The sequence below is a fragment of the Sebastes umbrosus genome, chromosome 24 (assembly GCF_015220745.1).
Source record: "Sebastes umbrosus isolate fSebUmb1 chromosome 24, fSebUmb1.pri, whole genome shotgun sequence".
NCBI classification, from domain to species: Eukaryota; Metazoa; Chordata; class Actinopteri; order Perciformes; family Sebastidae; genus Sebastes; species Sebastes umbrosus.
The window spans coordinates 7,472,892-7,714,922 of NC_051292.1; the positions used below are offsets into that span (position 1 = coordinate 7,472,892).

At 41.4% G+C, this 242,031-nt stretch overlaps 5 protein-coding genes and 1 long non-coding RNA gene across 17 annotated transcripts; 4 read left to right on the plus strand and 2 right to left on the minus strand.

Moving 5' to 3' along the window:
* Positions 1 to 4,497: 4,497 nt before the first annotated feature.
* On the minus strand, positions 4,498 to 67,721 carry xirp2a (xin actin binding repeat containing 2a). 2 transcript variants are annotated; one of them, XM_037761885.1, is made up of 12 exons: positions 67,573 to 67,721; positions 62,244 to 62,279; positions 57,832 to 58,234; positions 36,784 to 36,937; positions 24,418 to 24,566; positions 19,476 to 19,613; positions 17,348 to 17,434; positions 16,090 to 16,159; positions 15,633 to 15,736; positions 5,919 to 15,000; positions 4,729 to 4,862; positions 4,498 to 4,640 (listed from the first exon to the last, which is right to left on the minus strand). In XM_037761885.1, the coding sequence occupies exons 3-11, from the start codon at positions 58,042 to 58,044 to the stop codon at positions 4,768 to 4,770; spliced, it is 10,092 nt and encodes a 3,363-aa protein (XP_037617813.1). In that variant the 5' UTR covers positions 58,045 to 58,234; positions 62,244 to 62,279; positions 67,573 to 67,721; the 3' UTR covers positions 4,498 to 4,640; positions 4,729 to 4,767. The 2 variants fall into 2 exon arrangements, with proteins under 2 accessions (XP_037617813.1, XP_037617814.1); XM_037761886.1 differs by lacking the exons at positions 36,784 to 36,937; positions 57,832 to 58,234; positions 62,244 to 62,279; positions 67,573 to 67,721 and adding an exon at positions 29,829 to 30,030.
* Positions 50,028 to 71,770, plus strand: LOC119483630. The gene is made up of 3 exons (XR_005205760.1): positions 50,028 to 50,125; positions 61,196 to 61,204; positions 71,760 to 71,770. It is a non-coding gene; the product is annotated as an uncharacterized LOC119483630 (long non-coding RNA).
* Positions 71,771 to 76,021: 4,251 nt separating this feature from the next.
* On the plus strand, positions 76,022 to 83,895 carry LOC119483629 (cysteine/serine-rich nuclear protein 3-like). Its single transcript, XM_037761897.1, is given in 6 exon segments — positions 76,022 to 76,465; positions 79,831 to 80,001; positions 80,372 to 80,628; positions 81,141 to 81,326; positions 81,328 to 81,453; positions 82,348 to 83,895. Coding segments are annotated over 5 exon segments (1,755 nt in total). The 5' UTR covers positions 76,022 to 76,465; positions 79,831 to 79,853; the 3' UTR covers positions 83,386 to 83,895.
* A 5,785-nt stretch (positions 83,896 to 89,680) lies between these two features.
* On the minus strand, positions 89,681 to 130,131 carry scn1lab (sodium channel, voltage-gated, type I like, alpha b). 9 transcript variants are annotated; one of them, XM_037761888.1, is made up of 28 exons: positions 129,622 to 130,131; positions 122,665 to 122,984; positions 121,004 to 121,122; positions 120,653 to 120,742; positions 120,238 to 120,366; positions 118,383 to 118,474; positions 116,022 to 116,318; positions 115,149 to 115,212; positions 113,685 to 113,826; positions 112,594 to 112,800; positions 110,311 to 110,589; positions 109,610 to 109,951; positions 109,261 to 109,393; positions 108,304 to 108,542; positions 107,883 to 108,056; positions 106,738 to 107,094; positions 105,999 to 106,544; positions 101,511 to 101,667; positions 100,341 to 100,495; positions 99,974 to 100,147; positions 98,721 to 98,843; positions 98,385 to 98,423; positions 97,806 to 98,081; positions 96,776 to 96,829; positions 96,542 to 96,679; positions 94,463 to 94,567; positions 93,789 to 94,059; positions 89,681 to 93,709 (listed from the first exon to the last, which is right to left on the minus strand). In XM_037761888.1, exons 2-28 carry the CDS (start codon positions 122,929 to 122,931, stop codon positions 92,526 to 92,528), a joined length of 6,153 nt encoding a protein of 2,050 aa, XP_037617816.1. In that variant the 5' UTR covers positions 122,932 to 122,984; positions 129,622 to 130,131; the 3' UTR covers positions 89,681 to 92,525. The 9 variants fall into 9 exon arrangements, with proteins under 9 accessions (XP_037617816.1, XP_037617815.1, XP_037617817.1 ...); XM_037761887.1 differs by lacking the exon at positions 129,622 to 130,131 and adding an exon at positions 127,464 to 127,959; XM_037761889.1 differs by lacking the exons at positions 118,383 to 118,474; positions 129,622 to 130,131 and adding exons at positions 118,707 to 118,798; positions 127,464 to 127,959.
* Positions 130,132 to 134,512: 4,381 nt separating this feature from the next.
* Positions 134,513 to 146,961, plus strand: cobll1a (cordon-bleu WH2 repeat protein-like 1a). Of its 3 annotated transcripts, none has more exons than XM_037762551.1 (10): positions 134,513 to 134,636; positions 137,392 to 137,553; positions 138,333 to 138,537; positions 138,624 to 138,897; positions 139,050 to 139,094; positions 139,180 to 139,262; positions 139,351 to 139,527; positions 139,781 to 139,880; positions 143,320 to 144,591; positions 146,229 to 146,961. In XM_037762551.1, the coding sequence occupies exons 2-10, from the start codon at positions 137,462 to 137,464 to the stop codon at positions 146,234 to 146,236; spliced, it is 2,256 nt and encodes a 751-aa protein (XP_037618479.1). In that variant the 5' UTR covers positions 134,513 to 134,636; positions 137,392 to 137,461; the 3' UTR covers positions 146,237 to 146,961. The 3 variants fall into 3 exon arrangements, with proteins under 3 accessions (XP_037618479.1, XP_037618481.1, XP_037618482.1); XM_037762553.1 differs by lacking the exon at positions 134,513 to 134,636 and adding an exon at positions 135,546 to 136,171 and having other exon boundaries at positions 137,393 to 137,553; XM_037762554.1 differs by lacking the exon at positions 134,513 to 134,636 and adding an exon at positions 135,549 to 136,170 and having other exon boundaries at positions 139,053 to 139,094.
* A 51,015-nt stretch (positions 146,962 to 197,976) lies between these two features.
* Positions 197,977 to 240,238, plus strand: LOC119483968 (fidgetin-like). Its single transcript, XM_037762503.1, has 3 exons — positions 197,977 to 198,763; positions 199,501 to 199,531; positions 233,480 to 240,238. Exons 2-3 carry the CDS (start codon positions 199,507 to 199,509, stop codon positions 235,732 to 235,734), a joined length of 2,280 nt encoding a protein of 759 aa, XP_037618431.1. The 5' UTR covers positions 197,977 to 198,763; positions 199,501 to 199,506; the 3' UTR covers positions 235,735 to 240,238.
* The last annotated feature ends 1,793 nt before the right edge of the window (positions 240,239 to 242,031 follow it).

A 242,031-nucleotide genomic window follows, 5' to 3' on the forward strand; every position in this document is an offset into this window, starting at 1 on the left:
CAATTAAAGGAGAGGTCCACATTTTTTTGTGACGTGTTTTTAATGACGTTTTTGACGTGTTTTTTAGAGATGTTTTTGACGTGTTTTTTAGTTACGTTTTTGATGTGTTTTTTACAGAATTTTTTGACGTGTTTAATTAGTCGATAAATTGATTAGTTGTTTATTTGATCGAACGCAATTAAAGGAGAGGTCCACATTTTTTTGTGACGTGTTTTTAATGACGTTTTTGAGGTGTTTTTTAGTGACGTTTTTGGCGTGTTTTTTAGAGATGTTTTTGACTTGTTTAATTAGTCAATAAATTGATTAGTTGCTTATTTGATTGAACGCAATTAAAGGAGAGGTCAAATTTTTTTTCAAATCCATCTTAATTTAATACTCACATGCCAGTATGTGTGTTGGAAGGGTTTTCGGCCGTTTTAATCACTCTACAGCGGAAATAATTAGTCGATAAATTGAGTAGTTGCTTATTTGATTGAATGCAATTAAAGGAAAGGTCCACATTGTGACTTTTGTGATGTTTTTTAGTGACGAGTTCAGTGACGTTTGTGAGGTGTTTTTAGTGACGTTTTTGATGTGTATTTTGTTTTTTTGTGACGTGTTTTTCAATGACGTTTGTGACGGTTTTAGTGACGTTTTTGATGTGTATTTTTTTTTTGTGACGTTTGTGAGGTGTTTTTTAGTGTTGTTTTTTATGTGTTTTTTGTTTTTTAGTGACGTTTTTGACGTGTTTTTTAGAGATGTTTTTGACTTGTTTAATTAGTCAATAAATTGATTAGTTGCTTATTTGATTGAACGCAATTAAAGGAGAGGTCAAATTTTTTTCCAAGTCCATCTTAATCTAATATTCACATGCCCATATGTGTGTTTGAAGAGTTATTGGTCGTTGCAATCACTCCACAATTAGTCGATAAATTGATTAGTTGCTTCTAGGGCTGACCCAAATGCTTCGAAGCTTCGACCATTGCCGTGGTAATTGACTTCTAAATCAGTATTTGAATGCTTTATTTTTGTTTTTTTATATATAAGTATGTAATAATAATGTATAAATCCCAGTTTTAATTTGCTTCTTTATTTATCTTTGTATTAATTCCCTTATTTATTTACTCTTCTGTTTACTTTTCCCTTTTATTTATTTATGTATTTCTTTTTATTATTATTTTGTATCTATTCATTTATTTTGGATTTATTTATTTTATTTATATATTTATTTTTGCATTTATTTTTTATTTATTTTTAAATGCGTGTATTTATTTATTTATTTATGAGAGGGCTGTCACTCAACATGTGTCATGAGATCAGAGTACAAAGATGGAATAAATAAAAGGGAAAATTAAACAGAAGAGTAAATAAATAAGGGCATTAATACAAAGTTAAATAAATATAGAGGCAAATTAAAACAGATACATCATTTTATGTCACATTTTATCAATTAATTAATGGCTACATGTATTTGTAATATAGTTTTTGCTACTTTTAATGACATTTATTTATTTATCGGGTCATTTATTTATTCATTGATTTATTTTTGATTTTGGCATGTTCTGTCCTCCCTACATTTAGTCTTTTACAGCAGTAAACTAAATATATTTGTGTGTTGTACCAAATCAATCACTCTGAGGTCACCTTTGTCTTTAGGAAATTCAGGGGAATTTTTCACAATTTATGACTCTTAATAACGAATTAACAATTAATGAGAAATAAATGGCAGATTGATTGATAATGAAAGTAGTCTTGTCTTGCAGCCCTAAATCACTCCTTCTCCCCTCCTGTATACAGCATGTCTGAGTTGGAAAAATCAAGTGGTTTTCTGTCTGCTCAGTACAAAATTCCCTCCCGTTACCCCGAACAATGTTTCCTTTATTAGAGAGTTGACAGGAAATGAGGGGTAAGCAAGATGGGGCATGGCATGCAACAAAGGTCGCTGGTCAGATTCCACCGAGGAACAATGCTGTTCATTTGGAATTAGCCCAAAATATCATGGTAAACTATATTTACAATATTGCATCAAACTTTCCTGAAATGCTACTATTTGACATAGTCGACCTCTGCTGGCTATTAGTAAGAATGCAAGTTTAAGGCACTTCAGCATTGGCTTCACTTTTCAGAACCGGAGGTTGCCATCTGTTTAAGACAGACTTGAGAACATGTGAATGTGCCCTTTAAGTTTGCTGACGTATCAGGCTACAGGCCATATCTGTCCCCAGAACACCCTGGTTGGCTCCATGGATAAATCTGCATTTTCATTACAAATTGAACACCATTTTGAGCATCTCCGACAGCTGTACATAGGCAGTTTTATTATTATTGCCTCTCCTATCTGATTGGGTGAGCAGTCGTCTGGGTTTATAATTGTTCGGCAGAAGGATAAAACAATTAAAATGTACAAAACTGCATCAATGAAAACGTTACAGGGGGAAAATAGCCCAATTAAAAAGATGCCAAACAGCATTTTGGGAGAGGATGCTGAATTATTGAACCAGCAACGGTGCTTCCCCAACTTAAAGGAGCTGTCAGCACAATGTTGCCGCACTAAATTCCTAAAGCCATCACTTTTTCTGACACTAAAGTAGGTTTTTTTTGCTGGTGTAATTAACATTGCAGTATGTTCTTGTCCAAGCTGTAACTGAGGAAGGGGAAACAAATCTGTCAGAGGTGACAAAAGCCACCTAATGGAAAAATCTGTAACTCCTACAAGAGGCCTGCTCTATCAGTGGAAATCAATACGCCTTTCGCCAAAGAGATCTCAGCCAGACTGTGTTATCTAGGTAGGCCATATATCAAACTAGCCGGCCGCACAAAGGCGATACAGAGAAGCACCATTACTGTCTGTGCGATCACTGATTAAAAACTCGTATATATCGTCGTATTCATGAAGCTTTATTTCAACCAGAAGACATGAAAATGGAAATACCTCTTTATTCAAAGCATTCATTCAAAGATGCACTTATTTTGAAAATATAGCCTTGTTTAGATCAGCAAAAAATATAGATATACAAGAAGAAACTCTTTGCACACCAGGTGCATTCAATCAAACGAAGCTAGATACTGAATAAAAGAGCAGAATTTTAAAATCTCAGTACAAAAAAAATTCAAATCAGAGCAGTTCATCTCTCCATGGACATAGAAGTGCCTGATTATTAGCTGAATGGGGCTGAAAAGTTCAAGGGTTGTCGCTGTCATCGTCGTCGTCGTCGTAGTATCTATTCCTCTTGATCTGCTCCTCCACTGTCAGGGCGCCGTCGCCGTCTGCCCACGAAGAAGCGCCATCAATGCCGTAGTTTGTGGCCGAGCTGTCATCCTCCCCCCTCGCATCTCCCGTTTTATCCGCGCTCCCCCTCGCCTCCGTCCCGAAATCCAAAAGGTCATCCAGCGCCGACGCCCGGGGCGATTGACTGAAGATGTCGAGATCAGATAGCAGGCCGGAGCCGCTGGCGCTCAGGCCGGCGAAGATGTCCTCGAGGAAGCTCGACGCTGCCGCGCTAATCTTTGGCTCGGCGGCCTCGTTTTTGAAAGTGAACGCTCCCCCGGCTGTGTCTGTGAAGAAATTTGTGTCTGAATAGCAGTCTGTGGCTTCGGTACATTTGGCACCCGCTGGCACGAAAGCATCATCCCTCTGTGCCAGTTGCAGCACGTCGCTTGGCATCCATTTGGATTCTTCGCAGAGGGGGAAAAACGTCTTCTCCTCGTCCTCGCTCGGCTCTTGAAACAGGATGTCGTTATATAGCGGCGTCTGGTCGTAATTATTGTTATTGTTGGAGTTTGCATTCAGGGTCTGTCCTGCCGTCGCCGCCTCGTCTATTAAGGTGACCTTTACCGCCTCCCCATTGTTCATCCCATCATTATTCCCTTTATCCATCACCTCCTGGCTTCCCTTATCAACCGCCGCACTTTCTGTCTGCCCGTCGTGTCCATTTACTTCCTCGCTTTCCTCTCCATCTTTCTTTTTGCTTTCCACAGCTCCACCACCTGCGTTGTTTTCCTTCTCTTCCACTCCAGGGTGTACTTCAGAGTCCATTTCAAGACGTGCCACCGCCTCAGAGCCACTGTTTGACTCTTTAGTTTCTCGAGTGTGAGTAACTCTCGCTGGTTCCTCTGCGACTTCTACGAGGGAGGCCGGAGACTGCGCCTCGAGCTTCCTCACATTCTCTTGCACCTTGTCATTTTCCTGGGGTCCGTTTTGTACTTTCGCCGGGGGGATATCCGTCTCCTTTAATGAAGGCTTCATCGGCTGATTGAGGTGTTCATTTTCCTGAGCTGAGCCCTCCTTCGGGGGCCACGATGGCTTAACCAACTTCAACTCCTCCTCTATAGCGAAGGATTTCTTCGGAGAATCCGGTTGAGGAGGCCACACGACGGAGATCTTAGTCGTGAGCTTTTTGCTTTCATCCTCCGGCTTCTTCGCGTCGTCATCCGGAGCGACTAATGTGCTCGGAGGGGCGGAATATCTGGAATCCATGACTTTCCTTTCGGGTGACGGCGATTTGACTTTTTCGGGTGAATTCTCCTGGTTCTTGTTATTCCAGAGTTCTTTGTGTGGTTTCTGTCCAAATCCCTCGTCGTAATTCCCTTTGGATTTGAACAGTTGCGTGTAGTGTGGCTTGCAGTACATTCGTCCATGGAGAGAGGCGTAGTTACCAAGACTGTTAAAAGAAAAAGGAAGAGAACAAATGGTTAAAATAGTGCAAAGATAAAAGCAGAAGAAAAGCTTTTCGCTCTGTGAAGCTTCACCTTAGTTTGCCGCTGCAGTGTTCACAGCGAAAGCAGCTTTTATGGAAGTTTAGTTTGTCGGCGATCAGCGACTCCATCGGGTAAACCCTCTTCCGACATACCCGACACAGTTCGGACTCTGGAACTCGAGTTTTCTGCAAAGAAATGAGGGAACAGCTTTAATTTATAGGGTCGTCATTTCCCTTTTAATTTCCTAGGAAATGTCCTGGAAAGAGCCGTGTAATTTGGTACAAATCATAGAGATGTTCAGTCGGTACATTTCTAATTAATGAATTCCAATTAATTGCTAGAGAAGTGTTACCCCGATCTTATTGGCTTGTGACCCCTCTGATTCATCTCGGGACCACTTGGTGGTTCATGACCTGCAGGTTGGGAACCACTGAGCAAGAGAGTCTGAAGTAATATTTACTGGGGTTTTAATAGAGGGTTTCATATTTTATAAAGAATTACTATCAAATTACAGAGCTCTTTCCAGGAAAGTGTGAATATTATTAGGCGAATACCAAAAAGTGTTACCAAAAAGGACAAAACAAACTTACTGTAACCAGGTTATAAGGGTTGTCAGCTAACAAAATAAAACTGTAAATGTCTTCCAGGTGTTAGAAAAAGCCTCAGAATTGCAATTCATTCCCTAAAAATAGTTTTTCTTTGAAGGACTGTGAGAGTGATTTTCATAATTACTGCAAAAGCTTTGAAAACATAATTAATTCAATGTTTTTCAAAAGTTACTTTGTTTTGAAATTCACAAAAAAAGGGTGAATCTTCACCTGAAGAATAAGAATAAATTAAACCGGATTGTTTTTTCTTTCTTTGCTGGAGACATTTCAAGCACTTCTCTGCATCACACACAGGAAAAAATATTAGTCCAATATGTTTGCCAGCTTCACGCATCACAAGCGTGAATAAAGAGGACAAAGTGTAACCTGTGAATATTAAAATCTGTGAAGCTGACAGCACCTTAAAAATGCGAGGAGGCTCCGAGCTTTGGTGTGAACGTTTCAAATAAAAGCAAAAAAAAACACACATCAAAGGAAATCACGGCGTGTAAGATAAGAGTGTCAAACCGATGTTAATGCTTCTTTTCTTTTCCACACAATGCAATTGATGCCTTAAACTTCTCACACACAAAGCATGTTAAACACACCGTCACGCCTGTTTAGTATCCCTCATGCTGCACAGCGAGGTTTTACCCGTCACGACGGTCTGCTGCTGGTGCGTCACGAACTGCGAACTCCTCTGCTCGGTGACACTGAAACCCAGGTTCTGGAAAACCCCCTGGCTCTCGGCCCACGACTGCTGGAAGTTTCTCAGCAGTTCCTCGGTGGTGGAGGCCTCGGGGGGCACGTCGACCGTCGGAACTGCGCCTCGCACCACGTCGGCGTAGGATGGAGGGTTACCGCGGGTCAGGGAGCTCCCAGAGTGCATCTCACTCACCGTCCCAGTTGTCATGTTCCCGAAGTCATCAATGCTGCAGAATTGCTCAGTGACCGCTGTCGTTTCAGAGTGACCCACCGGCTCCGAATGAGCTGATTCGGGTTCTCTTCTTTCTATTTGCTCTCGGAGATCTCGGGCCGCCTGGGAGCTGTGCTCTCCCGTCTCGAATACATTCTTTATTGCTTTAACGTTGAACACGGGGATGTCGTCGCTTTTCGGCGGGTCGGCCTCCGCGTCCTCCGTATCGCTCCCCAGCCTCTCCGTGATCACAATAGGATCTTTTCTGGCGTACACCTTCGGTTGCGGGGATTCAAATCGGTTCACCAGCTTAGACATATCAACTCTCGGGAGGTCGTCTTTCATGATGTCTATAATCACGGCCTCGCCGCCTTCCTCGGCGTCAGGTCCCAAGCGTTCAGGGATGTCGATGGGATCCTTCCGCGAGTACATCCTGCTCACCTCCAACTTCTGCGCGTCCTCGAAGAAAGACTTTTTATCCCTCACCGTCATCATGGAGTCCACCATTTCCGCGACGTCCGTCAACCCTTCCTCGTCTTTCTCCGTCGGAGTGTCGCAAAAAGGGGACGATCGCTCTCTTTCAGCTGCGAAACTTTCTGGGAGCGGCACAGGAGGCGGAGGGGTCAGGCCGCGGGAAAGCTTGGACGTGGTTTCCCTCAGTTTCATCAGTTTCTCCGAGCGGCTCAGCGTGGGGGACGGCGTGGCCCTGCTGAAGGTGGGCGTGTGCGACTTGCGAGGAGGAGGCGGAGGAGTCCCGATTGCTTTGTAGGGCGGAGGAGACGGGGTCACCCTGAGCGGCGAGTCGATCCTCCTGGACTCGATGCTTATAAAAGTGGGCGACGGCGTGCGGATGCTCGCCAACGGGGAGGACACTCTCTGATCAGCCGCCTCCTCGCTCAGCTCCTGCTGCACTTTCCTCTCCTGAAGTGACTTTTTCTCCTCCACCACCACCACCTTCTTTTCACTCCTGCTCGAGCCGATACTGATCTTCGATATCTTTGTGCTGAAAACATTCTTGTCTGGTTTCGGAGGCGCTGGCGGCGCTTCTTTCTCCCGCTTTTCCACGGCGTTTGACGCGTCCTCCTCCGAGAAAGTGAACTTTGCTTGGAAATTATTTCTCATATACGTCATCATCTCTTTCAGCTTCTTCTTACTTTGCTGTTTAGCAATTTCGCTTAAATTCCTTCTCTCATCCGCGCCCATGGCCCAGTCAGGGAGTTCGCTTATAATCATCCTGACAGCGTTGGAGTCTATTCTGCTCGGTGTGCCCTCCAGCTCTTTCATTTGAGCGAGCAGCTTCTGCATTACATTACACTTCTCCGAATGTGTGATTTCTACCGAACGGGCCTCGTCTTTTTGGGTCGTCTTGCCCGTCCCTTGCACGTCCTTAAGCTCACCTTTTGGCTTTACTACCTTCATCTGCGTTTTATTCGTTTCTGCTGATTGCACCTTTATTTGCTTTTGCATGTGAACGGCCTCTTGCCTCTGCTGCTGCACCACACTCTCAGTCACAACCACCTCCTCGTGTCGATGAACGTGCTCTGCCTTCATGCTCTGCTGGCTGTGGGAGACAGAAACATGGCCTTGTCCTTGATGAGTCGCTGCAGATGTTATCTTAGCCACCTTGGGCATTAAAACAGTAACTGATGGTGACAGCTTTACTTCCGTCTCATTCTTTTGCACCTGTTTTCCCTTTTTCACGTGAACCTCCAGCTCAGCTTCCTTTTTCGGCGGGGTCACATTCATCTCTTTTACTTTCACTTCTGTTTTCATCTGGCTGCTTTTCTGAATCACTTTCGTTTCGCTTTTCTGCGACACATCGCTTTTCTCTTGCGTCTCACATTTCTCCTCTTTCTTCTCCGTCGGCATCTTGAACGTTTTCACCTTGAAACTCGGAGTCACCTTTGGGATTTTCGTGGGCAGAGAGGGACTCATCTTCCCCTCCTGTGTCAGAGGCGCATCGCTATTCTTTACGTCCTCGGCTTTCAATGTGACCGCAGCCTGGCTTTGGAGATTTACATTTTCCTGGACGGCGCTCTGCGTCGTAGACCTGACGCTGGATTTCTTAATAAACTGCTGCTGCTCCGTGACCGAAGAAGTGACCACGCTCGAGCGTGACTGGACTTCGATATTTGAGGCCTGAGAAACAGAAACAGCCAGATTCCTGGGTGCGGTTTGACTCTTTTTATCAGTCGAGGCGAGGATTTTTTCTGAGGAGTGCTCGCTGGCAACATGCTTTTTATCTGAAGATCCTGCTGCTGATTTCTTATTTACCACCGAGATCAAGGGCTTGCTCGAAGGGATCTGGGAGGGGGTTTTCTTGGCGGGTGACGTTGCTTCTTTGGAAACGATCTTAGCTTCTTCGCTCTTTGTTTTTGTCGTTTCCGTGGCCACAACCGTCTCTATGCTCTGTGCTGCAGAAAGCTCAGGACTGGCAGCACAGGAGCGTATATTCATTGGCGGAGGAGAAGTGGGAGTTGTGGCAGCGCTCCTCATTGTTTCTTCTTGTTGTTGGCGGTACCGTTCCTCCGCCAGCATGAGAGGGGTTTTAAATTTGCGAGCGTAGGGCTTAGGCTTTGAGGCCGGAGCGGGCTCGGGGGTCGGAGGCAGTTTAAGAGGAGGGACAAAGCGTTTTTTAGGTGGCTGTGGGCTCTCTTTTTGTTTCACAGCTGGGATGCTTGGTATTCTCGTTGTTGACACTGTTGTTAATTCAGACTGCTTGCTTGTTTCAATCCGTTGGGTAGTTTCCTTTCTCACTTCCTCAACTTGAGCTCTTTCTTTTTGCTCTGTTGCTTCTTGATCAAGAGGGAGCTGAGGTGGAGGTGGAGGTGGAGTTGGAGGAGGAGGAGGAGGAGGAGGAGTTGGCTGCTTTTTCTGCCATTTAGGTTTAACTTGCACGGGCTGCTTCTGTGTTTCTGGCTGCTTGGGCATTTTGAATAAAGGCTTGCCGATGGGTTTGCCCAGCTTTGCAGCGGGACGCTGAGGCATCGCATTAAGCTCTAGCTGTGAGGGAGGCGGAGGGAGAAAATCTTGTCCGGCCACAGAGGGAGGAGGAGGAGGAGGGGGCGGTGGAGGAGGGAAAAACTCAGAGTCCGACTTGCATTCCACGGGAGGCGGAGGTGGCGGAGGTGGGAGGTCACTGTCCTGCCTCATGATAGAAGGGGGGGACGCAGGGCTCTCCAGCATCGGCGGCGGCGGCGGAGGGAGGGAGAGCTCCGACTCCGAGGGCGGAGGCGGTGAAGAGGGAGGAGGGGGGAAGTGAATCTCTGGCTTTGCCTTTTTGATCACACTTTTCCCTCTCATGTCAAGGTTACGGAAATTCATATTCTTCATGTTGTGCTTCTGCGTGAGAGCCTTATTCTCCGTCTGCTCGGACACGTTCTGCTTATGCACGACCGTTTTCTCCGTCACCGTAGTCTGCACCTGTTTGATTGTCTTCGTCTCGCACGTTTGCTTGCTCGAAACGCTCGAAACGCTGGTCTGTGATGTGTTTTGTACCTCTTTCATCACATTGACGTCGGCCGCTTTCGTCTCCGTTTGATCATTATTACTCATTTGTTTAGTCTTTATCATAATAGGCTTAGGAGCTTGTATTTTCTGCGGGGGCAGCGCTTTCTGTTTCGTCTCTTTCATGCTTTTCTGTTGAGAGGCCTCGGCGGTGTTGTCTGTTTTGGCTACGGTAACGGAGCGGGCCTCTTGGGTTATTACCTGCGTTTTCGCCGATTTGCTTTCGTCGTGCCTCTGTGTGTGCTTCGGTGACTCACTGCTCTGAGAGAGCTTTTTCACAGCGGGGGCCGCATCGACTGCCACACTCTCACTCTTGGCTTCGTGTAAGCATTCATGCTCCGCTTGCTTTACAGTTAATGGATTTTTCACGGGCGCTTTCGCTTTCTTCGGGGGATGCATGCGTCTCGGATTTGAATATTGTTTTCTTTGCATGAGATTCTTTATAGCCCCTTGAACATCGCCTTTTACTACCTCCTCTTTTTCCACCTGTGTCGTCTCCTGCCCTTCATAAAGACATTTTATAGACGTCCTCACATCTCCTTCGGTGCTCCCCCTGCGCTGCATTCTGGGTGAAGTGTTTGGGTCTAGCAGGAGCTGGATGGTGCCTTTAACGTCCCCTTGTTCGCTCACTTGATGCTGGTAAATCTTTTTCTCGCTCGTCGCCTCGTGCAAACTTATCATGGCGGTGTGGATGTCCCCTTTGAGTATCTCCTCTTTTTCCACCTCTTTCACTGCTTGCTTGGCCTCCTCCAGGGACTTAAGGGTCCCTTTGATATCGCCCGGCACCAGATCTTCAACCGTCGCTTCCGTATTGGTGGTTGCGGATTTCTCCAGGGACTCGAGAGCACCTCTGATGTCTCCCCTGATGATTTCAGGCTTTTCCATTTCTTTGGCTTGACGCTGGGCCTCCTCCAGAGACCTCAAAGTAGTAGGTAAGTCTCCCTTCACCACCTCCTCTTTTTCTATTAGCACTTTCTGATTGATGGCTTGGGTAAGTGAATCCAGCGCTGCGCTAAGGTCACCTTTAACAATATCCTTTTTCTCCAGGTTTCTGTAGTTAACAGCAGGCTCAGTCATAAAGACTTTAACACTGCTGTGAACGTCGCCAGGAACTATATCATCCTTCGCCACCGTGCGACCAATCTGCTGGTGATTCTTCCGCAGCAAGATTTTGGTCTCATGGACGTCGCCGCCTATGATATTCTCCTTTTCCACCATTTCCTGGGCCTCACCGGGTTCGTACTGAAGCTGCTTCAGGTAATCCAAGGCTCCGGACTCGATGCAAGTGGAGTAAAAGCTGACGTTGCCTCTCTCCGAGTCTCCGATCCTTATCCTTTTAGAGTCCTCGCCTCCCGAGTTGGAGAGCAGACGATGCAGGGTTTTGCTCACGTTTCCGTGGATGATGTCCTCCTTCTCCGTGCTGGAGCTCTCCCCTTTATTCAAGAGGGAGTAGATAGTCATCCTCACGTCTCCTTTCTCGTCCTCTTGAATCAAAATGCCGCGCTTGGCGGAGCCCTCGTCCTTGAGCAGATTGTTTACGGCCTCTCGAATGTCACCGCGGATAATTTCCTCCTTCTCCACGTTGACTCCCCTTTCCTGGTTCAACAGCTGCTTCACCGTGGTGTTGATGTTGCCCCGCTCCTCGCTGTCGATAGTTATCCCCCGTTCGGTGATCTCGCTGCGGTTCAGGAGGTTCATCATGATGTTGCTCAGATCCCCTCTGATGATCTCCTCTCTCTGGATTTGCGGAGCCTCCTGGTTCTGGAGTTTGAACTTCGCCATGCGGACGTCGCCGATCTCATCCGCCTCGATGAGAACGCCTTGCGATCCCACCATTTTCCGGCAGTAAAGCTCCTCGAGTGTCTCTTTGATGCTTTTACCCATTATTTCCGTCTTCTCCGCGCTGCTCTCGTTAAACTCGTGGAACGGAGTGGATTCGAATAGCCACGTTGTCGACTTCACATCGGCCTGTGGGATTTCCTCCTTTGTGACAACGAGCTCCGTCTCGTCAGTCTCTTTGATGCTGTCGAGGGGCTGCTTCTCAAAGAGCCACACAGACTGTTTGACATCCCCTTTCATCACTTCCTCTTTTGTCACTCTCTCCATGCCATCGTACTCCACGCCTTCGCCCCGGATCTCATCAATCGTGCGCGTCTCAAACATCCACGTGGCGGATCTGACATCGCCTTTTTGGATTTCGCTCACGCTAACGGTTCTGATGTACCTCTGAGACATCTCATCAGTCTCAAATCGCTGCTTGTTTGTCTTCACGTCGCCGCCTTGGATGTCTGCGACTGTTTTCGACGTGACTTTTATTTCCTCTGTGATTTCATCCAGGGGTTGCGTTTCAAACCTCCACCTCGCGGAGCTCACGTCTCCTTTGTTGACGCCTTCCTCAGTTACAGCTTTAATAACGTAGACCTCCTCCGAATCTCTAATTGAATCCAGAGGCTTTGTCTCGAACTGCCATCGAGCCCCCACCACGTCTCCTCTAATGATTTCTTCCTTGGTAACTGTAGTTACTTCATGATAATGGCCCTCTTTGTCACGGATGGCGTACAGCGGCTGAGTTTCAAACATCATGGTGTAATTTTTCACATCCCCCCTCTCTACTTCATCTCTAAAGATGCTAGTGAGTTTAGAAATATCAGTCTCGGTGGACTCCTCTTTGATTTCATCCAGAGAGTAAGTCTCAAAAATGAAGCGGCCTTTGTCAACGTCGCCCCCCTGAACATCAATCACAGTGCGACTTTCCCGCACCTCTGCGGTTTCGTCGCGGATGGCGTCGATCGGCTGATGCTCAAACTTCCACGTGCAGTTGACCACGTTTCCCTTCTGTATATCCTCGGCCTGCTGCGTCTTTAACTTCTGCATTGTTTCTGTGGAGGTGGAACTCATAATGTCAGAGGAGCGATTCTCAAAGATGTACTTCATCCTGGAAACGTCGCCCGACAGGATGTCGATTTCTGTGACCCTCCTGAAAGAACCGCCGTCCTCGCCTGTGAGGTTTTCCAGGTTCTCAGTTTCAAAAAGGAAGCGGGCAAGTCGCACGTCTTTTCCTTGGACGTCGTCTTGCTTCATGGTGCACGTTTTCAGAATGGTCTCAGACTCTGTGTGATCGCGTATGTTGTCGAGTGTCTGGGTCTCGAAGAGCCAAGTGCACGTTTTGACATCACCTTTTTGAACTTCCTCAACGTCAACCTCGCTCTTTTCCGACTTTTCATACAGAGCGTCCATCGGTTGAGTCTCAAATAGCCACCTGCAGGTCTTAACATCCCCTTTCTCGATTTCTTCCTTAGTTGTATGTTCTTCGCCTTCAACATTACATTTAATGGCATCAAGCGCTTGAGTTTCAAACAACCACTTGGCAGTTTTGACATCCCCTGACTCAACCTCCTGCTTGGATATACCTTTTATGATCTGGAACTTATTGATGCTTTCATCAAACTCATCAATGGGACGTGTTTCGAACATCCACCTGCAGCTGCGCACGTCTCCCTTCACGATCTCCTCGCGCCTCACGGTCTTCACCTCGTGGTAATGGCCAGAGCTGTCTTGCATGGCGTACATGGGGGTAGATTCAAAGAGAACTCTGTTGGATCTGACGGATCCACTTGTGACGCCTTCCACTTGGATTCTCTGTGTTCCTTCACACTTACTTAAATCCATAGTTTCAAACCTTTCCTTGTAGTTCGTCACATCTCCTTTGTCGAGAGTCTCGACGTTCACCGTTCTTGTGATCTCCTTCTTCTCCTCCCTTATATTCTCCAGCGGCTGGCTCTCAAAGACCCACTTTTGGTGCCTCACGTCACCCTTTTCTTCTTCGGAAGCGACCATTTTCTGGAGTTTCCCCACTTCGAGGAGATCTTTAAGATTTTCCATGGGTTCTGTTTCAAACAGATGTTTGGCGGATCTAACATCTCCTCCTAAGATCTCCTCTGAAGGTAAAGGTCTCGCATTGGCGTTGTCTTTCAGAGTACCCATATCCTGAGTCTCAAAAACCAGACAGTGCCTCCTCACATCAGCGCCAATTATGTCTTCCTTTAGCTTCCTGGAACTCTCCCACTCCTCATCCTTGATGGTGTCGAGGGTCTTGGTCTCAAAAAGCCACCTACCTTTGTTCACGCCGCCTTGAATGTTGTCCTCCATGGATATGCCACATATCAGTTTCACCATCGCAGGGTCTTTGTTGATAATGTCCAGAGGCTGGGTTTCAAACATCCAGCGCGACGTCTTGACGTCTCCTTTCTCGGTCTCCTCCCGGCGGATGGTGGTGATCTCCAGCATCTCTCCCGAATCGCCCCTGATGACGCACATGGGCTGGGTCTCGAACATGCGAGTGGTTGTCGTCACGTCCCCCTTGATCTCCTCCAGCTCGGACTTCAGGTTCAGGAAGTGGCTCTCCTCGATGGTTTCCGTTTTGCCCAGGGAGTCCAGATGCTGGGTCTCAAAGAGATATCTGGCTGTTTTCACATCTCCGCCGGTGATGCTTTGGGTGACGACAGCATCAATCTCCTGCTCGTCTTCTTGGTAGATCTTATTCAGATAATCGAGCGGTTGCGTTTCAAAAAGCCACGTGGCGGTGCGGACGTCCCCTCTCGCGAGATCACTCGATTTTTGTGACTGCTCAGTCGAATTAGCATCTTCTCCCAGAGCGTCCATGGGCCGAGTCTCAAACATCCAAGCGGTCTGTCTGACATCTTTGCCAGCGATGATTTCCTGTTGGACGATATACCCCACCTCGTCCTCATCTGGGGTGTCGTCTTTGATCGTATCTAGTGGCTTGTTTTCGAACATCCAGCGCATGGACTGCACTTCGCCTTTGAGGATCTCGTCCCATTCCAGGGACTCTCTGTCGGGGCTCGAACACTCACTCGAGCCGTTGCCGTCATTTTCAAACATGTAGCACGCCTGCTGGACGTCTCCCACAATTTCCTCGCTTTCCATGTCCTTCTTTTCGGCTTCGGTGATATCAATCAAGAAGTCCTCTTCCAGGTTCTTGCGGACTTCTGGGTTAATGTGCTTGTAGAGGCGCTTTAGTTCGGCCGCAGTCTTGTTTTTAAAGTACTGCTCTTTAGTAACAGTTTGCTTTTGTTGGGCAGCCTGCTCTTGATGCTGGGAAGAGACGGCGGTTTCCTGTAACAGGTGCGAAGGCGGGGGAGGGAAATGATCCATCATCTCATAGGCCGCTGACGAGGCCGACGCGACTGATGAGGCGGCGGCGGTCTTTACGGTGGAGGAGCTTGTCATGGTTGAAGTTTTGGAGGACTGACTTACTGGTGCCCATTGAAACTGGTTGAAATCCACATCAACCTATGGTTCGTAAGTGTTTTTTGGTTAAGGAGAGAGGGATTGTGTTGAAGTTAGGAAATTGAAATAGATTTTTTTTATGTCATGAAAAGCACAGAAAAGGACAGCTTTGAAATACAGAGTCATTTAGGAAAGGAAGTGTAAACGTTCAACCTAAAATGAGTATTAGGGATGCTATTGGAGTCAGTATCGGCCTGATATCTGATCCGGTATCAGCGCATCCCTAAAAAATGATCATTATAATAAATGTTATTTCTTTGATTTGTGCAAACTTCATTTCCAAATCTAATAACAAACGTTATCTGGATGTAAATGAACAAATACAGAGTCACGTCTCCAGTCTGTCAAACCCTGACATTTCCTGTTCCTATTGAAATATTCATTGAAGATCACTTTAACTGCAGACAGTAATGTGAGATCCTGTTTTTAGTCTGGAAAGGAAAAGTTTCAGACGTTGGCTGTGTAATGACATGAGGTCTTTTTATCCAATCCAATTTATTCTCCATCAACTCACACTGTAGCACGGGCAATTTTCTCTTTGATTATTCCATGATGTGGCCTCATCTTTCCTACCGATATCGCGTGTAAAAAAAGTCAAACTATCATCTATTTAGATAAACAGACGGCATCATTACCTTAATTTCCTTGGCTGGTGCGGCTCCCTCAATCGTTTTCTCATACTGCTGCTTCAAAGATTGAGTGGAAACCTTCGGTAGGTCCTCTCCTCCGACGAGCATAACTGAATTAGACACAAGAAGAAGGCTGCCTCATTAAGTCATTCGCAGTGAGGGAGCTCAGGGGGATTGGAAAGAGAAATAAATCATTTCATTAAAAACCTGAGTAGTTTTCATTTTCTGAAACCATGCAGCGGTGATTGCCCAATTTCCACTTTCCAATATTTTACCTTCCTGACTTTGCCCTGATTAGATTTGCTGCTCTGCACTGAATAGAAAATCATCTGCACTCCAACTCATTTTCACAGCTCATCCCTTATTCAGCTGTAGCGGGAGCAACCATTAATATACAGGACACAAGCAGCGCTGTGATAAAAAACGTGCACATTACAATATAAAATGAAATGAGCGGAATCACCTGTTTCATTGAAATGGTTCCCGTAACTGGCGGCCATGTTGTTCTGGTGGACTCTTTGATCATGGATCACCTGTGAAGAGATAAATCATTAGTAAACTGGCAACTGCACCGCAGCCGCCGACTGTTTTCAATCAGAGAGGAGTTAAAGGCTTAGCGTGAGGCTAATTTTCTATATAGGGCACATAAAGTTCAGAAATAACCGAAGTGCTGGGTTTATTAGCAGCCTGTCAGTGGTTAGATGCTACCACATTACAGCTGATGAGTGGAACAGCTTCTTGAATCCTGCTTTTTATTCTTTCATTAAAGGTGCAGTGTGCAGGATTTGGCAGCATCTAGCGGTGAGCAGCGGCGCAGATATGAGTTTTTTGGATGACGTAGGCTAACACAGTATTTCCCACAGGATTTTGAGAGACTGTGGTGGGTGGACCTCGGAAGATTTTGAACATATTAAAGTTAAATGCCTCAATCTGGTGCACTTTGAGAGCAAAATTACGAGTCTGGCTCTGTGAAGAACTTGGTGCTCCAGTAAACAATTTAATCATGAAGGTTGTATGGTCATGAATGCTGATGGCATAAGCTTGGTAAACTAGACATCGCAGCAGACGACTCGCACTGAGGACAGTCCGCCGCAGGTGCTGTAAAGTTCACGGTTGGGCCTTTCCAAGCAGACTTCGGTTGCGACGCACCGGACGCGGCGTCCGGCAAGGGCCAGCCCACCAGTTGAGAAGTGTAAAAATATTTTTGGTTCATTATAAAACTATAGCTGGCTAGATGTCAGATCACTTTGATTGAGTTGTTGCAAAATGTGGATAAATATACTGAATTATTCCATGCTTTTTATTGGGCACCAACCTCGCATTTACGCACTTATTATCGAAAAAAAAAATAGACTTGAAGCATAAATAACACTTCAGTTCACCCATGGCGCTGAGGTTGCATATTTCAAACAACTGAATCTTCTACCACATGCCAGGCGTGTAGGATAACTAAGGTGGCTGATGTGAAAAGGCGAATGTCCCTATCTGGAGCCAGTGTTTGGTTTGTCCGTTCTGGGCTACTGTAGAAACACAGCGACCGGCTCCATGAAGAGGACTCCGTTGTTCCGTTCGCTCCATATGTAGATATTAACGGCCCTACATGCTAGACACTGTTCCTTTAAGCCCTTCTTGATAACTTGGAGGTTCTAAGTATGACCCTCTTAGCAGTGCTAATGGCGACTTTTAGCCATCTTTGACATCTTTTGTAAAGTTAGAGGTACCTCTTGTTGATTGTGAAAGACGGTGGTGGTGGGGACGACCTCTCTGGCGCTGCTCCTCACAGTCACCTCCGAGGAGCTGGACGTCTCCTGTCAAACACAGAGAAATGAGAATGTGGAACTCACAATGACAATACACACCACACCACGGTTTTATCACCTCATGACTGTAAGAAACAGCGGGAGAGTCAGTAATCTTTATATCGCCAAAAAAACTTAATAATCCCCTCTGTGGCCGGGCAACAAATGTTTTCCCATTACAGAGCTGCTTCCTGGGGAACCACTAAAGTTTAAAGAGGATTTCAGGGCTGGAGAGGGGAAAGCAATAGATGACAAAAACTGTACAAAACTACATTTTCCTCCTGTAAGGTTCATGCAATTTCAATGAGATGAAAGGGAAATATAATATTAGAGCTTGTATCATGAAAGATACATAAAGGGTGAGGTTGCTCTGTACTTCTGGAACCACTTATGTCAGGATAATAACATCTTTTCTCGATGTACGAACGGTTTTAAAACCAGAGCTCGGATATTACACCTGTGAGGGGAAACTCGAGCGGAAAGCGGTTTGCTGTTGCAGAGCAATAACTCGATCAAACAGACACTTCCCTCTCACCAACCCCTCTGTAAAATTTAACATTCAGCAAGGCCCTCACGCGCTCGATGAATCCACTCTGCTTCCCGCCTGAATGAGCAGATGGGGAGAACGCACGGAGGGACGGAATTGACCTGACTTCGCCGAGATCCGCCCAACCCCTCCGTCGCAGGCTGCTAACGCGTTCTGGCATTTCCCTCACGCACTCCATGACAGCGCCACATATTCGAGCAAAGTTCAAGGTGCCCTCTTTGATTTGACCCGCAAGAAGAAACGCCTCGGCCAAGTTTTTCCAATAAAGAGCTACAGTAGAATGTAAATCACTCGCTGGCGTTTATATGATTCTCACTTTATGCAGAGCTGGCGAACAGAAAAGGACAGCAGCACTTCCAAGTTGTGTTGACTTTAAAGGGGACATATCATGCTCATTTTCAGGTGCATACATTGCATTATGGGTTTCTACTAGAACATGTTTACATGCTTTAATGTTCAAAAAAACGCTTTATTTTTCTCATACCGGCTGTGCTGCAGCACCTCTATTCACCCTCTGTCTGAAAAGCTCTGTTTAAGCTCCGCCCCCCCCCCCTTCCTGAAAAGCCCAGTCTGCTCTGTTGGTCAGCTGGCCCACTCTGTTGTGATTGGTCAACCAAACCAAACTTTTTGGACTCTGTTCCAGCTCCACTCTAACTTGATTTGTTTGAGGGTTTGCCAAACTAGCCTCTAGTGTGTTACTTGGTGACATCATCACGTTACAGAAGAAAAGGCGGGACTTCAAGCAAGGCTTTTCAGGCAGTTCAAGAGCCGTGTTTCTGCTTTCTGGACTTTGGGCTTTGTAACTTTGCAGACCTTTTACATGCACAAAAAAAACTATAGAACACACTAAAAGGAAAGGGGAAAAGTACAAAAGTATAATAGGTCCCCTTTAAAATAAGTATGTTTGTTACGTAAACTTTCTACGGTTGTTCGTAACTTTACTATTCTTACGTAACTTCTATACTGAACGTCAAATAAGTCATTGTTGACGTTTCACATAGGACACGAGTTAAACCTAAAAAACTAAGTAAACCTATGTTGGAAGTTTATTTTGAAAAGACACTGAATGCTTGTAATGAGTGGAAACTGTACGTTTCCTGTGAACACAGAAGTTTATTTTGAAAAGACATATGCATGTAACTATGGAGGACAGAACCAAAATCAAAATCAAAAATGCTCTAATGCTTTAACTAGCTTTGTTTGAGGGCGTGCCAAACTAGCCGCTCCAGGCAAAGTGTGTTACGTGGTGACATCACCACGTTATGGGAGAAAAGGCGGGACTTCAAGCGAGGCGTTTCAGGCAGTTCAGGACCAGTGTTTCTGTGGGGGAGAGTAACTCCCTTTGGCTTAGACTTTGTGACTTTGCAGACCTTTTACATGCACAAAACCCCAGGTTGGACACCACTGATATAGAGGCATCAGTATTAGGCCACATTGAGATTGTTTCACAAAAGTTCCTCATAGTATCTTTAAGAAGCTGTTCAGCGGCGATTCCATTCTCACCTGGACGGATCTCTGCTCGTAATGAAACTGGGCGACGCTGGACTGAGAGGATGAAGAGGCGAACTCCTGGCTCTCAAACTGCTTCTTCACGCTGGCGAGGCCGCCGGGCAGCGAACAGGCCTCCGACTCATCCATCACCTATCAGCAGAAAAAACAGATAAGCTGAACACCTGGACGTCCATCTGTACGCGTGTTATGGATTAAACACACTGTACATCACGTGAGATTTACGAGATTGGATCTGACCCCGGCGTGAACCGTTCTCTGCTCTCATTGATTGTGCATATGTTATACATGCACTTATGCTAATGTAAAAGTGAATGCAAAGGCATTATGCTAATGCTTTTTAAAAGTGTTTGTGTTCTTTTATACGTGCCATGAATGCTGTAATTGTGAAACATTAACAGTGGAGTGAGGTGGTTCCTTTGTGATGGTGTAAAAGAGCAGAAGATAATTAAGAGAGAGAGAAAAGATAGCAGTCAAATGCAAACATCTTTGTGATACAACGAGATGAAAAGAAATACAATAAATTAACTTTTTTTTGTGTGTATCTCTGGCAGAAATTTCAGAAATAGCAAAAGATGGCAGGCGCCCAATTTTAATGGATTTATTTTCCCCGTATCTATCCGGCAACAGAGAGCGAAACATCAATAGAAAACTCAGTCTTTCAGATTAGTCAGTTTAATGGAACAAAAAGGCCTTTCAATACTTTTTATTGAGCCGCAGAAGGAATTATTCCTTAAAACTGGAGAGTACAAAAGCCTGGTTTCTTTAGAGAGAGAGGAGACTTTCTAAACCTCATCAGTATGGAGGATGCAGCCCTCACACTATGAGATCTGGGCACCAATACACACAGACTATTTGATACAATAATCTCCTTTCGGAATTGTCAATTACTTTCTTAATAAAACATTTATATGTAGGCTTCTGCATATATATATATATATATATATATATATATATAGCTTCTGGGAAACTGCAAAATGCGAAGCCCGCAAAAGAAAGTGTGTGTGTTGGCGTTGAACACACACACTTTCCTTTTTAATGCAAATGCGGGCTACAATGCAATTTGCAAGTTATTGCGGAGGAGTTCGGGTCAGCGACATTTTATGGAATGTTATCAATATTTTACTACTTCTGGGTACAATAGCTGCAGTGATGTGACAGGAAATCCACATCTGAGCTTGCATTCAGACAGGTTCAAACAGCGGGGAATCGAACCAGTATTTACTGTTGCAGATTAGTTATATATGTACAACTATAGATATATGTAGGAGACCAACACGTTCTCGCTTCCAACTCGTCAAATGCCGATGCTTGGTCAGTGGCCCTACACTTCAAACTGTGACGCTCTAGGTTCCCCTCTTGCGTCAGTTTTGTGTCAGGGACAGCGTATCACTTTCTGCTCGTTACATATGGAGGATGGAACCTGCCAAATGAAAAAATAAATGAATAAATAAATAAATGACTCAATAAATAAATAAATAAATATGTCATTAAATGTAGAAAAAAATATATTAAAAATAAATGTAGCCATAATTTCATTGATAAAATGTGACATAAATGGATATTTCTGATTTAATTTGCTTCTTTATTTTTTTATCTTTGTATTAATTCCTTTATTTATTTACTCTTCTGTTTAATTTACCTTTTTTATAAATGTTTTAATTTAATTATTATTTATTTATTTATGCATTTATTTACTTATTCATTTCTGCACGACTTTCCGAGTCATTTATTTATTTATTTTTTATTATGGCTTCTGTCCTCCATAGTTACATGCACAGTGTCTTTTCAAAATAAACTTTCGTGCTCACAGGAAATATATAGTTTACACTCATTACACGCATACAGTGTCTTTTCAAAATAAACTTACAATGTAGGTTTACTTCGAAATGTCAACGATGACTTTACTTTTGTTACATAACTTCTGTACTTAGCTAACCCCAGTTATGTAACAAGCTACTAAGTCCTTTTGGTGCTTAAACCTAATCTCTATAACCAGATATCTGCATATGAATGCAGAATATGTTGGCAACAAGACAAGAATTTGGTATCGGAAGCGTTGTGGTGTCCGTTTTGTACTCCGAGTAGTGTCGGCCAATCACGTTTAAGCAGACTTTGGTTGAATGCAGGTAAACAGTCCGTGTGGAGAGCCCTCCAGAAGGTGGCACCCTATAGGCAACCGCCTATATGGGCTATGCCTTAAGCCGGCCCTGCCCAAGATTGGCCTAAACCTAACCAAGTAGTTTTGTTGTGTAGGTGTATTTACGGAACAAACTACTTGGTATCAGTCTGGTATCAGACAGACACCGCGGGGCACTGACCAAACGTCGGTATTTGACGGAGTGGGAGAATGAAAACGTGTTGAGGAGACGGGGCTGCTGGATGACAGACTGGACAGACTGAATGGTGTCCATCAAGCGTCCTGCTATCTTTAAACACCTTGTCACTTTGTGTGTGGACATGCAGACAACAGCTGAAAAGGTATAAAGGAAAAACAAGACCCCCCCCCACTGTTCAGCTGTCGGCAGACACCGCATGAGGCCGGGGCGACTGCCACACAAACAATGTGTAATATGCTTATCTATCAGTACTAATAAACTATCAATAAAATATTTATTGAATTTGTCAGATAGTTGTTAAAAGCAACAAGCCACTCGAGGCGGTGCTTTACGGTGATGTTGAAAAAGCACTCTGTGTTATGTTAACAACGCCTCTCATCTGCTCTGAAACGGCTGTAAAGCTCGGCCCCGAGTGGCTTGTTACTATGCAGACCTGTGACCAGCTGACAGTTAATGCACTCACTGAAAATCACCACTCATAAAATCAAGTTACGCTGCAGAGCAGAGGACAACTTTCATTTATTATTACTCTTAATTCGTTTTTTTAAAGCCTTTATCTTAAGATTTTAATTTGTTTTTTATCACCGCTTCTTTTATAATTACTGTAAAACTGTTCTGTGTCATCGTGTACAAAGACCCCAGCATGCATTTTAAGCACACCAAACCTCTGTGTGTTTTTGTAGTAAATAAGGAACAAGCGGTTATGTACTGCACGAGAGAGAGAACATTCTCCGGTAGGTATATAAGGCTTTTGTTTTAGATACTGAGCTGACTTACTGCAGTGGCCTTGGCTGACTAACTGCTCACACAGTTGAATTATTGGGTTCATAAAGTGCACGCTGGCTCTTCAAAGCCGCCGAGGTTTTTTTTTTGTTCTTGGTAATGACTAATGACTCAGGGATATTCAGACATATTTTCGTGTTTAATTAAAGTGTGAAGGCCTGCTGATGTGCTGGCTGTGTGAGTTCGTCCGAATTTGCTGATTTTTCTCTCTCTGCAGATGCAGTTAAAACCACTCTGACGTGGTGATTGATGCTTCTTTTAATAAGATGTGTGAGTGTGGATAATCCCCGCCTGTATATAGCCACTGCATATATATATACACCTGTTAGGCCTGAGCAATGCAACAGTTTCCCTTTATGACACAAATAATCAGTATGAACGATATAATTAACTCTGTAAATAGTAGATCATATATCACGTTTCACATTTAAAAGGAACGTATGTAAGTTTTTACACGTATAAAGGTGTTTCTGCAACTACGGGCATTTCTTAAGTCCCAGCAATGACATTTTGGATTTATGTTAATATTTGCAATGAAATGCTTCATAAATCAGTGTTATTACCCATCTTCCATTACCCCCGCTCACTGCTTGATCCCTACTGAAGTAGGGCCAAAGGTTTTGCCCTTTTGGAACTAATGGAACGAGTTGTCCTCCAGAAACGAAATTGAAGTCGAAAACAAATAATTTTTTTTGGCCAAAATGTCAATTTTTGACATCCTGGACTTCTAATCAAATTTGAAGTTCCTAAGTTAAATAGTTTCCGAGTTGTACTCCGGGAACGAAAGTGTGACACGCGAACGGACCGACAGACGGACAGACGGACGGACGGACAGACGTAAGGACGGATGGACGGATGGACGGAAGGACAGACTGAAGGAGGGACAGATGGAAGGACGGACGGATGGATGACGGACGGACGGAAAGACGGACGAAAGGACGGACTGAAGGATCGACGGAGGACAGACTGAAGGACAGACGGAAGGACGGTCATGCGGTGCGCTATATACCCCCGACTACGTTGTCGTGGGGGTATAATTACTTATTATAGATATGGAATATGATATGGAAACGCCTTTGCCGAATAAATACCGACGTAGCGAACATTTAACTCACATTCAGGTTTCCGGTTCGCAACCTCTACTTCTTCTTCTACTCTGTTTACTGGAGGATTACAGCCATGCGTCGCCTATAGCGCCAAGTTCCGATCAAACTACGCTGTAGCCAATTTATCTGCTCCAAACCAGTTGGAGACACGGCTATAGACATCTGAAACATGACAAGAAGTGTTTATGGAAGAGGTCCAGTAATACAGATCATCGGTTACGCCGTTATAAGCAATTCTACTTTCAAATAACGTATTTATTTGTAGAAATTGGCCTTAATGTCTAAATGTATGTTGAGAAATGGATGATATCTCCTGCTGAAACAACAGCCCTGTATGAAATGACTGTTCCATGATTCCCCCCCCGGCTCCCATTCACACTCCAGAGGTTTGGTTCTCCCATCCAGTGGTGAGCTTTATGACACTTTGACAAATAATGCTACCATCCCACCAGAGCCCTGTGGCACCAACCCCTCCTAACACCCCCCCACCTTTTCCTGTTCAACACGGTAGCCTACAGGCAGGACAGCGTTCAGAGACAGCAGATTTATACTCTGGGAGAGAATTAAATGTTCATAAACATCAGCGATGCCACATTGCCAATTCAATAATTGAATCCAAAGCTATCTGTGACTGTCTGCCGTCTCCCCGGCTGCCTGCACATCCTCCCTGCCGTCTCCCGTTACTCCCACGTGGAAGTATCGTCTTACCGCGGCAGAGCTGGTTTCCTTCTTGGACACGGCAGCCTGATACATCGCCAGCCGCTCTTTCACCGACACCGGCTCACCCTCCTGGTCCTCGGCGTCCGGGGCCCTGTCCTCTGGACGTCCTGGCGTGGATCTACCGGCGCCGGCTGCAGCTACACAAACACAAAGACATGACGCTCATCTTAGTAAAATGTTACATAATCACGCTGAAGTTGAAAGGAAATATAATGAAATATGACAGCCGGCTCTCATAGAAGGCAGCTGGACAGCGGACCTCAGATCCGCTCTTACTGCTTGTTTTCCTTCGGTCTGTGAAATCTTACAGATGCCGTTAGGGAGCACCGGAGGACACATGATTGTTTTCAGGTTACCTGTTTCATGTACTACTGTCACGTTATAGCGACCGTTTTATAAAAATAACTTTTTTGTCCAACAACACGTGACACACGTCAATTTCGGCTCCAGTCTTTTCAAAATAAAACTACTTAGTTAGGCTTGGGCAACAAAAATACTTAGAAAATACCAGGTATAAACAGAATGTGGCCTGCTAAGTAGCAAAAATATATATTTATATATTTAAATACTTTTATATACAGACTTTTCTATAAATTATCCAGTAAGCATGCTATTACGATTTTAGTTATACATGTGCTAATCTAATTTTGTCAGCCTCATGGCAGACAAATCCTGGCACCCCCCCTGTGATCTTTGGCGACCCCAAGGTTGGGAACCATTGGTATAGAGAACTCTTTGAACCAATGGCACAAAGAGACAAAAGTCCAGTGGGTGTTTGATTCCTTCTTTCAGATGATTTGGCTACCAGGAGAGCGCTATATCAAGCCAGTGTAGTCATAGACATACTATATGTGGACTAAGAGAGGCGTTAGGACAGCATGAACGGTATGTCCTATACCGCTAAGCGCTGAATCTGTTACTAATCTCTACTCTACCGCAGCAGCGAGGCATCCACATGCATTTAACAAGACTTTTCAATCAGTTTTTGAAGTACAACTCGTACTGAACCTCTACTGTATACTAGTATGCATACGTGTGGATGAGAAAATATGTAATAACCTAGTGGGAAAACACAACAAGGAGGAGGATTTTCAAAATGTCAAAAGGTTCCAGCGTGAACACATAATGAGAGGGAATCATTTCTATTTAGGGTCTTCCATCATCCCACGGTGTTGCCGCCCGGAGAGAGAGAACATGCCAAGAGCTAAAAGGTCCAGTGTGGGTGTATGCTGAGCCTTAATGGAGCCTTCTCTGTTGCTAATGATGCTTTGTAGCACAGAAAAAGTCAAATGTAAAATCAGTGGTCCTCTCTAATTGGCTATCCATGGGGATGTGCTGAGCAATTCGGAGTATCACACACTCGCGCTTTGTGATTGATGAGCGTTCGGCTTCGGTTTGGTGTCGACGTTCGTTACGGATTGTTTGCCTCTGGCCACTTCTTGGTGGAAACATCTCCGTCATCTACAACTATGCAGACATATTTATTAAACTGAAAGTGAATTTAAGCAGTTGTGATCAGAAAAAAAAGTAAAGTTTTAATATTTTAGACACCACCTACATTTAGTATATATGTATATTCAGCCCAGTCGCACAGCGGTTTGTGAAATAGTCACGAAATGTAATGTATTGATTTGTGTACATAGATACGAATTTCAGCGGCGCTGCTGAGCAGCGTCACAAATTTTCTCATTTTACAACTAAACCGTGCACTACGAGATGATTCTGAAAACATCTGAGATGAGAAATAGGCATTAACGTAACAGAATATTGATTCATATTTGATCAGCGCTGCCTAGTTTGACCATTCAGCTCTTAGTGCTTGTTTTCCTTCGGTCTGTGAAATCTTGCAACTGCCGTGAGGAGCACCGGAGGACACAGAGGCACATGATTTTTTTCCCAGGTTACCTGTTTCATGAACTACTGTCACGATATAGTGACCGTTTTATAAAAATAACTTTTTTTTAATCATATTTGCTCCAATCTCGCCTACTTCAGCTTTAAGCATTAACAGTGTTACAAATATCTGGTACAAACATCTCTGTAATGTTATAGATGTTTTACATCTAAACAATTTCTTATAGGTTTACAAATAATATCTTTATTATTAACAAATATATATATAGAGTATATAAATGTTATAATGTGTGTCACAATAAATTGTTTAAGTACATAAATTATAGCATTACTAATAAATAGTCAACTTTAACAATTATAACTTCATTGTTAACTGTAAAAATTTATTTATTTTTTTTATTAATTGAGTATAATTAACTGTCTATTTACCATTTAATAATGACGGCGTCAAATTACCTCAATGTATTCAATTTACATGCAGAACAGGTTTTACTATATGTATTATTTTAATTAAATAAAGGCAAATATACTTAACGTTGCCTTTTGATTGATGGTTTGCCATTTACGATGTGTGACAACTACTTCTCTGTGAAGTCGGGTTAGATGGATTGGAACTCCAATTTTGGAATGGCGTTCAATTTTACGTTTCCAAATTGTCTTGAACACAGCATAAGTCACCGAGCTTCTATATGCACATATTTTGTAACAAAGCACGGATGAATTTCCGTTGTGCCGCTTACTGGTGTGACCTTAATACAGACAAGACTGACAAGAGCATGCTCTCCTCATCCCACCAATTTTAGCTTTCTGCCACGTCCGGCATGTCGGTGGTAACCAATAACCCGCCAGAAAATAGGCAGCTCGAGACGGCAGCGTCTAAGAATAAACAGGGGCAACATGTTATAAATATGGGTCAGAAATCCTACACCTGAGGCTGACGTGTAACCTCATACCGGCTCGATGACAGAAACACAAGCATAATGCCCTCATTTATCACCAGAGACAAACGTAACACGTCACGGTCTGGAGCTGTCAGAGAGGCTTTTTGATGCCCGTGACAACAGCGCCGTGGATATCTCTGGCTTCCTGGAAGGGAATGCCGTATGCAAAGCTGCCATAGCATGGAGGTGAGGTAACCACGGCTCCGAGGGGACGGGAGGGGGGGCTGACTGGAAGAAAAAAAAATAGACCTTGTCTTTTTATAACCGTCTGCAGCGTCATGTTCCCCTGTGACGGGCAGATTTATGGAGTGGAAGCGTGTGTGCGAGAGCGAAATAAAAGGAAGAAAACAAAAAAAAATGAAGAACTTCTAATGAGATATTTTCGAAGATCTGAAAGTCACCATCTCTGTATGCTGCCACTAATTAGTACTGGCACCAACGGATGTTTAATTAGCATTAATAATAGCTTTTCTCATTGCTTAAAATGCCCCGATATAATGAAGGCCAAGTCTCTGCTTACAGTGTGGTTATTGATATCAGAATTACTTTTTCACCGGCTAATAGGCTTTTCACACAGAACGCGGTAAAGTACGGTAGGGTTATGGTTTGGAGTTATATGATGGAACTATTTCTTGGTAAACAGCGGCCGGGACTTCCGGTGTTGATCGCCAAGAAATAGCAACGTAACTTCCTGTGAAACCAAATTGTTCTGTTGGTGTACTGAACAAATTACTGTTTTCTTTTGTGAGCTTTAGAGTTGCTATTAGATCTGTGTTTTAAATTTGGACAAAGCCAGCAAAATAATGAATTAGTATCCGAAAATAATGATTAAGTATCTCAAAATAATGACTTAATATCTCAAAATAATGACTTTGCATCACAAAATAATGACTTAGTATCTGAAAATAATGGTTTAGCATCGCAAAATAATGACGTACCATTGCAAAATAATGACTTAGTATCTGAAAATAATGATTAAGTATCTCAAAATAATGGTTTAGCATTGCAAAATAATGACGTAGTATCACAAAATAATGACTTAGTATCTGAAAATAATGATTAAGTATCTCAAATTAATGGTTTAGCATCGCAAAATAATGACGTAGTATCACAAAATAATGACTTAGTATCTGAAAATAATGATTAAGTATCTCAAATTAATGGTTCAGCATCGCAAAATAATGACGTATCATTGCAAAATAATGACTTAGCAATCCAAAATAATGACACATCATCGCAAAATAATGACTTAGTATCTCAAGATACTGACTTACTATCTCAAAATAAGGACTTAGTATCTCAAAAGAATTACTTATTATCACAAAATAATGAGAAACTTTCTCAAAATAATGACTAACTTATCTCGTAATACAGACAAGACTGACAAGAGCACGCTCCTCCAGAGCACAGGGCTCGTGGTGTGCGCAGCTGCACTGTCATGTGTGCTGAACCCAGCGGCGTGCGCATAAACATATAATCATTTGTGCTTTTTCATAGAGATCATATTGAACTGCTTAGAGGCACATTTACCTCACTCACTATGATTTATTAGCTTCTTATTTCTTCAATGCCACACGGGCTTGGGGGGGTAATGAAAGTGAGAGAAAGGCCGTGGAAAGTCAATGTGCGGAGCCACGCTGCCGCCGCCGCCGCCACGCGTGGCTATATTGAGCCGAGCCGGGGGCTAATGACCTCCCTGTCGCCGCCTCCTCCTCGCCGGCTGCTGCACGAGGTGAGGTGCTGCCACCGCCGGCAAGAAGTGAGGAGGGTGAAGGGCGGAATTGGGATGCGAGTTCGAGAGACAATGAAGAGAAAACGTGCCCAGGAAAGAGAGAGAAAGAACAAGAGAGTAATTTCAGAGAGCAAGAGACGGCAGCATGGCTCCGCGAGCTCAAAGCTAAATCAAGGCCCATAGATCTGTGTCAAGCAGAGGCCATCCCCTAATCACAGAGGTGTCACCCCTTTCTCTGCCCTCTCCGAACAACCCAAGCCTTAAGCAACCCAATTTTCTGTTCAGTGCTTACCGGCCAAAGCTTTTGGCTGGCGCGGTTTGACAGGAGAGCCAAATTGAGCTCCACTAATTGAAATGTCAGCCGCGGAGGGCGATTTCTTCCTCACCGGGCGAAAAGCAAAACAGGCACAATAATTGAGCTGTCAAATCTATCAAAATAACTTCTTTACATGGAGGCCCGGATTGCCCCTCGGGCGCTTCTTCATGCTGGGCTAAGCACTTTGTCTCCTGATTTGCTCTGCTTTCAGAATATTCCAGATCAGATTGCTGCCGGTTACGTACGGGGTGGAAAAGGAAACAGGAAGGAGGCCCCATGCATGTTTTATGACCAATCCTAGTGGAATCCTGGAAACATAACTGCAAATATCACGGCTCGTTCTTTATAGAGCTCCGGCACCTGATGTTCCCCCTCTCCTCCGCTTCATTATATTTCACCGTTTTTTTACACTGCCACATCAAACCGATTCATTATCAGCTGAAATGTCTCTTCTACCGTTTCCAATCTGTCTCCTTCCACTTGAAAATTCCTTTTTAAAGAGCCGCGCTGACAAGTGTGTTGATACAAGAATCAGGCCTTGAAATACATAACTTACCTTCTTTAACTGTGTAGGTTGCTCTGTACGTCAAACAACTATAGAATCCAACACGATAGAAAAAGGACCTCCAGGAAAAGAGAGGGTCTTAGTCGCCCAGCTTTAACCCCAACGCGGTGAGCAGATCCTGGGCAGAGACGGACAGTGAGGCTTGGAGACCAGCTCCAGCAGTGCGCTCTACAGCTCAATGAGGCCCAGGCGTCCAGTGACAGCTGGTTTTATTTTAGAAGTCCCCTTCGTAAAAAAAAAAATAGGAGTGACTTGTGGGGGGGGGGGATGAGGGTTGGCTTTTTATAGCGTCGACTATCGAGGTACCCAACATGCCCTTAACCTTATGTCACGGTAGTCTTATGGACACAGACGTCCCCACACTGAGAGCTGGGGGAAAAAACAGACACCGATGGGTACATCCTTCATTCACGCGGCGGAGAGCAGGGAGACTTTTGGCATTTGGAATCACTGCTTGTTAGCATTGTAAATATCATGGCATTTCATGATTCAGCACACACAGCAGAGATGAGTTTCACACGCAGTGCTTCATAGGAAACATACACAGCTACAGACAGACACGGGGAGAGTGAGAGGGCTTCTACTTAAACTATGACATGTTGACAAAAAACAAAACAAAAGATATGATATGAAGCTCAGATTGTCTTTAAGGAATAGTTCGACATTTTAGGAAACGTGCTTATTTGTTTTCATTGATCCTGTAAGTCATCATGAAAAACTGTCTCAAAAAAATGACTTAGTATCTCAAAATAATGACTTAGTATCTGAAAATAATGACTTAGTATCTGAAAATAATGACTTAGTATCTGAAAATAATGACTTAGTATCTGAAAATAATGACTTAGTATCTCAAAAGAATGACTTAGTATCTGAAAATAATGACTTAGTATCTCAAAATAATGACTTAGTATCTGAAAATAATGACTTAGTATCTCATAATAATGACTTAGTATCACAAAACAATGACTTAGTATCTCAAAACAATGACTTAGTATGTCATAATAATGACTTAGTATCTCAAAACAATGACTTAGTATCTCAAAATAATGACTTAGTATCTGAAAATAATGACTTAGTATCTCATAATAATGACTTAGTATCTCAAAACAATGACTTAGTATCTCAAAATAATGACTTAGTATCTGAAAATAATGACTTAGTATCTCAAAATAATGACTTAGTATCTGAAAATAATGACTTAGTATCTCATAATAATGACTTAGTATCACAAAACAATGACTTAGTATCTCAAAACAATGACTTAGTATGTCATCATAATGACTTAGTATCTCAAAACAATGACTTAGTATCTCAAAATAATGACTTAGTATCTGACAATAATGACTTAGTATCTGAAAATAATGACTTAGTATCTCAAAATAATGACTTAGTATCTGAAAATAATGACTTAGTATCTCATAATAATGACTTAGTATCACAAAACAATGACTTAGTATCTCAAAACAATGACTTAGTATGTCATAATAATGACTTAGTATCTCAAAACAATGACTTAGTATCTCAAAATAATGACTTAGTATCTCAAAATAATGACTTAGTATCACAAAACAATGACTTAGTTTGTCAAAATAATGACTTAGTATCTCATAATAATGACTTAGTATCACAAAACAATGACTTAGTATCTCAAAATAATGACTTAGTATCTCATAATAATGACTTAGTATCACAAAACAATGACTTAGTTTGTCAAAATAATGACTTAGTATCACAAAACAATGACTTAGTATCTCAAAATAATGACTTAGTATCTCATAATAATGACTTAGTATCTCAAAACAATGACTTCGTATCTCAAAACAATGACTTAGTTTGTCAAAACAATGACTTAGTATCTCAAAATAATGAGCTTCCATAGCTCCTAAACTGATTTCAATATGTTAAAAACCTGCTGCTGTATAGGTCGGAGATACATGCTCACGATGTCCCTCTCGAGTTAAAAATATTGCCAGTAAAAGCTGCTCAACTTTCTTTTTTTTTCAACGTAGTGAATGATTTAAAACATTCTGCCAGGAGGAGTTGAGTGTACCTTTCTAGGTGCAACCTTTGCTCCCCTCTAAAAACCCATCTTGTACTCTGTATGCTTTCCATCAAGATGTCTTTGAACCCTTTTCAAAGACACCGCTCCTGCAGACGGCCGGTAAGGGACCTCAGCCAATGCAAAGTGAGGCAATTCAGTGCAGTGCCTGTTGTGCAGAGGCTCGGGAGAATAGAGCGAGAAGCCTTTAACGGTTAAGACGCAGGTAACCAGTGTGAAGACAAGTGGAAGTATTGTCTTTCTTTTATTCCTGTTTCCTTCTTACTTGAACATATGTTGCCCTAAAGCGACGGCAAAGGTCCGCTTTTTAAACCGGCGACCTTACTTGCACTCTCTTCCAACCTACATGCTTCTACAATACGACGGAGAATCATGGTTTATATAACCCCGCGGGAAGCATTTATGTCTGTTCTCTCCACATTATTTGCTGTGATCATGACTGTTTACCGACCTCATATATGAAACACAGGGTGTTCTCCTGGAGCCCGCCCCGGCACATTGACTAGAGTAAAGCTTGGTTTATCAGGCTTGTGGAGAAGCTGCACACTGCTGATAATCCCGCTGAAATTGCACATGGATTTCCTGTTCCTAACGTGGAAAATAAACATACTCCGGTAGAATACCTAATGAAGGGGCCTGAGAATATCCCAAGAACTGAAGTCCAGAGTCCACATCCATGTGAGTTTCAAACTGAAATAACTTTCAGAAAAAGTGCGATTAGTGCCTTTAATTCGTTGCCAATAAAGAGATTTACCGTTCCATATTATATAACAATGAGACTATTACACTGTATCTGGGTTGGATAGGGATGTGCTAAGCAATAATAATGAGTCAAAGGGTTTTTCACCTGGTGTTTCTGTCTGTGAGAACACAATGTGAAGACGTTCCCAATCCCTAACAATTTAGGTTATAGGTTATAAGATATTTCATTCTCAGGCTAGGAAAGAAACACGTGACAAAGTAGTGTCGTGACGTTATTGTGAATAATGATAAATCACCTCTTTAGATGTTTTTCTTTGCTCTTTTGATCGAGCAAACAAGCTTAATTTTCACTCGTTTAAAAGTGAAACGTGATTACTAGGCCTGTCAAAATCGTTAACGCAAATTCATTTTAACGCCAGTAATTTCTTTAACGCATTAACGCAACTTGCAAATTTCTAGGTTGTAGCTGGCTCAGTTTTCAAGCTAGAGTGAAGATACTGGTATCATATAAAACTAGGAAACCTAAAGAATCCATTGGTACCAACCATGTCATAATAGCTTGTCGTGAAGGAGGTTAAATAACACTCCAAACTTACGCTAAATTTTGGCAAGGAAAAACTGACATGGCCATTTTCAAAGTCATATTCAAAGGTAACACTGACATGCTATCCTCTGATGGACAGGTGGGTCTATTACATGCTTTGGCATGATACTGGGTTGTTCTGTCAGTTACAGGCCTCTGTGGACCGTGGGAGACATGTCAAATAAAGTTAATTTGTTTGACCTTGTATGGCTACAGTCATGAAATTATTCACACAGGCTAAACAATAATGAAATGATATTTAATCTTTAAAGGAGACAGAAGGGGACCTCCCCTGAGATGGTTGGGTGAGCAATCAATGTGTTACTTATTGAGCTTTAGAGGTGCTGGTAGATGGATTTTTATAACTTTGGACAGAGCCATGGTAGCAATTTCCCCCTACTTCCAGATATGAGAGTGGTATCAATCTTCTCATCTAACTCTCAGCAAGGAAACCAATTAGTGTATTTCCCAAGTGTCTGGCAATGACTTGTTGTGAAGTAAATGCAACGGAATGGGGGAGGGAAAATGCAACATCTAGTGGCTGAATGTTATCGATAGCACCTTTAAGGTGAAACCAAAGGTATTGATAGTGTAATCATGCTAAAACACACTCACATTATAAGAATATACCATGCATACTAAACCTCCACAGTGTATCGACGTTGTATTGGTTCACCCGGAGGAACCATACACCCGCCTCGCATCAATACACGATACAATCAAACCTCAATTTTCAATTTCCAAACATCAATCACGTCTCAAGGGCTAATTTGTGTCCCGTAATAGCGTCTAAGGGGATAAACCTGAGACTGACAGGAGGAAAATCTTTGTTTTTCCCAAGGATAATATTATAAAGACATCATCATTTGGCAGGGTAATCTGGGAGGAGATTAATTAAAAACAAGAAACGTTTTTTGGCAAATCCAGCTCCAATTGGCAGCATTTGCACACTGTGAAAAATTCTCCTGGGCCAAGTGTGTCTGACAAGTTTAATAAGCCACAGACTAATATAAATATATATACACACACATTTATAATAATATAATAAAAAAAGCATTCCTGTTTATGTGAGCGACAAAGCCAGCCACATTGATGGTGGGGATTCTGGTGTAACTCGAGAGGAAACAAGTAAACAAGGATGCCTGTTTGGAAAGCGCATGGAGATTTAGAGGTGAGCTTTGCATCTGTTTAAAGCGCAGTTATTTAAATGTTGTGGCTTTGTGGGGAACAGCTCCCGTTAACCCCCCCCAGCCCTCTTCGTTTGACCCGGCAGATTGAGCGCCGTCGCCGCTGACAACTTGTCAGCAAAGACAAAAGCCGTCACTCAGTCAGGACAACAGGATTGTCAAGAAGCTCCAATTTTAGACACGGCGCGGAGATTTAGAGACTTGCAGGGCGACGAGAAAGCCCGACTGATCTCAGGTAGAGATGGAGAGGCTCTCACTCTGCGTTTGTGAATATATTGAGTGTGAGCATGCATGGTTGAGTTTATGAGTGTGTGTGTGTGTGTGTGTGTGTGTGTGTGTTTGTGTGTGTGTGTGTGTGTGTGTGTGTGTGTGTGTTTAACACCTCGAATACCACTTTGAAGCCTGTCAACAATTCCGTCACTTCAGATTCTTGCTATGTACAATCACCATCTCTCTGTTTTCCATTTGCATTGCCGTGACATGTAAAGACATTGTGTTGCCAAAGCATAGAGAAGAAAATGAAGGACAAAGAAAAAGACAACAACGGGTTATGTAAGAAAATAATTATCAACAGCGAACGTTAAAGGAGACCTATTATGATTTTGTGCTTTTTTCCTTTTCCTTTAGTGTGTTATATAGTTTTTGTGCATGTAAAAGGTTTGCACAGTTACAAAGCCCAAAGTCCACGCCAAAGGGAGAAACACTGCTCCTGAGCTGTCTGAAACGCCTTGCTTGAAGTCCTACCTTTTTCTTCCGTAACGTGGTGATGTCACCAAGTAACACATTTGCATAACGGCTAGTTTGGCACGCCCTCAAACATAAGCTAGTTTGGTTGACCAATCGCAACAGAGAGGGCCTAACAATGACTTATTTGGCCTTACTTTTGTTACGTAACTTCCGTATTTAACTAAAGTAACAAGCGTAGTTATTTTACATAACAAAAATACTTATTTTAAAGAAGACCTATTTTGTTTTTTGTGCTTTTTCTCTTTCCTTTAGTGTGTTATATAATATTTTGTATGTAACAGTTCTGCAAAGTTACAAAGCCCAAAGTCCATGCCAAAGGGAGTTACTCTCCCCCACAGAAACACTGCTCCTGAACTGCCTGAAATGCCTTGATTAAAGTCCTGCCTTTTCTTCCGTAACGTGGTGATGTCACCAAGCAACACATCCGCATAACAGCTAGTTTGGCACGCTCTCAAACAAAGCTAGTTAGAGCGGAGCTGGAGCAGAGTCCAAAGAGTTTGGTTTGGTTGACCAATCACAACAGAGTGGGCCAGCTGACCAATCAGAGTAGACTTTTCAGGAGGGGGAGGGGGCGGAGCTCAAACAGAGCGTTTCAGACAGAGGGTGAAAAAAGGTGCTGCAGCACAGCCGATAAGAAAACAATAAAGCATTTTTTGAGCATAAAAGCATGTAAACATGTTCTAGTAGAAACCTTAAATACAAGTATGCCCCTGAAAATAAGCATAATAGGTCCTCTTTAAAGCTGTTCTCTGTTATTAACAAACCCAAGAGAATTATCACCCAATAGTAGTTCCACTCAGCTCTACAGAGCTTTTTTTTTGGTATTGTTAAAGCTCATTGTTTTGGTTTTTACAGCACACAACTTGGCAATATACGTTATCTTTAGTACCACTGTGCTTAAGTACAGCCCAACATCTTCTCAATGTTTGTTTTTTAGGGTTAGCTGTACAATATTAGTATTTACTTGTGTTCATAAAAGAACACAGAAAGACCATGAAAGAAAACGTGTATATGTATCTTTCAAAATCCTTCTTTTTACCTACAATTTGCCTAAATACTACATCATACTATTTAGAGTATTTTGACAAACTTTTAATAGTTCTAATTCAAGTTGAATTTTTTTTTTCTGAGGGTGTTTTATCCCAATTTTTGATGAATCCACAAAAGTAACACTGACTCAATGATCGCTGTTATACCTGAGAGGCCAGTGCAGTTAAAACTTGCTCCCTTTAGTTAGTTTGTGATTCTCACAGAGTAAAAAAAAAAAAAAAAAGGACTGTACCTTGCACTGTAAGCTCCATCTGTGTGCACACCGCTATCAGAGTAAAACAAACTGGAGGTAGCCACCACTGCGTCGCTATCACAGTAATGGAAGCTCAGTATCTAGCGAGGCCCCCAGCTTCCCATTAAAAAGCTGCCAGGGAGGCGGCCTTATCTGGCAATGAGCAATCTAGTTTTCAAAAGCTGCTTTCTGCCAAATGTTTATCTCGTAGGACAAATGCGACACCACGTTTGCATTAACCATGCGGCAGCCTCGGTTTGTTTGCTTTGACAGACTGGTGCAACCGTGATGCAATCGGAGGGGGCCTCCTGTCATATGTTATCTGAAGTTGCATCAAAAGCTTTCTGAAACTTCTTAAAACTCCCAAAAGAAAAAAAAGTACTTACAAAGAGTGGTGTCCTTGGGTAAGGCCGCGCAAGGAGCGGTGTCCTTGGGCAAGGCCATGGTGTGATCTGTTGAAGGGTCAGTCCGAGTGAGACTACCAGACGTCGCTCTCTTTTTGGACGAGGAGGAGGAGGAGGTGTGGACGGTTGTCACTTCCTGGTTGAGAGAAAGAGAGAGAGAGCTATCAGAGAAAAAACACCTGTGCTTTCTCGACGGGGAGAGATGGAGAGGTGACGCCGTGGGTCACCGGAACCAGCTGGGTTGTACTCGAATTGCCCGCAAACACCTCGACACAGACACACACACCTTCACCACACATACCTCAAAAAATGATACAGTCAAGCATGTAAGCTCTGGATTCCAGTGAAAACTTTTGTTGACTGAGCTGCACACACACACACACACACTCACATATCTGCGAGTGTAAAGAGAGACGACCTTGAAACGCAATGTGCACAGTAGGCGCTGACTGGAAACTTAGTGTAAACAGCGCTTGGTTGAATTTTAATAGAGCCACTCTAGCAGTAACTAAAGGCTTCTATTGATAAAAAGGTACAACATTGGTAAACGGCGTGTCCTTGGTGCATACAGGCTTGTTGTTCCCCTGGAAGCATTTTGTCAGCCGGTGCAACACGCCTATTCAGTTGCAAATCATCCCCCGCGGGGAGCAAACACACCTGTGTCTATGCGTGTGTGAGTGTGTGTGTGTGTGTGTGTGTGTGTGTGTGTGTGTGCAAACCTTTTTCATTTGCAAATCAAATGTATTCCCAGTAGCGTTTTTTTTTTCCGACAGCGCCTTGCTGCGGAGTGACAACAAACACGCTGCACACGGCATAACCACGTGGCGCGCACACACACACACACACACTAACGTGTATCTGTCTAGTTCTCTCTGAGGAAGGTGTCAACTATAATTTCAGAAATGCACCAAAGGACAAAACATTGTCCTCGAAAATCCCATTTAGCAAATCCCTGAAAGACACGCATGGCAATTTGCATACTTTCTTACAGTATTGCACACACACACACACACACACTATGGTAAAACAGGGATGTAAGCATCCCTTTCTGTCACTGTCATTCTCTCTCTCTCGCCGAAGTAGCACTCACATTGAATGAAGCTCAAATCAGTGAGCTGCGAGGAGCAAAAAAGCACAAACCGGCTGCTAACCGCAGCTCCCCAGCGCTCTGCTGATATTAAACAGAGTATTTTGTCTACAACCGGGTGTTACTTTTGCTCGGGGGATGATTAAGTGCGCGAGGATGTTTTACAGACCAGCGTGTGAAAAGTGTGCGTGGCTTGAGTTCATTACAGCTGGTTACAGAAGTGAATGTCACTGAACGAAAGCCATTAAAGGGATTGAAACATTTATCTCTCTTTGGTTGTCTGATGGGCTTGTTTACACTTCACTTAAAGCCAATGTCGGTAGTAAATTATGCATCGGGTACACGTGGTGGTGTGGGTGGGGGAACACATCCTGAATGATTTTCTCGGTACATTAATAGACGTTTTTTTTTTTCAGTTGCATCGCAGCAGATGGAAGAAGGTTGAAATCTTGCTGAGGAATTGGCAGCGTGCACATACAGTAGAGACTGGGAGTACTGTATATCACAACCAGGCCAGAAAATAGGAGATACAGTATCTGAGCCTATAGGTCTCTAAATCTCTGCCCTGTCTGAAATTGGTTAGGTTTAGGCGACAAAACTACTTGATTAGGTTTAGGAAAAAAACATCATAAAATGTTTGTTACAGATTTGCAGATGATGTGGTTCTGTTGGTTTCATCAGACCGTGACCTTCAGCGCGCACTGGGGCGGTTTGCAGCCAAGTGGGAAGAGGTCGGGACGAGAGTCAGCACCCCCAAGTTCGTTGACGTTTGTTACATTATTAAGCAACGAATGTAAATTAAAATAAGTGAACGTTGGCTTTTAGTTGTACACGGAACACGAACAGTGGTCTCCTGGGTGAAAGTCCTGTGTTTCGACCTCCTCCCTACATGGACTTCCGTGGACTATCATTACAAACTAGGAGGGTCAAAGCCAACGCGGTAACGCGTTAATGCAAATTTGTTTTAACGCCCCCAATTTCTTTAACGCAACTTGCGATTTTGAGGTTGTAGCGGGCTCAGTTTTAAAGCTAGAGTGGAGATACTGGTATCATATGGAACTAGAAAACTGGTACCAACCATGTCATAGTAGCGTGTTTGGAAGGAGGCTAAATAACGCTTCATACTTATGCAAAATTTTGGTTAGGAAAAACTGGCATGGCCTTTTGACAATACCAACGAGTCACGTGACTTAAGACTGACGTGACAAAATAAATCCACCATCCCTTCCGCCCGCCCTGAATGGACTCTTGTGCTATTATTACTACATCACTTGCTCCGATCGTTGAATAACGCCACGGGTGGGTATACATTGGAGTTCGTTGAAAGCCTGGTTCGTGACATACTGTTACCAAACAGCGGTATTTGATGAGTTGGGAGTGAGAACAGGTCGCAAAAATATTTACTCTTGATGACAAGAACTCCCCAAGTAGTCTCAACCCATTCTATATGTCAAAAAGTGTGCTATAGGGCCCCACAAGAGATTATCACATCTCAATATATACTGTATAATTAAATGCAGAGCTCAAAAGATGCCAAAATGGATATTTTCGAGCATCCATCTACCATCTAAGTGCTGCACTTGGCACTGAAGTCAGACTGAAATTAAAATTGAAGCCAGTCAAATTTGAGAGTAAACAAGTCAAAAATATAGTTGATATTATTCCAAAGCTGTTCGTGTTACTGGCATAAAGAATGTGAATTTTTTTTTTTTTTCAGAAGAGGACATACAAAGGCACTTTTCAAAAGCTAAATCAAAACAGCCAGTCTACCAGGAGCGATTGATAATATGCAGTAATTCTGCTGACGAAAACCAATGAACCACTTTACAAAGCTGGTCAAGGGCACAGAGAGTGCTTTCATAGAACACCGTCCTTATTTCAAGAAAACAGCATCAGCTGTAGTGCATTAAAACAAGGATAGTGTATTAATTTTCAGATGAGTATTATAGACCCTTTTTGTGTTGATGTCACAGTGTTAGCTGGAACTCTAGCAGTGGGCTAAAATTACACATCTGAAATGTCATCTTGCTGTGTTGTTGAGTGCCAAATCCAGATATATCATACATTTGAGATGACAAACTGTGATTCGAGGCTCTAGCGAGCTACAATATCTGCAAAACGTTTCAGAGATGGAGAGTAATTGTTGCTTATATATAGCCTTCTGCTTACTGCAGCCAATGGCCGAAGGCTTAACTATTAGCAACCCTTTCTCTCCATCTCTGAAACGCTTCGCAGATATTGTTCGACTCTCTTTTTGACTGACTTTATTGGAGGATAGATTGGGAATATCAACATTTTCCTCAGACCTATTATAAAATTACGAAGAAAAACAATATACGACTAAAATTACGATAAAATTAACTCATTATGCAACGAAATATGAACTTCCAAGGCCTCCGCCATTTCTGCCATTTCGTTCATATGGACTCTTCTCGTGAACACGGTAAACACAACCCCATTTGTAGGCACCATAACTAACGTTAGCCAGCCGTTTACTCCTACCGAAGTAGTCTAGCGGCGTAGGGGTCGGCTAATCTGGTACCCCTGGTTAACTTTAGTGACTATACATTGAGAGAAACTAGTATTTTCTTCCGCCATTATTAAAAAAACAAGCCAATAATACTTGCTAGTTAGCGTTAATCAACGTGTTCAGAGAATTTTTCTGCCTCCACTTAATGCTCCGCCCCCAAATTACGTTATTATGTTTACTAAGAGAAAAGGGGTCTACAGAGAAATACGCATTAATTGCAGGGAGTAGCAAGGATTGGCTTTTCAGGAATTAATCCGTGGTCCCATCACTTGATTCCAAAGACATCACATTGCTGATTGGTAGTGTCTCTAAAAGGTTAACGGGTATTTTCTGACGACTCCACCAATCAGAAGTGTCCTCACTTCCTGCAGTTATCCATTTTATTAAATACAATAACCGGATGAACAGCAGCAGTGTCACAGCCACAATGTCTCATGCAACCGTCAATGTGCTATCAGGCTTCGAATCCATGCCATATGTTCTCTTTGGTGCAAGCTGCCACAGAGGAAGGAGGAAGAGGGAGGTGGTGGTGGGGAGGGTTGTCGCTGCGGATCTCCTACAGACTGACAGAGTTAATAAGGGACAGTGCACGGTGAAATGTGTCTAAACGTTGCCGGCCTGTCGCCAGAGATAATCCCCGTGAATACAAAAATCTCTGGATCCTCGTAAAAGAAGCTCAGCTAATGAAAATCAATGCCGGCCATCTGGGACCATTTCACGCGTGACGGACGACTACAAAGAGGCCAGTCGGACCTGGGATGGTGAAACCATGGTAACGGGAAACACTACTACTAGGCTATAGGAGGTGACACCCTCCGACCTCGCATTGGTGCCTATTAGCGGACACCGATCTGGGAAAACTGCGAGCTCGCCATCACACATGCGGGGATTTCACAATTCTACGCTGATTGTCTTATGTCAGCTGTTGACATTTCCGTCCTCTAACAAGCTGTGCAGCTTCTCGTAGTGCTTTAATGACATGCCATGGAGCATGGAGGGTCTCTGAGGAGAGCTGTCCGCCTCGCTCTACTCAAATGTTCCCCGATCTGTCCTCCCCCTCTTTTCCCCTTCCTGTGTCATCCCTCTGTTTAATAAAATGTCAGTCCTAATAAGTCAATTAGTCAGGAAGTGAGTCCAGAGGTTTTTATTTTCGCCCAACCCAAGTGAGATGTGAGGATGTAATGGTACATTGAGGGATGTTATCTTAACCTGAATCATGTGGGTTTAACTCAGACTATTGCAAGACTTTTTCACAAAAGGGAAAGAAAATATGAGTCAATCCTGGACTTGACTCCTGAATCACGAAGGATCGGATCGGCGAGGGATCATCTGGCATTCGGTGAACCAGAGATTGAACTAAAGGCCTCAGTATGCAGTCCACGGCGAGCTCACGCAGCGACTGGCCAGGTGAGTAGAGGTGAGAAAGTAGACAGGATTTGAACCGTTCTTAAGCACTCTTTCATACCATATGAGAGTGCTATCACTCTTCTCATTTAACTCAAGGCTATAGCCGTGACACGTAGATTGAAAATGGATTATAATCATTAAATGTATGATATGGTGAAATGAATGTGGTTTTGAATATAAGTTATGACTTTGCCAAAACTAAGAGCTACTCTCCATCTCTCCTGCTCCCGACTACTCTGGACTCAAATAGCTCAGAAAATGGCTCCGAGTGCTTTTTTGAAGGAGTTGGTGAAGCTACAGTAGCGAATCAATAAGGTCCACTGGTTCGATATCAGGTGTGACATTTTGGAGGAGAGAGGGCACCTGCTTCACCTTGAACATTTTTAAGATCTTATTTTTGGATTGCTCTCTGTTCTTTTTCACCTCGGTGTCTTTTCTTCATTTTTCCTACCATGTTTTTCCCTATCCTAAATCTTTCTACCTTCTCTTTTCTTTCTGTGGTGAGACAGCTCCCTGGCTTTGCTTGAGTGCGTCTTCAGCATGCTTGTTATCCTGATTGTCTTACAGGGGAATGGTGGGCTTCTTTGCTCCTCTGTTTTTGACCCTCCTCACACCAAAATCCATTCAGAGGCTTCACTGATTAGCCAGCCCAGTCACACAGCAGTCTGTGAAATAGTCACGACATTTAAAGTAGTAGTTTAAAGTATTTAAAGTAAAGTAAAGTATTTAACCAAAACCACAATCTTTTCCTGAAGTTAACTAAGTAGTTTGTTGTCTAAACCTAACCAAGTCGATCTTTTCCTAAACCTAACTAAATAGTTTGTTGTAGAAGCCTAACCAAGTCGATCTATTCTTAAGCCTAAGTAGTTTGTTTCCTAAACCTAACCAAGTCAATCCATTCCAAAGCCTAACTAAGTAGTTTTGTTGCCTAAACCTAACCAAGTCGATCTTTTCCTAAGCCTAACTGTGTAGTTTGTTGTCTAAACCTAACCAAGTCAATCTTTTCCTAAACCTTACTAAGTAGTTTGTTGTAGAAGCCTAACCAAGTCGATCCATTCCTAAGCCTAAGTAGTTTGTTTCCTAAAACGAACCAAGTCGATCTTTTCCTAAACCTAACTAAATAGTTTGTTGTAGAAGCCTAACCAAGTCGATCTATTCTTAAGCCTAAGTAGTTTGTTTCCTAAACCTAACCAAGTCAATCCATTCCAAAGCCTAACTAAGTAGTTTGTTGCCTAAGCCTAACCAAGACGATCTTTTCCTAAATCTAACTAAGTAGTTTTGTTGCCTAAGCCTAACTAGGTCAATATTTTCCTAAACCTAACTAAGTAGTGTTATTTTGAAAAGACTGGAGCGGAAATTGACACATGCGTCATGTGTTGCTGGACATTCGTAGAAAAACATGCAAAAAACATGTTGTTGAAAATCGTGCTGAGCATCACGAAAAAAAAGGGCAATTTGTGTCTATGTACACAAATCAAATAGATTCAATTTCATCACTATTTCACAAACTGCTGTGAGACTGTTGGATTAGCACACCCCATGTCCTCGGTCAATTTAATGACCATGTCAGTGTCTCTGGAGTAGCACTGTAGCTCTAACTGGTGCATGGCGAGCGACTGAAGGGGCCTGTCAAGAAAAGAAGTCACACATGACTCACTGTTTGGGTACTTCCTTTCAAATCAAAGGATCCTTTGTTGGCAAATGGTGCGTACACGAGTGAATCCGAGCATGTGGCCACAGACACTGTATTTACATACAGTTCAGCCACATGCACACTCCCTCTGTCAGCTCTTGGACTGAGTGCTTCTGGCTGTGAAAGCTGCCGTATGGGCTTGCTGGCAAAACATGCAAGTGGCTGCTCTCAATCATGACTCACGAGACTCTACAACAGCAAACAAATCACTGGGCTGATCGAGGCCACCAGTTGCTTTGGATTTGTTTCTCTAAACACGCCTGACCTTCTTCAACAATTCAGAGCAGTGAGCCAAAGGTCTCAGCAGTCATTTCAAAACTCTCGCAGTGCTATGCAGGACGAGCAGCACAAAATGTGTTGTTTGTTGCTGCACTGTGTCGCAAAGCAAGTCCAATTCGATCTGGCTGTCTTTAGTCCCTTTCACACATGCAGTCTATATCTGAAATTATCAGGAACATTTCCTGTGTGTGTGAATGGGAGCAGGGATCCATGTCGGATAAATGTTTTTTTTTTTGCGGTCCAATTGGACATTTTTCGGACTATTGGTGTTTCGGAATAATGGGCCGTTCCCTTTTCAACTCCCAATAATGTACGTTTTTTCTTAATTATTTTAATTTTCTTTTACCGTATTTGTTCCTGTGGCATATTTATATACATAAATTGTATTGTTGCTTACTTGCTGCATACTTGTTATATCTGTTTCAATAATGTTCATTGAAAAAAATCATAGCCTGCATGGATCCAATGCAATCAAAAAAAGGTTTTCGCAGCTTCATGTTTTGCAGCTGGCTGTAGACGCTGCAATGCCTCAGTCTCTGGGGCTAAATCATTCAGGCTGCGAGAATAAATAGATGAGTGAATGAACGAATGAGTGGCCTTGTTAATTATGCAAGGTAATTGTCACCTTGAAAGAGACAGCTATTGTGAGAAAAGAGATTAATATGCGCAAAAAGATCTAATAGGTTTCGTCTACAGTGCGGCCCGTTTACTTTCATTTAAATGTGCAGATTCACCCACATCATTTTGATATGTTTGCCAGTGTAATGAGTTTTTAATCATTTACTCACAATGATGTTTCAATATGAATGCCGTGTGAAGCCAAGGTTAAAATCAGCTCTTACAGTAGATCCAGCCACAAAAGACGGATATAAAAATCAATTCTTGAAGGCAACGGAATAGCAGGTGAGACATTAAATGTGAGCATAATGAAATAATAATTTAATTTAAAAGTGTCTCATTAAGCTGCATGTTTATTGTGATGGATTACCTCTCATTGTGGATGTTGCTTTATGTGTTGTGCAGCAGTGAGCGGCAGCAAATGAAAATGAAACCAAGCGTTGTGCCTTCAACTATACGGTGCAGACAAACCAGGAGTGACATAAACTTCGGAGGGGGGAAAAGGACGGGAGCAGGAACAGGCTAAATGTTAATGTCAGCATGCTAACATGCTCACAATGCAGCACAAAAAAGGCGTGTGAATGACACAATAATGCGCAAGGTAAAAGCGTGAAATAAGAACGCCATTCTTGCTTTTGGCGTGTCATTTGTACGTCATGTAGTCTGCACTGACTGCTATGTAAATGCATGCGTGTAAATATGCTACGGTCAGAGTTAGTGATGTAGAATAAAAAGGGGGAAAGATTGCTTACGGTGAGTGGGAGGGGAGGTGGGTTGGTCCAACAAACACAGGACTTTCAACCACGAGACCACTGTTTGTGATGCGTTTTTTATTGCCATTTATGACGTGTTTTTTAGTGACATTCGTGGCGTTTTTTTTAGTGACGTTTGTGACATGTTTTTTGATGACGTTTATGACGCTTCTAGTGACATTTGTGACGTGTTTTTAGTTTTTTATTGACATTTGTGACGTGTTTTTTAGTGATGTTTGTGCGTGTTTTTTTGTGACATTTGTGACGTGTTTTTTAGTGACATTTAAGACGTGATTTCGTAGTTCTTTAGTGACATTTGAGACGGGTTTCTTAGTGACATTCATGACGTATTTTTGTAGGACAACCAGGAAATTAGCATCGCACGGGCTCCCTCGACAAAAAGCCGATGGGATTGTTCCATTGGGTTTTGGATTATTGAGGACATAGTTTCCTCTATTAAAGGATGCAAATCAGTTGGCGTGCTCCAGTCCTTTTTTTTTTTAAGTTTGCTGCCCTTGATCTGAAGCACCTGAACTAGCTGCACATTGTTGGAAGACGTCTTCATAAGGAATAATGTGTAGAGGATAAGCTGCCTGAAATTCCAATCCTTTTTTCACTGCTATGCTATGTGTCGTCTGGGGTAAAAACATGATCAAAAAGCAGCACAGAACCATACAGCAAGTAAACACCAATAAAACACAGACAAGTCTTATAACGCCGGAATTTGGATCTCAAGGCTAATCGGCTGCCTTCTTCTATCACCTCCTCCTTGTTGGCGTTATGCAACTGTGTGCATTGTTTATTTGAAGGTCATCCCGGCTTTCATGCCATCCTCCCTTTCACTCCCTCCCTCTTTCTCTCTCTCTCTCTGTCTGTCGACTGTTTGGCAGCCGCTTTCTTTTTCGCCAGTGTTGTTGTTTGCGCCGGGTGCCATAAGCGTTCCCTTTTGCAATCCAGCCGAAGTATGAAAACATTTTTTTTTTTGTATTTCAATCCTCTATCGACTGTCCTCATTATGACTAAACAGAGGCACATCAATATTTCAAGCACTCATGGGCAAACATGGGCGCAAAAGAGACACGGTCCAGAAACAAGAGAGGGAGAAGAGAGAGAGACGAGCCACCGGCCAAAGAAAGAAGTGAAGGATACGGATTAGAGTGTAAAAGTACATGGACGGACATGGGGCATATAATAGGGCATGAAAAAGTCAGACAGGAAAAGCAAACAACAGAAAGAGAGAGTGGGAGGGGGAGTCTGGTTTGTAATAGTGATTTGAGATTGTCTACCTGTGCCAGCTGGGACAGAGTGGATTATCTAAAGGCCAAACAACCAGACAGAGTCGCGGTGAAAAACTAGGAGGCGGACAGCATAGAAAAGAGACAGGCGGAGGAAACAAAAAAAGAAGGAAAGACGTAGAGCGAGTCAGAACAAAGCCCACGGGGATATATGATTTACATTTATGGTTACAAACAGTGCTGCAACAGATGGGTTATTCTCACGCTGAAGCTCTCCAGTGCATCAACCCGTCTTGATATATGAGCAAAGGGCACATATATTTCTGGTCTTTTTGAAACATAAAAACTCGGGGCGATGAGTTTGCATCCCCAGCCGTGTTGGTGTGTTGGGTACATGATGCAACATTTAGTCAGTTTTCCCGCCGCTGTTTTTGTGATTCTGTCCTGTCAAAAGCCCTCCTCCCCAGTGTCTACTTGACGAACGGCGCAGTGGTTTTCTCCTCTTTATTTTTCATTCTTTTAAACCGTTGCTTAGAGTTAGTGCAAGTACGAGAGGTCCTTGAGCATACAACCACAAATGAGCACACAAAATATTATGCAGTTTGGTGCAGCAGTATGCAAGATTAGCCGTGGACAGACACACACGCACTCACTCACGCATATGATCTCATTATCTCCTGGCGGCGATAATAAAAGTGCATGGTGCAACAATATAGTACGATTTTGATATCTCCGGCTCTATGCTGATGACTTACGATTGATCAACGGTGCAAATTTGTGGCGTCAAAGTTCACCAGAGTTGAACTTGATGCGAAAAAATCTAGCAAAAATTGGAATAAACTGAAATTGCGGTGAAATTTCAACATTTGCTGGTGTGACCAGGCCTTTAGTCACAGAAATTTGACATTCAAATTTCCCAGAACTGGCATTAAAAACCTCACAGAGTCAAACTTATATATATACTTAGATGTATATCTAGAACAAACTTCCCAAACGGCTTCATCCCCACACATTTAAACCTAGAATCTGCCCAAAAACAACCACAGCTGTCTACTGCCGGCCTCTGAGCAGCATCACCGGACCAGTTGGAGGTTATGACTAAACCTGCTGCTATTTTTAGCGTTACTAGCACTCCTCATGGGGCTGCTTTGCTACAGGAAAGCCAGGGGGGGGTTGTCTGGTGTAGAGGCAACATGAATATTTATTTCCAATATTCAATGAAGAGGATTTCAGTCAGAGAGAAGCTTACAGTATACAGAGGAGTTGACCATTTATAGCGAATGGTTACACAGTTACATTCGGCAGGAAGGGATCTGCTTGTTTGGGGAGCTCTAAAAGTATCTGGGCAGCAACAAAGATGCCACTGGGAGAACTTATCCTTCCTCAATAAACACATACATGAACATTAAGTATTGGTAAAATCAATAATACCAAAAACATAGCTCATAAAGAGGAGGTTATGGTAGCCCTGCGAGCAATCAGAACCAAATATTTCACAAAGATGTGCAACTCTCTGGTGTGAAAAGGCCTTAACCGCGAAAAGAGAATATCCATCCTACTCATTCACCAGTTTTCAGCCAGGGTTTGAGTGCTTCACACCTTTCTAAAGGGTTAAGTGTCCAGCTCAGCGACACTCTGGGGTGGAAGCTGTTAAAGAAGAGGAGAGTCATTTAGCTTGCCCAACTGGGCCCATTTGCGAATGACAAATTTGACCCAGATCTAGTGAGCAGCAGATAAATTAGAGCTTGACAGACGTCCAACGATTTGGAGTTTCAAAGCTTGGCCGCGGAAACTCCCTGTGTGCATTGAGTGCTGGAAATTAACAGGGACATTAGCAGGCCATTAATGCCGGCTGGAGGTGTGTGCTCTGCCCCTTACGGAGGGAGATAGATATATGTAGATTTATGGGTTAACACTTTATAATAACCACCATTTATTAATATTAAATTGATAGTTAATTAACCTAATAGTTATTTTAATATTAAACAAATAAATTAATTATGTTTACAATTTATTAGTAGTGCTATAATTTATATTATTTTAACAGTTTATTGTTGCGCACATTATAACATTTTATATACCATCAATATCAGCTTAAGTATACATTATATTTAGAATATTTTCACCGCTTTAACTCGCCATCAGACAGCCTTTTCTAACCGGGAACTGAAGCCTCTGAAAGACGAGACTAAGGAGTTGTAAGGACTATTGTATGTATGCGGCGTCATCTCACAGACATTTGTGAAATGACCATGACCTCTTGACAGTGAATTACTGGAGACTAAAGACAGAGAGAGGGGAAGAGAAGGCGGACTATTGCACGCAATGTTTCTGTAAGTTATTAATAACTTACACGGAACGTTGCTTTGCATCACTTATACATCACACTCATGCATCACTAATATATATTGTACATGTAGCAGCGTCTTTAAGCAGAAACATACGTCAGGTCAAGTGGGAAAAAGTTGTTAGTACGGCTTGGAAAAGTATCATTTTGTCGCTAAAACATACGAAGCTACAGAATGATATAAAAACCTATAAAAAATAATAATAATAATATCGGACCCGGCCAAATGTGGTCATATATTTAAGTGTCTGTGGCAGGGCTCCTCATTCTGTATTCTGGGCCTCTCTCCCTGATTATCAGTGCTCTTAACTGGGGATGAAATCTGACAGACGTGTGCTCGTCTCCAGGGATAGAAAGTTGTGGGAAAAGAGCAAATTGAGAAAAAAACCTGTCAGTGTCGGAGACTGTGCGGCCGTGAAGTGGGGCCTGATGAAGCTTATCATTATTGAAACATGAATATAATTTGTTAATCAGACGCTGACCTGCTTTACCTGCTAAAATATGAACCCGCTTTCGCTCTCTTAACCGCCCCGGCTGATTCACTCAGAATCCCTATCCATCTTCATCTTCCTTGCTCTCTGCCTTCCCTTCCCATCCGGTCCTCTCTTTCACAATATGGCCCTGTGCTCGCTGAATGTAAATCACATTTCAGTCTCTTTCATCAGGCTCCGTACTCTCTTAATGTTCAGTGAGCGATGCCAACATCACCCGGCACCACTATTTATACACGACGACTCTAAAGTGGCCTGGGATCCGGCTCTGTTTTCAGCCTCTCCAAATATACCCTGAACCACGGAACTGACATCGGCTGACATACTGCATGCCTCGTTTATATTCTGGGGATTTAAGGCTATAATTGTTCAAATGCGTAATACGAGCATGTGGACGAACTTCACGTCACCTGAAATGTTTCAACAGCTACTGGATGGATGGACATGTTGTGCACTCACGTTCCTTGAGGATGCATCCTAGTGACTTTCATAAACCCTTCACTTTTCTTCTAGTGCTATCACAAGGTTGAGGTTTGTGGTTTCAACTGAAATGTCTCTACAACTGTTGGATGGATTGGCATGAAATTTGGGCTTTAGTTTACAGGTCTGTAATTTACTTATAATTCCCAGGGAGTTTTCTCTTTGTAATTTGGTACTAATTATAGGGAAAGTGGAGACGGTGTACTACAATTAATCAATTCCAATTATTTGCTATGATAACATGTCGTTCAGGCTATTAAATAGGCGTTATCAGTCACTATAAGCCCCATAGATGTGGGTCAGTAGGGCCCTACTACACCCACTGGTCGGTTTTATCATCTATTCACATGGTTGATCCGTGGAAGAAGGTATGAAAGAAGATGACAGCGACCTGTAGTGACCGTAGTAATTATGACAGGAGCAGAAGCTGAAGTGAGGCAACACACAGGGTGGGCAGGATGGATCAAAGAATCACAGGACTTTCACCCAGGAGACTGGGTTTCACATCTCATGTGGAACCAACAATGTTATTTTAAGCCAGAACATGATGTTTCCCCCTAAACTTAACCAAGGGTTTTTGTTGCCTAAGCCTAAAGAAGTTGCAGTTTTGTTGCCAAAGCCTACAGAAGTTGTAGTTTTATTGCATAAACCTAAATTAGTTGTAGTTTTGTTGCCTAAACCTAAAGAAGTTGTAGTTTTGTTGCCTAAACCTAAAGAAGCTGTAGTTTTGTTGCCTAAGCCTAAAGAAGTTGTAGTTGTATTGCCTTAACCTAAAAAAGTTGTAGTTTTGTTGCCTAAACCTAAAGAAGTTGCAGTTATGTTGCCTTAGTCTAAACATAAAGTTGTTGTAGTTTTGTTGCCTAAACCTAAAAAAGTTGTAGTTTCGTTGCCAAAGCCTAAACTTAAAGAAGTTGTAGTTTTGTTGCCTAATCCTAAATAAGTTGTAGTTTTATTGCCTAAGCCTAAAGTAGTTGTAGTTTTGTTGCCTAAACCTAAAAGAGTTGTAGTTTTATTGCCTAAGCCTAAAGTAGTTGCTGTTTTGTTGCCTAAACCTAAAGAAGTTGTAGTTTTATTGCCTAAACCTAAATAAGTTGTAGTTTTGTTGCTTAAACCTAAAGAAGTTGTAGTTTTGTTGCCTAAACCTAAAGATTATGGCCATATTGCCCAGCCCTATTGGCAACACAGCCGATACATTATTCATGATATTACATGCATTAAAAAAACAAAAAAAACAACGCAAGGAAATTGGAGCGAACCCGACCTTCCATCTGTTAATGCTAACATGGCGCCATTATGTGGTGTCCTGACTTTGCCCCCAGTATTTCCAGCACCTGTAACAGTTAAAGAGATAACTGGGGCTAATTTCTAACAACAGCAGCCAAAATGTTACTATTTAATGTGCTAAATTATTAGATGAAGGTCAACAAAGGTTCTTCGTGACTTTCTATAATATTTGCAAAGAGAAAAGGGCTAAACATTGGGAACTTAAAAGTACTTACAGAATGTAGATGTGGCTGCTATGACTCTTAGCCTAGTTAAACTGTAACATCATTGTTCTTTGTTTTGCTCTGCTGCTGTCATATGGTTTAATGATTGAGCCAAAAACGATTTGCATTGGAAACCTTTTTTCTGAACAGCGCTTCCTCTTTTTCACCATGGCAACGATGAATGGCAGAGATGGCGTGGCGCTGCCTTCACGTTGACATAGTGCCATAATAAATGCAAAGCCTGGAGTTCTTTGGCTAATTGTTGAACACATATGCTCTTGTGGGGCTGTGGGTGTCAAACCACGTTAGAGAAAAGACAATCTGAGTCACACAACGAGCTGTATGGAGATAAAGGCCCGCAGATATGCATTCATTACGCAGCTATGGGAATGGATTATCATACGTGGGAGTGAATAAGCACACCACAATACATGGTTGTCTTTTAACAGGTATTGACAGCAATAAAGAGTTTTACGTTTTTATTTGTGAAATCCAAAGCAAGGCCTGGTAGGTGGAGTCAAATGGAGCATCAGAGCTGTGTTTGGCACACCACGCAACAGCGCAACTATTCTCAGAGCCAAGGCAGCGAGCAACAAGTCATCATCACACAACAGACTAGCAATGCGTCACCCACGCGGCTCCGCTGCTGCCAGCTCCATTAAAAGATTTGAATCTGTGAAAGTGAGACGAAAGAGATGCCTGGTAAAAGTTAATGGAATTTTTACGAGCTCAATGGACTCGATGAGGGACGCCGGTGTCCTCATCAAGTCCGGATCAATTTCTTGCAGACACATTGTGGCTTTTAGTTTATTTAACGTTTAATGAAGTGCGTTTAGGAACGGTGGTGAATATTGATTGATTTTTTTTTCTTTTTAGGGAAATGGCTCACGATTAGCCGTCCCATTCTCATTTTTCAACATGTCGTTTGACACTTTAAAGTGAGATTTTTTTCAACATGGCAGAGTGACAAGATCCTCACTCTTTGCTTAAAAGCTGGAGAAAGGTGACTTAAATAAGCAATAAAAAGGAAGAACATGAAAAGCCTAATGCATTGCTCCATTTGGTGTCTTTTTAAATTGAATACTGCCATTTGAAGTGCGATGGCAACCAAAACAGGCCATTTGTTGAGAGCATAAAAGCTCTTTAGAGAAAATATGGTTCCAGGAAAAGTGTCTTTTCAGTCCATAGACTGATATAAATTAATATATATATAAAGATGGACACCATGACAGCTCCCCAAAAGTGAAGCCAAAACATCTCAATTGCCCCCTGGTGGCTGGCTGCAGTATAGGTCGATGTTAGCGGATGGGCCAAATTAAAAAGTCAAAGTACACGTCAAATAAATGTTTCGCAAAGATAGTTTCTGTCATTTTAGGCAGTTCTTATCACACTGATGTAGTTTAAAGTGTTTAGATAAGTTTGGTTTTAATTAGTTATTTGATTAACAAATTTGGAAATTTTATTAAAAAAACTCGATATTTCGGAGGTTATAGCGGGCTCAGTTTTAAAGCTAGAGGGAAGATACTGGCATCATATGAAACTGCAAAATCTAAAGAATATATTGGTATCAACCATGTCACACTAGCTTGTCATGAAGGAGGCTCAATAACGCTCCAAACCTACGCAAAATTTTGTGAGGAAAAACTGTCATGGCCATTTTTAAAGGGGTCCCTTGACCTCTGACCTCCAGATATGTGAATGAAAATGGTTTCTCTCGGTACCCACGAGTCTCCCCTTTACAGACATGCCTACTTTATGATAATCACAAAGTTTTGGGCAAGTCAAAAGTCAAGTCAGCACACTGACACACTGACAGCTGTTGTTGCCTGTTGGGCTGCAGTTTGCCATGTTATGATTTTAGCATATTTTTTATGCTAAATGCAGTACCTGTGAGGGTTTCTGGACAGTATCTGTCATCGTTTTGTGTTGTTTATTGATTTCCAATAATAAATATATACATACATTTGCATAGAGCAGCATATTTATCCACTCCCATGTTGATAAGAGTATGAAATATTTGACAAATCTCCCTTTAAATTACATTTTGAAGACATAAAAAATGTGCAATTAATTTGTCAAAATCTCAAGACGGCAGCTTCCTTATCCGTGATATATTGGCATAATTTTTGTACAGTGGGAGGAAGTGTAGACACGTCCATCTATATTTACAGTCTATGAGCCAGACACATAAAAAAAGAGGGAGTTAGTGACAGTGACGATGCAAGCTATGAAAATAAACCGAGGCAGCATTCCAGACCTCTGGTGCCACTCTCTGAATTTATGTTGACACCTCATTCAGAACGCATGAGTGCTCCACCTAAAAAAAGTTCCATGTTATCCTGTTAGCCAGGTGTGACTGGCTTTATCCCATAGTATGAAATCCCCTTAAATTCCTTTATGTTGCGTTATATTTACCAAACACGTCAGAATTAGATGCTCTGCCCAATTGTGCAAATCCTGATAATCTGCCTCAGACACGAGAGAAAAGACAGTTTTGAGACACCTTCGGGCACTAAAAATGAACTCCAATTAACACCAGGTGATTAGTGATTGTCTCGCTGCGATGAGCTCCTGATTAAGAGCCCAACATTGATCCTCCTTCACATAGGACTTTGCTGTATACTCTCAATCTCACAGAGGCTACACTGCCACCCTCTGGCCAACGGCGGCGAACACAACATGAATGAATGCCAAGTCAGGTCATCCATCCATCCATCCATTATCTGTAATCGCTTATCCTATTCAGGGTCCCGGCGGGGGGGGGGGCTGGAGCCGATCCCAGGTGACGAAGGCGGAATACATCGTGCACAGGACGCCAGACTATCACAGGGCTGACACATAGACAGACAACCATTCACACTTGCAATTTAGATTCAACAATTAACCTGCATGTCTTTGGACTGTGGGGGAAACCTGAGCACACGGAGTAAACCCACACTAACACTGGGAGAACATGCAAGCTGGGTTTGAACCTGCGACCCTCTTGCTGTGAAGCGGCAGTGCTATTGTGACTATTAGAAACATTTAATATCTAATAATTTGGACATTTTCATGACCTTGTACAGAATAATAGAAAGCTTTCTTCTTGATGAGTGGCCTCTTTTTCTGTGTGCTTCTGGGTATTCTTGCATGATAGGATACGACACCGTAGCGCCGCGTCACCTCATCTGTCTCATGCATGTGCATCAGTATGTGTGCATTCTTTCCCCCCGTGTGCACAGTCATGACCAGAAGGTCAGACAGATGTTGTAAACACGAGCCGGCGTCCCTCGAGGATCGGCCCACTCTTTGCACTCAAGATAAACCGTTGCATCACGACACATCTGCGCCCGTTGGAGACGCCGACTCCCAACTCCCCCCCCCCCTTCCCCGCTGAGGATTTTGGGCCACAGCTGAGCGGCCACCTGGGAATCCATCAGTCATTGTTACTGCCGGCCGTCCAATGACATCGCAACATTTAAATAAATGCAATGGGGCACAGAAAGAAAAATACAGGGCATCATCAAATATTAAGCCCAAGCCTTACAGATGACTCGGAGACAAGGTCGTGTTTTATAACCAGCCGGCTGCTGAGCTCTAGTCATCTCTTCTATCCGGGAATCTGGGAACGCTGCCCATACGCTCCATTAACACTGACTCTTTCTTTTTTTTTTTTTTCAAGAAAAGATAGGAACAGACTATAAGCACTGATGATACAATGCCAAGATGCAGCATGTGTTCCAGTGCCAGCATGTGACATGCAGACATTCGGACCAGCTGTACAGCTTGTTGTTTAAAAAAAGAATATGAATTAATGATCCTCTTCTCTCCCCTGGGTAAAGAAGAGACGAGTCGAGCTGGAAGTCGAAGAAAATGAATGCAAGGATCTGATGGAAATGGCTGTGAAATCGATTAGCTGTTATATGTCAACAGGAAAACGTCAAAGTGAATTATTCCACTGTATATCAGTTTGGCTACAGACAACTGTGACTAATACGTAGCTCTACTTGTCTGTGTGTTTTTAGCTTTATATTATATTTTTTGCTGATTGTTTATGTAAGTTTGAAAATATATATGTATTATTGGTGTTATTATTTTGCCCATACTGTGATCTATGTGATAATTCTGCTACTTGTTTTACTTCTTATTTATTATTTATAAATTATATAATAATTATAAAAAAATATATCAATAAAAATGGATGAAATGCACACTTCCCTGAATGGATTGCAAAGTTATGTTGTTGATGAAAAACGAAAAATAAAACTTAAAAAAGTCGGTTTCAGTTCAGTTTCCCAAAAGGTTAATATTAATAGAATTCATGCCATTATCACACCAAGCGCAGATTTTCGTCTGAAAAATTAGCACGGAAATTATTAAAACCTAATTTTGTGGGTTCTTATAAATACTTTCGTGTAGGGGAAAAAATATCTGGACGAACCTCAATTTCGACACATTTCAAAAATAATGTTTAACCGATGAAATCCGTTCCGAGAGGTTGTATCTTGGCACAATGGCCGTAACGGACTGTCGGGAAGACAGGCTTTTTTCCGTCCAATGGGACATTTTTTAGACTATTTGTGCTTTGGAATAACAATGGGCCGTCCCCTTCTCAAGGCCCAAAAATGTACGACAAACACCGCAATAGAGAGGCGAAGTCCCGTTCCTTCCAGAGCCTGGTTCTACCGATTAATGGGGAGTTTTTTCTTGCCACTGTCGCACAAGAATGCATGCCCTTGGGGGATCTCTTGCTGGGTCTCTAGATTATAGAGTACAGTCTAGACCTGCTCTATATGAAAAGCGTCTTGAGATAACTTCTGTTATGATTTGACGCTATATAAAAATTAACCGAATTACACAGTCATTTGATCCATCCAAGTATTTACTATAGCAGCTTTAATGAGTCAAACACTTCAAACAAAGAGCGACTGATAACAGTGAAGCCCACAAAGTGGCTCAGTGACACTTTGTCAAAAAGCTGAGAAAATTCTACTAATGGTGAGTCAAAGATAGGAGAGTTTTACACACACCTATTGCCAACAGCCATAATAAAACCAAAGTGGAGCTCTTATCTCTTGAGACTGTTATGGCTCATACCACAGCAGCCCAAACACACATCTGCTGACAAAAATAAGGATATATTAGCCTTCACAGCTGGACTGAAAAGCAAAAGAAAGCCTCAAAGGATGCTATCTTTGTCTGGCTTTAGTGATGTGGATCATTAACCGCCGTAATCTGTGAAATGTTGCTCGGGAGCCAGATGTGGTTTGATTCTAACAGATTTCTCTCTCGCTCCGTTTCTGGCCTGACCAGCAGCAGCCGACGTACCAATTACAGGGTTATTTTTAAAGTCCTGCTTAACCATAAAGCCCCCTGAAATAGCTCTTAAATAACAGGGTGTCCAATATCAGCAACCCAGTGGCACTGCACAGATGCAGCCGGTGTGCCACCAGTCGGCGCTGGCGCACGCTGAGAACCACATTTCCCATAATGCGTTGTTGATTTCGTTTTAAGACTTTTGATACTATGAAGGGAGAGGTTTCCATTGAGCTCATTGTCCTTGGAACTTAACCAAGTAGTTTTGTTGGCTAAACTTAACCAAGTAGTTTTGTTGCTTAAAACTTACCCAAGTAGTTTTGTTGGCTAAACTTACCCAAGTAGTTTTGTTGCCTAAACCTAACCAAGAAGTTTTGTTGACTAAACTTACCCAAGTAGTTTTGTTGCCTAAACCTAACCAAGAAGTTTTGTTGACTAAACTTAACCAAGTAGTTTTGTTGCCTAAATATAACTAAGTAGTTTTTCTTGCCTAAACATAACTAAAGTAGTTTTGTTGCCTAAACTTAACCAAGTAGTTTTGTTGCCTAAATTTAACCACGTAGCTTTGTTTTCTAAACCTATCCAAGTAGTTTTGTAGCCTAAACTTAACCAAGTAGTTTTGTTGCCTAAACTTAACCAAGTAGTTTTGTTGCCTAAAGTTAACCAAGTAGTTTTGCAGATTTTGTTTTAAGACTTTGGATACTATGAAGAAAGAGGTTTTCCAATGAGCTCATTGTCCTTGGAACATTTCGAGGGGTTAGATTTGATGTCACAACCACGTTCGGAGCAAAAAGTAGGTCATGTTTACCAGATTGGTAAAATTTCTCATAATGACCCGCTTCACTTCCAACAGACTTAGATTTTCCTCTCGGAGAAGCCAGATGAGATGGAAAAACAAAGCGGGAGAGAGAAGGCCACCCTCCTCTCTGGCAAAGAGACGTGTGCTGTAAGCGTTTTTCAACCAACGAAATGACGGAAAAACCCCAAACTGCCAGCGAGTGAAACAAACGGAGAGATAAGCAACATCCTGTTTTGCCTTTCCAATTATATCCAAAAATAAGTCAACAGTAGTCCTCAACAGTCATTACATAAAGAAGAAATCTACATAGTGTACAGTTTCACCACTCAGAAACCAGATCTGTTTTGCCTTAAGCATGACCTCAAAGTCATGGCACCACTACTGACTTTTCATTTTCAAGTTTCTTTGAAGGTTTGAAAGCTTTTCTATTTGTTGCACTCAGACACGGCTCAATTTACCTGGAAAAGTGGAATTTCATTGCACAAAAATGCACACAAAAAAATGGAAAAAATGCAGTGGTAGTAACTTACTTTGTCTGCCACAGCAGGCTTCTCAAACATCCTCTTCAGGTTATCGAGTGGGATGTCAAACCTCTCAATCCTCTTAGCCGCCTGCAGGTCCTCTCGGAGCACCGGATCGTCTGCCGTCTCTACCTGCGGCCCAGAGGGACTACGGGAAACGAAGCCCGAGGTCGCCGACACCGCGCTCGCCACCTCCTCTCCATTTCCTGATTGAATTTCCATTGTTGCGTAGAAACCGTATCTCCCCCCCCCCCTCCCTTCCTTTCCCTGCAGGCTGGTGCTCGGAGAGGAAGTCTATTGTGTGAGGTGAACCAGGAGGGGTGAGGAAGTGAGGGAGAGATGGAGATGCAGGAGTTGCCGAGGTTCCTCTCAGTCTGGGAGGCTCGCCGGGTTGTGCAGGCACTCCGAGTATCTGGTGGGAAGAGGAGGAGAAAAGAAAAAAGTTCACAGGGGAAAGTTTTTTGCTTTCTTCCCTGCCCTGTAATTACACACACACACACACACACAGAAGCTTATGTAAACTCACATGTGGGCTCGGAAAAGCAAATTGAGATATGAGTTGTAAGAGCAGGCCAAAGGAGTGACGGCAAAGGATCCAAAACAATGCTAAAACACTTTGTAGAGCTGCAGCCTGGTCTCCTCAAAAATTAAGTTCCCAAACAACGAAACAGTCAATTACGTTTCAAGGGGAAATGTATTTTCTCCTGGATTACGTTTTTTTTTTTGACGTAACACAAATACGTTTCAAATCAAAGTATGCGGAAGTCCGCGTAGGGAGGAGGTCGGGCTTTCTGTGTGAAACCAAAAGTCAATGTTGACTTATTTATAATTGCGCTAAACATTTAACGTTATATACATAACTTCAGTTACGTAAAAAACATAGTTATTTTAAGCCAAACCATGATGTTTTGCTAAACTTATCCAATTAGTTTTGTTGCCTAAACTTAAACCTATCGAAGTAGTTCTGTTGCCTAAACCTTAACATAGTCAAGTAGGATGCCCACTGGTAATATGCAATGAGTCAAAGATAACAGTGTTAAAGTTCCTTGTCCAACACTGCATATAAATAATGAAATATTTATTATTTGGTGTAATAAAAGACAGAGCTTTATGGTAATTTCTGTATTTTTTCCAACTTCATTGAATGTATAAACCCAGTTTATGGGAGGATTACCACTTCAAGTCTTTTCCTCTTTTTAATAAGGTCAGAAGAGAAGAAGAATATCCAAAGGAAAATAAATGGTTGATTATTTAAATTATTATTTTTTATATATTAGGCATTCAGGATTTTGGGACCCCGAAAACTGACGAAGCAAAGCCAGCATCAACAAAACACGAGGATTAAAAAATGGCAATAACAAAATCTGCTTTACCTTTTCACCAACTGGACATAAGTGAACATCTGCAGGCTTTCAGGAAACAGATTAACAGCTTTTCGCCTCACCCATCCTCCCTTTAACACCAGCTCTGGGGTGGGTCGGAAAGCTCATTATTCCTGAACAAATCAAGGAAGGCCCATAACAACCCCGCTGGCCTGGCCTGCGTCCATGATGGTGGATATATTGTTAATTTTTCACTAACCACACCAATGCCTCCGAGGGAGCGTTTTCCTGCACTCTGTCCTGGCAAGAGCAGGGAAATTAACACGTAAAGTTGGCTTCCTCTGTGACTCACATTTCAGCTCTTCTCATCTTGTCGTGTGTATGGAGGACTGAAACTGACAAAAACCCCAAAATGAATAAATAAATGACTCGATGAATAAATACATATGCCATTACATTACAAAAATAATATTTAAATAAATATAGGCATTAATTAATTGATGAAATGTGACATAAATTTATATTTCTGTTTTCTTTTATGTTTTCTTCTTTATATATTTACCTTTATATTAATTTCCCTATGTATCTACTCTTCTATTTAATTTCCCCATTAATTAATTAATTAATTTTTAATTAATTAATTAATTAATGGAATGGAGTTAATACAAAGGTAAATAAATAAAGAAGCAAACTAAAACAAATATTTAATTTCATTCCATTCCAAAAATAAATAAATAAATTCAAAAGTTAATATGAATAAATGAATGAATGAATGAATAAATAAATAAATAAATAATCAAATCAGAAAATCAATTTAAGTTATATTTTTTATTAATTAATGCCTACATTTATTTCTAATATTATTTTCTAATATTATTTTCTAAGGGGTCCCTTGACCTCTGACCTCAAGATATGTGAGGAAGTGGGGCTTTGTTAGCTGCAGTCAAAAATATTCCCCCTGTTATATTTGCTTGAGCTGAGAAAGAGAAGCAGGGGTCAAATGATGGACAGGGGAGAGTATAGAGGGGCTGACAGGGGGAGCCAAAAGAGATTGACAGCTTAGTTGCAGGATCGGGTAGAAACAAAGACAGCAGAGCCTGAAACAGTCCGTCAGAACCACAATAGAAACATCAATACAGAGGGAGAGAAAGGAGTTGAGAGGCAATCCAGATAATCCAATCTTAATGAATGAACGGTCATGATATATGCATCTGATAGTACTTTGGAGGACACAGTATCACTCCAATTATACCAGTGGCAGATACATTATTCAAAGAGGACCAAAGGTATGTGTGTCACTTTCAGCTGGATCCTGTGTCCACTGAGGCCGCTCAGTTTACAGCAGTTACTCAGCAGCCCTGTTGCACAGATACATAGACAGAAAATCAATTTGTATAGAGAGCAGCAAACGCCTCGTAGGGAGGAGGTTGGGGTCAAAAAACACAGGACTTGCGCCCAGGAGAATGTTATTTTAACCTAAACCACAATCTTTTCCTAACCTAACTAACTAGTTTTTTGTCATGAAACTTCTCTACTTAGGTTACGCCACTTCCGGAGATATTGTAACCCAAACCATGATCTTTTCCTAAAGCTGACTAAGTAGTTTTGTCACGTAACATTCGTACTTAAGTTACGCCACTACTGGAGTTATTTAAACCCAAACCAGGATCTTTTCCTTAAGCTAACTAAGTAGTTTTGTCACATAACTTCTGTATTTAAGTTAAGCCACTTTCAGAGTTATTGTAACCAAAACCGCAATCTTTTTCTCAAGCTAACTAAGTCGTTTTTGACACCTATCTTTCGTACTTAAATTACGCCAGTTCCGAAGTCATTTTAACCTACACCGCAATCTTTTCCTAAAGTTAAGTAGTTTTTGCCACGTAACTTTTGTAGTTAAGTTACACCACTTCCGGTGTTATTTAAACCCAAACCGCAATCTTTTCCTAAACCTAACTAAGTAGTTTTTGTCACATAACTTCCGTACTTAAGTTACACCACTTCCGGTGTTATTTTTTTAAACCAAACCACAATCTTTACCTAAAGCTAACTAGGTAGTTTTTGTCACGTAACTTCCGTACTTAAATTCCGCCACTTCCGGTGTTATTTTAACCTAATCCGCGATATTTTCCTAAATCTAACTAAGTAGTTTTTGTCAAGTAACTTTCGCACTTTTATGCCACTTCCGGAGTTATTTTAACCAGAACTGCAATCTTTTCCTAAACTTAATTAAGTAATTTGTTGCCTAAGCCTAACCAAGTCAATCTATTCCACAACCTAACTAAATAGTTTTACTTTGAAAAGACTGGAGCGGAAATTGACACGTGTGTCACGTGTTGCTGGACATTCGTAGGAAAACACACGAAAAATACGTTGTTGAAAGTTGTGCTGAGCGTCACGTGTCTATGTACGCGAATCAAATAGATTACATTTCGTGACTACTTCACAAACTGCTGTGAGACGGTGTTGCACTCACATAAGGAAGAAAAAAATACAAATGCAATTTTATGTCTTCTATTTTGAATTTCTATTAACTTTTTTTTCCAGTGTTATTTCATTTCAGCAACAGAAAAAGTCAATTTTGAGAGAAACGGAACGCTAAGGACACTTTCTGGACTAATGGAGTAATGGGGATTTTCCGTGATATGCATCCTGATTTGTTGCATAGTGAAACTAGACACACACACATATACTGCTTTAAGTGCCGGGGCTGAGTGGAATTCAGTGTGAGAACAAACATAATGCCCCTTGACACAAAGCTCCTCTTCTTTAATACAACAAGACAATATTTCAGCCCTAGTGGGGCTTCTGAAAGACTATCTGGTGAAGATTCACCAGGGTAAAAACACTGTCTGCTTCTATTAAATAAAATATGCTGCAGGTTCTGTGTTTCTCTCCCATGTTGGATTCCCTGGCCAAGGACTCCAGACGACTTTATTTAGAGGACAGACTGAAATATGATCCCTCGGATAAGATAAGAAGACGGAAGTAACTATTCTCATTTTGTTTTGTCTACGCTGTCAGAAAGAAGTACGTGCAGATGTCAAATGTTGCAGTGAACCGTTAAAAGATGCTGTCACTGAAAACATGGTATCTACTCACGGAGCCAAAAGGTCCTCCTGGTTCCCAAGAAAAAGTCTGGAAATACAGAAAACACATATCAACATCTCGGCTACAAAAATTCATGACTGCCTGCCAGGAAAATCTGTCACAGCTCACTGCACATTATTCATTCTTGTTGGTTTGTTGATATTAAAGGGAATGCCGTACAATCTGATTCCAACGCTGCTTTTCAGCCAAAGACAACATTTAGGCCCTTTGGAAGCCTCGTTCTTCTAAATACATGATTTTACTCTTGAATAAGTTGACTATTTTGAGCTATAAAACTACATTAAAACTACACTCATCAAAGAACGTATATTGCTAAGAAGTCAATTGTTGGTTCCACTGCAACATCAGCGCCCAGCGGCAAAGCTTTATTTAACATAAAATAAATTCAGAAAGTGACAGCACCTTTATCTATATTGCAAATGTTGTTGAAATTCTATACTCCGTTCAAATCGCCACCGATTACTGTTTACCGTGATGACGCTGCCACCTTGTGGTTTCCGGCGCGCCCTCGCAATGTGCGCAAGTTGCAGTATTTTTTTCCATCATGTTTTATAGCCTCCAGAATAATATCAATGTTTTAAAAAATGGCCCCTTTAGTTGTGGTCCCATTCCATTTAGTGCGTCACAGCCATTCCAGCGAGCCAGCGGGCATGAAGAGTATAGAAGCAAAGAGACGAAACTGCCGCCATTTTGGACTGAAAATGCTGCAGTAGTCGCTTTCAGTGCAAAATGGCGGAAGTGGCACTGATGTTGCAATGGAACGAACAATTGACTTTCACTTCTTGGCAATATACGTTCTTTGGCATGCGCAATACCGGGGCCCTGGCCCACCTAAACGGCCATGATTAATGTTATTAATTGCACCTGTTTTTACCCCACAAACACATGCCATTGCATGTTGCTGCCACTGTTCAGCAAACCCCTCACATAGTCCCACTTTAACTGAATGGATGACATCATCATCTGCCAGGCCTCTAGAGCTAAAAGTCCATTCAAAATATATTTTTAATTTTTAAAAATGCATGTACAGTATGCCAATAAAGTTCTTCAATTATCACGTATCACTGTTACAGTGTATCCCATATTTTTATAATGGTTCCACCACAGCCTGTAATTGATAAAAACACAGCTTAACAGCATCCAGTAATTGTTAACAAGAATTTTATCGTCTCGTTGTTCAGTATTTTAATGGTTAATGATTTTCTTTGTTGTTGTTTTTAGATGACTCTATTTGTCTTGTCTTTACCCAGTTAGGTGCTCTAATTTTTCAGCGGCCGGGGATCAATAAAGCTTTATGTTATTATCTCATCTTAAATTAAACATCTCCCAGCAGACACTCTTACAATGTTTATTATGAGGAGCTGCAATTTGCTTTTTTTGGCGTAGCTAATCATTTATCCTCAGCCCACCTCCTTTACTTCAACTACACACTTCATTTACCAGAATGCCTTTCTCAGCTCTCAGAGCAGTGTGTAGATGGTTGAGTTGATATCTCTACCCTCCCTGTATGATTATTATGGTATTATTGATATAATAGATAGACCAACTGGAGCAAAAAGTTTACAGTTACACAATGGTGTCATTGATCTTTGAACTCTGACCCCAGTTATCCAGAGGAATGAGGAAAAAGTGATCACCAATATCACAAAATGGGCCCAGAAAAGCAAAATATATCACCAAGAGCTGTTTTCAAGCAGCTTAGTATTGATTTTCAAGAGGACCCTGGTGCATATCTGATGTTTTGGCACGGAGGCAGTAAGAAAGCTTGGTAGCTGACCTCTGACCTCAGGCAACAACAGCTGTCAGTGTGCTGACTTGACTATGACCTGCCTCAAACTGTGATTATCATAAAGTGGGCGTGTCTGTAAAGAGGAGATTCATGGGTACCCATAGAACCCATTTTCATTCACAAATCTTGAGGTCAGAGGTCAAGGGACCACTTTGAAAATGGCCACGACAGTTTTTTCTCGCCAAAATTTAGCGCAAGTTTTTAGCGTTATTTAGCAACAAGTTAGTATGACTCTAGCTTTCAGACTGAGCCCGCTACAACCTCTGAAAGATCGATATCACAAGTTGCGTTAATGCGTTAAAGAAATCAGTGGCATTGAAACGACTTTGCATTAACGCGTATGTTTAGCGTGCAATATGAACGCTTTTCTTGATTTCCGCGTGTCTTTTGTACGCCGTGTATCCTGTACTGACTGCAACGTAACACATCCACGTATAAATGCTACGGTAAGAGTTAGTGACGTGGTATAAAAAGCGAGAAAGATCACTTACGGTGGGTGGGTGGATGGGTCCAACAAACATAGGACTTACCAGGAGACCTGTGTATTTTTTCGTAAGTTACTTTAGTGACGTTTGTGACGTGTTTTCCGTAGTTGTGTTACGTCTGGATTCTACTTAGTTTACGTACTTATTTTAAGCCCAACCATGTTTTTTCTTAACCTAACTAAGTGGTTTTCTTGCCATAACCTAAGTTAGTGGTTTTGTTGCCTGAACCGACTTTACCGTAGTTAAGTTGCTTGGCGTACAAATGATACGTGAAAACAGCGTACAAATTACGCAAAAAGGCTAAATTGCGTACTCACGGAATGTCCGTGTAATGTCTTATTATATTGCAAGCCTTATTGCCACAAGTAATGGCGTGATAAGCTAATAAACTGATTAATTAGGCCATAGCTGAAAATGTATCTTCATATCAGATATCACAATATGCGGATTAATCTTTTACAACTACAAAATAATGCCGACATACTCCGTAATCATTTTGTGTACACTTCTAGACAGAATTTGTTGACTCTCCACTGGAGTTTACTATAGTGTACTTCCCACTATACACACTATGATACTTCCTGCTCTCTTTCTAGGCACACTGGTGGACACTGCAGTCAGGAAGCATCAGATGACAGCAACACTGCTCCGATTACTGAGGTTTTACTTCCTACCTCGCCTTCGATACAACACAACAAGTCACCTGATAGGGCCGGAGGATAGTGATGCGAGGTAGTAACGGTTCGGGTAGTGAAAACAGAACGTCAGGTGTCTTTTAAGGTGAAGCCGTGGTAAATGCATGGAAATCAAATGTTAATCCCGTGTTAATAGCCGGAGGTAATCCCCTAATTTTGGATGTAGGAGTGCATCTTATACTAAGTAACAACCACTTTATGCTCAATTTTATGGGGCTTCTCTCTACCGTGAGAAAGATCAAAAATAACAAATCAGTTAATACCAGGAAAAGCCTTTCGAGTCTGCGCCGTGCACCGATTCGGAGCTCAGAGAAGGATTAAATCTTGATGTCTCCACGATGGAAAAGCAAGAGTGGAAGCTCTGAGATCATCCCGGGCCGTGTAGTTGGCTTGTTTGACTTGGGGCTTCGCCTGCGGTGTTCTTTAAACAGAGCAGACAGACGGGGATGCCATCTGCTCCCCTGACCGGTTTTCAGCCACCTCCTCCTCTTCTGAGTAGGAAAAAATGACTCTCTCGACTTTTTCACATTCATCACAGCTGGCTGCGGCATTATACCCCCGCTTTAAAGGGAGCAATAAAACATAGTAAAAAATGGAAGTGCCGTGTGTTGGAAAGTTAGATCCTCTGTTGAGAAATCGCAGGGTTGCGTAGGTCTTTGAACGGGCCGCGAGGTTGACACGCTTGAAAAATCTCATTTACTGTGTGTATAGAGAGAATAACCCATTCAATCTAACAAGAAAGCACACATACATAGGCTTTTATGGGGTTTCCAGAGCAAGGTTTGGGCACCTTTAGAGGTCTCTCTATGGGAACCTGTTGTTCTCTAGCAAACAGAAAAGAAATAGAAGTAAATTCTGCTGTTATAGGTTCTACATATAGAACTTTTTTTTTCTACATATATTGTGGACAGTAAAATTTATAATTTGATAAAATCTAAAATGTTTGGGGATTAATATTGAAATTACAGTCACACAGCAATTTGAAGGGCCCTCGGGCATGGATGGATTACTTAAAGGGCCTACTGGGCACAGGCCCAGGAGCCCAAAGTGTCAGGGACCTCCATGACCTTCACCTACAAAATGTCTCCCAAAGGGACACGTACCAACCAGGAAGAAACTCAAAATGACCACAATGAAAATGACTACAAAGAGACATAAAATAACTACAAAGAGACACAAAATGACCACAAAGAGACACAAAATGACCACAAAGAGAAACAAAACATATACAAAGAGACAAAAAACAGCTACAAAGAGACACAAAATGACCACAAAGAGAAACAAAACAACTACAAAGAGACACAAAACGGCTACAGAGAGACACAAAATGACCACAAAGAGAAACAAAACAACTACAAAGAGACACAAAATGACCACAAAGAGAAACAAAACAACTACAAAGAGACACAAAACGGCTACAGAGAGACACAAAATGACCACAAAGAGAAACAAAACAACTACAAAGAGACACAAAACGGCTACAGAGAGACACAAAATGACCACAGAGAGAAACAAAACAACTACAAAGAGACACAAAATGACCACAAAGGGAAACAAAACAACTACAAAGAGACACAAAACGGCTACAGAGAGACACAAAATGACCACAAAGAGAAACAAAACAACTACAAAGACACACAAAATGACCACAAAGAGAAACAAAACGGCTACAGAGACACAAAATGACCACAAAGAGAAACAAAACAACTACAAAGAGACACAAAATGACCACAAAGAGACACAAAACAACTTCAAAGAGACACAAATGACCACTAAGAGAAACAAAACGACTACAATGTGACGCAAAATGACCACAAAGAGACTCAAAATGACCACTAAGAGAAACAATACAACTAAAAAGATACGAAATGACCACAAATAGTCTCAAAATGACCATTAAGAGAAACATAATAACAACAAAGAGACACAAATGACCACAAAGAGAAACAATACAACTAAAAAGATGCGAAATAACCACCAATTGACTCAAAATGACCATTAAGAGAAACAAAACAACTACAAAGAGACACAAAATGACCACTAAGAGAAACAAAACAACTATAAAGAGACACAAAGTGACTGCAACGAGACACAAAACAACAACAAAAAGAGGCTAAACAGCTATAAAGTCTGTGTGTCTTGCTCCACTGTGATGGGCCTTTTGCATGTCTGTGCCCAGGGAGCCACTGTTTTATAATCCACACATGCCCTCCTGTTCCTCTGCTTTTATTCCACCATCAAATGCCTGTAATCTGTTGTCAATGCAAGTCTGCCATCTAGTGTTCACTTCCTGGAAACACAGGATTATGAAAATAAAAGGTGATGTCATGCTTTCAGAAAAAAAAACTTACCATCAGTTTTTGTTGAAGGTATATAAGGTGGAAATGTCTGCTTGACGCCATCTACAGCAGGTTTCTGTGCATTGCAGGGAAATATTTGTCACTTATAATGACATTTCTGACTGACTGAATTAAAAAGGAGCTAGGAGGCTTTGGTGTCGGCCTTCTGTTCCTTTTAGTCATTTAAGGAGGATCTGATTGACACCTGCAACACCAGCTGAATGCAGTTGCTGTAACTGAGTAGCTGCTGTGACAGAAAAGAAGCACTTTGGATCTGGGGAGTTTTAAAGGGCCATACACACACTTTCCCCTACTGATGATTATTATTATTAAACCCCTTTTTAATACTGTATGGGCGTCTCTCTCACTCTCCTATAGGCCTTTTTCATAGCAGACATTTTGACTTGTCATAGCAGGAGAAGCATAAGGGTTATTAGTACCAGTAAGGCTCTGTTCCATTCAAATGTCCCAGTAAGCCATGACGGTGTGACAGTGAGACAGAATGTACAATACAGGACCCTGCAACTTTGCTTTTCTACTGCGACATGTCAAAATAAGTCTTAAAGGTACAGTGTGCAGCATCTAGTAGTGTGGTTGCAGATTGCAACCGACAGTCGAGTGCAAAACCATGGTAACGCCATTCTCCTCACTCAGAGGCCATCCTTACCATAATAACACTACTTTAGGAGCAACGGAAGTCAGACGGCGGCTGGCGGTATCACAGTTTTGCACTCTGCGGCTCACGTTACCGCAGTTTCACAAGCGTGTTGGAGAACTACGGTGGCCTTCAGGTAACGTAAAAACGTGAAAGGTTCTCTCTAGACAACCCGTTCTCACTCCCAACTTTGTCAAACACTGCCGATTGGGCAGCAGCCCTCGGCATCGGAAACTAACGCACCAACCAACCAACCACGTTTTGGTGACAGTTTCAACTAACTCCAATGTAAACCCACCAACGGCGTTATTCGACTGCCGGAGCAAGTGACGTAGTATTAATAGTGTGAAAGTCCGCAAAGGGCAGGCAGGAGAGGTGATGGATGGATAATACAAACACAAGACTTTCCACCAGGAGACTGGTGTTCCAGTCCCGTGTGAAACTAAAAGTAGCGTTGACTTATTTTGTCACGTACGTCGTTAGTCACGTGACTCGTTATCGTCAATACATGTAGTCACGTGAGTCGCTAGTTACGTGAGTCGTTAATCATGTGACCGTGAGTCCCGTAAGTCGCTAGTCAGTGAAGTTAACGACAACCACGACAGTTTCCTAACCCTACCTAAGTGGTTGTGTTGCCTAAACCTAACTTCCTGTGAAAATGGAAGTTTATTTTGAAAGGACACTATATGCATGTAACGAGCCTATCTTGACACGCCGTCCCTGGTCCGTCCAAAAATAACGCAAGAGGGGAACCCCGTGCGTTGGTCTCCGATGCCGATGGGGCACTGACCAAGCGGTGGTATTTGACGAGTTGGGCTCGTTATAAGCTAACGGAAACACAATGGTTCTTAGTTTCACAGTTTCATACACTAAAAAAACAGTTTCTGCTACATAACATTTCTGCTAATAGTTCCCCAAAATACTACACACTGTTCCTTTAAAACTTCAAAATAAACACCAAAAACACAGAGCTAATAAATGTTACATTTAATCCCACAAACATCTATTTGTGCAGCTTTCTTTGGTTTTTACATCCACTTTTTGAGTCAAAATGTTCCCCGAGTGATGCCAACAGGAGGACAATGAATCCTTCATGTGTTAATTGCAGCAGAATGCAATAACACGAGTGGAAATATGCATGGCACAAAGTCCCAGCGAGGGATACAGGTGGGAAAAGAAACTTGCCAAGTGAGTAATCTGCTTTATGTACTTGGAAGAGTAAATGGATTTTTACAGATCTTCATTTCAAATGAAGTGACATTTACGACTCCCGAGAAGAAAAGAGTTGGCAGCTATTTGCATCTCTCCCTGCCATCATTCTTGTGAGGACTGAATTGCATGTTAGGCATCACAGAAACCTCTATTTTTATGTTAACTACTACAAGTCCCGTATTTATAATCTGAAGAATGTTATGCCAGCTGTAAACAAAATGGTAAAAATGGAAATACAGCAGATAGATTATATAGAAATGATGTAATTCAGATCATGTATTTGTTCCCCTGAGGTAAAAGAAACTCCCTCAACCCATCCTTTTCTCTCTCTATAAACACACACACACCCCACACACACACACACACACACACATGTCTGTGGGTCACGGAGCAGCTAGACAGCTGAGCCATTTATCTGGGTCCCTGGGGAAACAATTACACCCCACCAGGCAGCAGAACTGGACAGCGGCTGGGAATTAATGACGGGCGTATGACTCAAGCTGAAGCAAAAACTTACAGTGGAAGGATGGTGTCACTGTCCAAGACTCCCGCTGGCTGTTGACACCATGGTAAATTACATTAATTGCTCCCAGAATCACTTAATTTCAGCAAAATAATAAGCATCCCAGTAGTAGTAAATCCATCCATCCATTTGCTGTAACCGCTTATCCTATAGCGGTCTTTGGACTGTGGGAGGAAACCTGAGCACCCGGAGCAAACCCACGCTAACACGGAGAGAACCTGCAAACACCACAGCAAAATTGTATATTATGATGATGTTAAAAAATAGACCTATTAAATTAAAGAACACATTTGGGCTACAAAATAAAGTGCTTCAACGTACACATCACCCCACAGAGCCCTCATGTCCAAACCAACGATATGTTCATTTTCATAGACGGCACTTTACAGCATGTGTGAACTGATTAGCAATTATACAACCGCTCTCCCCAGTAGGCTATAGCCTCACTAGAATTAACCAAAAGAGAGGACAAAACTAGTCACAAAAATGACCAACAATAAATAAAATGAGCAATGAGCTAGGGCTGGAAGATATGGCCAAAATCTTCTATCACAGTATAGATCATTTCATATCACTATATTGCATGTTTTCTGGTAATTCAATAAATAAATAGTCTATATGAAAAAAAATCTGATTTTTGTGTGTGAATTAAATACTGGACAAAACGACTTGAAGTACTGATTTTTTTTTCTAATTTTAAGAACTGAAGTGCAACATGAACATAACAGTTATGAGTGAAATTGTAGAGAAAAAATAAATAAATATAGGCCTAGCCTATATTGCCATATAAACGATATAGAAAATATATATACGATAGACATTTTTATATTGTTTTGATGATGTACTGTACATCGGCATATTGCCCAGCCCTACTATGAACACTGCGGCGGTTGCAACAAGCAATATTAGGCTAAATCATTTAAATAACTTGCCACTTCCTTTAGAATTAACAGCAGAATAAAACATCACCAAATCCGACACGACTCGTCCGCCTTTACCACTTTGCCAAATGCCATTATCTTACTGAGCAAAACGTGTAAGTATCATAAACATTTAGTTGCCACAAAGCTTATTTTCTGCCATAATCCAATGGAAAAATCCCATTGGGTTTTTTGTCGAGGGAACCAGAGCGATGCGGACTACCTGGTCACTTGCTCACCGGGTGGTGCATTAACCATTTTTTTTATGTTTTGTTGCATAAGAATACATCTACACTACATTTTAGACATACATATCTCTATGTTTTACACTATTACATTTATTTAACAGCTATAGTTACTAGTTACTTTGCAGATTTAAAGCCGTTTCTCACCAGTGCGTTTCGAAAGTGCAGTACGGTAATGTTATGCACATTACATTTGTTCTGATAATGCCTAAATGACGTCACGACAAACTCACCAGCGTTGTAATATTGTTATAGGTCATGCAGCAGATGTCAGTCGGGTCACTATAATCTCATTAAGTAGCTACAAATGACACACTGCAGGTCCCTTTAAGGGAGTAGATAATTGCAGTGATTTCTTTGTCTGGTACTATTTAGGTCTTTTATCCTGCAGCGGGCAACAATAGTATGTATTGTTCATATTATTTATTACAGGATACTGTGTGTGGAGTCTTAATAGCCCTCCACAGTCACATGTACAGATGGTTGCAGTGTCCTCTAGTGACTTTAACAGCACACACTTTGACAGGATGTATATAGGAGCCATTAGGTTGTTATTTATATGTTTTCCATCTCATAATAATGAAGACATTGGATGTATCCTATAATAAATGTAACGGCAAAACATAATCCCGTGCCGGATGGAGAGTTATTTTAATGTTTAATTTTTCGTATCCATTGTTCAGATTTCCAACACACCGTGTTCTTTCACTCGCTGTGAAAAAGCAGACCTCTTCCAGCTTTCCCCCTCATGCTTCAGCGTTAGGAGCTGCCACATCCCAGCCCCCACCTCCCCACAACCCCTCTAGCTGCCTCCTCCTCTTCCTCCTTTTCCTCCTCACTCATCCCCCCAACCCACCCTCCCTCCCTCTCGTGGCCGGTTGCCATGGAAGCTGATTGGAAGGATCACTCCGTCTCTCCAGCACATTGCCACTCCATCCTTGCCAGGAGAAAACGAGGCGATTCAGAGCACAGCACAGAACCAAAAAAAAGCCCTTCTCGAACAGCGAGTGAAGGTCAGGTATTAGTTATTGACAATAACAATAATAAACTACATATAAAAAAGTATCCAGTTTTCATCAGTGATTTTTGATTGTTTTTTTTAGGGCTGTCGATCGATTCAAATATTTAATCGCAATTAATTCCATGATTGTCTATAGTTAATTATGATTAATCGGAAATTAATCGCACATTTTTAACCGGTTCAAAATGTACCTTAAAGGGAGATTTGTCTAGTATTTAATACTCTTATCAACATGGGAGTGGGCAAATATGCTGCTTTATGCAAATGTATGTATATATTTACAGGTACTGTATTTAGCATAAATAATATGCTCAAATGCCCATTTTCCCTCAAATTTAGCGTAAGTTCGGAGTGTTATTTAGCCTCCTTCGCAACAAGCTAGTATGACATGGTTGGTACCAATGGTAGGTTTTCTAGTTTCATATGATACCAGTATGCGCCCGCTACAACCTAAAAATCGCAAGTTGCGTTAATGCGATATAACCGCGTTAACTTTGACAACACAAGTTATTTTGTTATTATACAATTTTGATCTAAACTACATCTTCTTAAGGTTTAGGCAACAAAACTACAACTTCTTTGGGTTTAGGCAACAAAAACAGTTAGGTTTACGCAATAAAACGACAACTTCTTAAGGTTTAGGCACAAAACTAAAACTTCTTTAGGTTTAGGCAATAAAACTACAAATTCTTTAGATTTAGGCAACAAAACTACGACTTCCTTGGGTTTAGGCAACAACAGAACTCTGGGAGTGGGCAAATATGCTCGCTTTATGCAAATGTATGTATATATTTACAGGTACTGCATTTAGCATAAAAAACATATGCTCACATGCCCATTTTCACTAAAATTTAGTATAAGAAATTAGTGGCGTTATAAAATTTTGATCTAGTTTTTGCTCGTGTTATTGTTTCTCTCTGCAATGGACAGTTTTATTAGACACAATTTTATTGGTACCAATGGATTCTTTAAGTTTTCTAGTTTCACATGATACCAGTATCTTCACTCTGGCTTTAAAACTGAGACTGGTACAGCTTCCGAAAGATCGATTGCATTAATGCGTTAAGGAAATTAGTGGCGTTAAAACACATTTTTAATCGTTTCCTTTCAATCCTTAATTTTTAAATTGTCAACCGTAAAACACCTAAATCACATATTTATTCATACCTATAACACTTGATTTATGTTGTGTGTTCTGCCCTTATGGTCAAGGACATTTTACTCCACGCTCTGGTAGTTTCATCCAACGGCAAACATCACTCAGACAGCTTCAGTACTTTTTAATTACCCTTTCAGCTAATAAATGCAGAGAGAGGAGAATAATCAGCTGTTGCAGACCTTAACGCACTGCAAATAATGTTCCACCTGACAGATATGTTTCAAACAATCATATTTTGGACTCTTCTATATTATCATAACAACTAGGATTATTATGAATATTTCCTTAAGTGGTATCTCCCATGAATGCACCAATTAAAAGTACTATTTAATTTTAGTAGGTCACAAAGCTGTAAAACTAATTGAAGATGCTTCTTGCGAGTCCCTATTATTTTTTCCCCCACTTCGTCTGTGCTGCGATCGAAAAAGAAAATGTCTTCGTGAAAGATGAATCATTTTAACACACTCTCTCTCTCTGTGTGTGTGTACAGTACATACAAACTCAAGGCTAAGGCTCTTGGTAGCTTTATTTCTGATATTTTTCAGCCGAGCACGACTATAATGGGAAGGCAGAACATCCAGGGTCTGGTATTGCTATAGCAACAATGTTTATGGGCTCTTGGGTGGGGGTTGGGTGGTTTTTCTGAATGAAATATATTCATAGTAATGTTCCGTAGCACTATATATATATAAAATAGCAAGTGTTGCCATTTGTAGTGACTGATTTAGATTAGACAGACAGTTTTTTTCTAGACTAATGCTGTGTCTCAGGTCGGATATTTCCATTAGTACACTCCCATGTACACTATGTAGGCTACTTACTTGCGTAGTGCATGAATTTAGACAGAGTAGTGTTGTTTTAAATCGAAATGACGATCGGAACATTTGACCGAAGTGAAGCCAATGTTGAAGTGCCTTAAACTTGCATTCTTTACTTATTTCAATATTTTGACTTAGTATTTTGACTTAGTATCTTAATATTTTGACTTAGTATTTTGACTTAGTATCTTAGTATTTTGACTTAGTTTCTAAATATTTTGACTTAGTATCTCATTATTTGACTTATTATCTAATTATTTTGACTTATTATCTCATTATAATGACTTAGTATCTCATTATTTTGACTTATTATCTCATTATAATGACTTAGTATCTCATTATTTTGACTTATTATCTCATTATAATGACTTAGTATCTCATTATTTTGACTTAGTATCTCATTATAATGACTTAGTATCTCAATATTTTGACTTAGTATCTCATTATTTTGACTTCCTATCTCATTATTTTGACATAGTATCTCAATATTTTGACTTAGTATCTCATTATTTTGACTAAGTAACTCAATATTTTGACTTAGTATCTCATTATTTTGACTAAGTATCTCAATATTTTGACTTAGTAACTCAATATTTTGACTTAGTATCTCATAATTTTGACTTCCTATCTCATTATTTTGACATAGTATCTCATTATTTTGACTTAGTATCTCAATATTTTGACTTAGTATCTCAATATTTTGACTTAGTAACTCAATATTTTGACTTAGTATCTCAATATTTTGACTAAGTATCTCATTATTTTGACTTAGTACCTCAATATTTTGACTTAGTTTCTAAATATTTTGACTTAGTATCTCATTATTTTGACTTAGTATCTAAATATTTTGACTTAGTTTCTAAATATTTTGACTTAGTATCTCATTAATTTTGACTTAGTATCTAAATATTTTGACTTAGTTTCTAAATATTTTGACTTAGTATCTCATTATAATTGACTTAGGTATCTCAATTATTTTGACTTAGTGTCTCATTATTTTGACTTAGTATCTCATTATTTTGACTTAGTATCTCATTATTTTGACTTAGTATCTCATTATAATGACTTAGTATCTCATTATAATGACTTAGTATCTCATTATAATGACTTAGTATCTCATTATTTTGACTTAGTACCTCAATATTTTGACTTAGTTTCTAAATATTTTGACTTAGTATCTCATTATTTTGACTTAGTATCTAAATATTTTGACTTAGTTTCTAAATATTTTGACTTAGTATCTCATTAATTTTGACTTAGTATCTAAATATTTTGACTTAGTTTCTAAATATTTTGACTTAGTATCTCATTATAATGACTTGGTATCTCATTATTTTGACTTAGTGTCTCATTATTTTGACTTAGTATCTCATTATTTTGACTTAGTATCTCATTATTTTGACTTAGTATCTCATTATAATGACTTAGTATCTCATTATAATGACTTGGTATCTCATTATTTTGACTTAGTATCTCATTATAATGACTTAGTATCTCATTATAATGACTTAGTATCTCATTATAATGACTTAGTATCTCATTATTTTGACGTAGTATCTCATTATAATGACTTACAAGATCATTCTTTTTTATCACAGCGGTGGAAATGGGCTTCTATAGAAAAGAACATAACAAAGCAAAAAAGTGTTACATTTGCATCATAAATACCCCGCAAAGTAATAAAGTGGAGTGGGAAAAAACTACATCCCCTGTGACGTCAGGCGGAGAAATTTCCACTTATTTGTTCTAATTTTAGGAAGTATTTCTTATACATTTCAGTCAATAATTCTCCTAAAGACTGTGGAAAAGAGGTACTTCACATCGCAGAATCTACACTTTTCCACCCCCACCCCATCGCATCCACCACCACATCCACTACCCCCCCTCCCACCTCCCCTTCCTCTCTGTGATCTCGAAGGGCTTGCTTCACCTCAGTCAAGCTCCAGCGCTCCAGCCGGCAGCAGCATCGAGCTAACAAGTCTTTGTGAGGAGAGAGAGAGAGAGAGAGAGAGGGAGAAAGAGGAAGAGGGGGTGCAGAGCAGGAGAGAATCAGACAGTGCGAGCATAGGATGAGGGTGCAGAGGGAGAACGCATAAGATAGTGACAGAGGCAGAGATGTTCAGTGTTGCACAATAGTGCCAGAGGCTGCTGGAAAAAGAGAGAAAGAGAGAGAGAGAGAGAGAAGGAGAGAGAGAGAGAGAGAGAGAGAGAGAGAGAAAGCAGGCATCATGGCAGCGCTCACTGCATCATCACGACACATGGGGATGTTTGGCTGCTGCTGGTGAGCACTGTGTGATGCAGAGGAGAGAGTCGAGGACTTCCTGGAAACCAAAGGCGAGCCGAGGAAAACAGGTCAGTGGCGGTCAAAGAGACTCACAGGAAGCACATACTGAGAGGTTTCATCACGTCACAGGGTGATGCTGATTTACATTTGTCAATAAGAATTCCCCTGTTAGGTGTTTGGGGATGTGGACATGCATGGGGAGTACGCATGCAGACACGTGAGCAGGCTTGTACATGTGTGTGTGTGTAGTAGTGTGTGTGTGTGTGTGTGTGCAGGTTCGGTGCTCTAAATGGCACCGGTTAACCAGGGACTTTTAGGTTAAAGAGGCACAGGAAACTCTCCTGGAGCCAAGAAAAACTGCAACACCTTCTGTGTGACATCAAATACATAGAGAGATTCTACATAGTGTCTCTTCTACTACACACCTTTCTGGTTTTACAGTTTTTTCCTGAAAAGCAGTGAGCTGCATTATAGGACTGAATACCAAGGAGGCTGCAGTTAAAGATAACTAGGAGAAATAGTAAAAAAAGAAGGGAAGAATTTAAAAAAAAATTAGGTATGGAAATGAAGATAAGGCGGTAAAGGACATGGCCCAGAGTATTGCAGTATAAGAGGAAGGAGACAAAGCCCAGAGAGGAAAAGCTTGGCCCAGCATTCGCCTCTGCTGCATATGATGTAATCCTCTACCAGTCCAAGCAGTCGCCTCAACAGTTTTTACAAATTTGAAATTTAAGTATTGACAAAGTGCTAGCCGATTAGCCTGTTATCAGGCTATTAGATTAGCATTATCAGTCGCTGTAAGCCCCATAGATGTGGGTTAGTAGGGGCCTACTACACCCACTAGTAGGTTTTATCATCTATTCACATGGCAGATCACTGAAAGAAGGTATAAAAGAACACGACAGCGACCGTAGTAATTATGACAGGAACAGAAGCGGAAGTCAGGCGCTGTAGTATAGACAGCATGAACTCCATATGGGTTGGAAGTCGGGGGCAATGGATGGGTGTTTTTCCCTAAACGTAACTGGGTTTTTTTTTGCCTAAATCTAAAGAAGTTGTAGTTTTATTGCCTGAACCTAAAGAAGTTGTAGTTTTTTTGCGTAAACCTAAAGAAGTTGTAGTTGTGTTGCCTACACCTAAAGAAGTTGTAGTTTTGTTGCCTACACCTAAAGAAGTTGTAGTTTTTTTTGCCTACACCTAAAGAAGTTGTAGTTTTATTGCCTGAACCTAAAGAAGTTGTAGTTTTTTTGCCTACACCTAAAGAAGTTGTAGTTTTGTTGCCTACACCTAAAGAAGTTGTAGTTTTTTTTGCCTAAACCTAAAGAAGTTGTAGTTTTGTTGCCTACACCTAAAGAAGTTATAGTTTTGTTGCCTACACCTAAAGAAGTTGTAGTTTTTTTTGCCTAAACCTAAAGAAGTTGTAGTTTTGTTACCTAAACCTAAAGAAGTTGTAGTTTTTTTGCCTACACCTAAAGAAGTTGTAGTTTTGCTGCCTACACCTAAAGAAGTTGTAGGTTTTTTTGCCTACACCTAAAGAAGTTGTAGTTTTTCTTTGCCTAAACCTAAAGAAGTTGTAGTTTTTGTGCCTAAACCTAAATAAGTTGTATTTTTATTGCCTAGACCTGAAAAATCCCTTTGTTTGTGTTCGATGTGTTGCTTTTAAGTTTCAGTTTCACTTTTACAACGTAGTAGGCCTTATATATATATATATGGTGCTTATAGTGACTGATAACGGCTATTTAATGGCCTGATAATAGTCGAATCAGGTGCCTAAAGTCACACTTCCCATTATCAGCAGTGCTTCTGAAGCGTGGGAGAACTTAACATGTATGCAAATCCTCTCTTATCAGAAGTGTAACCGTACTTTCAATTTTCCACAAAAGCAACCAAAACAAAATATCAGTTAATCAAAATCTTAATGAGTGCAACACTTCATTTGACATGAGTCATTCTCTACTTTTGAAGCATCACAACGTTTGGCAAGGTCACCTAACAGCACCTAACAGCACATAATGTTGCCAAGTTTTGCAGAAAGCATCGTAAATTTACCCAGATTTCCAACAAATTACATGTGTTTGAGCTCAATTTAGCAGTAGTTTTTAAAAATGTGTTATGTTTTACATTTCGTACATAACAGCACAATATAAAATCAGATACTTCACTAGTAATTTCACCTCCTGTCAGCCGCTTTGCAAGTTCAATGCAAAGGTTTGTATATAGATGAAATGGGCTTAGAACAAAAGAGTACTTCGGAACATTGTAAAAACCACAATGCAACCTGATTGCATTGATTTAATTTCTAAGTAATATTTTTGGGAAATCCTTTTTGTCACCACATCAAGGTTTTTCTTTCTAAATTAGGCACATTAAGTTCACTTTTGTGGCTAAACAGTTTATAATATATGAGCACTTCAGAAGGCACTTCTCTTAAATTTTTTTTTACCTACTTATTCAGTAAGACATTGGCTGGGTGATTCGATGGTGGATTCTCCTGATTAAAAAGGCAGAGGACAGAATAAATAAGATGTTTAGGTGGAGTAAATTCCACAGTTTTCCATGTGCTAGAGAGTTTTTTCTACAGGAATAAGTTTTGTTGTAATGTACTATAATGTAATTAAAGGGTTAAACATAATGATTTGTTAAAGGACCATACCAGGTCTTTTGCATGTTTTATTTAGCCCTTTTACTATAAATCACATATACTTTACTGCCAAACATTTTCTTAAACATACCATAGTTTTTTTTTTGATTTTCAAAATATATTTTCAAAAACAAAATTAAACCTGCGATAACTCTGTTTTTTGTCCCCTTTGGCGCAAGAAGCAATTTGTGAATGCAACACTGACATGCTTTTTATGCTTTACATGGCAAATAGTTTCCCATTTACACATCCAGCAGTAACAGAGCAACATTATCATTTATTTGGAGTCGTGTTTCTGTACACCTGATGAATATAAGTTCAATATTCACACTCTTTTACCTCTGTTTTGTTCTCCACCAACATCTATTATTACTAGAAATTTGATGACTTTAGACCCGATTTGAAAAAATCTAAAAAGATTTGCAACTCGACTTGGTCTTTATAAAGTGTGCCACGAATCAATTAATTTCCCCTTCATTTCCTAAATTAACTAACGTTAACGCTAGTTCAGTCGCACTTGTTTTAACAAACTTGTTTTAAACAAATAAATCCAAATTTGACAAAGCATTCATGATTTTTGTAAATTGAATATATTATTACTCGGCTGTTAAAATGGCATTACATTTGGTGAAGAACGCATTATGAGTTGTTTAGGACTCAGAACTCAAAGTTTAGGACTTGACTCGGGACTTGTCAGTCTTGACTTGGGACTTGTGTGCAAAGACTTGAGACTTAATTGTGACTTGCAAAATAATGACTCACCCATGATCTTTACCCTTGTCCTTTGCGCAGGTGCGACCAGTGGGAGGAGCAACATGATGAGTGGGATCCTGAAGAGGAAGCTTGAGGAGGGCCCGTCCCCTTATCTGTCACTGCAGGGGTCTGATGATGAGGTCTCCTGCAGCGACAGCGGCAACAGCAGTGATAGTCTCAACCATCCCGTCCCGTCTGGGCTGTTGGACAGTAAGATCACATTACTAAACTGCTAAAGATAGTATGTTTTGGTACAATGGGAAGCTATCTCAATTCTAGCACCCAACAACACAGCAAGATGATGTGTAACTTTAGCACACTGCTAGTGTTCGCCTCCAGTCTTTCCTTGTCCAGCTAACACCGTGATGTAATCATGACGTCAACACAAAAAGGGTCTATATACAATATACTGTATGTTGCCACTGAGTCACATATTACGTAGATTTCACATTAAATTCTACGCTGATGACACACAGCTGTATAACACCAAGAGAGCCAGTGACACCGTTAATATAACCAAATTCTTGTCATGGCTGTCAGAAATTAAGAGCTGACTTAGTTTCTTTTTTTCTAATCTCAGCCACTCTCCAGCAGCAGTCAAAGCGACTGCGGGGCCGCAATGTGCACTTTGAGAGCGTGACGGTCTACTACTTCAACCGTCGGCAGGGCTTCACCAGCGTGCCCACGCAGGGTGGCAGCACGTTGGGGATGTCACCGCGTCACAGCGGGGTGAAGCGCTTCACCCTCAGGGAGTTTGCCATGGAGCAGAAACGGAGCCACCGGGTCATGCTTAGGGATCATCTCAAAGAGGAGAAACTCAATGCCATCAAACTCAAAGTCAGTGGGACGACTCAATAAAGCCACATTTACATGAAGTGTAGTGGAATTTTTAGATCTTCCGCCACAGCTTTATCCATAGGCTGTAGGTCCTTAAAGGATTGTTTTTTGTTCAAATATTAAAATTACTAGCCGTTACTAACATGTATTAAAGTAAGTGAGGACATTAATAATGTAAACAGCACTTTAACTAGGACTTTGAGATGGAGAAACTGTTCAAAATTGGGCAGAATCAACTATACAGAGAAGGTGCAACCTTTGTGTCTCAGATAAAGAAAACATGGTTACTGTAGGGATCATTTGGAGATTTTTATGTATGCCTAGTGGTGGGAATGGTCGTTATTCACATGTTTTAAAGTAAGTGAGGGCATTAATAATATACATTCTGCATATTATGTAGCCAATCTTCAGCTGAAAGTGTTTCTCCTATATAATTATCCTGAGGGTCTAAATGTATGTGTAGGCGAACATTTATGTGAATCTTAATTGAACTTACTTTTCCTGTCCTCCAGCTGACTAAGAATGGCACCGTGTCATCCGTGGAGGCGGACACCCTCACGCTGGATGACATCTCTGAAGATGACCTGGATGTGGACAACACAGAGGTGGACGATTACTTCTTCCTCCAGCCGCTGACTACCCGGAGGCGCCGGACCCTTCTCCGAGCCTCGGGGGTCCGACGCATCGACGTGGAGGAGAAAGCACGATCTGCGTTCCCTGCGCATGTCCCGAGAGGAGTGTGGGTGCCGCTGCCGGGGGATATGCGACCCGGAGACCTGTGCTTGCAGCCTGGCCGGCATTAAGTGCCAGGTAAATGGAACTGTGGTGAGGCCCATCTATAATACTAAAGTGTTGATGTCTGTCTTTGCAGTAGAACTTATTTAAAGTTAATCGTTTTTGCTAAGAAATCAGTATATATTGGCCTATCCTTGGAGGGTTTTAAAATGTATGTTCTTCTTTGGTCAATATTGTAATTAACGAAAGTACGAAGATTAGGTTTTACTTATTCTTCCGCAGTGACAGGTTCCCTATATTAGTGTTCTCCAGGGAGCGTGAACTTTTGGTTATGATAATTTGATCGGTAAATTATCTGGGGGGCATGACGCCAACGCCAAGGGTTATGGCGCCAACGCCAAGGGGCGGTATGTGACAAGTTGGGATGAGAACATATTGAAATAACATGAACTAAAAGTAATGTCTAACTTTAGCAAGCTAGATCTTAATGGAAGCTTGTTAGCCTAGCATGATAGCTTACACTTTTTGAGTGGAAAGCAAACTTGGCAGCACTACTGGGTCCTGCAGGGATGAGGTATTTTTGTAGCCCAACCAGGAAGTAAGCATTGCTGGTTCCCTCGAGAAAAAGCCATATAAATAAATAAATAAACCATTAAATGTACCAAAATAATATGAAATTAATAAAATGGCGGCATTAATTAATACTTAAAATGTGACATAAAAGTATATTTCTGTTGTAAATTTTTTTTCATCTATGTACCTTTGTATTAATTCCTATCTATCTGCTAATTTTCCCTTAATCCATGGAAATCAATGGAATTTGAGTTAAGATTTTCAGGGTATTTTGTACATGAAGTTCTCCTGCAATAAGGTGTGTAATTATATACATATAACACCCACAGTGGATTCTGCAGTGTCTCCTCGAGCATGACCAGCTCTGATTCACCACTGTTCCATTCATTTTTTTTTTTTTTTTGTCCTCAGGTGGACCGAATGTCCTTCCCTTGCGGCTGCACCAAAGACGGCTGCAGCAACAACACGGGACGCCTGGAGTTCAACCCGGTCCGGGTGCGCACCCACTTCCTGCACACCATCATGAAGCTGGAGCTGGAGAAGAGCCGCGAGCAGCAGCAGCAGCAGCAACAGCAGCAGCCGGAGCAGCAGCTTGTAACCAATGGCAACGGTTACCATGGCGACTCCTCCTTGGTCCAGCAGCAGCAGCAGCAGCCGAACCTGCAGTTCCCATTGATGAGTGGTGCGCCGCCGCACATTCCCATCATGCACCTCCAGAACACAGGCGATTCACGTCTAGATGAAGAGGAGGAAGAGGAGGAAGAAGAGGAGGAGGACGATGATGAGGAGGATGATGAAGCGTATGAGGAAGATGAGGATGGCAGCAGTGTTTGCAGCGGGCTGTCGGACTGCAGCACACACAGCTTGGACACAATGGACCCCGAGGAGCAGGAAGAAGATGAAGAGGACGAGGAGGATGAAGAGGATGATGATGGGGAGGAAGATGATGAAGAGGAGGAAGATTGGGATTGCTCGTTGCACGGAACGGGTCCGCCGCCCTACTCGGTTCCACTTCCCTCTGTGCTGAGTTACTCTAACAACACTCTCATGAGCCTCAGTAACCCGTTCCACAACAATCCCCCCATGCAGCACTATCAACCAGACGCCGTCGCCCCCACGCTCCCCACAGTAGAGACCGCATTAGAGTCGGAAATAAACCCCAAACTCCACCGCCAAACAGAGCAGCAGAGCCGCTTCCCCGGCCCCACACAGTCCCTGACGCTCCAAACTCGCTCACATGTGGTCACCCGTGAGAGCGACGCTGCCCCCGCCGGTGCAGCCGACGAACAGCCGCTCACGACAGACCTCCAGAACAATCCAGACCACCATGACTCACAGACTGAGGCTTCAGAGGAGAAAATAATGGAGCCGATAAAAGAGCAACCAGGACTGCAAAAGCAGGCAGACGCCGGTCAAATCACAAACACGTCACGCTCAGAGATGCTTTAGAGAGGAGATCATTTGGAAAATCTTTATTCAAGAATTGTGCCCTTCAACCATCAGTTTGATTTATTCTTGATAAGTGCACTTCCAAAGAGTGTATGAATGCAGATTTTGACACTCAGAGAGCTGATTTTAACTCAATTTGTCTCTAAACCTTTCTAAGATTGTAGGTTTAGACTGTTAAATAAAATATAAAATGGTCATTTCCAAGCTCAATATAACTAGGGATGCACCGAACCGACTTTTTCAGTCCCGATAGCGATCACCTGGGCTTTCGGTATTGGTTGATACCGAGTGCCAATCCAATACCAGTGTTTAATTAATAAGCCGTATGCTTCACTTTGTGGAAGTGACTGGGATCACTCTTCTATGTGTAAGGCCTGACTTAAAAATCGCTTTCCTAACTTCCATACATCAATCCATTATCTGTAACCGCTTATCCTATTCAGGGTCGCAGGGGAGCTGGAGCCGATCCTAGCTGACATTGAGCGAAGGCGGGGTACACCCTGGATGGGTCGCCAGACTATCACAGGGCTGACACAAAGAGACAGACAACCATTAACGCTCACATTCACACCTACGGGACATTTAGAGTCAACAATTAACCTAACCTGCATGTCTTTGGACTGTGGGCGGCAACAGGAGCACCCGGAGTAAACCCACGCCAACATGGGGAGAACATGCAAACTCCACACACAGGGCCCCAAGCCGTGTCAAAACTTAAACAGGAAGTGAAATTCCAGTATATACAGTATACTGTATAGTATATATACATAGAAATGAATAAAATAGATCAGCCCCATTGTCACGATATTCAATCCAGGTATTTGAGTCAGTATCGGCCCGATAGCCGATCCGTTATCGGTATCGATGCATCCCTAAATAAAACAGTGTTTCTGTATGTTACTTGTAACTATATGGTGTATAATTTATGCCCTTATAAAGTCTTTGACAGCATGTTTCCTGGTTGTGATCGGCATCTATGACGAATCCAGATTTTGAGGTGCTCGTATTGTTTCACTATTCTCCATCGTGCTGGTGTCTCATCGTTGCTGCTAGTCGTTCTTAAATGCCTGTCTGTAAAGCATGTGATCAGTTTACCTACGATGTTTCAAGGCTTAACACAAACTGTAAAATGATAAACGATGTCACTGGCAAAACACTGGCATTTATATGAATTACTTCCGATGCATAAAACTGTTTTAATTCATGCTTAAGGTCTTTTTTTGTTTCTTTTTGTGCTCACATTTTAGCCTCGCTGGTGGTCTTTAGTCCATTTTGTATATTATATATAAATATTTTCATATTAATAATGGAACATATGACTAATTGTATTTGAAAGGAGTCACTAGTAGTGATGTACTAGTGAGTGCAGGCCTTTACTAAGGCCATGCCCTATCTCGCAATGTTAACGAAAGGGAAATATAATTAGCGTATCAGCCCACGTGATTTGGATCCGCTACAAAATGTAATGGGTTCTTCCTTGGCCTATGCTTCATCCTTCCACCAAGTTTCATAAAAATCGGGGTAGTAGTTTTTCCGCAATCATGCTGACAAACAGACAAATGGAGCGTTTTAGCATCTTTTAGCTAATTGTTTTGGTTTTACGTCCTGCAACTCAAATGTTTTGGTTCACTCACAGAGCTCTCATAGAGCTTTTTGGTGAAAAAGTTCTGAATAACCTACTGTACACTACCGGTCCGTCACCAAACGACAGACTAGCAAGCAACTAGTTGGTGAACATAGCGGAGCATTTAGCGGCTAAAGAGCCAGCTATTTTTCTCAGGAGTTAAAACGGAGCTAAATGGAGACTGAATATTGGACTTACATACATCAAGTGGACAGAGACATGTCTCTAACGGAATGCTAATGTTGCTCCGTGTCTGCTGGATGTGTAAAAAGGCCATGTTTGCTACTGTGTTAGCCGCGTCTACTTAAACTGTGATTCTAGGTCAGTATTGTGGTTGAGTAAGTTATAATGTACAGCGAGCCGGTCATTGTTGTGAAATAAACCCCGACAATGACTGGCTAGCTGTACATTATCCCGCTTATTACACAGCTACTTACTTAATAAATCAATAATTTGACACAAAAACGGTCCGCCAGAGTCCGACATCAGAACAGCGCACATAGCAACGGTCTGTTAAACATAGCAACGGTCTCCTATTGCGAAATAACAGACGAGTATTCAACAAAGCCATGTAATAAATATAGTGAATATTAATATCAGCATGTTAGCATTGCCATTGTGTGCATTTTAACATGCTGACATTAGCATTTAGCTAGGGCCGCCAGTATGGTGGATTCTTAATGTTGTTTAATCGTACAGAAGAAAAGCAATCTTCTCACAGTTAACATGTAAACTATGCTTTAATGTGAACGTGTCAAAACGCTGCCAACGAAGTATCATGAATTAAAGAACATAACGACGAATCATGACCTTATAATAAAATTCTGTTTCATATATTCTGCCTAAAACACACCATTTTGTCTGTGCGTGTTATTTATCATTTTACAGTAATGTGAACAATGTGATAAAACTGCACTTTTTTCAGTTTTCAGATCAGTTAAAGGGGACCTATTATGCTTTTTCCCTGTTCCCGAACTGCCTGAAACACCTTGCTTCAAGTCCAACCTTTTCATTTGTGACGTGGTGATGTCACCAAGTAACACATTTGCATAATACCTGCCTAGTGGTAGTAGTGAGAAAAATAAAGTGTTTTTTGAACATTATAGCAGTAAACATATTCTAGTAGTAACCTAAAATACAAATATGAACCTGAAATTAAGCATAATAGGTCCTCTTTAAGGCTTGTGTCAGCAATTGACTTTGTCTCTCAATAACTGCCAAAACTGGGGGCCAATTATAATTCATGTTCTTTTAAAAGCAACTGTACAATTCCATGAGTGTGTGTGAATAAAAACTTTAAACATCCATCTCAGTTTAAAGGTGGTTAATTAATTGTGTTGGTGGTTGGTTTTTACTCTTGTTAAAAAAAAAAAGATAAGATAAAATACGACAAGACAAGACAAGATAAGATAAATAAAATAAGATTAAAAAAAAAAGATAAAACAAAATGAGATAAGAAAAGATAAAACTAAATCAAATAAAATGAGATAAGATAAGATCAAATAAAATTAAAATAAGAAGATAAAATAAATTAAAATAAGATGAGAAAAATAAAATAAGATAAAAATAAAACAAAATAAAAATAATATAAGTTAAAACAAAATAAGATAAAAATAAGGTAAGATCAAATATAATGAATAAGATAAGATAAAATAAAATAAGATAAGATAAGATAAAATAAAATAAGATAAGATGAGATAAAATAATATAAAATAAGAAAAAATAAAATAAAATAAAAATATGATAAGATCATATGAAATAAGATGAGATAAGATAAGATAAAATAAAATAAGATAAAATAAAATAAAATAAGATAAGGTAAGATAAGATAAAATAAGATAAGGTAAGATAAGATTAAATAAACCAAGACAAGATAAGATGAGATAAGATGCTGATAAATAAAACACTAATTTCTTGATCAGGATAGACTAAATCCACTCACACTGTGAACGTCTTAGAGTAATCTATTTTCCTACTATTCTAGTTTTCTACCAGCAGATGGCGTCTGTTGCTTAACAACTGACTCCATCCTGCTGGCCAGTGACATCCTCTCCAACATGAAGGGGTTAAACCATTGTTTCTGACGTCAGTAAATCTGTTGATTACATGTTTCCTGCCTCAGGACAGTCTGTGACATCGGAACATCTGTCCTGTGTCGGCAAACAAGCATCATTTCAATCAGTATTTTCCTCTGTGCATACAAGAGGACATTTAGACGTCACACCTGTGGCTTTCAAGTTATCTGCTGTGTCACCTTGCTGTCTTAAGGTGTGCGTCCACTGTGTTGGGGGGGTTGGAACGCCCTGCTTGCTTTTAGCCAGCAAGGTATTGTGGGTAAGCAAAGCTCAGAGACGCTGCTGATCAATCACAGTAAGGGGAGCTGTAATGTGCTCCCAGTTTGAATTAGTTGCGCCCTTACAGCCTCTAGAGAGCGCTGCTGAGCTGACAGCGCTGTGTTTTGGGTGAGGCTGAGATCAGACAAGGGCAGGAGGAGGAAGCCCCGTGTTCTCACCTCATTGGCCAGCCTATTCATGTATAGAAATATTCTCATGGCTCGTTGCATAACCACACAACTGCAGCAGGTGCTGGGCACAATAGTGATCCTCCAGCAACCGACATGCACACTGGATTTCATTAGGAACCCAAGGTCATCACTTGACCGCCCCCTTTTCCTTATGTAATCAAACCGGTAAGGTGTGCGTCCACTGTGTTGGGGGGGTTGGAACGCCCTGCTTGCTTTTAGCCAGCAAGGTATTGTGGGTAAGCAAAGCTCAGAGACGCTGCTGATCAATCACAGTAAGGGGAGCTGTAATGTTAGGTTGCTAGGCAACAGGATGGGAGAAGCAAAAAAAGCGTTTGTAGGGGTGGATGCTGCTGGGTGGGCGGGTGGTGGTAGTCTCAGCTTTTCACCTCAGTCTCCCTCCAGTCTATCCCAACACCTCCTTCTCCTTCAACTACAGTCTTATTGTTGATTCTAAACACTAAGTGACGTGTGACTGTGTTGTCTTGAACACTAAATATGTTTAATATTAAATATATTGTTAAAAATGCACCAACAGCAACAGGGTCAGAGATTCAAAGTCCGGCTTACGGCCCTTCTGTGTGGAGTTTGCATGTTCTCCTGGTGTTCGCGTGGGTTTACTCCGGGTGCTCCGGTTTCCCCCCACAGTCCAAAGACATGCAGTTTAATTGTGGACTCTAAATTGCATGACAGGATAAGTGGCAACAGATAATGGATGGATGGATGTATTTGAGCTTGAAGGTTTATTGTTCGACAAAAAAAAAAAAATTCTAACTCAAGGTCCACTTACTATTTTTCTTCTCGGCCTTTCAGTTGCAAATTGTGGCATCCATCAGCGAACGAAGGTCAGTCGCTCAGTTGTCAGGATCAGCTTGTAGCTCTAGTCATGTGATGATAGATGGTCATATGGGATGATGAAGGACAGGAGATGTGGCTGAAAGCTCCACCATGTCCTCTGAAAGAAATCTAGAAAGTAAAGCTTGAGTTAAAGGAACAGTGTGTAACATAGCAGAAATGGAATATAATATTCATAACTATGTTTTCATTAGCGTATAATCACCTGAAACTAAGAATCGTTGTGTTTTCGTTAGGTTAGCATGAGCCCTTCATATCTACATAGGGAGCGGGTCCTCTTCACGGAGTCCGCCATGTTTCTACAGTAGCCCAGAACGACAAACCAAACATTAGAGAGAACTTTTCACGTTTTTATGTTACCTGAAGGCCACCGTAGTTCTCGGACAGGCTTGTGAAACTGCGGTAACGTGAGCCGCAGAGTGTAAAACCGCGGCACTGCCAGCCGCCGTCTGACTTCCGTTGCTCCTAAAGTAGTGTTATAATGGTAAGGATGGCCTCTGAGCGAGGGGTTTCGAACTTTGCGTCTCACTTTACCAGTCTTGGAAAGGGAGGCGTGAGCGGAGGGGTACTCGGTTGGTTGCACTCTGCAACCACATCACTACACACCGCAAAATCCTACACACTGCACCTTTAATATATTTTTTTTTGCCAGCCTACAGTACAATTTCACGATCAAGCTCAATTTGTGTTTATGAGTTTTAATCCCATCTGTGGATGATTAGCATGTGTTTAAACGTTAATAAAAGTTTTATATTAGATATTATTAGATGTGTTAATAAACACTTAAAGGTGCAGTGTGTAGGATTTGGCGGCATCTAGCGGTGTGGTTGCAGATTGCAACCAACTGAAACTTGAAAATGGCCGACTCTAGAGCCAGTGTTTGGTTTGTGCGTCCTGGGCTACTGTAGAAACATGGCGGCCGGCTCCATGAAGAGGACCCGCTCCCTATGTAGATATAACTCATACCATCTTGAATAGCCTCCCCTCCTTCCATCACGTCTCCAGCAACATGACCGCCCAATGAATTCATCCTGCATGCAAAATATGCTTCCCAAAATACGTTTTATTTTGGAAATCTAGATTTCGTGTTTCGTTGCCACATCTTTGGTTATAACAAAAAAAAAAAAAAATGTCACTTGTCACATTTTTGCAAATCGATACATAGTTAAAGTGTTAACATGTACTTGAACCACATGAATGAATCCTGTCCAACCAGGTCCAGATCACAGAGTGGACACAAGAGAAACCTTTTGAACCATCGAAACAACGGAAAAGGAAATGGAGAGAAAAAAGCATTTACAAAAAATATGTCCTTTATTCTTTTGGCTTTGAAATTATATTACCATATGAGCGGACAGTAGTCACTTCTTGCATGCAGTTCACTAAAACACTACAAGCGCAATGAGAGATGGCTACTGATTGCTTCATGGTGTCTATCTACAGATATGGGGGGACCGTCGTGTGTTACAGTGCAGAAAAGAAAAAGTTCTAGAAAAAAATCTGGAAAAAAATGCACTCATATCTACAGTAAAAATGTTATTTATAATCGGAACGAAAGCAACCCGCAGACCCACACTCGCTCACGTAAAGAGATTACATTCTCCCGTTCTTACAAACACACACACACACTTATATGAGTGACCGCCACACGTGGAATTACATAGCAGTGGGGATAAAAAGTGCTCTTACATCAAAATGTAAGTGTGATGCATACTGTGGGCCCAGATAGCTATATTATTTACAAACCAAAACCACTACATTAAAACCACTCGCTTCTCAATTTAAACAACATACAAACATTTGTGATATTGTAACGGGATATATTGATCTAGAGCAGTTAGAAAGATTCTCCTTTTTAAGTATATGTTTTTTCTTTACAAGAGCTCCGGGAGGAGAAAAGGGGGGGAAACAAATGTGTTGGGAGGAGACACTGCAATACGACAGCGGAGGAACGAGGAGATGCGAGTGTCACCTTAAAGGAATAGTTGTGACGTTTGCGGGAATTCCTTTGCTTTTTTTGCCAAGAGGTAGACGAGAAGATTGATACCATTCTCGTGTCTGTCCATTAGTTAACTGTGGAGCTACAGCCGGGATTAGCTGGTTTTAGCATGTGGTATCAGGGGGGAAACAGCTAGCCTGGTTCACTCCAACTAGAGTTAAAAATACTACTGAAAGAGCTACATTTTGTGAGAAGAAGAAGAATGCAACATACCTTTTTCACAGCAGACATGTTGACTTGTCATGACATTTCGTGGCTCAGTACCAGGACCATGGAACTAGCTCACCTGAATGCAATGCAGTCGTTAGCTTCCTTCCTGTAATGACATGCCAAAATGTCTGCTGTGAAAAAAAGGAAGCCTTTAATCACAGCAGCTCATCTCTGTATCCGTACACAGCGTCAGTAATCCTACGGCACAACCTGTGTGTGTTTTACATGTTTAAGAATCCCGGTAACACGGCAACTTGTCGCTTTTGTACATTTCAGTTTATTTAAATGCGGAACATTCAAATTTTGGTCTGTATGTTTTAGCGTCAAAATGGTCATTTCCCAAGCCCTTCTAAAAACTTCTTTCCCACGTGACCTGACCTGATATACATGTATGGGATAATGTACAGCGAGTTGGTCATTGTTGTGAAAGAAACCTCGACAGGGCGATGCCGCACCGTGGATCCCGACGGAGGAGTTTCTTTCACAACGACCCACTAGCTGTACATTATCCTTACATACAGAATACTTACTTAAGAAATCAACTATTTGACAGAAAAACGATAAATATAGATATATCCATTGGGTGTGTATTACCTGCAGTAACTTGGCCGTTCTTTCAGTTAAGCAATGTACTGCCGTGGACGCTCTGAAAGTCACACAATAACACAAACAAACTAACCGATCGATGCAGCGGTAGACCAGCAACTTTAGAATTTGAAAGGACAGATATGAGCATGGTATCGATCTTCTCATCTTAAGGTCTTTACACACCTTTTTTTTTTTTTTTTGGTCCAATTAATTTGCACTTCAATATATTTTTTCGAACTGTTGTTTTAGTCATGAGTACTTTGACACAGAACAATTTCGGAACGAGATCGATTTTCTGAGCTTTCGCACCGCGAATAAAGGCATCAACCAATCACATTGTGCGGAACACGGAAAACAAGATCACAGAGGCTCCGTAGTCTGCACCAAGACGGCAAACTTTCAACCTTGATGGACCAGATCCACTCCTTCCGTTCTCACCTTTCACAATAAATGCCCATGACGTATAATATTCACGGGCGAGTATTTTGCATTTTCGTGTTTATCCATCACGCCCCCGGTGTGTAAAGGCCTTAACTCGTTGGATAATAGCAACTTTCCCAAAACGTCAAACAATTTCTTGAAACGTGTCCACTCCTTGCATACATTCAGCTTCTCTGTACTCAGAGACTTGTGTGTTTTCTATTGAGACAGGGGGAGATGGCAGCCCAGATAGGAGCACAATACAGATTTCAACAGTCACTGATGGCACATCAGTGAACACAATGTGTTTGTCCATTGCATTTCAGCGGTGCGCTTTTTGTTTCAGCTTCGTATATACTGTGTGAACCGAGAGCTTCGGATGCTTGTCGTGTAGTTTTCCAGCATTGACTTTGTCTGCCCTTGGTGATTTTTACAACAGTGAAAGCAGTGGACACATTCTCACAATAATAATAATAAAACCAAAAAAGTAGAAAACATTCCTTCTCATAAAAAAAAAGAGCAAAAAGAAAAAAATGCAGAGTATTTTTTTAAGTGATACAGCGATCGTTAAATTCAAGACACTGGATTTATAGTAGTAGCAGCAGCACTAGCTACAGACAACTTAACGGTACACTCAAGTGTGTCAGATAGTAACAACAACCAATAGGAAAATCACAAGCGTTTTGCAGAGAGGCTTTCCCGTGTTCCGGTCGATCTCTGGCAGTGTCTGCTGGATCATTTGTTTCCACCTCTGAGAAGACTCCACGTATTCACATATGACAGAACCACACTCCCGTTTCAGGCCTACCTGGTGTAGCGTTCCTCAACTCTTAACACACAAGCGTACATCTATCTACCCCCATTAGAAGCTGTAAACAAATTTCCCTCATGTCTCTGATGCATTTTGTTCCTATTTAAAAAGTCTATTTCTTTCTGTCTTTCCCTTTGTTTTCCTTTTCCCTATTTTCTTTCTCGTATTTGTCCTTGTCCGATTTCGTCACGCTGTTGTAGGACGGCGGGGAGGCCGTGGAGGGCGTCATGTCCGTTTTGTCCGACGTGGACTTCTCGTTGAACTTGCTGATGACCATGACGTCCTTGTCGGGGTCGCGGATGCCCTCCTTCAGCTTCTCCTTGTAGAGCGCTGAGGCCTTCTTCATCGCCAGGCGGATCAGGTAGCGCCGGAAGGCCCTCTGGATGATCACCGCCGCCATGTCCTCCTGTTTGCGGCGGAGCGTGGTGGTGATGGGCTCGTAAGACACCTTGGACGGGTTGGACGCCATGAAGCGCTCCTCCATCTGCCCGCGCAACACGTCCATCTCGCCGCTCTCGCCCAGCACCCGCTTGGTGAAGGCGAACAGGATGTCGAGGCAGTGGATGCGCTCGCCGCTCACCATCGGCAGGTCCATGGAGATGAGCTGGAGCATGTTGGGCTTGGGAATGCGCAGCGGCGGATCTAGAGCGTCCGCGAAGTCCGAGAGCTTGCTGTACACCATGAACTGCGTGGCGTCGGGGTCGAAGCGCTCCCACACTTCGTAGAACATCTCGAAGTCGTCCTCGCTCAGCGGCTCGGCGCTCTCCTCCGTGGCCACGCTGAAGTTCTCCAGGATGACGGCGATGTACATGTTGACCACGATGAGGAAGCAGATGATGATGTAGCTGACGAAGAAGAAGATGCCCACCGACGGGTTGCCGCAGTTGCCTTTGTAGTTGTTGCCCGGGTGCTCCAACTTGCTGTCGCAGTCGGGCTCGCGCTTGTTGAGTATTGGCGCGAGCAGACCGTCCCAACCGCCCGACGTGGTGATCTGGAACAAACAGATCATGCTGTTCCCGAACGTCTCGAAGTTGAACATGTCGTCGATCCCCGCTTCCCGCTTGACGTAGGCAAAGTTGGACATGCCGAAGATGGCGTAGATGAACATGACCAAGAAGAGAAGGAGTCCGATGTTGAACAAAGCGGGGAGCGACATCATCAAGGCAAAGAGGAGCGTCCGGATGCCTTTGGCACCTTTGATAAGGCGGAGGATGCGTCCTATCCTGGCAAGGCGGATCACTCGGAACAGCGTCGGGGACACAAAGTACTTCTCGATAACTTCCGATAAAAACATCCCTGCAAAAGCAAAAAGAACATTCAGAACACAAGTTTACTCACAACCCAGCGGAAAGCTGCGACCTCAACACCTCCTTACCTACGATGGACAGGATCACCACCACAAAGTCAAATATATTCCAACCGATGGTGAAGTAATAGTGACGCAGAGAGATCATCTTGAGCATGCACTCCCCGGTGAAGAGCACGATGAAGACCAGGTTGATCCGGTAGAGGATTTTGTCCATGTCCTCCGTCTGGTCGTCCGTCTCCACCATCATGGTCACCATGTTAAGGCAGATGAGGATCATGATCACGATGTCGAAGGCTTGCTTCGTGATGCAGTCGAACACGCAGCCTTGAAATGCATTCTGGGGGGTAGAGGAGGACAAGGGGTCATTTTTACGCCTCTAATTAGTAGTCTGTTAGTAAGAACTAACAGTCAGCAGAGGTGCCCAAAATGTTCCCTTGTATTGTGTTGTTAAGATGCAAATTGGTACTAGGATCCCAAATTCCCCTAATTGAATATTATTTTAGCATTAACATACCCACCTGCTGAATACAATTGGGTTAATTTCCAGTCATACCCAATTTATGGATTCCTAAGACTGTTTGGTTACCCCAGTATGCAGAAATATTACCAATGGATTCCTTAAGTTTTGTAGTTTCAACTCTAAAACCGAGCCTGATACAGCCTTTGAAAGACAGTAAAATTAGAATCCCGCGGGCCTTTTAATTCGAACTACTTTGTGCAGCCCCGAGTTAGAGTCTTACTGCTGGCCGAGGTATAGGTTTCTGTGGTTTCTTGGAGCCCAGCTTCTTCATGGCGTTGTAGTATTTCTTCTGCTCTTCCGTCATGAAGATGTCCTGACCTCCAAAGTAAAGGGAGCACAAAACACAACTTGGTTATTACCACATAGAAGAATATCTTTCTTATACATTTTTAGAGAGCAATGTGAACAACAGAGCAACCATATGTCCTACAAATATCTTCACAGATGATATAAAAGTATTGTCAGAGGAAGCAGGAAGTGCTAGGTTCTGTGATAAAAAAAGGAGATTGTGTTCTTTAGATGGACAGAAAATTAATGTGCAATATGTTTGATGATGTCATTCTTAAAAATTCACTGGTTGTGTATGAATAACACCAGCATCATGACGAATAAACGACACGAAAATGCGAAATACTTGTGAAACTGAAGGAGTGGATGTGGTCTGTGCTGCCTTTGTCGAGGTTGAAAGGAGTAATAAAGTTTGCCGTCCTGGTTCAGACTACGGAGCAACCGTGTTGTTGTTGTTTCATAAATATAGACGCAACTCAATTTAGGAGAAAGAAACAAGATGATATTTTGGCTAGACTAGATTGACTGAAATGTTCAATATAATCTGATGACTAAAACAGTTTTCACTGACTAAAACTTTATTAAAATAGTTAGGGTTTTCTTAGACTAAGGTAACACAAAAATGCCCTTTTAGTCAACTAAAACTTGAATAAAAAAACGAGATGAGGACAACATTTGACCCAGGACAAAGACTTAAGGCCTTTACAATCTGGGGGCTTTTTTTTGTGCAATTACTTCGCACGTCAATTTATTTTTTCAAACTGTTGTATTGATCACGAATATATCACTTATGGCAAAAAAAAAACAGTTTTGTGACCTTGAACCACCAAAATCGTTGTAACAAATTTGAAGAAATTCCCTACAGGCGTTCCTGAGATATTCACGAGAATGGGACAGACGGACGGACATCCCGTCCCATAATCCTCTGGCCACGGCTGTCGCCGAGGCTATAAAAATGTCCAAACTTCAGCCAGCGCACTCAGCGTGCTCTCATTAATCAAAGCAATGAACCCCCCTTCATGATATGATACATGAGGCACACATCACACTCTCAGTGCTGCTCACTGAGTGTATGATGCGTGTCTGGAGGGAGGACTGGTGTCAACACTGAGCAAACCATCTGTGTGACGCGCTGGCCGTCGGGCTGCTGAAACCACACCGACTGATACAGTGTCTCAGTCAGTCAGTCAAGCCAGACCTGCCAGCACGCAGCAAACACAGTGCGACCCCTCTCCCCTGCCTCGCTTGGGCGTTGCCTACTTGTTAGTGCTCGGTTAGACGGAGGGCACATTTCCAGACTACATTCCCTGTGACACTGCATGTGTATATATATATATATATATATATACACATATGTGTGTGTGTGTGTAGGCTGGGTGTTTCTCAGTGACTCATGCATCCTGAGTAATCCTTGGCAGCGGCAGGTCCTCGCAGATAATCATTATTCTGTAGCTTTAACGCAGCTGTGGGTCTGCTTTGGCTAAATCTGGGCTGCTTCGTATGCGTGTAGTTGGCACAGTGTGGCACAAGACTGGTACCTGGTGTTTCGACGCCAACGCGGTGCAGAACTAAAGCTGAGAGTGTCAACATTAATAACAGCGAGCAGGATGGATAACCTGGGGTTGCCTTGGATTTCAGCGTTACTTTTAATTATTATTACATCACCTTAAAGCCCACCAAAAATGTGTGGAGTTTGCATGTTCTCCCCGTGTTAGCGTGGGTTTGCTCCGGGTGCTCAGGTTTCCCCCCACAGTCCAAAAACATGCCGGTTAGGTTAATTGTTGACTCTAAATTGTCCATAGGTGTGAATGTGTCTGTCTCTATGTGTCTATGTGTCCAGGGTGTACCCTTCCTTTGCCCAATGTCAGCTGGGATCGACTCCAGCCCCCCCGCGACTCTGAATGGGATAAGCGGTTACAGATAATGGATGTGGTTCCCATTCCTACCGAAAAGTCTATAGAACATGTTGGTAGTTTAAATCATCTGATTACTGTTACTAATTGCAACTTATCTTCTTCTTCTGCTGGTTGAAGTTGTCGATGATGACGCCGATGAACAGGTTGAGGGTGAAGAAGGAGCCGAAGATGATGAAGATGACAAAGTAGAGGTACATGTACAAGTTCACTTCGTATTCAGGCTGGTCCTCCAACTGGATTAAAGTGAGATAGAACGAATTCAAAATGTTACTGGTATGTGTCAGCCACAACGATTTATAAATCCTTCTGTCGAGCACCAAGGGACTTACATTTCGAGAGTCCACGGCTGCGTACATGATGTCCATCCAACCCTTAAATGTTGCCTGAGAGCAGATGAGAGAAGAGCCAGTGTGTCAGTCTGGATAGTGGGAGACCATCTAAACAATTTCATATTTCATATATTTTCATATTGTTTCAAAGTATGCATGGGGGACATTACACGCGTGATTTCCCTCACTTGTATAGAGCTCATAAGACAACAGTGAAAAGGGGTTTAAACAGTGGAAGAAAAGATTCCATATTGTCCACGGAGAGGTGCGCCGCAGCCCACAGAGGGTTTGCAACATCATCGCTGTGTGCATGGGCGGATTATGAGACAATGTGGGCACAGACATGCAAATGGCCCCATCATCTCTCCTACATAGGGGCGAGACACACAAACTTTAGTGTTGTTTAGCTTCTCTGTGTAGTCATTTTGCATCTCTGTGTTCATTTTGTCTTTTTGTGGTCATTTTGGGTCTATGTAGTCATTCATTGTCTCTTTGTAGACGTTTCGCATCTTTGTAGTTTTTTTATTTCTGTTTATTGTTGTTTTGTGTCTCTTTGTGTCCATTTTTTATCTCTTTGTAGTTGTTTTGTGTCTGTTTGTTGTTGTTTTTAGTGTCTTTGTGGTCTTTTTGTGTCTCTTTGTAGTTGTTTTGTGTCTCTTTGTAGTCTTTTTGTGTCTCTTTGTAGTTGTTTTGTCTCTCTTTGTGGTAATTTTGTGTCTCTTTGTAATTGTTTTGTGTCTCTTTGTAGTTGTTGTGTCTGTTTGTTGTTGTTTTGTGTGTCTTTGTGGTCATTTTGTGTCTCTTTGTTGTTGTTTTGTGTTTCTTTGTGGTAATTTTTATGTCTCTTTGTGTCCGTTTTTGCATCTCTTTGTAGTTGTTGTTTGTCTCTTTGTGGTCATTTTGAGTCTCTTTGTAGTTGTTTTGTTTCTGTGAGCTGACTTGTATAATTGTACGCAGGATGAGTAAGTATCTACTATTTTAATTTCTATATATACATTTTGTCTTCTTGTGTCACCGGGACTAAACTCACCACTTGCAACAGAGCCAGATAGCCAGCCCCGACGTTGTCGAAGTTGATTTTGACGTTCTTCCAGCGGGCGCTGTCGTTGACCAGGTTCAGGCAGTCGGACTTGTTGTTGACGACGTCGATGGGGAAGACCTCGTCGTTGGTGGTGTTGACGCAGTAATAGTACTTCCCCGCGAACAGGTTGACGCCCATGATGCTGAAGATAAGCCAGAAGATGAGACAGACCAACAGCACGTTCATGATGGAAGGGATGGCCCCCAGCAGCGCGTTCACCACGACCTGGAAGCACACAGACAGACGGTCAAACGGACGTCACTGCTCGCCAAAACGGAGAGGCTGTTTGATTTGAGTGGCCATTACAATCATCTAATCACTTAACTGGTTGATTGAGCTGAATGCTACGGTTTTCAGAACAAAAGATTTAAAAATAGTATTCCTATATTATTCAAAGCTGTATTTAATATTACTGCACACAAAAAGCTCTTAACAAAGAATCTAACAACATGACAGTTGGAAAGAAGAAGGTGGACAGGTGAAAAAGTTAACATTTGATAAAGGTAAAAAAGCAAAACAGAAAAAAACCTTAGAGAGGCGGGATGAAGTCACAACATTTTGTTTTGACTGTAAATGAAAAAAAGACACACAACAAAGAAAAAAATTACAGGTCAAAGGCACCACACGAGCAGAGAACAATGCCTGAGAACAGCAATATACAGTAATCCATTGACACAATGTGAAGAAAGTCATGCAGATAGAAGAAATACAGTGTTGAACTGCAAGGAAAAGATAACTTTACAGGAATAAGCATGCAGTCGTAACATTTTTCCTTCAGCACTCCTGAGCAGAGAACAAGCAGATAGCTCTACAGACACGTTTACGATATAAAAGTGTTCCGCTGTTATTCCACGACGTCCTTACCCTCATGCCCTCAAACCGAGACAGGGCCCTCAGGGGCCGCAGGGCTCGCAGCGTCCTCAGAGACTTGATGGCGGTGAGCTCAGAGTAGCCCAAAGCGTTGGCCACGAGGCTGACCAGGGACACCTGAGAGACGGTAATGACGGAGACGAGCGGGGGTGAAAGGGGAGACATGAAAGAGGTCCCTCTGCGCACTGCCAGTGTTTGAACAGGATGGTTGATTAGGCATTAATGATTGGTCTGCACACCATTAAAGACATATAAAGTCTTTAAAAATGAATAAATGATAAAGAGAGGTGAAAGAGATGACTTAGCAGACTCAATGGTATTTACATCTGTCTGTTAATAGGAATAGTGACATTTTGGGATATACCCTTATTTGCTTTCTTTCCACGAGTTAGATGAGAGGATAGATACCACTCTCATGTCTGTACCAGCCAGGAGGCTGTTAGCTTAGCTTAGCATAAAGACTAGAAACATGCTAGACTGGTCCTTTCCAGAGCTGGAACCGTGTTCTGCGACGTAAAATTACTGTTTTTGTGATTGGAGTCTGGTGGCTTTGTAGACAGCGATATAATGGATTCAGTTCCCCGTCAGGAAAGGCTGTCTGACGGCGGGAAAAAGCAGTGAAAATATTCAAAATATAGCGTACAATGAAACTGATATTGATTTTTCTCAGGTGGCTAAAATAAATTTTTCTGCTGCCCCCATCCACAGCAGCTTTACCTCGCCGTCAGACAGCCCTTTCCGACGGGAAACTGAAGCCGTTATATCGTTCTTTTCTTTAATTTCCAAATTTTGAGTGGCTGAGTGGGCGTTTCCTTTTGAAAAAAACAAAACAGAACGCAGATGGACCCGCCCTTTAATTTATAGACATATTAAAGCTAAGCTAATCGCATCATGGCTTTATATCCATATCCCAAAATGTCAAACTGTCTAAATAATCTTTGATTTAAAGGAATACGTCACCCACAAAATAACCATTTGTATATCAATCACTCATCTCGGGTTAACTTGAATTCTTGCATGGACGAGTAGCGCACCTGCACAAGCATGAGGCTGTTTACGCGGAAGTGTTTAAATAGTAAGGTTTTAGCGACTTCACTGTGGAGACATGAGAGAAAAACAAAGTTTTCTTCAAGAATTCAAGGTAACACGGGGTGGGTAACTGATATACAAATTATCATTTTGGGAGTGAAGTATTCCTTTAATGCCAGATTGGAAGCTGTATTTTTATATAGACTGGATATACATACGTCTACAATGAGGAAGTCCAGCCAGCACCAGGCGTTGGTGAAATACTTGACAAAGCCGTATGCCACCCACTTCAACAGCATCTCCAGGATGAAGATGTAAGTGAAGATCTTGTCTGCGTACTCCAGCACGGTTTTGATGGTCTTCCGCTGCTCGATGTAAATGTCCTCAAACGCCTGTACAGAACGGAACAAAAACAGTAAAACCTGCTGGTGGAAACAACGAGGTGTGACCAGGGCTGAGGCTCAAACCCAGCTGCGATGTGTCAGTGCTAACCACTTACCGACTTATGCAAGTTTATCAAAAAAACATCAAAAATCGTTATTGATTTTGGCTCACAACGGGAGGTAAAAAAAACCACCCACTTACCAGTGCTCCACTGCTGAGCAGGATCATGAATATGATGAAGGATTCAAACCAGTTGTGCTCCACTATGATGAAGCAGGTTTTCCTGAGGTTCCACCAGGTCTTAAAATGCTCTTCGTCCTCGTTGATCTGGCAGCACTGGAACCTGCTCACACAGCCTGGAAATGTGGGGAGAATGAATATGTTGACTTAAGGTGATTGCATGATTAAACCAAAACAATCTTCACTCAGTCTGTTTTCATTACTTCCAGTGCAAAATCTAGTGCAAAAGTAATGCAAATAAATTCCCATTTGGGTGCCATTAAACCATTGCAGAAGAATCATCATATTTTATTTCTGTATTCCACACTCATGAAACACTGAAGAGGTACTTGCAGCCTCAGAAACACGCTGGAGGTGTGTCAGACTAAATGTCAGGTTTCATTACAAACCAAGACAATCCCACAGACTACTTTTTCTTTCTGTCCTGCTGAGCATTTACATTCACTGTCACTCAGCGGTGAGTTTTAACACACCAGTGCTATGCACATGTGATTTACTCTGCGTCTGGAAGTGTGCTGTGGAAGCATTTCAACTCCCACATTTCTGTCCCACTTTCCCCATTACCCATCATCCTCGGCAACAGAGGTCCAGCGGTTTTAGGAGCCAACCTTCTGAGCTGGTTATCATTGTGTCTCCATTCACATGTACTCCAGTGCCATCACATGCAGCATTGATCAAATGTGCTTTTTATTTTTTTTTTAATCAAATCAACTTTCATTAATGGCTAAACGCCAACAAATATGGCTTGAATCAGAATATTTTATGAGATAAAAACGTGGTGAATTTTGGAAATCTATCTTTTTTTCAATAAAATTTTGACTTTACAATGCTCTGAAGTTATTGGAAATATTTGGATCAGGTATAAACCTTTTAAATGTTTCAGCCCAATATCCGATCCGGTATCGGTGCATCCCTAAGATATAACGGGTTTAAACATAATGAAAAAACATGCAGAAAAACAGCAGCATTCGAATGTTGATTTCAAATTTGAACGTCAACGTTATGAATGACACTTCAAATTATTTGTACAGCCCTACGGCTGATTCACAATAATTGTGTATATGCACCATCTCATCATACTTTCCTGCTACCCATCATCCTCCCTGCCTGTCACCCTCACATCCCTCTCACCCTCTGTGAAGCAGGCCTCTGGTTCCATGGACTCCTCCGGCTCCATCTCCACTGAATCCACCCCGTCTCCTGGGGGGCGCATATCGACTGTGCTCCCCTCTGATGAGCTCAGACGCTGGGGCTCTACATCGATCTTCTGCATGGATGAGGAAGAAGACTACAAAGTTACAATGCAGTGCCATCAAGGTTCAGCGGTTATAGGAGCCAACCTTCTGAGCTGGTTATCATTGTGATTCTCCATTCACATGTACTCCAGTGCCACAACTATATACACCTTAGTGTGGAGACTAGGCACTGTAATAGCTCACAGAGTTGGGCTCTTTAAAGTCATTGTATTATCATCATCACATGCAGCATCGATCAAATGTACCTACAGGCTTTGATATTAGTATTATCTGATGGCTTAAATCAGATTATGTGGCAACACATGGCACTGGGGAGGTTGGCATTACGGAAATGCTCTGTGGGTACGTTTGATGTGACCTCAGTTCGAGGAAGAGTGCATGCAGTATTCCAGTGCATATCAATCCAAGCCTGAAATAGTACCAAGCAGAACGTGTGCTGAAGTATTTTCATGTCCACTGAAAAATGACCCCAAATCAGTTTGTCTTATAATTTATCCCATTTCCAAAATTGCCTCTATGTATAATAATAATAATAATTCCCCCACCCTCAAAGCTAGAATCCACCCACAGAGGGACTGTTGTACATTTTCCTGAGTGACATGAAAACACGTTATTTCCATTCCTTGAAAGCAGTGTACAAGCTTCTTCTGTTTGTGTTGAAGTAGACGGATAACCACATTAGCTTACCAGCAAAAACCAGTACTGTGCACTGTTTATAAGACAGCATGTGGTCGGGCGCTTTTTTTGTTGTTGTTCCCATTTATAAAACATGTTGAATTAGCACCCATGCATACCCAGAAAACATACAGGACTAAATGTGGTAGTCAACGATATTCATCCTTCTTCTCAACAATATGCAACACATGTAAGGACAAGTGTTGCTGCTGTTGTCAAGTTCATTTTACTCCTTGCTAACTCTGGATTTTGAACCCTGGCAACGCTCCTCAGAAACCCTAAAATGCAGTGATCTTTGTTTTTTGCGTTAATGTACATTACAACATCATCTGCATATAGTGAGACTTTTGGTGTTGTGAGGCTTCCTGTCTGTTTTTCTTTGGGCAAACATGGTGTTACGTGGCCTCATGTCTAATCTGTCTGGCGTGTGGAGTACAGGAACATGTCATCCTAGACAGTGCAGCAGCTCTGATTGCCGTGGAACCCAGCTAATACGGCATGGGAATGATGGAAGCATGCTGCTCACAAGTGCATCGTTTTCTGGAGGGGTGTGTCCCTCCGGTTTCTCTTTCTCTCCTTCAGCAAGAGACCCATTTTAGCTCTTCTGGGCGTGGATTATATGAGGCATTTACTCATAACCTAACATGCTTTTATTTGGCAGATTTTGTTGGCAAGTTTTACTATATTTGTACAAGTTTGGTGACGAGATAGTTGCAGTGGAACAAAAGTGGATAACACAGGCGTAGAAGCACGTAGAACAAGACCGACTAATTAGGGCTGTACCAAATGTAATTTTTTTACATTCGAAGCTTCTATTAAGATTTTCGAATGAAGCTTCGAATGTCTGTTGTCATATTTTATGACGTCATCATCCTCAAAAAACATCCTCTAACAAAGTGATTCATCTGATTAAATGATTTAGTTTTTTTTTTTTATTAAATGAACTTTCTTTAATGACTATAACTCATAAGCGAGTGCCTCGCTTTGTGTGCGGCAAGCGGGAGAGCAAACAGTTTTTTGACCGTAGTGAAAATGTTGTTTTTGAAAGGCTAAACGCCAACAAATAGGGATTGAAGCAGAATATTTAATTAGATAAAAACATGTTGTGACATTTGGAAATCATCACATCTATCTTTTTTCAATACATTTTGACTTTTGGACTTAACAACGCTCTCGAGTTGTTGGAAATGTTTGGATCACAAGAGTCCGAAATCTACGCAGCTACCACTGCAATCTAATTCTACAAATAATATAATATTAAAAATATAAGTGTAGCCTAATCTTTATCTGCAACTGTGCAGAAATACCAGGTTTAAACAGAATGAATAGACATGCAAAATAAAAGAAGCTGCACTGCATTCGAATGTTGATTTAGAATTTGAATTTCAACATTATAAATTAAGCTTTAAGCTATTGGGTACAGGCCTACAACTAATAATTGTGTACATGTACCATCTCTGGTAGGATTCAATGTAATTTGGGTTGGAGTTTCCTCAATTTTATATTGTTTATACAGTTTTTCAATATAAACTGCCATGTGTTATCGGTTTTGCCACCCTGCAAAAATCAGCGTTGATTCATTTGTGTTTCAAAATGATCTCCTAGGAAAGAATTCGGTAAAGAATCTTTCATCATTCCACTATTATTTGAGTATCACAGAAAACAAGTACGTACGAGTATTTCATGTGTGTATGCATGTGCTATGAACCAGACAAATGAATTTTGTCAAACTACAGCAAAATTCATTCCATCTCTCTTCCCCCCCCCTCATTCTCGTCCTCCTCTCTTCCTTCATTCTCAAGCTCGGAGTGTTGGATGCCAATCAAGTCCCAAAACCAAGTCAAAACCAAGCAATGAAGTCAAAAGCAAAGATCATGTTAGATGAGTTTGTCTATCGATGGAAAAGAAGGTGGTGTTGCTCATTCCTAATGGTTTGTAACTGCAATACAGCCTGATGCTTGGGAGGTAAATTATGAAAGGGGGTAGAAGGGTGGGTAAAGAAAAATATTACAGCATTGAGTGTGCTGCTGTATGGGGGGGGGGAGGGTTTAAAGCAAAGAGGGTGGGGTAGGGGGGGGACGGAGGGCAGACCAGGCAAAGAACGAAAATGGGCAATCCATTGAAGGTATGAGAAAAATATGTTGTTTGTCTGTAAATGGCATAGGCAGTCCTCATGGTTTGTGCTATGGTACAATAAAGTGGTCTTACAATTCTCCTCTCACTGAAAACCTTGAGAGCGTCTGTGACACAGCTGCAATAACAAACGGGGGGTTAAACAAAGTAAGTCAAACACACCAAAAGCCAGCATACAACCTCAAGTCTGCTCTCACTGGTCAGCCACAAGGCACAGTGGGAGAACATGTTAGCCACACAGAACAATAGTTTCCCTAATAGATGCAAAGCAAAAGGGTGGCACGCTGGTTTAATACTCACAAAGACGCGCCAAATATTCATTGTGTAACTCAAAATGCATACATTAATATCTCTGATTTTATCAAACATAGTAGGTAAGAAATAACTTTTAACTGGTGCTTTATTATCACAAATCAGCAACCCCTGGCCACAGGTTGTTAGTATCAGCAGTGACTAGTGGGAACGCTGCCTCGTACATATAAGGAACATGTGGTGCCGTGGCTAGAAATAGTCTCCTGGGCTGTTTTGAATCACAGGGAATTGGCACCACACCCAAAGTGGCAGGTTGACATCACCGGGGGAGCGCAGTCCCAATGCTCTGTCAGCCTGGCAACGCTTGACAGCAAACCTGACATTTGCTCTGTTAGAATAGGCAATGGTAAAAGGAGGTAAAAGGAAGTTATTAGGAAGTTAACCCGCTTTTATTTTTTGTTGTTGACGTCATATCCGTTCCGTATCCGTCAACCAAAACAAACCGCAGCGAGCCGAAACGAGAAAGTACAAAACGGCGGAGGGTCCGCGTGGATACGACCTGCACCCTCCCATTTTAAATCCAAAGTGGTAAACACTACACATACAGTAAAGTATGAAAACACTTTGGGTTTCACACATTGCATCATTACATCACAGCTAAAGCTGCATGCTAACTCTGTCATAGACAGGAAACGTTATCGTATTGCGGTAACGTGCGGTCAAGCCAGCGTCACTCTCATCTCCGTGTTCAAATCGGCCCGACGCTACAACTGTAGAGCACCCATATACTGACATTTATTTTTAAATGCATTCAAACGGCCTAAAAAAGGAAACAAAAATCACAATAAATGGTTCTACCGAATCGCAATACTTAAAAAAAGCAATACATATCGAATCGGTACCCCAGTATCGTGATAGTATCGAATTAGGTTATCGTCCCAAAAAAGAAGTCTGTGCAAGTTATTACTTCCAATCTGCATTTGCTGTCAAGTCAACCACGTAAAACTGTGGTACATGGCTCTTTTTTCTGCTGCAAAGGGCTTCAGAACTGAGTGAAAGCTCTTGAGTCCCTCAGTAGCACAGCATGAATCATGCATGTACAAATGAGTCAGCAGGTATGTTATTTTCAAACCGCTTGACTGTTGGAAAATGTCTCTGAAAAGGCCATCTCTATGCAAATCTTGACATTTATACATCGTCTGGTTTGCGCGGGGAGTTAACTATTACACATATAAAAAAAAGGAGCTAATCAAATACGAAAGCTGTGTGACTTTTCCTACAAACTGACAATCTTTGGTCTTACCTCTTTGCTGCCCTCCACGTCCGACGAGTCGCTGCTGAAATCTTCTGTGTTTAGGTTCTCGAAGTCCGACTCGCCCACGGCGATGGGCACCGTGACTGTCAGGGTGGGGTTATGAATGAATGACATGTAGTCGCATTCCTCCATCGGGTACTTCTCTGTAGTGTCCCCACCAACCACAACACCAACACCAACCCCGACCCCGACCACCAGCCCTCCTCCTGGCCGTCCGTTGCCCTCGGTCATGTACACCACAGTGGGGTCTTTGGTGATCTCCACCGACGTGTGGTTGGAGATGCAGTTGCCCTTGCCGTTGCTGTGCAGTTCATCCAGGGGTTTGCTCTCCTCGGCCAGGCCGGAGCCCTTACCGCCCCCGCCGAAGCAGATGCTCCGGAGGAACTGCCGCAAGGTGGACTTGATGAACGCGAAGCCCCGCTGGATCCGGCCCACGGCGATCTGCAGGTTGTTCATCTCGCTGTCTTCGTCGGTTGCTGCCAGGTTGTCGGCGCTGAAGGAGCTCAGGAGGAGAGCCAGGAACAGGTTTAAAACCTGGGAAGAAGTGGACATTAGGCAGGGGACAGTGAATTCCACTTGACCTCATTACTTGTAAAAGCTGTTTCACACCAAGCACGAATTTTTGGAAATTTATAAAAACTGATTTTTAGGGTTCTTTTAAATGCTAGCGGAAATATATGTTTGACCAATGGAATCTTTTGTTTGTAAAGCAGGAAAAAACCCATACCACCAGGTTTCCAATGACCATGACCATCATGAAGACTATCAGGCACATGGACTGTCCAGCCACCTCCATGCAGTCCCACATGGTCTCGATCCACTCGCCGCACAGCACCCGGAACACGATGAGGAAGGAGTGGAAGAAATCGTGCATGTGCCAGCGGGGCAGCTGACAGTCATCGGAAATCTTGCACACGCACTCCTTGTAGCTCTTGCCGAACAGCTGCATGCCCACCACGGCGAAGATGAAGACGATGATGGCCAGCACCAGGGTCAAGTTGCCCAGAGCCCCCACGGAGTTCCCGATGATCTTGATCAGCATGTTCAAAGTGGGCCATGACTTGGCCAGTTTGAAGACCCTCAGCTGTTTTAAAAGAAAATGAAAAGGACTGTGTGATTTTTCTGGATGTGATTAAAGGGTGTTCCGTTTTTTCAAATGGGCCAAGTTTGGAAAGGGTTAGTTCAGATCTTTTGAATTGGGGTTGTATGTATAATCCCGTGTTCTGCGAGGTAAAATTACTTTTTTGTGAATGGAGTCTGGTGGCTTTGAAGAGAGCTATATAACGGCTTCAGTTTTTCAGTTATTTTGAATATTTTTACGGCTTTATCCCGCCGCCAGACAGCCCTTACCTGACGGAGAACTGAAGCCATTATATCGCTGTCTACAAAGCCACCAGACTCCATTCACAAAAACAGTAATTTTACCCCGCAGAACACATGAATTGCTGGTCTACCACTGCATCGATCGGTTAGTTTGTTCGTGTATATGTAAAGAGTGTTGTCAATCTTATCTAACAATGAAGAAAAACTATTGTTTTAAAAGCAGAACAAAATCAGCTTTTCAAATACTAGTCTATTTGAGTAGATCACTAACTGTGTCCTCAAAGAGTCTGGCAGCACAGCAACAGTCCTAGAACGCTAATCAGGTGAACAGAAAAAAACACACTGAGCCCCAAAGGCCACGACAACTCTCAGTGGGACCTTTCATGTGCTGCACAAAAGCTCTCATTACATCATTAGCTCATTAATAGCATAAGTGTTATTGAGAGAGGCATCGTGTCCTGACCCTAGAAGTACAGGTGCATCTTAACTTTTCTCATCTAAGGAGCAGATAAATCGTGTAACGAGATATCACTCCACCAGTGCACTTGCCAATCTGAAGGACCTGAGCACAGACAGGCCTTCTACGTTGGCTAAACCGAGCTCCATCAGACTCAGGCTGACGATGATGCCATCGAAGATGTTCCAGCCCTCCTGGAAGTAGTAGTAGGGATCCAGGGCGATGATCTTGAAGCACATCTCTGCGGTGAAGATGCCTGTGAACACCTAATAACAAAGAGGACACATTTTACATCATGAGAGATATTTTACATTTATGTTTTTCTGGTTTTTCCACTAAAGAGCTTGTTTTTGAAAGGCTAAACGCCAACAATCTAATCGAATACTACAAATAGTATAATACAAAAAATATTAGCGTAGTCTAATCTTTATCTGCAAGAAATACCAGGTTTAAACAGAATTAATAGACATTCAAGACACTCAAGACTTTCTAAGCATATCACACAATACTTGCCAGGTTTCCAACTGAGAGTACGTTATCGAATTCTTTAGTCATGGGGTAATGCTCCATGGCCATGAAGAGGGTGTTGAGGACGATGCAAATGGTGATGGCCAGATCCACGAATGGGTCCATGACCACCTGCAAGACGATGTCCTTGATTTTCAGCCACTGGGGGCAACAGTCCCAGATCAGAGCGTTGTTGGCGAATCTGTACCAGCAGGGGGGGCATTTCTGTCTCGACTCTTCAAGCTCTGGAAAAGGAGAAATGAATAAATGTATTAATTAATAGCATATTAAATAGGCTAATATTGTGTGACCTATATGTTGCCAAGACAACTTAAATATAAACTTATATTATAGGCTACAAAATTTTAAATGTCTAATCCATTACACTTTTTGTCAAATTCAGAAAATATCTCCTCACGGTCTACCAGCTGTCCATTCTGTAGTTTCTGAAAGGCTAAACGCCAACAAATAAGGATTGAAGCAAAATATGTCGTTAGATAAAAACATTTTGAGAATTTTGGAGATGATTATCATCATCTATCTTTTTTCTCTCAATACATTTTGACCTTTTGACTTCGGACTGCTGGCTGTCCGTTCTATGTGTGCGCGTTGAAAGAAAAAGCCAGTGTTCGTACACAGCCCTGGTTCTGTAAATGGGAAACAAACAACGTGGCTTGGACCAAACCACTAGGTTTAGATTTTTTTATTTTATAATCAAATCTTCTATTGAGGTTTAAAGAATAAAGCTTTGAATGTCTGTCGTCATATTTTGACTGTTTTTGAAAGGCTAAACGCCAACAAATATGATGGAAGCACAATATTTTGTTAGATAAAAACATGTTGAGACTTTTGGAAATGATTACTTCTATCTTTTTGCTCTCAATAAATAAGACCATGAGGTCAGGGCAGGAAATTCAAGACAGGAAGGAAATAAGACAATAAAGACTAAGGCCCCATCCTGACCTTCCATGGTGTTGGTGAGGATACTGGCCACACTCATGGCTCTCTGCCTGGCCACTGGTTCATCTAAATAATCCATGGATGGCTGGTGAAAACCTGACCGCCGTCTCTTGAGCTCAGTATCTGTAGTTGTCCCCTGGAAAAAAAAATGCATCAAAAACACATTAATTCGGGCAATATTTAGCAGAAGGGGAGATCAAACAGGTTATCGGTGTTGAGCTTGATTGAACACACAAGTATGTGCTCATATATCATTCATTTATCAACAACATGAGAACAAACGGATGGGAATAAAAGGTGGCATAAACTTAAAGCAGGTCAACGGGAAAATAAAGCATGAAACAAACGTCACCTCAGGCAGCAGGAGACCTACAGGGGAGGTTGTTACAGAAGTTCCACCGACCAGAGACACCACGCCGTTGCAGTCCACGGCGCAGTGCATCTTGCCGTTGGCGGGCAGCATGACCCGCGGCGCCCCGAGGCTGGTCTGGCTGACGGCGCTGCAGCGGCGCTCGAGGCGGCGCGGCAGGAACAGGGAGCCCCGGCGGCTGTCGCTCTCCTCGAAGGTGCTGTGCTCGTCGTCGGCGAAGTCGTTCTCGGAGCCCATGTCGCGCGCTCGGCCGCGAAAGCTGAACAAGCTGGCGCGGCTGTTCCTCCGAGGTGAGAAGAGGGATCCGCGGATACTGAGGAGGGACTGAGAGAGAGAGAGAGAGTAAACGAGAAAATGGAGTTAGAGGGTGCAGAGCCCTGGCATACTTAGAGGAGAGACACCACAATGACACATTTGGTGCTGGTTGGTCCTGTGAAATGTAGTCAGGGCAGGAAGGTGTGAGACAGAAACAGGAAAATAATGACGAATAGTCCACAAATGTAATGGTGAATGTAGCTTGATTTTTATTTGAATCGTTGCTTTTTTAAAAGGGAATAGTTTCACATTTTGAAAAATGATGGACCCGCCCTTTAAGTGTAACCCTGGCATGAAGTGACATGTGTGAAACGTTATTCATCAGGAAACACTCACTGACCAACCTGATTTGTCAGGGAAGTATTTACCTGGTTGGGTGAGGAGCATCTCTTCTCATAAGAGAGCCTGTTGGCGTCTATGGAGAAGCGGAAGCTCGTCCTCTTGATGCTGTCCTCCGACTCCGACTTGTGGAACTTATCGCGGCCCCCCCTCCCCTCCTCCTCCTCCCTCTGCTTCCTCTTCTTCCGCCTGTTGCGTCGCTCCTTGGCGCTCTTCGAGCTGAGCTTAGACGTCCCCGAGGACGACTCGGAGGTGGGGCCCCCTCTCCCGCTGTACTCCCCGCTCTCCGTGGCTGCTGCCGCGGCAACCTGCCAGCCAATGGGAGCACAAGCACAGTTGTCATGGCGACCCGGTGCCTGTCTCAGAGGCTCTCGCGGAGGAGAGAGAGAGAGAGAGAGCCTGGCAGCTGAGAGCAGCAGCACAGAGAGCCAAATAAGCCTCAGACACCTTTCTAAAAATGGACGCCTGGATGTTTTTAACGCAAACCAAAACATTTCTGAATTCCTGCATTTATAATACTCATTGAGTAAGAGAATTGTGTGGATGCTGGGTTAGATAACAGCCTTTGTGTTTTATAAACAAGGAGGAAATTCCACTCTTAGAAGCCAAATCACTGCAACACCAGAGGAAACAGAATTTCTTGCATCTTTCCTTAAGAAATATGATTTACTACCACGTGCATGAACAGACACACTGGTTCATATTAGGCTAAAAATACCAGACACACATCAAATAATTAAGCAATCAAAAAAGACAGTATGTAACTCAATTTAGATTTCTATACTTCCTCTTTTTCCATCTTTAATCTTTGTCCTAAATAAGAGAAATTCCTCCTTTTGCACGATGATTTAAGAGTCAGTCGTGGCGACCAACATCAACAATGTGAACGTGCACAATCCTGATAAGAAGGAAGAAGCCTGGCAGAATAGCCTTTGAAGGGTCGAGCAGAGGTGGGGAAGGATCTCTGAGAGGAAACATAAAGCGAGACGATGTGTCTGACCTTCCGCTAACGAGGATGAGCTGGAAAGGATGTCGTACGACATGAAACGCAGAGTAATGGGGGAAATATAGCGTTTGAATGATCTTACACTATTATACACACACATTGTAGATCACTAGTTCCCGACCTTGGCAGAAGCTGCAACTCAGTTTTAAAGCCAGAGTGGAGCTTGTTGCGAAGGAGGTTAAATAACGCTCCAAACGTGCGCTAAATTTTGATGAGGAAAAAATGTCGTGTCAAAAAGGTCCCTTGACCTCTGACCTCAAGATTTGTGAATGAAAATGGGTTCTATGGGTACCCACGAGTCTCCCCTTTACAGACATGCCCACTTTATGATAATCACATGTAGTTTGGGGCAAATCATAGTCAAGTCAGCACACTGACTCACTGACAGCTGTTGTTGCCTGTAAAAAATAAATAAATAAACTAATTAAAAAATAAATGCCAAAATAAATAACAAATACAAATAAATGCAACATAAAAAATAAAAGCAAAAATAAATAAATAGGTAAAAAATAAATATAAATATAAATAAATAGATACAAAATAAATTCAAAAATAAATGAATACATTTCAAAATTAATAAAACTAATGAATAATTAAAAGGGAAAATTAAACAGAAGAGTTAATAAATAAGGGAATTAATACAAAGATAAATAAAAAAAGAAGCAAATTAAAACAGAAATATCAATTTATGTCACATTTTATCAATTAATTAATGGCTATATTTATTTTTAATATTATTGTTGCTACATTTAATGACGTATTTATTTATTTACTGAGTCATTTATTTATTTATTTTTGATATTGGCCGGCTCTGTCTTTCACAGTTACACATGTATCAGGACAGAAATAGACTGTTTGGCTTTGTCGTCACAAGCCTCTAAAATAACTGCTTATTTCCATTCCCATTATCCAGCGTTTCACTTGCACTCAATGTCCAGCTGCTAATTGTTCTTTCTGTAGGTCGACCAAGGACTCCTGACCCCTGAGGGAGCAGCAGAGGACTGTCAGTCATCCAGGACAGTGCATCCCTTGGTCGCCGGGGGCAACGCTGCTTTTGGCAGCTGGCACAAGACTTAAAGCCCGAGAATCAACAGAGCTCCCCAGTTAGATACAAAGAGATTTTCCCAGCCACTTGTCTATATATACATTCGGACTATTTTACATTTTAAGTTCCTAAAATGTCCTCGTTGCTTTAGCAGTTTAAAACATCATTTTTGTTAATGGACTTGTCAATGGAAATCAACTGAAATGATTGAGATAATCACTCTAATGCTCAATTTTGAAGAGAAAGAAAGAAATGTCCTACCTGTGCCTCCTCCTGCTGCCTCTTCAGCTGCTCCAGCATGGCCTGGAACTCCTCCTCCTTCTGCTGGGCCTCCTCGATGGTCGCCTGGTTCTGCTCGTCGTACGCCATGGCCACCACGGCCAGGATCAGGTTGACCAGGTAGAAGGAGCCCAGGAAGATCACCAGCACGAAGAAGATCATGTAGGGTTTCCCCGCCGCGCGCAAAGTCTGACGGACCCAAGACAGACAGAACTTAATAAAAAATGTGGTATCTCTTTAAAATGACAAGCATTTATGATTGGAAAATTTAATTTTGTTCAAAATGCCCTGTCCCGATGTATTTTATTTATTTATTTATTTATCTATTTTTTGTTGTTGTTTTTTACCATTTATAAATGATGGTTATTATAAAGTGTTTTCTCTCGTTATGAGAGGAAAAGAAGGATGCCATAAATGGATTTTTTGTCGTTTTCCTTTGAAGTAACACAATGTACTGTGTATAGTGTTTGGCTGTGGTCACGACACTGTTTGTTTGGTGACTTTGCAAATGTGAAGTTGCTGCATTGTGCTGCAGCAGTACAAAACAATACACTAAATAGCCTTACATAACAGGCCTAGTCAATAATTGCAGAATGACACACCATTTTGAAAAAACTCATCTGGGTTTGTTTGTTCAGATATTTACTGATTGTCTTATGAAATTATGACAAAAGCTATTTTGATTCATCATCATTTTTCATGCAAAAATGACAGAAAATGCTGTTTTCATCCACTAAAATTATGGAGATTTCCTGTTTTATATTATATTAAAGGAGCAGTGTGTAACATTTGGGGAGATCTATTAGTAGAAATGGAATATAATATTAATAATATAATATTAACAGTAGTCCATAAACCATAGACTGTATATACATAAGAAGGGGATGTAATCACCGTGACGTCACCCATTGGTTTGTGGACTACAGTTTTGAAGCCTCGAGTTCGGCATTTGGTATTTGCTAGATTATTCGCTAATGAAAATAATCATTAGTTGCAGCCCTAATTACAGTACATATAACCAAGGGACAAGCAAATGCTGTACTCCATAATGATCAGAGATGAGTTGCACCGACCTGCTGGTAGAGGTTTTCCCAATAGTCCTGGGTCATTAATCGGAACAGGGAGAGGAACGCCCAGCTGAAGGAGTCGAAGCTGGTGTAGTCGTAGTCCGGGTTACGACCGGCTTTGATGCATGTGAAGCCCTCCGGACAGAGCCTGTCAACACAGACAGGGGTTATGAGCAACACTCTGCATTAGAGGTGCCATGCAACATGCGATAGAGCGTTCTGAGGTTTCACAATATCATTTAGAAGTTTGAATTTGTTGTTAAATGTTTATATACAGAGCCGGATGCACAGGCTCATTTGCATAAAGGACTGTTCCCGCCTTGTCATATTGAAAGAGCAACGGCAAATGAGGAAACTCCAACACTCGTGTTACTTCATCACATAGTCACTCAGTGACCGATTTTTGCATTTGTAGGGCTGGCCGTTTGCGGTTCAGGCAAAAATCAATACAGTGTTTTTGAGAATCAGTACAGTATCACGTAACATTATATCAAGATACTTGATATTTTGGATATTTTCTTACAACCCTAAAGGCATCAGCAGCCTTTAACATCAAAAGACCCATTTTAGGCAAAACAAAAAGTCTGGAGCCGCAAAACATTTGAGCATTGTGATGATGGTAACAGAGAAAAAAGTCATAATATTACTGGAATAAAGTCATAACTTTACGAGAAAAAACGTTCTAATATTACGAGAATAAAGTCATAACTTAACCAGAAAAACGTCGTAATATTTTGAGAATAAACTCATAACTATGAGAAAAAAATAAAGTAAAACGTAAAATTACCACTTTATAATATTACGACTTTATTCTCATAATATTCCGACTTTCTTTTATCGTAAACCTATGACTTTATTGTTGTAATATTATGACTTTACTCTGGAAATCTCAGATTTTTTTTTTCCCTCAATGTGGTCCTAATACTCCGTCGTACCGTCGCACCATAGACCTACAACAATGATAAATGAAAATGAAAATGAAAATGTAAACAAAAAAACAGTTATCCATTTCCATTTTTATAAATCCACAGGGAGCCACTGGAGAGGGGCTAAAGAGCCGCATGTGGCTCCGGAGCCGCAGGTTGCAGACCCCTGCTCTAGATGCTTGCAGATGTTTTGCCTCTCATCCAATAGGCTTCTATAGGCCAAAAAGTCTTCAAGAGTCTAAGGCAAGTCTTTGCTCTGACCAGGACTGTACACTGTGTATATTATATGTGCTATCTTCTGCACATTTAGGTAAGAAATCTGCAACAATTCCTGTGTTCCTTTTTGGAGTACTTTGATAAATGGCTTAAATATGAACTTAAACCAATAAGCTTCCTTTAGCAACAACACTTTAAATGAAATGCACCTAGTTAACCAGCAGTTTAGATTCCCGTAATGCCTCGGCGCGATGTCGACACTAATTGCGTGTGCTCGGCTTCGTGGTGCGTCTAATTGGCTATATAAATAAAACATGTCAAGCCTTACCCGGCGCCGCTGCCGTTCCCACAGAGCAGAGCATCCCTACGGCCAGGGAGGAAATAGTAGTTTCCTAGAGGAGGGGGGGAGAGAGAGAGAGAGACGGACGGGTCAGTCAGAGCCACATCACAGGATGTTTCAGAAACGGAAGAGATCGATGTGGGAACAGAAAGCACCCTGTGGGGTTCTCTACACTTTGATTGTGGGGTTTAATATTGTACATTGACTGGGAGACAGGGAGGTGTCTGTTTTAACACCCCACCATATTAGTCATCCTTTTGTTGTGTTTTTTGCGTGCGTGTATAAGCAGCCGCGTCCACTCTGTCGTCATCTAACTGACGCAAAAGAAATCCCATTTTTAGGGGCATTGATGCAATAAAGATGCCAGACTTTATAACGTCTATGCCATTTTTAATCAGCTCTGTCTTCTCTTGCTCTTGGCAGCAGCTTGTCGTGTAGCTGGTGCACGTCTCCTCGATATCCTGCTGGCGGTCAGTGACTCACCCTCCTCTAGCACTTTCATGCCACACAGATGGGCTATGGGAGAATGATGAAGGGTAGTGAGGGAGGGGGGGGGAGTAGAGGGTTATATTGTTGTGGCGATTATCCGCCACATTTGCTGCGTTCTCCCACCGGCACTTGTTAGAAAGCCCCCCTGCTCCCAGCCATCGCTGTCACTCCTTATCACGGCAGCAGGCCAACACAAGCCGCCGTCGCCACCACCCTGATCTCTACATATGGAGTAGCCAGACTCGGGAAGTCTGGGGTGGAATAGCCAGTATCTGACCCGAGCCCTCTGGGGCAGTCAGGGTGTGGAAACTAACTTGACCCCGGTTGACCCCGCCTGGCGGACATGCAACAGCACTTTCACGCCGGCCTTACTATCGTCGTTGATGTATTCCGTCCAGTTGAATGAGCTCTCCGTGTCGTTCTGCGTGAGGTTCAGTTCCAGCAGGGTGTTGTTGAAGAACATGGCGTTGTCGTCGGCGTATGCGGTGATGTTGCTGCTGTTGGTGGCGTTGTTGCCGATTGGCGTGCGCACGCACTTCTGCCTCAGGTTGCCCATGAAGAGCTGCAGGCCGATGAGGGCGAAGACGCTGAGGCAGAACACGGTGAGGATCATGACGTCCGACAGCTTTTTCACCGACTGGATCAGTGCGCCCACGATGGTCTTCAGGCCTAAACGGGAGAGAGGGCAAAATGGGGGCGGGAGGGTCGGGTCGGGACATCGCGGGATGATTACTGACTGCTAATTACAGCCACAAGCTTGTATAGAGAAGAAGCTGCTAATAAGAGCTCACAGTAGCAAGCAGCCAGGGGGATCTGCAGTGGAGGTTCCTGTATGAACTGTCATACAGGAACCAGGCTGACATGGATCACTGCTAATCATGGATAAACCACGAGATAAAGTTAGCTTTCTCATGCCCATTACAGTGCTATGGTATCGGGCTCTGGGAAAATGATCATTAATAAATAATGTGTTAGAATGCCACTGAAACAGTTAAATTGAGTTCTTTAGTGCCGTCGCAAAGACCAGCGCACGGTGCTAAGTAATGTGCACAAGGTCGATGAGGACGTGTCCACACCCACATGTTGTTTTTATCCATATAGACACAGCGCCATGCACAAGAGGGTTGAGTGAAGTGGTAAATATATTGGAGGGTGATTGTGGTGATGAATCGTTATCCTCTCAGCCAGTCCCATTACTGGTCTCCAGTGCACAACACCTCTTGAAACCACAACTTTTAATACATTTATGTTGTGGTTTTTTACAGTGTGATAATTAGTGAGTTTTTTTTTTTTTACTTTGGACAGGGCCAGGCTAGCTGTTTCCATCTGCTTCCTGTCTCTATGCTAAGCTAAGCTAATCACCTGCTGGCTCTGGCTTCATATTTAGCGTGCAGACTGGGCTGTTCTCATACACAGTTCGTAGCTATACCTGCGAAAAGAACGCATCCGGTGTCATTTGAACCCAAACCCCATCTTTTCCTAAACCTAACTGAGTAGTTTTGTTGCCTAAACTGAACCAAGTTGATCTTTTCCGAGACCTAACTGAGTTGTTTGTGTCACGTAACTTCCATACTTTAGTTACGCCACTTCTGGAGTCATTTTAACCCAAACCACGATCTTTTCCTAAACCTAACTACGTACTTTTTGTCACGTAACTTCCGTAGTTAAGTTACGCCACTTCCGGAGTCAGTTTAACCCAAACCACGATCTTTTCCTAAACCTAACTATGCCATTTTTGTCACGTAACTTCTGTACTTAAGTTACAACACTTCCAAAGTTATTTTAACCCAACCCACGATCTTTTCCGAGACCTAACTAAGTAGTTTTTGTCACATAACTTCCATTCAACAATAAAGCAAGTTGGCCTATTTCCCCAAACCAGCCCTGGTCTTTGGATGTCTATTCTCAACATAAAAGACCCTTTTTAATTTTGTTTTTACCAAAACACCACTCTCAATCATGTTGCACCTCTTCTCCCACCTTTGCGCCATGTGAACTGTGCACTGCGTGTAAATATCGAAAAAGCAAAATGCATTTAAAGGTGAGGAAAAATACCAACATGTGCTAGCACCGCTTGTACCAGGCTTTGCACTGCCACATAAGTAGAGCCCAACATGTTTAAAGTGGGTCCAAATTTAGTCGTGACACAGCTAGAATATGTGACGTGTGTTGTCGAATTGGATGATCTCCTTTAGTTCTCCTGATTGGTTTACCTTTTTGTTAGTTTGTGATGTGAATAGTGTTAGTGTTTAGAATGCCATTACCCAACCACCACTTACCATATCACAATTTCTCCAAAAAACACACAACATTGAACAAGACATGCACAGGAAAACAAGGTAAGGAGGAACCCTACACACACAAGTGCTTGCCACCAGAAAATCGGCTTTTGCAATGTCTCATGCAAAAAGGAAAAAAAAACAAAAACAAATAGTGCACAAAATCTACTTAGAAGTCTCCCAAGGCAAGAATAGATTTCAACCAAAAAGAATTCTGCCTTAAAGGATGTATCTAAAAGCTCAGAATCGTGTCAATCTGCGCAGATTGGAGCCAGATTCCAGCTTTTACTGGCCTTGGGACGAAGGCAGCATGAGGGACGGCGACGGGCGTCATCAGGCTTAGCTACAGTGAGATGAGCTGAAAGGGGGGGTGGCGGGGGTGCTTGGATGTTAGCGAAACGCCAGTTAGCCGTTAGCATTTCATTAACCCTATGGGCCTTGATGGCTCTCTCACCTGGGATGACTGATATAGTTTTCAAGGCTCGCAGAACCCTGAAGGTTCGCAGTGCTGAGACATTGCCCAGGTCCACAAACTCTGTGACATATCTGTAAGGGAAGGAGGGGGAGGAGGGGGAGGAGGAAGGGGAGTAGGGCATTTCGGGGAAAGGTGTGGGACACACGCACATATATCCACGCGCACACAAATCAGGCACACATGGCGTGACAAGACAAAAGGAGGGTCGTGGGATAGGGAAGGGGGGAAGAGGAGGGAACGGCAAACGGTCACGCACAGAGGACAAATGGCAGGAGTGCTGGAGGCAGGCGCGGGCGGCCTTACCTGGTATTACTGAGATAGTTTTCAAAGCTCGCAAAACTCTGAACGTGCGCAGAGCTGAAACATTGCCTAGGTGTACAAACTCTGTTACATACCTGCAGGATCAAATGCACAGTTACCACACAGCAAATACACAGGCAGAAATCCATCACACGTGCACATCGGAAAATACATCTCTCATAGCAGCTTTATGAATTACAGGAATCTCTTACTGTATTATGCGACCAGTGAGTAACATATAGGGGTGTAACGGTGATACACTGTTAGTAGCGATACCTACGAAAAGTAATGCACTTATTCGTGTATATGCCACGAAATCAATTTATATGCAATCCACGAAATTGTGAACCATGAAGTAAAAAAGAGCAATAAACGCAGCGTAGGGAGGAGGTCGAAAAGCACAGAACGTTCGCCCAGGAGAACGGTGTTTGTACCCCGTGATGTAAATTTTGATTTATTTGTCACGTAATTTCCGTACTTAAGTTATGCTACTTCCGGTTTTATTTCAATCCTAATCACAATCTTTATTTCTTAAACCTAACTACGTAGTTTTGTTGCCTAAACCTAACCAAGTTGATCTTTTCCTAAACCTAACTAAGTAGTTTTGTTGCCTAAACCTAACTAAGTCGGTCTCTTCCTAAACCTAACTAAGTAGTTTTAATGTCTAAACCTAACCAAGTTCATCTTTTCCTCAACCTAACTAAGTAGTTTTGTTGCCTAAACCTAACTAAGTCGGTCTCTTCCTAAACCTAACTAAGTAGTTTTAATGTCTAAACCTAACCAAGTTCATCTTTTCCTAAACCTAACTAAGTAGTTTTGTTGCCTAAACCTAACCAAGTTGTTTCCTGTGAAGACGGAAGTATATCTTGAAAAGACTGTATGCATGTAACAGGCGGAAATTGACACGTGTTGCTGGACATTTGTAGGAAAACTCACAAAAAAGGAGGAATAACTTTTTCGTAAGATATCATACGACCCGTTGTATGAGAATATGTTGAATGGTACGTGTATTTGTATTGAATCATTCGGTTAGGACAGTTGGTTCGATATGTAACATCCTTTAGGTACGTCCTGTTAATGTTTATAATTTTCAAAATAAATGAAAAAAAAAAAAATATTTTTCACATTTTGTTTGTTTTTTTCTTTTGCACCGAAAATGTAGCGAACTGCGACCCCCAAAACGGAGGTACAAACTGAACCGTGAAGTTTGCGTACCGTTACACCCCTAGTAACAAATACTATAAGCACAAAGAATCATTCACAATGTGACCTAATGCTAAAGGCTTTATTTCGTAGTAGCTGAAGTCACTGAGGCATGGGACAAATATGGGCCAAGATGCTCCATGCTATTATAACAGAATAGAGGTGAGATTTCTGGCCATGATTTCAAAGCTGCAGATTATCATTCATACTCTCTGTTCTCCTTCTCACATTCAGTGGGCTGCTGTGCTGATTAGCACTAAAGGCATTTGGCCTCTTAATATACGCCAGATCATGTTACGCTGATCCTAACTAGGCTTGTCAGAGTACTTACGCCATGAGGATAACACTGAAATCCAGCCAGTTCCACGGGTCCCGCAGGAAAGTGAACTTCCCCACGCAGAAGCCCCTGGCCAGGATCTTTATAAGGGACTCGAAGGTGTAAATCCCTGTGAATGTGTACCTGGTAAACAAGAGAGGAAGCGTGGGGAGAGGGTGACAGAGTTACTGTATGCAGGGCAGTACTGGATTACATGTATCACTGTCAAACAGCTTTTAAAATGCTTGTTTTCTGAATGGAGTTTGGATTGCATCGACTTTGCATGTAATCGTTTGCTTTGCTCTTGGTGTGCCAACGCGCCATAAGAAGAAGAGGTGTGCTTTTTGTCTCAAAGGGTAAATGAATGTATATTTCAATGTAAAAACCACAACATGTCTTGTTGGACAGAGCGAAATAAGAGAAAACTTACTCTACATTCTTGGCCCATTCCGGCGGATTACTGAGGGTCATGAAAGCACAGTTGGTCAGGATGGTGAACATGATCAACATGCTGAACATCGTAGAGACAAAGTCAAGGAACACAATGGAGCATCAATCCCTGTACTCGTGCATGCTATGTAACATGATACACTTACAGTCAACATCTCCCCGTCCATAACTGCTACAGTAACAATAAAAAACGTTCGTCCGTGATCTAAAATGTCTTCTGCTACTCAGCAGCAGTAAAGACTCGTCGTCCTCATCATTTAAATCCCTCTTTTGTCTGATAAACCTTTTAATCCAAATCAAGCTGTGTCCGTAGCAAACTGTGAAAGGATATGAGTGTACTAAAACTCTAATAGCTACCCTCCTTAGAGGGTTGAAGGGGCTTAAGATGTACAAGGCAGGAGTGGCGTTGAAACGGAAGATTGCCTTCCCGCGATTCAATACTATGAAGGTCTGGAAGAGAGACAGAAGAAAAATTAGTTAAAAATGTTTTGCAGCACCCATGGGAGACATAAAACTATGAATTACATTTCATAAAGCTGCATACAGTGTAGTGTGTGTTCATCCATGCCATGTGTGATTAGTCATAGCAGCAGAGAGGACTAAGCTGGCTGTTTATTCTAATGGAGCTGGATGAGTCCACCTCAGGCAGGACATGTTGGCACTGCAGCTCAGATTAGCATTTAGCACCTCTGTTGGCCCTGTGCTCTAAAGGCTCTGAGCTTGGCTGAGCACATTACTGCTGAATGAGGGTTTGTTTTGCATCTCGACTGCAAAATGATAATGAATTAATGGAGGGAAAACTAGCAATTTCACTAGAAAGTTGTTGCCAAAAATACTTTTAGTTCATCAAAAGTAGCAACACCACAATGTAAAAACACTACCATCCAAGTTCTTCATTCAAAATTCTACTTAAAGGTCCCATATTGTGCTCATTTTCAGGTTCATACTTGCATTTTGTGTTTCTATTAGAGCATGTTTACATGCTGTAATGTTCAAGAAACACTTTATTTTCCTCATACTGTCTGCCTCAATATACCTGTATTTACCCTCTGGGTGAAACGCTCCGTTTTAGTGCTTTTCAACGGGATTGCAACGGAATTGCGTTGCTAGGCAATAGTTTGGATCCATGTTTACTTCCTGTCAGCTGATGTCATTCACATACACTGCAACAGGAAATAAACTGGGACACATTTAGAATGTTTACGTTTAAAAACGCGTAATGGTCTAAATATTGTATATTTGTGACATCACAAATGAACAGAAATCCTAACGGCTTGTTTCAAACGCACAATTTCTGGCTCAGACTCTCTTAAGGTGGGCTGTTAAGGTGGACCAGCTGTTCACCTTTAAGTGACAAGCCGCTCCTCTGAGTTTTGCTCTTTAATAATTATTTTAACCCTTTAACCGCAAGCATTAAACGGTAAAAATTCTTAATGTCGGTTAACGGTTAATTATTAACATCCCTACTTTGAGCACAAAAAATTTAGTTATTTGTCAAAAAAAATTGGGCAAACAGTGTGTTTAATCAACTTAGTCAGAAAATTACTCAAATATGAAATATCATAGAAAAGCCAAAATACACTGGAGGGGGGCTTTAAGTACAGTACTAAAGTAGTTAAGTATATGACACATGTGAATGCGAAAGACTTATTTGTTTTTCAAAGACCGGCACTACACCCTTTTGTAATAAAAACCCATCTGAAGTCAATGTATTCACCTGTTGTTTGTCTTACGTGGGAGGAAATTTCTACATCTGCATGTGTTTCCTTAAAGTAGTTCGTTGAGAGCATCAGGCAATTAACTTAAAGCTTTTAGGGGCTTGGACTAGACCACGTATCAAAATGCACTGCCTGAGTCAGACCATAATTGAAAACTAAATCAGTCCACATAATGATGGTTCACAGCACAGTCATGAACAAGCCTTACAGGGATCCATTCACATGAATATTTTTTCCTTTCAGCAGATGAAATGATTATAAGTTTGACACAGACCTTCTGATTGCTGTAGAAGGTGTCCAAGTCCTCCAGAGGGGTGGACACCAGGCGGGGAGGAGTGTCCCCATAGATGAAGGGGAGGGATTTCCCCGCCTCCAGGTCGCTGTTGGGCTTGGGCCCGTTTTCATCGTCGCTGTCGACGCGGCGCTCCGCCCGCGGTTTCCGGGCCTCCTCGTCGGCGATGCGCCTCTCGATGGCGGCCAGCGACTCTGGGACGAAGGGGTGGAAGCTGTCAGGTCCGGGCGGTACAAGCAGCTGTGCCATCTTGTCATCCTGCTCCTTCAGAGGGCAGCGAGGGGCTCAGCTGGGGCGGGGAGCTGCAAAGAGGAGGGAACGAAAGGGAGACGGGTCAGGATTCCGATTGGATTAGTTAAAAGGCGGGCCTTCTGTGGTGGTGACGACAACAAGTGGTTTGTGTTAAGCTAACGTTAGCTCACTTTCATCATCGCCCGAGGCAAGCTGCAAGTCATACCTAGATACCAATGTTCCTTTCCGCCATTAACCTGGTCTACTACAGCGGTATGAACCAAAAATAAACATATTTTGCTGCGATTTAACGGCAATAAACGGATCAAAAAGATGCCGAAATAACAACATCATGATGCAGATTTGTAAAAAGTCTGGATTCATGCTTTGTCAGGTCTTTCCGCAAGACGTCAAGCAAACAACTTTTAAAATACTTGTTTTCTGAATGGAGTTTGGATCAGTCAGGGCTAGGCTTTGCTTACATTGTAGCTACTCGATTAACGCTCAACGCGACGTCATCTAGGCACAAATACAGTTGATACACATACATGTATATATATAAATATATTTCTTCCGGTGTCGTAGAGCTCCGTTTGAAATGTTCCTTATTTTTATAATGAAAGTAGTTTACCAAAGTTGGACCAGGATTGGCTTCCAAACTATTTGTGATGTCACAAATCATGCTTGCAGGCCCCGCCCCTGAAAGATGGCATTTTTCAATGAGCACATAGAAACTTCCCACTTTCAGCAGATGAATGTGAAAACATCCTTCAAGTGTCATATTCTACACATACATTATTCCGTACAGCGAAGCTCAAACATTCGACTGTCGGAACAACAAGAAGAATATATGTTTGAGTTGAGGGGCACTTTAACTATCTAACCTTCCTATAGGTGACTCATGACTCATGTATATCTACATTAAGGAGCTAATAATACTGAAATGCATTTGAGAGGCTGGAGGAGAAAAAAAAAATAATAACAGAGCACATTTCACATGCAAATGGGTCTGAGTGACGACTACCAATTTGAGTGAATAACACAAAAGGCGTTTTATAACCGCTGACGACAAGAAGAATCATCATGCGGACAAATGTGCTAAAAGGCACATTAATGTTTCTATTTTTTGAAGCAGCATAAAAATTGTGCCGTGTGTCACGCTGACCTCTGGGTAGAAATCGAAGCAGTTAGAGGTCACAGGTGAGGTGGAGGCTTTAGAGAGGAAGTATATAGGGGGTCTGACATTGGTGAAACGCCTACTTGGACACAGAAATAGCCCGAATTGGACAGCATGAGGAAAGGCCAAGCAAAAAGGACTCTCAAGGGAACATACATCTTGCCACTTTGCCCCATTTATGTTGTTAAATCAACTTATTGCTGCATTTGGCTTCATGGAGAAAGTGGTTTCTGGGGGAATAAGACGCAGTACTGTCCTTTTATCGCATAATTAATTGATGGATGGCCTCAAATTTGTAAAAACAAAAAGATAAATGTAGTTGACAGTAGATATTGATTCCCCCTGTAAACCATCTACCACCCTCCACACCCAGAAGCCCGTCATGGTCCCACGGGAAATAGTGGCACACAAACAAGATCTTCCCAAAACCCCTAGTGAGCCATTATCAGTCTCAAAGGTGGGTCTTTGTTCCTCGCGGGACGCCGTACTGGCCCAGAAAACAGGAGGCTGCCCCCTGGCATAATCTCAAAAGTGACGTCTCCCTCGAGTCGTCAGCTTTTTCTTCCCTTTTCCGAATGGAAATGGAGGAGCGGCAACCTATTTCTGTTTCCATTTTAAAAAAGCAGAGCGAGAGACAATTTTAAGCTATTTTGACATTCAGCTCGCGCCTGGGTAGCGAGCAACTCAAGGTGAAATCTGGAACACTGTTTTTATCCCAGAAGCATAGTGATGCTTCGCCATGGTCCAAATGGGAGTTTTGCCAGACTTTATCACATCTAACAATGTCTACGTTTACATGCACTCTAATATTCCATCCATTATCTGTAACCGCTTAACCTATTCAAGGTCACAGGGGGAATGGGGGGGAGTCGATCCCAGCTGACATTGGGCGAAGGTGGGGTAAACCCTGGACAGGTCGCCTGACACAGAGACAGACAACCATTCACACCTACGGGCAATTTAGAGTCAACAATTAACCTAACCTGCATGTTTTTGGACTGTGGGAGGAAACCGGAGCACCCGGAGAAAACCTGCATGTCTTTGGACTGCGGGAGGAAACCGGAGCACCTGGCGAAAACCTGCATGTCTTTGGACTGCGGGAGGAAACCGGAGCACCCGGAGAAAACCTGCATGTCTTTGGACTGCGGGAGGAAACCGGAGCACCCGGAGAAAACCTGCATGTCTTTGGACTGCGGGAGGAAACCAGAGCACCCGGAGCAAACCTGCATGTCTTTGGAGTGTTTGAGGAAACCGGAGCACCTGGAGCAAACCCGCGCTAACACGGGGAGAACATGCAAACTCCACACAGAAGGGCCGGGTTTGAACCTGCCTTCCTCTTGCCGCTAACCATTGCACCACCGTGCCGCCCTCAACTGTACTCACCACTGGAAAATGCTTTCTGTCCTAAAAACATGCATTTTTATGCCGTAACACACATGATAAAACACTTAATTTGAACCATTGATGAGAGACAAATATGGGAAAAAAATAAATTTGTGACATGGCTCATAAACAGCCAATCATAGCATCCATTATTACTGGAGTGGAGGCTCGTTAAAAAGCCGCAGTAGCCGCGCAAATGTTGTGTTCCTAAGAATCCATCAGGCATAAACTGTGAATTAATTGTAGCTTCTCCCATAGGGCCGTCTCATGAAACACATCTGCTAGTGTCCCAAAGACTGCCCCGGGACCCAGTGTTATATGATGTGTGGCCTGACAGCTTGTCTAGCATGAGCTGCTGGGTGGTTGTGTTGTGGTGGTGAAAGGGGGAGGGGGGGGGTGTGAGTCCTGATGGAGCCTGTAGGCCCAACATACATCCACACCCACACCTCTGAGCTCAGCCATCAGCGGGGTCATCCCTGCAGTCAAATATAGCATCACAGACTGAAAACGTGTAGGGACAGCCGACATTTCTGCACATTGAATCACAGTATCTATGATATCAGAAGCAAACTGGTTCACATATAGACGGCCTTCAGTGTTCCACTTGGTTGCTGTGATAGTAGTCGCCATGATGAGATCACTTCCTGATGAAAGTCAAATGTCCACAGTTCTCATTGTGTACAATAAAATAAGCCACCCTGAGGCTGCAGCCACCCAATTCAACTGTTATCAGGCCATTAAATGTGCATTATCGGTTGATATAAGCACCATAGATGTGGGTCAATGTGGGGCCTACTGCGCCTACTACGTTGTAAAAGTGAAAAAAGCAACACGTTAAACTGAATGAAAACATCATGTTCTGAACACAAACAAAAAGGCTTTTATAGGTTTAGGCAACAAAACCACAACTTCTTGAGGTTTAGGCAACAAAACTAAAATGCCTTTATGTTTAGGCAACAAAACCACTTCTTAAGGTTTAGGCAACAAAAACTACAACTCCTTTAGGTTTAGGCAACAAAAACAGATATGTTTAGGCAACAAAACTACAACTTCTTTAGGTTTAGGCAACAAAACGGCAACTTCTTTAGGTTTGGCAACAACAACACTTGGGTTTAGGCAACAAAACTACAACTGCTTTAGGTTTAGGCAACAAAACGGCAACTTCTTTAGGTTTGGCAACAACAACACTTAGGTTTAGGCAACAAAAACAGATATGTTTAGGCAACAAAACTACAACTTCTTTAGGTTTAGGCAACAAAACGGCAACTTCTTTAGGTTTGGCAACAACGACACTTAGGTTTAGGCAACAAAACTACAACTGCTTTAGGTTTAGGCAACAAAACGGCAACTTCTTTAGGTTTGGCAACAACAACACTTAGGTTTAGGCAACAAAACTACAACTCCTTTAGGTTTAGGACTACTAGATTTCTGGTACCGTGACATCCCTACAACCAAATGCTGTTATAATGTACATGTGGGCATGTGGAAATGGTGTCCTTTAAGGTACCTATCACAACATGTCCACAGCAGTAATGCCTCCTTTAAGTGTGCAGCAAATCACTAGCTCTCTTTCCACCCCCACCAACAGACAGAATATGTCTCTCTGTCCATGGTACTGAAAAAGGGAGAGCAGGGAACACACAGAGTACAGTATGAGAGACAACAACACATATCTCCAGACTAGAGTGCTCCAGACATGTTGCTCTGTGTGCTCTCTACATCTACCTGAGTGACTACACAACTGCAGCTTACATGGAGTCAAAAGGGCGTTTTATAGAAGAAGGAAAAACAATCAACACTCAAATGGAAACCTACCTGATACCTTTACACATTGTTATCACTATCTTGTGCTCCCTGTAGTAGGTAGCAAACACCTGTATGCTTGTCTATGTTGTTGTATTGATTTTTCTCAACAGGTTACACATAGAGGCCAGCATGAAAGTCTGTAGCTTATAATGCTGATTAGAAATAAGAAAGACTAGTGTCAGACCTTAATTGTGTCAGAGAGAGCTCCAGCAGCTGCCGCCATGTTGATGATTATGTCTCCTCGTTATCTCCCGAAAATACACACTTTTTCTGTATTTGCTACAAACAAAAAGCCAGCCGAATTATCCATCATGTCTTCCTCCTCCTCCTCTTCCTCCAGATACAACACCACCACCAGCAGCACGACGACACCAGGAGCGATACAATATAACAAGGAAAAGGACGCAGACAACCGGTGAGAGAGAGACCGAGGTTGAGGCGGCTTGTTCAGTCGCTCGAGCAGCAGCAGCAGCAGCAGCAGCCTCCTATCAACGACCCCTGGAAACAAGCGGTGCTCAACCTGAGGTCCGGGGGCAACATGGGGGTCGTTGAAGTGCACAGCTTTACTACTTTACAACTAATTTCCTATTATATTATTGTACTTCTTGTTTTTCTCCTCACTTCCATATATTTTACACAATTAAATACTGGATAAGCAGTATGCATCATTGGGCAACAAATTCACAATAGCTTTTCAGCATTTTTTAATTCAAGTGTTATGAGAGAAAACTTCTGCACCTTTTATTTTAATTTAATTTAATTTATTTTATAATTATTAAATTAAATTGTATTTAATTGTATTTATTTAAATTCATTTCATTTTATTTTATTTAATCATTATTTTATTTTACTTTATTTGATCTGATTTTTTTCCCCCCATTTGAAAAGATGTTGACCCTATTATCCGGGCACTTAACCTTGCAGTAGGCAGAATATTTTTTGCATCATTGGGCAAAAATTCCATAATAACCTTTCAGCATATTTTAATTCAAGTGTTCTGAGAGATACTTCTGCATCTCCTTATGGCTCTGTTTTCAGGCTTTAAAAAATCTAACCCATGACGGGACACTTTGACCAATTACAGGTCATTTCAGAGAGAGAGAGCGTTCCTATTGGCTGTTCATTCAACAGAGACAGCTGTCAATCACTCGCAAACTCCAATGAAATGGTCAAACTAGGCAGCGCTGATCAAATATTAATCAATATTCTGTTACTGTAATGCCTATTTCTGTCGTGAAATGTTCTCAGAAACATCTTGTAGTGTACTGTTTAGCTGTAAAATGAGAAAGTTTGTGACCCGGCAGCCATGTTGAGGAAATACCAAGCACCGCCCACCACAGCCACAGCCAATAGGAACACTTTTTTGAGGAACACTCAAAATATTCTGCCTACTGCAAGGGTCAAAATCTTTTCAAATGGGGGAAAAAGATAAAATAAAGTAAAATAAAATAAAGTAAAATAATAATAACATTAAATTAAATTTTAAAAAGTTAATTAAATGAACATAACATAATTATAAAATAAATGAAAATAAAATATTTATAAAATAAATTAAAATAATAATAAAATAAAATAAATTAAAATTTAAGTAAATTAAAATAAATTTAATTAAATTTAAAAAAGTAAATTAAATTAAAATTAAAAAATGATACAATAAATTAAAATAAAATAAAACAAAATAATAATAAAATAAATGAAAATAAAACGAAAATTGAAGTAAATACAAATAAAATAATAAATTAAATGTAATTTAATTTAATTTAATTTAAAAAAAAATGAAATAAAATGAAATAAAGCCTAAGTGTAGGCTATTTGGGCTCACAGACGTAGGTTTGCAAGAAGTCCCACCATGAACCACTGAATGGGTCTGAATGGGTCTGGGCGTGTCCTTGCCAGATGTGTTGCTTGTAATCAATCCCCTTCACAGAGAGCCAAAAATAGAAATGTGTTTTTTTTCTGCCACCTTGCTAATAAAACCTGCCTAAATGTAAATGCCCCAATTGTTGCTTCACGTTATGAAAAGGACTCATTTTCACACCAAAATGGGGCCTGTTATTTACTATTATTCCCTCCCTGCACGTCGGAGAGAGGTTGCTTATATATATTATATATTTAATGGTTATTTCTGTTCGTTTGGAAGATAAATTAGTGGTCAGACAGTAAATAACTGGGCTTTAATAATAAGATAATTAACCACCAGTGGAATATAACCTCTGTGAAGTGAAGACTAAATGTCTGCGTGGTTATAATGACAATAAATAATAAAATATCTGCTAGTTTACATCGTGTATATATCAAAAGATAAATGTAAATCAGATGTGTTGAAAGATGTGTCTACTCACCACCATCACGGTGCCCAGCAGGTGAGGACCCTGAAGGTAGATCCCATATCCGAAAATAAACAGAATGTTATCCCTTATTGTAGCGGATAGACCGTCAATTCCAGAATGGAACGTCTCTTTTTGTGTTAGAATCCCGTTGGAAGGTTTGTTTGACGGATTGTATCATTTAATAATAAACGCTCCTTTGATTCTTTTTGCTCGCTGTGGAGAAATCAATGCGCGCTTCCGGTTGGTTGGTTGAGGCGTCAGGCTGGAGGAGTGATGATGTCCTTATAGCTGCGACTGGCACAAGATGGCCTGGATGTACACTTGTAGAGCAACCTGTTGTTAGATGTTATAAAACTACTATACTTTATTATTTTTTGAAACAGACTGGATTAATTAATAATTTTTATTGAATTAGTTTTATTTTGGTAGCTGCTTGTCCTATAATTACCACTTCCTTTATGTTATCATCCTATTTATTTACCATAAAATCACTGTTTTTATCCAGTTTAATTTAAAAGTTTTTTGTTACAGAGAATAGGCCTACTTTTCTCAAGATAATTGATTAAAATATTTAATTATTTTTTTTATACTTAATTTTTTTCTGGATTGTTTTCATATATGTAATTTACAGTTCATACTTACAAAAGTATATAAACACACTTTGAAGTAGTGAGTTTCGAAACAAACAAAGAGACAAAACAAGATGTACACAAAAGAAAACATCAGCGTATTATAAATTATTAAAAAAAATTCTCGCAAAAAACTTGCAAACTAATTGCACATTTTTATCTGTTCAAAATGTACCTTAAAGGGAGATTTATCAAGTATTTAATACTCTTATCAGCATGGGAGTGGGCAAATATGCTGCTTTATGCAAATGTATGAATATATTTATTATTGGAAATCAATTAACAACACAAAACAATGACAAATATTGTCATTATTATCATAAAGTGGGCATGTCTGTAAAGGGGAGACTCGTGGGTACCCATAGAACCCATTTTCATTCACATATCTTCAGGTCAGAGGTCAAGGGACCCCTTTGAAAATGTCCGTGACAGTTTTTCGATTGTTATTTAACCTCTATCTTCACTCTTTTAAAAGTGCTTTAAAGCCGAAAGATCGATTGCGTTATAGAAATGATGGAAACAAAATTTAAGATTATCATTATTTCAGTTCTATATGTTGTTGTACTGGCAGCACAAAAAAACTTTATTTACTACTACTGATAGCAGTCAGGTGTCAGGAAACTGCATGTGCGCACTCACATGGAGACCACTTTGGTGTACCTAGACATCAGCACTCCACCTGCTTCTCCTTGTAAACTAATGCCATCTGCTGGATATTTGGTGAAATTACACCCAAACATAAATACATAATGCTTATAGAGTGGAATAAAGTTAGTTCTCTTCTGAAGTTGGGAGTAAATTGGAGATCTTGTGAAACTACAGTAGTTACAGCCACCAATATAAACAAGCTACTTTATGTAAATTCATAGATGTGTGATTCATGTAGGCGGTTAACTCCATTTGGGAAGTGAAAACGAGGGTAAACTGCATCCCTCAGCAGAGGTTGACACACCCGTAAGCTCGATGTAGCGTGTCACTCTCACATGGTTGCACCGCAGTTTCACTTCACCATGTGAACATAACTGACAACTCTTTTTTACAAGCACGCCTTAATGGGATTTTCATGTATTGTTTTACTGCTGCAGCATTTACCCAATCATTGTTTTGCTCATGCACAGTGTATTTCTAACTTCTTACTACAGCCAAGGTGTGTCATTCCACAAGAAATGGGAGGACATGTCCCCCTCAATTTTCAAATTCCAATTTTTGTTGTCCCCGAATTTTTACAGTTTCAGGTTGATTTCCTCATTAAAATCTCTCTAAACAGTTTTCTGGCTGTCAGAGCTGCACAAATCCAGACTACGGATGGACAGAGTTTTAACGGTACAGTCGCAAATGAAGCCTTCAAACACTGTGGTTTGATGGTCAGTGTACTTGCAATCATTTATTCAACCCAAATCATTTACATTTGACTGCACATGTACACAACACTATAACAATTCTGAGATTTGTTTGTTTATTTATTTTTTATGTTTGTTTGTTTGATTGATTGATTATTTGTTTGTTTGATTGATTGTTTATTTATTTTTTTGTTACTTTGTTTGATTGATTGATTGATTGATTGATTGATTGATCGATTGATCGATTGATCGATTGATTGATTGTTTATTTATTTACCTGGAATCCCTATTAGTTACTGCCACGGTAGATTCTACTTTTCCTGGGGTCCGTACGTGTAATTAAAATCCAATACAAAAAAAAGGGAACAAAAGAAAACAAGCTTCAACCAAAACAAAGCAAAACAATAAATCAACAACAAATAAAACAAGTCAAAAATGTGACAAAAAACAAAACAAAGAACAATCAACAACAATTAATCTACTAATGACAATGACAACAATTAGCCACACCTTAAAAACATTCGATTACAGCTCAAAAACAACAGAAGCCCCAATAAAAAAAACAGCATATACAATTGCAGAAATATAAAAGCGTAAAGAAATATGTACAAATATGTGCATCAAATACATACAATATATAACCACAGTGTAAATAAATAAATAAAATGCTGAGTAGTGGGCTCTATTAAAGGGACAGTGTGTTGGTTTTGGCAGCATCTAGTGGTGTGGTTGCAAATTGCAACCAGCTGAATACCGCTGATATGAAGGACTCATTCTAAGCAAACGAAAACACAACGATTCTTAGTTTCAGGTGAGTATACACTAAAGAAAACATAGTTATGAATATTATATTCCATTTCTGCTAATAGATTTCCTGAAATGTTACACACTGGCCCTTTAAGTGTGTTAAATATAAATGCAAGGATAGTATAAATAAGAATTAAATAAGAATATTTCTTGAAATGTACAGTATAAGTGACAGAGTATTGCACAGTTGAATTATTGTACAATTTAATCAGTGTTGTACATAATAATAATAAGGAATTATGAGGTAGCTACTGACGGGTGAAATAATAACACATGGATAGCTGCCATATACAGTATACAGTGTTTCCCTGGTTATATTCCACCAGTGTGAACGGTGTTTCCAAAGCAGCTTCTTGGCAGCTCTCTGTGACTTTACTGCGTATTTCATTAGAGGCAAAGTGATGAATTTGGAAGCCTTGTTCAAACAGAAGGATGTGGCACGTCAAAGGAAGGCTGTTAGACGCCTCTGTTACAGTAAAGTTTGGCTAAAAACAGAAATAAATGGCGTGATACACATTCTTTACACTGCTGGGGAAAAAACTTCCTGAGTTTACACGAATCTATCCAAGAATAGGTCTGGAGTCTACACATGACTGTTAACATTGAATGTTGAGCAGAGGATAACACGGAGGAAGTGAAATCATAATGTTGCCATTTTGATTTCCTTAGACAGGAAAAAATAAAGCTTGCCGGTGTCACGCCATCACACAAAGCTGCTGGTCCAGGGTGGAGAGACCGTGGTGGGTGTATTTCACAACACGCTGAGTGCTGACACACAGCGACAGACTGGACGGTGTGACTAACTAACAGCCTCTCTGCTCATCCGTTAGTCATCAGAAGGAGTTCATCAACCTCGACTGTCACACGGCGATCTGTTTACTGCCAGCCGGCCACGGTACAATCCCACTGAGTCTCCTTCACAATGAGATTACAAGATTACAGTAGGTGTGAACATGTGTTCACTGTGTGCTTAATTTCATTAAAACTCCCACTTAGCTGCTTGCTACTGCTCACTACTGTATGCAGATGAATCAAGATACTACTACAGGCTGCCCTGCGGCTAACATTTTTAATTTTTTCCAGTTTAATCTCTTCTTATTAACAGCCCAATCTTCTATTTTAATTTATTTAATCATTCAAATGTTCAAACGAACAATGTGCAGCATTAGCTTAGAATGAGCTGTATATATTTACACAAAGCCGGCAGTCATGTTTCTACAGTAACCCAGTATGGACAAACAAAACACTGGCTCTAGATAGCCACTGTAGCGCTTCTACACGCTTAGCACATGGGAGAAGTTTCAGTTGGTTGCAATCTGCAACCACACCTCTTGATGCCTCCAAATCCTTCACACTGCGCCTTTAAATATGATAATTTAAGTAAAAAGTGCAAAGTGGGCGACTTAAGTATTTTTACATCTTTCCTTTGAATGACAACATTTTGGTAGCAGCTCTGTGAGGCTATGAATGCTAATGTTAGCATACTTGGTTGCAATCTGCAACCGCACCGCTAGATGCCGACAAATCCTACACACTGCACCTTTAACGCAACAGTTCCCAGCGCTTATGACCCCCTAAAAAAAAAAAGAAGCAAAGATTAGAGTCAAATTTTCTATATAATCACCTTGCGACCCATTAAATTTATATCGTGAGCACTTGTGGGGGTCCCAACCCCCATGTTGGGAACCACTGGTTTAATGCACTCCAGGAGCTATTTTTGGTCCCAACCCATCCCACGACGTGAATCAACTACTTTTACTCAATTAGTGATTTACTACGTTTCCCAGAAGGCCTTAACAGCCGAGAGGACATGAACATTCAACTGAGTCTGCCTGCTACAGTATACAGGATGATGGACTACAGTGTAGCTGATCAGCAGTGATTCAGCCAGATACTATAGATAGGATCAGTAGCTAATGTGGACTAGAGGCCTTTGTATAAATTGAGTGGTATACTCTTTAAACATTGATGTGGTTAGAGAGAGCTTTCAGATGGAGGACTGGTTCACCAGGTTACCTGATGCAGATACCCCCACCCCCCTCTCTTACCACCACCATCACCACCACCACCTCCCACAAAGCCTTCAGTACACAAACACAGACAAAGTGATGTCATATGACATGGGCAGGGCCGTCTGCTAAACAGGGATTACAGAGGAAAGAACCTCTCTGTTCCTCAACCTCCCTCCTCCTGACACTTCATAACACAGAAGAGAGAGCTGAGAGAGAATGGGAACAATCTGTGGACACAGGTGAGTGTAAAAGGCTGTGGATGCATTTATATAATATGAATATTAAGTGTTTGTGAATGTGGGAGCATGGAGAGACGCAGCCTTTTAAAAGCACTAATCCCTCTTACTGGAGAAACAGTGTAAGCTTATTTGGAACTCAGCATTACTGCTTGAACAACATGGCTGAAGGCAGACTGCATGGATCTCGTCCTGTCTGTGGATAAAGTTGACTTTTTACCGTGTGATTGTAGTATTAATCTAATAGATGTTAAATATACAGCAGGCTTTCAACCACTGAACCAATGATCCAAATGCTAATATACTGCTCTTTTGGAAGAAATGATTTATTTAGGGTATTATTTAGTACATTTTAAAATGCATTCATTATTTTCTTTACATTTATTTTTTATTTATTTTTAAATGTATTTATTTATGCATTTCAACACTTATTTATTTCCCCAAACTTATTTATTTTATTCTTTTTTATACAATTCTTTTTTAACGTAATGCTAATGTACAGCTCTTTTGGAAGAAATTATATATTTAGCTTATTATTTAGCAAATTGTAAAATGTATTTATTTTTAAAAAATTTTATTTATTCAATCCGGATGTTTGCATGTTCTCTCCGTGTTAGCGTGGGTTTACTCCGGGTACTCCTGTTTCTCCCCACAGTCCAAAGACATGCAGGTTAGGTTAAATGTTGACTCTAAATTGCCCGTAGGTGTGAATGTGAGTGTGAATGGTGGTTACAGATAATGAATGAATGAATGAATGAAGAACAAACGTAGGACGATAAGTGGTTACGTCTCCAGTCTGATCTCGAACGCACAGCTAATAGGTACCCTATGTGGTTTGTTTACATGACGTAACAGAAGTGCATATAACGGATTCAATGTAGGAAGGTGATTTTTATAACAAACAGTCCAAAATGGCGGCAGCGGCTGTTGTCAAAATAACACTAGAGTTTCATCTCTTTGCCTTTATACTTTTGATGTCACCACAGACTGCATTCACAATACTGCAAATATTTAAATATTGCAGTACTTTCATCAGTGGACCATAAGCTCAATCACTATTGTGTTACCTCCTTCAGCGATAGATAGTGACTAAACAGACATTTATTTATATGAAAATAGTCGCTTTAAGTTTTGTTGTGTTGTCCTCAGTGACCTCCTCACGTGAGCGCGCGGATCAGTGGCACGCGCGTGTTGAGGGACAGATACACACAGCTGTTTTGCTGGCACGCTCCGGTGAGCTGCGACAGGAGGGCGTCGGCTTTAATCACACTGCGTAAAGAGCTCCTGTAGTGATAGAGAACTACAGGGGGTCAAAGGTGAACACACAGAGAGAGAGAGAGAGAGAGAGAGAGAGAGGAGGTTAAATTCCTGGAGGGAGTCATCGAGGAGTCGGACAGTCGGTGGAAGTCGTTCCAGAATTTTCGGTGGAACTCAGCAAAGTTGCAAACGTTCCATTTGAGGTTCTAATTCAGCTTTTTGCGACACTTTGGTTACTTTTTTCGTGAGGAAATAGTTCCTTGAGGAAGAGGCTTTTCAGGTAAACGATGACATTTGAATGCATCAGATAGCTTACAATGTTAAAGATAGATTTAAGGCTTTATTTGGGCCAATAATAATACTAGTTTTACTATTATAGCTGTGATTATATGGCCAAAATCAAAAAATAAGTGACTAGATATATAAATAAATGTCATTAAATGTGACATAAATTGTTATTTCTGTTTATTTTGCTTCTTTATTTATTCATCTTTGTATGAATTTTGCATGTATTTTTATTTATTCATTTATTTTTATAATTATTTTTAAATGTATGTATGTATGTATTTATTTATCTATCTTTGTACTAATTCCCTTATTTATTTACTCTTCTGTTAAATGTTCTATTTATTTTTCTATTTATATTTTTGTTTTGCATTTATTTATTTATCCATTTATTTCTGCACGATTTTCCCTTATTTTTCCCCCCAAACTTATTTATTTCTGTATTCTTTTCTCTATACATTTCTTTACACAGTTCTTTATGCATTTCTGTCCTATTATGCAAATGAGTAATATTAAAAGTAATTTGTAATGCAAAGAAACAGTGAATTCTCAATAATGTGAGTATTTGCTGGTTTTCTTCCTCTTCTATGATGGTAACTGAATATATTTGTTTTTTTTTGGTTGGACAAAAGAAGCATAATATGCCAACTTGGTCTTCTATTTTCTGATATTTCATAGACCAAATGATTAATCGAGAAAACTAAGAAGATTGTTAGATAATGAGAAGTAATCAATAGTTGCAGTCGTACTCTGTAAGGGTGTAACCGTACATAATATTCACGGTTCGTTGTACCTCGGTTTTGGGGTCACGGTTCGGTCGCTACAATAGGGAAAACAAAGCAAATGCAGAAAATAACTTTTTTTAACAGTTGCTTATAGGCTATAATTCTTACTTTAACAGCTAAGGCACTCAAATACTGGCATATTGTCAGTAAAAAAACAAATAATTAACAAAAATAAAACAGAAATGTAACCGTGAATAATATATTTTTAGGTTTATAATGGGAGTTAGAGTCAGGCCTTCAAATCTCATTCTTGAAATGTTTTAGAGCAGCTGTGAGACATTTCACACCGGCACCAACAGTCATGTATGGACTGTATGGTGTTCCTGCTACGATGGCGTGAACAGCCTCAACACTCTGAGACATCGTTTGGGTGTGTGAGGTCATGTGATGTATGTTTTTCCACTTTCACTAATAACTGAAACATCTTTCAGGCGGCTTACCTGACGTTGGGAACAATATCAGATCTGGAGAGGATTTTGAGTTCCGTTGAGCTCCATTGAGATGGATGAGCAGGTGAATCCACTGGAGAGAGACCACTCTCTGTCTGTGGTTCTGCCAGGGGGGCTGGAGAAGAACGCCACGGTGCATGGAAGGTAGGCCATATTACAAGATTTTTTCTTTTTATGTACAGCTCTTGTACAATTTTCATAGATACATTTACATGACCATAGGCAGTATGGCCTCTTAAAGGAAGGGTCCCATTGACTGTATATAAGAAGTGGACGTAGTCACCGTGATGTCACCCATTGGTTTGTGGACTGCCGTTTTGAAGCCTTGAATTCAGCATTTTGGCCGTCGCCATCTTGGTTTTTTGCAACCAGAATTAAAATGAGAGAGTGGAGCTAAGTAGACCTGCCCTTTAATTCTTACATTGGATGTTAATGCCACATTTTTGATGCCCTGGACCTGTCTTGACCCCATGATAGTTTAGAGGGCATTATGGGAAATGTAGTGTTCTTGGAGCTTGACTCATACTAGGGGCTAAAATCAGGACATTTCGGCCTCATCTGCATCAATTTCTTTTTTCATTTGATAGGGCCATTCACATTTTCGCGTTGGCCTCTGTAGTTCTACATCAACAGTAGGAGTTTAAGTTGGTTGCAATTTGCAACCACACCGCTAGCTGTCGCCAGATCCTTCACACTACACCTTTAAAGAAAGTCCCACATCTTTATTTGTATATATTTAGAGATACATATTTAAATTGTTTTGCTGCCAATGTTTGGTCTCTTCCCTCTTTGCAAAGTTCTAGTTTTGTGATAAATGTGCATTGGCGTACTATAATTTGAGAATTGTGAATTTCATAACAATGCAAGATCATAAGATGTAGTTTATTCATGGTGATTTTCTTTGAATTTCCTCATCTTAATAGCAAACCAGTGATGGATTTACTGGTGACTCTTTGTGCAAGTTACCATCTGAATCCGTCCGACTACACCGTCGAGGTTCTGTCTCCCAACAAGAACAACATCAGCTTCAAACCCAACTCTCTTATCGGCTCACTGGAAGCGGACACGATTGTGCTGAAGCCCAAAGGGACGGAGGAAATAAAGATCAGGAGGCCGTACATGCCCGAGGTAAAAAAAACTAATGGGAAATGAATATTTATCTTTGTGTATTTTACTTTCATTCTATAGTTGTATAAGAAAATGTGTCTTTGCAGGCATCTGTGCGTCTGTTGATCAACTACAATAAGTCCCATAAGACCGTGGTGCGGGTGAATCCCAGAGTGCCCCTTGAGATGCTGCTGCCGGTGGTGTGTGACAAGTGTGAGTTTCAAGTAGAGACAACCGTCCTACTGAGAGACTCTCAGTCCACAGAGCCGCTGGACCTGACCAAGACCTTGAATGAACACGGCCTGAGGGAAGTGTTCGCCAATGACAGCGCTGCTAAAGAGCCCACTGACCACCACCACCGAGCCAAGACACCTGAAGCAGGTATGTTAGTGGTTCAAAACCTTTTCTCTCATTGAGTAAACTGACGACTCTTGACTAGAGCTCTTAGAAAGGTGCCGAATAACGGTACAATATAACGGCTCTATATCTGTTCATACTGTACAATCTGAGCTGATGGTGTTTTCTGTCTGAAGCAGCTGTCACGCCAACACAGGTCATCACACCACCTCCACTACAAGGTAACACATTCATGCACAGTCTCCGTATTATCCAGCCTCTCTGCTACATACTAATCAAGATATTGTTATTATTGTTATTCTATAGAGCTGCCAAAGATGGACAAGAAACAGAAGGACAACGCGGGATTCCTCAGCTTGTTCAGGAGAAGGAAGAAAACAGCTGGAATGGTACAGTGTGTTGTCCGCCTGCAGGAGCTGATATGTGGATCTATATTCTCTAATAATAATAATAATAATGATAATTTGCTCTTCGTAGGACGGAGCAGGGAGCGCGCCAGCTTCTCTGGGTCTCAGAGTGAATGCCCCGGTAGTCTCCTCCTCTAACACTCTGCCAGCAGAAACGCCCAAGAAGAGACGAGCCCCTCAGCCACCCATGGGTGCCTCAACGAGCCTCCCCAACAACCTCAGCAGCTGTCATGCAGGAGGCTCACAGGTGGGCTGGTGGTGGGGAGGGAAGGCTTCTTCTTCTTCTTCCTCTTCCTCCTCCTCCTTCTTCTTCTCTTCCTCTTCCTCCCCCCCCTTCTTCTTCTTCTTCTTCTTCCTTTTTACGACTTCCATCAATCACATTTCAGTAAACTCTGGTGGAACATTAGAGCAGGGTCCCTCTCAATGTCTCTCAAACAATGAGGAAACACTGAAGTCAACGGGATGTCATTGAATGTCATTGTCTGTGTGTCTGTGTGTAGATATCTGCAGAATCCACCTTAAGGAGAACCAAGAGGAGGGCCCCACCTCCTCCCTGTGCTAACAACCACCTGGAGCTGCAGGCAGACACACAGCTTAAAGGTAACACCTTCATTTATGACATATGACCTTTGACCTTTAATGACTGAGATCTAAAAAAAGGGCTACCAGATCCTGTGCTGGACCCATTTGAATTCTAATGATTAAGATCTCAGCCTGTCAACTCAATTAAATGGGTGATGATTGTGGCTATTTAAAGGTATAGATACGGAAGCCCTGAGAGGCCAGTGAGAAAAAAAAAAAACTGGTGATCTCTTTATAAGTGTGATCTAAATCGTTTTCACTCCTGTGTTTATGACTTAAGAACAGGTGAAAAAAAAGATTTTGCCAGGATAATCTTTCTAAGTTTCTTAAAAACAATATCTCTAAACAAAGTGGGAAAAAGTTTTGCAAGGTGAAAAAAAAAAATTTCGCCAGTATCATATATTTCTAAGTTTGTTTTTTTTTATCTGTGAAAATATGTAAAAAAAAAAAAAGTTTTTGCAGGTCAATTACTTTTTTTGCCTGGATCATTTTTCTATTTATTTATTTTTTATCTGTGAAAATATGTAAAAAAAAAAAAAAATTGCCAGGTGAAAAACAATTTGTTGTTGTAATACTCATTTTTGCCACAAGAGGCTTAAGTGCACCACTACCCCATGTTATAAATAGGCCTAAAAGCATTCATGTTTTCTTCCAGATGAGTTTTAATTTACATAATTTGCTAACACGCAATATATATATACCTTGAGTTTAGAGTGGAACTTAAAAAAATTATCCTGGATTTTCACTTGTTCTTAAATCATAAACACAGGAGAGAAAACAATTTACATCAGATCACCTGAATTTTTTTTTCTAACTTGCCTCTCAGGGCTTCCATATATAAAATACGGTATATAAATATAAATTAGGATCAGGACCATTATATAATAGTCAATGCTAGCTTTCTGTTTATTTTTCCACGCAGTGGTGATTGTGGAGGCAGCATCATTGAAATGGCAGCAGATATGAAATATGCTGGTCGAATAATCCCAATTGACCTTTTACAGTATTTCAGTGGAAATCAAATGGGTTTAGAGTGGGGTGAATTCTTGTATCTGCCAAATCCTCACGGCTTCAGCCAGCGCCACACGAGGTCAAGTTAAATCAAGATTAAAATGTCAAAGCGAATACCATCAAATGGGAAGATTTAGCAGTTAAATCCAGCGCTGCTTGTTTATCAGTCAGAACAATTAACCCTGTTCAGGGCAATTAAAGTGACCCGGAGAGCCTTGTTCATAGAACATAACTGGCTTCAGTCTGTTCCGAGATAAATCCCTCTATTGTCCAAGCTTTCATTCCCTTGTATTAGTCTGCCTGATATGCTTTCCCCACCTGGGTTCAGCTTCTCTCCTTTCTACTGATCTGACCTCACCGACTTGAATGGACAATGACCATTCTGTTATTAGACGTAGGTTATTAGGGATCTGTAATTATGTGAGAAACACTCCCATTGTGCACTCTGGTTTAGAAAAAATCAAAGGCAAAGTGAAAGAAAAGAAAAACTTTTCGTGTTCTAATTATCTGACTAAATTGCCCTCAGCAGTTTCAGTGTCTTGGTTCACTCCCTTGTTTGCTTTTGGCCGTGATAGTGCAACACACTGCTGAGTTGGTATCAATCCTAGGCTGGAAAAATAACTCCCAGCCAAGAGTTGATGAACACATTCTTGATCCTGTCCTCCTACACTTACATAATCATGGACTGTGAGAGTTCAAAATAGCATTTTCACGTTTCACGGAGTTTCATACTAACCAAACTGCAGGCTCGTGTCTAGAAGGTAACCCACAAATTGGGAAACTCTCGCAAGATGGTTGAGGTTAGGCATTGACCTCCAATGGTTGAGGTTAGGCATTGACCTCCAATGGTTAAGCTTAGGTATTGACCTCCAATGGTTAAGGTTAGGCATTGACCTTGAATGGTTGAGGTTAGGCATTGACCTCCAATGGTTGAGGTTGGGCATTGACCTCCATTGGTTCAGGTTAGGCATTGATCTTGAATGGTTAAGGTTAGGCATTGACCTTGAATGGTTGAGGTTAGGCATTGACCTCCAATGGTCAAGCTTAGGTATTGATCTCCGAAGGTTAAGGTTAGGCATTGACCTCCAATGGTTGAGGCTAGGCATTGACCTTGAATGGTTGAGGTTAGACATTGACCTTGGATGGTTGAGGTTAGGCATTGACCTCCAATGGTTAAGGTTAGACATTGACCTCCAATGGTTGAGGTTAGGCGTTGACCTCCAATAGTTGAGGTTAGACATTGACCCCCAATGGTTGAGGTTATGATAGGTCATTGGGGCAGCGAGTTTCGCAAGAGTTTTTTGCAATTTGCGGGTTACCTCCTCGAAACGACCAAACTCTTTTTTTTTCAGTATGGGACTTAACTGTAAACATTTTGGAGTTGTTTGTAGGAAAGCTTTTAGACTGAAGATTGCTGCCCTAAAGCTGAGCTTTTTCTCCTCCCTGCTTCCAGACTCTGTGTTACCTGAAGGGGGTGATTGAGGGCTGCTGCTGTCTCCTTTTCCTCTCCTCCTTCCACCGTCCCTCTTCCTCCTCTCCGTCCTCCTCCTGCATTGGCCTCTTCTTCCTCCTTCCCGTCTTAGTGGCTTTTATGGATGTCTGTCACTGTTGCCTGCTGCACTTAAATGCTATTTATTTGTCCTGTTTTTTTGTTTTTTTTGTCTGCTTATGTCATTTTTTTGTTGAAATTCTGTAACTTTCTTGTTTTGTCTTAAGTTTTTTGTGTTTTCCTTTCAATAGATTACATTTTGTAAACAAATTGCCGTGCCTTTACTTACAAAACAGAAGCCAGATACATTAGTATTTGTAGATCTATAAGCAAATATAATTTTTCATCACCCCTTTGTGAAATGATACATTTTTCTTTTTTTCCCAAATCATGTTTTTAATGTTACATGCTCATTTCTTTCTCTACTATATCGTTCTTCTTATTGTATTTTCATGTTTGTAATATATTTATGTTTCATTACAATTCTTTGATCTTGGTTCTTCTGATGATTCATTTACAGATTTTTTAGAAAAACGTAACATTTATACAATTTTTATATGCAGAGTTGATTCATTAATATTTAGTACTTCTCTTATAACAATAAATTGGAACAATTGTTTTAAACTTTAATACTTGATTTTATTTTTAAAAATGTGTTTAGGTTTCTGAAGTTTGAATGAAATTAAGTTTAAAAAAAAAGGAATTTGCACCGAGCACGTATGCCACTCAAAAATGTGATTTGTTCGAGAATTGAGTCACTGGTTCTTTAGAGCCCAGTATTCCCTGTGTTTCTTATGTGTTTGGGATACTTAAATGATAAATATTGTTGTTAAATGAGCTGAACTTCCATTGGAAATATAGCAATTTCTTTAAAGGGACATTTTTTAAAGTTTACTCTGTGGTATCAAAGTTTTAAGACCCTTAATTTGAATAATTCAGCCTTTCCTCTTTCTCCAGGGACTGTAGACTCCCTGATCACTGTGGAGGAAAGCGACGAGTCAGACTCTGTATACCTATCACTACCCTCATCTTCATCAACACGTCCATCCACATCCTCCTTACGTCGATTTGCTCATCTCCATGAAGTGGCTGAACCATATCTGCCCTCGTTTCGAGGGAAAGACATATCCGACGCCCGCTGTGCTCTTGCTAAAGTCCTGACGTCCTCTATTTCCAAAGGAACTCTGGTTAAGCGTTTGCGGAACTCTGCCACCTTCCCAAAATTATACAACGGCTCCTTCACTATGCCGACGACTCCGAGGTGTTCAAATAACGGGCCTTTCTGTGCAAAACCTGAATCCTTTCGAACATCCAACCTCGTCACTGAGCATGAGTGGGAGGATCCCATACAGAGGAAGGGGATGACCACGTTTAAAGTGGTTCCCTCGAAGACACAGAAGTCCCACGATCCCGAACTCACCCTGGACCAGATAGCAGTACATGATAACCCTGTGAGCGAAGCTTCTCCTGAGCTCGGGAGAAAGACCGAGGAGGATCCGTGTTCTCTTGACAGATCAGAGACAGAAACACCTTTGCAGAGTCCAGAACCCTCTTCTCAGGAGATTCAGACTTCTCCGCCACCGGTGCTTGATTTAGACAACCAGGGTAGTCTAGGCTCACCTCTTTCTGAGGTCGGGGACATCGCTGAAAAGCAGAAGGAAGAGGATGAACCTGAACCTGAAGTCCCATCTGAGGTGACAGTGCCGTCAGATTGCAGTGATGGAGAACCTACCATTGATGGTCAGATCAACTCAGAGGAGTGTCAAAGCCCCACTGGACAGTCCGAAAGTACAGATGTGGACCATTGTGGTTCATTAACTGATGAGGAGGAAGTGGTACCAGAAGAGGAAGAAGAGGACAACTATTTCCCTCCCCCTCCTCCACCTGTCTTCTTTAATGAAAACATAGAGGTCATGGAGGAGAAAAGAGAAGACTCTACAACTTCCTCTCCGCCTTCGTCTCAGCCACCAAGTTCCACCTCCAATGGGCAAACTAATGCATTCAGCGAGGACCATCAACATGAGCCCACCTCAGCCATGCATGATCAGCCTGCAGCTGCACCAAGACCTCCGGTCAAGATGAGTGCCGCCCCATCCAGATTTGCACAGGCGGTGGCGATGGCTGTGCAGAGGTCCCGTCTCCATATTGGTGGGAAAGGTTTAGGCCCTCAGGCCCCCAGCGGTCCACACAGTGCACTTCCCTCACCACCCCGGTCCACATACCAATACGGTGAGTACCACTGAGCACTTATTTTTAATCATATAGCCCTAGAGTAGGGCTGCACGATTTATTTTTCATTTTCATTCATTTATTTATTTGATAGGGACAGAGCATTTTAATGAACATCAGTATGAAATACAAGATGTGAACATGCTGGAGTTAGCAAAAATACTAATTTACACCTGTAGCCCCTAGGCAGAGAACTACCTTTGCAAATGTGCACCATATTTTTCCCGCAAGCCAATCAGAGCAGACTCCTTTTTCAGGAGGAGTTCTAAAAGAGACAGGCGCTAAAACGGAGCGTTTCAGACAGAGGGTGAATACAGGTATATTCAGACACACAGTATGAGAAGAATAATGTGTTTTTTGAACATTAAAGCATGTAAACATGTTCTAGTAAAAAAACCAAAATACAAGTAGGAACCTAAAAATGACAATGATAAGTCCCCTTTAAAATGTACAAAAAACAAAAACAGGTACTTTATTGTCATCTGGTGAAAAAAAAAGTTTTTTCCAATATGATGCAGCCCTACTCTAGATTTTAGTGCTGTAGCTTTGATTGTGATACAAACACACAGTAGTCCACTAACACTGAAACAAAGCCTCCCAAGAGAATGAGATCATCTGAAAAAAAAGTTGTTTATGGAGAGAGTGTAAAAGCCCTGAAAACCTATAAGTGATAGGTCCTACATGAACTGCCAAAGTTAGAACAGTGTTGGTTATGACAATGACCATACCGCCCAGGAATAACTTTTAGTTGCATGTTTTCCATTCTTAGTGAAACTTCACAGTACACACAACATTATTGAATGTTACTCAGAATGGTAAAAGAGGGAATAGACATGTATATTTTAGGCTTTTTATTGACATGGAAACAAACTGACATGGAGACACTGAATGCATCATGACAGGTATATTTCTGGACATTTTGATGTCTGACTGTCCATGACTGTGTGTCTCGGGGCCCTTTTCCATTCCTGCCTATAGAGGAAAGATATGATGTAAATAAGGGCTGTCAAAGTTAGCGCTATAATAATTAACGCAAATTTGTTTTAACGCCACAACGCATTAAACGCAACTTGTGATTTTTAGGTTGTAGTGGGCTCAGTTTTGAAGCTAGAGTGAAGATAGTGGTATCTTATAAAACTAAAAAACCTAAGGAATCCATTGGTCATATCAGCTTGTTGTGAAAAGAATAAATAACGCTCCAAACTTACACATACATTTTTCAAAGCGGTCCATTGACCACTGACCTCAAGATATGTGGATGATAATCACATGCAGTTTTGGGTGAAGTTATAGTTAAGTCAGCACACTGACACACTGACAGCTGTTGTTGCCTGTTGGCCTTGAGTTTGCATTGTAATGACTTGAGCATATTTTTTTTATGCTAAATGCAGTACCTGTGAGGGTTTCTGGACAATATTTGTCATTGTTTTGTGTTGTTAATTGATTTCCAATAATAAATATATACATACATTTGCATAAAGCAGCATATTTGCCCACTACATGTTAATAAGAGTATTAAATACTTGACAAATCTCCTTTTTAAGGTACATTTTGAACGGATAAAAAATGTGCGATTAATAGTGATTAAATATTTAATCGATTGACAGCCCTAATGTAAATATGTCTCTGTTTTGCAGGTGCCTGACTGGCTTCCTTGTCCTTGTTTAGGAATCCGAGCGAGGACACCAGACCTCCATTAACTTAAACAAAATGTCAGCGGAATAATTTCCAGTTGACGATCTATGATTTCTTTTTTTATCTCTTTTCTGCCCTTGTCTCATTTTAAGTTGGACTTTATGTTCACAGGTTGAACATTTTCTGTTTTTTTCTTCACTTCCTTTTTGAAATTTCATTGAAGATGTGCCAAGGCGGACACGAGGCTGACGCGAGAGCTTTTTGTTTGTGTAAAACAAAGAAAATTATATATAATAGGATGAGTTTTCTCCCTCAGGGTGTACATTTTTATGCTGTATAACATGAAGAATGCAGTAAAACATTAACTCTGTTGCAGTTTGCTTTTTATCCACCAGGTGGCAGAAGAGTATTGTTTCTAAAAAACAAATTGGATCCATTTGTGAGGTCTTTTTCATCATTTTTTTCTTCTGGTTGATGCATCATAAGTGACACATTTGTATCATTTACAAAGAAATATTGTTTTCAAGAGCATGGATTAAATTATATAAAACAATATTTATTTAACCTGTATCCATTCAAGGATTTTCCCAGAATAAAAATATTTAATGGGAACATGAGAATTTCCTGTATTCCAAGCATAAAAAAAAAAAAAGCGATCCTTGTTGGAAGCATCAGTTTCATGCCAAGCATCTCAACACCTTCCTGAATAAACTCAGTCCACTTTGCTCACATGCACACACTGTTATGTCTTTAACGGACCCATACCTCAGGGCAACACTGCACCGCTATACTTGGGTGCCAAAAGAATCCGCACTACTATACGTATTGATCCAGCCCTGGCCTTGGAGGGAACAGCAAGGAGCTGTGCGAGGTAGAGACCTAGCCAGAACCGCCCGTGGCTAAAGCTCCACGTTTGCCAGGCCTGGACTGAGTGGGCTTGCTTCAAGACTTTTCTTTCTCTCTCTAACATTCCACCTGAGGAGAGAGAGAGGAGGACGGGTTGCTGGTGGATGATGGGAGGTGACCGTTGACCCTGTCGTGTTTCCGCGGCGCTCCCCCCAGAGGGGGCGCCCGGCCCTCAAGGGCACAGCCGTGTCACACTGCCGTTGTCATGGAGAAATGCCATTACCGCCCCTAAGGGAGAGAGCCATGTCTAACGTTTTTTTTTTTAAAGTGTGGAAAAAGAAACACATGCTGGAGTGGAGCTCTTTTCTGCCAATAGCAATGATATCCAATGTAAGTGACAACTCTGGCATTATCCTTCTTTAGCAGTGAAAGGTTGAATTTCAACCCGAGCCGCAGCGTTCATGATTATGCAGACAAAAGAGAGCCGGGTTTCTAATGCGGTGTAACATGAAATGCTACTCTTGTCATGTACATTTATATCCAGCGCCTGACATATAAGATGCTATCAGAACAAAACAGACGACTACACAAAGAGGTTTTGGTTATTGTCTCGGGAGAGACGCGAACAAACAGGGTATTCAAAATCCTGGAGGACAACTTCAGTCCCATGAGCTCAAACTAACTGATGAGGAGGCCGTGGTGTGAATGTGAGATCACTCAGTGGATGTTAAAAACACCTGAACAAACAGGAATTGTTTGCCATATTTTTTTACTTTTGAGTGGAGATGTTAGAAGATATAATACAGTCACGTTATGATCATATTCATTCATTCATTCATTCATTCATTATCTGTAACCGCTTATCCTATTCAGGGTCACGGGGGGGGGGCTAGAGCTGATCCCAGCTGACATTGGGCGACTCTAACAGGGCTGACAACATAGAGACAGACCACCATTCACGCTCACATTCACACCTACGGGCAATTTAGAGCCAACAATTAACCTAACCTGCATGTATTTGGACTTTTGGGGGAAACCGGAGCACCCGGAGTAAACCCACGCTAACACGGGAGAACATGCAAACTCCACACAGAAGGGCCCCAATTTTTATACGGCGTCAAATCATAACAGAAGTTATCTCAAGACACTTTTCATATAGAGCAGGTCTAGACCGTACTCTATAATCTAAAAGACCCAACAAGAGATCCCCATGAGCATGCATTCTTATGCGAAAATGGCCAGAAAAAAACGCCCTTAAAGGGTAGAAACCTTGGACAGAACCAAAGAGGGTGGGAAAGAGGACGCGTTCATATCTTTGGGGTACAACAAGTGCAGTTAAATCTGATCTGCACTTGCCGAAATTGAGCAGTTCCGCAACGCCCGTACCCCATACACCAAAAACCTGTGTCCGCCCTTGTTCCATCCTCTTTCAATAGGCCTTGGGCCTGAACCAGGCTTTGGGTGGGTGCCCATACTGCCTCGAATGCATCTGCCCATCAATTTTACCAACATTTTATAATCACAGTACCCATCCCCATCACTGCCCCCCCATACTACAGTATAACCTCGAAATAAATGAAAAATACAAAGATATTACAGAGAAATAGAAATAACATAATAAATAAAATGGACTAATATAAATGAGAATACATGAAAACAGTAACATTGTTATTTATATTTTCAAAAAAGTACAATTAGACAGCTCTGTACCCATTCCTCACATTTCTTAGAAAAGATAACACTTTAAAAAAGAAAATGAATGACCCACTTCAATTGTTTGATTTCTCTTATAGATATTTCCATACAAACAATGTCAAAAAGATACGTTGTTGGGTTGATAATCCCAAGGAACGAACCATTATCAGTCGTAAAAAAATTTGGGTCAACAAGGTATTTCTATATTTATAAGCAAATGAAGTAGCTGTCTCCAACAGCAGGGCGCTCCCCAGTGCATATGTAAAAGAAAAATGATGCAAGAGTTTGAAATCTATTAGTTTTTGAGCAGGATTTTTTAGAAGTATTGTTCAGCTTGTTGCAAACAGTTTTGCCAGTCAAGGTCAATAGATCACTACTCCAGAATCTGGTGGAAAGTAAAAGTAAAGACTACAAATTCATTTCAATAGAAGAAACCAGGAGCTAGTTTCACAAAGATAGACTTTGACAATGGCTTCGGTCTAATTTCCTCTTTTGCATGAATAATTTGTGATTAATTCTGGGTAAATTAAAGAGGACCTATTATGCTTTTTTTCAATTGCATACTTGGCAGCTATAACTATAAAACATGGCAGACTGGGTAACCGCCTCAAACACTTCAGCTTTGTTCACAGCCAGCAGAAAATGTTTGTCTTCTTGATTTCAACAGTTACAAGGATATTTTTTACAAACAAACAACAAACCTTCTGGGGGGTAAAAAGCAACAACAAAAAAAATCGGTGGGGCGCCTTTCATCATTTTCTGCATTGAGGTAACAAATGAACAAATAAAGAAAGAAAGAAATACTTGAAGGCCTCCGCGACCCTGAAGAAGATAACCGTTAATGGATGGATGGATGAATTATTTCTGTCTGCTTTACAACACAGACCAGTCTAACGCCCCCCCCCCCCCCTCCCACCCTGTTATATCAAGAAGGCTCATGGAAAACTTTGACAAAGGAGGAAGTTGTGAAAGTGAAGTTTGAAGAGCTCGTCTTAGAAAAAAGATAAAAAGTTTCTTGACGAATACTACGGAATACAGAAATCCTTCTACACTCTCATTCCTTTGTCATCCCACTTATACCTTTTATACTCTTAATTCTCCACATTTTGTATAGCACACAATAAGCATAAAAATACCATTTGGCTTGCATACAGTACACACACACAGATCAATAACACAATAGCCCACACAAACAAGCGGTAATACACATTTATCATTTATTTATTCCTTCATCTCTCCATTCATCTCTATTTAGCTATCCATCAGATGCATCTGCCTTGTGGTTTGAAGATGCCCACGAGCTGGTAGAAAGTCGGAATGTGATTATAAAACAGTGAGTTAGGCCCGGGGGCGGGTTTTCACTGGATGTCTGCATGTGTGTCAGGGGCGCACATGTGCATTGTAGACTACTAATATATGTGTGTTTACATGGCACCTCCATGCTTGGGTAGAAATAATCAATAGATGAATCACCCAAAGCAGTGGAGCCCTCCCGAGGCAGTGTGGTGCAGCTTAATGCTATTCTTTCCATTCACCTTGGGAGCGGCGTATCGGGCCTCCCCCCAAAGTGAGGCTCGGTTGCCTAAAACACCACCACCGCTCGAGGGGCCTTGCTTGGAAAGTGATGCAGGGAGAGCACAGTTGACCCCCATCACCTCCTCCATGTTTGCGCTCGCTTCCCTCCTCTTTGGCGGAGCGGCAAATCACAGAGTTCCTGCCTCATTGGCATTGTCAGGCGCTTACAGTAGTGTTTATCTGCATTGTGCTGGTGGTTAACTGGTTCAACTGTTATGGAAATGATATTTACCTCTTCTTTGATCCTGTAAACTCCAAACAGGCGGGCCTTTTTTTTTTTCCCCGGGACTTAAAGAGGCGCTATAAATACAAACAACGGGAAAAAAATAGATGTCCAAAAAACTGAGCCGTGTTAAAATCAATCACATTTCAAGGCTCTCTACTGCAAACCGAACGCCTTTTAAATCACTGTTGCTTGCACGTCAAAGGACATAGTGAAACATTTTTGACTCAAAGTCAAGCCGGTTTTTGATTCATGATGCTTGGCAGCGCTATATAAAATAAGGAACAAAAAGCAGAAGCGGCGTTTGATGGGCGAGCACACAGTGTTGCCCGGTGATAGATAGTGGACGAGCCCTATCTCTGTATCATTTTTCTTCATTCATCCCTTATCGCCGAATCCTGAGAGAAGGGGGAATAACGCGGTGATGAATGGTCGACGTCTCCGATTCAATGCGGTGACAAACTGACACAATCACGGCGGTTAATTTGTCACCGGGGGCCGTCGTTTTGATCAAAACAGACGCCCCTGCCCTCTGATTCTATACAATGAAACAAATGTTAATGCAAAACAATGTTTTTTTTCCCCTTCTTGATGTGTTCATCTTTGATTCTGCTGCTGCTCAACTCCAATCACTCTAAAGATCACACCAATCTGGCAGTAATCTCTGAGAATCTGCTTGTAATGAAGCTTTGAATGACAATGCAGTGCTGATGTATAACCAAGAGGGGGCACAGTAATCCCTGCTTCAGATCAGTGACATTAAGATGGGCCTCAGAAAGACTTTGATGGGAGTATTAAGACATAAGCTCCGGGACAGTTGTTGCAGATAAGACTTTATTTTTGGGTCTAGAATTAAATAATCCAAACAGCTGTAATTAACTTGTTATGAATAATTTTGTATATTTAGTTAAGAAGCTTTATTTTAAGGATGTGACTATGTAGGACTGCAATGTATAAGCTCCAACTAAACTCAAATTTATTGTGGTAACACGTTACAAAACAGCCTGCGATTTACAGTGTAATTCACAGTATGAATCAGGTACCAATGAAATACTTACTGGTTCCTACTGGTGCTTCAATGCACAAAGAAAAGGGGTACAAATCTTAGAATAACGGGGAATTGTCACTCAGAATTGTACTTAAAGGGGACTTAACACTTATGACTTATGAATCAGGTACCAATAAAATACTTAACGTTTCCTACTGGTATTTATACAGTATGTAGGTACAGTGGTATGGGTTACGTTCCCAAAATTACGACAGGGCCAGTCACTAATGCTGTGGTACAACAATGAAGTTTTGGGGTGGGAAGCTCAAAGAAAAGGGGTACAAATCTTGGAGTAACGGGGAATTGTCAGTCAGAATTGTACTTAAAGGGGACATAACACTTATGACTTATGAATCAGTGAAACACTTACAGGTTCCTACTGGTACTTAAATGTAGGTACATTAGAATGGGTTACATTCCCAAAATTACGACAGGGCCACTCACAAATGCTTGAGTACAGCAATGAAGTTTTGGGGTGGGAAACTTAAAGAAAAGGGGTACAAATTTTGGAATAACGGGAAATTGTCAGTCAGAATTGTACTAGATTTTTTTTTTTGCGAGCCCCCAACCTTAAAGTTCAAACTGCAACAATGGTTATATGAAGTGTTGACCACTTTCCCCAAACTTCCGTTTTGTTTCCCAGCACCCTGTAGGTACAACTATTGACACAAATACTTAGAGTATAATTAATTTAGTATCAGTGGAACCAGTAAGTATTTTAGCGGTACCTGATTCATACAACAAAATGACACTGTCTGTAAAAGGTAGCACTTAATAATACAGCCCATGACTGTCTTATTTGCCTCTTGATGGAGCCGCAGCAGCATTCCTAAAAATACTAGATTTTTTTTTTATCCTCCTCTTTCTTTTTTTGTCTGTCATCATTAATAATTCATCTCTTTTCTTGGATGCTAAAACAACAACAAACAGAACAACAGCTCAGATAATGTATTCAGTCAAAAGCTCATTGTCTAGGGGAGGAGGAGAGGGGACAGCGAAAATGTGCACTGGAGTGAGACAAGAGAGCACCCCGACAGGGAGAGGCTCAATGTCACTCCGCAGCATGGCGGGAAGGAAGAAAAACAAACGCCAGAGGGGGAAAAAAAAAAGAGAGGAAGATACAGTTTGTAAGTCATAAAAGCCCAATTAGAGGCATTAGGTTCCTCAAATGGAGGATTACAATGAATAATTTGTGACTGCAATTTTTTTCTGACTGATTGTGCCATTAATGTGGGTGACAAAAAATGATATATTTTTGAGCAGGGCTTGTAGAAAAGCTTTCAATGCAGAAAAAAACAAAACAATAATTCAAGGTTACATGAATACGGTGCCAAATCTGCACCCTGGCCGTCCATTGACTCGCCCCGCCTTACTTTAAATCTCTTCACTCCCCCCGTCACCCCTTCATTTGGAGTAGCTCGACCTTGAATGTCTCCGGTGTGAACCAGTGCCCCAGCTTTCACATTACGCCAGAATGGATCCTGACTCATTCAATTTAAGCCCATCAAGAAAGCACAATACAAGGCAAATTAGCTGCCATTATTTAGACACTTTCATGGCCCCAATTTGAGGTTATATGACAATTAGTTACATTTGTCTCCGCTGTCTTCATGGTTGTCCCGTTCTCTGTAACATACATGAGCCTCTTCAACAGGATTTTGATATTTATATATCTTTAATTCTTACAGAGGAATTAGCTAATTTAGCACTTATTATGGCGCATGTAATCCACAGTGTTCCATTTTTCAGGCCTTTTTATTAAAAAATAACACACTGAGCAATTGAGTCATTATCTTCATGACAGCTCTGAAAAATATCTCTTTTCTTTTTAACTGCTGCAACATTTATTCGGGTAGGATTTCTGAGGATTCGATTCAAACATGGACTGCGCCTAACTTTAAGACACGCTGACAAGCTGAACAGCCAAAGATGTCGTCTTTTTTATTCCGCACATTCTTCTTCCTTTTTCCAAACCTGGTGCCTACATTACCCACAATGCAACTTGACCACCAAACAGTTTGACCGGAGATTTGGTTTGTGTTATGCTGGTAGTGGCTAGCCTTGTACTTAGGAAAAGATTGACTTGGTTAGGTTTAGGCAATAAAAATACGAAGTTAGGTTTAGTCAACAAAACAAAACTACTTGTCAACTAAGGTTGACTTGGTTAGGTTTAGGTAACAAAACTACTAGTTAAGTTCATATAAAGACTTACTTGGTCAGGTTTAGGTAACACAACTACTTAGTTAAATTTAGGAAACGATCGACTTGGTTAGGTTTATGCAACAAAACTACTTGGTTAGGTTTAGGCAACAAAACTACTTAGTTAGGTTTAGGAAAAGATCGGCTTGGTCAGGTTTAGGCAACAAACTACTTAATTAGGTTAAGTAAAAGATCGACTTGGTTAGGTTTAGGAAACAAAACTACTTAGTGACGTTTACGAAAAGATCCACTTGGTTAATTTTAGGCAACAACACTACTTAGGTTTAGGAAAAGATCATGGTTTGGGTTAAAATAATTTCGGTCGTTGCGTAACTTAAGTACAGAAGTTACTTGACAAAAGACTCAACATTGATGTCACGTTTCACACGGGATCTCCTGGGTAAAAGTCTGATGTTTTTTGACACAACCATCCACCCCAACTTCCTCCCTACATGGCTTTTGTTGCACTTTATACTTCCTGGTTCACAATTACGTGTATTAGATATTAATTGATTTTGTGGGATATATTCAAATTACAGTGTATCACTTTCGTAGGTATAGCTACAAACGTTCATTTTTAAAGCCTCTATATAATGAGTCTGTGTGTGGACAATTTTCTGATATCATGGGGCTGTTTACACACACCTGCTACCTGGGGTTTGCTCTCAGGTTCATATTTAGCTACAGATGGAAGTACAACGAAAAGCCAGATGTGTTGTGGGAATGAACTACAGTATGTGGTTTATTTCTTTATAAACACAGTAATATATTGTTTCCTTTATTAAAACGAGAGAGACAGAAAAAGTCAAGGAGACACAGGAGAGAAAGATCTGGCAGGAATCCATTCTAGGCTAGCGGGAGCACAGAAGCGCTTTACTTCCACAGGGAAAAGATAAAAGACTATCTTTGAATGCAGTTAATGACTTTTCTCACCTGAAGTCTGTGTTGATAACTATTTCCTGAGTTTACGTCTCACCAGGCCTGAGCAGTGACTGCCCAGACCCAACCTGAGTCTAGCTTTCCATCCCTCCTCCTCCGCACAAACTGAACCTTCCCTCTCAGAAGCATATCGTTTACAACATTCTTTCTTATCTTATGCATTGTTATGCTGCGGATGCGCACGCTTTACATCCATCTCCGCTATGAGTTTAAGGTGGAAGGTTCAGAGCCGTAGGAATGATGCACTGCTTCTTTCAAATCTCAGTTTGTTGAAGAAAAACCGTCAGGGCAGCGCTATTAACAGGTGTTCGCGCCACCTTCCAGCTTCGGCTCTCTATTAAGCCTAAAGGTAGCTTTAACCTCAGTGCCATCAAACTTAGGGTAAACAAACATGATCCCTACGCACAGCAGGAATCTTCTATTCAGAATCTGTTATTGTGCGCAGGGAATTGTGATTGTACAGACAAGATATATGGACTTTAATGCCATTTTATCTGCGGATGTTTTAGAGTTCTAGAGCTTTTTCTGTACAATATGAAATGACAGCCGATTAGAGTGCTGGCAGGCTATTTAATAGGCATTATCAGTCGCTATAAGCCCCTCAATATGGGCCTACTACACCCATTAGTAGGTTTTATCATCTATTCACATGGTAGATCACTGAAAGAAGGTATAAAAGAACACGACAGCGACCTCTAGTGATCGTAGTAATTATGACAGGAGCAGAAGCAGAAGTCAGGCGCTGTAGTACAGACAGTGTGAAACTCCATAAGGGGTGGAGGTTGAGGACTATGAATGGGACAAAAATACAGGATTTTCACCCACGAGACTAGAGTTTGCATCCTGTGGGATACCAAAAAATAAGTGTTTTTTTCCTAAACCTAAAGAAGTTATGGTTTTGTTGCCTAAACATAAAGAAGTTGTAGTTTAGATTTGTTACCTCAACCTAAAAAAAGTTATAGTTTTGTTGCCCTTAACCTATAAAAAGTTATAGTTTTGTTACCTAAACCTATAAAAAGTTGTAGTTTTTGTTGCCTAAACCTAAAGACGTTTTTTTTGGTTGTGTTAGCAACTGATAGTAGCAACTGATACTATTCAATAACCTGATAACAGCCAAATCGGGTGGAAATGAAGGGGAAATATCTAAAAGCCTTGTAATGATACAGATATTTTATGTAAAAAAAAAAGCAGTGAACAGAAAGTCTTTTGGCCTAAGTTAAATCTGTATTCATTTACTGACTCCTGCCTAAACTGCATTGCCTCCATCTACCTCATCTATGTACTAAAATATAAAAATACAAAATAAAATCACATTACATATACAGTATATATATATATATATAGAAAATGAAGTGCTTACTATTACCTGCTGGTAGCCGTCAAGAAATTACAGGTTTTCAGCCACTGAAGGAAAATCTTTATCATGCTCTCTTCATTTGTCAGTGTCAGTGAAAAGAGATGTTTTCCCAGCCAATTGAGTGATATATGTTAGAACCATTGATTTGAGCATCTATAAAAATAGCATCTAAATGTGTGTGTGTGTGTGTGTGTGTGTGTGTGTATAAGAAGCAGTCTCACTTTGTCCTCACAATCTATTTTCAAGGCAATAACCAAAGTTCCGCATTGAAGAAAGTGCTTTGAACTTACTTTTAATTGTATGTTTTTCGGATATTGTAAAAGGAAAAAAAGGGGCAGCATACCTGGCTCTAGCCGTCTCAAATGTAATATGAATTCATGGTATGATACCTGGAGTTTATTAATTCAGGGCCACAGAGACAGCTGAATAATGAAATTTAATGAAAATTTTAGATGGACTAAAAGTCAGAGTGCTTCCGTCATTAATTTTAAAAGCACACATACCATCAGGCTTCGCACAGTAATGATAAATTCCTCCATTGGGCTTAATGCTACACAGTATAGTAACTGACTTTAGCTTTTTCTGCATCCAGTAAAATTCAAGGTCTTAGTATATTGAAAACGAGTTTACGTTAAAGTAACAATAGGGACTGAGGGAAAATTATTTGTGGTTGGAAATGATGGCTAATTCTAATGGTCTGCTTTTAAAAAAAATAATCTAGCTTTATTAAAACATTTGAATGGATCTTTTGTTTGACTTAAAAAAAAATATCTCAAAATAAAATATGGGTTCTCGTTTAATCATCAAACTTGTAGTGAATAAAGAATTCAAAATGGTTTACCGTTTCATATATATCATTAATAATAATGCGTAGGGCTGCATAATGAGAACTTTTACTTTTGATGCTTTCAGTACTTGCGGTTTGATAATAGTTTTGTACTTTTAGTTAGATTTAAATGAATTTATAGTGGCAATGGCATATCTTTTACCAGCCAATTAGACTGTTGTCAGGCTATAAAATAAGTGTTATCAGTCGCTAAAATCCCCACAGATATAAATGGTAAATGGACTTGCATTTCTATAGCGCTTTTCTAGTCTTCTGACCACTGATAGCACTTTAGTGGGTCAATAGGGGCCTACTACACCCACTAGTAGATTTTATCATCTATTCACATGGTAGATCACCAAAAGAAAGTATAAAAGAACCCAACAGCGACCTCTAGTGACCGTAGTAATTATGACAGGAGCAGAAATGGAAGTCGGGCGCTGTAGTTTTGTTGCCTAAACCAAAATAAGTTGTAGATTTGTTGCTTAAACCTAAAGAAGTTGTAGTTTTGTTGCCTACATCTAAAGAAAAAGAAATTATCTTTTATCTATTATCTATTCCTTTTTGTTAAAAGAAATTATCTTTTAAATTGACAAACATGTGGGATTCATGGCGCAATTCAAACAGGATAAAAAAATTAAGTATCTTGCCGTTGACTACCATTCAGATTTTTTCCGAAATAAGGTCCCATGGGGTCCACCGGAAGGGGCAGTACTTCACCTTTCTATACCCGCACATTAGAAATTATGGCAAACATAGAATAGTGCGTATATAACTTTCCCTCTTTTTTGATGGCCTAATAATTTGTGCACAGTCCCTTATCTAAATTTACAAATCTGTTTTCTTGCAGGCCATTATGTTAATTGTTCCAATAAAAGATCATATTTTTGGATCTACTGGCACAGTACCAGGAAGAAAACAGTACAAGCAGAGTCTGATTGTACTATTTTAGGTCACCAACACTGCATCTCAGCTTCACAGCTAACTCACTGAATTGAAAATGAATTACGTAACTCCGAATGAGCGGATAAAGGTGAAGACAAAAGGCAGCGCAAGTCAGACGCTTCTCAATAAATCATAACATACAGGCACAAACAACCATCTGAATTGTTCATTACTGCTGCTGCTACTGAGCTGCAGCACAGTTTCTCACACAGTGTGGGTATTTTAGGTTTTGGCAGCATGAAGCAACAACTTTTCAAAGTGATTTCTTCAAAGGGAACATTTTAAAATCTTCCCGTGACCCTTCTTTTTTTTCTATTCCAACAAAATTTCTAAAATACTCTGGTTTAGAGGTAACCACAATAGATAACTTAGCACTAATGCAATGCTTTATTTCATTGTAAAAGCACTAAAAGTTAATTTCAGGTCAGAACAATAAATGTGAACAAATCAATTAAGTTTTAGACATGAGTAGCACGATATTCTCTAAGGAATAGCCTTCAGCATTTTATCTTAAATTAATCTATTTAAATGAAATCCACATTCTCTACATAGAAGACTTCTTCACAATTAATTAGGTTATTAACTTCTTTTCAGATATGTAAAATTAAGTTCAGTAAACATGAACCAAAAACTATATTTTAAGTGTCCTTCAGTTCTTTTTTTTCTATTGGGGCTTATTTTTTGCTATATGATAAATAAAAAGGTGTCCTTGTTACAGCACATCTCAAAGCACCATCCTCTGCCTGCCTTTATTTGCTGTCTCCTTGAGTCCCTCTTTGTCTCTGTATTGCTTATAACGTATTGAGCTGGTACAATAGGTTCACTACCAACCAAAAAGGATGCTGGCAGGAGAGTAAATCCACTCAGATCCCTGTGGTTTACTCATCCTAGCTCACGTCCCGTGGACTTGCCACTATACCTCGGGCCCAGCATGGGTTGCACTCAGCCAAGCATGGTGCTATTGGACCAGCCATGGAAGCCCTATGTACTTTGACCCCAGAGGAGATTGGATCCTTGGTCGTGGAGGAACTTAGCGGCGACTGCCTCCGTGGCACCGCAGTACGGCTCCTGACAGTGGGATAATGTGTTAGTTGTAGAGTGATAAGATTCCAAATCAGGAGTCAATACAGGATAGAAAAGATGATCCTCTTCACTTTTTCTGTTACGGTGTGAATGCAGGAGATTTAACTTGGCGAAACTGAAGTTCTAATATTATAAGAAATAAAATAAATTGCAAAAAAGTACATCTTCCAAACACGTTTTTAAACATTTAGGGACTGTACGGAAATTATTTGATGTTGGGAGTGTGGCTGAATCTTATGGTTCCCCAACTTTGCTAAAAAAAATTCAATGGACTTTGACTTATAAAAAAGGCAAAACCCTTCCCCTTAAAATATCATTGTGAGCTGATACAGCTTGTTGAAAGGCCTGGAAAACTTTTTTTGCTGCCAACATTAAAACAGCTTTGTTAAGGTTTTATGCATTAGCCCGGTCAATTTGTCACAGAAACAAGCAGGAAGGACCCAAATGCAGAGACCATTGTTGACCAGATTCAACAAAGATATTTAATAAAAAAAAAAAAAAGGCTTATAAACTGAGAGCCCAAGATGCATGCAGGTAACAAACAAACACAACTTCATGCATGACGAAAGATGAACAAACAAGAACAAAGGAACTGAGGTGGTATATATAGTGACTGACTAACTGGGAGAGTGAGAACAGGTGAGCAGGAGGGGAGGTGCGAGCAGGGACAGGTGAAACTGATCAGGGCAGACGATCACAAAGGCGGGAAACAAACAAAGGCAGTACGTAAAACCAGACAAAGACACAAACTAAAAACAGGAAACAAACTCAAACAATAACCCAGGACCATGACACAACCAAATCTGATCAAACCACACCCACACAGTCCTGATGAAACACATTAGCATGTAGAGTGTTAAAATCTTAATACATAATAACCTTGGAAGTTTTGTTCTAAACTGTAGCTTTGATTTTTGCTCATTTAGTTTTGAATATGTAATAGTTAATGTTCAAAGTGGTATATAATTTCAAACTTGTTACCACAATTACAACTTAAAGCGGCAGTAGGCAGAATGTTTTTGGCATCATTGGGCCAGGAGACCGGAGTTCGCATCCCAACAATTTGTAGTTGTCTTTGTGTTCGGAGTTATTTTAACCCAAAACATGTTTTTCCCTAAACTTAACTGTTTTTTGTTGCCTAAACTTAAAGAAGTTGTAGTTTTGTTGCCTAAAATATATAAATATATATATATTACTTTTTGTCATTTTTGACCCCCTAATAATTTTATACAGTTCCTTACATCTTCACTTACAACTTGTTTTCATGGAATTTACTACTTATACTGTATAAGAAAAATATATATTGCCATCCTTTAAATTTGCCAAAGGAACAAATACAAAATCTGAATCCTTGATGAAACCTACAGGAGAGTAATTTATCCTTTCTTTGTCAACACCAACATTTTTGCATACAGCTTCAAATTCCAGCCAGTCAAACAACATTAAGTTGTGTATTGGAGGCATATCTGCCAAATGTAACCCTGATGTTTGAAACACACTCCGAGCCCTGACTCTGTTTAATAAAATAAATAAAAATTAGCCCATCAACTTGGTGTACATTTGGCAGCAAAAAGGTGTCCCTATATTTTTTGAGCGGGTATACTGTCGCCTCTTTTGAAGGTGTTTGTCTATGGAGTGTCAAAGCTGTCAAATGATGTTGTCACATAAACATGTCACGGCGACATCCAATATCTAGCCCCCGTCCACTCGCTGACAGAACGACGTCTTCCTCTGTTAAATCCTCTCCTTGCCTGCACAGTGTGACTCTTCATAAACAAACAAACGGAGACAAAAGACAGCCGAATTCTTACATGTCGAGAATTCGACTCTTTGAAAGCCAAAAAGCGCTTCCAGTGAGCGGGGTGTAACAACCAGCGACTGTCTTCCACTTAACTACCCATAGCTTTTGAATTGCATTAGAATACATGAGGACTCCTAGACAGCGAGGTGCTCTCCCCTGGTTCCTAATGTATGACTATTTCATATGGACAGGAGAGGGGGGTGCGGGGGAGCTGTCTGTGGGGGTGATTGACACAGGCCCACATTAGGAGCAGCTTTTGGAAATAGGTCCGTGGAGACTTGGCGGATTGGGTCTGCTGAAGGAACGGTGTCTCCGCGAGGAGCCGTGCCTTCTTAACCCCACTCATTGGTATGCCGATGTGCGGGTAGCGAGCCGTGCTCCGAACGCCACAGCCTTCCAGACTGCTCCCACCCCCCCAACACACCGCTACGCCGACACAATCCCACCGAGGACCCGTGACGATATGCAGCGTGGAATACTGAATCAAAATAGAGTCCAATTAATAATCACATAGTTAGTTCATTTTTTGGCTCCCCGTGTGCACACCGTGGCCTGCAAAGGAGAGCTTCCAGAAGTTTCAGCGGGGAAAAGTTTGGCGTACAACACACGAGGCGTCAAACATGTCAACGCGGTGGAAATAAGAAAGCACTCGCCTTCCTATCCCTCTCACATGTGACAAAAACACAAAATAAAATGTTTAAATTTGGTTTCAGATCTCACTTGTGGTCTCTAGAATGAGAGGAATAACATGTCAGCATTGAGACATACTCTGCTGTCAGGTAAGAAGACAGAATATCACTTTACCCTATTGTGACTTTGAACTATATGACGGTAAGCAGACAGATTGTTTTTGTCACAGAACTAACTGACCTTGAACCCAGCCGTTCTCTTTTCAAACTCTTCCTCCGTACATCTAAAAATATTCCCATCAGAAGCAAACTGATAGAATTTACAAGACCTAATGTCATTGCAAAGAAATATTACCACAAACATACAGTACATATTTTTGTCTTTATCATTCGGAGGGAGTTATCATTTAGCAAGCTTTGAGGTCCAAGGTGAGACAGGAATATTTGAGTATGCCTAATGAAGGCAATATAAAAGGTGCCTCTCGTGTTGTTTGAAATCAGCTTGTTTTGTTTTTTGGCTATGTTACATGTGCTGGCACTAATTATACAAGCTAGGTAGTCCTCGCACATTCAAAAAAGAAAACTCGACCATTTTTGACATGTTCATTTAAAGTTACTAATCAGATGTAAATATGCAAAGCAGGTCCCGATGGGATTTCTTTGATATGCAAATTGAAAGTGCAAACAAAGGTGGGGGGATATGAAGGGTTTTTTTCAAAATAAAAAGAAGATCTCAGAGATGGTATTGTCATGACATTCTGTTGGAAAAGAAAAATGTGAGATACCACCTTTAATGGCATTTTGTAAGACCAAGGCCAGAGCTGGTAGCATCACTGCAAATGTCGGTGGACGATAAAAAACACTCACCACAGCCAAATTATTCAAAGGCATAATTTTAAACTTGTTACCACTTCAGGGAACGGTAAAATAAAATATAAATCTGGGGTGAGATAAAAATGAAGACCCTTTAAAGACCTTCAAACATTTCAGACTGACTTAAACAAAAGTAAAAACATACAGTACATAACTTTCCCTCTTTTTTTGACCCCCTAATAATTTGAATACAGTCCCTTACATCTTTACTTACAACTTGTTTTCATGGGATTTGTTAATTATATAAGACAAATATACATGACTTTTCCTCTTTTTTGACCCACAAATAATTTATATACAGTCCCTTACATCTACACTTACAACTTCATAGTATTTGTTAATTATATAAGAAAAAACATCTATAAATTTTCCTCTTTTTTGACCCCCTAATAATTTTTATACAGTCCCTTACATCTTCACTTACCACTTGTTTCCAAGAAATTTGTTAATTATATAAGAAAATGATGCATAACTTTTCCTACTTTTTGACCCCCCCCAATAATTTTTATACAGTCCCTAACATCTTCACTTACAACTTGTTTTCATGGCATACTGTATGTTAATTATGTAAGAAAAATATGTTTTATTTTGAAAATAAAATGTCAGAGTTGGTATTGTCATGGCATTCTGTTGGAAAAGAAAAATGTGAGATACCACCTTTAATGGCATTTAGTAAGACCAAGGCCAGAGCTGGTAGCATCACTGCAAATGTTTGGGCACGATAAAAAAACACTCACCACAGCCAAATTTTTGACTCCTATTCATATATCAGAGGCGGCGTCCGATATGAATCTTGTCCTATTTGCCATTTGCCTACATCAGAACATGTAAACAGGCGTGACAGTGTTCTTCCCCCTCCTCCTATCATAACAGCAACTTACTGGCCAGTTATCTGTTTGATGGGATGTAAAGGGAAGGTCAGTGTTTCCATAATTCACTCCAGAACCATAAATCACATTATATGATCTCCTCCGCACAGGGAGCTGGCGAGTGCTGTTCACTCTGACTGCAGAAAACGACCAATTCACTGCTGTATAATATGGCACTTACGGGCACAGGTGGAGCTTTTAAAGACGTTGTTTTCCTCTTTCTGACGCTCGCTGTCGACATGTATGTTCAGATTAATCGTTAAAAACGTACTGGTTGTAAACGCAATCAACATTTGCGGCACGTTAGCACAATATTAGCCGACCGGCCGGCGCTCTGTAGCTGACAAAAGTCCCTTTGTGGTCAGCGATGAGAAGCAATGGAGGGAAACTGACTTTTATTGACACGAGGCTGTCAGAATGGAGACGGCACCGCTGTTCATTTCCAATTTCAGCCCACAGATTGGAATCCGCCGCTGGGCTCTCCAGTGTCTCAAGCACCATTTTCTGAACCTATGGTGTGGAAAACATGATTTAATTCCTGTTCAATGCTTTTCATCAGATTCTCCATCTCTCCAAATCGTCTTTGTGTGGCATCGTATTGAAGTAGTAATTGTGCATCACTGTGGATGGTGGAGTGCAACATCCTCTGGTAAAGCCAGGGGTAAAATTACAGCTGGACAGTTGAACTACAACATATTAGCCTGTATGACTGAAGTTGTAGCTTGATTACTTATATCTGTGGCACATTTGTTAATTCAGGCTGTTCTCATACACTGTTTGTAGCTATACTTACGGAAAGGACATGCACGGTAATTCGTATATATCCCATATCCACGTAATTGTGAAACAGGAAGTATAAAGAACGCCACGTAGGGAGGAGGGCGGGGTGGATGGGTGGGTCAAAAAACACCGGACTTTCGCCCAGGAGACCGATGTTCGTGTCCTGGGAGAAACCTGAATTTGAGTAACACACTTCCGGCGAGGCGTCACTTAATCACAATCTTTTCCTAAACCTAAGTATGAAGTTTTGTATAAACACCAGACTTCCGCCCAGGAGACCTGTGTTCATGTCCCGTTGGAAACTAAAACTTAAGTTACGCACTTCCAGCGTGGCGTAACCACTTCCGGTGTGGTGTAACTTAACCACAATCTTTTCCTAAACATAAGTATGAAGTTTTGTTGCATAAACGAAACTAAGGTGTTTTAGAAAAAACACCGGACTTTCGGCCAGGAGACTGGTGTTCATGTCCCGTTGGAAACTTAAGTTATGCACTTCCGGCGTGGCGCAACTTAACCACGATCTTTTCCTAAACCTAAGTACGAAGTTTTGTTTCCTAAACCTAACTAAGTAGTTTTGTTGCCTTAACCTAACCTATGTGTTTTCTTGTGAAGACGGTAATTTATTTTGAAAAGACTGGGGTGGAAATTGACGCTGGACATTGTAGAAAAATGCACAAAAAATAAGAATAACTTTTTATAAGATATCATACGAACCGTTGTATGAAAATATGTTGGTTAATTTGCACAAAAATGAGACATCCTTAAGCACTGTTATAATCATGTTTCAATGTAATACCCTGCTTCTACCTTCGTTGCCCTGTACTGACTGTTTACAATACTGTGGTAATGTTCTTTTTCAGTGTAAGTGACTCAGGGACTGCAGTCACAGCAGTGAAAACAACTGCAACTAATGAAAAGTGACTGTAAACCAATACTTGGCCATGTGATCAATATTTTAATTACATCTTTGCGGAAAGCACCATGATGCTGCTCTTTCACCGATAATATGTTTATTCACGCAGAAGTGGAAGATAAATAAGTTAGATTTCCTCTTGCACTGCAATACAGTAGGCTTATTTTTACCCCCAGTTACACTAGTTTTCCTATTAGTATTCTCAACACAAGGTCCAATTTACTTGTTATTTTTGAAGCTTTCAACCACATCTCATGGCCTTCTTCAGTTGAGGTTTGCTCAGTTGTAATGGAAATGGTTTAGTTGCTATCACATATGGGATTTTGGCCATCCAACAGCAGTGTGGGGCAAGTTACTTGAAAAATGTAACCAATTAGCCTACTTATTACTTGTTGAAAAGTAAGCATATGACTAATTACTAGATAATTAGAAAGAGTAATTAGTTACATTACTTTCCATTACCCAGCTCAGCTCCCTCCAAGTTACTTTCCAAAAAGGCCAAAACTCCACATCCACATGTTACATTATTTAATTGTTACATTAATTACATTTTGGCAGGATTAACTGAGTGTACCGCACATATGCGCTCATATGCACGTATGAAGTTATTATTTTAATTGTGGTGAAAACTGAGACAATTTGGTAGTAACTGTTGAGAACCGGGACATTTGAGTGTTTTAAAGATATTACCAGCTTGAAACCGAGACAATGCTGGACAAACTGAGATAATGCTGGACAAACCGAGACAATCCTGGACAGACCGGGACAATCCTGGACGAACCGAGACAATCCCAGACAAACCGGGATGTCTGGTCTACGTACGTTACACCAGCTTGCTAACGTTAAGCCATCTAGCTGAGAAGGCACAAAGGCAAAGTTATCAAAATGAGACAATTTGGGGTTACAAGACCGTATTCCCCCTCTTTTTGAAGCTAGTCGCCTTTGCATACTTCCAGATCCAGGAAAATGTTAAAGTAACGGAGCGTTAAAGGGATTAGTTATTGTGACTGAATTTTCAAATTGTAATATCTTGCATTACTCAGTAGGTACTGTAAATTAATTAAAAACGTTACTGCCACATGCCGTTAATGTCCAACATTGGACTGTATTGGTTGTAGGGTTCTTAACCATCTCCATAACAACTGAGCCACTCTGCAGAGGAAGCCAAGATGTGGTTGAAAGCTTCGGAAACAAGCTGTACCTTTTGTCGAGAAGTTTTTTTGTCAAAGGACAAGGACAAAAAGTTGAGGTTTTCACTAACATAACATCTTTTCATATACATTAGCCTGATGATTTTATCGAATGAGCTTAAAAAAAGGAGCCTGCCCTGAGCCTCCAGTCAATTCTGACACATTCTTTATTACAATTATTAAAAGGATCCCAAACTGTAAATTGGGGTGAAATGTTAATGCTCAAATCCTTGGGGAATTCACCTGTAAATTAACTTAAAAACACGTATTTGCAGATTTTGTTTTTGGCACAGCTCAAGCTTGTTTCATAACCAATGAAGTGAATAAACACTGCACTTACCTTCAATTATTTATTCTGAAGGTAAACGCAATTCCTTTTAAAAAATGGCTATTATTTTCAATGACTTTGCAGACATCAATATCTCAGTTAGTTGTGTGGTGGAGTTCAGCAAAAACTGCTTAAGGACGAAGAGATTTATCACACAGAACGCACGGAAATATCCATCAAGCCGTGTATGTTTTACTTGTTGACGGGCTATTGTGGCAAGGCCAGGGCTGGGAGTATGGAGGGAAAAATAGAGAGAGGGATTTATTATCCTGTATTGAAGTTCACCCCAAAAGAGCTAGCATTTCACAGGAGCTGCACGCTGACCTTTCCGACAGCCAAAAATGTCATTGAAGGTTTAAGGCAAAGAAATCCAGTTGTATTTAACCAAGCCTTCAAAATCTTTGACATTTCTTCTGATGTTGCCACAGGATGGCACCCTGAAGACTGAGCGCTGGCCTTCTCATAGAGCGCTATAGCTTTCTACACATACAGGCTTCACATGGAAGCAGCCCTTGTGCAAACACCAGTCTTCACTATGAAAAGAGAGGATTTAGAGATATGGCATCGCAGCTGATAAAAGATATGGTTTGATCCTTTTTTTTAAAGCCTCTTTTTGTCTTCTTTTCTGAATGGGTTATTAATTGGGAAAGACACACGCAGATCATGTGGCAACAATTGCGGATAATTTTAGAAAGATTATAGAGGTGAAATCAAGATATTGTTCAGCTGCTGATGTGCCCTTTTTCTTCCTTAGACACCAGCCCAGTCACACAACAGTTCGTGAAATACAGTAGTTGTGAAATTTAATGTATTGATTCGTGTACATAGACACAAATTTACCATTTTTTTTGTAATGGTCAACACAAAATCAATTCTGATGTAATCCACATATTTATGAACTGGGAAGTAATAAAACAATAAAGCAATAAAACACCGGAGTTTCGCCCAGGAGACCGGTATTCATGTCCCATGTGAAACCAGAAGTCAATGTTGATTTATTTGTACCTTCCGTACCTAAGTTAGGACACTTCCGGAGTTATTTTAAGCCAAACTGCGATCTTTTCCTAAACCTAATTAAGTAGTTTTGTTGGCTAAGCCTAACCCAGACGATCTCTTCCTAAAGCTAACTAAGCAATTTTTGTCACATAACTTCCGTACTTTTATTTAACCCAAACCGTGATCTTCTCCTAAACCTAACTAAGTAGTTTTATTTTGAAAAGACTGGAGCAGACATTGTGCTTTACGTGTTGCTGGGCATTTGTAAGAAAACGCACGAAAAACACGTTGTTAAAAGTCCTGCTCAAAGTTGATTTATTCGTAACAATTTCTGTACTTAAGTTACGGCACTTCCGGTGTTATTTTAACCCAAACCACGATCTTTTCTTAAACCTAACAACGTAGTTTTTGTCACGTAACCTCCGTACTTAAGTTATGCCACTTTCTGTTTTATTTGAACCCAAATCACAATATTTTCCTAAACCTAACTAAATTGTATTCTTGCCTAATCCTAACAAAGTCGATCTTTTCCTAACCTTAAGTAGTTTTATTTTGAAAAGACTCAAGCAGAAATTGACACGTATCATGTGTTGCGGAACATTTGTAAGCAATCGATAATACGTCGTGCTGTACGTAAGTGAAATTCATTTATATGTACAGAAATCAAATAGATTAAAATTCACGACTATATCAGGAACTGCCGTGAGACTGTGTTGACACATATACCCACTTAAACCTTATTTACGTCCTAATTTTTCCCCGTCTCTCACTCTTTGCAGTCTGTTCCCCCTTCCATTAACCCGCACATAATGGCTCACACATCCCCACACACTCCACTGAATCAGTGCGGTGTCAGTCTGCATCTTCCCTGCCACTCACTAAATTGGAGAGAGAGCAGCTCGGCGCTCAGGCAGAACTAAACTAGGAAGTGCTAAAGCTGGAGGCAGAAACAAGGGACAAGGATTGGGGTGGGGAGGGGAGGGTTGTGAAAGAGAACACAAGGGTGGAGGATGGGGGGTGTATGTGTGTGCGTCGAGGGGGGACACACTCACAACACCACTGGATACCACCGCGGTGGTCCCTCACTGATTCACATTCCCCTAATGCCAGTTGGCAACCTCTTGGACAGGCACACTCTCCCCACGCACACACAAACATTCACTACCCTCACGCTGCTCTAACTCCCTCACTCTTTTAGAAAATGGACACAATGGTGTGGATGGGTTTCGGCTTTAGATGAGGCACACACAGCCGCAGATTGAAGCCTTTACACTCGCGTAGTCATCTCAGTGGATTGACATCACCTCCAAGAAAAGAGGCTGAACTACTGAAGAGCTAACCCTCCATCAGGGAGAACTGAGGATATGGTATTTATTGAATCACCAAAGCAAGAGTATTTTGAAAATGTAAATACCTTTACTGTGCGACCTTTCATTTACTCAATACAGAGTTATTTACTGATTCTCTCTTTTTGATATTCTGCAATTTTGAAATTGCAGTGTAGGTGGGATGGGAAAAATTCATGTTCAGCCCAGAACCCCTGCTGAAGCATCAAACAAATGTTATGTTCATAGATGATTGACAATTAATAGGAACAAATTCTGAAGTAAAAGCAAAGGCAAACTAGTTGGAACTCTATTCTTCTAAAGTTGTATAAAGCCGAGTGTCTCCAGAGAAGTCTGTTAAATGTTCCAACTCTACGTATAATCGTATAACGTATAGTTATACGTATAATCTCCCGGTTTATGGTCGCAGTTTTAAACACGTGGTTAACGTTGTGAATTGAAACAAAAGAACTTGGTTAGGTTTGGTAAACATCAGGTTGGGTTAAAATAAGTGCATTCCTGTTGTAACTTAAGTTACGATCGTAAGTTATGTGTAAGTGGTTTCACACAGGACACAAACAGCAATCTCCTGGTTGAAAGTCCTGTGTTTGTTCGAAGAAGAATGTGTGGACTGAAAACGACAACTATCTCTGGTTCTGCTGCATTGATTTTGAGATCTTTTATTTTACAACCAAGCTAACCAGTTTAATTTCCTGCCAACAGGCTGACATGCCAACACGGACATTCCGCATTCATGAGGATGCATTTTAGGCTTTTTGCATGTTATTTGTACACCACGCAACAAAACTATAGTAACGTCCGCAGTTAGGTTTCGGCAACAAAACCACTCACTTAGGTTTACGCAATAAAACCACTTAGTTAGGTTTAGGAAAAACATCATGGTTGGGTTTAAAATAGGTACGTAAACTAAGTAAAATACGTGCGGAAACAACGTAACATAAGTATGGAAAACGCGTCATAAACGTAACTTAGAAAACAAAACAACGGTCTAAAAGTCCTGTGTTTGTTGGACCCATCCATCCCCATCCACCTGCTCGATTTTTAGTCTACATCATTAGCTCTGAGCGTAGCATATTTACACTGAGTGTTTACATTGCAGTCAGTACAGACTACGTGGCGAACAAATGACATGCCAAAAGCAATGTTCTTAATAGACGCTAAACGCCTTGTGCATTATCGTGGCATTCAAAGACCTTTTCGTGCGAACGAGCTGTTGGAATAGACAACAACATGTGCATCTATATAACAACTTATCGCTGTATACCATAAAGACGTTACAATGGAACAGTAAATACATACCTTTCCAGATGGCTGCTATTATCATTTCAAGGCTGATGCAAGTACTTGCTGGTGGCCATCACTGGAGGACAAGAACTGCAGAAATATTCCTTACAAGGCCAATTTGTTCAGGCAATCTGAAGTGTTTCATGCAAGCCTTTTCAGTCAAACAACCCAAACAGAAAGAAGTATAGAAATATATTCATCTCTTTCAGTTAAGCAGGGGAGGAAGGGCAGAATGGAAACACACAATGTCCATATACAATATGCCGTGGGTGTATAGAGTTTTTACAATTTTGGGAGTGTTGTACATCAATAAAAAAACTTTTTATATCAAAGATTTCACTTCTTGTGTTTTTTCTTCACCAAATGGATATGAGGTTTCACACATACACACACACCTGTGTCTCTGGCTCCCTGCCAGGAGTTGTGACATGCAGACATAGACTATAGTTTTGTCCATCTGGCTGCGCTTTTGCATTCCTTAACATTTACACATGCATCTTTATTCACACTCTGTGATTGTATTCAACGCCTGGCTGCGTTTGAGCTCGTACCTCGAATCTTGAAGAGCACGCGTAAACAGAGATGTCTATATGTTGGGAAGAATCTTTAAAAAGTGTATGATTTTATGTTTATTTTTAAAAATATGCAATTTTGACCACTTTCCGGTGTTCAGTTCACGGAAACAATAGCCGTTACCTTTTGGACCGTTTGCGGCCAGTCATTTAGAGAAAGGGGGGAATGATTTTCTATATGAATTAATTACAAATGCTTGGAAATGTCAAGTATAGATAAAGCTTAATACCCTGTCTCCTCCCTTCTGCAACAGAGAAGCTTTTAAATGGCTCTCTGCCAGCCCCTATCTGCCAAACGACACCAAGGTTACTGGGAGAAGCTGAAATATTCATAATATATGCAAAACCACCTCTGTCCATGGACAGTGTTCATTGGAATTCAAGAGCGAGCTTCAAACCTTTGACAACTGCTTAAGTAATTAGTTGCTGGGAGAGCGACACCCCCCCCCCCCTCCACTCCCTCCCTCCGCATAGCTGCTGAAACTGGCAAGTAAATATTAGAGCATTTTATCTTTTCAGTTTGATAGCATAATTAAATGTGTTAAGGAAAGGTTGTTAGATTTCGTGTAATCTGAATTCATCTAAAGATTGTTTGATATGAAATAGTTTTGATTCAATAAATTGTATGACGAAAGGGATGTTTTGCTCAGCTGATTTGAACTACAAAGCCTGCATCGCTTTTTTCTTCTTTTAAAGTATGTTGAGCAATCGCACCCGATTGCACCAAAAGGCCTATTCTGTATTTCAATTTGAATGTGTGAAGGCTACATATAAAACAGTACAATTCATTTGCTGAAGTCAGCACGCAACTTTGATCCAACCCGGTCGCGTGTCATTTGTACAACACGCAAACGTCAGTTAGGTTCAGGCAAGAAAACCACTAACTTAGGTTCAGGCAAGTAAACCACTTAGTAAGGGTAAGGGAAAACATCATGGTTGGGCTTTAAATAAGTACGTAAACGAAGTAAAACAAGTACGGAAAACACGTCACAAATGTCAATAAAAAACATGTGACAAACTTCATTAACGTAACTTAAAAAACAATACACCGGTCAACAACGGTCTCCTGGTTAAAAGTCCAGTGTTTGTTGGACTGTCTTAGACCATAGGATAATATGTAGGAATTTTGAAAATGGGCATAGTTCCACTTTAATCAGTACGAAAGAAGTGTAAAAACAATCATATTTTTTTTTATCTTTGGACAAAGCCAGGCTAGCTGTTTTGGGGACTGACAGCACAATATTCCGAAACCCAGGGCTGGCTTAAGACATAGGCCACATAGGCGGTCGCCACTTTTTGGGGGGCGCTGGTCGCCCTTTAGAAGAAAAATAATAAATAGAAAATTAAAGAGGTAGGTGCCCTTCCTCATTTTCTGCATTGAGGTAACAAATATGTTGTTACCTAAATTTACAATGTACATTGTAAATAAACTGACAAGTAACTTTTTAGCCAACAGTATCAGGGATCAATTGTTTATTTCTTATAATATAAATAAAGTTATTCATGAAAATAAAAATCTTAACTTTTGTCTTAAAACCATTGTAATGTCTGATGTGTGCTGCGGTTTACATGGCTAGGTTTAGGGTTCTGGGGGGTTGAGCCCTAACCCTAGAAGGGGGGCTCCAAGTCCAAATTTCGCCTAGGGCACCAAAAGTGCTAGAGTCCAATTTTTCTTTCCCCCAGACTGTTGGGTTTTCGGAATAATGGCGTGCTGCACGTTGTCCAAGAGTATAGAAGCACAAATAAAGGGACAAAACTCTGGTGTTTTTCTTTGACAACAGCCAGGAAATCGTAATGGTTGGGCTTAAAATAAGTATGTAAACAAAGTAAAACACATACAGAAACAACAACGGAAAAAACGTCACAAACGTCAACAAAAAAACATGACAATCGTCATGTGACAAACGTCACTAATGTAACTTACAAAACAAAACATCGGCCAACAAACGGTCTCGAACACCGGGCTCCTGGTTAAAAATCCAGTGTTTGTTGGACCTATCCACCTCCCCAACAAACACAGGACAGTCAACCAGGAGACCCGTGTTTGGGACCGTTGTTGACTGGTGTTTTGTTTTGTTTTGTAAGTTACGTTGGTAACGTTTGTCACGTTTTTTATTGACGTTTGTGGCGTGTTTTCCGTAGTTGTTTTTTTTAAGCCCAACCATGACGTTTTCCCTTACCCTAACTAAGTGGTTTGCTTGCCTGAAGCTAACTGCAGACATTTGCGTGGCAGCGTACAAATTACATGCGAACAGGCTAAAATGTGTACTCATGACATGCGGAATGTCTTTGATTGTCGTGGTATTTATATGTCTTCCCGTGAGACCAGGCTGATTTACTCGGAGGCATTTACATTGCGGTCAGTACAGACTAGATGGTGTGCAAATAACAAATGCAAGAAAGGTGTTCTTATCGCACATTATCCTGTCATTCATACACCTTACTTGGGAATGGGCTGTTTAATCAAAAATCTTAAAGTCTGTATAACACAAAAGTCTTGCGACATGCTCATAAGTTATGTAACACTCAGTTTGCCTGATGCTGTATTTGACTTACAGATTGTGGCCAATGTATTATTAATAGCAGACAACAAAGAACAGCATGTTTTGTGTCGAAACAATAGGAGAATTCAGTGTTGGACACGGGCCTGTTTCTTCACTCTCCCCCTCTGCTACTGCTAGTCACTGGTCAGTCCGTCAAGGCTGGGAGCCGCAGCACAATGAGAATCATGCTCCGAATTGGAGCGCAGCCAAAGCCCATTCAAAGCAACTCCTCGTGCCTAACGCATTACCCCGGCCTATTAATCTGAAGAGACCGTGTTTTTGTGTTTACTAAGCATGATTCGCTTCTAATTAAAGTGAAATAATTATACTTCAAAGGAGCGGGGAGGCAGGATAACTGTTCAAAGACGAGAGCACCTCTTGTCACGCGGAGAATTGCTTAACAAATGCGGGACGGCAAAAAATTAATCAAATGGATTGCAGAGATATTAAAATCTTTTTTTTTTTATTACACAAGTTGAAGTGTGAAGTAAATCACAGTCAATTTCACATACATATTAATAACCATTTCGGGAACATATATAACGAAATGATTTCATAGGCCTACCATTCATAATTTACAATCTTATAAATGATTAGAAACGTATTCAATTCAGCCCCTCTTATGATTAATAATTTATACACTGAATTGGATGTATTTATATAAGAAAGAAATACTGGATTGAGCAATGGAAAATAAAGCTTATTTAGTCAGTGGCATCTTAAACTCACGAATCAAAAACATTTTGAAATACGAGCTGACTAAGTGAGTGTAATATGAACATGTAAGCCTGACTCCAAGGCTTGGTTCAGCAGCCATGGCTGGTGTGAACAATTGGACCACCCCTTTTTACGAGCACAAGTGTCCTTGTCCTTGGTAAGGCGAAGGTCGATGTGTTCCCCCCACTCTCTCCCGCTGTGGCGCTTCCACCGGCCATTCATTTGGGCCTGTGATGGCTCTAATAACATCTCCATCACATTAAAACCGAACCAGGCTGAGGAGATGTTAATACTCCCCTGCACTCGCTGCGGGGAAATTGGTCATGTATTACAACAAGTGCTTTTTAAGGGCCTCTGTGGCCAAGTCTATGGACACGGCAGATATTCATGGCTGCCTGCATGTGAAGCTCTTAACACGGTGGATTTTCAAGTTGTGACAGTTCAAGGGAAGCGGCGCTGTTAACATATTCAGAATGGTCCTGTAGCAAGGCCGTTCCTCCAATTCCTCTTTGCATCTCCACTGCTCGGCTGACAAGGTTGCCTGTTATTTTTTTTATTTTTTTTTAAAGATGGAGATTAGAGAGGAATGCTGCAAACACTCAACTCAAAAGCAGGGCCTGCTAAAAGGATAATATTGAGTTCAAAAACTCCATGTGAATAGATGGGAGCATGTATGGATGGATGGATGGCTGACAATCAATATCTGTTTATTTTCACAAAAATATAGTATAACGCCTACATCTACAGAAAATACCACGCACTTCTGGAAGATCTGCCAGACCAGAGCAGACTGTATGGAGCTCTGGGAATGTGATGTTTAAAAAAAGAAAAAAAAAATGTATTGGACTGGCGCTAATGGACACTTTATACGGAAACTTTATAAAATTATTTTTATTAATAATTAAAGTGAATTTTCATTGCTCTTTTGAGTTTTTGCAGGAAACATTATTCCTTTATTCTTTACTTTTCTGAATGTATTAAGACTATCCCCTAAGGAGATGAGAGTACTGGAGTCCCAGTACAAGGAGGCAGGAGGAACGCGTTGGCTTGGCCCAGCTGATGTGCATCCTACGGAAGAAGATCAGGGTCCTCCGTCGGGCCGAGTGGCATACAGACATACAGCGGCCCGGAAAGAGAGTAGGAGTTGGGAGAGTGCAACATCCTAATAGACCCCCCCTGAACCGGAAGTGCAGTTTGACCTGTTGGAGCTGCAGCTGAAGGAAGTCAGAGAGGTCGTCCTGGCTATCTGGACACAAGCTGGGGTCCGATCAGCCCCAGCTGGGTTACCTGTAGGACGGTGTATGATGTCGAAAGACCCGAAACACCCGACGATTCCAGGAACATCACTGATGATGTGTCCAGAGGCCTCAGCAGATGTATGTTCACAGCCACCTTTTAAGAAGAAAAAGAAAGTTTAAAGGCTTTTACACTCCGGGGGAGTGCGAAATGCGGAATACTCGGTCAATTGTTGTATAGCCTAAACGACTGTAAGCTATTATTATAGTTTCCTTTTAGCGAAAAGCTCTAAGTGAATTTTCTTCTGGTAAACAGCTATGCAGTGTATATGTCTAGGGCTTTTATTGTGAAAGCTAAGAACGTAAGGAGTGGATCTGGTATGCGCTGCCTTTGTCAAAGTTGAAAGGATCACAATGCGAAAGCTCCAAAGAATCAACCTTGCATAAAAGGATGAATAAATGTCTCAAAAATGCAAAATACTTGCCTGCAAATATTCTATGTCTAGGGCTTTTATTGTGAAATATAAGAACAGAACCAATGGATCTGGTATGCGCTGCCTTAGTCAAGATTGAAAGGTCTTGGTTTTGTGTTGTTGTACACTACAGTGTGCGTCTTAAATATGTCTGTTCCGCACAAAGTGATTGGTTGCTGCCTTTATTCGCGGTGCGAAAGCTCAGAAAAATCAACGTTATCACGGAAAAACAATGAGCCACAATATTGCATTTTTTAAAAGCAACATACATACAAAAAAACAAACATTCCTGCAAAAAATGTGGATGTGTCCAGAGCTTAATATCCGAATAATGTATTTGTTTACATGCCTAATAGAAAGATAAAGACAGATAAAGGCTGTGGTCCTCGGCTTAGCTGTCACCTCCGGTCACCATGGTGAAGGAGGGATTGATGGCACCCATTGGCTAGTGAAGATGTATACATCATGTTGGTCCAGGGCTGCTGCATCCAGATGGACCCGGGCCATCCATTGTCTGTCAGGGACACAGCTGTCTGAGAAGTACCGTCCTCCCCTCTCCTCCTTTCTTACGCCGCTAACGAGTGTTGCACCCGCCACATAGGATGATGTCGTCTATAGGGGAAGGAGGGGTTTTTCTGTCAGCGCACAAGGTTTTCAAGATGAAGATGTGCACACATGGTTGTCTGACATCGCGTCAGAGCGGCAAAGCTCACACTGAATTGTTATTCCTTTTTTTTTTTCTGAAAAGAAGGAAAAAATATTTTCAATGTGATATTTTGAAGTGTTGGGACTTGACAAATCTAAAGGGAGTATTGTGAAAAGGCGAAGGACACGGTAAAAGACGTGGTTATCACCGCTGTTTATTTCCAAAGACAGTGAAACTGGTGAAGCGCTGGAATATTTACCTTTTGTCTTACAAGGACGAGGTGAAGCTGAAGTATACATTTTTTTTTGATAAAATAGGTTTCTTCACACAATGGTCCAAAACGTTGTGTTTTTCTTCTGGCATCCTTACGCCGCATATGAGTGAAAAATACCAGTAGAAGTGTTGATTTAAAGTTGGTATGTGCCTCACAGTTGAAGCATTTGTGCTGTTTACAGGATGTCCTTTTCTTTAAAAAGGACTTTATGGTAATTTAACATTTTCACATTCTCATAATTATGTCCATTCTGACAATAGATCATAATAACTGTGCGCTCGTATATCTGGGCCTCTGAAAGCTTTCAAAATAAACTCAATTTCTACTATCAATCTCTTGTTGGATCATTTTTAAAAATGTACTCTTGCTAGTTTCTCAAGATCTCCAATTCTTATCTTTAAAGGAGCTACGCTACTTTTCCTGCAATTGGTCCAATTGTGCATTTTGCGATAAAAGCAACAAAATGTGACACAGATGTAGGTGTATATGTTATGAAAAGATATAGATATGGGGGCGCTGCAAATTTGGGCCCTGGCAGCCATTTTTCAAAATGGCCGCCAAATAGGCGCTTTAGCCATGGATGTATTAAGAGAAATGGATACAGCGTTGGAGGCGGGGCACTGTTCATTCCTATGAAAGTTGCTCAGTGGCACATGATGCCAAAATGGCTCGACTTCCGAGTGCGGAGGAAGGGAAATAATTTGTCTATTAGTGCATTTTACAACTTTTAAGACCTCATGATTTAAATAAGGGCTTTTCAAGTGTTCATACTGGGAAGTTGATTCACCTCAAACTCCGCTGAGTTACAGATGCCTCTTTGCCGATGTAAGTCTATGGGAAAAAGTATTTTGGGTCCAATGGCATCACGTGACGGACAGAAAAGGTGTAGTACCACCGTTTGGCCACTACAATAATTGGCATTAATGACCGGCGCTCTTCCTAGGGGCTTGGCTATAGCCCCTTTAACTAAACCGGAAGCAGGTGTGACAAGTGCACACACTTATCCACAGGCACACATGCACTCGCACACACACACATTCCAGCCAGCCAGCCAGCAAGTTCATCGCTTCCCCCCCCCCCGTGGTGTGAGGTGGGACCAGAGAAGCATGGAGTTATTCACTGTCTGCCTACTTGCTTCTAATAGTCTGGCACAGCGTGACTGACGCTGCCCCTCTCAGCCGTGATTGAGTGTATTGATCCTGAGCCGCTGCCGCCGGCGTGCTCCCTGGACACCAGGCGGGAGGAGACCAACAATCAGATCCTTCACTGGGGGAAAAAGCCCTCCTCATCTGCCTTAATCATCCGATCGATGATTAGCGCGCCGGCCCACTCATGTCTTTCTCCCACTGACAAAGACATCTCCTCAGTCTCTGCTTGCTTGTTTTTCATCCTCACTTCCTGCTCTTTATTTCTGATCTTACTCTTGTCTTTTTCTACGTTTGAGTGCTGCATTGGATATGATGAGAGTGTGCATGGAGCCCAAACAGAAATACTCTTCTAGGCCTTCTGCTGACCATGTATTTTTTTGAGTGAAAGTGAGGAAGACGGGGGAAAGAACTTGATTAGAAGGGGAATAGGAGAGACGGACAGAGAAATGGAGGCAAAGAGAGGGGATGTAATGGAATCTGACAATAGGAACTGTTGAATCACCAGCTGCTTTTTGGGGTTGGGATGATTCCAACCGTCTCCCCTCGCCCCCGTAACCCCTCCCTGCTGGCGTCGGCAGCCAATGGCGCACCTCTCCCTCCTTCGTTCGCCGTTGATTGGGCGGCAAATTGCTCCCATCACCTGGCATTAGTCCAAGTCTCACCAGTCAAAGCTTTTAATCTGATCATTATCCCCGTGCTAAGCGGCAGCACCACAGCTTCTGTTTGCCGGAGCAAGATATTGTGGCCGATAAAAATTTCAGTTCCGTCGCTTGTCGAACCGTTTAAACGTGTGGATTATCAGAACTGGAAAAGGATCATGTGACCTCTGTCTGTGTGCAGCTTCTCTCACACAGTCTCTTCCTTTTGTTCTCCTTTTCTTTAAATCAAGTTCCACTCCCAAGGTTACAAATAGATTTTTAAATCCATACACCCTCATAGAACACAATGGAAGCAAATAGCGGTTGCCATTCAGCACAATCTTCCGACCACTTCAGCATCCCTCCTGACAACATGTCCTTCAGTGTGGAGACCTCCTACTCCACATTATGAGAGTTTATTTTTGCCTTTTAACTTGCACAAACAGAACAATCCCGCAATGAAGCATCTGCTGAAAGACTGTAGCGACTGCTCAAACCTACCTGACGGTGGCGAAGGGTTAGGGTACCATTTGTCCCGGATGCCACGGACAGAAACAGCGAGAGAAGACAGAAAGAGAAAGAGTAACAATGCTGAAGTGGAGGCTCTTTCTTTGAGCCGTCCACTTCACGTCTTTAAGCAGCCTACTCATCGATTTCAGAAAACTTTTGAAGGCTGCTGCTCTCTGCCCACCAGCGACAAGAAGATTAGTGCGAAAGAAAAGTTGTTTGAGCGAGCACATGATCTTTTTGCTTTTGTGTGTGAATGCATGACGAACGCCTATATAATGCATAGTGTCCACTAATGAGCCCTTCCAACGCATGTTGAGTACAACAGAGTATAGCACATGATTACGGCAGCCCAGGAAAATACCGGCCAAGTGCTCATTTTCAATTACCTCCTATTAGGAATTCCAGCATCTCCTGCCCCTCGCCGAGAACCCACTCCTGCTGCCCACCCACTAACCTACACACACTCAATCCGGCATCCGAATGGGCCGAGAGCCCGCAAAACATGCCAACCGGCGAAACAATGCGTGATGTAAGTTTTTGAGTGCGTCGAGAGGCACTTCACGCCGAGATGGAAGGGTGTGTTGGGGGTTGGGAAGACGCAGACTGTTTTTAGAAGACCCACTTCTTCCTGATGAAGCAAATTCACCAAAAATGGCTCTTGTGGAAACACAGAGGATAACCAACACTAGAGATGGGTAGTTATTGTTCAAGTAGCATTCTCTAACGCGCAAACAGCTCCTCGAATCTGTGTGGAGGGCTTCTCTTTAGTATAAACACTGGAGTGTTCCCTCAAAGCAAATGAAATTAGCGGCAGCATTAGACAATAGAGGCGTTATAGAGTGTTAGAAGTTAAAGTGGAAGTGAATCAGTCAGCCAAGTTAAGCTGGTTTGTGACATCACAAGAATGGTTGGCTCGGCTGGCTTACAGATACAACTTTAGAGACCGTGAAAGACGGAGACTGAGGAGACACAGGACAGAAGAAAACAAAAGGGGGACACACTATTGTATAGTTCTGGGTGTAAAGAAAGAAAATGAATGCCGAAAGCCCTACTTTATTCTGTAGCCCATGTTATAACGTTTGTTTACGTAATTTGGAGGTGGAAAGCTTCTGAAAGCTCCGAGTTTTGGCGATTTGTGATGTGTTTGTTGACGTTGACGTTAGAAATGGCGGAAGCCTTAGAAGTTCATTTTTCAGTACATAATAAGCGCATATGTTGTAATTTTAGCCGTATATTGTTTTCCTACGTAATTTTACGCATTATGTTACTCACTTGCTAGTTTGCTAAATTGTTAGCCTCTACAATAACGTTAAAATTGCCGTTGTTCTCACGACTTAACCCCTTGAATGCCAAGCATATTATGAACTCGATTTGTCATTTCATTTGAAGGAACCATACTGTATAGTTAGTTAGTTAGTTAGTTAGAGGAGAACACAGATAACATCAGACCAATAACGTCTCTAGTGTTTGCTTTGGTGATAAATTTTACTGTGTGACGGTAGTTTTGGTATGCGAATGTTGAGCCGGTAGCTAGCAGAAGCTACCAGCAAGTTACGTAAACAAACGTTACCTTCAGAATAAAGGGTCAACTCTTTTGTTTTCTTCTGTCCTGTGTCTCCTCAGTCTCCGTCTTTCACTGTCTCTACAGTTGCATCTGTGTGACTCGCTGAGCCAACCATTCTCGTGACGTCACCGGCCAGAGTGCTGCAACATGGCGGCGCTCTTGCCACGCCTTCAGTCGTTTAAATTTGTCACGTCTGTTATATAATTGTTCATTAAAGTGGAATCCATTTAGTAAACCAGCTGAACTTGGTCGATTGATTCACTTCCTACTTTAATGCATTGAGCATAAACAAAGAACTTTTTTTTGTTTTATGATAATTGAACAAGTTTATAGTTTGTTGGCGGTGGCTCAAACCCCAAACAAAGAAGAAGCGGCAGAGCAGGCAATGGACACAAATGGATCCCCCCCCTGTAAAGTGACTAATGCGTGACATCAGTCTTCACTAATGCCCGACTGACTGTCAGTCTATTCGGCGTGACACGAGACAACCACCCTGTTGTTTCACTTCCCAATTCCAGAGGAGTTGATGGAGGGCGTTGATTGTTGTGTCGCTCCCATGACAAACAGGAGGCAGGGGAACCAATTAGTTCCGACGGCTTTTAACATTCCCCTCAAACCGGGAGGAGACGCAGAGGTTTGCGCTAAGGTTTGCTCGAGTCTGGCTTAATTATAAAGAGGGGATGTTTTCCCAAGGCCAGCGCATGCAGACATATTACTAATTCATTCTCCTAGCTTGAATACATTGAGTTATGCATGCAGAGTGCTTTGGACACACATATAGCCACATTTGTTTGTATTGATGACCATGCATTTTGTGTACGCAACATTCAGGACAAGATTGGCATCTGATAGTTGCACACAAAATATATTTATTGTAAAAATAGTTTTATTATGACGACCTTATGAAACCCTTCAATTGCTTTCTTTCTCTTCATAAACGTCTCCTGGGTCATGAATGGCTGAGGTCTATATCAGCATATTGTGTGCAGAAGGCAGGAAGCCTCGGATCACCTCACCTGTCACAGGGTCAATGACAACTCAATTAATCTAGCTGATCTATTTCAATTTATTCCAAAAATATTGAAAGTAACCTAACAAGCCCTGCTACTATTTACAGGTCTGTACGTGCTGTTTCCATGAAATCTGTTATTTAGTCATTTATCTATTCATTTCTGGCTTGTGAAGAAGAAGCCACTTTCTTTCAACTAGCTTCTACCCGTGTTTTGTTTTGATTTCCTACATTTCCCAGAATGCCGTTCCAAAGACCCCACGGAACATGCTTGAAATAGTGCAGGAATGAGTCCTAAAACCCGTAAATGAGTTAGCATTTTAGCACCCCCTGTTCCCTTGTCTGGAAGTCAATTGGTTTTTAGTTAGATGCCTGAAATATTCAAGGCATTGTTCTGCGATATGCATGATGACAACCGCTCCACCGGTCTTAATCTTTGCTAAGGTGCTGGAAGAATTCCAAAAGATGATAGAAAAGATATCCACACTTATATCTACGCAGTGCTTCACTTTATTCTAAGCTTTCGGTCTGTCAGACCTTCATCAGAGCATGCATGAGTCAACAATGGACAGGCTGGTTGATATAACCACTCCCATTCTAATCATTGGCAGTATGCGGTACACCTGTGCACACTCTGGTGGTAGAAGCTCCACCTCTTGGGAACTGTAGTTTTAGTACTACTTAACTGTGAGGCATACAAATAGATTGCACATATGTTTTATAATACAACATAAATTAAAAAAGTAAAATACATTTTAAACCCAGGATGAGAGAGACTGGCCACAGGATTGTGTGCAAAACAATTATACAATTTATTAACAAAAATATGAAAAGTGTACAACTTAAAACTACTTTCTAACAGAAAGCGTGATGTAATTATATAATTAAAGAAATAAGGCAATAATCAATCTTAAAGCACTCAACTTAAAGCTACAGATACAGCGATAAACAATCAGGGATAACTCAGCTTAACACTACTGGTTCACAAATACTAGTACTTTTTGTCAAGGGAACCAGAGCGGTGCTAACTTCCGGGTTGGCCTACAAAAATACTTCATCCCTGCAGCGCTCTATTTCCATCAAAACTATAACTAGATAAAAACCAGGTGCTAAATTGAACACTGGTTTTATTCTATGTAGATAGGGACGTGGATTTCTATGTGACTGTTGAATATTGTCGCCATAATGGAGCTTTCGAGAATCCACTTGCTCTTTGATTCCGAGTGAATAATGGCTGAAAAAATGCCTTTCTTTCAATCTCCGCTGCTGAAAAACATACCGTGATATAACCTCGTCCGTGTTTGGCACCTTTTCCACGTCTATAAAAAAATAAAGACATACCATCAACAAAAAAATGGCCCAGAAATATGAAGTGCAGCACCATTAGCTGTCTTTCTAGCAGTGTTTTCTCTCTCTCTTCTGACTTGCTGGACTTCACTGTGTAAATGGTTCACCACATATGGCAGCTGCAAGCTTTCGGGCCAACTTGTTGAACTTGATGGATAGTGAAAAGGCCTTCGGGCTGCGTGTGTTGGCCCTCCCTACCCCATGCTTTCTTGCTTTCTTTTCCGTCTTTGTTTCTTCCTCTCTGTGCGTATTGATTATCAGAACTTCCTCTCGACACTCGGATACATTACCTCGTCTCCTCAGCGTGTCTTCGCCTGCTCCGACTGTTGGAGGTTCTCCAGCGCTCTCCGAACAGGTCTGATCCTTAACAAAGGTGAGGGGCTGCAGCTCGTAGTGTTCCAGCACAGCAGAGGTGAACGGAGAGAGGTCTGTGTTCCTGGCACACGATTCCTTCAGCACGCTGTCACGTCTCTTCAACTCTCCCCCTCTCTGATGTTACCTGACAGGTGAGGGGTGTGTGTAGGTGTGTGTTGTTTCATGCATTCTGCAGTTGGGTAGGGGGGGGATGGCGAGGAGGTGAGGGAGGACAAACAACAGGATAGGGTCGAATCGGAGGGAGCGCCAAGGAAAGGATGCTAGAAAAGAGGTGGGAGGTAAAGTAAGTGGGAGACGAGGGGTGTATATGTGCATCTATCTGTAAGTATGTGGGCATTTGTGTGTCTATCGATTTATGTATTTGTGTGTGTGCCATGGACAGGGAGGGTGTGTGATGGCAGTGCCCTCAGGCTCCTCCAGGCGTAAGAATCAGTGAGCAGGTGGAGCGCACCGGCATCGCTGTCTTCTGACGAGTCCCCGCCGTCTCCTGTTTTGTCAGGACCCCTGGAGCGAAGACCGGGGAGTGTGTCTGTGTGTGTGTGTGTGTGTGTGTGTGTTGACCGTTCGGGATGCACTGTGATCATTAGGATTCACAATGGCTTTGACAGCGGGGCTCTGGAGCAGTGGACGCAGCATATGCCCAGGGAGATAACTGGTTGGCTGACTGGTTGTCTTACCGGCTGGTACGCCGAACGCGTCCACTCCGCTAATAAACCCAGGTCCTTTAATTCAAACAGACTCTCGGCTCTTGATACAAGGCCCCGGCTCGTCTGTATTGCATCAGCCAGGACCGCGAGTCTGAATTATTTGTTTGCTTGCAAAGTTGTGATTAATTTTGCAGCAGCCTTTGCAAGTGAATTCAAAGCGTCAGAGAGAGAGAGAACATGTTTGTACTGTGTTGGACTGTAAAACAAAATGTTAATAACTACGCAGATAAATAACAATTTGTTCTTACATGCGAGCTGTTTCGACCGAGGACTGTATGTGTGTGTGTGCGACTATCCTAAGTGTGCAAGTGGCTCAGGTGGTAAAGAAAGGACGTCCTAATAATAGTCTCCACACTGGTCCACAGGCTGTAGCCGTATCGATTCTGCCTCTCCATCTTCTGCGTTGCCCGGCATCGTTATAGACCAGATACCGAGGGTTTAGCTTGGAATCTTGTGCGGCGCACAGCAGCGATTTCTCCGACCTGAGCTGGATAAAGCCGAACGCCCCGGGGGGAGGCAGCAGTGGTTTTTAATTGTTTGTAGTGTTAGTTGGCCACGCTGGAGGCGAGCTCTCCGGGGACGGGCCTCCAGCCCGGGTCTTGACCTCGCTACTCGCACACAAACACCGATGACAAAACCAACGCACTGATGCACACAGGTGAGCAACAGTGCCTGGATACACACACATGCACATACATACATGGGAGATTCCTGGTTTATAATAAGAAACCCAATTAACGTTTGTACTAATGCTGAGAATTCCCCTCTAAGAAGTCCCATTTCAAACATTTATCTCAATAACACTTTGTTTAGGGTCTTTATAACACTCTAAACTTAACGTCCTTCATCTTATTTTTCAAATGCGTTTTTTAAATCCGTCATCTGATAAAAATTGTTATGCACAGAAACCTTGCACACTGAGTTCGATGCACTTTATTATTCTATTCGTTGCGAAAATTCGCAATACAAGACAAAACTGAATTAAATGCGACAGTGCAATGGGTAGCGCTAGTCCCAATGAGGCTTATGAATTAATGACAATAGCAAGAAGCTATCGTTTAGCTGCCTAGAGCACAATCACTACTGTTTAATCTTTCGTACGTTTTTGTTTTGCGATCACTCCCGGTTACTAGGGATGCACCGAACCGACTTTTTTAAGTTCCGATACAGATAGCGATACCTGGGCTCTGGGTATCGGCCAATGCGAAGTAAGGCCTTTAGTTGTGGTGCATAATTTTCTGCCTCAAAACTATGTTCAATATGCAATAAAACTGTTAAAAAGTTATTTTCTTTTCATTTCATTGGGGATAAATTAACAGGCTAAACACATTAATAATTTAATAACTCCACTATAACTGTGCAAATATTTTTTTTTTTACTTTTGGAAACGTATGGGGTAGGATGCATAATAAATGTGCTTTGATTTTTTTTGCTTAAGTGCCTCGTAATCATTGGCGAGACTATAATCATTCGTAACAGTGAGAACCCAAATGGATTTCTCATAAAGAAAATCTAAAATCTTCTCTGCACTTCACATTTTTTTCCCTCCTCATCTGCAGAAGTGGTTGTTTTATCCTTTGATCCGCAGTACATTAAAGTAATACTGTGGGTTTGAAAAACCATTAGATGGCCTTTTGCAGGGCAGCAGGTCTCCTTTAAAAGCACAATGAACCTCTATACAGATCAGGTTAGAAACTTAGTTAAAGGCACAATAACACATCGTCTCAAATTAGTCTTAAATGGTGTTAGCCCTCAAATAAGACCATTGACTTCTGACCCGCGCCGGTGCGGTCCAATTACACCTACGGCTTTTTTCCAGTTTTCAGCTGTTTGGAGCGAGACGAGCGAGTTCCTCGGATTCAGTCGACAGTTAAAATATTCACATGCTGTGTCTTTTGTCTTTCCGCCCGCCTGTCTTACTGTCCGTCATGCTCTCTGTCCGTCTGTCTGTCTGTCAGGGTGGCAGGTCTTGTTGAATAGAGAGTGGGTCATCTCCCTGACAGAGCTCAACTGGTAGTTATGGCAGCCTCGCCACGGCTGGCTGGCTCCACACAGTCACCGGGAGACGGGGGATCATCAAGTCTGTCCTCCTGCTCCGCCACACACACACACATACACGTCTGTGTCGCACACCATCACGCGCTCGCTCTCAGAGACGCACAACATGCACCTATAATAATAATGGCTGGATACAGTTGTAGGATCATTATGACAGACAGGGACATAGTTGTCCATTTCCTCACCTTATTTGAAGCTTACAAATTGTCATGTTTCTGTACTGTCGATAACAATTTAGAGTTTAACTAAAATTGAATAACATTTTTGCTTAAAAATATATATATATATATATATATACATATATATATATAAAATCGCTATTAATTGCATGATTGTCCGTAGTTAATACAAATTAATAGCAATTTTTTTTATCTGTTCAAAATGTACCTTAAAGGGAGATTTGTCATGTATTTAATACTCTTATCAACATGGGAGTGGGCACCTTTGAGAATGGCCATGCCAGTGTTATTTAACCTCCTTCGTGACAAGCTAGCATGATATTGGTATCAATGGATTCCTTAGTTTTTTGTAGTTTCATATGATACCAGTATTGTCACTCTAGCTTTAAAACTGAGCCCGCTACAACCTCCGAAAGATTGATTGCGATAATGAGTTCGGCACGCCCCCAGTTTGGAGAAACAGTAGTACCAGCACTGGAGCAAAGCAATGTACTGCTGTGGACGGGGCTGGCAGCGAAACTTGTTTTAGCCACCTAAAAGAAAGGCTCGCCTAAAAAAATCAATTGTCAATCAATCAGTTTTAATTGTTAACACTTTAAACTGATATTGATTCTTTTCGGTTGCTAAATAGGTTTTGCTGCTGGCCCCGTCCCCAGCAGTACATCGCTTTGCTCCGGTGTCGGTACTCCTGTGTTTTTCTCCAAACTGGGGGCGTTCTGACCATCATCTACTGTTGGTAATACACTGACTATGGATAAGTACCTCATACAACCCCACATCAAAAAAATCCAAACTATCCCTTTAATTAACGTTTGTAGGCTAAACAGTTAGCGGCGCACCACTGGAGCTGACAGCGCGCTGTCGACTGGCTGACAAGCAAATGCTGCCATGGGAAAAAGCCTCTCCCAGTGGCTTGAAACTTATAGACTCAGTCTCCACACATTTATCCACAAACAAAAATATGCAAAATAGCTGCAGTATTATTATAATTTACATTTCCTTACATATAAAGAGAATTCAAATTTCAGGTCGACTTACATATATTTTCAACTGCTTGGAACACGGCAAGTTATCAGTAAAAAAAAAAAAAAAAAAAAAGGCAGCGAACGTCCCAGTTATTCCACAAAGCCAACAGTGTTTTAATCTTCTTCGCCACTTAATGTCCCATTTAAATGTTCTGCAGCCTTCAAATATGAATCATGAATATCTGCACCCGGGGGTTTGCCAGCACAGTCTATTAGAATACATCACTACTGTACCAGGGGACCACTTTGTGCATCCCTCTAAAATGTATCATATCTCCACTGTAGAGAGGGAGACATGACTTCATGTGTCTTGTGATGTAAGTATTATTACAATTCATGAAATTCAAACACTTATGGCAGGGCCATTAATTTGAACCATAAGCCGTTGGGGAGAGATTTACAGTGGAGTTAAGGGCGATCACACCATTAAAGGACTTGGGAGAGAGACTGCGAGAGATAACTGGTTAGAGCTAGAACTCGCCAATAGCAACCGCTGTTTGAATTTCTTCATGTATAAGTGCAGCAATTAATATTTCTGTTTCACGCTCTCGGGTCAAATGCGCAAACATTTCCGTCAGAATTAGAGAGGGAATAGTGGAGTTCTGAAGGTTCACCAGTTAAAACATAACCCCTGCCTTCTGCCTTGGCTCCGTCTCAGTCTACATACAAAGTGCTGAATTTTGCATGAGCGCCTGAGCGTATAGCAACTGGAACCCTATAGCGTTGTTTACTGTTACTTCCTCGAGGCGTCTCACTCCGCGCAGCCCATCCTGATAAGAGTGCGAGCAGCTGAGACCTGTCTCCCGTCGGTGCTGTGTGATGGTCGTTATACAGCCGAGCATGAAGAAACAACGGGCAGAGGTCAGGACATGCAGACGTACTTCTCTGGTTCAAAATGACCAATCAGGAAGTCTGCTCCCAGCCAATGTTCATTTCTCAGATAGAACTGGTACAAATTGACATGTGACTCACAGCAGAAATAGTCTGGGTAGTCCTTCATGCTGTAAGTGCAACAAAATGCATTTCCTTATTCCGAGGAAATCGATATTTGGATTTTACTGGGATATATTATGACAGAAACTTTTAATGCACTTACTCTTACGGTAAATCTCTCTCAAACTGTATATCTATCAATTATATATGACACTACAGCTAGGAGATTGTTAGCATAAAAAAAGGAGGGAGAAATGGCGGCAAAGAACATACTGTGTATTGCCAAGAAGTGAAAGTCAATTGTTTGTTCTATTGCAACATCAGTTCCTAGCAACAAAGCTACGTTTTCGCCATTTTGGACTGAAAGTGACTACCAGAGGCATATAAAAACGTCCACCTAAATAGTGTCGTACAAAAGTAAAACAAAATTATTTCTATTCTATTGTCATATTCTACTGAAATGGCCTATGTTGAACAATCAAATATTATAAATATAATATGTGTTTTCACGCCAAAATGGCGGCAACGGCTGTTGTCAAAGAAACACCAGAGTTTCGTCTCTTTGCTTCTATACTCTTGGACACCGAGCAGATCGCCTTAAATCCGAAAACCCCAACAGTCTGGGGAAAAGAAATTGGACTCTAGCCTTTTTAAGACTAAGTCTAAGTCTAAGACAGTCCAACAAACAAAGGACTTTTAACAAGGAGACCGTTGTATTGTTTTGTAAGTTACGTTAGTGACGTTAGTCATATGTTTTTTATTGACGTTTGTGACGTGTTTTCCGTACGTGTTTTACTTTGTTTACGTACTTATTTTAAGCCTAAACATGACATTTTCTTACCCTAACTAAGTGGTTTTCTTGCCTTAACCTAAGTTAGTGGTTTTATTACTTAAACCTAACTTTGGACGTTTGCGTGGCGTACAAATGACACACGAAAAGGCATAAATGCGTACTCATGAAACGCGAAATGTCTGCGTAATGTCGTGGTATTTATACACCTTCCTGTGGGACAGGGTTGAAATAAGATATTGGAATTCTTAATTTGGGTGGTGCTCCTCTTTAAACTAAAGACATAACATGTTATTTTGTGAGCTTTTGAGGTGCTGGAAGGTGTATTTTATTTTGTAGAAATCCAGGCTAGCTGTTTCCCCCCTGCTTACAGTCTTTATATGCTAAACTAAGCTAACCTGCTCCTGGCTCTACCTTCATATTTAGACATGAGAGTGGTACAATCTTCTCATCTAACTATTCCCTTAAGGTTACCTGACAGCTTGTTGCAGAAATACAAATAGGTCCCGGGACTAATGATCACAAACGTAACACAAACAGTGAAAAGGATGCACCTTTAGTTTGAACCCGGCTGCCTATAATCTTCTCCGAGGGACTCGGGGCTCCGTGTTTTGCTATCATTTGTCACATGGCCACAGTGTTATGGGTTCAAACAGAAATGTGCGATGGCTCAGTGCACTCCAACAGCACAGTTTTCCATCTCCGCTCTCCTCTGGCCCAGTTTCATTATCCTCAAGGTATTCAAGGAGTAATGGCTTCTAGGGCCAGAAACCTTGTTGGCCATTTCAAGTTCTTTGCTCCTAGTTATTGTTCAGGAACTGCGTGTGAGTGTTTCGGGAGACGGGACAATTCTAAAAAGATTTGTACACCTAACTGCAGCTGCGTCTGCTGACATCCTTTTTAAGCTTTACATCTGTTCTAAATCTGATTTTAGGATAAACGATGTGATCTCTGCGCTGCACCTTTGATGATTTAAATACACATTTTGAATGATTTAAAATTGGTTTGACAGTGGAAAAAAAGCCAAAAAGAGGATTTATTTTAAGTGAAGAAATCTTCCACGTTCACTGACACTCGGCAAACTATATGAAGCGGAAAACTGCAAACATAAAACACATTTCCGTGCCAGTGACAACAATTAAGCGGTTTATCTGCGCTGCTTCATGTCAGCAAGTCAAAATGGCTTTGTTTGCGTACTTAAAATTCAGGTTTTCTGTGGGTTTCTATAGGGGTAAGGAGTGTCTATACATGTAAACATCGTCTGGGAACCGGGCCGTCTTTTCTCCGAGGAGCTGCTGCAGTGTAACTTCAGCTCCATTGAACATCACCCTTCACTGGGTTTGAGGTATCTGATTGAGTCCATCCATGTGGAGCGCTATTGAATCAAAAGAGTAAACCTCAAGGACATGGTCCACCAAAAACACATCTGCTGTGTGGGAGAAAAACGCTCACACGTACAGTACAGCACACGGAGAACAAATTGTGACTGTTATAGGTGCAGGGTTAAAATGTAGTCTGTCTCGTATAAGTAGCTGCTTAAAAAATTTAATTTAGTCAATTTAATTATTTTAATTCAGAAATGTAAATATGTAGAATATAAAGCAGGGCTGTCAAAGTTGACGCGATAATAACACGTTAATGCAAATTTGTTTTAATGCCGCTAATTTCTCTAACGCATTAACGCAAACCGATCTTTTGGAGGTTGTGGTGGACTCTAACCCAGGTCACGGTGAGATCACAGGCAGGCAGTAATACAGTTTTAAAACTAGAGTGAAGATGCTGGCATCATATAAAACTACAAAACGGAAGGAATTGGAACCATTGGAACCAGGAACCATTGGTACCAACCATGTCATACTAGCTTGTCGCGAAGGAGGATAATAACGCTACAAACAAAATGCGCAAAAATTAGGGCTGCCAAAGTGAACTCAATAGTAACGCGTAAACTCAAATTTGTTTTAACGCCGCTATTTTCTTTAACGTATTAACGCAACTTTCTATTTTTAATTAACCTCTGAAAAATGTGATGGGCTGCCAATATTTTGGAGGTTGTAGCGGGCTCAGTTTTAAAGCTAGAGTGAAGATACTGGCATCGTATAAAACTGGAAAACCTAACGAATGCACTGGTATCAACAACGTCATATTCGCTTCTTGCGAAGGAGACTAAACAACGCTCCAAATTTATGCTAAATTTTAGTGAGGAAAAACTGTCATAGCCATTTTCAAAGGGGTCCCTTGACCTCTGACCTCCAGATATGTGAATGAAAATGGGTTCTATGGGTACCCACGAGTCTCCCCTTTACTACTTTTTTACTGACACACTGACAGCTGTTGTTGCCTGTTGGGCTTCAGTTTGCCATGTTATGATTTGAGCATATATTTTATGCTAAATGCAGTACCTTTGAGGTTTTCTGGACAATATTTGTCATTGTTTTGTGTCGTTAATAGTATTAAATACTTCACAAATCTCCCTTTAAGGTGCATTTTGAACAGATAAAAAATGTGTGATTAATTGCGATTAACTATTTTAATCGATTGACAGCACCAATATAAAGTTAAATAGACGTTTTAATGGCATACAGCAGCCAGTGATTTATAATTTAATCCCAGCATGCATAATCTCTTCGTCCACGACCCTGGTGAGATGTTTTTTCCTCATAATTATATTGTTCCTGTTAGTCAGACGTTGATTCGCATTAGTGGTAGAAAGGGAAATTCTTGCTCGGAGGGAGATTTGTCTCATTTCAAAGAGCCAACGGAGAGAGCTGCAGAGAGCTGCTGAGAGATGGACTGGTCAGCAACAATAACCCTGCTCTCACCACTGCAGGAGACAACGGCGGACTACCGTAGACTCAGCTACACCTCTCAAGTGGTTAATTAAATGAGTCCACGCACAGAGCTCGCACACAACGCTTGGTTTACCATAAACAATGTGATTAAAGCGGCCATTGGCCAGCCAGAATGTGGAGTTGAAAAAAAAAGAAAAAATGATTCAGATCACCATGGAGATGTGTGAGAAAAAGAGGTCTGAATACAGCCAGGGATGTCATTATTACTTTTTTTATTCATTATTTTCATAATGACTGTCATTATGCGCAGGCTCTGATTGAATTCCATTTTGTTAGTCAGGTTTGTGGCGAGCAGAATAATTATCACTTAAGCGATATTAACATTCATGCTAAACATTTTCATGGTCAGAGCCTCGACGCGTTCGGCAAAAAGGACTGATTATGAAAAGAAAAAGAAATGTTTTTCTAGTTCTGACTGATGAGAAGAGGGACAGTAATATTGCGGACCATTTGAAATACTGTTAAACAGACATTATATCCATTTGCATGGTCAGTCTTAGTAACTTGAAGTGTGAATATTAAACATAAATGTGCAATAACACACATTTAAATGCATTGCGTGATTGTTTTGACTTTATTATATACATAATGAACACCATTTGTTCTACATGCAAAATTCAACTCATATATATAAAAATGCGATGATGACATCACGGGAAGTGTAATCATCAGTGGGCTCGTTCATTTGCAGCATGTGAAGTGTAAGAATTGATTAAATCTGTGCAGTCATTAAAATGTCCTTTTTTTATGCAAGATGGAGGATAATGTGGACATTAAGCTGCAAAGAGACTCGTCCCTATCTGTGCTTCCTCTCTGATAGAAGAGTCATCCAGGCTCCGGCAAAGCTCTAAAGTTTGGAAACAATTATGTGGTTTTTTTTAATATCTAAGATATGACAGTATTTAACGTGGTTAAATTTAAGTAGTTTAAATGATGTCCACCTCGACCAACAACAGGATTGTAAATGGTGCTTACATGTGCGTTATATCTCGAGGTCAGAGATCAAGGGACCCCTTTGAAAATGGCCATGACTCGCCAAAATTTAGCGTAAGTTTGGAGCGTTATTTAACCTCTTTCACTACAAGCTAGTATGACATGGTTGGTACCAATGGATTCATTAGGTTTTCATAGTTTCATATGATTCCAGTATCTTCACTCTAGCTTTAAAACTGAGCTCACTACAACCTAAAACTCACAAGTTGCGTTGAAGAAATTAGTGGCGTTAAAAGAAATTTGCATTAATTATAACTTTGACAGCCCTAATATATATATATATATTCAAACCCATGACTCCACTCTTTAAAAGTAAGTAAGCAAGACTCCATCCATTCTAGATGTCTTGTACAAAATGACACATTACATCTATTTTGGGCTCTCTTTTGTACTTTTTTACACAGCAGCACTACCATCCAAAATGCGTCCAATATTCTGTTCATGAGAACCCTAACAGGTCAACCTGTTTGTTGTCTAACTGACCTCAAACACAAGTAACTATGTCTCTATGTCGCAGGATAATATACTGTACATTTCTCTGTCTGTCAATGACTTTTTGAAAACAAAACGAATATATATATATATATATATATATATATATGTGTGTATTGGCAAGAATCTAGCGATACGTATCACGATACAGGGGTTACAATTCAATACATTGTGATATAAGGCGATATATTGCGATTTTTAAAATCAAATTTTAGGAAAACTGTCAGTGTAAAGAACACAACGCCATATGCATAAAATCTGAGTAAAAGAAGTTTACTTTTTTTAAGCAATCAGATCAATGGGATCTACATTTGCATTCATCACAGTCCCTGTAAAATCCAACATCATAGCACTACTTTGAGAGGGCACATACACTGAGACGGTGCATCTCTTTGCAAATTAAATTAAAAGTCTTGACTGAGTTAATCTTTGCATGTAAACTATTAATAAAAAATCGATACAGTATCACAAAACATACGATTTTTCCGATATTTTCTTACACCCCTAATATATATATATATATTACAAATTGTTCAGGTATAATAACAATGCTTTATGTTAATTTATGCGACAAAGGAAAATGTTACAATACTTTTCTATGTATTGGATTTTAATAAGATCTGAAAAAACAAATATATTTAAAGGGGACAAAATTAAAAAAACATTTTACAACATGAGAAATTCTAATGGGATTTTATTTTGAAATTGATTCAGTATTGGATTATTGGATTCTTATCAGTACGGGTAAACTTTGCCATTGAATTGCTGCTGAGTTGCTGCACCTACATACATGCACTCCCACACAGAAGAACTGTGTGTTTCTCATCTCCCTGTCCCTCTCTGTGTGTCTCTCTCTCTGCCTCACACAGCAGCAGCAGGCGGGCCTGCAGCCTACCAATGCGTTCAGTGAGGGGATTTGGCCGGGCTCTAATCAATCACTGACAGATTACCTCCAAAGCCACTTCCACAGCCATTAAAGCAGGACAAATGCAGAATTGCAACTGAACAAGTTGGAGTTTTTAAGCCAACACCAGGACTTCCTGGTTATTTGTCAAAGTCACTGCCGCTGAGCCGCATGAGTGGCTGCGTGAGTGTGTGGCGAGCCAGCCAGGCGTTCGCACCGAGTGTGTGTGTGTGTCAGGGAGAATGAGGGAGAGAGCAAGAGACAGTAACAGAGTGAGTGAGTTATTGTTAGTGTGTGTGTTTTTACGCTCTCAGGTGTGTGTGTGTGTGTGTGTGTGTGTGTGCACGTCGTCAGCTGCTGCGTCGCTCTCGGCCCACTGGAGCTTACAGTAAATCACATTCCCTTTATTGCCAAATTTAGCAGCTTATGCTCAATAGGCTCTGCTCAAATCTACGCCGTGTCCCATCAGGGCGCTAGTCTGGGCTCATAAAAGTGGATTGGCCACACACTCCCGGAGCAAAGACGACTCATCCCCTCTTCTATTTTCCTACATTATGTCCCCTCTTCTTTATCTCAGCGACTGGAAACACTATCTGGGCTTTTCTAATCTCCCCTTTTTTCCTCCCTCTGGATGTCCTGCTTTGAGATTGTCCCCCTATTCACTGGGGCTTTGTTTATATCACAGTATATTTGATAGAAGACACTAAGAAATTGGATATCATCATTTCCATAGCCTGTATTACCAAGGGAACATCTATTCTAAATGCACACTTTATAAAGAATGGACATTTTTATCCTATAAGCTTTCTTCTTCGTCCAAATTGATTTTGACACTTTTACGTCTTCGCAGACGTGCCGGGTTAAGTGCTGATAATTATTTGGAAGAGATGAATAAAAATATGAAATGTGTCTAGAAGGGGGGTGGCATCAAAGCGGCGGGGCGTGTTGCATGTTTTTTTCCTCTAATACTGCAAATATGGAACATTTGCGGTAGAGGGTTTGATTAGTGTGGCGTTCAATGGGTCCTTTGATTAGCACCGATTGTGGAAAAAAAAAAAACGCCTTTTGTTTTTGCCTCATATTAAAGAAAAGTCCTTGTATATCAATTATAGCAGTGATTTCATAAATTAAACCCAAGGAATAATATTAGATCTGGTTTATTTGTCCTCTTTTTTTATTTTATTGCATGTTTGTAGGGGGAAAAAGCTGAAAAAGTGAAAAAGCTGAAAAAGTGCAGCGGGGAAGTGATGACACTGGAGTTGAAATTTAGCTGATCATGTGACTATGACTACGCCCCCCTCCCCTAAATCTAGTTTATTTGTCCTCTTTTTTATTTGATGACATGTTTATGGGGGGAAAAAGCGGAGAAGTGATGAGGGATGACACTGATGTCCGCAGGCATTTAGCTGAAATTCAGCTGAATTTTAGCTGATCATGTGACTATGACAACCCCCCTTCCTTGTATATTAATTATAGGAGTGATTGAATACATAACACAAGAGGAATAATAAAAAATCAGGTTTATTTGGCTTTATTTTTTTATTTTATGGCATATAAAAAGCTGAAAAAGTGAAAAAGTGCAGCAGGGAAGTGAATAGGGCAAAACCTGGAGTTGAAATTTAGCTGATCACGTGACTATGACTATCCCCTCTTCCTTTCCTTGTATATCAATTATAGTAGTGATTCTAATAAATAACACACAAGGAATAATATTAAATCTGGTTTATTTGTCATCTTTTTTGGTGTGTATGGGGGGTAAAAAAGCTGAAAAGTGCAGCGTGGGAAGTGATGAGGGCCGACACTGAAGTCCGCAAGCACTGTAGTTGAAATTTAGCTGGTCATGTGACTATGACTACACCCCCTCCACCCACCCACCACCCAATGACCCCGGAGAGGGAAGGGAGGGAAAAAACACCCCATACCAACACAGGAGGCGGGATTGTGTTTGTAGGTGTGTGTGCCTTTGTGTGTAGATCCCTTTTGTGCATTTAGGCTTGTGTAGGTGTCCATACAGTGTGTGTGTGTGTGTGTGTGTGTGTGTGTTTCTCAGCCCCCCCTCCTATTCAATTAAGAGCTTAAGCTCATTAGTGGCAGACTTACATCATTACCTCTCCAATGGCTAATGAGTTAAAATCTATTTAGATTTATGTTGCCGTTAAATCTCCTCCACCACACACACACACACACACATCTCTGTGTCGTCACAAATCAGAAAATATGTCACAAAATTCAACCTGAAAGGCGTTAACATTTCATATCAACGCGTGCCTTTTTATAGCAACACTTGCATATTCAACACACTTGAATTATACCTTTGCCTCCGGTATGCAAATCAGGGTGCTCAGGCAACGCATCTGCACGCTGTAATAATAATAAAGCCCTGTTTTCCTCACTTAAACATTAAAGACGCTAATTTAAGGCTTTGTCTAATTACTAACTAATAATTAGCGCCGCATAACACTTCTTTACAAAGCTATTACACAGCGATTAGTGGAGTTTTTTTAAATCAATTTCCATCGCGCTAACAAAACCTTGATTGCATTGCAGGCTTGACAAATGTAATGAATTGATGGAATTGTAAAGAAATAAAAAAGACAATTAATTATAGACAATGGAGAGTGAAAGGTGGGAGCTTCAGCTCTCAGTAATAGAGCGGATCATCCGCTGCAGCTGCTCTAATAAACACAGACTGTGAAGAACAGCAGGTGGAGGAAGGAAACAATTTCTACATGTGTGCTCAGTGGTAACTTCGTGTTTGACTGTATTGACCCTCTAGATTGTTTGACTTTTCCTCCACATCTTTACGCCCTTTTCTTAACCCCTTACACTAAATCGTATTTGATCACATTACGGACTATTTTCAGTGGCGCACACCACCAACTCGTGGGTGTGATGAGGAACAATGAGCCGATATAGTTATTCCATCTTTGATGTCTTGTTTAAATCTGGTCTCCCCGCTGGTGCTTTGATAACTGGCTAACTGGGACATTTTCATTCTAATTAGGGCTTCAATTGCTAATTCCATATCGCTGCTATAATTATCACGGGGAGACACTGCGGGCGCGTGTTGCAGTCAGATTTCGGGCAGACGGGGGAGGCGGGTGCGCAGGTTTGCCCCCGTGTGCACTTGAGTGGGGTTTCCAAACTGCGGCCAGGGGGCTTCTAGGGGGCTTCCAGTGCGCTATAGAAGGGGCTGTTAACAGGGCTGGCTTAAGGCATATAGGCGGTCGCTCAGGGCGCCACCTTCTGGGGGGCGCTGGTCGCTCTCTTTAAGTTTTTTTTTTTAAATTTGAAAGAAAAAAGAAAAGCCGGTGGGTACCTTTCCTCATTTTCTGTGTTGAGGGAACAAATGCACAAATAAATAAATAAATAAATACACTTTTCATCCCTTTAAGTCTCTTTCTCACACTTTTTTATCCGTCCGGCCGCACTTATTTGTTGTTAAAAGTGTAAATTGTAGTGAAACTGACTAAACACCTTTAAGCCAACAATATCAGGGACCAATTCTTTATTTATATTATAAGAAATACAGTTATTTATTACAATAAAAATCGTAATTTTTGTTTTCAAAAGCATTATGATGTCTGATTGTGGTTTACGGGGCTATAGTTCGCGTTCTTAGGGGGTTTAACCATAACCCTAATAGCACTGTACATGTCCACAGCCACTCATTGTCAATGTTTCAAAATGCAAATTTCGCCTAGGGCAACAAAATGGCTAGGATCGGCCCTGGCTGATTTATTCTCGCTGTATAATCTGATTGGTTCCAGTTTGCAACCAACATTTCCAAACAGGATCTCGAGATAAAACATCTCTAATCATTATTTTTCAATTTATTAAACATGTTACATAAATAAATGTTTTTTTTTTTATAATTAAAGACTCAACTAAAGACTCAAGTTTGCGGACGAAAAAAAAAAAAAGACTGCACCTTTAATCTGTTATAAAGTCAGTATAAGAGACTAGTTAACATGGCAGTGGCTCCTCAGTCTCTAACACGGTTCATTCTACGCTTCATCTTTCTCATCATTTCACCACTTTGCCACACAAACTAGACGCCCATAATAAACCTTACGGGCAGTAATTGGAATTGAGGCTTTTTTTTCTCCTCTCCTCTCCTACTCTTTACCCCCTTTACGCGCAGGCTCCAAATCCAAATTTCACCTAGTGCACCAAAACGGCTAGGGTCGGCCCTGGCTGTATAATCTGATTGGTTCCAGTTTGCAACCAACATTTCCAAACAAGATCTCGAGATAAAACGGCTCTAATCATTATTTTTCAATTATTAAACACACGTTACATACAACTTTGATTTTAGTGTGCGACAAAAAAAAAAAAAAGACTGCACCTTTAATCTGTCATAAAGTCAGTATAAGAGACCAGTTAACGTGGTAGTGGCTCCTCAGTCTCTTACACTTCTCACCATTTCACCACACAAACTAGACGCCCATAATAAACCTTATGGGCAGTAATTGGAATTGAGGGTTTTTTTTTTTTTCTTCTCTTCCTCTCTTCTCTCTTCTCTTTACCCCCTTTCCGCGCATGCGCAGTGTGGCGCGCACTGGTCAGTCTGAGAAGCAGCTGTTCTGTTCAGGAGCTGGTTGAAATTCCAACATGGCAGTAGTGGCCGCGGTCAGTGTTGTTTCCTGCGATACCTCGGGATGCTTTCAGCTCGCTCGCAGCCAGGCTTAACCCTCGAGGACCTCGTTCATCAGCAGAACCCCTACCCGGGATCGATGCGACCCTAACAACCCCCAAAACCCCCAACCCAAGAGGTCGACCTGAGAGAGAGAAGAAGAGAAAAAAAGCAGGTAAGAGAAGGATCTGCAATTATAGTGGTCAGAGAGCTGTAGAGGAGACGATCCCAGCAGTCTGCAGTGTGCATGTTGATGCAGAGTTGTGCATATGTTTGTCATTTAAGTTTGCAATCACAATGCATGCTTATGTATTTTATTCTAATGTTTTATTATAAGGAGCGCACCTTGCGTAAATGCGCGCATAGACTGCACTATATGTGTCTGGCTGTGCAGCATTCACTATATAGGAAAAATACAACTTGCATTCACACGGATCAGCCTCTGTGTAGAGAGAATGGGCTGCAGCATTGGTGGTGGTGGTTACAACAAGTTGCACTATGCATGCATGCAGACGGTGGATCCAATGTCACTGCAGCGCGTAATTGTGTTTTTTTTTGGACATATTAGTGCACATTTTAACTCATTTTCCAAAACAGTCACCAGAAAGCTGCACCAGTTGATTTCTCTCCACCCCTCCTCTCCTTCTCCTCTCCTCTCCTCCCTCCATCCCTCCCTCCTGCCTGTCATCCCAGGCTCCACTTTCTAATGAGATGCATGTAGGTTAGATGCCTCTCCTATTGCGCACCACTACTTGAAGAGGGCCCACCTTTCACAAGGCTTGAGCAAAAAAAAAAACAGAAAGAAAGAAGAAAAAGTGTTTTTCATTTTTTGGTTGAATTTTTCTTTTTCTCAAATTTTAATTCCAATGCTCTCATCTCCTCTTCCTCTCCTTCTTCCTCTCACTGTTCCAGCTCGAGATGATCAGCAGCAACAGCGTCTATGGTAGGTGGATTTTTTGTTTTACATTTTTATTATTATTAATGCATTATAAGGTGTAATAATGCACAGATGAGTATTTGTATTTATTTCACTGGAATTGTATCATATTGTGTGTGTGTGTGTGTGTGTGTGTGTGTGTGTTCACACCTGCAGCTTGATTTCAAATTAATATTTTTTTTTATAGGATAAATCTCCAAAACTGAAGCTTTATTTTCCATCTTTATGTCATTTATTCAGTTAGAACAGCCACACTATACCTGGTAATTATATGTAATAATAAGTGTGCTGCATTTTAATAACACATGGCTTCATTAGATTTTTTTTTGTTCTCAAATATTGTTCTTGTTTAATAATCAAACTTGCAAGAAGAGCAAGATAGATGTGATGCTGAAGTTTATTTTTCAACTCACACACACACTCACACAAGTTTTCTTTTTTATTTGAATATTAAAAAGTGGGAACAAGTGGACGGTGTCGCAGCAAACAAGGCCTCAATCACCGCAAAGTCATATTCATAATTATTTAATAGTTACACTTAAACTCTTGCTCCATACTTTAGTGCAGAAAACCTGGTTATTATTAACATTATGCATTAATAACAGAGTTAATATATCCTGCGTCATGCATGCAGAAGATTCAAATTTCAGCTATTTAAAAAAAAAAAAAAAATTCATGTGAGCTGTTTGCGACGCTGCAGGAAACATGTTCCACATTCACGTTATAGAACAATGGTGGATTGTTGCAACATGGAAAATAGCCATCCCACCCTGTTGCAAGTGCTGCAGCGGATAGTTTTCTAATGAATAATCGGACCGCAATTCGCTTTCTGTCGAGCCGAACTTCCGCGACCGCACATTCGTGGTTTTTGCAGCGCTTATTGGAGAGGACTCGACCTTTCACCTTTGATCCCTGTGTGCTCTCTCTCTCTCACACACACACAGTTATTCGCTCCACGTCATGTGCTGTTTCCTTTTTTTCCTCCCGCTGATGCACTCATGTGAGCGTTGCACTTGCGGCATTTTACTACCTCGTAAATGTTTCCGTGTTTATAGGTGTCCATATTGTCAAACTACAGAATGCTTCTATTTGGACCACAGGTGATCTAAAATGACATATTACACATATTTACAATCGACACACACATTTTCTGCAGTTGTGTCATTTCAGCTGAACAAACTGAAATGTTTGTTCATAATTGAAGTTGCAATTGTGATGCAGATTTGTGGCTTTGGACGTGTAAAGTCTCATTTAATTGTTAGCTATTTTTCTTAAAGAATTAACTAGATGAACATATGGGGAGTGCTTAGGTGCATGAGTTTCGAAAAGCAAGTTTGTGTGTGTGTGTAAGAGCCGAGGGAACCCAGGCACGTCCGTGCGCGTGTCGCTTTCCGTGTGTAATGTAAATAATGTAGATCCTCGCCGGTTTGTTTATTCCTCTAAAGTCTATTTGTTTGCTACAGTCCCCGGCTTAAGATCCGTCCCTCTGCATCCGCTTGTCTGCTGCGTGTTGCAGTGACAGTAGCAATAATCCCCCTCATTATACACATAACGTATCGCCTCACATCTCCGATGCAGCTAATAGGGACAGAGGAGAGGGGAGATAATAGGAATGGAAGAAGGAGGAAAAAAAAGTGCTTTACAAACAGGCGGGCCTTTTATTTATCTAAATACTTCTGCCTCAAATGAATAGAGAGAGCCGGTGGTGCTGCGAGGGTGGCTCGGCGACTCCCGGTGGGACCGTATAAATAAATTATCCTGACACTTTCTATCAGTCTGTAATGTTTACCATTAAAAGCTGTTTTACCGTCCCAGAGCCGCCGTGCGATCCCCCCCTCCTCCCTTCTCTCTCCCTTGTGGGACTTGTGCCAGATGTGGGGAAATATTGTGCTTTTTTCCGACATGTGTTAGTCTGCGCCGCGTCCGTATCAGTGGGCTTCTCCTGTCGGCGCGTCCTGACAAAGGGCCTCTTCAAACGGGGGTTGTCATTTTTTAGCAAATACGCTAAGTGTTATCTTTTGTGCTCTCGGCTCGCCGAGCGGAGCTGGACCCCATGGGAGCCCGGCGCATGCAAATAGAACAAATCCCTCTCGGACCTGTCTGTCTGTTTCACTCTCTCCATCTTCTCCGTCTCCACCCCCCACCACCACCACCACCACCACCCCTCCTCTTCTTCTTCTTTTCTCTCCACGTTTGCTCGACAGTGCGTCAGCCCGTCTTGTCTCCTTGCTCCCTCATCTACTTCACTCTTTGTCCACTTATTTTCCCTCTCTCTCTTTCCGTCCCAGAAGACAGACTGTGTCAGCTAACTGTAGCGAGGAAGGCTGTGTAAGTCTTTGTGTGCGTGCTTCGCTGACAGCCCCTCCTCGCTGATCTAAGTTTCCCTCCCGGAGACGGCAGGCAGCTGTCGGTAGCGCCGCTGCCCGAAAAACACGTTTCTCTCCGTAGATGAGTGGACGCCAATTCCTTAAAATCCTTGACACCATGATCCACTCAATCCTCCCCCCACTCCTCCCTCCCTTCCTCTCCTCCTTCACCATGGCTGCATTTTGTTTCTGTCAAATGGGGTTTGGGGATTTTTTTTGTTGTTGCTGTTGGGGTTTGTTGCTGTGACTGACAGTTGTGGGTTGGTGGATTATAAGTCAACCCTTTTTCCTCAAACCGTGCGCCCTCACACACTCTCAAATTATATTCATTCTGCCCTCACGTCTCTCTCCCAGTGCTGACTGGTTATTATCCAGTCAGAATCTGATGGGTGTACTTAAGGCGAGGGGGTATCCACACCACACTGACTCAGGGGTGGAATAATACTCACCAGTTTACAACCTGTGATGCTTAAGATAATGTAGCACAGTAGCACTCTAAAGATCAGCTGTTTGATAGGCCTGCAAAAATAAACTAATGTGCATATTAGCTATACTTAAATCAGTAGTACGCCTAGTTGTGTGTTTATAACAGCAAAGTCACCATATAAACTCATTAATATCTCACTGGAAACAATCTAAAATGTTAATAAAAGTAAATAATACGAAGTGAAGTTTAGAAGAAATGAAGAACACAGACATCAAGTCCTTCCTCCTTTTCTTCTAGAGAGGAGGAGAGATGGGGCTGCTTTGTCTCAGCTTAGTTTACATGATTTCAAGATACGTGGCAAACTAAGCTAAACAGTAAAAACACAGACATCAGTCCGTATCAGTCCTTCCTCATGTCCTCTGTCCTCCTCCCTCTGATGATGTGAATTATCAAAGTTTACAAGAACTCAAGATATGCGGCAAACTAAGCTAAACAGACTACATACGGAAAGCTTTTGTTTTAGCTTGTGTGGCCGAGGGTTACGTTGCGTATGTACGTTATGATAATAACATAGGCCTGCGATCCGCCTGAGGCATCATTGTTCAATAATAAACAAATAATAAAATGTGCATAGTAGCTATACTTACGTCAATTTGGTTATCTTTGAATTCAGAACTGGACTAGAATTGAATATTTTAGATATAACTAGGCTACATGTTTGTTTCTAAAGCAGCAACGGTCTTGTTTACAACAGCAAAGTCACCATATAAACTCATTAATATCTCACTGGAAACAAATCTAAAATGTTGATAAAATAAATTATATGAATTGAGGTTTAGAAAGAATGAAGAAAACAGACATCAAGTCCTTCCTCCTGTCCTTCTTTTCAAGATACGCGGCAAACTAAGCTAAACATACTGCATACAAACAGCTTTTGTTTTAGCTCATGTAGCCGAGGGTTATGTTGCGTATGTACGTTATGATGATAACACGGAGGCCCTGTAGTCTGCAGTTTTGCGATGTGTTCATCGTGCATATCGCGATGACGAAGAAAGTACGATTTATCGGTCAGCACTCGTGTTTGATCAGGTTTTAGTGCATTTAGATTCTACTGAACTGATGTTAAAAAATCTAAAAAGTTAAATCCTGGTTAAGACATCTTACATGCGTTTCAAATGAGCAGTTTTCAAGTAAAATAGAAGTAAGAAAGAAAGAAAAGACAACAGAAACACAGCGGTCAGATCAGTCCCCAATAACAGCCAGTCAAGCCCAAACTGATCTAAGATCAGTGTCACCAAATTCCCAGACTTTCCCGCCTCATTTTTCCACCCTTGAAGAGACATTCCGCTAAATTCATTTCCATGTTAATTCCGGCATTAAAAGCATTATCTCACTTTCTTTGAACTCCCGAATCCCCCCAAAATGTTTGAAGTTTCTTTTGGTTTATGTAATGCGTCATTTTCACAGGTTTTAATCAAATCAAAGCTGTAGATTTTTCCTCCTCTCTGCCTCCTACAATCCGCTGCCCCCTTTTCTGAATTTTAAGCAGACCCCCGCTCACCTCCCTTTACTCTTTACCAGCAATCTCCACCACCCATGGCCCGGATTCTCCGGCTAGATATTAAAACATTCAGCGTGTGGAAGCGTTAAATATGCTAAGGACTTATTAAAAAAAAACGGGAAAAAAAAACGTCCACTTTGGAATATTCCGCACCATTAGACCTCAATAGACATGGCGGCGTACAGCTTATCCTTTACATTGTGCCTTCAAATGAGAAGGCGCCGTTTCTAATTAGGTTATTGCCATGGAAGTCTTAAGTTAAATTGTGCATTGATATGCGGAGGAGCTCGCCACTCATTTGGCCCGACGGTGGAGGACGCCGCCGCCGCGAGCCTTTTTTTTTTTTTTTTTTTTCTTCCACAAGGGCCAAAGAAAATGACAGCTAGAAGAGAGGAAGGATCTGACTGTAATCTCTCGCCGCTGCAGCTGGATGATCTGATTTTGGTAACAGCGAGCCCCGGCTAGATAGTGGCCGTCTGCTGCCCCCCCCCCACCCCCACCTTCCACCACCACCACCACCCGTCTGCAGCTCAGCTTGAACGTCTTGATTAGCGAGGCGTCTTGCGCGAGCGGCAAGTAAGTCGGACACTTTTGTCTGCGAGGCGGCAAAAGGTGTGCGTGCGCGTTAATGAACAATGGCTCGTCGGGTGCGAGGGTGGTGCATGTGTGTGTGTGTGTGTGTGTGTGAGAGCTTGGCAGGCTGCCAGTGGATGGACACAAAGGATGTTGAGTGGCTGGGCGTGTGGCACAGCATCACTGAGCTGCCTGTGGCCTCTGGGAGATGGACACAAACTGGGAGCGGGGAGCAAAAACAACTGCTGTTGCTACGTAGCTTCACGTTGTTGTGCCGGGCGTCTGTCTATTGAAGGGAGCTGCATCTGGCAATTACACTCATTATCGATCAGTCTGACTTCTTTTTTCCTCGACTAATGGTTCGGTCTATAATGTCAAAAAATAGTGAAATCACAGCTCCCCAGAGCTCCAAGGTGACGTCTTCAAATGTCTCGTTTTGTCTCACTAAAACTCCTAAACCCAAATATATTCAGTTTAGTATCATATATGACATTAATAAGCAACAAATCCTCCCATTTGTGATGCTTGAACCTGAGAAATTGTAGCACTTTTTTCTAGGGATGCACCGATACAACCTTTTCAGTCCCGATAACCTGGGCTTTGGGTATCGGCCGATACCGAGTACCGATCCGATACCGGAGTTTCAATACTGTGTGGAAGTGACTGGGATCATTCTGTTATGTGTCAGGCTTGACTTAAACATTGCTTTCCTAATTTTGTAAAACAAATAAATACATAAATATACATTAACTGAATTATTTATCATGAAAATAATAAATCACACAAAAAAATCTTCAAAAAGTGTCAACATTTTTAATGCAGCAACAAATTGGTCCAGTATATAATGTATATAAACATAGAATTGAATTTTATAGATCGACTATTTGAGTCTAATTTTGATTTATGAATGAAAAAGTTACTTGAACACTAAAATAGTTGCTAACATAATAGTCTAACATCTAACTTGCACCCTTACAGGTATATGTGCGGTGGCACCTTAAATAAGAGCCACAACTAAGGATTGAATTGTATCGATTTGTCCATCCACGGTGATGTCTTCAAATGTCATGTTTTGAGAAGCTGGAATCTGAGAAATTGTAGCATTTCTTTACTATTTATGCTTGATAAATGACTGAAAGGATTAGTCGATCACGAAAAAAGTTTTCAGCTCTAGTCTAACTTGCTCCTGTGTGTGCTCGGTGGCACCTTAAAGTAGAGCCAAATCTGTGGACAATCGATTTGTCCATCCCAGTTTCCCAGAGTCCAAAGTGACGTCTTTAAATGTCTTGTTTTGTCCTACCAACAGTCCAGAACCGGTGTTGCCAGATCTCGCAAGAGAAACAAGCAACCAGGTCTATAGAAACAATCCTAAAAGAAGCAACTCTCCCCCTAAAAAAGCCCAATTTATTATGGATTGCATGCTTTTTTATGTCATTTTTGCATTGCATTGTATTTCTGCATCCATTTTTAGCTCGTAACTTTACATTTTTGTTAAATAGCCTTAAACTTTTTTAAACAACTCTGTCCCAGAACCCAAAGATATTAAGTTTACAATCACATAAAGCAGAGAAAAAGCAGCAAATCTTCACATTAGAGACAGGGTTGTACGAAAATATCAGAAATATCGAGTATCGCGATATTTTGACTTACGATATCGATTCTCAAAATCACTTTATTGATTTTTAAGGAATAGTTTACATGCAAAGATGAACTCACTTTATTTCATTTGCAAAGATATGCACCATCTCAGTGTATTGATGGTATCGAATCGTAACCCCTGTATTGCGATACTTATCGTATCGCCAGATTCATGCCGATACACGGCCCTAATTAGAGAGAGAATATTTAGTATTTGTGCTTGAAAAATGACTTTAAATCCGTCCGTGCACCAGTCCTGCCGGGGAAAGGAAGGTGTTTGTATTGCTTACCTGTGATCATGTGAGTGCATGCTCGTTCTGAGTGTGTGTGTGCGCAAGCGGGCCAAGTTCCCCCACTGGAAGCAGGCGAGAGCATTAGGATGTTGCTTGTACAACTCCGTTGGCAGGATGGACACATGTGGTAGATAGCTAATGATAGCATGCAGCGTATAATGAGATCCTACTCTCCGTCTGTCTCCCCTACCTGGCATCATGCATTAACCATACAAGAGGAAGAGGAGGCGCGCATGGTATTGACTTTTGAGTGGGTGTCTGCTTGTCCGTTGTTGGTTTTGTTTAGCACTCAGAGGTCAGCATGGCTGCAAGCGCCGCACATTTATAACAAGTATTTTTTCTGTTTTATTTTCATAGCAGGGGCTCATTTTTTTTTTTTTTTTTTTTTGTAAGGCGAGAATCTCTCCTCATCTGCGCCTCTTGAGCTCTGCTAAATGGTTGTAAATTGATTTTGGAAGTGTTGCGATGTATACGCTTAACAAGCCAAATGGGTTCAGTTTGCGGGTTAGTTTGTGTGTTCAGAAGATTATTGTATTAATGTATTCCACACACTCATAATCCACAGTATGTTGCGTGAAGGAGGGAGGCGTTGGCAGTGGTCCATCTTCTTGCCCAGTAACATATATTTATCCTCTTCACTACACAGTCCTCTAGGCTGCTCAAATCCCCCAGGGGGTCCCGATGACATGCTTACTAATGTGTGCTTTGGAAACGGAGTGCTATTGTATCCCCTAAATCTCACAAAGCACTGTATGATTTGCCCATTGTCGTTAAATCGCTTTGCTTGTGCCAAGTACTTGCATCTCACAGAGGCTTAATGCTTTGAGGGTTTCAGGGACAGCTTCGAGTTCCTCTTTTGTTGATTTCGGGGAAAAGTGCCAAGACTGCTGCGCTGAATATTGTTTTGAGTATGGAGGAGGGAGGGGAAGACGGGCCATTGCCAAGCGACTCCATTGAGCCCCGTGAATGGGCCATTCATATTTAGGAGAATCACCCAGATGCCATATTGTTGGCTCAACAACGCTAAATATTCTCCAACAAGGATGGGATTGTAACAGGTTTTTGAGTGTGGAAAAGGAACGTTGGGACATTGGGGGGAAAAAACTGTTCAGCCTTCAGTTGCTGTGAAAATGCTGGACAGTAAAGACCAATGTGACGTGATCTTGTTCCTAGTTATGTTGGTTGACGACATTTTTTGTTGAATATTTGTCAAAAATAGTCTTTTTTTTCTTCATACAAAAATCAGACCCATTGCTCTGTAGAGTCAAGTAAATACGTTTTAAAAGTGAAATTAATTCTGCAACTCATAAGGAGTTTGAGCATCGTTACTAAAACGTTACTTAAACAACTACATCATAGTGTAGGGATGCACCGATCCGACTAGTTCAGTCTCAATACCGATACCTGGGCTTTGGGTATCTGCCGATACTGAGTACCGTTCCGATACCAGTGTAAGGCTTGACTTAAACATCACTTTCCTAACTTTGTAAAACAAAATGTAACGAATAAATATATAGATGACATTTAGTGAATTGTTAGACATTAAAATAATTAATGGTGCACCAACAACAACAAAAAAATCTTCAAAATGAACAGGAATTACAAGGAATATTCAGTTTTAATGCAGCAACAAATTGGTCAAAACTTAAACAGGAATTCAAATTCCAGTATGTAATGTACATAAATATAGAATTTAATAGATTGGCCCCATTGTCACCAATATCTGATCCGGTATCGGTGCATCCCTATCATAGTGTGTTATAAACTTTTTGTTCAATGTTTACATCCTGCTTATAAATGCCAAATAGCTGGAGTTAAAGTAAAGTTTGAGCTAATATTTAATGTATTTCTTCATACAACAGCCTCAACAGTTACCAATATGTATTTTAAGCCTATATTATTTCTTAAAAATTACATTTAGAAATATTGATGCCATATTAAGTAGTAACTTAACGGTTCTGTAGGCCTTCAGAAGGTTACAGTCCAAAGTGCAAATTGAAAAAAAAAGGTTTTAAAATATCACTTTTGTCTGAGCAGGTTCTGAAGCTCGTCATTGCCACAAGATGTTTAACAGAAAGCCGGGCATGCTGCTTGCTTAGGGATGCACCGATACCGATATCGGGCCGATACTGACTCAAATAGCTGGATCGGATATCGGTGACAGTTGGGCCGATCTATTTCTTTCAATTCCATGTTCATAAACTATTATATACTGGGACAATTTGTTGCTCCAATAAAAATGTTTACACTTAATTCCTGTTCATTTTGAAGTTTTTTTTTACCATGTTGCGAGTGAACAATTTATTATTTCAACAATTGATTCAATTCAGTAAATGTTTATCTTTGTATTTATTGATTTATTTAAGTTAGGAAAGCAATGTTTAAGTCCAGCCTGATGTTGCCTTCCACATAAAAGAATGATCCCAGTCACCAGCATATTGATTAAACACTGGTATCGGCCAATACTCAAAGCCCAGGTATCGGTATCGGGACTGGAAAAAGTCAGATCAGTGCATCCCTCCTGCTTGCCGTAGCGGCCTCAGGACAGGAGGTACTGGTGGGAATTGATCCCAGACCAGCAGGGTTGAACAGTAGGTCCACAAACGTCACACTGCACACGAAGCTCTCTTAAGGTCCCGTCAAACAACCTTGAATCAGCCGAACCCCTGTCCCTGTCCCTGTCCCCTGCACCGTCAAAGCGTCTAAGACAGGACTTAGCAAAATGTCATTGTGCTCTTTTATGTCATACATGCACTGAGTATTAATCACGGCCGGATCTGCACCTGAGAGGCTGATCAAATTTATTGTTTGGCTGCACGGGACAGTAATGGGTGTTTAATTACTCAATAAAAGCCCTTTTATAGATTCCCAGGCCTCCTGTGTGTTGAGCAAATGGTATCGATCCGTCTCCGGGCTGCAACATGATAGCCTGTGAAGGAGAATTAAAGCCGGTAGCCCGCTAGCGCTTTCTCATTCATTAGCTGCATTAGCCGGGGGGGTGGTTAAGACGCAGCATCGTTGTTAATACCCAAGTCTTTTTTTTTCCGTGTCTGCCTTGTGTTGTAAAGCTCCGCACACCTCATTTACACAAATATGGATTAGATGAGCAATGAGTAACATTGACCGGTGTGGAAAGTGTTTCAATAAGAATCTCCAGGAGAGTCGTTTTTCTTCTAAACATTTCCCGTCCAACCGCAGTATAATCCACAGGACTAATTTGACAACGCCCTTCGCTGAGCTGCGAGCTGTATTAGCCGGGCGACCATCTAGACTGCATGTTTAATCCCACCCTCTTCTCCACCTTCTAATCTGTAATCTGACGGCTCCTCCTTCCTCCTCAGAGGCCTAATTCTGGATCTCCGTCCTCCTGCGAACGCTGGAGGACTCTCAAAAAGGCTGAATGATAATGACACCGAGCCTCAACCGCGTCTCTGTGGCGTTCAATGTCCAGTCCGCTGTATCTTTTTCTTTTTTGCATCTGCCTCGCGTCCATTGTTCTTTTATGTTCAGAGCATATTGCCGCCTCTGTGAAGCAGCCCCACTTCTCTTGATGCACGGCAAAACCACCGCAATATCTCCCCTTGATGTGTCTATATCAAATGAATGTGGCCCTATTACAGACGTGGTGGAGTCAGTTGGGTGGCTTTGTGGACGGGAAAAGGGCCTGCAAGGGACCATGAAAGAGACATTGTCCAATACGGAGCGTACAGTGCCTTTGTAGATAAATGGATTTTCATGCTTATCAAGTGGGACACTGACATGAGTGAAAACTGTGGAGAATGTGGAATTATTCGCACTCCTCGGCCGTACACATGGACAACTGTAGTTTCAAGTGTGTGTGGTCTTTCATTGTCCGGCAGCAAGGTTTTTTTTTTTGGGTGTAACATTCAATTTGGGACAATGTGCACTGTTAATACCACAAATGTGCATCGTGCAGCCTTCTGGGAAAATCTCATGCACTCAACTCCCCAATCCACATTTTAACAGCAGGTATACTGCATGTTGTTGGTGTTCAGTGACTTTATATCGCTCAAATGTCAACTTCATCGGAACAGAGAAAACAAAGCTGGACCGTCATACATTTTTTCTGACTTAATCCAATTTGGTTTTGAGAAAGGATCCATTGGAGCTTGGCTGAAATTGATATTATGATATTAATAGGAATACTTTTCCAACATTTAAAATGATGGAATTGATGTTCAGTGCAGAAAAGAGAAAATGGAAAACGTGTATAAAACTCAATCTTTCACTAATTTTTAATATATGTATTTACGAAATTGTGATTTGAAAGAGTGCAATTTCAAAATCGCCACAATTTTATCAGAATTTGAAAGTTTAAAGGTGCAGTGTGTAGGATCTGGTGGCAGTGAGGTTGCAGATTGCAACCAGTTTAAACTCATCCCGCGCGCCAAGCATGTATGACGCGGAATCTTGAAAACGCGAATGGCTCTCTCTAGAGCCAGTGTTTGGTTTCTTTGTTCTGCCTGATCTACTAGTTTTCTGAACCTGCCTGTTGCCTGGATTTGTTTGCTTATTGGACTAACTACCTGGTATTTACCTCTGCCTGCTTTATTAAGTAAAAACTTGACTTGACTTTTTGAACTGCCTGTCTCCTGGTCGTGCTTTTGGGTTCACTCTGCCAGTTTTGCTATCAAACTGACTGGTGAACTAGGATGGGTATATATGGACTGGGGAACTGATTAGTGAACAAGCTGCAGGTGGCCAGGGAAACCCAGGTGAAGGGAATGAGGTGATTGCAGGCAGGAGGGAGGGGCAGGCTCTGAAATGACATGAGAGGTTAGTGATGAGGCATGAAAACAGAGAAGATGAATGAATAAACTAAGAGTTGGCAGGGGTCGTGACAACTGTAAAAACATGGCGGCCAGCTCCGTGAAGAGTACCCGCTCCCTATATAGATATAAACGGTTCATTTTAAGCTAACGAAAACACAACAATTCTTATTTTCAGGTGATTATACACTAAAGAAAACGTACTTATTAATATTTGATTCCATTTCTAAATGTTACACACTGTTCCTTTAAGTCGGCAGCCGATGATTTCCCCAGCTCTACTGATGTTTGTCGGAAAAAGTACTCAGTTATAGCTAATCACTTTTATGTGTGTTCATATCACAACGAAAGAGAAACTCTTGACTGTCTCGTTTATTATGCTCTTTGTTTGTCGGTGTCTGCTTGGCCACTTAAGCGAACATTAACTCTCCGATATCAAAACATTGTGAGACGTAGCCTACGAGAAGTTTGTCATTTTTGCGACTACGTAGCTGCTATCAATAAATATAACAACACTTTATGTCATGATCAAATTCAAGTGTTTTTCAAGTTGCCTAACTGCATTAATTTGATGACGTTTGTTGTAAATTTAGTTCTAGCTAAAAACTTTTATGTGTGTTCATATAACAAGACCTCCAGGATTTAGAGTGAGGCGAGACTATTGACATCTCTGTACTTTAGCTGCTTAAGATAACGTTAACGGGCCGAAAACATTTACAGAAACTCTTGCGAGACTCGCTGCCCGACGACCTATCCTAACCTTAACTATTCAAGGTCATTGCCTAACCTTAACCGTCTCACGAGACTATTTCGCAACTTAGATATCAAACCATTGTCAGACTTATCCTACTGGAACTCTGTCATTTTTGCCATAACTTGTCAACTACGTAGCTGCTATCAATGAATATAATGCCACTTTTGTCATGCTATGTCATGATCGAATTCAAGTGCTTTTCAAGTTACTGCATTATTTTATCGGATTCTATCTATCTGGAGCCGATCCCAGCTGACATTGGGCGAAGGCGGGGTACACCCTGGACAGATCGCCAGTCTATCACAGGGCTGACACATAGAGACAGACAACCATTCACACTCACATTTGGGCAATTTAGAGTCAACAATTAACCCAATCTGCATGTCTTTGGACTGTAGGGGGAAACCTGAGCACCCGGAGTAAACCCATGCTAACACAGGGAGAACATGCAAACTCCACACAGAAGGGCCTCAAGCTGGATTGAACCTGCGACCCTGTTGCTGTGAGGCGACAGTGCCAACCACTGCACCACCGTGCATTATTACTCAAATACATAGAGAGGCATAGAAAAATATATAATAAATGAGGCCTGAAGGCAACAATATGCAAGTTCAGAACGAACCCCCGCGGCTCCCTTGTTTCATGTTCTAATCCGAGCGACACGTGTACGTATATGCCAGCATGCCCACACAGACGCACATTAAACCCTGTTCACATTCCGCTGCCTGTGGGGCGCGAAAGAGAAGCGATGTCTACTCGATGCGGAGCCAGTGATCTAGGTAATCTGCCTGTGCTGTGGGACAGGTCTATTGGTCCACAAATCAATTGGCTTCATGTCCGTGCCATTAGGCTAACATGGCGCTGCTGCGGCGCTGAGAGCGGTAAACAGACTGTTTAATTCCCCTGGACACCGGCCAGGTGGACACTCCTCCTCCTGCTGCTTCCTCCTGATCCCTCCGTTTTATTTTTTTTTCTCCCTACCTCCTCTCATTCTATCGTCCTCGTACATTGACTCCACTTCAGTCAATGCGGTTATTCTCAGTGGACGAGTGCTTACAGGAATATTGCTTGGAGGGATTGTGTGTGTGTAAAGAGGAGAGATTTTGGCCAATGAACCCTTGCTGTGCTCTGTCCTCCAGTACTGTGTCTATACTGAGTAAGTGATCCCTTGGGATGCAGTACACACATCAGCATCCCTCCCTATCTCTCTCTGTATGTGTTTGTTTCAGTCTTTGTTTCTCTCTCAGTGTATCTCTTTCCCATTCTGTCTCTGTCTCTCTTTATATATCTCCCCCCCTCCTCCTCCTCCTCCTCCCTTTTTCTCTCCAGACAGAGGCAGCAAACAAGTACAGTAATATGAGGGGGCTGCATCAGAAACAAACACACACACTCATGATTAGAAAAATGCAGATTTATGCCCGGTGCTGCAAGAAGTTTTCACTTCCTCTTTTGCACAGCTACACCAAATAAAACAACACCTCTCGTTTCCCCGCGGAGCGTTCGCTTTCCCCCCATATATGGACGCGACTAATGACTTAGCTTGTATAACGTCAGCGATTCAATTTATCCACTTCGCCGTCCGCGCCGTGCATCCTGTTTCGAGGCTTTGGTGCTACGGTATGGTAATTGAGCCGGCGTGTCTTGACAGATGAGTGTTGTTGGCGGTATCACTGTTTGTGCGTCTCATTTCCTGCAAACGCCGTCGCTTCGATTGACTGATAAGATAAGAGGCCCCACGTTGAAGAGCTTCGGCACAACTAACAACCTGATGAACGGCGGCGCTAAAGCCGTGATGAAGCCGGGGGGGGAAGTGGCCCAACATAGTGTAATAAAATAAATAAATTGGCATTTGCAGAATTATTTGAAGTTCTGCTGGTCACCATTAGGAATGACACAGTATAGAAATCCGTGTGGTGGTTTCAGCCCGTAGTGCCGGAACGTTTTGCTGTTGCTAGGAGACGCTGAAACCCTCTTGACACATCTGGTCAGCTGTTAGTACAAGTTGTTGACAAGGGTTGGAGCACCGGCAACAGCATGATATTGTTTACAAAATGTCTACAGACTGAATGTCAATCATTTCTTCAGTCACGCAGGTATGCTGTCTGGGTCTTCAGAAGCATCAAGTTTTGAGTGTGAAAATGAAGTCATAAAAAATGGATTTCATTTCGAAGGAAATCACTGCATCATGACAACTTTCCAAAAAATGAAAATATCACGGCCTGAGTTTCAGGCTGCGCCGTTGGCCCCTTCGTTCCTCGGCCTTGACTCATCTCCCTCCTGGGACCGCCGTGCTGGAATGACATTCCCCTTCCAATAGGACGGCAGAGTCACTCCTTATCTTATGTCACAGCTCATCTCTTCAATAAATACTGCACGTCCTTTTCTCACTGCTGAATCGCACCCTTTTTCACCTTTCTACCTGATCATATTCCCATCTTCTTTACGGACCACAAGATGTTTATCTCTCTGCTTCTTATACTTTCGTGTAGCACTCTTCTATAGAGTTGTTCCGATACCAATACCAGTATCTGAAATGCGTCCAATACTGTCCAAAATTCAGTATCAACGAGTACGCCAGTCTATGCACCGATACCACAATTTATTAACCCAGAAAAAAGTCAACTTGTTTAACCGGAAAAGCCGCTCTAAAACTGTAACCTTCACTGTGCTGTCGCCCTGGTTGTATCATGGCTGCCACTGTTAATTACTGTTTTAGAGCAGCGAAGAAGGACTGATTAGAGGTAGAATTGCTGCCTTCAAATGAAACTTGTGAGCTTGTGTTTACAACATGGGAAGTTGTGTACACAATGGCGTTCAAGATGTTAAGTCGTGACAACACCGCTGCAACAGCAACATTAACGTTACTGTCAGCGTCTAGAAGCCACAGAGGCTAACAATTTAGCAAGCTAGCAAGTAGGTAACATAATGCAGGAAATGCATAACGACAGAGGAAAAAGATGAGGCTGTTGGGAATATCAACATTTCCCTCAGACATATTATATAATTACGAAGAATTTCAATATACAACTAGAATGACAATATATGAACTTATTATGTACCGAAAAATTAACTTCCAAGGCCTCCGCCATTTCTGACGTCAACAAACACGTCACAACTCGTGAACTCTGAGCTTTCAGAAACTTTCCACCAACGAGGTCGTGAATAGAGAGGCGTTCATATGTGAGTAGAAGTAAAACAGCGATATGTACAGTAATTTAAGCAATAAGTAAAGTAATAAGTAAATAAGCACACAGTTGTCCACTGAGGACACAGCTAAGATAATTGTTATTTATTCCTAGCTTCATTTATTTATGTTCTGTAACTGACAAAATGATAATAAAAGATAATAATAATAATAATAACTATATATTTTTATATCACGTTAGTATTGGATTGGTACTTGGTATTGGCCGCAACTTCATGTATCGGGAAGGAAAAAATAGTATCAAAACATTTCTACTTTTCTATAGACCAATCACAACCATTTTCATCTTTATTTACGTGATAAAAATCTGATGGTTCAATCAGGGAAGTGTCAGAAATACTGGTATCAGTCGAGCAGAGAGTCCTGTTCCCAAAACTGGAGCATCATTTGTCTTTTGGAGAGACACTACTTTGTTCCCTGTCCAGATGACAAACAAGTACAGATCCTGTGTTTGCCTCAGGGTTGGAGCTGCGCCCCACAGTAATAAAGCTGTAATTATTTATTTAGTAAGAGTGAAAACAAGAGTTTCTATCTGCGGCTGCTGTGAGAAATATTGCGCTGGAAATATGTGAAAGTACATTAAGTTGCCAACAAGCACATACATCCACACTGTTATCAAGGTCCTTGTCTTTCTCGCTCCAGATCAGGCTGAACTGTAGGGAGAATACAGAATAGTGAACAGAGAATATGTCTTTTTCTGTTTGCTTCACAGCATCAGTGACTTTGAGTAGCTGCTAACATTTATAAAGACTGCTGTAGTACTATACATTTCACCTAATGTACACAAATCTATATGCTTAGTGAAGAAGGAGGAAAGTAGTTAACGTCAACAGGGCCGGGGTTACGTTGAGTTTCATTATGATGCCTACAAGCTCTATTCAGTAAAAATGAGGCGAAGGTAAATTATAACGTTAATACGATGTGTTCAAATGTAATCCTGTAAAATTTTGTTTTTGGGGAGAACATTAGCTGTTAAGTGTTTATTGTTTTGTTTTTTGATGATATCGATTTGGCATCGAGAATCATGGAATTTCACAGGTATTGGTATCGACTACTAAATTTCTGTTCTGCTCTCAGTTAGATAGCTTTCGTAGACAGAAGATGTGGCAATGGTATTTTATTTATCACAATACATACACATTGTTATAGGCAGGCTTTTGACACTCTAGACCGCAGACGGCAGAGTATAAAGCTCTATTTCCTTTAAATACTGCATGTTTTTTTATTACCTTGCAAGTGCAGCTGATAGAATCTGCCGGCGGTGCTTGTCATTGTAGCCTGTGAAATCAGCCGTCTGCGGATAAACTGTGTTCACGGCGCAGAGCCTACTGCCGTGTTCATCGCCTGTGAATGTGATTACAGCTATTGATCGATAGACAATGACACGATGCTGGTGGATGTCACCTGAGGAGAGTGTGTGTGTGTGTGTATGTGTGTGGGTGTATGTTGGTGTGCCGGTCCATATGCTGGCGTCCGCGCGTGTACATACATACTGTACGCCTGCCCGCGTGCGTACGTGCATGTTATACCCAGTGCATGTGGTAATGTGAGATCAGACGTAGGCTGTTAGCCGGAGCCTTACATCTGCTGTCAGCCACTCGCTCTAACTCTGTTAAGGACGTTATTGATTGCTCATTATTACCCCGTTCCCTGAAAGATGAGCGTCCCCTATGATCACATTAAATCTCTCCTCTGTCCAATTCTCCTGAGATGCCTTCTGCTCATCGGTGCCCATCAAATTTCTCCTCCGAGATCTGATATCAAGCAGCCTGACGTTTTTTATTGCCTCTGGTTCTCTTTTGCGTCTTGTTTGATTTACTCCAAATATCTTTTTTTTCTCTCTCTTGTTTTTTGGGCTAATTGATGTCTTTTAGTCTGTGTAATGGAAATCAGCAGAACACGGATTTGAATTTATGATTTGTTTTCTTTTTATTAGCGCTTCAGGTTTTCGTGTTAACTTTGTGATCCGTGTTTATTGACTTGATAGCAAACAAGAGGAGCTGACAAGGGAGTCATAATATGTACTTTATTTGTCAGATTGGGGCTATTTTAGCTGTGTTCCACTTTATTTAAAAGGCATTATTTTGAAAGGTTTGTCTTCAATCATGTCAAACTTACAGTCCCATTCAAATCCAACAAATTTGCCTTTGAATTTGCTTACAAATTCAAATGCCCCCCTGCCTCCACTTTAAAATTGCCCTTTCTCGTACCTCGCGTTGTCATTTTCGCTGACGATAAGCAGTTGTTGAAGGTGTCACGCGTCCGCCAGCCCCTGTAAAGTTTGGGACCGTTGAAATCCAGCCCTCAGCGAGAGGCCATCTCATCGGCCCCCGCCGTCCCCATGAATAATGCAGGGCTATCGACTGTGTCAGTTGAGCGCGAGGAGACGCGGCGGCGGCCAGCTTGATATTCAGCTGCTGAAGCTGACTGGATGCCCTAACTTTGAGACAAACTGCTGGCAGACTGCTCTGACTCGAGCAGACAGGACCTGCATCTGCTCACATGAGATGTTGTGTTGGTGTCCCAAGGAGGCTGTTGGAGTAGGAGAAGCACATATGTGTTCATAAATCTGTATACACGCGTTCACCAATATTTGTATTGTATACCACATCAGATCCTCAATCTTGTGTTGTGTTCATGCGTCCTCTACAGCCTGCAGAGCGCTCTAGTGAGAATCTCCTGCCCCCGTCGACACGACCAGTTCAGTCTCAATGCCACCGATCGATGTGCGTATTGATCCGCTGTTTGACTGTTTAGACAACCTGTGTGAATTCCAGCATAATGCGAGCCACAGTGGATTTAAAGACGCACGCACGTCGGCCTCCACGCGCACGCGCCGCTTGTCATACCTGAGCGCTCGTTCCGTCTAACACCCGGAGCTGCAGATACGCAAGCGCGCATGTGGGTTCAGACGGAGAATAAGCAGCTGTAGGACGAGCTCTGACAGCCTGATGAGTCAGTGTGGGCCGGAGATCGTCGCAGCTATCGGCGGAGTTTGGATCCAACTGTATCACCTTAAGGGACGTGTCCGATCCCCTCTCACCTATCCTGTCAGTCACCGCTACGTCCTGTATATTCTTGCTGTCACACAAAGCCAAAGGTGTGACATTAAGATAAATGACTCCAAAGTTTTTTCCCCAAGTTTTATTGTAAGCAGAGAAGTGGACAAAGTATTGTGTAATTCCATCCATTATCTACTTATCCTTCAGCATCGTGGGGGGGGCTGGAGACACCCTGGACAGGTCGCCAGACTATCACAGGGCTGACACACAGATACAGACAACCATTCACGCTCTCATTCACACCTACGGGCAATTTTGAGTCAACAGTTAACCTAACCTGCATGTATTCGGACTGTGGGAGGAAACCTGAGCACCCGGAGAAAACCCACGCTAATACAGGGAGAAAAGGCAAACATTTTATTGTGGAATTAAATGTATTTTTGGTGTCGTTTTGGGTTTGAATCCGGGTTGGGGCCCTTCTGTGTGGGTTGTTTGCATGTTCTCCCCGTGTTAGCGTGGGTTTTCTCCGGGTGCTCCGGTTTCCCCCCACAGACCAAAAACATGCAGGTTAGGTTAAATGATGATCCTAAATTGTGAATGTGAGCGTGAATGGTTGTCTGTCTCTATGTGTCAGCCCTGTGATAGGCTGGCGACCTGTCCATGGTGTACTATGCCTTCGCCCAATGTCAGCTGTCATCGACCCTGAATAGGATAAGCGATTACAGATAAAGGTTGGATATATATATAAAAAACCATCCCCGCTCTCCTGATTTCTGTCTGACTCACAGTTCTCCTCTTATTTTGGGACGTTGCACGAGTTGGCAGATCTCACCAGAACCTATATGAAGTGTGCAGGATTTGACACTTCCAAAACATGCACCGCGAAGGATCCTGCGAGTTCACAGGCTGGGGGTAGAGGTTATCCCAGCCAGGGCCTCTTCAGTAATCCACACACCCACCGCAGGCGCGCACGCACACATGCGCACACACCGTCCGTACGTGCGCCACTCGCGGCGGGCGTTAATCTCCACCAACTGCTGTTGAACTCTAATCTTGCTTGCTTGCCAAGTGTTTCGCACACTGCAAAATCCCACCTTAACGAGTTAACCACTCTAAAATCTTGCATTTATTTGTGAACCTCGGTGATGAAATGTCATTTATTTTCTTACTTTATTTTTTTTTATTATCATTTTATGAATTTTCTCAGCTCTTTAGAAACAATGCTTAACTTATTCTGAAGAAAAATAAAGGATATTTTTTTAAATCTGGAAATAATCATTTTGTTAGAATTGACAGTTTTTGCAGTGTAGTTAGTGTTTGGCACCGACTTTGCCTGCTGTTGTCAGAAGTAGCAAACTATGGAGCCATGGTCCAGTCTACTGTCTGACTGAGTGCACCCCCCCACCTCTCCAAACCACCCACACACACACACACACACACTGAGACACACACAGCCCGGTGCAGACAGACATAAATGCATCCACAGATGGTGACACTCCGGCAGTCACTCCTGGGCTGTCTGTCTACGTGCCAGCGATGATAACACACACACACACACAGACAGACATATGCGCACACATACACACACAGCCTGGCGGCAACAAACACGGCGATGCATCATTGAGCATCGGCTGGTTTTTCTCTAACTGCTGAGGGGAAATCAGTGTGGTGTTAAGTAACCATTCATGTGGAGCCGAGACCACACACAAACAAACACACAGCACCTACACTTCTTAAAATACCTCGACAGAATAATATTATATACATGTATATCTGTGAATAATATGAAAGTTCTCCCACAGACACGACTAGGGATGCACCGATACCGGATCAGATATCAGGCCGATACTGACTCAAATAGCTGGATCGGGTATCCGTGACAATGGGGCATATCTATTCAATTCAATTCTATGTTTATACATTATATACTGGCATTTTAATTCCTTTTTAAGTTTTGACCAATTATTTACTAAAAAGATTCCTGTTAGTTTTGAAGATTTTTTTTACCAAGTTGCTATGATTTATAATTTATATAAATATACCGAGTACCGATCCGATACCAGAGTTTAATCAATAAGCTGTATGCCCCACTGTGTGGAAGTGACTAGGATCATTCTGTTATGTGTAAGGCAACATCAGACTGACTTAAACATTGCTTTCTTAACTTTATAAAACTAAATGTAACAAATAAATAAATGGATATAAATTGTTATTTATTCATGGATAGCCTTTCCAGCTATTTGAGTCAGGATCGGCCCGATATCCGATCCGCTATCAGTGCATCCCTATCATAGTGTGTTATAAGCCTTTTGTTAAATATTTATATACCACTTAGGGGGGAGTTAAAGTAAAGTGGGAGCTAATATTTAATGTATTTCTTCATACAGCAGCCTCAACAGTTACCAATATGTGTTTTAAGCTTATACTATTACTAATTATGAATATTAATGATTTTAAAATATGTTAAAAATTACATTTAGAAATATTTATGCCATATTAAGTAGTAACTTAACTGCACTGTCAGCCTTTAGAAGGTTTCAGTGAAAAGTGTGTAGTATGTAAAGATAGAATTGATTGAATAGATTGTCACCGATATCCCATCCAGCTATTTGAGTCAGTATCGGCCCAATATTTGAGCCCTACTTTTTCCACAAGTGGGATCATTGATATGTTAATACACTCCAGTATCACTATTTAATTCCCATGACAAATATCTCTTGTGCGCTTTCAAACTTGGATTGTGATATATTCATTTGTTGATGCATTGTTAATGTTTCCACTCTGGACCGGAGTATAGCTGTGTAGGTAATCGCCCACTCTGGGGCTGCGGCGCCGCTGTTTGTGATGTGGCTCTTCCTGAGGATTGTATTTGAATAATGAGGGAGGCTGGAGCGTTCTCTTGTGCAGAGTGTCTCCACGCCGCCGCGGTAAATGACCTCTGAATAGTTGTTTTGGATTAGCCATCAAAGTCTTCTCTCGAAGTGGCCAATAGATAGGTACTTCCAGAAATGAGTCACTTGAAAATGATCATTGCCGCCGTTGCCGTATAAGATAATGGATAACCATTACACTCCATTTTCCCCAGCTCCTCACCCACACAACGCCTGCTCTTGAAATATGATGCATCCACTGTGCTTAGCGAGCACTTAATGTCCAAAAGCACCGTGTTTGTTGAGATTTACAACTGCGCCGGCAGGAGGGGGGTAGAAGAAAGAGTGTCGTCGGCGTATAATGTTGTTCACTCAATAATTATCTCATTTTATTTACGAAGACAGACAGCTTTGGACGAGGTTAGAGGCTTCCTCTCTATTATCTCCACCTGCCACCTCTCTACTGCACCACCCCCCTCCAGCGCCTGGCCCGAAATGACGTCCTTCATGTCGAGGACTTTCCAAAGTTTCCATGGAGGAGGAAGAGCGTCCTGCTTGTATGGAAAGAGTGTAGGGGAGAGGAGAAAAAAAACAAAGTTACAGCTTTCTCGCATTGGTAGCCGGATCGATGTCATTTCTAAAAGGATTAAGCCTCCTCTCAGAAATCTATTTTAATTACTGAACACACAGGTAAACAAAGTGGTGGTGGTTCACAGGTATGGATCCCGGCGTCAGAGGAGTATTGATAGTGTGTGGCCCATGTTAACCTCGAGGGCACACCTCAGGTAGGAGCACATCAGCGGCGGCGGCCTCCCGCCGGCTGTTTGGAAGGGAATGTAGATGTCGAGCTGCTCCGGCTGTCACCTGACAAACACTGCAGACGTGGACAGTGTAGCTTTAATTGACACCAGTGTAGGAGGATGTTAGTCTTACAACTTCTTTCACTTTACTTGTCTTTACAAAGTAAAAGTCAGTCTGTCGAGCATAACTTTAGTGTCGGCAACTTCAGCCTGTGTTGCCATCGTCTGTCACTCACTGTGTTAAACTGCAATGTGAAGATGGTATTAGGTTTATAAATTAAATGATTTATAAAAAAATAACATTTGCAATCTATAAACCCTTAAAGTATGCCTTAGTATGCGTTTATAAGTGGTTACTAATTGTTTTATTGAGTTAATAAATTGTTCATCAATGCTTTTGTAGATCAGTAATATAAACTGATAACATATTAACTTAATGAAGCCATTAGTAACAACCTATAAACCTTTAAAAAATAATGATTCAGAGTGTATAAGCAGTTTCTAATGGCTTTATTAAGTTGATCAATTGTTTATTAATGTTAATAGATCATTAATATGGATTAATCAGGATTTATTAACATAGTAAATACATAAGTAACTACTTGTAAAACCTTAATAAAGTATGCTTATTAAGTTGTTACTAACGGCTTTGTTAAATCAATATGAATTAATAAATGTTTAATTCACACATTTTATTCAAAGTATACCTTAATCAGGATTTAAATGTTTTTGTAATTACTTTATTAAGTTAATACATTGTTTATTTATGTTTATAGATCAGTAATACTAATAATAATACTAATGACTTTATTAAGTCAATATGAACTAATGAATGATTAATTCACTTAACAACATATAAACCTTATATTAAGTATACATTAGTAAGGGTTTATATATTTTTCTTTTTCGACTAAGTTAAGAAATTGTTTAGTATTGATTACAGATAAGTAATATGAGTTAATACATGATTAATTAACTTAATAAAGACAGAAATAATTTGAAATCCTTAATGAGACACATTTTATTCAGAGTTTATACATTGTTACTTGTGTCTTTATAACGTTAATACATTGTTTGATATTTATGGATTAGTGATACACATTTTTAACTTAATAAACCGACTAGTAACAACTTATGAACATTTCATTAACTTTGCATTAGTAGGTGTACTAATAACTTTATTTATTCAATATGAACTAATGAATGATTAATTCACTTAATATGCCAGTAGCAACATATTGACTTTATATAAAGTATACCTTAGTAAGGGTTTATATGTTTTTTTCTAATGACTAGGTTAAATCCATTTTTAGTTTAGTTAATTAAGTAACAAGTTATAGATTCTTAACAATACATATTTTGTTAAGGGTTTATAAGTCGTCACTCGTGTCTTTATAAAGTTAATAAATTGTTTATTGATGTTTATAGATTAGTAAAAATAAATGTTAACTTCATAAAGCCATTAGCAACAACTGATAAACCTTTAAGTATGTTAATATTTATTGAATACTACTATTAGGGGTTTATAAGTTGTGACTAAGTTGTTGCTTAATTAACTTAATCAATGTTTTTTAATGCTTTACAGATCATAAATAAGACTTATTGACTTAATAAATACACTTAAATGATGCCTTGGGTTGTACAAGTTGTTTCTAATTTACTTTATTAAGTTAATAAATTGATTATTAATGCTGTATAGATAGTAATAAGCCATTAATAAAGCGCAATATTTGGGTTGCACAGTTGTGAAAAATCTATTCGGCTGCCGTTTATCCTCTAGTGTGATTTCAACCTTAAATATGATTTACATCAAGCACATATCCGCAATAGTTTTCACACTTTCTTGGTTTTGAAACAAAACAGTAGCTACAACATGTCATTTTTATTAAGTTCACACTTCACTTGCCGCAAAACAGATGTGTCATTCAGCTTAAGACACGGATGTCTTTTCTCCCCACCGATGATATATACGTGATACAGATGTTTTGTTCCCCAGATAATAATAATCTGTTTGCCTCAGCGGGCCTGATGTTTCTCTGCATGTTTGTGTGTCCTGTCTTCATTCTTGGCTGTGTGACCGCGCATGTGTGTGTGTGTGTGTGTGTGTGTGTGTGTGTCAGGGCTGCCTTTGAGGAAGGAACCCCGCGTCGAGCCGGGTGATTAGGCACGCTGCGCTAGTCACAGGAAATGGAGTAGCTGACGGACAGGCCGAGTGCATTATAGATGAATGCCATGCGTTAGCGGCTCCGAGCCCCCGCCGAATATCTCTCAATTTCCTCTCTGAATGACAAAAGAAGCCACGCACAATTTCCTTGATCCGGAGCATTTGTTTAACTGCGCCCTACCCATTTAACCCACCCATTCAATAGTCTGTCTAGTAAAAGGAAATTTAGACAGTGTCAATTTATACAGCTCCAAGGAAGATCTGATACTGGCTGGCAGGGGTGACGATGATACGGCTCTGGAATTTAGATTTACGGCGGTTAAGTCTAGCGAGCTAAATTTAGAGTCATCATTAAATATACCCTAATATTTTTTAACATTTACATACCAGAATTTCTTATTACTTTTCCACAAAAGACATTTCAAAGTTTGATGGCGGGAGCAGCGGAAACTTATCACAAGGTCAAAGATCACAGATTACAATGAATATTTGATTTTTTTTAAAGATGCTGTCATTTGTCAAATATCCTTATATCGTAGCTCCGAGCTGTCATCTTTACAGCAATCTCTCCCCCCCCCTCCTTACTGTCTTTGAGTTAGTGACAGCTCATCTCTCCCGGTCACTGCTCGCCGTCTAGACTTTGAACTCGCTCTGTTTACTCCCTTATCTGTTGTTGTTGTTGTTGTTGTCGTCGTCGTTGCTTTGCAACAGACTTAGTTGTTGTAATGGTAAGCTGTGGCTGAGCTTGAATTGCCGACTTCAAAGATTCGGACTCGTCGGGTTCTTTTCAGTGTAGAAGTCTGGCTTGGAGAACAGTTTTGTCGTCTCACTGGGGATGGATGAGGAATTTAGTTCACATAATTGTCTTTTTTTTTTACTCTAAACAAAATGTTAATAATTTTATCTTTACATTTTTTTGTCCTGCAACTGTTGCTCCGAAGAGTAGTGATGCACCAATCTGACTTTTTCAGTCCTGATACCGATACCTGGGCTTTGGGTATCGCCAATACTGAGTGCCAAGCTGATACCAGTGTTTTAATTAATAATTCCACTGTGTGGAAGTGACTGGGATCATTCTTTTATGTGTAAGACAACAACAGGCTTGACTTAAACATTGTTTTCTCAACTTTGTAAAGCAAAATGTAACAAATAAATACATAGATATACATTTATTGAATTGATATTTATTATCAAAATAATAAATCCTACTCCAGCAACTTGGTAAAAAAATCTTTAAAATTAGCAGGAATTATAGTTTTTGAGGGGGGGTCAAAACAGGAATTTAAATTCCAGTACATAATGTATGTAGTATAAGCATATAATTGAATTTACTAGATTGGATATCTGGCCGATACTGACTCAAATAGCTGGATCGAGTTTCGTTGACAATGGGTCCGATCTACTCAATTCAATTCTGTTTATATACTCTGTACATTATATACTCAAATTTTACTTCCTGTTTTTCCAGTTTTAACCAATATGTTGCTGCATTAAAAAGGTTCAACACATAACAGAATGATCCCAATCACTACCAAACAGTGAAGCATATAGCTTATTAATTAAACACTGGTATCGGATCAGCACTTGGTATCGGCCGATACACAAAACCCAGGAATCGCTATCACTATCGGGACTAAAAAAGTCGGATCAGTGCATCCCTAGTTTTGATTGCGGTATGTGTGTGTGTGACACCAGCTCATGACTAATTTCATAATTAATTGCCTTTTGGAGGACCTAATCACATTATTTGACTCTCGACTGTAGGTTGTGTGCCAATACAGCGTAGCCCGTGGCTCAGTCACAGTGTGCTGGACTCATTAACAAGGTGGTCCGGAGGTTGTCGAACACGCACAAGGCCTGCGCGCATGAGAATACACACATGAAACAATAGCTACATACAAGGGGCTTTTTTTTTGTGCGCACATGTGCAGCGATTTAGAGGTTAAAAGATGCCCTCTGGTGTATTTGATAAGGATTTGAATAACTGGTTGGATTTTGGATTTGATGAAGTTGTCGTGTAGCTTCACCGCAGACGCAGACAGCTTTTATACAAAAAATATGTTTTTTGAAGGTCTTCAGTGTCTGTTTATGTCTGAACGACAAAGAAGGGCACACATTTGTACGTCTCGGGTTGTGTGTGGCGTCGACATGTGTGCCGGCATCTCCTTTTCCACACATACACACACACACTGCTTAATTATGACGTTACCAAAATGGGCAGTTTGCTCTGACACCCCGCTTGCAGAATCACACAGCGGACAGACTTAAAAGAGCTCATTAGCTCTCTCTAAAGAGCTGTTTACTGCACATACACGCACGCACGGTAATAGGCAGCTCTGTTGATGCAGATGGACGCCGAGTGTAATGAGAATGATTAGGCTTCTCTATGTGGAGGCTGGAGGAGGAGGAAGAAGAAAAAAAAAAGCGCTGGCAGACTTCAGAAGGTGGAGAAGATTTCTGTTGGATGTTGTTTCAGCTGAGTGCACGATCTTTCTCCCTGCAACACACACTTGCTTATTTGTCCTCACACACTTTACCGCGTGTGTCCATCCTTTGCAAATTTCCCCCCAGGCCTTAAAACCCTTGAAAGATTGTGGAGAAAATCAAATAAGGGAGTATGCTGTAAGCCTGCAGCTCCATCGAGGTGCTTTAACCAGAACATAAAAAAGAATGAATGGAAAGAATTCAGCCACTCCAGAAAATGTGGACGACTCTTTTAACTGTAATCCTGTAACACTGACGAAGGCTATTGCAGCCACTCATTTCTGTATGGAAGTTTGGGCCGAATTGGGCTGCACAGAATTGTTTTTATATTTTGAATAAGTAAAGGGCCTTGAAAGTTTTTGGAAATGAATGGTTGGCATTCAGAGTAGTTATTTTCTTTTATTAACATCCAGAGAAAAAACACTATGATGGATAATTGTGTTTTTGATCCATGTGTCAGTTTTCACTCATTGACAATGAATTCAAGGACTTTTCAATGACTTTCAAAATGAGTAAAGGCGTGTTAGTGAACCAAGCTATCTTAAACATTTAGTGACTTAGCTTTACTCATTGCCCTTGGTTTACAGTCCATTATTCCAAAAACCCCAATAGGCCAAAAAATATCCCATTGGACTGAAAGCCAATTTCTCCGACAGCCCGTTGTTCTGAAAACAAACTTCTATTGTTCCAAAGATGTGAGTGACATCATTCTGCATAATAATTAGCCATGTGCTTCTGTTTGTTGCAAGGAGAGTGTGTATTTTCTGAACAATGGGCATTTTTTGGGGGGATAACAGGCTGTCGCACAAATTGGAAATTTTTTGGACTATTGGGGTTTTGGAATAATGGGCCGTCGTAACAAAAGGCAGCTAGCCTGGCTTTGTCCAAAGGTTAAAAAATACAAATGTTTTTACACTTCTTTTTTACGAATTAAAAAACGACATTTAACATGATAAAGAAAAAGGCCTTGAAAATGTTTTGGGAAATTAATGGGTGGCATTCAAAGTAGTTATTTTCTTTTATTAACATCCAGTTTTTCTCGTTGACAATGAATTCAAGGACTTTTCAATGACTTTCAAAACGAGTAAATGAGTGTTAGTGAGTCAGGCTACCTTAAACATTTTCCTAGCCGGCAATGCCCAACCTGCACCACCACATTTAGTGACTTTGCTTTGCTCAGTGCCGTTGGTTTACGGCCCATTATTCCGAAACCCCAATAGTCCAAAAATGTCCCATTGGACTGAAAGCCCATTTGTGGGACAGCCTGTTATCCTGAAAACAAACTTCCATTGTTCCGAAGGCCCATTGCTCCGAAAACACGAACTCTCTGTGCAACAAACAGAAGCACGTGGCTAAATATTATGCAGAATGATGTCATTGAACCTTCCAGGTCGCAGTATTGTTTTTCCTATGGCGTAGACATGACCCGCCCTACTCTACCTCTGGTTGGCTTACCCTGATATTCTAACCCAAACCTAACTAATCTCACTCCTCACGTTTAAACCTAACCAACCCAACCAACGAAGGCAACGAGTAATAAGAGGCGGAGTAGTAAAAAAACAATCGGGAAGGTCCAATGACGTAATTCTGAACAATAATAAGCTATCTGCTCCTGTTTGTTGCACGGAGAGTGTGTATTTTCGGAACAATAGGCATTTGTTTTTGGGATAACGGACAGTCGGACAAATTGGAATATTTTTTAATTTTTGGGGTTTTGGAATAATGGGCCGTCAAAGTTTGGGGATTTATTTTCTTTTATTAATATCCAAAGAAAAACACTCTGATGGACAATTGTGTTTTTGATCCACGTGTCAGTTTATCTCGTTGACAGTGAATTCAAGGACTTTTCAATGACTTTCAAAATGAGTAAAGGAGTGCCAGGGAGTCAGGCTACCTTAAAAAGTGTCCTAGCCGAAGCTGCCCATCCTGCACCACCACATTTAGTGACTTTGCTTTGCTCATTGCCCTTGGTTTACATCACATTGAATTAGAGGATACACACTGAATGATTCCAAAGTCAATCCCCCCTCCATCCCTTTCATATGTTTTGGAGAAGGACCAGCGAGTTCAAAGCGCTCAGTTCAAAGTATCTGTCCTCATTTGAATAACGTAGAGTAATCGCTATTACCTTATTTAAATAGTGCAAGTTATCATTTGGCCTTCATTTGCATTGCTGGGGTAATCACTGCGTCTCTGCATTAACCTCATTATAGAAGAGATGAAAGCCCTGATGGAGCCTGACACACTCTTTTATATATGTTATCTTTATTAATGATGGAATTAGAAAGATTCATGTTTCTTTAAATGGAGGACATATCGCAGTTTGATGGAGTGTCAAACTATGTGGAGAGAAGAGTGCGTGTGATTCACAAGGCTTGTTTTATATTGTTATACTGCTCCCTTCCCCCCCAATCTTCTTCCAGAGCTTGCGTCCTCTATTTCTGGTCATCCCCCTCTCCATTCTCCACCCTTTCTTCTTTCTTTGTCTCCATCCATTTCTTTGTATGCCTCCCTGCACTGAAAAGCTAAAGTTAAAAATGAAACCTAAACAGGCCAATTCATCATGACGTGTGCAAACACACATCCATCTTAACACGTCATAATATTGTCACTTGTTTACAATGTGCAGTGCAGCTTTGTTTTGAGAGATGTGTGAAATCAACAGATTATTGTCTTGAAATAAAACTAAATTAAGTCTTTAGCCTCAAATTCTTGCCAGATTGCATTGATGAAAATCACTTCATTGCATTGATTGATTGATTTCTTATTTGGAGATTGAAGGTCAAATTACTTTATTTTATTTTGTGAAATACCATACTACAATAGTAACACTCTGGACAATAGTTAGTGAAAATCTTTCACATAATTTTAACAAGCTTGTTTAAGAAAATACACTTTATTTTGAAAATTATGAATTAAAGTCATTATTGAATATTTACTTTGAATATGTGTTTAATATTGCATTATATTATAATGTAAACTATTTATATTGAATTTGATAAATTAATGTGATTTAATGGTAGCTACAACAAATTGATGTTTTCACGTTTTCAAGCTAGGCTAGATACTTTTTACCAGGAATAGTTTCGCTGTTTTCGTTTTTTGTAATGACTGGTTTTAGCTTCTACCTCATTTATATGGGGGTAGCTAACTGAATTACCAAAATGTTGGTTCATCAAAATGTGTTTTTTTAATTTTAAATTAGGCCTATAGCTAAGGCGGTGGCTGACTCACCAGGGTGCCATGCCTTTGTTCCGACGGACCATTATTCTGAAACCCTAAATAGTCCGAAAAATTACCCATTTGACTGAAAGCCCATTTGTCCGACAACCTGTTATCCCTAAACAAACTCCCATTGTTCCGAAGACGTGAGTGATGTCATTCTACATAATAATTAGCCATGTGCTTCTGTTTGTTGCATGGAGAGTTTGTCTTTTTGGACTGGTGGGTTTCCGGAAAAACGGCATTTGTTTTCGGGATAACGGGCTGTCGGATAAATGGGCTTTCAGTCCAATGGGATATTTATCGGACTTTTGGGTTTTTCAGAATAATGTGCCGTCGGAGCAATAGACAGTCCCGAAATGGCTAGCCTGTGTTTGTCTCAAGCTTAAAAAATATAATTTTTTTACACTTGTTTTTATACGGATTAAACAAACAACATATAACATCTTAGTTTGTGAGCTTTTGAGGTGCTGGAAGGTGTATTTTATTTTGTAGGAAGACAGGCTAGCTGTTTCCCCTGCTTACAGTCTTCATGCTAAACTAAGCCAACGGTCTCCTGGCTCCTATTCCCTAAAGGTTAACCCTCAACAGCTAGCTTTAACATGATATCTTGCTTTAGCTGTCCAATAAAATGTGTCACAAAGAGCATCAAAGTGCAATGTGAGGTTGTAGAGTCCAGAAAATACCAAGTCAGGCAGTAACTACAATATAAAGCCAGAATACAACGTCTTTACAGAGTAAAGGCCAAGGTGAAGACGACTTGACGACATTGTTAGGATACTTTGATCACCAGCGGTGGTCAATAGAATTAGATCACTGTGTGGAAGATTACTTAAATGACACATGACGGTGGATGTTTCTGCAGCAGAATCAAGAGACACATGGTAGGTTGACCCTGCGTCAATGAGGCAACTAGCAGACCTGTGTGTCTGCATACCTCCCAGACTAGAGACGGTGAAAAGTGCATTTAAGGCTGATGTCTGAAGACATGGCTGAATCTGGCTTAAAGCCTTTTTGCCACGGCTCTCCTGCTCTCTCCTCGGCTATATATTATCTATTAATGAGCTAATGTAGCAATAATAGAGACTTCATGAGCACTGCCAAACCAGCATTTTGCTTCTGGCGACAGATCAAACGTGTAGCTTGTGTTACAACCCGGCTCAAAAGCTGCAGCAAAAACCGGGAGACCATAAGAGTTTTAAAATAGTAAAAGGCATTTATTTAACAAACTAACAATAAATAAATGTGGAAAGTCAGTAATCAGTAATGCAGGCATGAGTGGGTGTGTGAAAATGTCTGCAGCAAACAAAAACCAAAACAGCTGTGCCAGCCAAGGAACAGAGAGCCCTCTGTGGGAAGGGAGGGAGCTTTTATATCCCCACCACACCGAGCCCAGGTGTGGCTCATCGGCCTGACGACCCTCCACCCGGCAAAAACAAAGAGGAACCGGCAAAAAGGACACCGGGACGCCTAGTGGAGTGGAGGGGTCGTCACACTTGAGAATACAATCCTGACTTTGAAAGCTCTTAAACATTGTTTGATTTACTCTGCTGCCGTGAGACACAAGTTCAATAATGATATTATTTATTTAGGATTTCGGATTTTGTTGGGATTACATGGTATTAGGGATAACAGAATAAATAATAGTTATTAAATAGGATTGCAATATTGCCGAAATGACAAACTACATCCTTTAACGGATTGGATATCGGGCCAATACTGACTCAAATTGCTGGATCGGATATCGTGACAATGGGCCGATCTATTCAATTCAATTTTATGTTTATATACAATATACATTATGTACTTGAATTTGTATGTTTTGACCAATTTGTTGCTGCATTAAACAGGTTTACAATTCAATTGTAATCCCTGTTAATTTTGATGATTTTTTACCAATTTGCTGGTGTATTGGACACATGTTCCGATACTAGTACCGGTATCAGAACAACTCTTATTATGGCAATATCACCCAGACATTATGTGAAACTTGTATTTGGCCTAAAGCCAAATTTTCTCTTATTTAGTCCAGTATTCCTGACTTGTAATTTTCTCCTTGAAACACTGCCCTTTTATAGCGCCGCTTCCACTTAATATATTCTCAATATTAAAGGAGCCTCCCAGCTAATACAAAACTTTCCCCCCGCTCGGCTCTTTGTCTGAGGCGTCCCCTGCTCGGTACACTGGGAGGGTGACAGGCTTGCCAGCCCCTGCTAGACTCCCCTCGGCTAAAATGTTGTAAATTAACACAATTAGCAGATCGTCATTCTGCTAATTAGCCAGTGGCGTCTGCCGAGAGATGGCTAGAGCGGAGAATCAGAGAGGAAATAGGAGTCTGGGGATTCCCCCCTCCCTCTCGGTGTTGTTACCAAACAAACACAGGGCCTCGGAAAAAGAGAGCAAGAGAGTGCGAACGTGTATGTGCTTGCTTTTTTTTTCTGTGTGTCCGTGTTTGCAGTAGCATAAATGGATGGGAGGAAGGGAAGATTTGCTCCTCCATGAATGGATTTTATTGTGCATGTCTGCTTTACTCACACAAGCACAAAAACCACACACATAAACCAATTCCGAAGCCGCCGTTGCTCACCAGACCCCCGACTGTGGATCTCTACATGCAACCGCAGCCAGTCAATAAGTCGGAGGAAGCCGCCTAAATGACACCGATATTATCCTTTATTTGTGTGCACTAAGTCAAATCAAACGGGGGTTCAATCTGCCGTGCGGCTGCTGTGATTACGCCCCGTCCAGCCTTTGATAGCGCCACGGCTTTGATAGTGAGACAACGATGGAGTCGCTGTGTGACTGTCAGTGTTTGCAGATGGCATTGGCTGGGATTAAAGGAAACAGTGGCTCTCCAGCCTCCTGAGGCAATAAAGGGGAGAGCCAGGTGAGTGTGTCTGAGATGAGATGGAGCACGGAAAAGGAGGGAGGGGAGGAGGGCGAAGCGAAGCACAGAGGGAGTAAATAAGAGGAGGGGTGGCCGCGGAGAAAGGGAATGAAAAGATATATATCGAAATCAGAATAAAAGGAGGTAAAGAGACGGATCTAGCGGGAGGGGAGGTGGAAAATGGACGACAAAAAAAAGAAGGCGGCGGGGAGGCATGAAGAAGAGAGGCAGACGGAAAGGTAAAGAGAGCGCCGGAGAGAGAGGAGGTCAAGGTGGAGCTGTGCAGACAGGAACTAAGCTTGAGACACAATGTGTTGTAATTCATTGCTCGCTACAGCTTCTGTGTGCGTGCCTGTGTTTGTCCGTCTGGGTCAGTGGATGTGAGCGTGTGCACGCCAGCACGCCTCAGTGCAGGCATAGATAGTTTTTTTTTAAACGCCCGTGTGTGTGTGTGTGTGTGTGTGTTTGAGCATGTGTGTGTGTGTGTGTTCGATGAAAGCACCACGAGCAGAGGGAGGTGGATGTGTGTGTGTGTGTTGCTTTGTGGTACTCGGCGAGGCGCATTTTCAAACCCATCTCCAGCCACCTCAGATGAGCCGGGGATTATAGAGTGACCCTCAATGCCTCTGTCTTATTGGTCTGGCCAGGGTGCATTAGGCTGCCGCAGCCAGCCATCCCTCTATACCTGCCTACACACACTTCTCATGATCTGTAGGAATTAACAATTCATGTGCAGTTGGACACGAAACCCTCTCAAGATATGCATCATAAATAGATCAAAATACCATAACCAAACAAGCCTCCAGATGTGTATCACCTTTTTAATTGACCGCCCTCCATCCCAGGCAATTTGAAGGTGTTGTCATTTTAATTATTGCTAAAATGATTTTTCACGTGCAGTTGCTTTGTGTCTCCCAGGCTTAAAGATGCAGTGGACCCCCGAGCACAGCCAGTGGGCCGAACAGCATTTCGACATCTCCTCCACCACGCGCTCGCCAGCCCACAAGGCTGAGGCCTACAGGGCGGTACCTGGCCACCTGCAGCGCTCGGCCACCTACCAGTACGCCTGGGCCAATGACGACATCTCGGCCCTCACCGCCTCCAACCTGCTCAAGAAGTATGCCGAGAAGTATTCCGGCATCCTGGAGATGCCGTACCCCGAGGGCCCTGGAGTGATGAACGGACGGAAGGTTGAATCCGAGCCCTGGCAGGACGGCGTCTACCCCATGAGCTGCATCCCCGAGGGGGTTTCCATCCGAAAGGGAGGGGTGGCGGCGGCCTCGGATGTGGTGTCTGGCATGTGCAGCTCGCCGGGCCTGGCCTCCAGCACCCTGAGCGAGCCCAGCTACTCCAGCAGCAGCTGCGGGAGCCACGCCGCCACCGCCCTGCACTCCTCCTCCATGCCCTCTCAGGAATACGGCCCTCCGTACAGCAGCGCCTACCTGCACGGTAGTTACAGCTCCCAGTCTGCCCCCGCCCCGGCACTTCCCTCCCCACTGCACAGCTCTGGGCTCCTGCAGCCGCCCCCTCCGCCGCCCTCCCACCCCACTCTAGTCCCAGCTTACAACGGAGGCTCCCCCAACTTGTCTAATTATAATTACCCCCCAGCAGGCTACCCAGCTCAGAGCTCCGTCGGGCCAGGATACAGCCCTGGAGGAGCACCCCCTCCATCCTCATACCTTCCCTCAGGCATCGCTGCACCTACACCCCTTCCCCCATCTTCTACTTTACCTGGATACCCATACCAGAGCCACAACCTGACCCCAATCGCCCCCACGCCTCTCAACAGTAGCTCCTCCAACTCACTGAAGAGGAAAGCCTTCTACATGACAGGCCAAGGAGAGATAGACTCCGCTTATGGTAACTTTGGCTACGGCCAGGCCCGGAGCTCGGCCGAGAGCCCCATGTACAGGATAGCTGACAGCAGCAGTGCGAACGGAGGCTCCAACAGCGCCGGTGGTGGTGGATTTGACAGAAATGCTGAAAAGTCGTCTTTACCTTTTAATCCTCAGAAGCAGTCCACAATGTCCTCAGAGCAGAGGAAGTACAGCAGCCAGGCAACAGGTGGGCCGCTGACTCCACCGGCCTATGTCACCTCCACCCTGGGGGGTTCCCGCTCAACAGATTCCCTCGCCAGCTTCACCTCCCCTTCCCTCAGCGAGCAAGGTGCCGACGATCACCGTCTCCACCTCTCCCACTCAGCACCAGGGCCTACCTCCTCCTCATCCACTTCCTCCTCCCGGCCTGCTGAAGAGCAGCTAAAAACCAGTGACCCTCACCTCCTAGATATGGTTACCTCTGAAATCGTTCAGCAGGGGCCCCCAGTGGATTGGAGTGACATCGCAGGACTAGAACTGGCCAAGGCAACCCTGAAGGAGGAGGTCCTGTGGCCCATCCTGCGCCCGGACATGTTCAGCAGTTTAGGGCCAGTCCCACGTTGCGTGTTGCTGTTTGGCCCCAGGGGCAGTGGCAGGACGTTGCTGGGTCGCTGCCTGGCCAGCCAGCTGGGGGCGCCGTTCCTCCAGCTCAACGGTTCTACGTTGGCCACCAAGTGGCTGGCGGAGGGAGAAAAGATTATCCGAGCGTCCTTCCTAGTGGCGCGCTGCCGGCAGCCTTCAGTACTGTTCATTAGCGAGGTGGATATGCTGTTGTCAGCCCACCTCAGCGAAGAGAGTCCCATCAACCGGCTAAAGGGGGAGCTACTTGCCCAGTTGGACTCCCTTCTCATGGGCTCAGGCGAGGACAACCAAGTGTTGGTGGTTTGCTCCACAAGCAGGCCCCAGGACATGGACGAAGGGCTGCGCAGGTATTTTGCTCGGAGGGTCCTCGTGCCCCTGCCGGATGGCGCGGCCCGACACCAGATCGTGAGCCAGCTCCTGGCTCAATCTCAGCACAAGTACTGCTTGAGCGAGGAGGAGCTGGCGCTGCTGGTCCAGCGTACCGAGGGTTTCTCCGGACTGGACCTGGCCAGACTCTGCCAGGAGGCCCTCGTAGGTCTGTTGCACGTCTCTGCACAGGGCATGGACATGTCGGGTATGATGCCCAGGGGACAGGTCAGGCCCCTCACCTACCAGGACTTTGAGAGTGTCTTTTGTAAATTCCAAGCCAGTATATCACAGAAAGAGATTGACACGTACACTGAGTGGAACAAAATGTTCGGCTGCAGCCAGTGAAGAGATAGATTCCGCCCTTGAGAAAAAGAGGCATCCACAATTCCTCCCCTCAGGGCAGAAGCATTGTGCTGGAGGGAAAGGCACACAGAAGGCCAACACGAGCCCACAGAGTTCTCACAAGCAGGGTTTAGACGCACCGAGAGACCTGGTTTGACGAGACCACTGGCAGTTTTGCCGTTAATGAGCAAGAGTTTTAATTTGAATGCTTGACACTCCAGAAAGCCAGGCATTGTTTACACATTGCAAGCAAGTTGGCTTCAGAAGAGACGCCCCAGTGTCTGTGTATATATCGTTAATGTTCTTGTTCTTGAGATTTAGTTGGCTATCCAAGTGCCTGACGTGGTGCTTTCTGATTTTCTTTCTTTGTTTATTTGCCTCACAATCTACATTCATGGCATGAGCTGACGATTATTAAGAGCTTTAAAACTTCAGCGGTGAGTCTGAAAAACAAGAGATTGACAGTTGCCATTGGTGGTGGTCAATCATTCTTTATTGTCTTGCTAAGAGCAGTAATCCATCAGGGCGGCAGTAGTCTGGGCCCTGACTTCGCACTCATCCCCTTCTGATCCCGTGTCTGCAAAACAAACAAACGTAACAAACAAAACTCAGGAAAGCGTTTGTGAATTGTACAGTACCTCAAGATATCTTGACGAAAAAAGCACTAAGATCTGACAGGAGAATCCGAGCTGGTTTGGCAGTTTATGTTTAGCGAAGCAGTGTTAGGTGTACCTCAACTGGCTAGGATAAATAGCAAAGAGGTGACGATGAATGTACTAGATATTTTCTGGAATGATGGAACATAATCAATAGTGAATAAAAACATTTTTTTCCCCTCCCAGCAGGTGCTTTAGCTACCTGCTTCTACTTGACCAATCCTGAAGCTTATTTCCATCGCTTTAAAAAAGAATAATACAATTTTAAAAACCACACAGCTTCTGCAAAGCTGTGTGGTTTTGGGGTTTTTAAGAGACGAGCAAGTGTTGGGGTGATGGGAGTTGTATATTTATTAAAACAACCATAATCAATATTGTTTATATTATGCGATCTAGGCTATATGGTTAGGCTGCATGGAGGCTCCATCAGTTTGTCAGCTAACTTCTGCACAAAATACCGGCTCTTTTGTCATGAGGGGAGATGTAATCTCCGACGTGGATGAACTTGATGCTAAAAAAACACCTCCAAAAAAATTTAAAGGAATAGTTTGACATTTTGGGAAATACACATATATCGAAAAATGAAGTATAAAAACAACAATTTGGTGGTTTTATGTGCCGCTAAGCTAACGGGCTGCCAGCTGTAGCCTAATATTGTAAGGGAACACCTCAAAATAATTTAAAGGGATAGTTACAATTTGGGGAAATACACTTATTTGCGTTAAATGAAAGATATAAAATAAATTTGAAATTTGAAAACAGTGAAACAACTAGCCTGGCTCTGTCAGAAGGTAACAAAAAAACATTTTATACATTGCTTGTTTATTCATACAAAAATCTAATTTGTGATTTTATGTGCTGTTAAGCTAACGTTTCTGCTGGTTGTAGCCTTATATTGAAAAGACAAACATAACAGTGGTATCGACCTTCTTGTTTAACTCTCGGCAAGAAAGCAAATAAAAACGTATTTCCCAAAATGTCAAACTACTCTTTAAATCACAGTTATATATCAAAGACAATTTACTGTATCTCTTTGTGTGAATTAAATGTTTGACTTAATGTCATTTCACCGAATTTCCCCGCTGGGGATCAATAAAGCTGTATCTTATCTTATCATTTAATCCAGTTGGTTTCAGCCAGAAATGCTGTATTGGAAATCAGTAAGCAGCTCATCTGTTGCGTTCAAGGAAAATCTGTTTCCATAACGGTAAACTAGGATTAAGGGAGCTCATTCCAGATATCCCTCCCAGTTTTTAAGTTGGATTTGATAGGTGTCACAACCCAGATATGGAAATATGGATTTTGCAAAGTTGTCTTGTCACTCGCACTGTTTAGCTGCATTTTAACTGGATTATCTGTAGAACGGGATGCCACTCCTGTAATTCAAATTAGACAAGGTCATTCATCTAGTACATACGTATCTTACATGCCTATAATTTAAAAATGTGTTGAAAGTAGACAGTAAATTGCTGTTTTTGCTGGACGTCAGACGTAATTTCATAATAAACTGTCTATTTGAAAGGTCCATCTTAACACTAATTGAGAGTGAGTGAAATTACATATTAAGAAAAAACTTGTATTTTCTTCAGCCATTGCTACAAATCAAGCCGACAAAACTTGCTGACCAGCGTTAGCTAACGTGTTCAGAGAATTAGGCTTTGTCCGAAATCTCATACTACTTACTACATATCCAATATGTGTACTATCGTTCAACATACTTTTGTGTGAATAAACAGTATCTTTTCATAAGCACTGAGCAGCAGTTTACGTCGTCACTTCCTGAGAACCTCCTTGCCGGTTGAAGACGTGTAACCATGGTAACCCGTGCCAACCCCATGTGATCAAAATGAACGTTTGTGAGAATCAAAGTCTGAATTAATTTCAAATATACGTTACGCCTAGCAAAGTGAAATCTTATACTTAAATTGAAGCGTTATTGACGTTACAGAGCTGTTTGTCGCCGTCCGTTGTCGCCACCACTGCATTGCATTGTGGGATATTTATACCGCCGTAGTGTCCAGTGTTGCATACTGTAATATTTCACCGGAAATAGTGCGCAATTTGCGTACTCTTGGTTCCATCCCAAGGTTTAATAAAATATCTCTTAAATAGCATGTTAGTATGGAATTTCGGACGCAACCTTATTCTGCCTCCACCTACAGAAATACATCATCATGTTTACCAACAGAAAAGGGGTCTATACATAGTTAGCAACACTGTAAAGGACATTATTTTAATCAAGTTACAATCAGAACATTTGAATCAAATATGTTTTATCCAAAATGACCGCCCGAGGCAAACTAATCCAATTCAAACATAATTTTTTTTTTCTCAACTGTGACTGTATTTCATTTTTCACTGTATTTTACACAGACGGCATCTAAATGCATTTGGATACATACTTCAGTTGACTGAAAAGCTTTGAGTGAGGAATTGTGGCACTAGTCTTAAAGTCCTTCATCTCTGAAGGTTATCTGTTGCCCATTGTGTTGCATTGGAATGTATTTTTTGTCTCTTCCTTGCTTGTCCGTTAGCTCCACTGTTGTGACACGAGAATACTTAAGATAGTTTAATGTGCACTAAAGCATTTTGTGTGTAATATTGTTTTGTTGAAATATATTTGTCTGTCCGGTATTTATCCTGAAGGAGATTTATCTGATCAGTTTTTTAAATTTTTTTAATCGTAAATCCTGCTTTTTTTATTTTAAATATAATATCAGTGAGCTGCATTACTGTATGTTCAGGCCCACTCTGTGTTGCTATCTCCGGTCTAGTGCGGCACCTGATGTGGGGGGAAAAAAAAAAGTTCTGCTGAGCGTCAGCAAAATTGACGGAAAGGAAAGACAGCCAGGCAGCAGTGTGGCGGCAGCACAAGGGGAAAAGCAGAGTGGTCCGTCAGAAAACCACCCTCAAAAACAATCTGTACCAGAATTCCTTCTGTCAGCAAATCCTCTGGAGAGAGAGTCCCTTTAGACAGAAAAACCGACTAATGCACTTCAGAGCACACAACAACAGCACAGGCGTCTCCCTCTCCCCTCCACCGCCGACGAACAAACGACTTGAAACACACCGCTCGATGCTACGCTTGTTTGTTGCGTGTTTTGTGGTCCTTCTTTTGTGTCTCGACCTTTTTTCTACATGGTGTTTTTTTTTTTTTTTTTTTTTAAATGGAGTTCTTCTTTAAAGCATTTCTACCTCATGGCTACAAAAACACACGTGGTATTTGATTTACGTCTTTCCAAATGTCAGTGAAAAAAAAAGCATTGAAAAAATAAAATATTAAAAAAAAAAAAAGTGGAGAGAATTACAACATGAAGTTTTTGCGCAGTCTACCTCACATGACTGTACTTAAAACATTTAGCTGATGGTGCAACCGCAGGCTGCAGCATAGCCCAGTGTGTGTGTGTGTGTCTGTCAACGTGTGTGTGAGCTATAAGCGAAACACACACACACCTGATAAACGTCAAAAACACACACAAGTGTGAGGACGGAAACCGCTGGGGTCGACCTAAAAAGGCGACCCGGAAATGTATAATCCAATACATTTGCTTTAATCTTTTGTGAACTACTGTGGTTGTGCGCGTGTGAATGTGTATATACATGGGCACACTCTTCTGTTTTTTATTTAGTGTGTTGGATTTTATAAATTGTTAGTATATATAACACACTTGCACAACTTTAAAACCAGAGTGTAACGTGTTTCTGTTGTACATACCTATACATACAATACAAATGCACCACTTGTTTATATGTGTGAATATGTTGCCATACTTGCAGTCAATGTATTTTCATGTAATCTTAGGTACAAGCAGCAACAAACAATTCATTAAAGACATTTTCTTGGGAGATTATATCTTGTTTGTCTTTTTTTCTTTTTTGGTCAATCAAATAAAAAAGAATAATTACAGAATTTATTTATCAGTCGAACGGAAAAAGAAAATATATGTATTGTCCTGCCAAAAAAGAACCCAGCTGAAAAATTGTCTTAATGAGCCTTGAGTTAGTCACCCTTGTGTGCAATTATAAAATCATCCGCGGCAAGCCGGCGCTGTCGCTTCTCTCATTAAAATGTAACAATTCATTTCTCTTGCTGTGGTAAGAGTGGCAAGACCAAAACATTAAAGCGTTAATTATCTTTCTCCATCACAAAGAATTTGGATTATGTGAGCGCTCTTAATGAAAATGATGTGCATTAGCCCACTACATTTCCAAGGTATCATTATATAGCTGGCGGTGAGGTGTGGGAAGCTGCTGTATAGCCTCTATAATTATCTGCGAAAACTCAAAACGCTTCGAAAGAGGTTACAGTTCATCGAGGGCTCTTTATTTTTCCACTTTGAAACAAGCTATAGCCATGATCAGAAATTATCTATGACACAAGGTTTTTTTTTTATGTCTGTCACATTTAAAGCTGTTTTTCTTACAGAGACAAGAAAAGATTTGATCATCTTGCTCACCTTTTTTTTTGCTCTAAGCTTCATAAATAGTGTAGCAGCAAGCTGCTCTGTAAATAACCTGTATTCACTAAGCTGCAGTCGGCCTCGTCTCGACTCAGCAGGGGGAGTGGTACAGGAAATATCATCAGAGGCCAGTTTTATCCAAATCAGGTTTTTTTTTTCACTGCAGGTTCAAACCCGGCTTGGGGGCGTTCTGCGTGGAGTTTGCGTGTTCTCCCCGTGTTAGCGTGGGTTTTCTCCGGGAACTCAGGTTTCCTCCCACAGTCCAAAGTCTGGGGGACAAAAAGTCCAGAGTTTCAGAGACTTTGTTTCCTGCATTCTGGTGACTTTTAAAGAATGAAAATAACAAAATAAGTACACATTTTAACAGCATTTTTTGTTAAACAGGCCTATTTTTAATTTAACTATTAATTCTCAGGGAAGAAAACGTAATAATTGGCCCCTCTGGCGTAAACTTGTGTGACTCTCCGGTATGAACTAGGCTAATATTCAAGTTCGTATGTATTCATCTCTTGATATACAAACATTTGTTTTATACACATGTCTAATAATTATTTTGCGATCCGGCCTGAACCTGAGCGTTCGCGATACCTTAATGAATGAAGGTTGATCGTCGCCCCCGTCCATCACAGTGGACGGATATCGCTTATCCAGACATCTCTACATATTTGATTGAATCCCATTAGTGTTGTCTGTAAATAACCAACGTGTTAATAACCTACTGTTTGATCTATAGGCTGAGATTTAGTTGGAGAGGACAGTCTGATGCTGCTATAACGTTAATGTATGACTGTATTACTGCAGCAGCCTCCCACTCAAGCTAACGTAAGCGAGCCATACTAGTCACTGTCACCAGCATCATTTAGCCATTGAGCACACACATTTTAGCAATTCTTTCCCCCAAAAGGGAGCGCAGCCTCGGCAATGAAGCCATGCTAGTCTGGTCTATATCTTGAAGCCATAAAGCCCCTCTATTGTATCTTGCAAGATCGTGCAACCCACTACACAGTAACTCTTCAGCATAGCATTATTACCGGTTTGTTTAAAGTAGAAATTTGGAAACTCCCAAAAGGGGGCGTGGTCATGCAAGCCTGCTCTGGACAACGTATCGCCGGTCTGATGTATGGCTTATACACTTTGTACAGCGCCAGAAACATGTTGAGTTAACGAAAAGGGGACAAAAAAGG

What these genes read in the sequence shown, in the direction of transcription:
- xirp2a (XM_037761885.1), bottom strand. Translation starts at nt 58,044, where the DNA reads ATGGAAATTCAATCAGGAAATGGAGAGGAGGTGGCGAGCGCGGTGTCG. An exon ending in GAACCATTTCAATGAAACAG is followed by an intron (nt 15,737 to 16,089) that starts GTGATTCCGCTC and finishes TGTCTAATTCAG; the next exon opens with TTATGCTCGTCGGAGGAGAG. An exon ending in CACCAGCCAAGGAAATTAAG is followed by an intron (nt 15,001 to 15,632) that starts GTAATGATGCCG and finishes TACGAACCATAG; the next exon opens with GTTGATGTGGATTTCAACCA.
- scn1lab (XM_037761888.1), bottom strand. Translation starts at nt 122,931, where the DNA reads ATGGCACAGCTGCTTGTACCGCCCGGACCTGACAGCTTCCACCCCTTC. An exon ending in GGGAACGGCAGCGGCGCCGG is followed by an intron (nt 113,827 to 115,148) that starts GTAAGGCTTGAC and finishes CTGTGTTGACAG; the next exon opens with GCTCTGTCCGGAGGGCTTCA. An exon ending in ACGTGGAGGGCAGCAAAGAG is followed by an intron (nt 101,668 to 105,998) that starts GTAAGACCAAAG and finishes GTAACTTTGTAG; the next exon opens with TCTTCTTCCTCATCCATGCA.
- cobll1a (XM_037762551.1), top strand. Translation starts at nt 137,462, where the DNA reads ATGGATGAGCAGGTGAATCCACTGGAGAGAGACCACTCTCTGTCTGTG. An exon ending in AACGCCACGGTGCATGGAAG is followed by an intron (nt 137,554 to 138,332) that starts GTAGGCCATATT and finishes TCATCTTAATAG; the next exon opens with CAAACCAGTGATGGATTTAC. An exon ending in GGCAGACACACAGCTTAAAG is followed by an intron (nt 139,881 to 143,319) that starts GTAACACCTTCA and finishes CTCTTTCTCCAG; the next exon opens with GGACTGTAGACTCCCTGATC.
- LOC119483968 (XM_037762503.1), top strand. Translation starts at nt 199,507, where the DNA reads ATGATCAGCAGCAACAGCGTCTATG. An exon ending in CAGCAGCAACAGCGTCTATG is followed by an intron (nt 199,532 to 233,479) that starts GTAGGTGGATTT and finishes TGTGTCTCCCAG; the next exon opens with GCTTAAAGATGCAGTGGACC.